Source organism: Ooceraea biroi, chromosome 7 (genome assembly GCF_003672135.1).
Source record: "Ooceraea biroi isolate clonal line C1 chromosome 7, Obir_v5.4, whole genome shotgun sequence".
Classification (NCBI taxonomy): Eukaryota; Metazoa; Arthropoda; class Insecta; order Hymenoptera; family Formicidae; genus Ooceraea; species Ooceraea biroi.
The window spans coordinates 15,378,254-15,606,088 of NC_039512.1; the positions used below are offsets into that span (position 1 = coordinate 15,378,254).

The 227,835-nt window shown below is 45.8% G+C and overlaps 6 protein-coding genes across 15 annotated transcripts; 4 read left to right on the forward strand and 2 right to left on the reverse strand.

The window, feature by feature from the left end:
* Nucleotides 1-213: 213 nt before the first annotated feature.
* LOC105288124 (catenin delta-2) lies at nucleotides 214-44,457 on the forward strand. 8 transcript variants are annotated; one of them, XM_011354144.2, is made up of 15 exons: nucleotides 214-318; nucleotides 18,174-18,251; nucleotides 18,889-18,954; nucleotides 20,387-20,428; nucleotides 20,518-20,647; nucleotides 21,145-21,427; nucleotides 22,038-22,163; nucleotides 23,101-23,720; nucleotides 24,175-24,562; nucleotides 26,405-26,422; nucleotides 27,071-27,384; nucleotides 27,734-28,037; nucleotides 28,204-28,342; nucleotides 28,860-28,983; nucleotides 32,078-44,457. In XM_011354144.2, exons 2-15 carry the CDS (start codon nucleotides 18,220-18,222, stop codon nucleotides 32,426-32,428), a joined length of 2,937 nt encoding a protein of 978 aa, XP_011352446.1. In that variant the 5' UTR covers nucleotides 214-318; nucleotides 18,174-18,219; the 3' UTR covers nucleotides 32,429-44,457. The 8 variants fall into 8 exon arrangements, with proteins under 8 accessions (XP_011352446.1, XP_011352455.1, XP_011352461.1 ...); XM_011354153.2 differs by having other exon boundaries at nucleotides 28,872-28,983; XM_011354188.3 differs by having other exon boundaries at nucleotides 220-318; nucleotides 18,174-18,217.
* Nucleotides 44,458-46,773: 2,316 nt separating this feature from the next.
* LOC105288160 lies at nucleotides 46,774-52,174 on the forward strand. The gene is made up of 7 exons (XM_011354213.3): nucleotides 46,774-47,034; nucleotides 47,173-47,498; nucleotides 47,811-47,935; nucleotides 48,389-48,622; nucleotides 50,980-51,115; nucleotides 51,391-51,520; nucleotides 51,938-52,174. Exons 2-7 carry the CDS (start codon nucleotides 47,202-47,204, stop codon nucleotides 52,021-52,023), a joined length of 1,008 nt encoding a protein of 335 aa, XP_011352515.1. The 5' UTR covers nucleotides 46,774-47,034; nucleotides 47,173-47,201; the 3' UTR covers nucleotides 52,024-52,174.
* A 5,976-nt stretch (nucleotides 52,175-58,150) lies between these two features.
* On the forward strand, nucleotides 58,151-138,618 carry LOC105288172 (hepatocyte nuclear factor 6). The gene is made up of 5 exons (XM_026971332.1): nucleotides 58,151-64,477; nucleotides 76,720-76,827; nucleotides 126,618-126,641; nucleotides 127,785-127,900; nucleotides 133,641-138,618. The coding sequence occupies exons 1-5, from the start codon at nucleotides 62,530-62,532 to the stop codon at nucleotides 133,848-133,850; spliced, it is 2,406 nt and encodes an 801-aa protein (XP_026827133.1). The 5' UTR covers nucleotides 58,151-62,529; the 3' UTR covers nucleotides 133,851-138,618.
* A 4,625-nt stretch (nucleotides 138,619-143,243) lies between these two features.
* Nucleotides 143,244-146,776, reverse strand: LOC105288195 (glutaryl-CoA dehydrogenase, mitochondrial). Its single transcript, XM_011354266.2, has 8 exons — nucleotides 146,374-146,776; nucleotides 146,221-146,253; nucleotides 145,233-145,601; nucleotides 144,823-144,952; nucleotides 144,505-144,724; nucleotides 144,046-144,275; nucleotides 143,554-143,714; nucleotides 143,244-143,438 (listed from the first exon to the last, which is right to left on the reverse strand). The coding sequence occupies exons 1-8, from the start codon at nucleotides 146,438-146,440 to the stop codon at nucleotides 143,377-143,379; spliced, it is 1,272 nt and encodes a 423-aa protein (XP_011352568.1). The 5' UTR covers nucleotides 146,441-146,776; the 3' UTR covers nucleotides 143,244-143,376.
* Nucleotides 146,777-146,884: 108 nt separating this feature from the next.
* LOC105288182 (caveolin-3) lies at nucleotides 146,885-152,038 on the reverse strand. 3 transcript variants are annotated; one of them, XM_011354254.3, is made up of 4 exons: nucleotides 151,875-152,038; nucleotides 149,958-150,055; nucleotides 149,157-149,336; nucleotides 146,885-148,543 (listed from the first exon to the last, which is right to left on the reverse strand). In XM_011354254.3, exons 2-4 carry the CDS (start codon nucleotides 150,051-150,053, stop codon nucleotides 148,346-148,348), a joined length of 474 nt encoding a protein of 157 aa, XP_011352556.1. In that variant the 5' UTR covers nucleotides 150,054-150,055; nucleotides 151,875-152,038; the 3' UTR covers nucleotides 146,885-148,345. The 3 variants fall into 3 exon arrangements, with proteins under 3 accessions (XP_011352556.1, XP_011352550.1, XP_011352539.1); XM_011354248.3 differs by lacking the exon at nucleotides 151,875-152,038 and adding an exon at nucleotides 151,546-151,825; XM_011354237.3 differs by lacking the exon at nucleotides 151,875-152,038 and having other exon boundaries at nucleotides 149,958-151,512.
* Nucleotides 152,039-154,453: 2,415 nt separating this feature from the next.
* Nucleotides 154,454-156,915, forward strand: LOC105288201. Its single transcript, XM_011354279.3, has 3 exons — nucleotides 154,454-155,482; nucleotides 155,707-156,063; nucleotides 156,363-156,915. Exons 2-3 carry the CDS (start codon nucleotides 155,742-155,744, stop codon nucleotides 156,455-156,457), a joined length of 417 nt encoding a protein of 138 aa, XP_011352581.1. The 5' UTR covers nucleotides 154,454-155,482; nucleotides 155,707-155,741; the 3' UTR covers nucleotides 156,458-156,915.
* The last annotated feature ends 70,920 nt before the right edge of the window (nucleotides 156,916-227,835 follow it).

Here is a 227,835-nt window from a genome sequence, read left to right on the forward strand (position 1 = left end):
GTGGGAGCCGAAGGATCCGAGGAATTTCAGGGATCCGAAGGACTTTGCGAGTGCACGCTTCCGTTCATTCCTTCCTTCGTTCGAGAAGCCGCGATTCCATCGCGTTCGTTCCGCCTCGTCCTCTTCGCCCTGTGCGACTCGAGTGTGCTCTTGGCTGGACAAAGGCGTGGATGGTACCGGGGGGCCTGCAGGACTACTCGACAACGACGACGGCAGTCACGAGGGGGATCGTGTTTCCTGCGGCCGTAACGGGTGTCACGGCTGATTCGTGGAATGTGACGGGAGACATCGCTCGCAGAGTAGTGAGACGTAGAAAAGGTAAGCTCGAGGGAGGAAAAGAGAGAGACTGCTACTCGTGGCAGCAGGCGCCCGAGTAACAACACGCCCGATACACTGGAATACCGTACGAGTAGTGTTCGAAGCGGGTTCGATTGGCCGAACGCTCGAATTCCAGATCCTTTGAAACTCGCGGATACATACCGTGTGTCCCGTTTGTTCGCGCATTCTCTTTGAGCCGCGATCGTTTTAAGTATGCGGTCGATCTTCCCTCGAGAGCAACGTTGTTTCTGTTTAATAATGGAAAACTCTTCGTGAATCGGATTTTTCGTGTATTCCTGGGAATTTTATTCTTTCGCGTTATGATCGGATTTATCCCTTTAGCCCAAAGTAATCCCTAAGGCAATTTTGATGTATAGATTATTCAAGCGATTTTAATTAATAGAGTTTTCTTTTAAATTCCTCTGGAATTCTATAAAGGATTTAAAATTCTATTAATAATCCAGATTACAATATTTTAAATATATATATATATATACACGCATTTATTAAGATTTAATCTCTTTAGATCCTAGAATGATCGACATAATAGTTGGAGACTGCATACATAAAGTTTCATATCCACTAAATTATAAGATTTTCTTAGAATCTTTGGAGATCCCACTGAATGCAAAAGAAACTATCCACGCTTTATTAAACCAAGACTGCTTAAATGGTTGTCATTTACGATGATCCATCATGTCGATCCAAGTCCGACAGTCACCTGACATTTGCTTCAGCCTGGATACATGCGCTCTTACGGCCTCTTTACGGTCGGTCGCGTCCCGATTCCCTTTTCATTTATAAAACGAAAATCGACCGTACAAAATGTGTCCTTCGAAAATAGTACTCACGCTAGTTAATTATTCATGGTGATATTCTACACGGCCGAGACTTCTACATGGACGGCGCGTTTAACTGCATAAATGATAATCGCAGGACTTCGACGCTATTTGCATTATCAGTTTACGCAAGTCCGACCAGTCGCGATGCAATCCAGTTAATTATGTTAGATTAATGAAGTTCTTCGTCGCCGTCATTCTCGATCAACTCCTAAGACGGACGATTAGGGGAGGAAGGTCTTTGAACTTGCGTTATCATCCTTAAATTAGATCTGCGCTAGCGGTACGCCAAAACGAATAATCGACCATCAGTCACGAGAGAGCAAATGGATATTGTGATATTCCACTGAAAATAAATGCTAATAAAAGCACGCCCTCGGTAGTATCGAACGTTATGTATTAATATACGGGGAAATATGTTTACGCATTATTCAGGTATTATTAAAATCAATTAACTACTAAATGTCAGCGGAACGTGTAATATAAATTTATTCCTTTATCTCTAAAGTCACAAAAAGCTTGCATTTTAATAAGATTATCTTGTTAGTACAGGAAACAAATAAGTATAAATAATATGCTCAAAAAAATGACGAGTGGCAAATAAAATGACTTAAATTATTAGAAATAAAATGCAGACATAATTTTTTTAAATATGTCGATCTCATGTATATTCTCTAGACAATTTACTAATTAAATAATTCCTGATTAAGTGATCTATTTATTTATATTCTATGCAATTAATTCTACTAACTGATCGTCAATCATGCGATACAACAGTGAACTAATAAATTTTACAGCCAATTTGTACAAAAGATAATTAATTATTGTAATGAGAACTTATAAATCGCTTATATATATTTTATTTAATTATAAATACCCGTGATATGCTCGTAATTAAATTAACGTTGGTAAAATAGCGCTCCCAAGTCGGCCAGTCATGATATTCTTGCGCCGGAAGTTGAGAGCCGCGCGGCAGCGCGCCGGAGAATGATAGCCGAATCCCAGAAAACGAAGTTCGTCTTTCGCGTTATCAGGCGGTGCGTCGCCGCCAGGATCGATAACGAAACCCAGGCGTATTTATCCTCGGGTGTAAGTCCAGAGCCCCGCACGCCCGCGATAAAGCTCGGAAGTTAGTATCTTTTATCTCGTGGAAGAGGCGAGCGCGCGCGACCACCCCTGCGAACCCCCAGCTCTCCAGGCCCCGGTCGTCCTGTGCGCTTTCCACTTTTCGTGCCTCTAATTAAGCGGCCGCGCCGAGAAGTACAAGCTGGAAATAGAAAATTAGAGCGCGCCGACCTTGCGCGCGCGATTCGTAAGTCTGTACGCGAGAGTCGTACGGATTGATAATTCACCGATGAATCATCGATGGATCAATATATCAATAAATCAACTGTATCAATTAATATTTACAATGTCTGTTTTGATTCGTATCAGTGAGACATTCTTTTAAAGAAACGAGGTGGAAAATACGCAAACTGTTAGTGCATCTAGATCCTGTCTGAAGGAGAGGGGAAAGTTACGTGAACTCGACCGCAAGCATCTCGATACAATTCCAAAACGATCAGAAACATCCCCTTATCGCACCTCTATCCAACGGCGCGGAAGTCCGTCGCGGTCTCCGGCGTCAGTGTCACGTGGCCCAATCGCTTTCAATTTCCTCCATTGACTTTTCGCGACTCGCGAACTTCGTGAGACTGGCTACTGTACGCCGGCGAGACAATGCTACTACCCCCCGCGTCAATGAACGCCCTAGCCTGTGCTCTTGGCGCGACTGGTATCGCGATCGTTCTCCATAATTTTCAAGCGGACAGACAGATGGACAGATGGACGGATGTGTCGAGCGATTCTAGTAGCTGCCGCGCGACTTACGATCCCGTCGAGGATATTGCGCGAGCGACATCCCGATATCCGCGTCCCCCGTGTGGAAAATAAAGCCCGCAGGCAGCACCAGGGGCACACAAGCATCTCATCAAGTCGGACTTGCATCCCGACTTGCGAGAGGGATTGCCCACGTGCAATTTCGAAATTGCGAAGATCGCGCAAGAAGCGTGCCCTCCCTTTTTCCCCGGCTAATTACCAATCAGCGTAATTCAGCCGTTTTCGAGAATCCCCCGCGCGGGCATTTCGCATTACTCTAATCGGGATAATAATTCAAAAGTTCGAGTTCCCTCTTCTTCTATTCTTATTTTCATATTATTCAAGAAACGATCCTATTTCCCGTTTTGTTAACGTGAGACAACTTTTTTTTCCAAGCTAACTGCTCCAGAAAGAAGAGAAAATTGAAATTTAACGATTAAAAACTCTTGCCTTTGTTTTATTTTACTCGCGAACTTTGCATAGTAGCCAAATTCCATTAACGTAATTAAGTTTTTCTTTTTGTTGAATTTTTGCGCATTTCGCAGTCCATTTGTATATTATAGAATTAAATATAATTATGAATAATGTTACGACGTTATTTATATATAAATAACATTGATATAACTTTTTAAAATTTTGTATAAAAAGTGAGTTTTCATGAAGACTCCGGTTATTATTTTTAATTAAAAATGAATTAAAAGATGAGATGAAATTGCAATACTGTGCAAATTATTCATATGTACATTGTACATAAAAGACATAAAGCACGTTTTAAAAGAATATAAGAAATAGTAATAAATGTAAAATATCTTATATTACTATTTATATTATTTATCCAAGTCGAAACTTTATGAAGGAAATGATCATTACATATTTCTCGCTTTGAAATGTTTTTTGTTAAATAGCGAATAGCTGTAGCGAAGTTTTTTTTCCGCGAAAACTTTTCCCGCGATGTAATCGTAAAGTTTAATGCTTGGGATGACACTCAGTGTTCCGTGCTCTCCGCTACAGCTGACTTTATTGAACTGATATATTTAATGTTCATAATGACCGATGTACCGACCGCGTCGATTGTTAACCGCGGAAATGGCGCTGTCAGTGTCACGTACCACGCGCCCATTGTCGCTACACGGTAAACTACCCTCGATCCCTCGGAATTGCGTTGATTTTTATCCCGAACACGCCAGACTTGCTTTTCCGAGCTTCATCCGACACGTCAGCGCTCGAATATATTATAATAATCGCGGTTACGCTAATTGATTTGCGTTTATACATTAATTTCCGTGGTTAAACGCATTAGATCAATTACATTTTACCCTCGCTTTTAAAGGATTCTTTATTAAGAGTAAAGGAGAACGAATTAGCGAGGAAAAGAATTATAATTAAACAAGTTCTAATTGTACATTTGATAATAGAATCTATATTTTATTTTCGCCGCGTCTCGAAAGTCTCTCCATTAAAAGTAGAGAGTTAAAAAGCGTTAAGATAAAAGTTGTACAACAAGAGTTTAACAACAAAGAAAGCATCACATATGCTTGTATGTACTGTGCTGTGCGTGACAGAAAATTATAATAAACTACTTATTGCACTACGTTTAATAATGGAGACCTTTTTAAGCCATGCGGGCGGATATAACAGGAAGAACGGTTCCAGCGGACTGTTTTATCACACGCGGCTCAGTAAAAGTGCCGTGGGAGGAGCTGTAGTATCGGTTTTATCATTTTTATCTCGTACGGGGACGACGAAGCGGTGGGCGCACCAATTTCTCAGGAAGGAAGGATGGTTCCGCGTGACGCATCCACGCGTTTATCGTCTGCGAGCGTCATCCGTTTATCCGTCTTGCGTCTATCGTAAAAATTGCACGTGCAACTTGGCAAATTAAATAGCGGCGATGGTGGCGGCGCGTTTACAAACTAGAGAGATATGCCGTCGCCATTTGTTTTCATTATCCCGTTTAGCAGTTTCCCGGTTGCCGTGTCTCCCGGGTAATAGATCAGAAACTTAATATTATCATTAACTTCAACGACATGTATATTAACTCACGCAAACTTGAAAGAGAGAGAGAGAGAGAGAGAGAAGAGGGGGAGATGGGAAAACTACAAAGACAAAGGGAGCTCTGTTACGTTATGACGCGAGTTGTGCTAATCTTACGTTACAACTTAAATCCTTAGACAAACGTTTATTCTTCGTCGTCCCAACGCGATATTTTTACGCAACTAAATGTTTAAGTTCAAGTCGACCAACTTGCACCATTTAAGAAGTATGAATGCTGAAACGGCACCGACGTACTAAGGCTAATTAATTAAAGATTTAATTTCAGCCGAAACGAGAATGAAAATACGAGAATATTGCGATTTTGCAGTTGGAAAAATCCACCGCTGTCCGTTTGCAACAAGTATCGAGGGTGCAATTTTCAGAACGACAATTTTAGGCGCGCCGTTCTATGGTGCTCTTACGTCGCAGTTAATGGTGCGTTTAGGATTAATAATAAAGCGGAACTGCATCCGATAAAGAGGTGCGGTCAGGAGCATTTCGAGAGGAGGCTCGTTTTCTTTAATCATTCACGCGATTAGGTCCCGATCGGGCGCTAAACGTAACCCGAACGCGCCACTGTTTCTTCAGCAACGATGACCGACTGCATAATGCAAGGGCCGTTGGAATAAATAAGGGAAAGGCGAACGCCCGCGGAAAGAGGAGAAAGCCAGCAAGCCATGCGATTCTGTCCCACGCGGTGGAAAAAAGTTGGAAAAACTAACGAGGATAATACGAATTACGAGTCGCTGAGGAAAACAACCCTGTAACCTGTTAGCATTAATTCCTGCGCAAAATCTAATACGATCGTATGCACATCGAAACAATTAAAATATTACGATCCGGTGTAGCTGTATCCGTGTATGATTTTCGAAATGATAGAAGTGCTCGGAACTTATTTCTAATTTGTATTTACATAATTCTGGAAAAACGTGATTTAAATTTACACAATTTTTATCATCCAGAAATTTTATGTAATTTCAGAGAAGTACGATGAAAAAATTATGGGACTTTTTTAGATTCTTTTTGCACACTGACATGCCTCTGTGCGTCGACCATCAATGTTAAATCGCGTTAAACCGCGCCTGAATTAAATCTCTAAAGAACGAAAATTGATAGCGCACCCACCCACGGACACATACACATACACACACGCACGCACGCATACGCAGAAAACCGTTACGTCACATAATAGTTCAGATTAAACGTCGAATATCCAGCGAGCCATTAAATAATGCGAAACGCCGTCCTGTCGCGTTACGAAACGCGGCACAGGAAACCCCGCGAGCAGCAGGAGGAAGAGGGGGCGGCAGGAATCGGAGAAGAAAAAACAGTGCGCCGGGGTGGAGACAGGAAATCGAGACACGCGGTAATGATTAGGGTAATCAAGCGGAATTCTCGAGTAGCGAGTAAATCAGAAATACCTGAGCCGCGTCGCTGAAATTTAGTCCAAGATTGCAGTTTCCCTTCCCTCTTTCCCGGCCATTAGCGCTGATTCAGCGGACGCTGAATGGCAGTTCCAGTTCGACCCGACTGACCCGAATGAATTTATCAGCGGTGAGCGTTACCAGGGGCAGAGAGGAGGGAATGTCGCGCGCGTTTTCCTGGTTCTCACTAATCGCGGCAGTCGTGTGAAATTTTCGATTCACGTCCTGATCCGACGTGCCTCAGAATTGTTGATCCACCGAGGTAGGCAGGGACATGGAATATAATCCTGGGGGTACAAGGGGGTCCGGTCGGAGGTCGTTATCCGTCGGGCGGCTGGCGCATAAAACGCGCCATCGATTTCCCGGCATACCCAGAGCACCGGGACAAGATGGAATTTTATTCTTCGATCAATTTAAGAGTTTTGCCCATCGCGGTCACACTTGGCCCAATTCTTCGTCGGAATTCCAGTCTGCTGTTCACGCGCGAAGCTTGAAATTTGTTCAGGCGTCGAAATGTTCGACAGCAAAAATCAAACGTTTGCAGCAAACTCCGTGTTGAATGAATCATACATTCCATCGGATTAATAAAATCAATTAATAAAATTCCAGATGAACGAGATATTTTCTTTTGTTGCAGCAATGTCGCTGGAATCGCATTCAAATTGATACTCTCTTTCTGTGGTATGCAATGTCAATATTTGCGTAACTTTGTCAATATTTTTCTTTGCTGCTCGATTTTTGAGGACAACACACGAAAAGAGAGAAAAGACAGAAAAAGAGGATAAACTCTTTTAATTCGGCAAATTTCTCGCAGACGCGATCGCGATTAACGCGCGTCGCGGATGCGCCGCTTTCACTCGGGCGCGCGTATCGGATGAGGACGACTTCTTAATGTCCTACTTCGTCGGGCATTATTGTGCAATACCTGCGCATTGCCCTGCAATTGCGCCGTGCACGTGCCAGTGGCTGCCGGGATCGGCCGCAGTTGCGGCATTGTGCGGAACGACGTGCAGCCCGCGATAAACGAACTAATTTCGCGCAGATACCAGATGCCGCATAAATACAACAACCATAAAAGCAGAAAAGTTAGATAATATAGATAATGCAATCGTGCAATTCCGAAAACAGATAAGTGAAGACTAAAAATGCAAAGTTGTTGAAAACTCATTTTCAGGAATATATAACTCATTTTCAGGAAATTATAACTCATTTTGAATTATATTTTTAATTACATATTTTATATTTTTTTTATTATAATATTGCCGAGAAAAATGATTGTCCACAAGATCATGGCACACGAGGAGCTCTCGTGTCAAAGTTAATCGCACCGTTAATTATTTAAGTCATCGATTCATTGTCCCGAGTCGCAAGTCAAAACCGCAAATATCTTTATGCGCTTTAAGCACACAATTCAAACTTCAAGGATAATCCTGATGCAGGAGTGGGTTAACAGGCCACGATAAACGAATGATGGTCGCACGATCGTTAATTAAGTGCGACGCCGTGCCTCACTCGCCGCTCCCGCGCGCTCGTTCAGCACTTTTGTCCCGTGACGCACCGTTTAATATCTCACAGAGGCGAGACCGTCCATCCATCCGTTCGTTTTTATCGGACGATCGTCTCATCTGGTGCGCGAAGGTGTCCTCGGGCATCTTCGCGAAAAAAGGAGGGACGGAAAATTCCGCACGTCGCCGGAACTCCTCCTTAGGGCCCGGGAAATGGCTTTCATCTTCGATGGCTTCCTGCCTATGACGGGGAAAAACGTCCCTGCGTCCTGTCGTTCCCCTCGACGCCCTTTGTTCTCTCTCCCCCGCCGTTCTCTATCCTGGTCGCGACGCATTCTACATGCGAGCGACCGCAGCAGATTAACAGTTTTGTTGGTAATTTCTTATTAAATTCTTGTTATTCCCGCAAGAATTTTTCCGCATACGAATATTTCCGAGCGCACTTGCGCGAGAGAGGGAACGCGCGCGCCGATTGCCTGGCGCGACGCTGAATCGCGCTGAGCGCGCGATATTCGAGAGTGACATCCGCTCGCGCGATGTCCTGGCGACCGATGTCGGTCGCCGCTGCTGATCGGGACGGCGGGATAAGTGGCGGGACGTTTTTCACGGCGACGATGAGAGATGAAGATTGATGAGCGGATATGCGTCGGGATTTGCGCGCGGCACGACGAGAGAGCTCGCTCTCGAGGGAATTAGTTCCGGGCTCTCTAATTGTTTTGCGGGTGCGTGCCCGAAATTGTTTAATCGAGGAGGCTCTAATTAGAGGAGCGTAATTTCATGGCTGTAATGTATGGGATAGTTGGGATGAATTTGCGACGCAAATTGTTGCAGGTGTTTTTGCTCCGCGATAAATGTTGCATGTCTCCTTGGTGAAAGTTAGAATATTGTGTTATATTATTTATAACATAATAATGTATTATAAATTTTGTTATACGTAATTTATTATAGTAATGTAATTTATTACATTATATTTTTGTGTATTATTTATATTACATATAGTATATAAAAAATATAATAAATTATATCGTCGTGATGTTGCAATTTCGGACAGATAATGATAAATGTTACGTTGCCCGTCGTAACAGTGAAATATCGTGTTATCACGGCTTTTAACATGTAAATTAAGCTTTGTTTGTAATTTCCGCGCGCAATTTCCCGTGGAAAAATAATTGCATTGCGTAAAAACGCTTTTTCGCTCCGGCCAGATGTTAGATTGCTATCGTTCCATATCAAATCGCGTATCTCGTACAACTCGGTACACTTTACACTTTCAATTGTCGACTTTTGTAAGATAAAATCCTTGGTAATTTCGAAAGATAGAATTCTCTCTGTACGTGCTCCCAAGAGAGTCACATTTTTCATTTATTTTGCAGTTTATTCGCTTTTATTTTATTACTTTTTTAATTACCTTTTTCTTTCAACTCTCTCAATTCTTGAGTACCTCGCTATCATTTTGAACTATGCCGGCACGTCGTCAATGCGTGCCCCTGCCATTTTCTCCCCTGCTACCCGACCCTGTCCCCTATGCCCAGACACCCTCGTTGTGCGAATAGAACATACCGCATACACAGTGTTCTCCAAAATAAATGAATGCTCCTTTGACTACAAATACTTTAGACACTTTTCGTCTACGACAATATCAAGAATACATTTACAATTTTCATGGGAAGAATCATGTAAATAAGTGCCTTTCGGCCAGGAACTTTCCAACCAGGAAATTTCCGAAAATGATGAAGACAAGCAACAAAGTAACAATCTATCAATCCAAAGCAGACTTTACTTTGACAGAATTAGCTTCAAGCTTAATTGCAATGATTAAGCGACACCAAAAGTATTCTCTTGGTTTCCTTCAGTATTTCCGCCGCGGGAAGGTTCAAGCAGAAAAAGACGATTGGAGATTGGAGCGATCGGTGGTTCTCGGACACTCGGTATATGTCGCGTACGCCGCCGTCTGGTCGGGGGCCACGCACATGCGTGCGTTCCCGTGTCCCTACGTTCATTCATTCAAACACACATCGACCTCGTTGTACGCCACCGTAGCCGAGGACGCGGGCAGAGGGCAGGAGGGGGACACGGGACACGACAGTGCAAAGAAGGGAGATGAAGGCGCGAGTGAGAGAGAGAGAGACTCCCAGAGACGGAAGATTAGTCGAGGGAGCCGCGAGGGGATCTCTCGCCGGAGAAAAAGCGACGGAGACAGAAGAGGGAGCACGGACCCCCGCGCGCCAACTCCCCCATTTTTCCCCGGCGCGGAATGTCGCTTTTCCGCGTGCGGGTACGGGCAGATTTATAGACGCGTAACGCTCGCAAATATTCACGCAGCTGCATCGATTATTCGATCGAGCGACGCGAAAGCATGGGGCAAAGCGACGCGTCCGTGTAACGGGCTACGTGTCGCGGTGTACCCCATGGCTGTTCTACGGTTGCAGTCATCATTTCTCTCGCCGTCATTGTCGTTGCGATTGTTATTTGCAAATTAATCCACGCACAACAAATTGCAATTCCACGTCGCCATTAATATGGTATCATTTGCACGCGTAATTGTGACCATCTTCGTTACCGTTAATTATGGCGTTCTTATAATATATTGCATTACGTAATGATAATATGCTGTAATTATCAACTACTCTGATTATAATTTTATTCATTATTATTTTGTTTCTGTTATAACCATAGCTTTCTTCGGTGCGCTTTCAGCATTATTGTTTTTTTTTCTTCATTTTCATGCAAGAAAAATCTCCCTGTGCGTTATACTGCGCTTTTCAATTGTTATCTTGTCTTTATGCCATTTTAGCATGTTGTTATACTCTGCTTTTCCATTTCTGCAGCTTCCTTTGTTTTATTTAATTGCCGCGCTCGTTTTCCTGAGCTAAGACGCGTCGCAGGTGTCGCGAGAATTAGCCGAGATCATCGTGTGAATTCTCTCGAGCGCGGCTGGCGTGCGCACCGTGCGGGGGTCGCGCGTCCCGTTTCCGACAGCGAAAGGGAACCGACAAGAGGAGAAGCGAGAAGGGTGGAGGACGCTAGTGGAGAATCGCGCGCAGAAAGGGGACGAGGGAGCAGCTTTTCAACAACGCGACGGAATGGGGAACAAGGTTGCGGCGGAGTTCTCGTTCCCCCGTGATATACCGTCGTCTCTCGCCTCCTCCTCCCTCACCACCCTTCTTCAACCCGCGTGGTATTCTTCGTCACCCTCGAAGTTGCACTCCGCTCCACAAGCGAGCGACGACACTTCTCGCGCTCGCATTTCCTGCGCGCACCATATAGTGCACTCCCGTGGCACTCTTCGCATTCCCCTTCTTTCCTCGCAAGGGGAATCACCGCCCGCTCGTTCCAGCGAGTGTCTAAGCACGAAATAAGGACTTCGCGACGACACCACCGAGAGAAGGCACCTTTTCGTCGCGAACACGCCTCGGATGTTTCCCGCTGGTTAAGCAACATTTTCCCCTTTGCTAAAATTATCGTAGCATTGAATTCGCGCGACGATTCTTGGTGAATTAATTTTTCACGGCGAGAGCGAATAATGAGCTTTTCGGGCAAACGATCGATGATAATTTTGGAGCAGCTCGTTGACTGAATATTTTGGAACCTCGCGAATTGATTCCACGGCTGAGTGCAGCTGAGGAATTTCGTTTCTGAATTTATTTCCCGACTGATTCTGAGTCAACATTCTGAGCTTTTAATCCGAAGCTTCGTTACGGCAATGTTTAAAGGTAAACGGTGGAGTAAACGTATCATCGAGGAAGAAAGAAAGAGAAGCAAGAGAAAAGAGACAGGGATCGACGTTGCTTATGCGGAGAGACGTCAAAAGACGTCAGGCTAGCAATGGCAGTCGGGAAATCTCGGGATTAAGGCTTCCGAGCGCTCCTCCTACGAGCAACTTTAAATAAAATAAATCCCGTAGATGCGCGCGCGCGAATGGTGCTTAATCTCCGCTCCTCGTTTGCTCGCGAATTTACATTTCGCGCGATTACATGGCGGAGGGATTCGCGAGATCGGGATCAGATCGGAAGTAGATCGGCACCATCCGTATCACAGGAAAGACAGGAAGCCGGTGTCGATTTTGCGTACACGTTAAAAGAGGAGGATAGCGAGAGAGGAATATATATGCATATATATGTATATATATATCGAAACCGTACAACGCCCCGACGTGGGTAGGCGTCACCGGCGACGTCGACGCCGCGACGCTGCCGTCGTGAAACGCGATAAAGCGAGAGAGAACAGGAGATAGAGGAAGAAAGAGAAATTGGACTTCTGATGGCTCTCCTTCTCCTTCTCTCTCTCTCTCTCTCTTCCTCCCTTTCTCGCATCGATCGCGAGATAGTTCCTCGAACACGCGATTGATTGATGGTATCCCCCGTGCGCACTTCGTCCTGCGAGTACCAGATCCGCCCGCCGTGAAGAAACCGGACGAAAAACCCTTTTCCCAGCCAACGTTTTCCAGCCTTCCTCGCGAAAAGCCGACATCGCGGATCCAAGAGATAATTACGGACGGATGGATTGATAGGCACGGATGTTCGTAGTACTCTGACTAGTTGGACGCGGCGGACCGCGAGATAACGCGAGCACATGCTCCGTTGTGTTCTGAGCGCATTTACGAAAAATGAAAAAGGGAGAGAGAAAAATAGGAAAGTCTCGGACGGAACATCGAGATTTGAAGCTAACAACCATTTCAATAGTATCTAAATATATTGTTAACAGTCGTTGCGCATTTACGGTAGCGTGCAGTCTCTAACTGGCCTCCTCGTCTCACCGTTAATTAATTCTTACGGCCTCTACGACGTCAATAGATCGCGGCTAATTTAATTACACAAGCAATGATAATCGGGACCAGCTAGAAACGTCAATTGAATTAACCCTCCATATGATGTCGCATTCGAAAGAAACTCATCCCCTACCCGCGCGCGCGAGTTCTTTCCATCCATCCATCCGTCCACCCTGACATCTTCGCGCCTCGTGCGTAACGAAGGATGCGTGTAAACCACGTCACGAGTCGCACATAGAAAGAATAAGAAGAAGAGAAAAGAAAAAGAGATATACCTGTAAAAAAATCATACCGATCGATTTGCGCGCGCGCACACGTCATAATTCGATCGCGAAAATTTATGGAACAGGAGGAATAATCGTGATGTGAGTTCGATGGATCGGATGGTTCCGCAAGGACTTGGGAGGATGATTTTCGAGCTGTCGTACCCCGCCTGCCCTCCTTGTCGCAGCCTGTGTGATAGCTCGAAGCGGAACAGATTGCTCTTACCAAGCGCTCCCTCCCCCTCCTCCCCCGCGCGTATCGATCACCGATGTAATGCTCGTCGACACATTTTTCTTCTTTTTTTTCTATTTTTTCTTTTCCGTTTCTCCGACTCCGACTCGTGTCTCTCTCTCTCTCTCCGATCGAGATTTTCCGCGCTCTCGTTGCGATTCGCAATACGGAATCTGTCACACGTTCTTCGCGTCGTCAGTTAAACCCGCGTGTATCTCATGCTTCCACGAAGTAAATAGAGAGAAACAGTTATGTGTAGTATGCTCGCGTTACTTGGACGGTTTTGCAGCGTGATCCAATTTAACGGGAATTTAATTCGATCGATTCGAGAAACGGTGTTCCACGAGAATCGATTAATCGAACCTTTACGCGAACTTAATTTTCCAGTAAAAATATACTTTCAATTTTATCGCGCGCGCGACAATTGTACAAACCGAGATGTAAGCTAAACAAAACTACATTTGTCACATTTGTTCATCTTGTCTCAAACTAATTTCTCGAAAAACTAATCAGAATTTATTATTCCGTAAAAGGTGATAAAATAAAAAAAATTCATCATTCCTTGACATTAAACGACGAACAACACGTTTCGCTTTTGAGATCAATGCCAGATTAATCGTCGCCGCGCGTTCCGCGTCGCGCGTGCGGAGCGGAGGGGAATCAGAACTTCCGGTCTGCTTTCTGCGATAGGCGACACTATCGCGAGAGAATTGCACGATTTCACGGAAGTGCGGGGGAAAATCGTATCCAGAAGAAACGGCGATGGAATCACGACGACGTGTACCTACCAACATGTGGCTTTCTCGGCCGCCTTAAGATTTTCTCGCTCGCGCGAGATAAAGGTTCGCGATTGCGCGAGTTTACACACGGACATATCGGCGGCGCGGACTATTTCGCAAATGAGATCTAAGGAGTTCGCAGGGCGCGGGAAGCGGGGAGGCTAAATTACACGGTGGCGAGAGGGTACTCCCTCCCGCCCCCGCTCACTCTCGTTCCTCGACGCATAAGCCACGTGTAATTACGCGATCGTATTTACATACGTGCGTCCCGCGGCAGCTATCGTACGGCGAGATCTACACTTTTGCGTCTCGTGCACCCGCACGAGTTCGCGCACTCGCCGGGAACTCGCCGGGTGCGCTCGCGCGAAATCGGTGGACGTCTCGTCCCGCGGACAAAGGCCGGAAGGGTACCGATTTCTAGTCGGGCGATGCAACACGCGTGCGCGTGCGCGTGCGATTCAACTGACGGCCGTCTTTGCGCAGTGAGAAAAAAAGAATACAATAATCATAATGAGGTAGCGAAAGCGCTGGGAGAAAAACCGGAGGATAACGCGGATGACCCAGAATCGCAGAGTTCTCTCTCGCTCGCGCTCGGCGCTCGCAAGCTCGATCTTTTGTTGAATTTAATTTAATTTTGCTTAACCGACGGTATAAGTCAAGCGCAAACACGTGATTAGTGGAATGATATCTGTGGGAAATATTGAGGAACATTCAGACGGAGAGACACATGATTGAATTAATAAATAATAATAAAAAAATTCTTCTTAGCCGCAGGCTCAGAATTCTTTTATGTACGTATCCTTTAATAAATGTACTTTATGTAATATATGTAGCTTTAATAAAAATCCCCTGCGCGGGCATGAAGGAAATAACGATCTGATATTTTCGCCGAGACAGTTTCGTCGTCCATGATAGATTTAATTAAAAACCGGCGTTCCACTGAGGCAGCGAACAAAGATTCTGCACGAGGAGATCGATCGACGAAGAGGACTCTCCTCCTCTTCTTTCTCCTTCTGCTCTAGAAAAAGAAGAAATCTTCGATTGCAGGACCAGGTCGCCGCGGGCGCGCGATGACGACTCCCGTTCATCGTCAAAAAACGTCGCGACGCTCGGGAATTCGTTGCGACATGTAAAAGAATCTAATATGACACCATTATAGGACGGATCTGCTCATGGGACCTGACGTTCGCGCCCTACATTCTCGGCTGCAGCTCCGGGATTATCAATCCGTCGCGGAATTGTCGGTCGCGAAACGAGAACACTCGCGATTCAGAGTGAAATGAAAACGGACGACCGCCCAAGCAGCTCGTCGAATGTCATAAAAATCATCGAGCCTATCCCCTGCCTCCCTCGAGACAGAAATCGGCAAATTCAGAGGCGAATATTGTTGACTCCGAGTATCATAAATTGTCGAGCGCGATTTTACGTTATTTTACTATGACATTATACTCCCTCGAGAAGCTCAAAAGCAATCTTAATAAATCTTTAATAAATTATTCTTGTCTGAAATCTAAATAAACTTATACTTAATGAATTAAATTTATATAGAATTAGTTAATTGATACATATACACTATGTTACTGAGTAACATAGTTTATATGTAACATTAACTTTCCTTTTATTTGCATTAAAAAATAAATGTTAAAAAATACCTATCATATTACTGATACATGTGTAGCGTAATATGAATTTATTTATTAAAAGAGCGCGTTCGTCGCGTGTAATCGCCGCCGCCGGATAAAAATTAACACGGTGCGCTAAACAAATTACCAATCAATTATCCAGCTCTCTATTTTCCGGGTGCTGGTCCCTCGCTCCACATACATATAATTCCCCATTATTACCCGAATGTGACAGTAATTGCTTTTCTATCACTGCAGCATCCCGCGCAAGCGCAGATGACGAGCGCGCGCGCGCGTTATTGGTGATTTTGAATTAATGCCAGGTGGATACTTGCCGTAATTAATGATTCAACTGTTCCGCGGGGGCGCCACAAGATACATATCCTGTATCGTCGCGTGAACACGATGACCTCTCTCTTTCTCTCTCTCGCGTGTCGTGTCATTTATTCATGTAATTAATTCCTCTTTGAATGAAATTTCCGCGTTACACCCTACGCAGTATCGTTCACCGAGCCGCGTCGATCCACAATTTTTTACTCTCCCTCTGCCTGAGAGGAGAGGAAGGGAAGTGGATAAACGACGTCTCTTTTCCCTCCTCTTCCTCTCCCTTCTGCTGTGTGTGTGCCTTTCCGCTTCCGCTTCCGGTCATCCGCGCGCAATTGTTAATGCACCGTGCCATCTCCGATGCCATTTTATTAATTCAAGAGAATTGTCGCGTAATGTCTCCCTCCTCTCTTTCTCCTGCGAACGCGCCTTTATGCGCCTTCGTAATCGCTGCGTAAATCGAGTGATCGTTCACTATAACGGCGCAATAAATCTGCGAGCTTCTTTGCGCGCCCGTGACGAGACGTGGCCTGTAAAACTTGTAGTGTCGCCACAATAGCTCGTAAAATTCCTTAATAATAATGAAATAATCGTAAAAATGTGTATAATGAACGCGAGATGAAATATTGGAGAGTCCGTAACACACACGGAGAGAGAAAAAGTTCGCGAGAGACTCGGCGCGACAAATAAACAAATCGGGAAAGAAAAAAAGTCGTAAAATTTGTGTGATCCTGAATACAACGCGTTAATAAAATGTACAAATGTATGCCATAAATAATTATCGCGTTACGAATCATGAGAGGCAAAGAGAGACAGAGGGGGATCATGTTTTGTCCTTTTTTCTTAGTTTAGTAATTCGAAAATGTTGCAGTATCACGTTCGGCGCGTCCACGTAAATTAACGCGTATTATAATCGTAAATTCATACATGCATACCCGCTAATATGCGCACTTGCTCAAACGATAACCGCATAGCGGGAACGTGTACGTGTATATATACGTCACTTTTTCCAGTCACGGTACCATCGCGGCAACAAGCGGCATTCATTTTCGTTGCCAGCAATCAAGTGCTCTCATTAATAAAGCATTTGGGGCATAAATTAATTATCACCGTCCAACCACCCCGTCCAACCCTTTCCGCATACCCTGTCCGTTTCCTCCCAGCGGACTGCGATTTTGTAATCACGAGCCGATTGTAACCCGCTCGATTATTCCGGAAGTCAGCCAATCGCCAAAGTTTTTCCCTCGAAAGGGATACGATTACTTTGGTAATATCATTTTTTTACCCAGCGATCGTGAATATCGCAAATTATCGCTGCCAGCAACACGATTTCCAGAGAGAACAACCTCTTTTTTCTCTCTCTCTCTCTCTCTATCTCTTTCTCTCTCACTCTCATTAACATACACACTCTGTTTTCTCTGTCACTTTCCTGCTCTCTCTCTCTCTCAATGGCCGCTAATTTACGGTGGTTTTCACAGTCGGGCCCGGAAAATCCATGATAAATCGAAAAGCGTGATAAAGGAGCAGCCAGGCGAGAAATTAATAGAGCCCGGAAAGGCTCGAACGTGTTAAGTGACGAATTAAAACGATCTCTCTCTCTCTCTCTCTCTCTCTCTGCGATAATAGAAATACACCACAATAACGATACGCTCGCGATTAATTAAGGATTATGGCATCTGAAGCAATTGCCGCAGCTTTGCGAAGGATACCGATAAATACGTGGGAGAAAGATAACGCCGATCTTCGGGTTCGCTTAACGCTCATGTTTTGCGCTAAACGCGGCTCATCGGTTCTGTATTATGTATGTGTGTGCGATTGCCTTAATCAAGAAACTGTAATTCAATATGTAATACTTCTTCGGTCGAAAGCATGATTGCACGCGCATTTCTGATTCATCTTTAACCGTGAATTTTGATAAGATTATGACTCGTGCAAATAGATAAGCATAAGTATAATAGATAAGTTTTAATCTTCCAGTTAAAGAAATATATATGTGAAATGCACGTAACGTGAAATAAGACTTTACTTTCTTCAAATTTGCGTTCAGAAGAATGTATGAGTAAATGCGAAGTACGCAGTAAATTGTAAAATAAATAAATGATAAATATAAATTTCATGGAATATTATATATACACAATATACATATGACGGATAAGATTGTTCTCTCGAAAATTTAATTAATCAAGAGATCTCTCTGTCTGCTTTCAGGGGACATCATCCACTGCACGGGAGCAAGAGACACAAATCAGCTGGTATGTCAAATAATCAGCTGGTTGACTCCTGTCTGTAAGTGTCTTTCTCTATGTTAAAAGTAAAAACTCGTCGGTAGCAAAATTCTCAAACGCTTGCCCGCTCGCGATTATCATGCGCGATGACGGATCAGCATCGTGTGTGTCTCGTCATCATCATCATCAGCCGCGATTGCTGATCCGTCGACAGCGTTCATTATCATCGATCTTTCTTTCACGATCATTTCGTATTTCGAGTAAACTCATAATTCCTCGCTCCGTCTCCGTCTCGCCGCAAACTGCGCGGCAGGCAAACTCAGCTTTTCTTCGCCGCGGTAAACTCCTTTACTCTTTGACGACTTTGACGTCAACTTTATCTTTGCGATATAATTCAGACATAATTACTGAGTTATTTAGCGTGACGGATTAAAAAGGCTTCGGCGCGCGCGCTCAAGCTGCCGCTGCCTGCGGACGAACAACAAAGTCTCTATCTTAATTTAAGCTTGAACTTTGCTTTAGCGGGATCTTGATTCGGAACGCAGCATTTAATAATGTCTGAAATTGAAACGTTGCGCGCGCGATTACGCACGCGTCCGACGAAAAAGACAGTTACAATGACACCAAAATTGAATAATGATAGCGCATAAGAATAACCGCACGATTGACTAATAACTGATGCAAATGATCAACATTAGGCTGGTGAATCGTCGGATCGAGCAGAGACAGGAGCACAACATAACTCGTACTGAGATCACGCAGAGGTGACTAACATGCATTAATCATCATCGCGCGGTTACTCATGCTGAAGCGGCGGGCGTACGATTAATTTCCGCGCGGATTAATCGCGGCGGACGCGAAGTCCCGCGCGCGATTAAATTAATTCACTCGGTAATTTTAAATCCCAACTCGATTTACTCGGGTCGGCCCGGTAATATCATATTATGCACGCGCGCACGCGAATGTATAATCTTGGCAAATTGATTTATTTACCGCAACGGGACTCCATAAAATTTCGGTTCGCGCAACTCGACGACAACTCGACGAAATCGCTTGTCGCTGACAATTTCGAGGCGGTTAATGCGATTCTATCGCGCGCTCCACTCGCCGGAGCGCACATGAATCGTCGCGCGGACGACGATGCGCGCTCCGCGGAGAGGCCTAATTAGCGCTAATTGACGCAGCATTGTCGCGTAATTTCTGATAAGCCGCTAAATCGTAAGGCGTGCGTTACGTTTCGGAATGAGTAACTTTGCCGCGACGACCTGCATGTTCGCGCAATCATTCGGCATGTTGGAGTGTGACGTAGCCGAGTAGCGAGGAGAATGCTCGGCGCAATTAGTAGCATTCTCCTTGCGATCATCGCGCTTAAATAGTGCGTTCCTGCGTGTGTGAATATGTGTGTCTGTTGCATCCCCATTCTGTTGTTTTGTTCGCGTCGTGCGCAACGACATAGTTTGCTTTCCATTATTATGCGTCAATCGCGAAGTGTCGCCCGCGGCTTGTCATTCTGCTGTTGCACAAATTATCTTCGTAATTTACATATAATTTGTGTATATTTGTAGTGTTCCTTGACCAATTTGGAATCTATTTGTGCGGTTAAAAAGCTCTTGTTTTCAAACGTCGTTTAATATTGAATAGAATAGAAATTAATAATATAATATTGAATAGAAATAAAATATTTCTATTATTTAGTTATCTAAAGATTTTTTGTTATATAAAGGATATGTTGTATTTTAAAAAGAAATTTAAACATTTGACTATGAGAGCTATTTAATGTTGATACTTATACATAGATGTTAAAACTTGAAATTTATGGAAAGAGCGTTGTTTAAATTTTCACTAAAAAGAAATCAACTCCAAATCGATTGAGGAATACGCATTACAAAGTTAATTTATTTTGTAATCACTTTTGTACATGTTATTTGCGCTATTGTAATCAGTAGATTATTTTTTATTAAATATTAATTTCGAATCACTGAGATATTCTCATATGAAATTCATTCTTTACTTATTATTATTTTGTATAATATTCGTGCAGCTTTGTGTAGTATATTACTAAATAGGTATTTATCCTTGTAAGAAACTATTTTTCTGTAAAAAATATATATTTGTAATGTGAAATATATTTTTCTCTGAATTAAAAGAATATTATAATAAAATAATGCGACTCAAAGAACAATGTGCTCGTTTCAGACGCGTCCTGCAGGAGAAAGCCCCCGACATGCCACAATACACGTAAGCACCCCTTAAATACCATAATTTTCGATATCATTACGTTACGTTACGTTACGTCGATTCTCATTTCTCTGGTTCACCTGCCATAGCGGACAGGGCGACACGGATTACCATGGGAGTAACGGACAGGCGGACACTCACTCGTTGCACTCGTCCCATCTGTCCGTCCAGGAGGATCCGCTGCTCATCCGAACTCACAAGCAACAAACTTCTCAGCAAGTGAGATAAATTCTTCCCCATCGATATCTCTTGCTCGCGCAAGCGACTCCCACGTGACTTGCGATTGACAAATTCGCACGCGATTTCAAAAACTTTCAACCCGGAACTTTGATCTTCTCGTGATTGAACTGCTGGTTTTACCGGAATAACTGCCACATCGTACAACGATTCTCTCAATAGTTTTATATATAAAACGACACGGTTATTTTATTTTACTCTATTTCTATTTTATGGAAGGGATTGTACTTTGTTCCGTTTTCGACTGTTTCGCGAAATCCAGTCAATCGATCTCGGTAGTTATGTTAACAATATTATATTATATTAAATGTAATATTGTTAAATGATAAAATAATATTACGTAAAACTTGTTAAATAATATGAAATAATAGAAGAGGATTTGTTTTAAGTACATATTACAATGTATTTTGCTTGGCACGTACTGCGTGCGCAGAATGTTCGCGCAATTATGCTCGATATACATTGCGCGATTCTTCCAGGTGACGACCGTGACGAAGGTCGTGCGCGAGGTGTCCCATATGGAGCCGGACCCGGGCGCGGTCAGTTACATGTCGGTGCCTCTGATGTCACAGGACTACCAACACGCGGACCCGCGCTACCCCGCGGACCCGTACATGGTCAGTTTCGACCATTACGATCCGTACATGGGTTATCCGCCACAACCGGGCTACCCGGGACCGCATGGCATCTACATGCCGCGCTCGCATTCCCCCCACAGCCCCCACAGTCCTTCGGAACACAGTCGTGCTTCGCCGCCACACGGTATGTAACGCCACGGAATGCTTGATCTTCATCTCGCTGCATTTTCTACTTCCCAGCGATGCTGGGGTCGTAATTATAATTATGTCATAATTAACTTAATATTAATTAAATCGTAAATATAATTATGTATTGTAGCTAAGTAGGAGCAGGGGCAAAAATTTCTGAGCAGGCGGAAGCAGCAATGTTCTTTAATAGCAAATATTTAAATTAACAACTAATGTAAGATTCAAGCTACCTTTTTAATTAACTTCTTGCTAGATTTCTTAATATATGGATCGGATCATTCATTTCTTTTGATATTTCTGAAACGCAATAATATTGATCGAATTGAGATGGTATTCAGGTCGAGGAATAAGCGAGCATTTCGGATCGGGAGAATTCGAAATGTTCGGCGTTCATTATAGGAACGATCATACGTATCGATATATATGTAAATATTTACGCGCGACGTCCTATCATCGGGCCTTCTTCCCCCGATTATCGTGATCTCGATCGACTTAAAGTCCCAACGAGATCGACATTTCCCCGATGCGTCGCAGCGCCCGAAGACAACCCCCGGAAACGGGACGAAGCCACGATAACGACGCGCACGGCGATTTCTTTTCCGCAGAGTACATGCGCAAGGGTGCACCCTACGTGGAGGGTAGCTACAACGACATCGACCCCGGCTTAAACCCCGCTTTGCAGGACCATTATCGCATTACGCCTAGTCCAGGTGGTCCCGGAGACCAATATGGTACGTAGACTCACGCTGTCTCTCACTATACAACGATCTGCCGTTCGTTTGTTGCTCGATTACTCCTTCCACATGCTCCCCCAATGATGAATTCACCGACGAACTCGATTTTACGCCGTCGTTGCTGTTTACGATGTCGATCGAGTTACGGTCGAAGTACGAAAGGCGACAACATCGCGCCACGAATAATTCACTTTGATTGTAGCAGGTCACCTTGTTACTTTACATTCGCCAAGATCGAATCGGCAACACGTGGACCTTAAATACCACTGGTGATACGGTTAAGCCTGCCAAGCTGCGATGGAGTATCACATCTCCAGCATTTATCTCTTCTCCCTTTCTCTTACTCGCAGTTCCTTAAGTGTTCCCTTGAATATTGAAACGGAGATTCATAATTGAATGCTTCCTCTCGAAACCACAGAACTCATATTAGTAGCGGCGCGTGACTTATTAAGGCTATCCATATTCTGTTGAACGTCCGATTAAATTAGCGTAATAGAGTCTAATAGACATCGCACGAGAGACTTTCGTACGTCGCGTGGTGTAACGTCATGTAACGTCAAGTCCAATCTCTCTCCTCTTTGATCGCTTAATTCTCTCTTTAATCATTCTCTTGTCTTTTTAATTCTATCCTTTTTCAAAGTTTAATACAAAATTGTTTACCATTGAAACATTGAATAATTAATGCAATCATTTAAGTAATTTTACCCATTTTATCTATAGATACAGTATTAGATTAAAAAACAGTTAACGGAGAAGACAGATCCATGTCTGATGAATGACTGATTGAATAATGAATCAAGTTCAAAAGCAAATATATCTCTTGCATCCTCTTTCACACTTTCAAAGTCACTAAAGCTAATACATACACGTACTTGAGATTATCAAATAGAATATCGGATCAGAGACCAATTAATTCCTACATTCGTGGTTACAGACGAGAGCAAAGTGGCCTACGGATACGTGTCGCCGTCACCGTACGGACCCGTGGGATATGGGCCTGCCGTGGGAGTTGGGCCGGTGCCGAGCGACGTGCCTGGCTACGAGGAAGGCCACCCGGGTGTGCCCCTCACGTCAGGGGTGCCACCGGGCATCTTTGAGGATGAGGTGCACCTACAACGATTGCAGTCGCGCCATCCGGTAGTCCCAGGCATGGCCAGTCCATTGGACGACGACCAGAAGTCTATACGCTGGCGCGACCCGAACCTGTCCGAGGTGATCGGCTTCCTGAACAATCCTAACAACATCATCAAGGCGAACGCGGCTGCCTATCTGCAGCACCTCTGCTACATGGATGACCCAAACAAGCAAAAGACGCGCAGCCTCGGCGGAATACCACCGCTCGTGCAGCTGCTAGACCACGACAACCCGGACGTCTACAGGAACGCGTGCGGCGCCCTGCGTAATTTATCGTACGGCCGACAGAATGACGAGAACAAGCGCGCCATCAAGAATGCAGGCGGCGTGCCGGCGCTCATCAATCTGTTGAGAAGAACATCCGACGCGGACGTCAAGGAGCTGGTCACGGGGGTGCTGTGGAACCTGTCCTCGTGCGAGGTGAGTACCTTATACTATTAATTCGAGAGATTATATCGAAGATTATTCGTCTTATAGTTCTATGAATTTTTCGGATTTTTTAAGTACGCTGCGCCAATAATCAGTGCCTCGTATTCAGACATATTCATCTATTTTCTCTCTCTCTAATTTATCATACTAATATTCTATCTATATCAAGATATGGAAAGATATCATTTTTTGTAACTTAATGTCATATCCATCTATCTCTCCCTCTAATTTATCATTACTAATTCTATCTATATCGTTTGTAACTTAATATCAGCTAATAATCCAATCATCAAGTCCTCTATTCATAGAGCGATATTAGGAAATGAAACTGGTTAACGTAGATTCAAGATTGACATATTCTGGAGCCTCTCTCTCCTTTATCTTGAATTATCTACCTTTCTTTTCATCTTGCTCTGCGATTACTGACCCGAACATACGGTTTTAGGATCTGAAGAAGTCGATCATCGACGACGGTGTGACGATGGTGGTGAACAACATAATAATACCTCACAGCGGCTGGGATCCGAGCTCGTCGAGCGGCGAGACCTGCTGGTCCACCGTCTTCAGGAACGCGTCTGGCGTCTTGAGGAACGTGTCCAGCGCCGGGGAATACGCGCGCAAGAACCTGCGCGAGTGTGAGGGCCTGGTGGACGCCCTCCTGTACGTGGTACGCTCAGCGATCGAAAAGTCCAACATTGGCAACAAGATCGTCGAGAACTGTGTATGCATCCTGAGGAACCTGAGTTACCGCTGCCAGGAGGTGGAGGACCCCAATTACGACAAACATCCGATCCAGTCCACAGTGCAGAATAGGGTCGCCGCACCCGCGAAAGGTGAGGCCTCAAGAGGGGGGACTGAAAGGGGATGATATAACTACGTTTTTAGATGCGTACGAAGGATCCAGCGCGACACAACGACCTGAATTTCTTCAGAGAATCTGAAAAGATTGACCTGAATTTGATTTAGCGATATTTGTTCTGCTAGATTCAGATAAAGTTTAATCAAATTGGAGGAGTACATAAGAAGATTTGAATCTTTAATTCCCGCTTCTATTTCACAACTTTCAGTTTTATTTACTTTATCTTTAGTTTCCCATCGTGTTAATTGGTAATTCAGTCTCGCACGGGAGAAATCGCGATTTTTCCGCGAAGAGAAAGCAGAATCTAAATTTTATTTCTGCGTTAATTCACCGCTCATTTGAATACGATAAATGTACTCGAGGCAAAATTAATTTTCCCAGGTTCTCCACAGACCGCGCTGGATCCTTCATGTTCAGGACAATACGTGTACATACCGGCAAACGTGCAACCGTGAAATTTGCATAGAAGCATCATAGACAACTGCAAACGTGCGTAGTGCCGTACTTCAACGATGAAAAATAAATCGCGGTGGAAGAGGGGAAGGGAGATGTACATATATATGTATCTCTCTCTCTCTCTCTCTCTCTCTCTCATTGCCTCTGGGACGAATACATTTCCCCGTAACGTGCACGAGTCACCCTGGGTATGCATGTGAGTGCAGTACGGCTAGTGTACCCATTTCGTATCTGTATTTGTGTATACGTGTGAAGATTGGGAAGGGCGGAGGAGTGCTAGGAGAGGAGAGGTAAATGATTCACCCCTCAAACCAACCATGAAATTAGATCGCAGGAAGCACGCAGCTTCCCTGCTGCAGGCACTTTTCTAGCCATTGTGCGAAACTATCGTATAAACATCGCGGCCCTTAAGTGCAGACTCCCCGTGATAAAAGTACAGTTAATTACTGTCTCAAATTCAAAATAAGTGGCATCGCATCGACGTCATTCTACGATTCCATCGAATTCCATCTCGAATCATCATCGATTATTCGAAATTCCGATTGGCGTGTAATTTACTCTTTAAAATTTAATATTTACGTCCATGTAATTTCCTCGCAATGCTCGCAGCGGCATCGCTTCGATGATCAATATTTTGCCCTTAACGGTGTTTGTTAAATTATAATTAGCTCCGCCGCTAGTGTTTCGCGGACACGCAGCCGCTGATATTTTATGGCGCGCGCTGGTAGCTACTAGTTGGTAGATATTAGTTAGTTTACGTACAGTATTAAATTCGATTAAAACTTCGGGGGAGTCAGTTTTGCCGGGGCAAGGGAGGGACTGAAATTCGTATCACTGCGGGACGACCGTAAATAATGTACTTAGAAGGCCGACAATGCCACGAAACGCCGCGATCGAGAGCAAACGATATGCATAGTAGATACTGTACACGTAGACTCTCTCTCTCTCTCTCTCTCTCTCTCTCTCTCTCAACAATTATTACAATTATTTTTCTTTCTCTTTTCTAACTCTCGTTATCCTCTCATTTCTGTTCGATTGATTTGCACTCTCTGAGAAGTGAATGATTTTATATGTATATAGTGTACTCAGAAATGTATTGTACATACACGAAGATAAATCCCGTACGTGTCCCTGTCCATCTCTTTTTGGGTTCTCCGTATCTCTCTCTCTTTCCCTCTTTCTCTCTCTGGGTTCGTTAACCAGTCACGATTACACACTGGTTGGACGCGAACAGCGTCGGTTCGTTTCTCTGTCCCTCCTTTCCCTTTTTTCCTTCTTTTCGGGATTCAGTTGACGAATCATACCGATATTTTGCGGATCCTAGTTCAGCATGGATTAAACTGTGTTTCAATCTTTTTAGCATACAGTTTATGTCAAGGTAAGACCCTCTTGCAATTCCATTAAAGTTAGTTTTGCGTTCGACGGACGTTATAGCTATCTGCATGCTCTGCCTTGCCGAATCGTAAGCTGACCACGTTACCATGAGCTTATATTTTCCCCGTAAGGATCAGTTCTCTTCCGTTTCGTAACTTTGAGTCACGACTGCTGCGTTCACGAGCAATACTTTTGCGTATAATTCTCTGTTTTGCGCTGGAAACTGACCGACGACGCGTAATAATTTGCAGGGAAGCGACGGACCGACGCGTTGAACACGCTTGCTGCCAAGTTCTGGTAGATAGTTCACAGTTTCGTTTCTGGTTTCGTTTTTATTGCGCAGATTCATTAAAGATTCGTTTGGTTTGGCGGGTTAGCTGCGGAAATAGAGATCTAGAAGACGCCTCGGGAACACAAGCACACGAATTCAAACACTCGGAATCGGTCAATGTTGCTCAATATTGCTCTAATATCGCTGTTGTAATATGTCGTAGTACAAGAAATCTGAAACGATTCGACCATCAAGTACCAGTCTCATTCCAAATTGGAAACTAAAAATTAAGACGTCTGACTTTTGGCTTTCTAAGTATCTTTTCTTTTGGTACAATCCATTTGCGGTGTACTGACATACGTTTCTACGATTTTGCCTTAGGCGAGAATCTGGGTTGTTTCGGCGGCAGCAAAAAGAAGAAGGATGGCCAACCGGTCCAGAAGGAAACCGCCACGTCGCGCACGACGAGTCCGCGAACCGAGCCAGTCAGAGGAATGGAATTGCTCTGGCAACCGGAAGTGGTTCAGTCATACCTCAGTCTTTTGCAAACTTGCTCGAACCCGGAAACCCTCGAGGCCGCGGCCGGTGCCCTGCAAAACCTCGCCGCCTGTTACTGGCAGCCAAGTATCGAGATTCGCGCAGCCGTTCGCAAAGAAAAGGGTCTCCCTATATTAGTGGAACTCTTAAGAATGGAGGTACAGATCACCAAGTATCCACAGCAACCATCTTTTTTCTCCATGTATTGAACGTTCAAGCAATTACCAATATTTAGGCAATATTTAACATTTAATACATAAATTAACAAGTACTTGAAGTATCCGTAGTACGGCAATTTAAATCACAAACTGACATAAAAAATGATTAATTGTGAAACTAAATTAAATTGAAATTAAGTTCGAATTCAGTTAACATCTCGAGCGTTTGTATCACGCTTTTCTTAGATCTCAACGCATAAAACGGAAAGCAGAAATACAATAAGACAGATTTCGCCGTTAAAATAGAAACTATTCTAGAATTACACTCAAAAGACATCTTTCCGACCAGGTTGACCGAGTGGTGTGTGCGGTGGCGACCGCGCTCAGGAATTTGGCGATAGACCAGCGCAACAAGGAGCTAATAGGCAAATACGCGATGAGGGATCTCATCCAGAAGCTGCCGTCTGGAAATAATCAGCATGATCAGGGCACGAGCGACGACACGATCGCCGCAGTGCTCGCCACGCTGAACGAGGTCATCAAGAAGAACGCCGAGTTCTCGCGGTCGTTACTCGACGCCGGCGGTGTCGACAGATTAATGAACATCACCAGGCAGCGCCAGAAATATACACCACGTGTTCTTAAATTTGCAGGTAAGACCTTATTTAAGCGCACGCGGATTCCCGCACGATTACGTGTCGCACATGGCTTCGCTAAATATACTATCAATTGAATTAATTGGCAGTATTTATTTAATTATATGTAATACGTATAATTGAGGTGAATGGATGCGTATATATTTACGTGGCATAATTTTAGGGCAAGTACTGTTCACCATGTGGCAACATCAAGAGCTGCGCGACGTGTACAAGAAGCACGGCTGGAAGGAGCAAGACTTCGTCACGAAAACGGTCGCCGCCAGGAATTCAGGGCCTAATTCACCCAACAACGCTAACAGGTAATTAGCACCTGTGTGGAACGATGAGTATAATTACACATTATGCACATTATGTACAAGTTGGTCTGAGTGCCGCGTATCTCCGATAGCGAACGTTTCATCATCGAGATGTTTACCGAATTTAATAAATTCGTGAAAGAATTCCAAAAAGAAATTATAATCATAAAATAACGTTACATTTCTCACTAAATAGATTATATTATGCACCGATCATGTTATTAATTACATTAATCGGGTTTTATTTTCATTTACTCGACATTTTATTAACAATTAGCTGCACAATCATCAGTAACAATGAAAAATACTGTTATCATTCATCAAGTTCGTCCGTTAGGTTTCTCTTGCACAATTAGATGTTTAATACATTTCTTTTGTTGGTAATTTGATTTCTAGGACTCCGCTTTTATTTCGTTTATGGTTTATTCTCCCGAGCGCGGAAAATTGATTTTGCGGGTGTTTGTCGCGCGGAGTCCCACCGATTTTTTCGCGGGCGACTCGATTCTACGTTAAAATGCAGCTACGATTGCAGCACTCTGAATCGACCAATGGCGAGCCAAGGAAGCACAAGATACGAAGATCGAACGATCCAGCGAGCGAACATGAATTCAAATAATGTCGGTCGACCTACTATATATCAATCAGTAAGTAATAACAACTAACAGCACTAAGATAATAAATAATATACACCGCGTAGCTACACATCCTCCATAGGATCATCGAGAAAAAGTACACTCGTCCGAAAGCGTAGATAGAGGGAAGGATAGCACACACGTACACTAATGTGCATTAATACGCAGTTTATAAATTTATGTCACCGGTCTTAAGGAGAAATTCACCGACTTGATTAATTAAACAAATAGCGCAATAATCCAACATTTCATTATGCGCATGAAAATATTCTTTTTTTCATCAAGTACATCTGTTTTCTGCGATGTTTGCTGATTTGTAAACGTGCGAAAATTCAAGAAGAGCCAGCATCTTCTAAAAGTATTTAGCAGTCTACCTTACGCACAAGAACAAACGTTACTATTGCTTCTAGATTTATTATTAAATTAGAGATTCTGGAAATCTAGATTATTAGATTATAAATTTCGATGATTAAGAAACTGTGTTTGACGTCTTCCCCTTAGGACCGACGAGATACTGCGCTGTTAAATTCCATTGTTCGTTGCCATCATAATTTCCCGAGGTTCGCGTCACAAAGTAGCATTTAAGCCGAATTACGGACTTTCGTGACTTCCTCAAGGCGCACCGAGTAGCTCGTGTACCGATAGATATTTATATTGCGCTTAGCTTTACTTAGGCACGCGCGCAGTGTCATTCAAACGCGAGGAGACCAGTTACTTTCGAAGGACCGACGCGATTCATAGCGATCACGCGAATCACATCAGCGTGAATGTCACTGTCGCAACGTTCAGTCGAACGAACGAACACCCAGCCATTGTAATTTGCGTCCGACAGTTGCTGACGACCGAGTTGAACCGAGTTGAATGATCCAATGATTGTCGATGATTGTCTTCCCACACTTTTCGTTAATTACCTCACTTGTCTTGTAAAACTCACTCGTTTTCGCACTGCGCCGACTTGTCGTTAGGTAGACGGAGAGGAGATAGTTACGTAATAAATAATAAATGAATTTGTGCGCGCACTCTAGAGTGAATGTTTCCTATTGATAAACATTACGATTATAATACACGCATCTCGACGTAAGGATTGAAAAATTGTAGCCACCGTATGTAACACACACGTTCATGCATCTAATGGAAATGCGCGAGTCTCTGGTTGCACCTGGACACTTCGCATAACGAGAATGTTTCACGCACGAGGATCAGCCGCACGAGAGACTGGACCAAAACTCCAAACGCTACCTTTTTAATAACGCCGCGTAGCCAGTTTCATAAATCCTGTAAAACTTTTTGCACGATTTTCATAATACGGATACGGTTTTTCCGCTAAACCGCTAATTGATTCAGTCATCGGAGGAAGAAAGAGAAAGAGAGACGGCGATAGAGGCGAGGACGGAGAAGTATTTCGCATGTAGTCCGTAGAAGCGCACCGCGTAGCTGGTACTATTAACGATTTTTAGGTCTAAGCGAAGATACTCAAAAGTATTTGCGCATCATTTTTGTACACCTTGTTCGGAAGAACGCACAACAACGTTACACCAGGAAGCCACCACCACGGCTGACGGAATCACTGCCTAAAACGAACACCGTATCACGATTACGATGATTTTTAGCCGTAAAATTTTCATAAGAAGGTGATCTCTCTCACATGTACACGCACGTACACATGCATACACCGGATCGATCGTTGAGCTCGAAACGGAGAGCGTTTGTACTGAAAACCCGGGGATCGATACCCGCATTTTTGAGTGACCTACTACCGTTTCTATTCAGTTACGTTTTAACGATCGAATGTGTAACACATTTATACGACTAAATTATGACGTAGCACGTCCATCTATTATTGTATTACACCCGATTTTGTATATAAGCCTAGGGGATGATACCGATATCTTATCATCTTACATGCAAGTCGAAACACATACAGAGTATAATTGACACGAGTATTATTATATTTATGCACTATATACACGACGGCGTACATATAGGTAGATTAGAAAAAAAATTTCGATTGTCCAAGTTATATCACTATTATTAATTCCTTCCAACATGCTGTATACTCTGTGGAAAATTTATTTTAAAAAGGAGTAATGTAGGACACAACAAGTATGGATAGGATCGAGTTTAATCTTTCAGTTTGTGCTGATAGTGGTGGTATTCATTTATATTATATCCGTTAATACGGATTAAATCGATGATTCTTGAAAATCTATGAAGTTTTCTGTTACGACGAGTAGAGAGAAATGTGAAAGATCTATATTAATAGAGTATCATTCGAATTTTGTCACGCGAGAGAAGATCCCACGTACATGTACACGTATACACACATAAAAGAAATTATATGACATCATTATATATAATTTTATGGCACATGCGATTTTTTTCTCTCTCATGTACGTCCCTTTATATCATGTGTATCTTAAACTATCTACTCACGTCGCACGTCGGAATATTTATATTCTGTATTTAGCCGAGTACTCGAAAGCGCAGTGTAACAAAAACGACAATTACTTGAAAATATGTATATTAGACAGCATGTGTGTATATATATATACATATGTATATATATATGCACATACATACGTACATATATACTTGACTGCAAATAAAGGCCAAACATATCACATCTTCGTCGTAGTGCCTAGATGTTTACAGTGTACTCTTGATTATTCGAAATAATGACAGGAAAAAGACAAAGAGCAACCAATCACCGTGGATAATCGAGAAATACGAATAATTTGAAGCGCATTGCGTCTAAGCGAAAGATTATCGCAATTCATTTATGATAATTAATATCTATAAATAATAATAGATTAGATTGCAGTGCGTTTTCTGTGACGAAAGCTTTTCTACGGAGCTTTTATCATTCATCGTTTATTGCTCGATTATATCTCTTATTTATCGTTACTTCATACAACTTGACACGGATGATCGATATGTACACTGTTTGATAAACTACCCTCTCCCCCCAAAAAACAAGTGACTTAGCTTCTTTCAGCGTCCGAAGGGTCGAGGTGCCGCGCGGTTCTCTCCCCCTCGCCCACCCCCTCTCACGACCGCGCAAGAGAAGCAGCAGTTGGCTAACCGTTGGCTTGTGTGTGTGTTGCAGCAGCCGAAACCCGGTGAGCCGCTCTACGCGCAAGTTAACTTGGAGAAGAAAAAGAAGCGGCAGTACGAGCTGGGGGTGGGCCAGGGTGGCCAGGTGGGACAGACCGGCGGCGCGATACCTGGCAACGGCGGCGGCAGCGCTGGCGGCGGCGGTGGCGGTGTGATTGGGCCCGGCGGCGGAGGTAGTAGTGTTGGTGGCGGCGCGGGTGGTCAGTGGATGCCCGACGGGGTTGGAGTCGGGATGCCGGATGGTACTGGCGTCACGTCGGTGACGGCGGCAACGGCGGCGAATCAGGTGCCGCCGCCGAGCTCGACCGTCGCCACCGCCGCCGCCGGTGACTCCTGGGTGTAACCGAGTCCAAATGGATCAGGTCCCGCAGGACCGTCCTTTAGCCGCGTCGAGCGGCAGTGGAAGCCGCCGCCGCCGCCACCACCATCGCGCCTTCGTCCACGTGACGGTGGAGAGAGTGATAGGCTGCCGGCCGTTATCGCATCTCGCTCACCCGCGAGAAATGCACAGGCGCAGGTGGCGAGAAGCTCGATGACTTTCCCTGGATGTGAGTCCAGCGGCCGAGCGGAAACATCCGGGGATACATCCGAGACCCCCGAGCCGGGCGCGTTGCCCGGGCGCAACGGGGACTAGCCGAGCCAGTCCACCGCGGACTTAATGGACGACGTGAGGGTTGAAGAATGGAAAGGTTGACGTTCGTCCGGCCGCTGTCTGCAGATCGGCAATATTGGGATCGCGGACAGACGGCATGTGGTAGCTGAATATTGATATTGGATGTAAGAGAATTGGCGGAAATGTTTACTGCAGGGTGTTAGAGTAAGGAAACCGAGGGTATATTAATTACACGAAAGAGAATATAGCGAATTGGGGTCGTAATCGGTAGTCCGAGATAGTATGAAAGTATCCAAGTGCGTTTTGTCCCGAGTGCGAAGGTGATGCCGAGCGTATTGGAGAATTATGTAACGAGCTTCCGAGAGGGAAGGGAACCACGACGCGGATTGCGCTTGATCGCTGTTGATCAAGGTTGTACAGAGAAACAGACGTCCATGTTGCGATTAAGAGTCTCGGGGACAACGTTGGAAGTTGATCGCGCCAAGTAGACAAGATGATGAGGGTGATGAGATGAACGGCAGCTGAATCTAGAAACTAGAACGATAACGACAGGCAGCTTTTAAGTTAGACTGACAACTGTGCACGTTTATCTCCGAATATTGGAGCACGATTCGCGAGAATGAGGATGTATACAGAGTCGCGATTGATACGTCATGTCATAAGAGGACTGCGGTAATCTTTCTCGATCGTTTGGACTGCGGCTTTGACTTGGAGCGGATTCAAGGACAATCGGAGGCAATCGACGTCACGCGGTCCGAAGAGATTCGAAGGGATCCGACCTCGACAGAATAAAAAAGTGCGAAGAGGATCGTCTTGTTTCAGTATTGAGGACGCGGGATCCTTTTCCCGTGATCTCCTCCCCCCGCCCGCCACATCGTCCACCTTAGGCACGCGCTATTACGGGACGGACTTTATATAGCCGGGTACAGGGAAAGGGGTAGAGATCAAAGGCGCCTTACAGAGGATGATATAAATCGAAAGATCTTGAGCGCACTTCGATTAAGTATACTTGAACTGCGAGGAGCTACAAGCGACCTTGAGCAAGCCGCGGTGACGCAGTTATCCCGAGTCCGAGAAACCCTTCGTAGGACTCGCGAGGGAGGGTACCGAGCTGCAGAGAAAAGCGACGAGAGAGAAAGAGAAAAAAAGAGAGAGAAAGCAAGTCGTAACCCACCGAGCGGATCCGGCGAACGCGAGGGTGCACTCGTTAACGGATAGAGAGAAAGAGCGACGTCGTCCAACCACATCCGCAGCAGTAGTCGCACTAATGGCTCTAAATACCTTCATTGCACAATTCTAAATTAATTGATACAGATATATGTTATATGCATACATATATGTATAAATATACGTAGATACATACGTGTATGATACGTATATGCATGTACATATACATACACGTACACACGATCCACACACTGCGCATAGATATATTAATACACGCATACACGTACACACCAACCGTAAGTGTATATTTTAAGGCGGTATCAGCGACAACAACACGCGAGCGTGTACCGATCATCGCGAAGCACTGCGCTAATAATAAGCTAGGCGTGTCTATGTAAGTATTATAAATAAGTAAAGAGGTGCGCCGGGAGAGACGGCGGGACTAAAACGGGAGGTGGATTACACCTGCGATTTTTTATGCACGCAGCTCGATATAACTCCTTCATTTTTTTCCTTCCAAAGGAGAGCATGCGGGCTTGTATCGCAAATTAAAATACGTAACGTGGCAGTTAAATCCGCGAAATCACGTCTGGTGATTATCTAGAATCATAACGCGATCGATTATTCGAATAGATCGATAATCATTCGAATAGAATGTCATTACTACCGCTATTGGTCGACAGGGATCTGAGATCACCAGATCGATGAAAGATAGATGAAAGGGAGTGCTTTGGTAATCTCCGGGGGAAAATGGCATCCGAGATCGAGGAGAAATACATGTGTACATATATATACCTCCGTTAGCGTAATTGCGGCGAGATGTATGCAAGCCAACTGATAAACTAATCCCGTTACCATTATAAGGGAGATTGCGCGTTTGCATTTGCTTCTTTGTAATACTTGGATACCCACCAATCGTCGCGCGCGCGCCCATTATAAATATACGAGGAGAGACACAAATAAATGAATATATTATATATATATATATATATATTATATAACATATACACACACTGGCGACACATTGGCGTAGAATCTAGCGTATATATGACTGTATTATGTAAACTTCTGAGGCTGTGGGTGTGGCACAAGGATGCTGATTTATTACGAGCTGCTGCACTGTTGCAACTGTGTGACTTTTAGAGGATAACACTTTTGACTGAGGTGAGTGTGCATGTGCGTGTACGTGTGCGTCCGAATGTGTGTGAATGCGCATGCCGAGATAGAGGCGCGTCATCATCGTGTGCACGCAACTTCGCGCCTCAGCACATGCGTCTTATTACCGCATCGGCGAAAATTTGTTTTACAGTTTCACGACACGAGAAAGAAAGAAAGTAAGAGAGAGAGAGAGAGAGAAAGAAAGAGAGAATGACATTACGCGATGACGTACAGTTTTCCCCCTTGCGACTCGTGGTCTTTGCGATGACGCGTTTTTCCAGAACAAGTGAAACAGTCATCCGGTTCACGCAATCCGTCTGACAGAAACAGGACGCGAATCGATCGACCGGCGAACCACCGGCGATAACTACGGCGCGTCTCCATCGCCATCAGTCGACGGACAACATCTCGTCCTGGAACGCAATCCGCGGTCGATCGGTGGCGCCTGAGAGCCATTACTATTGCTAACGACATAATTACCGTAGGTATAATTAGCGAGACCAATGTACGTCAACGCGTGGGAGGGTCGCAATAGCGAAGGACGTGAGGCAGCATGCGCGGGAACATGTCGCGGGGATGTAACGAGAGAGAAAGAGAGAGAGGAAGGAGATAATGTGTGCGTGCAATGTGTTAACGTTATTCGATGGTTACGAGGTGGCATATTAATTAGCCGATATACATATTATAGTTATAAAGTATATCTCTGTTCTCTATTTCTTAAAAATAATATTACCACAGTTGATCAGAGGGAAACACACACGCAACGGAACACACGAACGGCTTCCCTCTGTAGAAATCTCTGTGAAAAAGCGCCGGGCGACGATCGTCTCCTGCGCGAACAATCCACCCCGCCGCATTGATCCGATAACTTCCCCGGAAACAGGTTCAATCGGGCGAATTGAACAAGGATCACGAAGACACAAATGAACAAAATCACCGGGTTCGAAGGAAGTAACGCTGGAAAGGCCAACGTGTTTCTTTACAAAAGCACATCTCGTAAATAATAATTTTACAACTTTATGATGTGTAATATGTAATAATAGAAACACACAAGGACGAAGCACTCTTCACATTCCAACTTAAAAGTCGAGAAAATTAATTTACAATTTAAATCATAAATCCAGAAAAAAGGGCTTTGTGTTAAATAATTCCCGCCTTATTTTAAATATTCTCCGTAAAACACACACACGAGAGTAATAAATAAAATTTCCAACAACTGCAAAGTCCACTTTAGCAAACAGAAGTCCTGAAACTCGCGCAGGATCAACGCTGGCCCTTTTAGCGTTCGTGTAGCAATCGAACCTCGCCCAATCTCGCATTTTACCCTTCTCGCCATCTTGTACATAACATCATTCACGATTCGCGTCATTTGTAAAAGCTGCACGCATCATCGCGAAGTCGATTTCTATTTTTGATCGTCATTGATCGTTCATTCATTCCCGAGTTAATTAGTCCCGCGCGGCGCGAGCGGTTGCTTCCGCTCGGGATCGATGATTGTCGCCAGGGCGATCTTGCACAAGTGCGTTATTCTATCACACGTACCGATCGCTCATTCCGCGCGACGACACTCTCGAGATGAATTCGAAAGCGAGATCAAACGGAGCAACCACCATGAACCGGATCTCACCCGTGACACACGCACTTGCGAAATGGAAATGCTGGTGTGAATTTCGTTGGAGAAACGAGATTTGTTTCCTGAGTTAGTAATTAGATCTTTTACGTCGTCGCCTGTCGACGATAAAAAGTCGAGGTGAAAAACTCTTTTCTACGCGTATCGATCCAAGCACCTAACGCGTCACGCGATCTCGAAGCGGCGATACACGTCGACAGTATGTGATTATCATAATTCGACAACCGTCGTGATTATTATTACGCAACACGAGTACTGGTTTCTTTGAAAACACGCTCCATCCTTAGACGGCAAGGCTTTCCTTCCTCTCTTGAATTCAGGAAAGTCGATACTTCTCGTACGTTAATTTTATAGCAGAATAGCTAACTTTCAGAAAACAAACAATAAAATTCTTCGAAACATCGCTACATTTAATTGCATCGTCATCGAGATGCGACCCGGATTATTTAATTAATGACGTAATATATGTATGTACGTATCGTACGTATACTTACTGGATATGTCTTAATCGAATTTCGTACATTTCCGTTTTGAAATGTACCGCGACATTACTCGAAATACATTTCCCTCATTTACAGCTGAATATCGTGGCTCAGACGTGTGTGATTTCCAAACGAGTTGCAGACGACTTTCCGAATACCATCGTTCGCAATTCACCGTGCCGTGTCGCAGCTCGTTTCCGTTTTTTCATTTTTTTGACTAGACAAAATTAAATGGCTGAATGCAAAGGCCGGATGTAACATTGGAAAACGGTGTCTCCAGCGAGACAACCGCTCCATACGATCATTTCCATCTCGGATGACAGGCGGATGTCACATTAAGCGAATTAAAAGAGAAAGAGAAACAATAAAGAAATATCTGTGTGAGACTGTGTATTCTAGAAAGGACTGACTGACGTTCCTCTATGATGTGAGGAGATCAATGAGAGAAAGATAGAGAGAATAGAGAAGGAGGACAAAGGAGGAACCTCTTCGAGCTTATCGCTCGCTCGGACTGGCTAGCAGATCCGTTGCGCTCGTGATAACACAGCGTGATCCTAGTTAGCGCCGCGTATTGTTATATCGATATGCACCGGCGTGATCCTTAGAAGACTTTGGACCATTTGACAGCGACACGAGGCGATCTCGGGGTCGTCGATCGATCCTCGGCACTCTCACGTTGCTCGCTAGCCGCGCGAGGCCGCCTGCCCTCCCGCACCCCCTCGCAATAATTAATCGAGTGTGCGAGCGAACGCTTTATGGATTTCCACCCCACCGAAATTCGAAGCCAAAAATGCTTCCGAGTGCTCGCGCGTGCTCGCGGTCTCACGTTCGTTGCAGGGATAAATCGCTGGAAAATTCTGATGCGCCAGATCGAGTAGAAATTTGCGGATGTTAACGTTAACTTCTCTCGATACCGGCTCGATTAGGCGGCTATAAACTTTTAATTGACCCGCCGAACTCGCGGATCTCCGAGTTTCCGAGTGGATTCTCGACGCAGGAACAGAAACAGAAATAATTTTCAGATGAGGATCGCCATAAATATTGCTGAATTATTATGAAATAATTAACACGGAGAGGGTTTGAGATTAGTAATAATTTCTGAATAATGATTTCTTTGATAGTTTGATTTCGAGATAAGGTCGAGGCACGATCGCAACGATCGGCGAGAGATTGCGCGCACCGGAAGTCTGCTAACGAAACGGAAACACACGGGGAACAATGTACATCGCGGCACCGAGCGAAACGCAAGTATCGCGTGCTCGTGTCGGCCTTCTCGAGCCCTTCGAATTTTTGTAGAATTTTATACCGCGTGCTCGCGTGCGCGCGTCGTGGGCGAGCGATGATCTCACCGTTTCTAATGAATTTTGATACTGCGCCACGAGACGCGCGCCGCGAGATTCGCATTTTAAACGCTCCGAAGGGCGCTCGTCGTCGCCTCACCCTGTCGGCGTGAGGGATTAATCGATGCCGACACATCCGATGGACGAACGGACGGACGACGCGATTCGGCGCGGTAGTAAGCGTCGCCGCGCGATATCCGCGCGCGTAATGAATTATCGACGACGTTATAAATGTCGCGCGGCGCATGTAAATCCGAATCCGCGACAAATCCGCGGATACGTCGCATGTGATGTTTCTCCGTTGTGAAAAATAGTAAGTATCTTGATGTCGAAACTTACGTCTTGTGGGTCCAGAAGGGGAGGCTTTCCGGGATTCAATCTTCGGATGAAGAAAGAGAGAGAGAGAGAGCAGTGTCGAGATTACGAGGATCGTGATCCACCAATCGACCGGAGAATCGATCGACGACCCGGATCGAGGGGTTTTGATATCCGCTTTTCATTATCTCTGTGCGTATACTAATTGTTACCGCGCGTGGCACTCCGGCGTTTGTATAATTTTCTATGAAACATAAAACGGAAGAGAAACCGAAGGAAGAGAGGAAGCGGCGACAGCTTCGGAGAACACAGACACATGCATATACACACATATACACCGTAGAAGACTGTCCGACGATTTTATAAGAATGCGGCATATTTGTGTATGTCGTGTGCACGAGCTCAACGATTAGGAAGGAAGTGAGAAGAATCTAGATAGCTGTGCGCATTTTCCGGATGAATTCTGGCGAGTTGCGAGTTGAAAAGTGACACGGAGGGTTTAGAGTTTTATTACGAATGCGCGCGACGAAGGGGCTGATAGTTTATTGCTTAATCCGGCAATGGTATCGTGAATTTAATAGATGCATATATTAATATTCACATAATTATACACTTTGTTCTGTAAAATCGCAAGATGATTCGAGCTTCTTCCGATTTTAGTAATTCAATTTCACTGGATTCTGGTTGAAAGTTCTGTTATATTCTTTTTATTTCATGATATTGTTTATTTTATTCTATTATTTATTCTCTTTTCTTCTCTCTCCTTTTCAGTTTATTTTATATTTTTATACGGTGTCCGAATTAAATACTAATAATTACGTTACATTCGTATTTTATTTATAACGAATTAACTTTATCATCTTTAGTCATCTATAAAAAATGCAAAAAGGGAAGGAAACTAGTATGGTAATTGTTTATTGTAAAATAATTACCTGCTATAATTCTCGACCGCTGCTGGATTAATTATAACATTTTAATGCGAGACAATCCCTTCGGTGCGGAAGGGCGCTTCTTGGGAAAGGATGAAGACGACGTATTTCGGCAGCCTCGCGTCATTATATTATACATAATAAATATGCATTTATTCGCAAAGACCTAACAATCGGACGTTTTTAATGTAATATAACCGACAGCCGGCCGTAGTTGCTAAATGATTATACCCGACGCTAAGAAGAGAGAAAGTGAGAGAAAGAGAGAAGAAAAAAGAATGTATGAGAGAGAGAGAGAGAGTTGATATTATATATTAAATATAGTATATTGAGATCTTTAAGGAGACAACATGTTATCAAGAGCGTATTACATATTTTAATATATAATATTGAGTTGTTGAGTGCCGCACACTCACACATACACACACATATACATGCACACACTTCTTATATACACAAGCTGCCAGATATAGTCGCCTAACTTGCAGTACGTTGCGCGATCTAATCGTGGGGCGTAATAAAATATATAATCGTATTATTACGTTATTCACAAATGGATTAATTGAAGGGATCTCCGTGAACCCTTTGAGGAAGCCCAAGGAACTTGCAGAGGCAAACTAGGTCGTGAAAGTTCACGAAAGGGCGGCCAACGGTTGTTAATAAACGACGACGGGCTGCTTATATTTATGTTACAATCGGAAGAGTATCGATTCGTCGTCACACCTGCTTCCGGTCGTATTGACCGAGTATCGGCCGCTCCAGCATAAAAATGGCGGGAGAAAGTGCGATTTAATGATGAACTTCCGAGGATCAGCCGCGGGGGAGATGCTGAAGAATTTACGCGACCACCGAGTGACAGTATCGACTCGCGTCTACTTTTTCCGGTTGCATCGCTCGAATTTCATTCAGCAAGAATCTATAAGCATAAGTGGAAAACAGGAAAAGTGCTCGTTTGCCTCGTCATTTTCGTTTCCCAAAAGCGATCCGATTGTTGGGCCTCGACCGGGACACACCGCAGAAGAGGTGTTCCTCGGCCATTCCACTCGCCCTTGTAGACTTTTCGGGCCACACGCTTGCGAAAAGCGCAAGCCTCTTTTTATATAAACTTCTACGATGTACAAAAGCAATCGACGGTTCTTAACCGATTATTCGATTATCAATCAACAGTTTTCGACGCTGTGCATCAACTCCCGTTCGTCTCTCATTGAGCACTATACGCTGAACATTAAGTTATCAGTTTTTAGTTAATCGAAATTTGACCAATCAAAAACAACAGTTATTGTTTAGATTGACCAACCTCCAATCTGCAAATCGAAATTTCCGAAATGCGAGATAAGGGCATTTTTCAGACAGCATTTAAAGCACCAGCGGAGACCTTTTATTGTCATTACCTTGTTGGGAATAATTGTTGTTGCAAGGATGAATGCTTTACTCAAGCGTGCACGAAATCGCTCGAACGTTGATAACGTCGTAGTAAACATCGCGACTCGATATATCGAGAATCTATAATTCTCATGGGGTCTTGAATGAAATAGTCCGCTTCTTACCATACTTTACACGCGTCCCTCTCGGCGTGGTTAAATTTCAACGTCAATTTCCACCCGGGGAGCGGAATCGACACGCGCCATACTTCGCCTCGTCCCTCCAGATTCCTCCTTCAAGCTTGGTTGATATCAATTTCTGCATTCATTATGATCGCCAAAGGGTTTGAATTACGATCGTGAAGTGCTACCGAATTAGCCATCATCGAACGACTCGTTTCTCGTCGCGATTTATTTGTTGTCAATAAAGTCCAAGCAGTACCACGATCATGATCTACGCTCGTTTCCGTAAGCTCGTTCATCGATCAGACAACATCGACACGCCAATTTAGAACGTCGGTATTTATTCTCGTCCGTATCTACATATATCTCCCGCGATCGTTTCGCGCGGCCATATGTGGATGTATCGACGCGCCCGATTTTCGCGCGCTATTTCAGCGAGCTGTAATCGCGCGGGGAAGGAAGGACAGGGAGATCGAAGCTGTAACTGAGTGAGTCCCGGCGCGGTCTCGAGATCTCCGGCATCTCGAAATAACGACCTAATTAATTAAGAAGCCCCAGACGCGAAAATACGATCGCCTCGCTCGTTTAGAAAATCTAACTTGATAGCGCGATCAGAATGTTTGTAAAAACGTTTCGTTTCCAAAAACAGGAACGTGATTCCCACACGCAAGGATCGCGCAGGAGGTAAGCAAGAGCGGGCGATTACGTGTCGCTGCTTCCGGTGTAGATATCACGCTAATCATCAATCACGAGATCGAGAAAGACCGTGCGGGACTCGCAAGAGACTTCAAACTTCACCTGCCTCCCTTCTAAGGAATCGTCGTGTCGGCCTAAAAGAAAGACGTTCGTTGAATCCGCCGGCAAAAGAAAAAGAAGAGAAAAACGAATTTCTGACAGTCGCGCGCGCCGATTTTTCGCCGATTTTTCATCGTTTCGTTCCTCGTTCGACTCACTTCATGCATTCACCGCTCGCGATCGCTGTCAATCGCAAGGCGCTTTGAAAGACTGATAACGTTAGAATCAAGGAAAAGAGAGAAAGAGAGAGAGTGATCATCGTCGTTTCTCCCTGAAGCCTCGGGATTAGAACTCGCAGGGACCGCGATCGTCGTGATTTCTCGAACCGTTCGACTTCCGATGTTGAAAGAAAAAGCTGGAAAAACTCGCGTTACCTCCACTATCGCAGAGATCTGAACGGAGAGCGCGAAGATCACGGCGATCGTTTCGATCCCGAAGACTTTGGAAGAAGCATAAGCAGGACGAAGGACCACAGAACACGTCTCGTCTCGTACAACTCTCGTGAGAACTCTTACACGACACGTAAGAAAATGAAAAGAAAGACGGAGAAAGAGAGGAAAGAAAGGCTGCCGGCCCCGAACATTTTGATGCATCGCCGATGCACTTCCGCGCCGCCGTTCGATAATGATTACATTTCCCTACTTGGAAACGTCGAATTATCTTGGGCAAGATGTTCGCTTTAATGCAGGAGGAAGGAAAGAGAAAGAAATAAAGAGAAAATGAGAAAGAGAGGAATCGCGACTTCCGATCGAGTGGATCGACGACCTGATCCTTAGAAGCTCGAGCAGGCAGCGAAACGGAAGGCAGTTGAAGAGAGAGAGAGAGAGAGAGAAAAGAGAAAGAGACAGAAAGGGAGAAAGCGAGAAAGGGCGCAGATGAGCGAAGGCAAGAGAGAGAATCGTACTCACTCATACCATTACACACATGTAACACGCGCATTAACGAATAGAAAAAAAATGATAGTCTCTACTGTGCTGCATACACATATTTAAATTAACGGAGCATTAAATAAGCATGGGTGTGCATCTTAGATGTATTAGAGGACCTTCACCATCACCAAACGCGTTTAATATTAATTGCGGGGAGGGGGGAAGGAGGAAGGACGTTGCAGGCCGACGAGTACAGGCCGGGAGGTGAAGGGAGAGGACCGGCCGCGCAGAATTACTTTTAATTCGCGAATTCGAAGGACGCGATTCACACGACACGCTGCGATCAGGATCATACTCATCTTCCATAGTCGTAGATTTTATGTTTATGTATATGCAGATTTATACTTGTGAAGGAACGTCCAAGAAATCTCGCGACTTCTTCCTGTTGAACGCGGATTATGTAATTTTATTATAAAAATAAAGAAAAGAAAGAGAACGAGAAAATGCGGAAAATTGTATAAAAAAATTAATTCTACATAGATCCTTTATGGCAAGAGCGGATTGAAAATGCTTGGAGCAATTCAGAATACCAGATCTGCGAATGTTCATCACATGATAATCTACTGAGCTTTACAAATTAATAAATATGAATAAGTGAAATCATGAATTCGATGAATGCAAATTTGGAAATCCACAAACCTAGAAAACTCTTTGATTCCAATCACACACAAAACAGAAATTCTGGAATTTATAAGTTCAGAAATTTGATGATCAATTGAAAAATCCAGAATTCTATAAATTAACACAACGAAGAGAGTACGCGGATTTTTTGGACGTTCAGTGTTCGTCGGCGATGATTTCGTGCGATTTAGTTGACATAAGTGTACAGTCGTGCGTTTTACCGTATTCCCTGTGTATAGTAGCGTGTTATATCGTAGGAACGTTAAGGACACCGTATCCAGCGTGGTCTGATTGCCGACGTGTTTCAATTAAGATGCCACGATCAGAACTGTCATCGATCGATTATCCTGTCGAATCCATCATTACCATTACCATTATTATTATTATCATTATCATCAGTTCTCGGTGGCAGCAAATTAATTAATGCGATTTTACTCTCGCGGAAAGTCCCTGTCGCGCAGAATTGCGAAAGAAAAGAAAGGCGATCCTCTCCCTCGTGTCAGCCCCCCGGGAGAACTCGCCGGGGGTTGAAAATAATCTTTTTCTCGTATAATTTGTATGTGTTTCACACGCAATCCGCGCGTGCACGCGTGCAATTTTCACTGCAGTACTCGAGCGGATTGTAGGTATGTATAATTTTTAGGGCGATCATCAAGAGAAAAACAGAGAGAGAAAGAGAGAGAGAGAGCAGCGTATCGTCATGGTTTGATCGTTGTATTATGTATTATGTTATTTATACCTTTCGAAAGAAGTACCACGTATATATACAATAATAATTATAATAAAGATCGACTATAGTGTATTTCGAATTCGACTGACAACAATTAAAGAATTAAATTGCGCTGATACGTGCGTGTGTGTGTGTGTGTTTCATTCCTCGAGATGCTTCCTCTCCCATCCTTGCTGTATTTATTAATAAAGTTAAGTCATTATTAAGCGGAAACTAAAAAAGAAAAATATTTAGAACGAATTTTATCTCCGAGTCTTTTAATTTCTCGATATTCCGCTTTTTCCGTTCTCTCGAAACGCAAACTTGAACTATTTAAAGGAAATTTTAATTCTGATCGGAAAGCACAATTTTCATCAAAGATATAAAAAAATATTTTAGCTTTTAAACTAAATGAAGCGTCACAAAAAGTGGCCGCGGGAACTCCGCCGAGAGGAATGTGTGTTTAAATAATCAAGGGCCGCGGCGGAAATGTGTGTTCCCAACGAATCCGTCGAGTCGGAGGGGCAGTTCGCAGTTTTAAGGGATTAAACGTTCGACGAGCGCGTAATCGCATTTTTGACTTTCGTACCTTCGATTGCGATTTTATTGCGTGCCCGGGAGAGTACCCTCGTCGCTGGTAACGAGGTTCGCAAGCGAATCGCTCGTCGCGCATTTTTTGCGCAGGAAAAAGAAGAAACAAAGGAGGAGCGGGAGAGAAAGAGAGAGAAGGGAAAAAGGACGTAAGGGCAGATGCGGTTTTATTCGATCGTGCAGCATAAGGGGGCGAGTTTCCCACGCAAATCGGAGAGACCCGGTTCGGCGCGGGGCTAATTGTTAATTAAGACGCGGATTGCCGTGCGGATTGACAATTTGCAATTGTAAAATCCGTTCCCGACGCCTCTCGCGTGTAATCCCGCCTCTCGCGCGCACCTCGTTCGTATCGCCCGTGCGAATCACGCTCGCCCGCTTTCAATCGCATGGAAATTGCACTGCGAGCGTCCGCGTCCACGTGCGGGGAAAAACGAATTTCCACAAGAAAAGTTACCGAGTCCGAGGACTGCAACCGGACGTACGGACGGATCTGCGAGATACTCCGCAAAGTTGAAGCTTCCGGAACACGTACGGGACATTCTACCGCAAACTACCAACAGACTGAGCGGAATAAAAAATATTACACACGTGAATGAGTAAGCTGCAGCGATTTGGTTCAACGAGAAACTGCAGTAATGCGTAAAAAAGATAATAATAAAAAATTTAATAATAAAATCATGAGTAATAAAATAAATAAAAAATAAAAATTAGAAGATAATGAAAAGTGAGAAAAACTAATTGTATAAGAAGTAATGTAATAAATAATAATTTGCTTTATGAGTCAAATAAAAAATAAAGTAACCACTAGTGTTTCCAGTGTGCATATCCTTATTTTATATTGCATTTAAGCGATATTTTCAGTCTTGCTTAATCGATATTTATAACAAACTACCATGAGCCAAGTAGATGTCGAACAAAACAATTTTCCGAACGCGTATTTTTCAGAGGGCAGTCATTTTCCCAAAACGATTGGATACGTTCCCCTGCGCAATTTCTCCCGAGCGACGCGATGAGGGGGATGATTCTGCGTCGCATGGAGGGCTTGCGAGGTATAAGAAATAATGTGAAGTAGGTCGGTCGTATTTTAAGTCGGCGAAGTCTGTACACTTCGATGAGCAGAGCCAACTCTGCACCTCGAGATAAGAGACGTCGCCCACGTCATGTTCCCCATGAAACGCACGCGTCACATTTACCCCGCGGACTCCCCTGGATCTTTAATCTTCTTTCTTTCATCGCTCATGTAAATAATGCTATCCTCTCAATCAGCGACGATACTAACAATATTAATCAATCGCAGAAGTTTTCCTCTCCTCTCTTTGAAGAGGGAATCTCTCTCATTCAGTGATTTCTCATCGTTTCATAGTAGATCTGCGTATAACGCGGGATGCGTTTCAAGATAATAAAAATTGGTAAGATAAATGATGCCAGATCTGTCATCTAATTTTTCAATAAATATAAAAAATAGCGTTTTGTATGTATATAGATACAGAGGCCTAACAGTACATCTACAATATTTTTTAACCGAATTTTCTTATCGCAACAGATCCGTTCTTCGGATTCTCCGAGCTTCTCTCGAGTTCTCGAAGTTGGGGAATCCTGTTCGATCCGGGACTCAGAGATTCTTCCGAAAAGTCCGGGATTTCCTACGGCGGAACAATAGAATAAAGAGCGGGCTGGATCTCCACGCAATAGCCCACCTCCGCATCCCTCTAAACAGATTCGATCGGAACCAATCACTGGCTTGTACCGTGGTCGCTGGTTCTCGTTTCACACCCGTGTGAGCAAATCATTCATTGCCACACCACTCCCGGGCGAGATAAAATGCGGGGAGGGATCCAGCAGCTGCTCGGCTCGCAACAGCTGGAGCAGCTAAGGATTTCAGCCGCAGTTTCACGTCGGCCACCAGAACTACCGTTGCTCTCTTTCTGGAAAACTCGGTATATCGTAGCCGCTAAAGTCACGCAAAAAGAGATCAAAACTAATCATCTTGCAGTGAACAATATCGCGCGACGTCGTTCAACGTTCATCCGGCTTTCGCTCATTTTAAGGAGGGCAAACGGATAAACGGTCGCTCGAATTTGAAAATCATCGGAAAAGTTATAGAGTTAATCGGATTGCCCCAAGATGTAAATAATTAAATACAGATTAATTAAATCCTCATTATAAAACTATTAAAATTAATCGTGTATATTACGAAGTCGTCGCGAAAAATCAATTGAGACTCAAAGAATAATCCTCGCGAATCGCGCGATTAATTTCCCAAGATATCACATCACCCTCGGAATTTACCGTCATGAGCCACAATAATGACAATGACGCGGACGCGGCCGCCACAGACACCTCCAAGCCATCCATGGACCTCGCGAAGGAGGAATTCCGCACGATACTGGAAAATATAGACGAACTGAATCTGTCCGAAAGAATCTGGCAGTTGCATCGCACCCGTATGCGACTAAGGCGGAAGAGGAGACTGCGCCGGCTCTTCGAGCGACCCTTAACGAGCCTGGAGAAAATATTTCTCTTTGTCATCGCGACTTGCATCATACCGCTAATCTGCGCGGTAGTCGTAAAACGGACTGTAACTGATAAGGTGAAAGATGATTTTACACGCCACGCTTCGATGCAATATGCTTTCTAAACGCGAAGATTGCAAATTGGCTTCTCCATTTAATGTTAAAATTATATACACTGCACGTCACACTTTTTTTAACACACATATAGACTTGTATTCGTGTTCGAAACGATAAAATGCAAAGGATTAAATTTGCTCAGAAACACGGCCGAGGATTCAGAACGAAATTCAAAAGTAAGCGAGAACATTAATTTTTATTTGAAGTGGATTGCGCTTGATTAAATAGGCATTGATTTCGGCGCGTGACGTAATCATGGATCATTGTTTCAGTGCTTGATAACGACGCCCTCGGTTATGCAGAAAGTTTTCCGCCCTCCAGAAAGCTGCTCGATTTGTCGGGACGTGCAACAGGTTGACAAGCTCGCCGCTGTTGATCCAGCGATCTTCGAGCAACGGTACTAACGCACAGTCTGCGTAACATTAATTCAGCGATCTGCGCGCTTTTCCATTTTTAAAAGAATATTTCGCAACAATATGCAACAAATTTGTTCGTCTCTCAAATTTTTTGGGAAACAATCCACCTTCACTTTTTCATCGCTTTGAAAGATCTGTTAGCGATTTTATCATTCTTTATTCATTTTTGTAAATTGTCCACAAAAATTGATTAATTTTTAATTCTCGAGTAACGAAATTGATCACTTAATGATGAAATATCTTTATTTGCTCTCAATTAAGTTATTCATTTATCGTCAACGATATTTTCTAAAACCTGCTTCGTCACGATTAACATTTGCAAAAGATATAACTATCTATTATCAATTAATATTACTATAACATAATATGTTCGCGACAATATTGCTTTCGCATATTATCCGATCCTTCTCCGATTAAGCTTTATTTGCGATCAGCTACGCGTATTCAGGCGAACCGGTGGTGATAACCGATGCCATGATGAACTGGACCGCGCCTGAAGTATTCTCGTTCGCGTTTTTCAAAAAGCTATATCACGGGGAGAAGATGAGTTCTGGCCATTGCCAATTCTTTCCATACAAGACGGAGTTCCAGAGCCTACAGGATGTTTTCGAGATAAGCGACGATCGCGCCTCGATGGAAAAGGGCGCGAAGCCCTGGTACGTCGGATGGTAAGTAACTTAGACCCGCTTTTAACCCTTGGACGCATAACGGAGATCTCTGAGACCTTTCGGTACTTTTTTTTTTGTTAATTTTTCGGTATCTCTGATAAAAAGCTTTCTTCGTAAATAATTTTGCTCTTAGGGGAAATGTAAATTATAAATTATCTTCTGATAAAGCTCGATTTGTGAAATTATTAAAATTGTTTTTGCGCTGTTGAATCTTTGCATAATTTCTTTAAATAATAATGAATCTGAAGATTAATACTGAATGAGCTAGATTAACCTCATTTCTAATGCATCAGACAAGATAATGTTGAGTAGTCAAAGTAGTGACGTAAATGTGACGACGCAATGACTTTTCAATTTTCCACTTATTACTTATTAAATTAATAACGCTTTAATTAACTGATAAACATTCCTCGAGGTTAATAATAATAACGAGTATAAATCAAACAATCGTACAAAGAAAAATAAACTATTTAAATAAATAGAAAATTAATAATGAGTTTCTGATGACCAATATAAACAAACTCTACGCCGTTTTAACAATTTTATGGCAATTATTAATGCTATTATTGGGAAATCATTGTGAAAGCATTAAATAATCGCAAATGAAATATTATAAATTAACAGCCGAGCTCGCGAGAGTACAAAATACAAATTCGCTCACCGATTCGTACACCGCCGCTGTTGTATTCCCCGCGGGGCGCCCCTGTAAGCATAATTACAGAAATACAGAAATTATCGAAAATATAGAATATCGATTCGAAATTGCCTAACGGGGAGAGAGCAAGGGAACATAACAAGATAGCGAAACAAATGGCGGTTTGCGCGTCCAAGTAATTTGTAATTCTCATTTTCTATTATTTCGCTGAACGCGGCGAAATACCGAGATAAACGCGTCGAAAGCGCAATTATCACGACGCAGCACGTACGTCGAATCGTAAACGCCAATCAATCGCATTGAATTCATCAGGATTCATCTCACGATTGTCCAACAAAGCGAACGCACTCACAAACCGAAGCCGATAATCGTCCTCCGATTAATGTTCCTCTTGAATGATCATACGCGCGCGATATTCTTCTGTCGATGTATGTACGACAATTGCACTTTTCGCGGCATTCTCGATGCGCCTACTGCACTCGCGGTATACCTCAATTGAATGTTGCAGAACGCGACGAGATCGACCATCTGCATTTGGTACTCGCGATCGTTCGACGATATCAATGATATAGATCTGAATTAATGCGACGGTCCCGATGATGAATTATCAATTAAACGCGAAACGATAATGATCGAGCCTTTCTCACGCACTCGCGGATGCATCACAGAGGACGAGTCGCGCGAAAAATTGACAAATGACGCGCGAAACCGACACGTACCCGACGCCATTACGCGAACAAAAGGAGCGAGAAATTCGAATGGCGCGACGGCAACTTCACGCCGCTGCAATTCACTCGCTCGTGCGCCACGTAACTAATTCTCGCGAGACTCGGAAATCCCTGTTCGCGAGTACGAACTTTTCATGCGGAATTCTCGCAAATGTAGCGTCCAAATTATTAATTACTCTCTGATATTGATACTTGTGTGGTCGCCATAATTACCAATCGTATTAATTACATAACCCTGTTTGATTAATCTGGCAATCTGCGAGAATTGCGCCGAAAAAAAACCCGATACGTAGAGAGCCATCTCACCGTCCTTCCAGAAACTGCGATGCGCGAAAAGAGAAAGATATGCAACCAGCGAATCAAACTAAATGCGCGGTCGCCGTAACGGAAGTCGAAAAAGTGGAATGTCTGACGCACGCCATATAAATAATTAATGAATAATGATTTATAATATTATTATAATAATATAAATAAATAATAAACAATTTCGTAAGCAAGACACAAATGTAGTTATCTCGTCTGCATATTATTATATTGGCATTTTTACAATATTCGCAGTCGTGTTAAATGTTAAATCGTCACCGCTTGATTTCACGGAATAATTTAGTCGGACACTGTCGGGACATGACAGAAGGCGGACGACTATTTATTGTTTTTTATTGTTTTCGTGAACTTTATGATAATCGCGATAAGAAGCTTAAGCGTGCATGCATGCATGTGACTGCGCGTTTCCATGGCTTCCAATATTTCTTCGAGCCGTCGAAGTAGACATACGCGGACTAACAGGCTTAGAAAGAAGACCGCGTCTATAACGTGCACAGTGATCGCAAAACTCTTCGTTGGAACTTCTTAGTGAAAAATTTATTCGATGAGTCCCAACAGTATACTTTCTGGAGGATCTATCGTTGATGTTGCGGAGGGAGGAGGAATAAGAGAATTCTTCAGCTTCAATTAATTTTTTCCTCTCCTCTTAGGAGCAATTGTGACGACGAAATCGGCGCGATATTGCGGGAACACTATCAGAAGCCGTATTTTCTTCCCGCCACTGCCGAAACCAAGAAGACGGATTGGATTTTCATGGGAAGCCGGGGCTACGGCGCTCCGATGCATGTAAGCCTCATAGAAAATTAGCGACTCTTTTATTGAATAACTATAATACACTTTTATAGGTAATTATTTAATAAATAATATAAAACATTATTCTCGTTAAAAAGAGATGTGTATTTCTTTAATTTACATCTGCCAATTAAAAACTCGCATATTAATTCCAGTTTCCGGCATTTTATACGAATTTTTTGATATATTTATTTATAAATATACACTTGATGGTTAAATATACGTCCTATCGTCAATTACGTATTTCGAGAAATGTGATGTTCTTCAAGGTGGACAACGTGGATCACCCCTCGTGGCAGGCGCAAATAAAAGGAGAGAAATTATGGATCTTGGAGCCGCCGAGGGAATGTCATTACGTATGCAAGCAACTAACGGTGACCGTGCATCCCGGCGAGATAAGTGAGTCGTTTGATAAATGTTGACAAATAAAAATCAATCGCGAAATTGATTTGCTTTCCGCATTCGACGCTAAATACAGTCTTCCCATTGTGCAATCCTGCAATTCATTGTCCGGCACTTAAAATCGCTCGGCCATATTTAACGTTAAATGTGGAATGCAATATGCCATCTTTGTCACTGGACGGACGCGGAAACTTTGTCGTATTTTTCTGTTTAAATTTCGACAAGAATCTAGTTTCATTTAGCCAGATGTCTGAAAATTTGTTCGAAAAAGCATATTAACGACTATTTTGGCTAGTTTGATTACCTGCTTTTCAAAAGTGAGTGAAATACATCTCGTTTTCAACTTCATTCGAGAGTGTATTTTACGACCAACTTTTCGCGCTAATTTGATATGTCATGATTTTTTCATTGCAGTTGTTTTGGATACGAATCGATGGTACCACCAGACGAAGATCGTCTCCGAAGACATAAGCATCACTATCGGAGCCGAATACGATTAAAGCAAGCAAACCTCAAAAATTAATTTAATTATATGGTATATAATATATACGATAATTAACAAGTAAATTGTGATAAGAATATATTCTTCTCTGCAATGTAGAGAATAACAAGAACAAAATAACTTAATAAAATATAATGCGTTAACAGAAATGTGAAATATTTAACAACTTTTAAGGATAAAAAGATATTTAAGATTTTAAGAGAAGACTTAATTTTGCAGATCCACCGTACCAAAATTTTACTGGCTAGTCAAATTTATCTACTTTACTCACTGGTACACTTTTTTGTTACATTTTCAAGATTAAATAATTCTTAATCGTGTCAACAATTTGACGTGTCATATATATAATGTCCTTTTATATTTATGTTGATTTATAATACATTTTCCATTACTTATACTAAACATGAAGCGAACTAAAAATTTCAACTCTGCTCTCGCAAAATTGTCAGACACTTCAAGAAAACCCAATGAACTAAACTGACAATGAATGGTGCAATGAACCCCGTTCATGAACGCTCGGTTAGCCACGCTCGTCCCCCCGTGACGTGTCGTTCACGGCCGTGTCGCGTGCTAAGTTTTACGGTCACCCGCGTACACGCATCCGTACATGCATGCGTGTGTTAATCACGCGCTCACGCACGATCCAGGAAAGTAAAAAGGGCACGGGCCCCTCACGCAGATGGCGAGGAAGCCGGGAGTCGCACCTGGCGGCAGGTGAGCCCCTGCCGTGGGGGTTGCCTCCATTAGAGAAGGAGGGAACCGACTCTCCTGACGTGCCCTTAACGTAGGTCGTTCCCCATCGTCCACATTAGCGCTTGCCATCATATGTTGGCCACTGGCTGACGTTGTTCAAGAGATAAAGAAGGAGCAAGAGAGACAGCAGAAGGGGTAGATCCGTTTCACCTTGAGGTACACAAGACCCCCCCATTAATACATGGCAGTTCCTCTATAGAAAATGTAGACATATATATAATAAAAATAACAAAAGAACAAGGAGAATATTAAAAAGAGAGTAAGAGAGAGAGAGATATTATCAAGAAACCGGACAACTGTCTCTTTGGCTCAAAAACAGGATCTCGGGAAGAGCAGTTGAGAAAATTTTGCGGGAAGGTTGCCGCGATGCCTGAAACAGGATTTTTATGATCTTTCTTTTAGCTCGAATAGGGTAGAGTATTTCTGGACGACATGAATCCAGCAAAGTGTAAACAAGCGAATGCATTTGATTTTTTAATAGAAATATTGATTAAAATAATGCCAGTTGGTTTTATCAAGATTTATGTCATCACGTTACATGTCATACATATTCCATTTCATTACATTGCTATTCTAATATTACTTGAGTGGTCGTAACTAATTGATCGAAAAATGAGGATGTTCGTTCCCAAAAGTGATCGTTGCAGGATGCAGACGAGCCCTAGGAAATTGGGACGCAGACGGCCGCGTGAAAAGTTAATGCGGATTTAGCTAGACGATTTTATTAATAATGATAATCGATCATTATCGCTAATAGATTGCTATCAGAACGCAGAGAGAGAGCGACGCTTCATCCTTGAATGTGGATCACGTTCGCGCAAAGGAAAATCCATTTGGGTTTAAGTACACCAGCTAATCGCTAATTACATCCTACTTATGTAATCACGACAAAATATAATAAATAAAGAAATTCGATAAGAAAAGAGATCTCTAAGGAACCATTTTCTTCGGTCACTCAAGATATATCCTTTTCAAAAAAACCTCGTCTCTCTTCATCCTGACAAAGCCATTTGTACGGGTATCTCGAGAGCGATTATTAAGGGTTCTGAAAATTGCGGGGAGAAAGACAGAACGAACGAGAAAGAGAAAAAGAGAGACAGAGAAAGAGAGAGGAGAGACTCTGACATTCCCTGATATATCGACGGCCATGTACTATACGTACACACGTTGCTCTAGATACGCCAATAAGTACGTCTGTACGCCGTGTGTGTTAATTACGCGGAATACCATATCTCCACTTTCACGTCTGATCTGACGTCTACGATCGACAAATGTTTGTAGCAACCGGTAATAGCTAATATCGGCCAAGGAGAGAATCCCACGAAACGCATCTCGAGTATAAATAGTGGATAACTCGATTTTGTACGGGACGTAAATGCCTGCGGAATCGAATCTGGAATAGCCTCATGTTTCATTCAGTGCCTTATCCTTAACGCCCGCAACATCATGACGTAATCACTGCAATTTTGTTATTAAGCCATCAGCATATCAGTCTTCTATATTATACAAGTAATATATTATTTTTCGAAGACATTAGATAACTGCACAAGAAAGAGAAAGATAGAGGAGGGAGAGAAAGAGAGAATTTATTGTATCATATTTAGCGATTTAGAATTTGTTTTTTAAATAGCGTTAGCGTCTTAGCGAAGATTTCTGCTATAATGTTTGCAAAATGCAACTAGCACAGTTATGCGACGATTATGCAACGTCCATTCTGTTTAATGTACAATTCGATATCGCAATTTTTTTTCATTAATACGGTTTCGAGTAACGAGCTTTATTTTAAAGAAGTGAAAGATTTATTTAGACGGCAACTCTTTGTCGCACCGTTTTTGCACGTTATAAGCAATCATCCTTCTTATCGTCTAAACCGAGAGTCCATAGAGTCCCATAATGCGAGCGTAATACTATGCACAGAGAGCGGGCGATGAAATAATTATAGATATCGATTTCTAAAGAAAGTACACGGCGCACGGGGACGGCGACGAGGGGAACGCGGGGAGACGCACCTGCGTTCCGCGCGTTCGGCGGGTAAAAAGCGAGTTACATTGTTAAGCGAGACGTCCCTCGCTTTATTCGACGTTGCAGCGGCGTCCTTCGAAATTTGCGTTTAATTCGAGAATGGCATGAACCGTTTACCGCCGTGATATCGCGAGTACCTACAAGAGAGAGAGAGAGAAGCGCCGACTTCCGATTTAATTGCATTCCGCGGGACCACGAGCGAAAGACCGATACATCAAGACCTCATTAACTCGCAAAAATCATTCGTGCGGATCTTTTTGCGCGGATCGAATTTCGCCGTATCGGCGACGGTGGTCAGCGCGATAATCGATAGAGGCTTTTTGCAAACCTCGAGCGAGAGTCGCGAAAAATTCACGGAAGTTCTTGCTCTCTTGCCGTCGCAAGTCCTTCATTGACCTGCGAGTTTGCACATTAAATACGCGCCGCGTATATATTACGCGAAAAATATCCGAAAGTGGTCATCGATATGACATTTTCTCTGTTTGCTCCTCACTCATTGTCGCTTTCATTTTTTTATAAAGAAGCTGCACCCCTTCCTTTCCCCTCCGCCTACATCCCTCCGTTGTATAACGTGTTTATACCGCAGATGTCTCGACAGGAAATTGCAAAAATATCGTAAAATGAAAAAAAGTAGGTCGCAACATTAAAAAGAGCACGCGATGACTTATGAAACACAGATCTCGCGATTGAAGCGAGACTGTATTTTTGGTCGCGCGCTCTCTCTCTGTCGTCAGATTTCCGACATTGGCATTCTTGCAAGTGTGGACGAGTGTCTCTCTCTCGGCTTGATAATGCAAGATGGATTTAAAAAGCGGCGCGCCAATATATCCGCCCGAATGTATTATATATCCATCCTTGTTCACCGGCACTTTGCATCGAATGCGAGTCGAAAATCTACGTCTGAATCCCGCGATGGCGGGGAGAGTGCCGCGGTGCAAGAACAATAGCGACGATTGCGCGAGAAAGTCGATGTCGTCGTCGAAGCCTGTAGCACGTTTAACGCCACCTCTGTTCATCGATCTCACGAGCGCGAATTCGTGCATACACGCGTGCGCGCATCCCCCGCGCGTCTACACACGCACGCACACGGCCCACATATAAATGTGGACGTAACATGCCTAAACGTGCAGGGGGTTGGCAGGGCGCGCGCGCGCGCGGGTGTGCACGTACACACAGATTATACATACATATCGGTCGCCGCTATCGATTATTTTACCCATGTAGAACTTTCCCCTATCCCCGCCGTGCGCGGCGCCCCACTCGCGGCGTCGCGACGCCTCGTATAGAGCGCGATATCGACGTTACATCGCAGCCCTCCACCCTCTGCCAACCCTCCCGCCTGGTCGTCAGCGGGAATCCCCACTGCCAGCAACGGGGAACTATCCTCAGGGCCGTAAAACCAGGGCATTAATGGGCCCTGCTACCCCCGCTGACGTCGAGGTCAAAAGCAAGCGGAAGTGCCGGCATGAAAGAAATCATCGCAAGAAGCAAACTTGTTTCTCGATGATAATATAATTTTAAAGTCTTCAAACATAGTAAACACAGTCGCGGGACGCAACGGCATCCTCGCGTGTTGAGAATTATAAATTACAGCGCGCTAGCCATCTACCCTTTTTTTCTATGCACGCTCGAGACTCGCGTAACGTATAGAAGGGAACGCGACGCACTTCGACGTAAGCTGTATCGATTCGCGCGGATTTGAACGCGCGACGCGCGCGGACGGACGCGGACGACGCTCGTCCAGGATTCGACGCGCGCGATCGCGCGTCGATAAGGAAATTAAAATCCCGGATGAATTTCAGATGGAATTAAAAAAAAAGACGCTCGCCTCGCTCTCGCGTGGCGGAATATTATTATGTCGATACGAGTACTACACGGGCGCGTCCCTCTTGAATATTTATTTTAGCCGCGTCGCGCGGCTAATCCGCCGCGCGTTTTAATCACGCGACGGATTTATCCACTCGCGCATTTAATCCACCCTTTTCTTTCCGTTCGACTCGCCGCCGCGGCCATCGCCGTGGCCGCCGGATGTAACCTATAACGCAACGCCCGATATCGATTTCACTTTGTCGTCGACTCCGATGGATTTCGTCTGGGGAAATATTCGTGGACCCGCCCCCGCGCAATCCCTTCCTCCCCCGCGTTCTCTGTACGTACGTATGCGTCGCGTTCTCTATCGCGCGGCTTATCTCATCTCGAAATCGAGCTGCTCGCAATACGTGTCGGCGTGTCCTCATCGAAATTTTATCAAGCCGCATAAGTGCCCGGAGAATCCTCGATCGCGCGATCGATCGATCCTCTCACGTGGTCTTCACCGCGCCGGGAGCACAGCACGATAGCCGCCCGCGCTATTTTTTGATCCCGATATCACTCATGATTCACCCGGCGGCATAATAATATTAATTACTTCTATTAATATTAATTACGGTATTAATTTATTACTTAACAGTGATATGTGTTTAGAATGGGGTTATTATGTCGTAATATTCGACGATTTTGTACTTCGCACTATATACGTAGCGCGTTTTAATTAATTGAGACGAGAGGTAAAAACCTGAAATATATTATTTTAAATCAGCAAGAGAGACGAGCCGAAAATCGTCAAAATCTTTGCTCAAATTTATCTTTGAGGTAGCACGTACTGCCGTTCCACGCGATTGAAGCTAACGAAACTGAACTTCTTTTTCAATTTACCCTAGAAACTGCGTCGAGAATCTGTCGGCTCTACAAAGATTGGTCTTCTCGGAGAACGCTGTAAATAGAATTAAACAGGGGGAAAGGGGAGAAAGGGGGTGCGGGTCACTTGTATCGTAATTGCGAGTGAATTGAATTGTAAATGGCCGGCAGAGACCGACGTAGCGCGCCGTCGACGTGCCATCGTGCAGCCGCGTCTCCGACGCACCTCCGCGATCGAACGGGCAGACATAAGTCTCCCCGTTTCAAACAGTATTGTACTCCTTGGCAACTACATCGGCAAACACAGTTCGTGGCGCAACACGGGCAGAGCATTTGCACCGTGCAATTCACTGTTCCACACTCTATCAATGACTTATGCTATCCTACTTATGCCGCCTTTCGACGGTACACGTGCGGATTTTTGCATTCTTTATTGCACTAATGCGCTCTAGAGATGCGTCTTCGATTAAAGTGGGATTTTCAAACGCACTAACTTCTTCACGTTACATCATTCAATTTTTATCTTAGACCTGATAAAGCATAATTTATAATAACGCAGAAATTAATATTATATATCTCTCTATTTATATACTTATTGTAATTATTTTTTATGCTTTTGCATGTATAATATCTTTAAAAAATTAGATAACGTTGGAGATTTCCTAATATTAGGGTTTTTAATTAAAGGAATTGCGATAGAGAAAGTACACTTTATTTTTTTCTTTTGACATGTACAAAAATTTCCATCCTTCCCTTAAAAGCCAACACATTTCGATCCGTTCACACTTGAATCCTCCTTGAGAAAAGAATTCTCGTGCGTTACACGTGAACAACCAGCGGTGTGTGTTGCATCTGCCTGAGTTCTCCGTTTTGTTTCGGTAAACCAACGCTCGGCACTGTCGATGGAAAGATTACCGCATCGTGACAGCCGCCGCGTCAGTCAATCGGCGGGTCGATATCGCGCTGACAATTGCACCGATATCAGACACGCACGTACGCACACACGTCTATGAGAGCGGAAAGTGAATCGATAATCGTCGCCGGCCGCTCGATGAGGAGCGAACTCCGCGAGTGGAACGTCGAACTCATCGGCCGCTCCGATCGAAGCCCACGAAAGGAAGAAAGTAGAAAGGGTAAACGAGCGCGAAGCCATATTCGGAAGCGGTCGCGTCTAATTGAGAGGCTTTGCACGCGGTCGTTCGGGGCGCCAGACGCGACCGAGAGGTCCCTGGGCCACCCCTGACTCGCTCGTACCCCCTCGCGTCCCGTCCCGACCCTCGTCCCCCGTTCATCCCCCTGTTCGTCGCCCTTCACCCCTCTGAAGCCGTCCCTCCCGTCTCCTCTCCTCGACCCCTGCGTATCGAGTTCGTTACAGATCCCCGTGGCGAGATCCCCGCCTCCCTCGCCCCTCGACCCCGCTGCTCGTGCTCTCGCTCTCTCTCTTGATCTCTCTCCCTCTCTTTCTCTCGCACCCCCCTCGTACGCTCCTCAGCTCCGTCGGCTCCCTCGTCTCACCCCTCGGGAGAGCGAGAGCAGGCACCCTCCTGCCGGAGGCTCTCTCGCGTAGCGTAGCATTCGCGATTTGCGCAACTCCGCACAACTCCCGTGCGAGCGCGAGACGCGCTCGTTTTCTCTCCGTGTGTCTCTCCCAACAACGCCACACGACTCAACCTCGTGCGCGCCCCTACGTCGCCGTAGCATCCCGTGCAGCGATTACCGCCGGAGGTACGAAGTAGAGAGGAAGAAGTACAACAGACGGAGGAGCCGGCCGGACGTGCGAATCGTCCTTCCGGGAAGAAAACTCGCGTCGTCCCGGGCAAAACTGCGACGGAATTCGAAGGGTACGCGGACGTTGTCGACGACATCGCACGGACTCCAAGGGCTGCGACGAGAAAGAGAGAAAGAGAAAGAGAGAAAGAGAAGGAGCGAGAGATTGAAAGGGAGAGAGAGAAGGAGGCAAGAGCGTCGAACGGACGCGTCGCGGCGCGCTTTCAAGCGTGCGCACGCGAGCGAGCGAGCGTCGTTCGGCGAGTCGCTGGCTCACGAAGTCGAGGATCGTCGCAAAGGACCCCGCTGGATTCGAAGGACGAAGCGAGGATCGGCGTGGTGGTTGGTGGTGGTGGTGGTGGTGGTCGTAGTCGTCGTCATCGTCGTTGTCACCCTCTTCTCGTCTCCCTCTTGAGCGTCGCGCCGAGGTCGTGCGCGAATCGAGCGAAGCCGCCGCGCGACTTCGACTCCGCGAGCCGATCGATCGAGAACGCGTCCAAGGGAGGCTGACAGTCGATTTGCGACGCCGTGGTCGTCTCTCTCCCTGCGTGCAGCGGGCGGCCATTGATCTCCGTATCGACGCCAGCCGCGACCAATCGCCAACGGCCCCTCTCACCCCCCGCCCGCTGCTCCGGCCCGCGAGAGTGCGGTGCGGATTCCGCCATCGGTGTCGCGCGATCGAGTTATCGTTCTTGTGAATCGTTCGTTCTCTCGCGACCCCGAACACCGGAGGCAAGAGGACATCTTCGGGAGAGCAGAGGCAGCCTCGTAAACGGCGCAGCGTGGCGCGTCATGGACGACGACGCGCGCCTTATCGGCGTATCGACGTTTCGATCCTGAGGGGGAAAGTGCGCGGAAATCGGCACGCGGGTTTCGGCGCACGCGACATCGGCACCTTGCGAGGATGAAGACCACGCGTCGCAGTGGTGTGCTCGACGTATATCGATTTCTTCAATCGACCGATCCGGCCAAGTAACCCGACCGATCTTCCGCTGAGAAACGATCTCCAGAGGTGAAAATCCGGGAGTGAAAAATTCAAGTTAGAACTTTGGATGAAGAAAGTTCCTGCAAGAAAAAGAGCTACGATCCATTTTATCGCAGCGAGAGATTCTTCGGCAACTTGAAGAGCGTTCGTGAAAACCGATTTGTGAGAGAGATCGCAAAGTGCATCGGGTGCATTTTCCAACTTCGGTGGAAGATATCAAGGTGATTTCTTAAGGTTGAGGGGATAATTTCCCGAAAGATCTGCGCTCGGCAAGTTCGTCGCGAAGATAGCGAGCGAATGAACGGACAGCCGACGATCGGCGAATCGAATCGAATCGAATCGGATCGGGAGCAGCCTCGTATCGCTGCCTGGCTTATCGCTGGGTCGAGGTCGGACGTAGCGGCGGTGGTGGCAGCGGGCGCAGGTGACGCGAGTCGATGTTTATGCTCGAAGTATTGGCCGCGCGCATCGAGCTACGTTGGTCACGAGGTATCGGAAAATCGATAGAAAGCTGACTGACGCCAGCGGCGGCGGTGGCGGCGGCAACGGCGGCGACGTCGGCGTCGGTCAGAGGAGTTGGTGGTGGTGGCGGTGATGGTGGCAGGCGCGACGTCCGTGTCACTCATACACCCTTAGTAGCGTGCCGCTGATGGTGGTGACTTAGCCGTCAAGGGGTGGTTTCTGTGTTCACTTAACCTCGGTGCGGGATATCATAGTCGTCACCACGAAGAGCAAGAACAATTCTCCGTCTGTCCCATCTGTCCATCGAGGTTACCTTACGCGAGGAATTGCGAGGAGGAACGAGAAGACGATCGCGATCGTCGTGTCTTCTCCCGCGCCATCGGCGGCTAGCTTCCGGCGACGGCCGGAATCTCTGAAGTCCGCGCGCGTTGAGTAGTCGCGCGAGAGCGAGAAAACGAAGGGGCGCCCGCCGTCGCGGAACCTCTTCACGTGGACGTGGACCTCTCTGTTGTCGATCGTGGGGAGAAAAGGCGCGAACGGGGGACCACTGCGCAGGTACGCACGACGGTAACGGCTCTGGTGGCGGTTGTGCTGGTGTGGTGATAGTGACGGTGGTGGTGATGATGATGGTGGTGGTGGTGGTGGTAGTAGTGTGCGAGTAAACCTCCCTCCGTGAACGAACGTACGAACTGACACGTGGCAACGAAAGAAAGAGAAACAGGAAATAGAGAAGTAAGAGTAAGAGGAGGAGGAGGAGGAGGAGGAGGAGGAGGAGGACAGAGACGCGATCACACCTGGACCAAGCGAGGAACTCCTCGCGGCACGCGACGAAGAGCGCGAGCTTAGTGGTGGTAGCGGTAGTAGTAGCAGCGGCAACAGCAACAGCACAACGGTAGTAGAGTAGCATAACGGTAGTAGGACGGACCAGGTGGCGACGGTGCCGGTAGTGTGACTTCGGGCACCGGGGTAGGGACCGTTAGGGAAAGAAGGCGGAGCGGATGGGTCCCCGTTAAAGCGAGATGGGGCGCATTGGAGCGAGATAGAACGAGTGAAAGAGAGAGAGGGAACGCGATACTACCACCCTCCCCGTTCTCGCCGTTTCTTCTTCGTCCCTCGTTCTGGAACGGTTCGCGCCTGGCACTCTCGCTCTCTCTCTCTCCCTCTCTCTCTCTTTCTCTCTTTCCTCGCGTCTCTTCCACCAGGAGAGAGAGCCGGTGCCGGTGCGCTCGCACTCGGGCGCGCGAGCGCAGGGAGCGTGCGCTCTCACTCGCTCCGCACCACTCGCGCGGTGTCATGGGCGCACGGTGGTCGTTGCGCTACTACCACCGAGTGCTCCCTATGCCAATTCGACGTGACCGAAGAGCGTCGTCTGCATCGCCGTCGTCATCGTCATCGTCGTCGTCGTCTTCTTCGTCTCAGTCGTTGTCGTTGTTGTCGTTGCTGTTGCGCGACCGGCTCGCTGTCGTCGTCCACTCTCGAGAGCGCGCTGTACTCGCGGACTGTCCATACCCCTTGCCGAGGGATTCGTGCACGTCGCGGTCGTACGACAGTCAGTGACAGCGAGATCAGTGATCGCGCCGGAGGTGCGTAAAATCGTCGAGTAAACGGCTCCGGTTAAGAAGCGAGCGAGTGCACGTCCTCGTGATCGCCCAAGGTGGAGATTGCTCCGAAACTCGCGGCTACTGTGCGGTGCGGTGCGGTGCGGTGCGATACGGTGGTGCGGCAGTGTACCGCGGCTGGTGTGTCGCGGAGCGCGCACGCGGCGCAGTGTGAACACGTCGGCGAGGGCAGAGCGCGAGTGGCAGTGCGCCCACCAACTACCGAACTAGATGTGCGTAAATGGAAGGTATAGGGGACATAGGCGATCATCAATCGCATAGCGAGCAATTACTGGACTCGGTCGATTCCCCGGCGGCGTTGTCTACGCATGGCCGGGGCGGTGGGGGCGGCTCGAATGGGAATTGTGGCGGAGGAGGCGGCGGCGTAGCGGGAGGAGGAGGAGGTGGAGGTGGAGGAGGAAGTGGTAGCGGTGAAGGTAGGGGCGTCGTGATCGGTGGGGGTAGGCACAACAACCACCACCACCATCATCACCACCACCACCACCACCATCACCACCATCATCAACAGCAGCAGCAGCATCAACACGAGGTCGTGCACGAAGCGGCGGGGGTTGGTAGGAGCGGCGGAGGCGGAGGCGGCGGTAACGGGGTTGGCGGTGGTGGTGGCGGTGGTGGAGGAAGTAACGGAGGAGGCAGCGTCGAGGGTATGTCTTCGTCGGCCTCTCAAAGCCCCGACATCGCGTGCGCGAGCCTACCGCTGGAACTGCTCGCGGCTGGCGCGCTCGGCGTCAAGGAGGAGCGAGACCTCGCCGCCGCGGAGGATCTGTCGTCGTCCCAGGAGCCGCCGAGCATCGGCGGTGGTGGTGGCGGTGATAGTGGTGGCGGCGGCGGTGGCGGTGGCGGTGGCGGCGGTGGCGGCGGCGGCGGAATCGCAGGCAACGGCGGCGGCGGCAGCGGTGGACGCGCCGTCGGTGGCGGCAACGGCAACGGCAACGGCAACAGCAACAGCAACGGTGGTAACGGCGGCGGCGGTGGCGGCGGAGGCGGCGGTAGTGGCAGTGGTGGTAGTAGTAGTAGTGGCGGCGGTGGCAGGCAGAGCGCGCGGGAGTCCCTGTCGGTGATCGTGCCGCCTCAGGACGTGGACGTGGACTCGCGCGACGCCGACGACTCGGAGCTCCTCAGTCCGGGCAAGCTAACGCCTACGTCGGGGATCAGCGTGTCGGTCGCGAGTATGATCGACGCGACGGACTTCAGGGCGATGCAGCCGGAGCCGACGTATCAGACACTGACCTCGGTTACCGAGAGGATGTCGCCGCCCGGCTTCAGTCCGGGTTCGTCGTACGCCACGTTGACGCCGCTGCAGCCGTTACCGCCGATCTCGACTATGAGCGACAAATTCGTTTACGGCGGCCACGCGGCTGGCGGCGTCACCGGCAGTTTCGCCGTAATGCAGAACAACGGCCTGGGTAACATCGGCCTCGGTATGGGCGGCTCGCCGTACGCGTACGACAAGCTACCCTCGATGGGCATATCGCCGCCGCACAACTATCCGTCGCCGGGCGCGGGCCTGCAGCCGAGCCCGCTGTCGCCACAGAGCGCGTACAGCCAGAGCGGCCTCAACTCGCCGCACAAATCGTCCGCAAGTCCACATTACGATTCGGCGTTCCTGCCGCGGATGCAGCAGAGTCCGGCGGCGCTGAGCCCGTCATCGCCGCCGGCCGTCTCGGCTACAGCGAGTTTCGCGCCATCGCATCACTCGCCGCCCGGCACGCATTCGGTGCCGAGCGCGGCCTCGCCGCCGCCGACGATGCAGACGCAGCTGCAGCAGCAGCAGCAGCAACAGCAGCAGCAACAGCAGCAACAACAACAGCAGCAGCAGCAGCAGCAATCGATGACGCAACAGACGATATCGCACACGCAGCACGTGCAGCACACGTCGGTGGTGATGAAGACGGTGTCGGCGACGGGCAACGGCGGCGCCGGCGAGGTCGAGGAGATCAACACGAAGGAGCTCGCGCAGCGGATCAGCGCCGAGCTCAAGAGGTACAGCATACCGCAGGCGATCTTCGCGCAGCGCGTGCTGTGTCGCAGCCAGGGCACCCTCAGCGACCTGCTACGCAACCCGAAGCCCTGGTCCAAGCTCAAGAGCGGCCGCGAGACCTTCCGGCGGATGTGGAAGTGGCTGCAGGAGCCCGAGTATCAGAGAATGACGAACTTGCGGATAGCAGGTTAGTCGTCCGCGCGCCAGAGAGAGATCACCCCCACGCATATTAATCACTCTCCCAATCCTCTCTCTCACATACACACACATACATACACACACATATACACGTACGTGCGTACACACACGCTCTCCAATTATTCGAAACATTCTTAAAAGTTCCCACCTCTCAGTTCTACGATGCTTCGTGTGTATTTCCATTACATTCCAAGAAAAAGAAAGACAGGAACGAACCCGGGTTCTTTTCTTGACTGACACTGTCATCGTCATCATCGTCATGGTTGTCATGGTCTTTACCGTCATCATCGTCCTCGTCGTCGTGTGAGTTTCTCGCACACGCAGAGCGTACACGAGCACACGCGCGAACGTCACAACACACGTTGCGTCTCACGCTTCACACGCACACGTGTCTCGCTGCTCGCCTGTGTTCTCGTCCTACGCGCCTTCGCGTCAACGTTAGATCGTTATCCATGATAAATCGACGATCGCGAGATCCTTCGGACAGTAATGCTCCACGCCGTTAATCGTCCGCGTTTCACCCCACTCGGAATCGCTCCTAGATCTTCCAGGTAATCCCGTAGAGTTTCGGGAAATATTCGATGTGCGATACATTATTTAGACAATAACTTTAGAATAGTTGCATAACAAATTAAGTATGTGTGACTGACAAACGAAATCGAGGTGCGATGTTTTGCACTTATTATAATTACGTGGATGATTGGTACTAATTAGACATTAAGGGAATAATGTTGAAAAAGTATGACTCACCTAGCAGCCAACTTTGTAAGTAGCTAATTTAAGCTTTTTAGCTTCATCATTCCAAGAATAGGAGAATTGTGCGAGAAAAAAATTTACTTGAGTGTTTGAATGGTCGAGTACTTTCAGAGGAAGGTACTTTTTTAGAAACGCGTCAAATACTTTCGGAACAATTACGGAAACTAGTGAAAATACATCATTTATCCGAACGATTTGAAGTCGCACTTACGCGCGCCAGGAATTTTCCGCGCGAAAAGTTGCACCTGTTTCGCAAACCGCGTTGTAAGCCCCTCGGCGTTACCCTTCGATTCAAAATACTCTACTCTTGGTGTCGCTCTTCCGAAGCAAGTTTTGATAAAAACATCTTCGTATGTCGCTCGATATGTAAAATATTCTCGATTACGATTAATCGAGCGTTTCTCAGATCAACAAAATTGCATTCACGCTCGAAGAGTGGAAAGATTTTTTGACTTTTATCATAGACGTGCTATGATACGCGTTTCCACGAGAAATTTCCAACGAGAAATTCGCGAGCATGTGAGAACTTCATTTTTCATTACCGCAACGGAAATTAAATTATATCCCGTGCGAAATAGATTGCTCAGACAGTTAAACATTTACAGATGCTTCAGCAGTTCTGTGAATTACGCTTCTGCGCTTTTTTTAACCCTTAATAAAAGAGATATGCACTAACCATTCAGATCTACTCCTGTAACTTGATTGTACGAAGCACAATTTAAACCCCCTGAATATAAACGGAGCCAGACCTTAATAAACAAAATAATCAGTCGTAAAGTGTAGTTGCAAAGCCATAAAAAAGCAAAGCAGACAGCGTCCGAAACGTTAAAAACCCGCTCAAGTGTGCTCCTCGAGGCGAACATGACGGGCCCCCACGGCCCTTCCGTTACAACGGGGAACGGGGAGGGGGAACAACAACGAAGAACGCGAAATCGAAACGCGACGGTGATACGCGGGGGCGGATACCGTTTTGGGGGATACGCGCGCGAAAGATCCGCGCGCGTGCGAAGCGCGCGCGCGGCCAGCGGAAGCGCACACGTGGCACCCACGTGGGAGAGGCGTTCCCTTCCATATCATTCAGAGATAGACGCGCGGAATAACACTTTTCGAATTCAACATCCTTCGTCCCCGGCGCGGCGCCCGCGCCGCTCACCGCGCCGTGCCGCGCCACGCCGCTCCGCGCCGCGCCGCGCTGCGCGTGCAAGGTATTGATCGCGACCGTCGGTCACGCGGTCGCCGTCGACGACGGCGTCCTCGGCTTGGCGTCGCGGCGCAGCCGCACGACCTCGGCCTCGCACGGCACGGCTTCGTTCTCCGCGAAGCCGCCATGTTCGCCACGCCGTCGTCGTCGTCCTCGTCTTCGTTGTTGTTGTCATCCTTCCCTTTCCCCTTCTCCTCCTGCCCCTGCTCCTCATCTCCTCCTAAACTACCCTCTACCGTCCACCGGAAACTACCGCGTAGGATTTGCGATTTCCGCGTCATACGAGCGTGGTCTTAAAGATCGGAATGATTTCCTTTCATCCCTCTCTCGGTAATCGCTTGCATATATTCTCCATTTTGAGAATTATATGTTTTGAATGAGATTTAAGTTGCAAATTTCATAAAAATAAAATTCGGTAGGAATTATATTTCGCGACTCATTTGGCACCCTGATGAAGCTGATTTCGCGTGAATTTTTCTTACAGCTGATTGTAAATTTAGTATATTGATTACATATTCATCACAGAATCAATCCTTATCTTTTTTCCGAATACAAAAAATCTCATATATTCAAGTAGGTTATGTTAAGTATAACCTTGTACTATGCAAGACGTTACTTTGTACTCCGCAATTTTCATAATAACAGACTAATGCCTATTGCGATTTAAACTATTCCTTCGTACTCGCAAATCACCCGCAAACTTCAGAAGCATTAACGTCCATTACAGACGGACATCGAAATCGAGGAAAGTTTCAGCTGACGAGTTGTTAGGCACCCCGTGTACTCGCTGGCCCAAATTTCTCCCTCGGGCGTCTATATAAACCGCCTCTCTCGTAACCATCGCTCTCGTTAAGAAAAATAAAAATTGCTTATCCTCTACCCCTTTTCCGTCTCTCTCTCTCTCTCTCTATCTCCCTCTCCCGACTCTACATTTTCCATCGCTCCTTTGCGTGTCTATCGAGGCATGCAGATAATGTTGAGAAGAGGGACTAGCTCCACGGTAACTGTTCTACCGGCAGCCCCTCGTAGTACGAAACTCTCTTAGGGTCGTGGAAAAAAGCCGGTGGGGAGCGAAGAAAAGGCACGACGCACGGAGCAAAGGGTTCGCCGGCAGAAGACAATGCCGGTAGAAAAAGAAGAAGAAGCAGCAGAAGAAGGACTCGATTCAGTGCCTTTCAGATTAGTGCCTCTCCCCTCTATTGTTTCCCACGTGTATCTCTGGATACGCGCGAGAACCAGTCTCTCATTAGAAGTCTACCCGTGCGACTACGAAGAGCTTCCCTAGATGAGATTTCCATTGCAGAATAAGAACCGGCATACCACATATGAGTAATCGCGAGTAATCGGTGGAATTAACACCGTGAACTGGATCGACGAGTTGAGGGTTAACACGGATTGAATCACGCAAGGCGGGCGCGCGGGAATCCGATAAACGACTACTAACCTGATTTTTCGTTCGGATTATTTGCGCAAAATAGGGTTTTTGGGGGAAAGTTAACGGAGGAGACGAGTAGACCGCACGACAGAATTTCCGGAAAGCTCGAAACGGACGAGGAATAATTCGCACGGCTCGATAAAGCTCGCGATCAATCGGCGAGCGTAACGTTGCGCTCTTACAAATTGCCTTTATTATGCCGCCGCTATTGTTGTTCGTGCTCGAATTCATCTGGTAATGACTGTACGCGCGCCTCATTGCTGGATGTCGTTTGCGTTTAATTGCGTCCACCGTCGTCGCCGCTATCGATCGTCGCAAGCATGGGGGGCGGACGGAGGGGGTCAGTCAGGTGCATCAGTCTCATAGCGAGCACTCCCGTGTCTTTCTATTTACCTTCGTCGTAGTATCCCACATGTATACGATATTTTCAAAGTAGCTCGGTTGTTGCGAAGAATTCATCTTGCGATCCACAAAAATCGCGCGTTTATCGAACGTTAGAGAATTTTTCAAATTTTTCCCCGCCAAAAGAGAGTCTACTTTGTTTCTCTACATCTTTTACATGTTACGTTGATCATTGAGGATCTCAAGAATCAGCATATTTCTGAAAATCTAGGAAATCTACGTCAAAAAGGTCAAGAAGATCCTTAGATCTTGGATCCATAAGAAATTTAGAAATCTGATACTTTATGGTAGACATCAAAAATATTATTTTTATGCATGCGTTTCGTGACGAAGAATTGCGAGATGCGAGAAATCGAGCCAACTATTAGATGCATCTAATAAATGCAAGCACATCACACAATTAACGCTGTCGTTCCTCAACGTCAACGCTTGACGTTTGACGCTGCACGTCTTACATTGTCGGTTGCACACACGTGTCTTCTTACACACGATGTGGACGTAATGAGAAAAAAAAGAATCGATACCGCTGTGTCGTTTCCCTGTCTCACGAGCTTATCGTGGAGTTACATCGCTGCCGCGCGCTATGTTATGTTTTTAACAACACGATCAATACCGTGCCGTCCCCGTGAACGCGAATTTTCGAATTTCCAAGTTTGAAATATTCTGGAATGCACCCCGCATTAAGAAATTCATCATTTTTTTACCACGTCCTGTTTAGAATAAAGTTAGAAATTTTTTATGAAGGAATCGAGAGATTTTCTGGAAATATCAGCATCACCAATTCCTATCTTGATCATAACGGAAATTACTTCCCGAAATCAAATCCAATTCTGCTCTCATTTTTATTTAATAATGAAAATTTTTGATTCATTCAACATTCAACATTCTACTTTTAATATTAATATAATCTTATTAGCGACATATGGGGATTCGAACCGACTTCACGTATTATTACGTTAGTAACTTTACCCTTTACTCTTTCAGTTCATTACCCTTTTTGTGTAATAAATGTATCTATTGCTAGAAATTTATTATATATGATAAAGTAGTCAACGACGAAACCAATTTTCCCGTGCGATCTTACGACCCAAGAAATCTTGCGAGATTCTTAAAACACAATCATAGTTCCTCGAGGAAAAAATCAGCAGAAAATTAGCTTTTACGAGGTAACTTTCAGTTAGCCGCCAGTTTAGCCCCTGTAACTTAATTATTCACGTGGGGGTCCTTACAACCTCGTTACTACATCGCGCAGTCGCTAGATTAAAAACTAATTACGTACTTTATTACGTGCTACGTGCGTAATATCACGTACTTTGCAATTTCGCCATTTTTCTTGGCGCTACTTTTCTCTTCTACGCTTCCTCTCCCGCTGCAGATCCCCGGACGGACGGGGCCCGGTGCGACTTCCCAAGTCGCTAATTAAAGAGACGTTTCTTCATCTCTCTTTCTCCAGGAATTACATACGAATTATAATATAACGACCCGGATCTCGCGTCGCACTCTCATCGCACTCTTGTCCGCGGCGATGACGGTGACGGACGACGGTGGTTTCCGGCACGGTGTTGTCGCAGCACGCGCCGAAACGCGACACCCGCCGGTGTGGAGAGGCCCTATGCGTGCTCACATGTCGGGCATAGCACGAATTCGCCCCCGCGTAACCCGCGTGCCCGTCGTCGTTCCTACGGGATATCCTGTCGGCTCGCGGGGAACGCGGCTCCCTCGTTCCCTCCTCCGCCCCGCGTCCTGCCACCCTATCGCAACACGTATCCCTCCGTACCCCCCGGCCTGCACTCGGTTTTATTCGCCGATCGAATATTCAAATCTCTGATAAATCTCGGCAACGAGCCCGGGGCTACGTATCGGGTTTATCGATGTAGGTATATACGCGTACACCTTTAAAGCGACACCCGAGTCCGAGTTGACAAGCGAGTTCGTTCGAGGAACGAGAGTCCGCTCGGGCCATTGTCGCTCCGGTACGCGCACGCACACACCTCTGCATGTGGAATCAAAGCGCTGCGTTATATTCTGTGAAAAAGAATTTTTAACGTAGCGTCGCGCGAGCTTCAGCTCCCCGCTTTCTTAGATCTTTGGACCCGGTTGCGAAAGTCTTCTGAATCGTCGCTCTGAATATTTGACTCTCGCTTCCTCGTGAGGATGTCTGGATCCTGCGATCTTGGGAACCTTAGGAATTCATTGACCTTCGATCGTCAGACTAAAAATCCTTAAAAAAGCCTAAAAATCCTTCAGTTGTAATTCTTTTCTTGACAAAGCTTTGGAGGACGCTCTTTAAGATTAAAGATTCTTTTCAAGTTGGTCGATCTTGAAATATTCTGTTCAACAAGATTGACCATTGACCGGTATTATCTTAGTGGCTCTTTTTTATTCCAAACGAGAAATTTTTCGAGACCGGCTTTTATAGGGGGAGAGGTCATTCATTCACTAAAACGCACATTCTATCGGAATAAGAGAGAGAGAGCGAGTGAGTGGGGACGAGAGGAATAGGGGAATCAAGGTGCAGATGTCACATCAATGAACACCTTTCGTCGTACAGCTGTTACGCTATAACCGATAGAACCGAACCGTGGCTTTCATATTTCATGATAAACTTTTGGCCGCTGATTCGTGCGTGTTCACAAAGTCGAAACGTTGAACACCATCGAGTGTACACCGAACAACGCACCGAAAATAAATAACCAAATATCTGTTATTTTTCAAAATACGAGAGCATCAGAAGCAATCTCTCTGTTCCTGCTTACTATCATAATATATTCATTATAAATCATTTATATATCTATATATGACCCCATAATGTATCCATTCCTCTTGCCATCGTATTCAAGAAGGCGCGATCGCAAACTAGCGTGAATTAATCATAAACGCGGATCGGCATCGGGAAATTCTAGCGACACGATTTCGCTATGTACGCTCCAAAACGCGCGTTTCAGCGGCGTTTTAGCAGATGCGCGAAATGGGACAAGATCACCCGCATATGCCGCATCCGTTCGCTCGGAACGCTCGGCGGAAACCAGGTTGAGCGACTGAAATGTCATTTTTGCACGCGGCGCGCGTCCGCGTTTTACATTGCGACGTGCGCGCGAGGATGTTCGCTCGCTCGCTCGCTCGGGAGCCCGCCGCGAGTGGACGGGTCGAGTTGAGTTTCAAGCAGATCATTGATAAACGAAAGGTGACACTGGTATGTTTTCTGATAAGCGTTGCTCTCCTGGAACGACGCCTCTCGATCGCGCCGATCGTACGCGTCGTACGCGCTCGAATAATTTCATCGTTTATCCGCAAATTCAAGCCTTGCGAGCTAGGCCCCCTCGGAACCCGCTCGAGTTTCCCGCCCAGCCGAAATTTTCCAAGCTACCGAGCCGAGACTCAAATCGCGCGCGCACGGATCGTCCTGAATCTGGTTCGCAAAATTGTGGATTCTCAGGAGCTTCGGAAATAGACTCTTCAATTAATCGGTTACCTGAATTCTGCTGATATTTCTAGGTTTTCGGGAAATGAAACTATAATGGTTTGAAAACAAGTGAATGTTTCGTGAATGTTTGAAGGAGTTTCTGATTCAAGCTCTTCGCAGACATGCTCAGTGTTTCACATGTGAATAATATTCACGGGGATTATATAAATAATGTTACGAGCTGTTTCTCTCTCTAGATGTCTAGTTGTCGTTGCACATTTAAGGGATGTTATAATAGAAAATATCATAAACAAAAATCTTATATTTGTCGAAAAGTTGACATATCTCAAACCATCTTTCATTATTGAAACAGCTATATTCAGACAGACAAGATTCCTGGAATGTTAAGATCCAAAAATCATTCGAGTATTTGTATCGAGTATGACTTAAAACATTCACGAATTTTCATTCAAGAGCTTGGAGACTGAAAGAATTACTCTTTCTATAGCCGATCAAATATTGACCATCATTCGACTATTATCGAGATTAGTACATCTCGCTTTTTGGCGTACACATTTTCGGAAAGTTCCCTGACGAATTTCTCGGATACCGCTTCCACCGGCTGACTCATCCACTACGTCACGCATACGATGTACCGGGTGTCTGTCACCTATCTAACTAGTATTTCAATATCACATAACAAATGTGCAATTATTTTCATTAAAAAAAATGTCCATTTAAATTTATATATTTCCGACAAATTTTTGATACAACAGAATTTTATTAATAAAGTTTCGCGGCTAATTCATTCATTGGACCCGCGTAAAATTATCCAAACAACAAGATCTTATTAGCATGGGTCTCAAAATATTACTTCGTTTTCTTACATTTTTAATTATTTGTCATAATTATAAAATGTTTGTTATTTATTAGAATTATAAAATGTCTGTTCTCAATTGTAGAACAAGTGCGAGTCTTCCGAGACACTCTGTACATGTATGTAGGCCGCACACAACGCACGCCACGCGAAGCCTCTCTCTCTCTCGCTTTCTTCCTCCCTTGTTTTCACCCCTGCAGGGCTCTCGATCCTCCCGTTTCTGCCTCTGAACCCTCGTTCTCCATCACGTGGTAACGGAGTGTTCAGTGGGAACCGACTTTCTGTTATACGACGCATACATGTCGGTGTTCGCAACTGTTACGTACGTGTCCCGCGTACACGCGTACAGGATGGTACGAAACAAGAGGAAAAGAGAGAAAGAGAGGGTGAGACGACACAAGTGCGTGAGAAAAGGAAATTCGGAGTCAGAGTGTGCCACGAGGTGAAACCTTCGAGAAGTGTCCGCCATTTTCGCGCTCAATTTCTTCTTCCTAATGTCTTACCTTTACAGGAGTTAGATATTGTCTACCCACTGCGTGATGATACAACAAAGACTGTTTTACATCCGCTATCTGCATGAATTAAAAAATTGATCGGAATGAATTAATCACTCGAGTAAAGGAGAGAAATGCTAGGAATTAAATAGTTTTATGTAAAATTCGACAATAACAACAAGATAACAAATTCCTCTAGACATTAGTAAAACGTCAGAACGAAATAAATCAGCGATTTATTTCGATGCGCACAGACGTTAAATCGCGAAATTAACACATATAATAACATTTCAAATTAATTACTCGCAGTTAACCGTAAATACTAGTATTAAATGTGGCAATCTAAATACGAAACCTGAAAGCAACAAAAATAAATGTCGGCCGTGATCGAATATCAGCGCGCATAATGGCAAGATAATTCATAATTTACATCGTGGAATCTCGCTTTTCGGCGCGAAACGAGCACGAAGATCTCATGCGAGATATTAATGCCCATTTAACGCTCGAAATTTTCAGAATTTCATTTAATCGCGTGGCATCGCGTGGTTACATCCTCGTCGAGTAAATAGCGTGATCCTCTCTTCCTCTCCCGCGTTTATCCGTGGAATAGCACCTCACGATCAAAATAAGAAGATCTGCCTCGGAATCATGGCGCGCCGTGAATTATTTTCCCGGGCATTGATCACGACCGTAATCGAACGACGCAATTGAAGAACCGCCGCGCGCGTGAATGGACCCGGGGCCACGGGAAAGAAAATCGAACGCTGCCCTTTCATTCATCTTCTCTCTCGTCGACGAGTTCCTCGATGAGCTCCGTTAATTCCGCGGCATGTCTTCCTCTGCGAAAAATTTCCTTTGCGCGCGGACAAATCGCGACTTTTACGCTTCTCCAGAATTCAAACGAAAAACATTCCGTAGAATTCACATAAAAATTCCCTAAAAAGATCCCAAACAAAAAAACTCTTTAGGATTCCAAAGAGTTCCATAAAAGAAGCATGTGATTTCTTAATCATTTCGCAATCGCACATTTTCGTTCATCATGTTTGAAAATCTATATGTTCCTCCTCGTTTCCTCCTCCTCTTCCGTTCCTTCATCCCCTTTCCACACTAGTATAATTCTCACACAGTCCTCTTTCGACGTCATCCGAAGATAATCGTCGACGGGATGCCTACACTGAAGATACGAACCAGCTGAGAGTCCCAAAAGAGTAAAATAGAGGGAGAGGGAAAAAACAGAAGAACAACTGCGAGGACTCGGTACGACTCCTCCGCAGAAGGAAAGAAAAGACAGAGAGATTCGACCGTGTCCTCTCGGTTCGTGCGCGGAAATGCAAAATGTCTCGACCCAACCAAACGGATAGACAAACGCACCACGAAGTACTGCTCCGCAAATTTCTCTTTCGTCGTTTCCTCGTCTCAGATCGAGGATTTCGCCCGCAAAAGGAAAACCGCGCGCCCTGCAGGCCGCGAGGATCGTTTCCGCTCGCGTGAGGGTTGTTAACAGCCCGCGGTCGAAACCAGAAACCGCAAAATCGTACAGTCGGTCATTGCAGAAAGGACGTGCGCAAATTTCTTCACGAATGAGCGAAGAGCTCTATTAAATTATTGCATTCCTATTAAATACTAACGTTCTTATTTAATCGATCGGATAAACGAGGAAATCAGGAAAATTCGGAAAACCATTATACGATGAGAATTCAATCAAAGAAAAGAAGTGGGAATCTTCGAGAAAATTTTCTAATTTAATGAAAAATAAAAACGGAGAGAGAAATCGATACGAGAATTCAATCTAACAAAAGAAGTGGGAATTTCTGAGAAAATTTTATAATTTGATAAATGAACAAATGGGCAGAAATCACCTTGCTTCCATTCCACGAAAGATTGTAACATCAAATGCAAAACTGTATTTCGGTCAGGAATATTCAGACTTTCCGTGTAACACTTCTCTCGAAGCGAGACATTTAGTAGAGATTTAACGCGGATAATTGCGCAGAGACATTTTCACGGCCCACTTCTGAAAAGCTCCTTTGTTTCATAATACATGCGCTCTTTCTGCAAGAAGTTAGCCGGATGTGAACGCGCGCGCGGAACCTTTCTCGTACCCTGTATATTTCGCTGCGATTGAACGCTGGATTTACTTGGTTCTTCCCTTTTTTTCGTTTTCTGTTTTACCAGGGACAACATCCTACGATCCCGGATCACGTCCCGTGTTCCGCTTTTCCTGACGAATGTTTTTTTGAGACGCTCAAGCGCTTGGAGTTCGTAGAGACCGATGTGGCAGTATCTTTGACGATCAAATTTGTTATTCATTTGCCGTTCCGTTAATAGTACGCGATTCAGTGCAGATTGCCGGGCACAGTCTAATGAAAATATTCATCCATTACATTTTTGAGCGCGATCCAAGTATCAGAAATAAATAATAAAATAAAAACTAAATTCGTTAGTCTTTATGCATCGCAACAAACAATAAATCGCTAGAAACAGTTACCATATAATGTACCATATAAGTTCTCGCTTTTATTCAGGTAGATTTTTTTACTTTAGCTTCCATTGTATTTACAATTAAAAAGTTCTCTATATTGTAATAAATATAGTATCCACAAAATATTGTAGAAACAGTTGCATATTTTTTTAATGACTTTTATGTTCTCTTTTTTCTTTTTTGTCAAATAAAAGAGGATTTTGCAATCTCGATGTCTCAGATTTCTGCGTCCTTCCAATTGCTCCGATACGTCAACGGGGATGATTGATCAACAAGGCAAAGATACCGCTACCGCTAGTTTACATTTTTAGTTTTATCTTAAGTTTTACCATACGTGAGTCTCTTCAAGCCTGAATGTGTGACGCCCCGTTTTATGTTGTATGATTTCTTTCTTGTTGACGTGTGCTTTTACGTTTCTGTGGTCTTGTCGTTTCTGTTCCATTTATGCGAGGGCATGCGCGCGTGCATGGGTTCAATCTTAACGAAATAGAGCGCGAGATTTCCACAAAAACGCGTCGCGAGACTTTTTCTCGTTCGGCGATTAATTAAACGTTTTTCGGCGTTCGTCGATACCGCACTGTTTCTTTCCTGGCTCGCACGAGACATACCGTTTCACGTAAATAAAACACAAAAAAGAAAATCAGTTTCTGAAACTTCGAACACGTCCGATTCTCGAGTTTGCGGATCTACTGACAATCGGATTTTCGGTCCCCCTCGGATCCCCGAGTCCTCGGATCCTTGGACTTTCGGATCTTCGAGCAGCTGGTTAAATCATCGAGTCATTGCGCGTTCTGATGTCTACGTTGGATTCATTAATTCGTCTTAAACTTTCGGCAGAATTTCCTCCGCGAATTTCTCTCCGGAACTTCTCGCGTTGTTCTTCTCTTTTGTTTTATTTGTCTCACTTTTTGCTTGTGTTTGCTGCGATCTCCGTGGACCTCGGACTCCCGGCGGCCCGGGGATTTCACGGGGTGAGACTAAGTCTCCTTTGACAATTACGTAAATGATCGCCGGCCGAATCCGGTGTCCGCGCGAGCGAGGAAAGACGGACGGGCGGGGGACGGAATTAGGAGGGACAAACAGAGAAAGAAATTATAAACGGGCTAATTGGTTCGACCGATACCAACTAAGACTGATTAGAAGTGTAAACGCAAGGTGTGTGTCTATCGGTTTGGTTTTAGCCCCGAACAACTGCTCCGAGAGCGGAGGCGAGCCGGACGCCATGCTGGACATTCACCACCCAGGAATCGGGATCGACCCGCACCATCCACAGTTTCACAACTCCTATGGTAATATGAAATTCATCATTATAATCTAGAAGTATAAATCGAGCCATCCTCTTTTCGGCCTCTTTTTCTATTCCGTCCGATCTTGCTCCGCGGCGCGATTCTTCCTGTCGCTTTTCTCCTTCTCTTGACACCACGCTTGCTTCACGCTGAACACCGGAACACTTGACCTAATGACGACAAGCTTCACTCGCGAATCCTCGCGGAGCCTCCTTGACGCGAGACCATACGGAAACCATGCGTTGCTCCGTCCACGCTGGAATCGCTCGGAAGGAATTCTTTTGATTACTGACAGGAAACCCAATCCCTGCCCTTCATTGTCATACCTTGTCGCAAGATTCCTATTATCATTATCCGTTATTCGTTATTCGTCCGTTAATTCCGCTTGTTCGACGAGACACTCGGGCAGATCGATTTAGCGTCCTCTTATTCCTCTTTCCTCCCCGTATTTTTTCGAGGAGAAGAGTAGAATAGTATCAGCCCTTTCCGATAGTTCTTCAATAATTCTCAGACGCAGATTGGGTCACGAATTTCCGTCATTGGGCCACGCGAAATTAATAATGACGACAGCTGTACGGCATGAGATTTTAAAGAGACTCTCTCGCTCCCGCGGTGTCCCGGGATTGATAGATTCCATCAATTTGGATGTCTATTCGCGGTTTTTCGCTCATTGCCTTAATGCAATTACGTTAAGCTTGTTTGCGGGAATACGTTATTGTGGCGCTGAGGTATATACCCGCTCGCACGCGCGCGCGCCTATGCATTTCTCGCGCGGTGTCGCTCGACCGATATCCGTGGCAGCTTCGGCTTTAAATCTATCATAAACGAAGTTTCCTCGAAAATCATATCGAGATCAGCCCGACGTACCGGGGATACGTCGCGTATGAATTAATTACCGCGTTTCGACTCTTCCAATCTGTCCCGAGATGTGAAATCGCGAAAGCCCTCGAGCAATGCGTACATCGCTGATTTATCGGTTTCTTACCGCGTGAGAAGCTCGCAAATGCAATCGACCGTTCGCGACACAATCTTAATCTAAAAGTCTTCAGCGTGGAGATCTGTATTTCTTTCTTTTCCAATCAAGAAAGACTTAACTCTCCCCTTCTTTCTTTCTTTCTTTCCCTTCTCTCTTGACTGGCAATTAAGCGAATACTAGTTCGAGCCGATCGAGTTAATTAATTAATCGCTCAACATCGATCTAATCTGGTGCTGGTGGATTGCTGAATAATGCGCGATCACCTATGCGATCGGCGTGCGTTATTTCGGTCGCGCGCGCGTAGCGAAGATTCTCGAGATCTAATGAATCTCTGAATAATCTGAATGTTGGATGGATTCTGACGAAAAGTTCCCCAATTGCACGTTTTCCCTCCCTTCGAATTAATCGCGATTTTCGATAGATTTTAAAAGCGATAGAGTTTTAATCGCGATCGGATTCATCGACGTATAATCTTTGAATGAGATTAATATAATATTTTTATTCGCGCGGTTAATTACGGGGATACGCGAGAGCGATCGCTCGCATCGGACTTCAGGATGTGACACGACGTGCGGGACGATTTTATATACTGACAGAATTCTTTCGTCGACAAAATTAGATCTACTTGCGACCAGTGAATTTTCTATATTAAATCAACTGCGCATTAAGCACTCGCTGAAATAAAAACGAATCGTGATGTGAGAGAGAAAATAACTGAGGAATTTCGCCGAATCAATTTTATTAAACAATTCTATGCTTATATCATAGTCCAAAATTTTACAAAAAGAAAAAAGAAAAATTGAGAAGGAGAGAGAGCGAGAAGGAGAGAAAAAGGAAGAGAAAGAGAAAGAGAGAGATATTCTGAAGGATTTTGAAGTTCAAACGTCGCTTTATCTGCAAGTGCACAGTCCCTGCCCGGATATTATTATTCGTTCGGGAAAAGGGCCGCACTCGCGATTCCTCGTGCTTTTGGCGAGGGACGAATTAAGCGCACGGCGACCGATTGGAACTTCCGGAAACAACAAATCTCCGCCGGAGCGGCTGGGCTCCACGCTGATTGGTCCACGGAGTCCGCGCGAGAGACTCGAGCTACTGAAAACTCGAAAAAGTGAATGAAGAAAAAAAAGAGAAAAGAAGGAAACGAAGGAAAGGAGAAAGAGAGAGTGAGAGAAAGAGAGAGAAGGAAATGGAACCATCAGGGGAAAGGGGGCGGAGAAGAAGGGAAAAAAAGCGAAGAGGATCGATGCGTCGTCCCCGCAGCGACAAACGCGACGGAACTCACGGAACGTCGCGCGGGAGTATCAGTCGACGGAGGTAATCTCGCTACTTCGGCGGCTCATTGAAATCCCACGCTAAATTTCAATCTGACGTGTACAAAAGTCGGAGCCCTTTCCCTACCTACCTCCCGTCCGCCCTCCCACCCTTGCCATTCCTGCCTTCTCCATCTCCGTCTCGCGATTCGGTGTGCCTCGAGACTCCGCTACGTCGCAGACGTAGGACGTCAGGCTCCACCAGGCAACGGTCCATTTCCGCGATCCTCATCTACCCCCTGTTACCCCCTTGCCGATCCGAGCACACACGACGTCTGAACCCGTGCGTGGTGTACAGGGTGTCCCCGGAACGTCCTCGGGGAGGAGTCTCGAATAAACCTTCACGCGCGGAATATCTTAAATTTAAACAGAGGTCATCCCCCTAAATATTTTAGCGACCAGTTGACATAGATTCCGGGAATTCGAGAGTTTAAAGGTCCAGTGATACAACGAGATCCCAGACTGCCTTGATTTATTCGGCAGATCCATATAAGATTTCGATAAAATCCCTTTTGCTTGTATAGGCGTGTCGCGTTCGACTCAATTTTTCCTTTCTTACTAACTCTAACTCGAGCTTATGATTATGTGATACACATTCTGCTTGTTCCATTGGAATATTAAAACTCGCAGATTAGGAATTCTAATGATATCTGAATGCGAATAAAGTTGCATTAAAATTTTACGCCGTGCGAAGAGAATTGGAATTCTGGACTCGTCGTTGACTAAATTTTTCAAGCCTCGGAAACTGATTTCCATTGAGAATTTGGATTCTTAAGATCAGAAACCTTAGAAAGCTTTCATGTTATTTTCCAAAAGAGTATCTGAAATTTCGATTAGACACCTAAATTTTTTCAGTTAAAAACATAAGATTATTCGAGAACACCCTGTATATGATACGCGCAACTGTCTCTCGCTCCTTCCTCTCTCTCTCTTCTCGTCTCCCCGAGGTCCTTTTAAGAACCCCTCCCATCCCCGCATTCGCGGTGCATCCCTAACGTCCGTTTTCCTCGCCAATACCGAACGCCGTGGTATCGGTTTGTATACACACGGATAGGATGGATACATAGGGCGTACCTAATTAAACTTGGGCAAAGCGGCTGGGCACGTCAGACTTTCAGCGCCCAAGAGAGGGAGAGAGGGAGAGAGGAAGAGAGAGAGAGGGAGAGAGAGAGAGAGAGAGAGAAAGAGCTTCCTTGCCCCCCTTTTCGTAGCGCCCTATTAAAGCCACGGCCCTTAAAACCGCATCGTTTCATTCCGTATACGTCAAGAGTTTGCGCGATCCCGAGTCCTTTTAAATATTTACGCGTTTGCGACAAAAAGACTCCCTGATTCCGAATCAAAACTCGGACAATTTGCAGCGAGGACAGCTTTAAATCAGTACTGAGGTGACAATTATAATTATACAATAATAATAATAGCGATACACGGTGTTATAATAGTACTAAAAGAATACGTCTGAATATACACGCTCATGACATTAATAACTAATTAATGCCTCGATAAATGTAAAGTCTACGCGAGTAGGATCTTTTTTTAAGGGCTCTTTTTTCGGCGCCTTTGGATGGTCTGAGGGAAGGGCTCGCTTATTTTTAGATGATTTCTGTGTGCTTCCTTGACGCTGCCGCGCGCTCGCTCTCGCGGCTCAAGTATTTATTGTCCGGCGACGTTGAAGGGCTTCGACGAGATGAAACAAGGGGGGTGATGGCTGAAAAGGGAGAGGGCGACAGCTACGCGGCCGCTTTTGTTCGGCCGCGGATTGAAATTTAGCGTAGAATTTCAATGAGTCGTCGAGGAAGCGGCGAGATTACCTTCCTCAGCTGATGCTACTTCGACGAGGGAGCCATACGGGTTCGCTCGCTCGCTCCTGCCATGTCTGATTTATGCATGAAAGGGCCGCACCGCCCGGCTCCGGTGATCGGCCTTTTCCTTGCCCCCTCGTTCCTCCATCGGCCCTTATTTTCCCATCGCCTGCCGCCGAGGAACCGACACCTCGTCCGTTATCAGCGAGATTCCCTTCAATAACACATCGCGGGATCTTTTGTGATCAAACTGACGCGCGCCCTTTTAAACACGTACGTATCTACGTACGTTCGCGTCTACGAATTTTCCTTCATCGAGAAAACTCACGAGGCTGAAATCTCCGTTTCCCCCCAAAAAGGAAGGATATATCCTGTTGCCCCGGTCTGATGCAACGTTTCACCGATGAAAAATCTGCCCCGCAACCGCGAGCTTTCGGGATCCCAAGGTTCCACCGTTCGTGCACGGAGCTTCTAATCTCGCGTACTCGAGCTTCTCGGAAATTGTGCCGTGATTACGTCACGACCCCGATTCTCCGCGGGGAGGTTCGAGGGGGTCCAAGGCTGCGTCGCGATTACAGAGCGATCCGGCAAGGAGAGAGACCAAGGTTGCGGCTCATTAGGAATGATGCGGACGAACGCATCTCTCGGGCGACACACTTCGGTCTCACCCTCGCGAAATAATCTCTTCTCACAGTTTCCCCTACGTTGCACGAAGTTCGCAGGAAGACACGAGGGTAACTCTTTGTCTCGTCCGCGAGTGCGGAGAGAAGCGAGGGCAGAGGGTGCAGGTGAAACGGAGGTAATCCCCGGTATCCCTGCTCGGGGTACGCTGCGGCTTTATTTCGCGAAACGGACGAGTAAGATCCGAAATGCTGGGGGCAAGATTCGGCGGAGCGTCTTTCAAACGCATTCCGAAAGGACGGAAATGGGCGGCCGCGGCTGCAGCTCCGGGCTCCGCCCGCCTAAGCATCCGCGGAGCTAATTACCTCGTTACTAATGAAACTAATTGCTATCGTGCCGGGCGCATCCTTTGATGTCTGGAGCCGGGTTTAAAGATTTCGCCGCGATTCGGCGCTCTCCATTGCTCGCCTTGTCAGGTGCACGCCTACTCGCGTAATGTACTATCTCCCTCTCTCTCTGTCTCTCTTTCTTTCCAGATTTCTCTGTTCCTTTCAGTGTGTAGTACCTCCTTTCATATAAATAATACGAAATTATTCACCTGGCGACGGAATGATCTCAATATTTGTTACGTGCAGCTGTTACATTTCAGTTTTCATTTAAATGTAACTAATTTTTATGTGCAACTGAAAGCAAAGACAGAATCGACAAAATTCTCGATATTGAATTTAAAAAAATATGTAAAATCGAAGGAAATTAATATAAATCAGCCTGAAGATTTGAACTTTTATTCGTTGACAATCTCGTGACTTATTCACTAAATCCTTTGTTCTTATATGTATGCCAATAATTCGATAATAATATTCACGCTTCCATTGTGCAAAATGAAATCTCGCATAGATCAATGAACAAACAAATCTATAAATATAATTTTAATAATTTAACTTGTTCAGAAACGATTTCTGATATAAGCTGTTATTTTATTTGACAATCTGTCATTAATTATGTCACATATCAATAGCATATTTGCAATATTGTGTATCTCCTGAACGAAAATTCTATTTACTATTCGTGCTCTTAACATTGCATAGAGAAGTACTAACGAGAAACTATAATAGTAGAAACTTGCGGTTTTTAGTGGCACCCGCAGTTAAGGATAAAACAGGGATGAAAGAGACCGGTCCTCGACATTACGTGGTTCCGACCCCTCGTGGGAAAATCGAGGGGTGTCCGGCGGAAAGTTTCGGAGACACGGCCAGGTCCCGCTTAATAAGATCAATTTCTCGATAACGAAGTGTTGTGCGTTCTCATTCGAGTCCGAGGGTGGCAATCGAGAGGGGCCGAAGGTACGAAGCGCGCCCATCGCTGCCTTTAAAATAGGTCTGGAAAGTCGCTAATGCTTTCGGACAGCCTCCCATGTTTCCACCGATATCGATGCGAAGGGACGATTGCCAAAGAGGCGATCGGAAACTGTTAAGACACGGGCAGTCGCGGTCGGACGCTATCGGGTAATAAGACAACCCCTTAACTTCGCGACCCCCGATTTCCTCCATCCACTTCGCGTCGTCCATTTTCGACACGCGCGTCGAATAACAAAGGAAAGATTCGAAATCAGAGCGAGTGAAAATTATAAAAGGACCAAAATACACTTATTGACAGCACTTTTGCGATGAATGCTAACTGATAATATTAGTCTCTTCGCTAATAGCGAAAAGAGTGTCACAAGTCATGTGGGTCACTCGTGAGCATTCAAGTTTCGTCTTGCATAATCCACATTCTTCGCCAGGCGCTTTTTTCGATGTAACAAAATAGGATAATGCAAACAAAAAGGATCCGAAAAATTAGATCAGGTTTTTGATTTTTTATTAAAAAAGATCAAGTCACGCCTCGATGTCGTGAGGTACTCGGTGATCGCGGAACACCCCTGCTGAGTCGGAAGCCGGGGTACCGGATGCATTAGTTTATCGGAGATGTCCCCGGGAATGCATCCTTGGCGCGCATCCATTTCCGTCGATTCTCTACGGCGTCGCGTATGTATAATGCAAGGAACAAACGTCGCCAGCGAGATACTAGCGATTTTTCATTTTCGTGGCCCACTAAATAAATGCGCTGGAAGCACTCGAGGGTGAAAGAGAGAGAGATGGAGAGAGGAAGAAGTGATCATCGAGCGTCCCCGAACGCTCGCGAATTTACCGCGTGAATTTAGTGGCCGATTTAGGACGAAAATGATGAAATCGTTACGTAAGACCCTTTTGAGGAAAGTTCAATCGCTCTCTCCCCCCGCCCCTCGCTCTTTTCCTCGCCGTGGAAATGCAATTCATTCGTCCGAGGGTTTTTGAATTCGCGTCGCATGAATGACAGCTCGCGAGCGGCCGGCGAGCGTTTTTCAATCGATTGTTATCGCCGTTTTATCGCGGGTGAAACAACGGCGCCGACTGACCCGGATGTTAAAATGAACGGTCCAATGGCCGAGCGCTCCTCCGAGCAGGATATATCAGGCGTCAATCAGGATCGCTTAATGTCCTCGATCAGGAGCGCGCACGCGAGTGCGCATGCGCCCGCTTATCCCGCGGACCAATCGGCGATGCACGATTCACGAGGAACTTTTTCAGTAGCACACACACACACACACACATGCATACATCTGCCCACACATCTGCATTCCGATTCAACGCGCCGGTAATTCGATACTAAATCGGATAGCGTGACGTTCGTCATTCTTCCGCGCGAAACGAAGCTTAATGAGATACCGAAAACGTCGCATTTTCTTCACGCGGATTTTTCGCGGTATAAAGGGCTGATTAAAAATTAAGGGACCGAGTAGGAAGCGCGCGCACGCCCGATCGATAATGCAGTAGAGCGCGACGAACAAATGTGCTCGAGAATAAATCCTCGGGATCGATCAATCGCGCCACCGTTTTCGAATTCGACGACTTGCGGGAGAAACAATGTATTATTTTTGGCTGATGTTTGTGCGCGTACGTGTGTGTACGTCTCTCTGTCAGTGTACGCGCTCGGAAACCTCGAATGTATCGCGGGCCCGTCGTATTAGCCTTGTTTACATGGTGGAGGTAATTAGTCGAATCGACGATTTTTCGCGAACAGTGCGCGTTCGTGGAAAATGGAATTTCAATGATTGCCGGTAAAGTCAATCAAGCGCAGAATGTAATTATTGCGGGAATAAAAGAAGAGGGAAAAAAGCAATACGCCTCGAAAATCGCGCGCGTTATTGCACAAAACTGCGCCATTTTATTAAACAAATTAAACGACTTAATAACGTGCTCGCGCACACGCGAGCGTAACCGTTATTTATTTCGCTTGATTTTTCGTTCAGATCTTGACGTTGCCCGTCTTAGCAGTCAGGATCGATCCTCGGCGTTGACAAGAGGATTTCGCGCTATTCGCAGCAGTCGACGTTAATGCGTCATCGCGATTATAAACAACGTGAATTCATACATGCATATGTATATATATGTATATGTATGTATATGTATGTGTGTACAATTTTAAGGCGTTAAATAGAAATTCAACTGATTCTCGACGGAGACGTATCTACTATATATTATATTTCAATCCCCGGGAAACCATCAAGAAGTAGAACATTGTTTTTAACTACTTTGGTACCTACTTCTTTCTATAAGAGAAATGTGCAGGTTTCATTTTAAAAAAATTAATTAAAAAAAAGAAGCAAAAAAATAAAAAGAGAAAAAGGAAAGTCGTACTCCAAAAACATCCCCTGAGAATTCTCGGTGAAATTGCCTTTCCTTCTCCCCCGTGGAGATGAAACATGCCGAGAAATGGGAAGCGCCACTGGACTCCCGAAGTAGCTTGTTCGCGAAATAAAGTCGCGGTATCAGGGGTTAAGCAAACGGACAGAGAGTGCAAGAGAGAGAGAGAGAGAGAGAATAGAAAACTGCGGCCGCGGGGGGATGGGACCCATCGGGGGTGAGATTCATTCCCCGGCACGTTGCAGTCGCTGTCGCGACTTCGTCTCTCTCTCTCTCTCTCTTATCCTTTCCCTCTCTCTCCTATCTCTCTCTCTGTCTCTCTGTCTCTCTCCCTCGCTCGCTATATAGTTTAGCCGAACCCGCGGCCAATGGCGGTACGCAGCTGAGCCATTATTGGAAACTCGTTACATGCACGGTGCCACCAGCGCCGCCGTTACAAAGGCGCTGGCCCCGCTAGCTGGGTTGGCTGGTTGGGCCGTGTTACACGAGTACCCGTGTAGAAGGAAACGAGGAGCAAGGAAAGACAGAGAGAGAAGCGCACGAGCACCGTCGTCGCCGTCGCCGTTAGACTGCAAGCCGACGTTATAATGCGCCGCCGACTGACGTGACGCAGTACATTGCACCGTGCATCGCGGGGGGGTTTCTGTATGCGCCCCCTCCGTCCATTTTGGTTGTGCGTGTATGTGTCTGCGCATCAGGCTCGCAACACCTTGCACCCTTCTCCGTAGTCCTTCGCGAACAAAATGTCTCGTTTCCGCCTTCGACGTGCGGCTTTTTCCCTCTCGCCCACCCCCGACTCTCCCTGTCGCCCCCTTTCGGTTTTTTGCATGAAATTATTTGTCGCCTAGTGTTTGCGTGTCGATTTATATCTATGCAGATATGTCTGATGCCAGCAAGCAAGATGGTCTCGAAACACATCGGCTCCTCTTGAACTTCGCGTCGTGTTTCTCAATCTTTCTTCGCGAGTTTTTAAATTCAAAATGAATTCGAAGATAGATCGGAGAGCAGAGATTCCAGATGAATTTTTACGTGGATGTTTGACCGACTCTCGAATTTTCTCACGTCATCGAGTCCTTGAATCCTGAGGTCTACCTGGACCTCTTCCAAAGGTCGCGGTTTTGGAACTTATGAATCGTCAAGATCGTAGATCTGTCAGATCTCGGAATTTTAAAGTATACTCGATTGGACTTTCGGCCGTTGTGAGTTTCAGAGTCCCCCGTCCACAGAATTCTATACTTTTTCGCGTCACGGCACGTCCGGATCCTTTTCTTCGATCTTTCTCCGCTATCCGTCACCGTAAGATTTCGTAATTACACCCTGCGTGTTACTCATTCCCCGTGATAGCGTGATGAATCACTTATGCTAATCCGGCAAATAAAAGAAGGCTGATTTTAGGGTCTGGCTGGCTTACGAGGCATTAAGTGCAGCGACGAGCGTGTCACTCGGTCACGCGATGACGGCCGCATGAATCATCGTAGCTCGTCAACCGGCCTCGGCCGCCCTCCGCGGGGTCCTCCGGGGGTTGTGCAATCCGAGTGGGCATGGTGGCGCACGTTTCGTATCGACGAAATCCGAGCTATCGCAAGGGTGGCTGCGAGGTTGCGTATCGCGTGTCCTGGATCATCGGCGATCCTGGCCGATCCTGGTACAGGTGCGCGCGCGCGCGCGTCTCGCCTTCGGGGCTCCTCGCGCTGATTGCCGACCACCGATCCGCGATTAATTTATCACGTAAACACGGGTGAAGCTTGACGAGCCGCTAACTCGTGACAATTAATCGCTCTCCCCCGCGGCGACGCGAGGAATAAACGAATAATTCAGGAAAGGTCTTTTCTGAGAATGAGAATATCCAAATACGTGGGCGGCGTATCAATTTTTTTCAAATGTGGCGGTCATTAAATTTTTACATGTTATTTCGGAATAGGGGCTATTTAGTATAATTACACTCAAAGATTATTTCACCTGTGCAATATTTTTTAATCACCTTTACATGCTTTCTTATCTTGAAGCGCAGTCCTACCGATCGCGCGGTATATTTTCTCGAGCACGTCGCTGGCACTCTCCCGCGAGGAGTGTATCCCGATCCGCAAAGGGGTGTAACGTATTATTTCAGGCTCCCCCGGTGCGTACCCGGCGCACCCTCGTCGTGTATTTTTATTAGAAGGAGTTGTTCCTCTTTTTGTTCCTCTCCTTCGCGAGCATCCCGCGCACATCGATTCTTCTTTGAATCTTCTTCTTTTCCTCTCTCTCTCTCTTCCCTTTTCTTTCTCCCTCTTTCTTCCTCTCCTTCAATATAGCTCGGAGGATCGACGTAACGATCCACTTATGGAAAATGCCACGCCAAAGGAAGAAAGGCTCTTGTCGCTCACTACTTGGACATCATCCCCCGCAACTCCTTTCTCTATTCCTGCACCCTTCTGCAGTACTCTCTCCCTCCCTCCTCTGTTCCATCCTGCCTGCTTATACCCCGTCACTTCTCGTCCATTCGCTATTCCACTTTTTTCGGGAAAGGAAATCCTCTTAGTCTTCTAGTGGCTTGTCGTCGTCCTCGCTCCGAGAATATGCTTTAGGTTTATAAAATTACATATATATATATATATATATATATATATATATATATACATATTGCAAGTTTCGCTACAGGTACGTTTACAGGGTGCTCCAAAAACGCTTTGCACCGCTCGTCGAATTTTAAAATCTGCAAATTCCAAGATATAAATCCAATACGCATCGCACAATCGGATCGCTTGTGTTTTGAGACCTTTGGACCTCGGGACCTTTAAATCCTTTGACTTTTCGAGTTTAAATGGGATTTTAAAATTATGCAGTTGCGAACAATTTAAACCCCGAAAAAACTTCATTTTAAAAAGTTTCGATTCTTTCTCTCTCTCCCGTTTCTCCTCGTTCTCCGGGATTAACATAAATATTCTCGTACAACATCGATCTTATCGAATTTCCTACATCCATTACGCCACACCAATAAATTATCACGAAATTCACGCCGAATTAATCGGCAGCCAAGAACTGACGGGTAATCTCATCGCGAAGACTTGGTATTTCCCCGCATAATTTATCCCCTCTTCGAAAATCGAATTGAATGCAATTTACTCGAAAAATAGCTGCTAAGCGCGATTGAGGTTTTTTAGGTCACCCAGTACGTAGCCGGTTTCCCGGCGACTACTTCGCCCATCCGGGGGGCCACGGCCGAGAGAGAGACGGAGAAAGAAAGAACGTACTCCGTCTTATCGCGAAGTGGCGGCTTATCGATTGGTCGCGCGGATGCATTGCTTTGCAAAGTGGAAATCGTCGGTGCACTTTAAGTCTTCGGAAGCTCTCGCGGATTGCACAATAAGTATCGGCGCTCTCTCGCGGGCCGCAAAACGCGCACGCGACGCAGTTACTCTCTCCACCCCTTCCTGTCTCTGACCGCCCGCGCTCTCCTCTCGCCGGCGTCCCGGCGCACTCGTTGGCGCCGCCGAGTGCCGGGATTTAATGGACAAATCGCGCGATTTGTACGTGGAAATCGAATTTCGATTGCCGACCAATTATTAACGTTCGGTGTCCCAATCCGCGAACTGTTTGTCGGGGACACGTTTAGAAACGTGCAGGGAAGGAGGATGGGTGGAAGAGGAAGGAAAAAAGAGGTGAAGGAGAAAAAGGAACCAGCGGAAGAAGGAAGAACGGCCCGGTGAGTCTTGCGAGCGCGCTTAAGTCCGTATTAAAACGCGATAATCTCTCACCCCCGTCCCCTCGCCACCCTTCCCGGCGCACCGCGTGTTACAGTGCCTTACGTAATCGGGACACTCTTAATAATAATTTCACGTCGGATAAGAGACTTACGTAATCTCATTAATATCGGAAACCCGCTGCGCGGTTCGTCGTTAGGCGAGTTATTTTTCATCGCGTTGTGTCGAGAGCGAGGTAGAAGAAAGACGGAAAAGAGAGAGAGAGAGATAGCAAATATACGCGTTTAATATTTAACTCTCTGCACGCGACTTAAATAGAGACATAACACGTATCGTTAATCCTCGTGCAGCTTCGTTCCGTGACGGAATACAAATTTTCTCGCTGATAAAATCAGCACCGAAACGTTCTAAAATTAAAAGCAACCGAAGGAACAAGATACGGACACGTGTCCTGCATTTCGCGTAATGCACCGTGTGTCGTGAACGCGGAATATCGGGGACGTATCCTCGCCGTCCCACCAGGAAAGAGAACGGTCGTAACGCGCGCGCGTATGAAATCATAATCCGGCTCGCTTGAAATACCAGCGGGGAGGGCATCGCTATTTTATGACTCGCTGCAAGATCCGTTGGCCCAGTTTTCGGCAAAGTAAAACGCTCGACAGATATTAATTCCCTCCTCGATAGGGATTTATTCGCAAACGCCCTGTCGATAGAATCACCGTTCACCGATATTGGCAGACGGTCTCAAAGTTGAAGAAACATCATGCAATTCTAATCCGCGGCCCCGTAAGTCATTTACCGTTTGATCATCCCGGTGTAATATATCGCGTCGCGGTCCAATCATTCTCGCTTTTCCCTCGCCCTCCCCTCTCTGTCCCCCAGATCCCATTGGTGATCCAACGGCAACGAAGAGTACTATATCTCGTGTTTCTGATATTTTAAACGCGCTGGCCTTTCAAATCCGTTTAGCGGAATCGAATTAACACGATCGATTGGCGCGCGCGCGCGATCAGTGCGATCGTGGCAAACACCATATCGAATTCACGCGATACAGAATTGAGGGGGGCTAGGGGTATTGGAGGCGCGAGGGTTAAATAATAATTGTGCGGTTCCACGCGTATCAACCGTGTACTCTGCGCGCCAAACTGCATCCGTGGGAAAACAGGATGGAATTTTACCCCGCGCGCGAAATCTGATGCAAAATGACCCGAAGTGGAGTTCATCGTTAAATCATGAACATGGTATTATACATAATGTGGCGTTATTTAGACTAGATAGTTAACGGGAATAATCGGAAATCGCGTAGTCATGAGAAAAACACTGTTGCCATGAGAAGAATCTTCCTTTTTCCTCGCGCCCTTATTCGAAATATTTTTCATCCGCTCTCCATCCAGTTTCGCACACCCCCTGCGTCCATCGTCTACCTGATCCCTTCCCCTGCTCTCCCCCGAATTCTGAATACTTCTCCGCTAGGTTCGACACATGACGAGTCGCGTTATAAACGACTTATTCACGTGACCCGCCTAAAGTTTTGCAGTTTTGTGGGTCACGTGACTCACGCGCGGCCGCCACCGCGGAATTTACCTACGGTGTGAGTTCCACTTTCCTGTAGAACGGCGCGCACACAGGCGCACACGTATGCACGCACACATATGCAAACCCCCTCCCAGCAACCCGCACCCCTTGGGTTTCGTCGGGGTAGTATTTCCCAAGACCGACAGCCGCGTGTGTCCTTAATGATCGCGGCGGACCAGTGCGGCCGAAAGGTTGCCTTTAATTAGCATAACCGCCGCGTGCGGCAACGCCTGCCGGAGCCCTACCGCCTGCTCTCCGTTCACCCTCTGCCCTCCCCCTGCCACCCCCGCTGCCGCCCGCCGTCCCCCAGGCCACCCGCTCGCCCGTCCGACCTACGGGGGGGTAATATGCACCCCGGCTACGGTCCTTGAGTTATTGCCTGATCAATAATCTATATGTAGTACCAACAGCGCCGTAGGGCGAGCCGCTGTCCGCGTAACCCGCGCGCGCGAGCACGAAGCTCGCCGTAAGCTCTCCGAGAGAGTCCCGAGCGCGTCGCAGCTGCGTATCGCCAACGTATAAATCTCGAGTGCCGCTGGACCGCGCCCCTCCCCGGCCCCCGCTCAACCCCCCTCGTACTACTCAGGACGGAAAAAGATGCGACGAGGCGAGGGCGACAAGCGGCCCTTGCGCGAATCAGAGCGGGGGAGGGTGGTTTCCCTTGCGTTTTTGCGCGCGACAATCTTGATTCTCCATTAAAGAATTTATGTTTCTTCGAAAATGCTGCGAACGAGCCTCGTAACACGTACTTTTCGTTTTCCCAAAGACTTCAACTCGAGCAGATTCGGGAAATCGAACATTTATCGTATGGGTCGACACAACACGTTGAAGACGTGACGAAAAGCACGAGAGTGGCCGTTTCTCTTCCTCCGTGAGGGGCCTTGCTTCCTCCCGACAGGGGAGGAAAAATCGCGTGAATGTTTCAGGGACGACGAGAAGTGGGTCGCTGCGAATTTCCTATCGGCTGCGACGAGCACGACGCTTTCCCGAGGAGCGAGGCGTAGTCTCGAAGAGGTGGAGCGCGCGCTCGCTCTCTCTGAAATAGTTAGCCATCTCTTTCCAAAAATACCCCTATTATCTGATCAATAATCTATACGCGGCGGTTCCGCCGAGCGGTCAGTGTCCACGTAATCGCGCGATCACGAAACCGCCTGCCGCGGCCAGTTCGGGCGCGCTCCGAGGCCCTGAATATTGCAGCGCTGAGCGGCCGACGTATAAATCTCCCGCTCGCGATCGTTAGGGGAAGAGAAAAAACCGCGCGTTAACTCGTCGCGCGATGAGAAATGCGTTGAATTAGTGAGAGAAATTAAAAGTTGCGCTCTCGAGCGCGTGGTGCCCGCTCCCTCCCCTTCCCGCCTCCTCCAATGCATTCTTAAGCGAGCTGATCCGCCGGATAAATTTGGAAGAAGCGCGCGGAGATAATTAATCGACGCGGTACTTTTGCAAGTGTGCACTGTTTAGCCGTGAGAAACGAGGATACGATCGATCGTGGAGCGATTCGTCTGTCTGTTGCTCGCAGGAATATTGCTTATGAAAAACCTTTGTTTTTTCAGATTCAAAAGAAATATTATTTTTATATATATCATAATGATTTCGTTTAAATTATTATTATTATTATTATTATTATTATTATGCATTATAAAGCAAGTTTGGATTCTATGAAATTCTATCGACTTTAAATTCTTGGTAAGATTCTTTAAATTCTTGCTCCTTTCATAAGATGAAGATCACGTGATCAAGCAAGTCGTAAAGTCAATCGTCCGCCACGTATCTTCTTTAACCACCCTGGAATTTGGAAGATTAAAGAGATGGACTAGGGTTCGTCGCCAACGCGTGCGATAAGCGGGAACAGTTGCGGGCGGTTTCGCTTCGCTCGTCGCTTTGCGAGAGCGCGAGTCGGCGCGGTGCTCGCGCGCGCGTGTGAATTGTGTCGGCTCGTTCGTGCAAATCGTAAATCCGCTCCTCCGCGAATTGCTGATTCCACGAGCCTGTTGAGCATCGTGGTGGTGTACAACACCGGGCTCTCTTCTGACTCGCGAAAATCCGTTGGAATTGATTGGAGAACACGTGCACGCTAAGTGCACCGGAAGTCTCGAAGAAATAGCGCTTGAATTAATTAAGCGCATCATTTACGAAATATACATCAGGGAAAGAAGGGACGTTCATTAATCTCTATTCCGCTTTGTCATTATTATTCCAAAATTGAAAACTTAATTAATTAATATATGTGAAAATGTATAATATGGAGAGATTAATGATGACTTGGAGATTCAATGATTATTATGAAATTAATACATCAATGTTAATGGTAATAAGTAGTGCTGCATAAAGAAGTGTGTGATAAATATATAATGAAGATATAATAGTAAAAATTAATGTTCTCGAGAGAGAGCTGTGGGGAATAAAAATATTCCGTTTACGAATTTTCTGATCAAGTTACAATCGAGGGCTTTCTTCGCCGGAAACGTCGCGGCCCGCGAGGATCCATCGGAACGGAATTCCGGATTTTAATCCGCAATACCTGCGCCCGAATATAAACGCGTCATCATCATCCAACGCTGGCTCGCCCGTGCGCATTTATTAAAATGATTATTGTGTTTTCGTGATAATAAACGGAAAACAAATTTTGCTAGAACGATTGTACGCGGTAGTAGCCGCCCAAAGCGTGACGGTTATTAAATGAATTTAAAAACGCCGCCGCGTATTCCGAATACGCATTACGGAAATTATGAAATTTATTTGCGAATTTAAAGCGTGGCCTCGCAATACGCGTCGAGAGCAAGAAATTTTCTGCGATTATTTGAATACTGGTGTCCTTTAAACACAGCTTACTTCTTCAGTTTACGTGCGATTAATCCAGCTCTCGTTCTCCCTCGTCTAAAAATTCAGTCGTTCATGAACCTTGCGTTCTTGCAAGCTTGCGCGCCTTGACCTTTCGCAGTCTCGTAAATTCGTGGAATCACCAAGTCACGCATTTTCGCGTGAGTATCAGTTCGAGCCCCAAAAAATCTGACATCTCCGAAAACTAGTACGTTAACGAAAATTACGCGCGCGTAAGAGTTCAGTCACCCCTGGACGCGTTCGTGTTATCATCTATCCGCTTTCCACGTGTGCGTGGAGGGTCCGAGTTGAAAAAGTTAGTCGAGGTGACTGCGGGGATCGTCGGGAAGGCGAACAGAGAGGGAGGAGGGTGAGTGTGGGTGAACCGTATAGAGGGTGGGTGAACGGTCGGTGCGCGGGGCGGTCGCGGGAGGAGGGTGGTTAGGCCGGGGGACTCGTATCGAAAATTCCTCGCATTTCGTAGCCGATGACGGGTAGGTACTAATTTCGATAGCCTCGAAAACGTCGGCGGCGACGACGAGGGGGTGGCAGGGCGCCCGCGCGCGCGCGCGCGCGTGCCCACTCAGGTACTGGTGGTGGCGAGTCCGTATCCCCCCTGCCGCTCGCGCGCCGGCCCAGCGCGGAAAGAGGCCGCGCCGACCAGTCCGGTTCTGGTTCGACGCAGTTCGGTTCGGTTCCTAGCCAGTAAGCGGCAGATTAAAGAGAAATGGCTACACGTTCATATTGATTTTTGTCCTCAGTTCGCGGGTCGTCCCGTGGAGTGGGTAGAGAAGCGAGCGACTGGATCGGAGGGTTGCGGGGAAAGCGGCGGGGCTTGCTGGTCGGTTGAGGGTGGTCGCCGAGAGGGAGACCACCAATCTTTGCGACCCCCTACCCCACCTCGTCCTTCTCCTCCTCCTTCTCATCCTCCTCCTCCTCCTCCTCCTCCTTCTCCTCCTCTTCCTACTCTCTTCTTCCTTCTCTGTCTCTCGCTCTCTTCCACTTCGCCTTCTCTCCATGCGTCTGTACTGGCCGCATTTCTCTCTCTTTCTCCATCTCTCTCTTTCTCTGTTTCTCTCCCTCTCTCCTTCCCTCTAACCCCCGCACTCATCCCGCCCGCTTTCCTTCCTTCCGCCCTCTTTCTCCGTCGCGCACCCTTCGACTCCCTCGCCAGCCAGCCAGCCAGCCGTCCGTCCTCCCTCTCTCCTTTCTCCGTGTTCCCCTTTCCTTCTTTCGTTCGCTGTTCGCCGTCCTACCCCCTGCCGCTCTGTCTCCCTTCCCAACGGCGAGCTTCGCCCTCGCCTCCCTCGTTCACCGTCTCCTGTCCCCTGTCCGTTGTCTCCCTCTGTCTGTCTAGCCTCGTCGTTTCCCTCTTTCATCCCTTCTCGCGCACCCCTCCTTCGTTTCACTCGCCCTCTCCGGTTAGCTTTTTATTCCTTTTTCGTTTCTGCCGGTTGCCTCTTGCTCTCTCTCTCTCATGTCGTCTGTGTCATTCTCGGTCTCTCCTTTTCTCCTTTTCCGTCGATCTCACCCTTCTTTACTCTGTCTCTTCTCCGCAACCCCCTATCATTCCCCTTCGGCGCTATTTCGAGCTCTTTCTCTTTCTTTCCTTTCGCATTCACTCCGCGTCCTCCCCTCGTCTTCTGACAGCCTTCGGAAACTTGCGCTGGGCCTTTTCATCCCTTTTCCTCACGCCCCACTCTCGGAGAACTCGTCAAAAAATATACATTCCATGACGGCCTGCAATACATCGATGGTCGACGACGTATCGAGAGGAAAAAAAAGAACAGGCGTTGATGGGGTTGAAAAGACATATGATCGCGGCCTTAAATCAAATCTATGTTAGTGATTTATCTTGATCCTTCAACAAGACTTTGCTCTTGATAGGACTGCATTAATTAATAAATTAATAAAACCGCTGCTTTAACATGCTTAGGAAACCAGTTCTTCAAAATTTATTATCTTTGCAATTATCAGATTTCGTGTCTTGCCCTTAAATTATTGAACTTAGAACTGAGAAATTCGAAACATTCAGTCTTCGAATAGACAAATTAAAATACCATTAAAATAACATTAAATATAATTAATAACAACAATTATGATTCGATCAAGTTTAATTTCGGGAGAGGATATTAAATGGGTCAAACTACCCCGCTTCTCCCTCGATACTTGCAGAGTACTTTGCGATCCACGTGACGCACAAAGGGTGATACTTCGTCACACTTATCCATGGCTAAAAAACGAACGAAACAAAAATGAAAAAAGGGTCACACGTTACGAGCCGACAGCGATAGCGCTTTATGCACCTGTCGCGCGCGCTTAAGGGTAACAGCCCCCACGTGGAGGGCGGGAAAGGGCACGGGGGGGGGGCACGGGGTACCGGATAACAAAGTTTCGTTTGTCTGAGAGCTTTCTTGCGGCCCACCGGAATCGATTGCCGTTCGTCGCACTCGCTCGCGCCGGATGCCGAGTTCTGTCGTCCGCAAACACAATCCGAGGGGGCGACCTTGCGGTTTAAATTCTAACTTCTGTCGTGCCGCAGGGTAATACAATTATTTCCGGGGCACGCGGTTCTGCCGCGGCTGGAAATTGCGCGGACAGAAAATTGAGTTTACGTCAACGGGGTGAAGGGAAGCGGAAGGGTGAGGGGTGGCGGATCGAGGGACCGCCGCGGCACGTTAATGTGGCACGATTATTGCGGCATAATTCGGCGGGACCTTGAGGCGGCTTGGCTAATTCGATATCTCTGTGCACGCGCCGGAATCTTTACATCCCTACATCTCTCCCCCCCCCCCTCAGATTTATGTCTCATTCGCGCGAGTCTTCGTAAAGTATCGCGAATAGTCTTCTTGAACAGTATTTTTCGATGTCTCGCGAAGAAGATATCCTTGCAAGAAGACGAATCCTCTCTAATGACAGCTCATTGGAAGTGTATTAAGACAATTTGCTAGGGGAATGACTAATGGCACGGTTTGTCGAATGAAATGTAGGACATCGTCGTTCAAAACCTGCTGGTATTTCGAGGGTGGCAATTGGAACAAATTGGGCATGATCAAACACGCGAATGATTTTTTTATTCGGCGGATCGAAGCGCACGTGGGATCCTCGTCATTGGTAAAATTAAAGACAGATTAAATTAGATAAGATTAAATTAGCGGCTCATTTACTGTAATGACTCATTTTCCGAAAATACGCAAATATTTTCGCGCAGCTTATCGCGCGCGCACGCGCAAGAAAGGCAATTTCAAAAACTGCCCGCAGTTATGCGCCAAGTAATTGCGGACGAATTTATTAAATCGGAATCAATTGCTCGGTGACCCAATAATTAAATCCCGATCTCAAAGGAAGGAAGGGCAGGCGGGAAAAGGGATCGATAACTTTGCAACTGGCGCGCGAACTTGGTCGCGCGGTTTTCTGAAAAAAGCGCACGGATAATTGGGCCGAAAGAAAGGGCCCCCGAGGGTAGTTCGCCGGACGCGAGGACGGGCGAGGAATAATTTCTTCTCTCATTCTTCGGGAGAGAAGTGCTGCCATCGGGCCCGCAAGTCGTCGGTCCCGCCGCGTCGCCCAGCGAAACTTGACAAATTCTCAATAAGATCGCTAATTGACCGGTTATTTCATCCCGGCGGAAAAAGAATCCATCGACGCCGGACTCCCGCTCTCGGCCGCGTCCAACCCCCGGCCGCGGTGCCACCCCCTCGTCCCACCGGTCGCACCCCTTCGCGCCCCCTCCTCCTCCCATTCACCCTCCTCGAGTCGTCTCGTATACCTCGCGGCTATCAATGTATAGCCCCCGCGCGCTATCGATCGATCGAGTCCGGCTTTCATTTTTTGCTTATTTGACTTTTCGGCTCCGGTCGTCCATTCCGTTCGTTCGTTCTCTCGTTCGTTCGTTCGTTCGTTAGCTCTTCTTCGAGAGCTATCGAACGACGCAGCAGCGCAAATAATTCCCGGGGATAACCCGGGACCGAAGCTTCGCGGCGCGCGATGGAAAAAGCTCAAAAAGCCGGCCCTTTTTTCGGTGGGGCCTCCCCCCGTCCTCCAATGCGCATGTTGCCGATCGGAATGTTAATTACGCGAGGCACCAGCATCCCCTTCGAGATCCTCCTAACCTATGCGGACCACGGACCATCACAAGACTCGAAGGAACGGTTTTTCTAAGGAGCCGCGTAAATTAGTCCTGAGGCGAGGAAATGAAATCTACATTCGTGGCTCTGCAGTCTTTGATAAATAAGTCAAATTGGAATCCCTAAATAATGCTGTCCCAAAGTTAATAAATAAGCTGTATCCGGCATTGAATTTTTCAAAACAGCTTCCAGGATGCTGTTAAAGATGGAAATGATTTCGTTACGAAAAAAGTAACGCAATAAGAAAAATATGTGACAACAGTTCTGCAATAGAATGTTTAATGTCAAGTTAAATATTACAGCGAGATAACACGGCACGGCATGAACGGAAATGATGATGCGACCGATGTGACGCGCCACATGAAACTATCAAGATACGTTAACGAGATTTACGTCAAATAAAATTTGACACGAGATATTTTGCTTTCTTTATTTTTTTTGAGTTTTTCGATTCATATTCCGTGCACACTTTTACGGTACGGAAATAGCCGGCAAATAAGTCGAATTCCTCCCCTGATAAACAGAGATCGGGGTCTGAGAGGGTTGAAAAAAGCGCGGCGGTTGCCGAGCCGGGCTCTCGCGAAATATTCCCGGTTATTGACGCTGATACTCTCTCTCTCTCCCTTTCTCTCTTTCTGTTTCTCTCTCTCTCTCTCTCTCTCCCTCTCTCTTGGGCTCGGGGATGCACCCATCGTTCGCCGCCGCGGCCTTCGAAACTCCGGCGGTGGGTTTTCTCGTGGACTCGATCGCATTATTAATAAAATATTATATAACGGCGCTTTATAAAAAGCGTGGGCGGCCAATAGGGACGCGGCGGCGCGGTCATGGACCGGGGGGTGGGAGGGCGGAAAGGAGGCTGGGTGGCCGGTGTGTGGTTCGAGGCGGGCTCGAATAAACCACAGATACGCGCGCGACCGTAACCGGCTGCTCGGGAGAGGAAGAAAGAGGGGGAGGGCGGAACGGCGAGATGAGAAGCCGAGTAGGATATAAATGAAGATAGAAATAGGGAGAGAGGATGAGAGAGAGGGAGAGAGCGAGGGGGAGAGGCGAAATTCTGGACGATATATCGCGAAAAACCAAACTGACGGAATGCCAAAACTTTTTTGTAATTAAATTTTTCACCGCTCTCGCGGTGAGGCGGAGGAGGCGGCCAAGGGTGACGGAGGGGGAGGAAGCGAGTTGCCGGAGGTTTGAACTCCCACTATGCACCCGCCTTCCACCCCCTCCCCCCCCTGCCGACTCTCCGCAGCGCTCTTTTTTTCCATCGGCGGGGGTGTGTATGAGCGCCGACATCACTGATTCGCTTTTTATTTTATTCTCTTTTATTTTATTTCCTTCTTTTTTTTGCTCTCGCACAGTTACGCGATCCCTCGTAAACGGCTCGTGTGCTCGTGTTTTTGTTTACGAGGATTAGCCCACCGGTTGTTGCCTCCCTCTCAATCCGCCCCACCCACGTGGCGCACCCGCGAGGAAATTTGAATAACGATAAACTATGAAATATGTCAGACTTGATATTCGCCGACGGAGGACTGATGGGAGAATTAAGAATAATTACTACTCTCTCAGAATTATCATTAGATGTCATGTATTGCAGTTATCAAAAGTCTTTTTAAAGACCTTCGCAAATTATTGTTGCTCTTCTCATCACTTAAATGCTCACGGTATTCATAATTTTAAAAGTCCTTATCATTCTTTCATAAGAGATTTTTTTAAATAAATTTATTTGAAAACTGCTGTTAAATTAAGCAAACTCAATTTTTATTAATTCCTTTTTATACAACATTGAAATTACGCGCTGCATTACACCAATACATAAGGTTAATAATCATAATGACTAACATTAAAGTAACAAGAATCGTATAAAACATAACCACGATAACAAAGATAAATGCAACAATAAAACATTACACATCAAAAGAATCGTGCACGAGATATCGTAGAAAAGTTACATGAACGAAACGATGATGCGAGTAACGCTCTAGATGATGATACGAGACGGAGGGAAAATAAGAGCGGTAATCGAGAGCACTATATCAGCGCCGAATGCAGAGCGCCGTGCAATCGATGCCTCTTACTTACACCCCCTAAGCGGGGCACCGAGGTGAGGGAAAAAAACGAGTCGCGGCGGAGTGGCCCGTAAAAATCGCCGGGGTAGTCGCGCGTGCCATTCGCCTAATAACCAAATTCGCTCATATTTCCACGATGCGGCCGTGCTACAATATCGCCCGCGGCCGCCTTAAACAGCAAGAAAGCCTGCCCTCCTCTCCTTTCTCTTCGCTATCGTCCTCTTCGCGGGAAAACGGGCGGAAAAGCGTGCAGCGCTCGGCACGGGAAAGAAAGAAAAAAAAACGAACGAAGGAAAAAGAGGATCAACGGCGCGCACACGCCGCGTGCACCCCTCACGGCTTCTCCGCAGCCCACCACGAGCTCCTCCTCCCATCGACCACGATGGATGAAAAATATGTAATTTTTATTAATTGTACCTTTATTAATTTTCGCGGGCGGAACGGCGGCCGGGGGATGCGATACAGAACATGAGGAGTTGGGGATACGGGGTGAAGGGGTGGCTCGCTCGGTCGGTCGGTCGGTCGGTCGGTCGGTCGGTCTGGAACGCGGTACACCACTGCCGCGCTGTGCCGAGCTGTACGTGCATGCACTTCCATATACATATATACACACACATATATATATATATATATATGTGTGTGTGTATATAAACATATATATAATATATATACATATATTCATATACATATATGTATATATATAATATATATATAATATATATAACGTATGTATTGCCCCGAGATGGTTACATGGGAGGGTGCGAGCACGAGGGCGCGTGCGATATATGCCGATGCGCACCCCCGTGCACAGGTGCGCCTACATAGCGTATACATGCACATGCGGCGCGTGCAGAGTGTGCGTGTCACGCGCGATCTTACTCGATATTGGCAGCACTGCACATGTCGCGAGACCCATTCGCGACCCGATGACGTGCCGCGAGCTAATTGCGCGCGAGTTTTCGCTCGCGTGGGGATAAGATGGTCCGATTCGCGAAAAGTATCGTGTGGATGGGGCAAGGTAGATGGTCCGCGAAATTTGAATAAACAAAAACCTTTGCTAACAATCAATTATTTTAATTTCGAAATCAACGATCCCGTCTTAATTGACATAATTAATTATCATTTCGCTAATTATCGAGAAATGATGATATCCCGACGATTATGATAAATGCGATAAACATAAACGTATCGCCTATTATCTCACGACGTTCGGCGCGTAACGTTCAATTAATGACCGTATCATCACGATGCCGAACAATGATGCAAAAACGCGAAGCCCCGAGAGAGGGAGAGCTAATAGAGTTTGGAAACATGATAACGAAGTACAGAGCCTTCAGTGCGCTAATAATAATCGACAACTCCCCTTCCCTGCGCGTCCCACCCTCACTCTGAAAAAAAGGGGGTCATTATATCTCGATGGTGGGACGCATCTTACTAATTGTGCGTTCCGGATTAATTTCGGGATCCGATATTAACGCGCATACCCACGTGCACACGCAAGTACACACTTATGCAGACACACATAGACGCGCGCGCGCTGCAAACAGCGTGTGTACCAACGTGCGGCGCGGCGCTGCGCCGTCGTCATCCCCGTCGTCGTAGTCAACGTCATCGTCGTCATCGTTGTCGTCGGCAGCCAGATGTTAATCGCATATGCGTGTATTACACGCGTATGTACACACGCCTACGCGGATGATATACCCGTAATCCGTGTCGCTAATTACATATGTAGATGCGCGCGGCACGAGAAGGAGGGTTGGCCACGCGGTGGGTGGGCGGAGGGGTATGCGTGTCTCCGTGTGTGCGTTTACGCACCCGCGCGGATTTCCGCGCGCCAATAAGACGCATACGCCGCACATATACACGCGTACATGAGTGCGTGCATACGCGCGGCTCACCTCTCAGTACATATATTCGCGATACTCGGTACATATGTCGCGAGACATGTATCCCGATCGCTTGCCGTCTCGCTACCGGGTACCGGCCCCGGCGTACATATTGCGTACGCCCGTGAGTGCGTGTTTGCGTACACGCGCGTGTAATCACGCAGCGCGTTTAAACCGGGAGCGAGGGAGACGGAGATAGGCACGCCGGAACCGTGATAATAATCTCCCCGCCGGATCGTCAAACTAAATTAATTCTCTGCGACGCTCGGTTGTCTTAACGCTCGACCGGACCGCGTGGTTAACAAAGTCTACAGAATCGAACATGATGGACGAACCATCAGAAAATCGCATTCTCATTGCATCTCGACTTTGTGATCCTCGCGATCCTTTCGGATGCCTTGACGCTGCAACGCGCGCCCATGAGGACATGAAAACCGAGCCATGAGAGGAGCGAACGTTAAGATATTAATTTAACTAATTAGCCAAAGCGTGATTAAAAACTGACATTTTTAAATCCCTGGTAATTATTTTCCCGAGTTTGCAACGCACAACGAAGATCATGAAAACGCTTCATGTAAGATGCAAGTACGCTATCACTCCAAATATATTACACATGATCCTGAAAGGAAATTCTTTAAATACAAGCTGAAGTTAACTTGCACCTTCTTCCTTAACGCGGCCGCGTTTGATTCCAAAGAGCCGCTCGAGTTCCGCTCGATTTGTTTAGAATGCTTTGTTTTAGCGGGGGCTGTAAGTTGGTGCTCAAGCTCTGACGCAATCTAACTTCTCCCTCCCGATGCTGCCCCTAAACCTCGACCTTGGGCTAGTATCCTATTTCGATAAAGCTCTTCAGGCCGGAAAGTAGTGGCGTCTTTTGTAACATCGCTCACGCAACCCTTTTCACGCCGAGCCACCGAGAGGCGAATCGGAAAACGCCGAGGGTAGGAGAGGCCGGCCGGGAATTCACGGGCAATTCACGAGACGACTCCATTATCCTTGCGACGGACTCGTGTAATATCCTGTAATTCCTGGCGATTTTTGCCAACCGCGCGCGATCGCCGACTACGCGAAGTGGTCGCGATTCTCGCAAATTTTCCATTACACGATATTCGCAGCGAAGAATTTCATTACGACTGCTATCTTTCGCTCCTCTCTCTCCCTCTCTCTCTCTCCTCGTCGAGCCCGCGCGCGCTTTGCGCTCTGTATTATTTAACAATCTATCTTGCTGTACTTGCTAAGCCATGGCCGATCCAATCTAAACTCAGATCATTTCATTCTAGTATCGAAGGAGATTATCGACGACGAAGCTCGACCGTGCCCGCTCACGCAATCCTTTACTCTTCGATTATTCTACTGAGCAGTGATAACGCTGTGGTATTTTAGAAGTCTGCAATTCTAAATAGATAATATTACCAAATTCTACAGCGAGCCTGTGAGCTCGACGAGAAACGTCCGGTTTTTACATTCGCCAGCAGATTATTGATGAATCTTCATGTTTTCGGGTAATCAAATTAATTCGTTCGATCTCTCGCAGAATTAATTCAAATTTTGCGATGTAATTTTGAATAACGATTCGCAGCTGACTGTTCGACGTCAGAAAGCACGATTCGCACGCAAGAAAGAGAGCGCAAGGAAAGACCGGTGGAGTATCGAATTCACATAACGGACAGAACGAGCGAAAATGAAAGAGCCGGACGAAGAGTGGCGAATCGGCCCAGTCGCGCGTCGCAGGGGTTTCCTCGTTCACGTGCGCTTCCGGTTTCGGTTACCGCTGCCTTTCGATCGTTATTAAGTTACCGGTAATGCTATACAGGGCCGCGCAAGAAGGTGAGGGGAGCTACGAAAAGATCGACAAAAGAGGAGAATAATTGGGCGAGGGGAACAACGAGAACGGGGGACCGTGTCCTTCGTTCACACAATTCGAGCTGCTTGCTCGAATAAGCTAAAGACAACTCAGTTTTGTGAGGCTTGAATATGCTTAATCTTCTCTTGAAAAAAAAGAAAACCCTCCGAGAATACTTAAGCAAAATTCGAATTTTATTTATTAATATGATATATAAATAATATTATAATAATTGATTTGTTGATATAAAGAAGTTGATGTAAAGACATTAATTCAGTTGTAGAGATAAAGAGAGATACATATTTATTGTACAACGAAGAAATTTCTCAATCATGATTGCATCTCGAAGATTAATATCTATCTATAAAGATTAAATCTCCCGCTTTTTCAGGCACACAATAGCCAAATCTCCATATTCCAAATGAAATTATGATAATATTCTCAAGTTAACCAAACGCTACCTTGATAGAAAATATATCTCGCTCACAGAGAAATGCTACATATTCATACACTACGTAATCAAATTATCCAACAGCGACGCATATTTTCTATTATCCCTTCTTTTAGATTTTCCGAGCATTTTGGTTGCAACAAATCGTCCCTTGCTCCTCGTTAAGGGAAAAAAATCGCACTTACAAAACGAGAGCCCGTGCGCCATTTATACGCGCGGCATTTTAAGTGCATTTTAAAGCGCGCTCGGTCACCTGTACAGGATGCAAATTCGGGTAAACGATTAAAAAGAGCGAGAAATCGCGCGGGGGATCGTTTCTTGGTCGGGAAAAACGCGATACCGAGAGAACGATTTATCGCCCGCGGTCGAGCAACATCGACGTCGGCGGCGACGGCGGCGGCGGCGGCGGGCGTCGTTGACGATCCACGACGCGGCGCGATTTCGGCGTCACGTTCCGCGACGCCTCGTCGTCGTTTTCAATGCATATTAATCATGCGCCCGGGTCGTCGGCGTCGCGCGATCACGGCCATTCATCAAATTGAGGGATTTCGAAATCTGCTACGCAGCAAACTGAAAACCCGTGGTCGTGGCATTACCCGCCACGCGGGAAAAACCTGCCAGCGCGACGCGCCGTTTCCGGTCGATGCACCCGCGAAAAGCGCACGCCGGTTCCACGTTGATAATTAGCGCACCGCGACGCTGAATGCAGAATCCCGCGTGCTCTCGGAGCGTTGCATTGCGGCGCTTAAGTAATCGGTGTCTTTATCGATTTTAATTTTATTAACGGGAGGATGCATAACATATGTTTAATGCATATTATTCGTGTTGCTCTTGGAGGAATTATCGAGAGATAAATCAGTATGGACAATGATGCTAAATAATAATATAGTGTTGTAAATAATGAAAAATATAACAGGCGTTTATTTAATAAATACGTATATTCCCAACTTTATATTAGTTTCTCAAAATTATTTCATTAATGGTAATTACATTATTTAACTCAAGTGCATCAAGTACTCGAAATACAGCAAATGTTAATAATTTAATAACGATTAAAAGTTAGTAAATTGTGTAACACCAACTAAATAAAGTAATGGGATTTAATTTATCTGATGAATAAATGATACATAACTTCTATAGATGCCATGAAGTGAGTCAGAGAACCAAAAATCATCGAAACGCTTCAGAATCGGTAAAGAACGAACTTTGAAAGACAAAAAGGGACAACAAACGCAGACATGAAAAAATGTCGCTTCCTGCTTTTTACTCCTGCTGAAAAAAAAGAAAAAAAAAAGAGAAGTCGGGCGTCACGGTTGCACAGCCGAAATTCGAGATCCCCGTAGTAATCTTCCGCTTGGTCGCAAGTCGATCCGCTCGATCGCCTGTCGCGCGATCGCTCTCTATCTCGCAAAACGGACGGACGGACGGACGGACGGACGGACGGACGACGGCAATAATCGTCGTTCGATTTTTCGAGCACACGAGTTCTCGGATTAGCGGGCAGCGACGGAGAGAAGGCGCGCTGCACACGCGGAAGACCTCCCCCTTTTTTGTCATCCCTCGCCCCGTCTCGCGTCGCCCGCTGCGGATATAAAATATACACGGTGGCGGATGCGGATATCCCGGAGCGGAGTGAAGTGAAGTGCGTTTGCACTACCGTGTGGAAGAATCGCATTCGTGTGCGCGCATGCCCGTGCACGCGTATGTATCACGTGTGCGCGTGCATGTGTGTATGTGTGTGTACATGCGAGTGGCGTACCATCCCCACGACCAGGAACCGGCAAGGTATTGTGTTTATATGCATATATAGAGAAATATATATATATATATTTCTCTATATATGCACACACACACACACATGTATATACATCGGGGGTAAGCCTCCGGACTCTCTCTTGTACTCTAACTCGGCGGCGTTTTCCGATATTCCGGCCGAAACTCTCGACCGAAAAGCCCCGGCCTTCGGATCCGCCCGCCCCCTCGGATCGCACAACCCCCTCGAGTCACCATTCCCTTTGCTCCCTCCGCAGCCCCGCTTACTCGCGGCGACGGACTCTCTCTCCCGTGTGCAACGTCGAGCCGTCATATTCGGCCGGAATCGAACGTATCCCGCCTAAACGGCTTCGTCTCCGCCGTTCGACCCCCGCCTCATCCCGCCTCGCGCGTATCCTCCACCTTCCGATCCTCGCGTCGACGCGGTCGAAATATTTATTATAAGCCGCGACTCCCGACTGCCTCCACCTCTCATCTGCCCTGGTTGCGAGTCTCTAGGAACAAATGCGCGACCGACTGCACCGTTCTCCCCATAATTTTTTTCTCGTGTCTTTAGTGGTACACGTTTTTTACGATATCAAAGATCGAAGGTTGAAAAAAATTTTTTTAATTCTCTTGGGACGAATCGGCTGTTTTTGAATCACGAAGACACGTCGCGCAGTTGCTGTCGTGAAAAAATCACCTGACGTTCATGTATTCAATAAACTCTCGATGGATCTTGGGGAAAGAGAGAGAGAGATTGACGTGTCGGAAGTATTCGCGCGTTTGTTGATCGAATGTCGATTTTTTAATTACGAGAGCGAGAAGACACAGAAACTCGTTGGAGCCAAGAGATGTACTTGTGTAGAGGCCATTTCCATTTTCGAGACCGAATTCGTCGGAGCATTCGCGCGCGGTTCAGTTCGGGGATCCCTCCCCGTGACTCCCGATCCTCGGTAAAAAAGGGTCATCCCCTTCAGCTCCCCCGGGAGCATCGTTTATCCGTCGTTTATCCACTTACATCATTATCGAGCTCGGCCGAAGTCAGAAAGAAAGCGCGGCCGCGGGGACAGCCGCGGCGCTATTTACACTTATTAATAGCACACGGCGGCACGAGGCGTGCCAGGCACTCTATGAAAGTTAAATTACATTTTTGCGATGGTAATGAAATCAGCACGAGGGAGCGTAGGCCGGACCCCGACGCGACAAGCGGCCGCCACGCGGATCAATCGGCGGCGATCGACGAAACGAACGATCCAAGGATACCCGCCGGGTCCTCGTGAAAGGGACCAAAGGCGAAGGGCCAAAGGGGCAAAGGAGAGTGAGAGAGGGGTGGGATGAGGCCGATCGGTGGAAAAAAAGCCCAAACGCGGCCCGTTCCCGTCGACTGACGCAACGGCCTCGCAAAGGATTTATCCGCGAGCACCGCTTTCTCCCTCACCCTCTCGTCGTCCTTTCTCTCTCTCTCTCTCTTTGTCTCTTCATCTCTTTCTCTTACTCTTCCTCTCTCTCTTTCTATCTCTCTGTCCGTCTCTCTTTCTCTCCGCCCGTTGCAGGATTGAAACACAGTAATATGTTATTGGTAAGCTCTTCCTTTTACATCGGCAAGCGCCAATAAATGCTGCAGACAGGTTAACGAACCGGCCGCAGAAGACAGGGAAATATGGCGCGAGAGAGCGGCCCTCCCCAGCGGGGGGAGGGTAGCCGAGGGAGGTGGCGGGAAGTGGAAGAGAAAGACAGGCGGATGGACGCGCGCGGAAAAAGACAGAGGCAGGAGGTGGAGGAGTACGAGGAGGCAGAGAGATGCCCGAGGTTCGTGCCAGGGACTCCACAGATAGGAAGAGAGACAGACAGAGAGAAAAGAGAGAGAGAGAGAGAAGAGAAGGGGGGAAGGAAAACGAACGAGAGAGACCGAACACCATCGTCGCCCATCGTCACGATAGAGGTGGCATCGCTAAACTGTCGACTTCGAGCTTTTAATTCGCGATCAAAGGACCGTAACGATCCGTCGCTGCCCTCTCGGCACCGGCCACTCTTTCCGACGTCAAAATTACTTTTAAATTCCCCCCTGCTGCATCGCTCTTCCTCCCACCTCCCGTCCATCCCTGCCCCCATCTCCCGGTCCTCACGCGGCTCGACGTTCGCCCATCCTCTCTTGGATGCACCAGGGCGGCCTCCTCTCTCTTCGCTTTTCTCTGTCCGCGACCGTCGACCGACCACTTTGCCGCTTTATAGCGTATGCGGATGCGCCATGAAAAGCGGCGGCGGCGGCGGCGTACGCGAGCCATGAAACGAATTCGGGCGTCGCTTAAGGAAAAAAGAGGATAACGCCGAACAGGTGGTTCCGTCAAAGGTAATCGACTCTCCCTCTTCCCCTCCCTCCTCTCTCTTTCTCTCTGTTTCTCTCTCGCCCTCTTGCTCTGTGTCTTTTTCGTTCTCTCTCGCTCCCTGTGTTCCTCTCTCCCTTTGCGGCCGATCAGATTCGATAACGGCACGAAAGGAATCCCTGCCAACGAGGGATGGTGCTGCATGCGATGGTGACGGACTGGGGGAGGTGTAATATGTATATAATGACGTTTCGTCCTGGCGGTTCCTCCCTTCGACGCTTCGAGGAAGAGACTTCGTCTATCGCGGCGTTCCTCTTCGTTGCATCCTCGATGGACGATATTGCCTCATGATCAAGCAGGATCTTACTATCTCTTTCTCTCTCTTTTTCTCTTCGGTTTCGGGCGAGATTCTGAGAAGCTGAAATTTTACGCTTTTGAATTTTGGAATTCTTGGAGAATTCACTCGCGAGCAGATACCTGATCCCACTTGCAGTCGCGGATCTCGAGACTTCCGAATGCGACGGCAATTAGAGAGCGAGTTCTCGCACACACAAACAGAATCTTCTAAATCCCTCCCAAGAAGGAAAGATCCGCGAAACACCACGAGTCAAGAGAAATCCACATTTCTTCCGAAAGAAAACTGCGAAATTGCAGTAATCAGTAAATTTTCCTTCCAAACCACATCCAACGCTGTCTAACGTTGTCAATCGCTAAGTGTTCATCCTCTTTTATTTGCGCTTAGAATTTTCAGATTTTTCAAGAAGTCCACTACCTCAATTCATCATTCAGATACGTTTGACGATCTCGTGCGCTGCTCGCGTTTGTAGCTCACGCGAGATACTTGACATGATTAATAAAAATTCTCTGATGAGTATATCAAACCCATCACTACTCTCTGAGCGTTCTCAAATGAGGAATGACGCTTCGCTATTGGCTGTAAGGTATTTTCGCCGGAATGAGGACAGTAATCATCTCAGTAGCGGATCGCGAATGACGGACGCGTCGCTCGCGTCTTTTTATTCCCTCGCCGGGTGGAAATAATCGGGTCGCGCGAACCGGCGAAAGAAAAGGCTCTGAAAAATAGTCTCAACTTCTTATTCCGCCCTCGTCATCATCCCCGGAAACGGCGAGGGAATGTGTTTTCGATTCGCCGGCCGACAGAAATGACGGACACTCGGTCTGTTTGCATCCCTCGACGAGTGCGCGCGCTCTCGCTCGCATTATACGCGATTCAATGAGCGGCGGTCGCGGCACTACGGATTTTAATTAACAATTCGACCGTGGGGACGTTAATTTTGCAGTTAATTAAAACGCCGTCGGTACGACGTCGAACGACGGCGCTTGCGGCAAGACGCAAAACTCGAAACTTGAAAAGGCGACGCTTACGCGCTCGCTTCGCTATCTCTGCTCGTGCTCGTCACAGCGCGGCGCAACGTCACCGGGCGCTACCCACGCGGTATCCTGAACAAAAGCAGGCTTGTGAACGTAATCAACGACTTCTATCGTAACGCGCCCAAGATGAGGTAATATCCGCTGCACAAGTCGGCGAAAGTGCCTAATACAAAAATATCTCGCGTCTGGAAAAATAGGAAAAGGACGCGTCGCTTAAATACCACTGCATCTATTCAAGATTCTCATGTCTAGGAATATCAACGATAAAATGGTGGCGTATTGAATACACGATTAATATATTAAACAAGACGTGCGATATGAAGACTTGCAACTCCTAGTCTCGATCGAATTTCGTCAGAATAACAAAATTAATAAAATAGACAACAATGTACGTAACAACATTTTTCTGTAGTTCTAAATTCAATCCCGGATTTTACGTTCCACATAGTATGATAATTTCGGAAACGCGGAAGGTCAAGGCACAGCGCATCAATTCGGCTTGCGATTCAATAATGCCTCGGGCGACTAATCGGCGTGGAGCCAGCCCCCAAAAAGCTTCCCGAACCCGCTCCCCACGTCTCTCTTTTTTTTTAAATAGCCAGTTGCATAGCGAAAAAAGAGACGACGATGACGGCGATGGACGAGTAGGCGAATGCCAAATACATCGGCTGCAAGTGCATGCGCGCGTCCGCGCGCGCGCGAAGCCCGCTGAACGAGGAGGACGATGAGGACGAGCAAGCAAATCGCCGGCCCCGACAGATATTTCAGCTCTTTTTATTCCCGCTTACGTTCGTTCCCCCGATCGCTTTTCGCGTGGACTAAATATACGGGTCATATATGTGCATTAACACAACGCTCGTTATACGTGTGCACGCGCGTATACACTTATACACGTATACACAAACACACATGCGCTCCCCCGCATCCCGTTGCAGTGTAAGAGCATATAACGATTTTCTTTTCAGGAATAAGGGCGTTCTTGGGCGTCCGCGGGGCGAACACATTATTAAGATGATTTGAATAATTATAATTGAGATGATAAATAATATAATTATCTGTTATATAAAAACTATTATAGGAGCGCCCCCCGGATCCTCAGGAACGTCCGATCGGAAACGCGCACGCGGATTTCGAAGTCCTCGAGGATCCTCGAGTCCGGAAGTCCACGGATCCTCAGATGTCCGTGTCGATCCGGTCCTCGAGTTCTCGGAATCTCGAATCCGCGCGGATTCCCTCCCTTGGTGGGCCTGAAGGATCCCACGGATCCATTGGATGCCGGGTCCTCGGCGTGTGAGCCACGGGACCCCTTGGATCCCCGGTTCCCGGCGCCCTCTCGGGTGTCCGAGGGAGAAAGTGCAACGTGGATCGTCAAGAGCTTGACCGATCGAGCCGTGGATAGAGATCAGAGATCGAGCACATGCGCAATCCTCGAGTTCTCTCCGCTTTCGCGATGCGGCCGCTCGGTTCGGCTCGTTGATTTCGTTTCGAATTTAGAGTGGACTCCTACCGTAGTAGTTCGGTAACCCCCTCCCCTCTCGTCGCGGAGAGCAAGAGAGCGACGGGCTGCCGCGCCGAGGGCCAATCTTGAGATTCGCGTTTCATGCAACGCCGATCAGCACAGAGGATTCCCCCTTCATCTCACAAATGGCGGGCAGATCTTGAACGGTCCCCCTCCCGGTACACATAATCCCCTTGTGAGTGTCTCTTTCGCCGTCGATTTGGTTCCCTCCGCCTTCCTCGCGAAGGAGAAAAAGAGAACGAAGGAAGTAGTAAAAAGAAAGGGCAGGAGAGTATGGGAGAAAGCGATGGTGCCGTCGGGACGCCGCGGTAGCTTCCACTAAGGAGTCATAATCGCGCTATAGTCAGAGGAGAGACAAGGAGTTACGGCCGCGTATGATCAGACGCGCGATCGAGAGTTACGATCGCGTCCAATCGAGCATGATCGGGTAAGATTGAAAATACGAATCATTGCTTGATAATTTCGAAATTTCTTCGTCGATTAATGTCATCAATGAATCGTGGATCTTGATTTGTAAAGTGTTATTAATTAAAAAATAACAAGTGAGAGTTTTATCTTTCTATGAAGAATTTTGCGCTCTTTAGTTGAACCGTGATACGTCGCGACGTGTGAGATTTTATAATCGCGATTATTTATCGTAATTCCTTATTGATTGATCATCGAGTGACGTTTACATCCGTCGCTTTCTCCACCGAGCGGCGGAAGGGAGCACGAAAGAGAGAAAATCGACGACGAGAGGATTTTGTGCGCGTCGCGTCCCGACCTAAGAGACAGAGATGGAGTGAGAGATAGAGACGGAGTGTCGGGGCAAAGTAACGAGAGGAAAGGAGAGTGCAGGACGGAGAAGAAAAAGCGGCAACCAAAGAGAAACGGCGACCCGAAAGGGGGAAACTGCCGTCGGACGATCAAGCGGGGCCCAAATCGATAGAAGAATCTACATGTGTGACGTCACGACATTTATGATAAATAGTTAAATATCTTTTAGCGTGTTCGCTACCTTTCGACGATGAATACGCAGCGAGTGCACTAAAATATTATTTAATTTAACTATCAAGTTTTCAGTTGATGACTGACGTCACGGATGAAGACGTTCGCTTTTAAGGCCGATTACGCGCCGCTTCGTAACTCCGGCAGTGGTCTCGCCCCGCGAATCCGGTCGAATTAAATTAGCAAAGGCGACAAGAGAGAACAGAGGAAGCGAGAGGGAGAGAGAGAGAGAGAAAGAGAGAGAGAGAGAGAGAGAGAGGGAATGGAACGAAAGATCGCGCGGGTGAAGAGAGCGAGAGAGAAAGAAAAGTCGCCTTTTTCCCGTTTCTCATCATCTCGTCGAAGGCCGTCGTCCGTCCCTGACCCTACCAAAGTGTGTTTTGCATTGCAGACTACCAGATGCGCAATGTTAACGTGAGATCGGTCAACTCTAAACGAAGGAAAACACCCTCCTCTTCCTGCTTGTGAGTCTCTCAGTTTCGGTGTTTCGTAACTAATTCCACCTATGATAACCACACATGTTCTGAAACCAGATTACTATGACATTGTTGTAATGGTTCGAGACGTACATTGACCTTTGACCTTTGTCTTGATATATGATCGCACACAATTACAACAACAACAGCAACAACACCAACAACATGGATACGCGCGTGAATAGAAAGGAGTCACGAAAGGAGATCGGACAATCCCTAAGGGCCTCGCCGTTTTCGAATCTCGACGTTGTTGAGTCACTTTCAAGCAATTTGGTCGTCAATCAGCTATCTGCGGAAAGAATCATCTCCTAAATTTTCAGATACGTAACGATATTGGAAAATTACTTATTGGAGAATCACGCATTTTGCCGCGACTCGGTCCCGCAGAAGCGAGAAAGTAATCATTAAGTGTTCACTGATAAATGCCATCGCTTTCTTTCTTCGCGCGGAATTGGTCGCCAGTGAAGCGCGGATTCCTCGATTCCTCGCAGCGTGAAAATCGTGAACGAAAACTCGAAAAATCCGGACTTCTCTCTGCTCACGCAACGTCACTTCGTTAATGACATTTAAACACGACTCGCCTTTGCGTTTTTCGTTTAGTCAGTTCGCCTCCTCTTCCCCGTTAATTCGCCCTCACCCCATTCATCCCCGATCGCCCGGCTGAGGCCTCTCGTCAATTGCTTTCGATTGACTGACTGGTGGATGAATCGATCGATCGACCTCATGCATATGTACAGATTTTGTATATCTACGTTTTATTAGGCGCAGCTTCTTCTTCTTCTTTCTGCCCCACCATGCACCGTTTGGTTTTCCTCCCCCTCTCGCAATTTTTGTTCGTCTTCAATCTCCATGCAGCCGCCGCTCGAGCGAAGCGAAATCAGCAAAGAAAGGGGGGGTGTTCGTCTCTCTCCCCCAATCATTATCGAAGAGAAATTTCGAAGGGATAGAGATCGTCGAGAGAACCGACCGGTAGGAATGGCGTCGCGACGCCGACGCAGACGTACGCTGCGTCGCCGTCGTCCGCGCGATTCCACCGACCCCGGCGACCGACGCGAGACGCCGAAGAGTCGGGAGTGCCGCCACGCTCGGCGAGCCGTGCCGGAAGTGATCGGACGTCCCGCGACCGCAGGCCTCGGCCGCGGGGCGTCTTCCTCCTACGGCACGTCTCCCGCGCGATGCGAGCCTCCCCTCGCGCCTCGCGCGTCGTTTTGGGCTCGCTTCTCTCCGCCGCGTTCCTCGCGAGCGGGAACCTTCCGGTGACGCACCCCTGACGTTTTGGCGAACCACGCGAACGCCGAACGTAAGGGAGGCTTCGGCGGGACGTCCCGCTCGCGCGTTTAATCGCGTCGCGAGAGTTGAAGCCATTGTTGCTCGGGAAATTGATTTCTGTTGGCTGGCGGAAGCTTCGTCGAATTTATTTATCCCGCCGGAAGTGTGAGTCGGAAACGCGCGTTAAAACCGCCCGTCGGGATTGACGGAGGTTTTCGCTCAAGAGATAGAGCAGGAGGGAAAAAGGGATTAATGACTGATCGAAACGGACGCGCGGAAGGAGCGAGTGTCGGCGGGCTGCATTTATGCATTATGTCTGAGTTTCTGTTTGTTGATTTAGCCGCGCGACATCAGCACACAGCATCGACAGCTCTCTCGGAGAGGCAAGCGAGTCTCACACACACGAGGGTGGGAGATTATACATGAATATACAGTATATATACAATGAATATCCATGCACGCTCGCTGTATACCTGTATGAGAACCGTATATATACATATATATACCTCTATATATATATACATACGTGATTATGGCCTCTATATGAACCCATTCGCCTACATATTATATATATATACCGTATCTTGCTGCTGCTTCTTTAAACGTAAGCTTTAGATTAAAGAGACGTACATCGCATACACACACGTGCATATATATAACGAACACACACACACACACACACATACATACACGACAAAACAACCACCACGATACACACAGTCGTATGTATATGTGGTAACCATTACAAGAAATTCTGGAAACAAGAAAGTACAATCACCAGACAAGTGACACGTACGGAGGCATTTTATTGAGAAGCCGCTCGAGTCGTTACTGTTGGACTTTGATAGATAGAGAGGGTCGAGAAAGGAAAACAAGGCAAAAAAGGGAAAAAGAGAATGGAGGAAACGGGGCAGGAAAGGAAGACCGAGGGGTGGCAGGAGAAGAGGGAGGAAACCGAACGCTGTTTCGTGGATAAGCGCGCTCCAAAATTGAATCGGCAACCATTAGCAGTCCTTGGCCCTTTAACTGGCCTCTGAGGTACCTCATTGGTCAATCGTGCGCGGTTACGGCTCGTTGAGACTTCTTCAGTCTCAAAAAGTGATCAAGATAAAATTATTAATCAGGACGAAAGAGTAATCGCGCACGAGTCCCTATCGCGGAGGGATAGATGAGAGATTCCCTTCGGCGTCCGACTGCAATGAAAACTAATTGCGTCACGGGGAAGGGAAGAGGGATCTAGTTAAGGGGTCAATCCGTGCCGGCGAGAGGCAGCGTTCGCGATTCTTGCGGGTAACCTCGTCACTACCGAGCAGCCACACTCTAAATTCGAAACCAAATATGCGAATCGGAAGAGGGACCACTGAAAAAAAAGTGAGAGAGAGAGAGAGAGAAAGCGAGCAAGTGCGAGAGGATGAAAAAGAGTGAGAGAGAGAAAAAGTGAGAAAGAGAGAGAGGAAGGGAGGAGAGGAGAGCGGAGATTACACACAGGAATCGCTCGATGATCGGACTGATCCGACTTGACGTGGACAGGATCGCTCGCGCGACAGGGGCGTGAAATGTCCGCCTGTCATTGGCAGGGTTGTTTCTTGATCATTTGGCGCGGTTAACCTTCGGTTAATGTCGGTTTTTCATCTCCTCTTTTTTTCGTTTTTTTATTTTTTTTTGTTCGTTTTTCCCCGTAACAGAATTTTCTCCCGCTCGGACAATCGCGGAGCACTCATGGGCGATCGCGGGAACGTCGCTCTTTAGGGTGCGACGCTCCGGAACCCACGCTTATCGAAATGACCCTGCGAATGACACCGGAAGTGGGTGGTATTGGATATCGATGATGCCTCAACGGGATTAAATATGCACCGTCCTTTCCCGGATGATCTATATTTACTTGTCCGTTCCGCATTATTAATAATCGTACAGCAGCGTCGACACTCGGCGCCATAGATTCGCGTACATTGGGTCGCGCGCGGCCGCGTTAGTTATGTCGATTCAAACGGAATTGAACATCACGAAGTAGAAGGGAACTTCTTGAGAACCAAACGTTCCAAGTTTCGGTGTACGCACCGTAATTTTATACTCGGAAAACGGCAACACTCTACTACTCCTTCGGAACTTGCCAAGGATTATTTCGGGAATTAACGCTAACAGAATCATGATAGTGTAAGATTGCATTAATCGCATTTATTGCGCGCGAAATGGAAGAAAAAAAACGCATCGAGATGAATCAATACCACCCACGTGAGAGATCACGTGAGTAGAATCATGTGAATAATATTATATCACATGATTAGTGATATAATAGTCTTTTTTTCTCCGCGCATTTTTTTCGTGGGATCGGACCGCCCTTCCATTCTGCAAGAGATATTTCTCCTTAGAAAAGGATCGATCGGAAATTACGAACGTGCGCGTTGTTTATCGGCAATGGCAAATAATTAAGTTAATGACGGCCACTAAATGATGTAACGCGGCAAATGGCGTATTGAATAATTATCGTGAGCTATGGAGAAGGCCGAATTGATCCTAAACGTACTCGGCGCGCTCGCCAGTTAATTGGTTTCCGCGTTCCATTAATTTTTAACGCCTCATAACCATAATTGCTATTTACCGAGTTTATCATTTCTACATCGCGGAATTTCTGGCGCGCGGAACACATTTTCCCGTATCACTTCCCCAAAGTTCGCCAGAGGTTAAAGACTGACTGCGCGTGTTGTAGTCGCGTTTATGAATCCATTTGTCAGCCTATCGCACGCAACTCCTCTGTCCATCCGAATCAAATTAATATCGGAACAAACATTTCGCAGCATTTTGTCAAGTAAGAAACCGGGGACATTCTGGCGAAAAACATTCTGACGCGGCGCGTCGTGTTTCTCATCGCGACCTCTTTTCCCCGGCGACTCGCCAAATGAATTTTCCTATAAATACACGCCAATCCTTTGGCGGTTTTTCCTGCAGCATGGAAGACGCGTGACACGCTCGCGCGATGACGATTGTCGATGTATTTCCAACGACCGCTCCGGAGATTACAGCGAGACCGCGACATGACAATTGTATCGGTTTACCCATAAGTATCGAGCTCGGTTTCCGGTTTCATTAACAACGGTTTCATTAACGGGCCACATTTATTTCGGCGCGCTCGCTCGCTCGCTCGCGCGACAACACGAGCGTCGCAAATTGGCACGGCGAGTTGGACTCTGATGACACGACACGATGACACGAAATGGCAATCATATCTCTCTTTTTTCCCCTCTCTTTCTTTCATTCATTTTCATTTGTTCACGTTGTTTCGTTCTTTGTTTTTCTCTTTCTTTCTCTCCCTTTCTCTCTCTTTCCTTCTTGTTCACTTGCGAAATGAACGGACGAGAGTTATGTCGAGTGTCAGAATCACGTTTTGCAAATTGATAACATTTAATACACGGTTAAATATATCGGTAAAAGAGAAAGAAAAAGAGAGAGAAAATGAGAAGCAGCCGTTAAATGCATTTTCAATTCTACGTACATTTTGTTTAAGAATCATCGATGAGACGCGTTTCAGAGGATTCTCTCCTCAAAGAGATTCGATTCGTGGGACGAAAGGGTGAAAGCGATTTCGCCATCACATCGTCAAACAAATGTACGAATCGACATCCTTCAGCCCCGACAGCTACGATCATGCTTTCTGCGAAGGTCACGATCGATCCGGTCATCCATCGCGCTCACTTGATCAGCAGCGAGCGCAGAGCTACGCCGGGGGGGTTACATGCACACACGCATACACGTCACATCAGAAAAATTCCACCCCCCTCTTGAATGCGGAGAAAGTCAGTCTTTAGTTGAGTTCTCGGTTGATTGCCATTTTACCACACGATGAACACAAGACACTACTCAAAATTCCGACTAAAAAATTGTAAATTAACAATCGTGAAAGGGGTTGAGAGCGACCTCAACCCTTTAGACCTCGAGGACCCGCAAACTTTCATGACGATGCGGACACTTTCTGAATTCGCACGGAATGTTTACCCAGCAAAATTGAAATACATCGGCAGAAAGAATCCCCGAAACACCCCTCAGGATCGCGGACACCCCTCATGATTAACATGTATTATAAAACACTAAAGTTGTAATTTTGTAATTGACCTCGATTGCGTAAAATTGATGTGTTTCGACGTCGTTCTAAGCAAATAACAAAAGCTGAGGGTCGCACGAGGGGTGTCGCGCGTAATCGTGGGATTCGCATTGCCCCTGAGGAAGAGAGAGGGAGTATATTCACGGAGTAGAGGAGAGATAAAGAGAGATTGAAAGCAAAAAGAGGGGGGATGATACAGGTCGGACAGTCGGTTTTCGTAGGAAGAGAGAGAGAGAGAGAGAGAGGGACCAATTTCTCAATAAAACGCCACCGGGCTATATCAATTATATCTATATATATCTATATATATTATACATATATATTAGTAGTATATACTGCATGGCTAACATATTACATATTATTACATTACGTGATACCACAGAGTGACTCTAACGAAGATTTTCCCCTCCGTTCTGCGTCTTCGAGTCAAGTTCGGGCGGAGTCTTTCGGATCGAACTATCCCGAAAGAGAGAGAGAAAAAAAAGAAAAAACGGGGTGCGGAGCGCGATGCATTCTACACAAAGGAGTCAGGGTAGTCGGGGAAATTCAAAACAACTAAAAGGGAGGTCACACGGCGCGTGAGTCGCGCGCGCGCTCTCTCCGCCACCCGGGGTGTCCCTGAATAAAAATAGCTTCAGCACCAGGCGCGCTTGTGACACAAGGGCGTTATGTGCCGTCGTCGCTACCACCGCCGCGTCGTCATGATTTCGCAAAACTGCAAAAGCTACAAGCGTAACGTTGCATGCGCGCGAACCGAAGACGCCTGACGCGCTGCGAATTTATTTAGCGAGCCCCCTAGCGGATCACATCAGACATCGCTCGCGATCGCGCAACATGACGATCCCGCGATGTCTGTTATATTTTTTCTTATTTTTTTATGTGATGCATTTCTTTATTCTAACAAGCTCGAATCTCGATCGATCAATCAAAAATTCAGATCCCGGAAATTAAAGGATTCAACATTTTATACATTCATGGGCTAGTAATCCTCGTTATCTTGCGTCATTACTCTTCTCGATAAAGGGTTGAAGGATATTTTTCGTAATCAAGTAGAAGAATTTAAAAGGGGATTTAATTCATTTTTCTTTTCTGGTTCTTTGTAAATTGCGTCAGGTAACCATCGAAGCTTTGCAACGTCCTGTTTCTAAAGATCCAAAGGGACACCCCGTGGGCCCGCGCGACCACTGCGAGGCCTCTCGCGCGAATCCGACGACGGCGGTTCGAAAGTTTGTTTGTTACGTGCAACGGCATGGAAACGAGGACGGGTGAAACGAGCGCGGGCGTCGTCAACGATGACGCTTTACACGTGGAGGAGAGCCGGCGCCCTCGTTTCCGGTGCCCTTCTCTGTCTCTCGCGTCTTTGTCCTTAGAATAACGACACGAAGACGTACACACGGGGAAAAGTGATCTTTAGACGAACTGCCGCCACGCCAAACGTCGACGAGTTTCCGCTCTGCATCCGCGCGAGCGCGCGCATGCGCTTAACGGACAAGACATTCAGTCCTGACCTCGTCTCGCGCGGAAGGGCGAACCACCCTTCGCGCGGAATATTTGGTTTCGCATCGAGACGTAATTCTTCCAGCGCGCGCGATTAGTTTCGAAACCCCGTGACGTTAAAGCGGATCGGGCTTCCATTTGACCCTTTTATCTCGAGGCATACCAGACAGGTTTTCGTCCTGGAGCCGATCGATAAGTCGGGATTATCACTCGCGGGAGGACTCGCGACGTCGGTTGTGCGAAAATTTGTCGACGTGTGGCGTGGGAATGCCGATGTCTCGGTAAACGCGAGCATCTTGCTGCGTGCAGAACAACCCCCTGCCCCCGCCCGACAATCCCCACGACTCTAGAGCTGTTACTATAAGAGTTACTACCTTACGTAGTTGTTAAATGGATTGACAAATAGCCCTCCCGCCCCACCCTTTCGCCAGGTAGTACTTGCCCGCCCGCCCGCCCTTTACCACCCCCGAACACTACTCAACCCTTAGAAACAACCCCATAATATATAACAAATATATATACGTATATGTAGTCGAAACTCCCCGCGCCAAGACAGAGCATGAGTGTCGAGAAGAAAATCAAGCACAAGACAAACGCGACTCTTGAATCGAACCGACGCGTATATCATACAGCAACGAAGGAAGACGCGCGCGTGGACGTGCGAGTTTGTTTCCTTGTTTCCCGAACCGCGCTGGACTCTCCGAGCGATCAAAGTCTAGCTCGATCGAAGAAAGGTTCCTTCGAGGGGTTCCGCGTGTGTAACTCTCATTTTTCCTCCATGCAAGTCCAACGCGGCTTTGGCGAACAGTTTTCGCTCGTGATTACCGTGCCTCGAAGGTTCCGGTCGATGAGCTTTTACGGAACATGCATAACGTTGAATTACATTCAGGTCCAGACGGCGTGTTGTACATGCAAACGCACGTAAGTATTAACGAAGCGGCCGTGCAACATTCACGACTCTACGAGTTCGCGTCGGAGCTAATCGGTATAATTGTGAATACGCATAATCCCGCGTAATTGATCGCTTTGCGGGAACACGAATCCCTGACGCCGATCTCAGAGTAATCTGATAATTTTCCGCGTTATTTGGATGCTGTATCATATGCGCGTCATGAGATTCAGTCGCATATACCGAGCGAACTACCTACAACAGAACTTGAACATCATCACAACGAACATCAGTGCCGAAATCCGCCGACTTTAATGCATAATTGCACTTTATCGATAACTATTATCACGGGACTATTTTGATCGCCGAATCGCTCATCCCGAATTTATCGCGGTTATACTTTGAAGTATAGACGCGGTGTGCGTGTATACGTGTGTAAGATGAGATGTGTGTGTGTGTGTTCATTTTCAAATATCATTGAGATTGCGCGTCATGATATCAATTGCAAAGCTCTAGGCGCTCCATTCGTCAGATATGAAGTAACTATGTTATTAATACGCATTTACGGATTTAAATGACGACTCGCGCAATTAGTTTTGTCCCCAGAAGTAGAATGATGTTGCTAAAATCGCCAATTTAGTCCAGAAGACAAGGGAGAGAGATTAGACAGACACGGAATGAGTTGGAGCGGCACGCGAGGAGAGTAGCAGAGAAATAAGGAAAGAAAGAGAGAAAAAACGGAGGAACGCAAAATGAGACACCGCGAATATCGAGGGTGGGCGCACGGGGCAATAAGCAATAAAATCGAATCGCCGTCATAAATCTCGACGAAGCGAGAAAATTCGAAAGGAGCCTCGGTCGGAGCTCCGGTGTAAGCGGAAGTTCCGCGGAAACCTGAAGGCGCGGGAGAATCGATCGAAGACGAGTGCCACGCGAGATCGTTAGATGTTTAATAGACGATCTTATCGCCGCGCAAAGGAGCGAAAAATTGAATTGATATCTAGCACTTTACCATTAAATTAAATATCAATATTTTTTGGCTTATTTGTCGATTTTATGTGTGAGCACACGCGATCAGATTAATTAAAGGTAGATTAAAGATAATTAAAGGTCTGGAAATTAATCCTGAAATTAGTTGTAATATTACAGTAACAGTTTCAAAAAATTTTTAAATTGCTGCCGATCGTGAATGATGCAAGTCTGTTTTCCATAAGAAAGGAATATCGTAGTTTCAGATTCCTTCATTCGCAAATTTATGACATAATTCAGGTCTTACTGGCTTATATCTTGATATTGGGACAATCGCCATTCTTTTCAGTTTACCTTCGACGTTCTTCGCCCGAGATAGCACCCGAGACGCCCCGTACGCTCGAGTAACAGTAGCGCTGGAGGGTGAGGACGTCGCGAAGGGTGCGCGCGTGCATGTATTATTTTATTATGTGTATGTGTATATATATATATATATATATACATATAGGGGGAGGGGAGCTATTGGGGCCACGTGACGCCAACGGACGGGCTCCTCGCTCGGGAACGGGATCGCAATCATTCTTGAGTTATTCCAAACAGCGACTCGGCTGCTCCGCCGTCTCGAGTATGTGGGTGAACGTGACCGCCGCCCCCATCATCCTCCCACCGCATCCCGTACCATCTGACCTCGAGTGACTAACTCGATTTTGATTGGAAAACGAAGCAATCCGCGGTGCCGCCGACCCAACTGCATTACCCTCGGTATATTAGCCCTCGAGGACCCTGGCATCTCCGGTCGAGCCTCGAATCGACACGCGGGAAGTCTCTCGATATCTTCTCGATACCGCGAAATTCACCCCAACCTATACCCGTTTCAGTTAACGGTTTTATCCCCGATCGATTCGCCCATTCGTTTACTTCCATGAAATCTACAAAAGTCACGAGGTGAGATTTTATTTAACGCAAGTTACACGAGGGTGCTTCTGTTCGAAGCTCGTAAGGGGGACACTAGAAAGTCTCCCTTCGATCGTGACCTAAATCCGCGATCGCAGTCGCGTCTGAAATTAGCGAGTGAATTTCCTCGGGCACAGACGTTTCCCGAGAATGCATTTTCGAGCCTCCCACGTGGAGGCTGTCGCGCGGTCGGCTTCTATACGAGAGACCTGCCGTCTCTCTCCGCGCGGCGAGCAGGCACAAAGCGCCGTTGCTTCCGCTTTTGTTACGTGTCCGTATGTAACGTGCACACGCGCGCGACGGCACGCAGACAGATGCATCGTCGTCGACTTTGAGCCCACGTTCGATTAAGCCCCATCGGCGGGCGACGCGAGCGTGCGCGCGCGTGCTTCAAGTTTTTCACGCGGTCTGATTGGCCACTGTTGCACGGGGCCGTTCGTCAAAGCGACCGCGTCGTTGACAAACTCACCCCGATATATACGCCGACCTCCGGCTGCGGTATACCCTCTCGATTTTATTGTTTCCTTAATTCTGGCACGGGTATTCCTCGGCGCGGACGCGACGCCGCTTTCCGTTGAAATTAACTTTGCCCATCGGATGCGAATTAGAATCGGACGATTAAATCTAACGATTACTTCATCCCGTGATATCCCATAACCGTCGCTGAAAACTGATAGTGCTCTTTATCATCCGTCGAGACCGGTATCGATTTTATTTTCCACAAAATATCAAGAAAACACATGAATTATTTAATCTAACATAAAAAACCTGAGTCTATAAAATATAGAATTTTTTCCAAATGTTAAGCGAATTTAGATTTTCAATAAACCAGCGAGTTTTGTTTCCACGTATCAGATGTACATCAGAAAAATATTATCAGATATATTATCCGGGTCAGGCTTTTTTTAGGCTGCCAGAGAGTATGCTTCGTGCGGAAAGCGTCGCTCGCCGCCGTTGACGGCTCCTAAAAGCGCAAAATGCAAGAGACGTCGTCTGAATTATTTTCAGGAGAACGCTCGCGTCGCGGCGAGTGGCATTAATCCTTGATCGCGACACGCGTCGCGCGGATGCAAATCGGGATGGTTTGACACGCCGCGTTTCGCGTAGAACAGCCAAAAAGTCAAGCGGAGCGATGTCCGAGTTCGTCCGGGTGTATAAAGTATTCAGGAGCGGCAAGATGTTTTACGCGTCGGACGTGAGAGGACGCGAAGTTGGACCGACAAACGCGAGCGTTTTCCGCCGCTAAGTTTGACTGACAAAAGTGGACCGCGTGTTTGAAAAGGGAATTCTGGGTAATTTGACATTAACGATACTTACGACAGATAGTTACATGTTAAAACTGCCGGGAGTTATCGATTATATCGCGATGAGACAAGAAATTCAATTAATCGGAACCGCGCGATTCATCCGCGCGATTAATTATTACGTTATCCGCTAATTGAAAGTATCGTTGACACGTCTTCGCGTTTAATTTTCTGGTGGTCTTAAGAACGGCGATACTGCGGAAGTGACTTTTATTTTCATATCGCGTCGTAATCGATTCTCAATAATATGCGATAATGTGACAGAATCGACAAACGTGGACAATCGTTTCCTCTCTCCTTTATTCAAATTTGTTAGCAATTTCCGATCATATTCACAGCTCACAGTCAGCCAAATATGTAATCTTCGATTTAAAGCATTGAAATTACAGCGTGACGAATGTACAACGCTTGATAAAATCAGACGACTCAATTGCGTTTATTGGATGTACATTTCGCAGATATATCATTAATTTGCCGGTAATTTGATCATTTCATCCTTGGCCTTCGTACATTAAGATAGCAATAATAAATGGAATCCAACAAAAATCGACTAACAAACCTAAACAAGCCGATCATACAATTACACGATTAATTGCTAAATATAAATATAAATAAATAAATGTATAAAACAGAAATATGTAACTCGCGAGTTATAATATATCGAGTTATAATTATCACAGTTTCAAAATAAAGAATAAACATTTTTTCGTTCTGCTCATAGGTCGGCTAGAGGGTTGCATGTCTAATACGATTAATCCTAACATCTCGACACGTGCCTAAAATACCGTCAACCAACGCGAAACTGGCGCGATTCGCGTTCCAGCTTCGATAGATTTGTCATCGTCGGATAAATAAATCGCTTCGATCGCCGGAAGAGGCGCACAAAGTGCCTCCATGGCTCTTGCAAGTCGATCACCGATGACTCGCGACCTCCCTCTCCCCGCTGCCACCCCATCTCTTTCTCTCTTCTCTTTCTCATTTGTTTTCCGCTCCCAAAGCTCCAGGCAATAATGAACGCGTCAATTTTCCATCTCGTCCCATCCGTTCGCCCTTACCGCTTCAACCTCTTCCCCCGCTCGCCGCCGTGACCGTCCCTATTTTCTCGTGCCATTTCTTTTTTTTTGCTCGAGCGCTCCTTTCTCTCGTTATCGGTCGCTTGCTAATGGCACACGATTGCCTTTCGCGTTTATCCATCGCGTCCGCGTGGGTCATCCTGCGCCCAGCCGCGACCTTTGCTGTCCTCTCCTCTTCCTCTCCCTCTACTCATCCCCTACGATCGTGCCGGCGACACGCGCGAACGAGCGAGCGAGCGAGCGAGCATGCGAGCCCGTCCTGACGTTTCATTTTTCGCGACAGCGGATCGACATTCACCGTTTTCCGTTCTTCTACCCCTCTCCTCACCGTTGGCGAGACACGCCACGTATGGAAAATTAACCCTTCACGAATGGCAGCAAAGGACGAAACTCCGTCTCTCTCTTTTTCTCTTTCCCTCTTTTGAAATTTCGATTTTGTCGTTTCTTTTATCGCGCGCGCGACATTTCCCGTCCCTCCATCGAGATAGCACTCAAGAGTGCAGCCAGTGCATTCGGTACGCCGAGTATCCTACTCCTCCGGCCCCCTCATCCTCTCAGCGGGGAAATGTCTTGAAACGTATATATCAACGGGGATAATTTACTTATTTAAGTCATGAAGAAGAGGGTAGGAGAACTGCGCGTGTACGGTTTCCCGTGTACGAAGCCGCCCCATCCCCTGCTCCTCTCTCCCCTTTCCCCATCGAAAGAGTTAAATCCCCGAATCAACTCGAAGGGTTTTAAAGATTCAATAAAAGGGCCGGACGAGCAAATGGAACTTAAATATAACATTCCGCTAGTTCGATATCCATCGGGGAAAATGGACGTGAGACTCTCTTTTCCCCTTTCCCAACCTTTTTTTTATATTTACATAATTGAGGAGAGAATGAGGGATGAGATGGAGTAGAAAGAGGAAGTAGGGAGGTGCAGGGTGGCGCGACGCAAAGAGTCGCGAGACGATCATTTCCAATTTCGAACTAATTTTACGGTCAAATTGAAAACGACGCGGTCGTTGTTATTATTATAACCGAGAGCGCCGCCTATCGATCGACAAGGGCCATTAAACTCGAAACGACAAAATATAGTTATTTCATAGATGAATGGAGGGCTATTGCGTTCGAATGGCTATTAACAATTTCGTGTGGCCTGGTGATCAATTATTATGCATTCGTTTGCGAGTATGTGTATGCGCGTGTGTGCGTGTGCGTGTGCGCGAATGAATGTACCGTGTAGCCGCGATTTAGGGCTGATGGCACTTTTTTCCCGCCCCCCTCTCTGCTACCGATGTTCAACACGTTCGACGTCGATGGTTCCGATCTCGACGATCGGTGCCCGTGAAGTAACACACAGAGACCGTTAGAGCTCTCGATTTAATTATAACGCGCAGCTTAGGCAGTAACGATATGTGAAAGCAGCGAATTAAAGGGGGTAGTTATCACGCGCGCACCTATGTTCGACTATATTCGTATATCGAAGATCAGTTATAGACATGTGCTTCTTTCGATCTCACCGCGATTCTTTGGCGATCACGCGAAACGTCAGAGACCTCCTGTTTTCCCGCGCGATTCGGTGAAGAATGTCGTCCTGAATCGCGATCGTTGATCAGGGATGAAAATATCACTCGCGACCGACTCTAATCAAGTCGCTTACTCGGCACACACCGACACGTCTCATTCAGATCACATTAGAACGCCGGCACGGACGAGATGTATACGTGTAGATGTGCATGTGCATCTGCACGCGTGCATCCCGGCCTCGGCGATGTTGAAACAACATTACTATTCCGCTCCTGTACAGAAAGACAAACATGAAATTCGCTCGACACGACGCTACTCGGATCTGTGCTCGTCCGTTTGAATCCTTGGACTTTCGGTCCCTTGATCCCCGGACGATCACGGATCCTCGTGATTGCGAATCCACGGATCTTCGGAGTTGCATTTGGTAATTCATGCAAGATCCGTGGCTCCGCCGGAGCGATATATCGCATCCACCCCTCTTGCCCCGTACGAAAGAGAGAATGCGCATCTATGACACTTGCATCCGCCGCCGCCCCCTGCCACACCCCAACATTCCCTCGCCCTTTTTGGTACCCTCTTGCCAGACCCCCAACCCCTTAGTGACATGTATGATTTATACCAGCCAACCAGTAGCTTCGAGTTTGGGATTCGTGTATGCAACTCAGTTTACCTCCTAATGACTTGTGTACATGCTACGTTACGTTATCTATTTATTACCTTTAATGTATATCTGTCTTGAGCGCGGAAGCGAGAGAGAGAAAAGAGACGGCAACGACCTATCAAAAGAGAAAAAAAAAGAAAGAAAAAAATAGAAAAAAAAGAAAAAAGAAAGGTCGTGCGACATCCAGCCACGTTCCTACTGACTAACATCGGTCTTTTTTTTCTGCTTTCAGCTGCACAGATTCCACAACGCGGAAGTAAGTACGATTAAATTACGTTTGGAAAACCGCAACCGCTTCTCATCCCTCTCCCCCACCAGTCCCCACCATCTCTTCCTCTCCGAGCGTCTCTTTCCGATCCTCTCGTTCCCTCCCCCTCACTTCCCTTGCACTTTCTCGCTCCGTAATTGTCGTGATTATCATCGATGAGACCGTTTAGAGGCGTAGAAGCAAGGATGCGGAACCGTGAGTGAAAAATGTCACGACATGCCGGTGTCGGGACCCTCTACTTTGCAAATGGCCGGAAGGGTGAATCCAAGGACTTGATTAAGCGGTCGACGCGACGCCGGGAGTTCCTCACCGAACCAGCATTAGCCGCCACATATCGATAAATAATCAATTTCGATAATTGTGCACACTTTTGGTCAGTGCGCCAATCCGCGAATCCAGGAATTCGCGAATCATAAGAAGCGACAGAGTCGGAAATGATCAATCACGAGGCGTAGTCGTTGAATAATTGTTACCGTTACCGTCGACATAGTTAATTTTTTTTCTTGTTCAAATTATCTGTTGAGGATCCTTGAGGATTCTAGAATCTCCTATCCTATGATTTTTTTATTTAATAATTATCCTTGGAACATTTGATTCTAGAATCCGCAGCTTCGCATTTGCAACCCCCCTCTTTTGGATTTCTTCAAGATTTAGCGTTCTCTTGGACACTGCGGAATCTCAAATCGCCTTGCATCCTAGAATCCCCGAGTCCGCGCGATTCTATTCTCATCTGGCAATCGATAACCCACGCTTAATAAACTGGGTGACTATTTTGCCACGTACGAAACGTTGTCATTAAGAACGACCGAAGCTAGACGTCATTATTGATCCCGCAGCTATTTCTTATCTGCTGTACAAATCTCGATCGGTCGGGAAAATTTGAATTATGTCGATCCTAGATCGCTTGCAATAACGCACAAGCGGGAACGCGCGCGCGTTTCGTATACACGCGTGTTTCGGGGATGTTACGCGAGGTATCGCACCGATTTACGAAGATGCACCGCTCCCACACCGTTCTCTTTCTCTTTATTTCTCATCATTTCTCTTTCTCTCTCTCTTTTTCTATCTATCTATCTATCTATCTCTCAATCTGTTTTTTCTCCTGTCTCTCACGGATTCCTGTAATTTCAGCATGCAAGAGGAAAGACGAGATAGCGAACCAGGCAGAACACCAACAGCCCGCCCCCAAGAAACCGCGGCTGGTTTTCACAGACCTTCAGCGCCGTACTCTACAGGCTATTTTTAAAGTGAGTCTCACACACATGCACACAGAGATACACATGTGCACACACTTGCGGAGTAGGTAACTTCTTACCCCTTGTGATCGATAATAATTGCCTGAGCCCCTCCCTCTTACCCGACGATGTGCAGGCAAATGAATATTGAGAGAGCGCGCTACCGCTGCCGATCCACTGATCCGTCGCTTGTTAGCAGCGACTAACTTTCGCGGTCGAAAGTGCATGCATACGTTCGAACTTGCACACGTCTCCGAGACGGAGCGCACACCTGTGTACCACCCAGGTTATCGGGATTTCCTTAAAACGCAAGCCCTGCACAAGGTTCCCATAAGTAAATGCACTCTGCGCATGAAATTGCAAAAGGAGCGCGCAGTTATCACTTTATTTAGTCCATAGTAGTCGATTACTCATGCGAGTTTGGCGAATAAAATAAAAATGGTACACGAAATCAATTAAAATACTAACAAGGATGAAATAATAACGAATTAAACAAAAATATTACTGATTCTAGAAGACCAGAATCTTCCGTTAATAAAATTTGTATACTTGATATATGGACAGAAGACTTTGTGAAGCGCCTTGGAGTTGGCGTTCTTCAAGGCACGGTTAGCCTTGGAGGTAGGCGAAATGCAAACACGCCGCGCTGTGCGCTGCTTGTGATCTCTAATTTACGAAATGAAGACGAAAGGAAGACTGATTTTCGGGGAAGGAGATCGTCGTCGTAGACCGGCCTAGACTTCCGCGGCGCGGAAAAACACAATGTACTCCTACGTGCGCGCCGTGGATACCTGAAATTCAGTCGCGCGTCAACCGACAGCGCTCTCCGGCTATCGATCGGTCTTGAATAATTTCGCGACCGGTTCTTTACTTATGCGCTCCGTATTTCAGCCCGCTGATTGCGACGCCGCGTTGCTGCTGCTGCTGCCGCCGCCATCGTCGTCGTCGTTGCTACTTTTCAAGAATGCTCATTGATGTCATCCGTTTCCTCATTAACGTCCGGCGAAAAATAGCGTCGATTTTATGTACGTGCCTCGCGCCGGACGTCGTCCCCGATTAACGGCTGCCGATGCACCCTCCAAACGGGGGAGGATGGCGCCGCGCGTGGTTCGAGTCTTTTGGGTGACATCGCGGCTACGGGTATCAGGGCCGGAGGAGAGAGGGAGAGGGACACATTCGACGGGATATATTGAATCGGGCAGATAACGAAATCGATCGTGCCCTCTTCCCTCTTGCTGCACCCTCGTAAAAACATGTGTAACCATGCGCCACACGTCGGTGCGTCCGCGGCTATTACGACTATGATTACAATCAGGCGGACGCGCGACAATCGCGAAACAATGAAACGTGATAACTCGTTTCCGATGGCGATGAATTATCGCATAAATAGCCGGGGCGCGCGTGTGAGCGCTCGCGCTCCCTCGCGAAATTGCCCTCCCTTCCCCCTCTGTCCCTCTGGCGAAATCAACTTTTCTGCTTTGTCGCAAAACCGATTGCTTTTAGATCGAATAGAATTTCGCTCTTTTTTTTTGTTTGTTTTTGCGATCGGATCGAATCGGGGAAGAAGAGTGACGGGAGGTGGAGAGACCGGGGAACGCAAATATTACTCTTAACGATCAATTCTTTTCGGCGTGCGACACGCACGCACGTGTGTTTGTCGCGCGTATCAAATCTGATAAATAAAACCCGACGAGTCCGCTCGATCGGCCGGATTATTGGAACGGCATTTTGTAGAGCGATAATTCGGAACGCGATTGCAGAATCGCGCGGGAATCCATCGCGTTATATTGGCTCGGCATTCTATTTCGTGCGCACGTCGGTTAAAAATCACTCGGTCGAATCGAAAGAGCAATTAGTGCGGGGGTGGGAAGGGAGAGAGAAAGCATCGACATCGGTTCTTCATCGATTTAATTAACCGCTTTGCCGCTAAACGGAAAACACGCTCAAGACCGAAATAAGCAAGAGCCATATGCTAAGTGGAATACACGACAATTCGCTCTTTAAAGATTGAATTTATTGCAAAGCTGATTATCCAATTGTCATGCTGATCTCGAAACGCGAATCCCCTCAATGATCCCAAATGAAGATTCCTGATAAATTTCCAAGTTCCAGATAAGATTTCTCTCGGCTTGAACGAACTCTCTGTGGCATTAATTGCCAACAGATAAATGCGGAATCGCTGACGGTGCGGTGACCCAAAGTATACGCCACAATCGAGGAAGCGCGTTTACGCAGTGTTTGGATGTCCCGAGGGATCACTCACGTCGCGGAAATTTCGCGTTTACGTGATATTCTGACGACTCGTGCGATCAAGCACGAGAAAAAGGAGATTACATTAATAAGTGAAAAAGAAAAGCGGGGGTCGTGGTTTGCTTCTCGAGTTCCTGGACCAGGGCCAAATGGCTAGTAGATTGACCTTAGCCCACTTTGCACACATTCCGCCGCGTGATCTTCCCGGCCGTGCGCGTCTCGTCCCCGCGCCCGCTTTCCTCCCCGCGTGATTATTGGATCGCCCGCTTTATCATGGGGAATTCCTCGATGCCGCGCGGTATTCCATGCGGATTAACACGCTCGCGGAGTGTCCTCAACACGAAGATCCCGCGGAATAAATATGCACGGGGAAAAGCACATATATGTAATTTATAATTGTAATTATAAATCATTAATTATAATTGTAATTATAAGTCTCTAATAATATGATTTATAATTATAATTATAATTAAACTTGTACTAGACCATAAGTATCAGTATATAGACTGAGGGAACGTTCCATGCCACTACGTATGAATTAACGTTGCGATGGAAACGCAGGAAAATCGGGAACTGATATGCGGAGGAATAAATTTCCCCGTTAATTAAATCGCGTTTCGAATTAACGGCGATATGAGGATGGTCGCGGTTACGAAGGCAATTTCCTTTAATAGGCAAATAGGATAGAAGGCGTTCGGGACATTCGAGAAATAAAATCTCTCCCTGCCACCCCCAAACACGCGCGAGAGGAGAGGTGGCCATCTCTTTCAAGAGGGAGCTCTTTTTGCAACGCGCGGTCTTTACGCAACGCGTAGGCGCTTCTCCTGTGGGCGATCACTATTAATTGCTTTAATTGCAAAGATAATTAATACGCGCGCTTTATGATAAAAAAAACATTTAAAAGGGGCGAGCGATCTGGATATAATAATGGGCCGCGCGAATGCCAGATCGAACTTTTATTTGTCCCGATACGTGTATAAAGGCTTCAACCTCGATTACTCTCAAAGCGAGTCCCTTTGCGCCGCCTTTACGGCGCGGCACGGTCTCGATCGGAATGAGTATTAATTGCTGTAATTGCAAAGATAATTGATATTCCGTTTCATTGGAAACCGGGTGCCGAGCGAGACTCCCCCCACGAACCCCTTTAACATGGAAATTTTAACCCGATTTCAAAAACTCCGCAATTCTTTTTGGCACTCTCTCTAAGACGCAGCGACGAGGACAAACAGCAGCTAAATTCTTTTCCGTCTGCCTCTTTCATGATTGATACATGACAATTGATTCGCGACGACAACCCGTAACAATAAAAAGCTGTGGAAACGGACACGAAGACTTTTATTTCATTTATTAGTTTCACAACAGAAAGATATCTTTGGAATACAATTTGTAAAATGGGTCAAGCCCATCCATGTGACCGTATTTGTTTTAGTTTGATGAGGATTAATGTTGCAAGTAACTTTTATAGAAATTACATCTGCATCAGATAGACACATAGACGTCAGGTAAAGTTTAATAATAAAATTTCTCCGGAGCTACACGCACGCGCGCGTGCAGCTACACCATTTCCCTCGAAAGCCTCGACCGAGTTCGAATTCCCACGAATTCCTTTGGACGAGTAGCCACGCCTACCGCTGCAAAATGAAACAATTTCGAAGCCAATGGACACGTTAAATATTCCCCGAAATTAATTAATAATTTAATTCGCGAGTGACGGAATCGTCGATTTTCAGGCTTTCGATTTTCAGACCACGATGTCTCCTCCGCGCCGTCTGACGGCGCGCGCGCACGAAGCTCGCTTTAATTAACTCGCGGACGTTAATTTCGCTCAACTACTCGTGCCGGACGCAGCCGTGGCGGACTTCGTTTAAGGCGGACACAGCGCGTGTCGCGCGGCTATTATTGATGCGAGCGCGACGTACATCCTGCGACGGCGGTTCGTCGTGTCGCGCGCGTAGTCGTGCGCGCTTTGCGCGCGGAATACGAAGGCGGTGGTGGCTGGCCACCGCCGTCGCCGCCGCGCGTATAGAAACGGCGCATCAATTGTTGGAAATGCGGGACACTATCGCGACGAAGCATCGCGATTATTCCTTGACAGCCACTGTGTTGCACTCCGCACACAGAACCGTGTGCGTTTCAGCCCCGCCGCGACACGTACACACGTACGCGCGTCACGTCATCCCGCTCGTTTACCCTGCCCGTCCGCCCGCCTCCCTCTCTCCCGTCTGAGGGAGAAGAGAGTCCTTCGAGAGCTCTTTCAAAGTGGCGACAAGAAAATCACGTCGAATCCGGCCCCCTCATCCTGCTGCTGCATGCGAGACGTGACTTTATGCGACGATTTTGCGCGACTGTTGCGATCCCCGCAAGCGTTTGAAACGTAACCCCGATTTGTGCAGATAATCTTCTTATATTGATAATTTGTTGTTTCCTTTTCATTGAATCTTTATTTTGTTCTCGTGAGAAATATTTAATCTCATTCGGCAACGTCATTTATCGCGAGAGGAATCAATCATTCATGCACGTGAATTTTTTCTTTTCGTTTTTCCAAACACCCGATCTGAAAGAGACGTTAAGGCTCAATGATCGTAAAATGTTGTAAGAATTTCCGGCGCGTTTAACGCGATGTAATTTGCCGTCAGCGCGGCGGCGGTGCTGGTAAACATTTCTCCACATGCGGTAAATAGGCTACCACGTTTTCTTCCCACGCGACGTTTCTTACCCAACGTGGCCCGATCAATAACGTTACTCGAGGTAGAGCGTATCGATTGACCGGAGTAACAATTATTACTAACCAATACTTTCGCATGGTCGAAATTAGCGCACGCGAGTACGCCGTACTCGCGCATGCACACGAATTTTTTCATAAAGCACGAGAATAAATTAAAATTCGGCGGTAATTAAAATAACGGAACATTACATTACTTCTATGATATTACACGTGGATGTACTGCGAAATATAATGACGTGTTGAAAGTTAAACAATATTAAACAATATTAAACAGTATTAACGTTATGATTAATGTTAATCCCATCTTTCATGTATTTACTTTTTAGTGAAGCCCTCCATTCACATTCGACTGCCGAAATATCATCCAAGTTAAAGATTTACATTACTCCGAAATCATATTACATAATTTTCTGATGCTTTGCGAAATATTTAAATCACGGGAAAAAATAAGAAAAAATGGATATTTAATAATAAATATAAAACGTAAAATCTCAATGACATCGAAATGCTTGATAAAACCCACTAACGTAAATCTAATATTCTCGATATAAAATTCAAAACTGCAAAAAATAATTAAAATGTATCTATACACTCTACAATCTACTAATTAATAATCAAGTGGTCATTACAACAAGTATTTTAAGTAGACAAAATTAAACGAAAAAGGATTAATACGCAATATATAATACATGAACGAAATTAACAGCAATAATTAATGACCACAACAAGAGATTTGAATAACATAGAAATCTAAAATGGCACTCTCGTGTTCTCCAGGAGACCAAAAGGCCGTCGAAGGAGATGCAGGTGACAATCGCGAGGCAGTTGGGCCTGGAACCGACGACGGTCGGGAACTTCTTCATGAACGCCCGACGCCGCTCCATGGACAAGTGGAAGGACGAGGATCCGAAGGCGGTCGCGGTCGAGGAGGAACAGTTGTCGCCCACGATAGGCATCGGCCAGCGCCAGTCGAACGAAGTTTTGTGACACACGTCCGACCACGAGGAGTACCACGACGAGTCGCCTGACGAGGACCTGCCCTTCTCGTAAGGGCAGAGTATCACCTCGTGGACGTATCCTCGCCGACACGCTCGATCTTTGTAAACGGGGACTGCAGAGGCTACTTTCGTAGTAGTCTTGCACGGTGCGCGTCATGAATCCTACATCGACCAAGTTGTTCGGCTCGATTAATTTACGAATCAATTTGCAAAGTACACTCGGTCATTGCTCGATTGCTCGATATTTAATTCATTCCTTCGCGGTGTGTAATTAATACCGCTGCGGCTTTTATTGTTGATGAACGACTCCGCTTGATTTGCGTTGCGAGAGTTTCCAGTATGAGCGATATTTAATTTACACGAGAAATTCAACAATCGTGGAATTCAGTAATCTCGAACAATCTTCTATTTAAGTAGCCTTCATGGAAATTTATCTTTTATTTTACATTTCATATATCGAGAAAGCGCATATCAAAGCCTGCCCCTGAAGATCGAGCTGTGTCGCGCAAGATCGTCCTGGCCGCTGAACGCGACCGATCATCGTTACCGCCGCGAATACGATCGCTAAGTGATCCAGACCAGATCCACTCGTTGCAGTATGATTTCACAATTTTTAGGCTAGTGCGTTCGATCGGTATGGATCGTTCCTTTAATCTTGAGTCAATGGGTTTTCTCGAGGTCGAGAAAGTCGAGAACTAGGAAGACACTGAGTTTCCGGTTGATTCTCGAGCGAATTATCCGTGTTATCCATATTTTCCTCAACAATCTCTTTCAGCAATCTTGCAATATGAATTAGCTATCTTTCCCCCCCCCCCTCCTATCGGGCGAATAATTCATCCCACAGCTCGCGTCTCGACCTCGAGTGCCTCGCAAACTTTCGTGCCATAGTTTGCCATATTAGCGCGTAAGTGAATCCCGATTCTTCAAGTCGTATCTAGTCCACGCTGTAGCACGTTCGACCGTCGCGAGGCGGTTTCCTCCCCTTGATTTCTAGTCAAAATTCAGAAGCGCGTTCTGAATCCGCCCCTGGCACGAGCATCGCGAGAGCCGCACTTCAGGAAGCGTGTTTTTCCTCCTCCTCGCGCGAGGAGCGAGTTTGTTAATTTAGCGAGGCGGCTTTAGTTGACCCCGTTCTCGGTTATCGTTGTTAATTTATTTTTTTAAAGAATAAAACAGCCGCTGCTTTAAAATTTGAGATTTGAAGTGACGTTCGTTGTTCTCCATTTTTTCATGATAATCTCGAGCCCGGCACTTCATCGATACCGCGGAATTCGAGAAAGAATTCCGACACGGATACATCACGAGTAAAGCAGCGGCTCAAGTTCAAGTAGCGATCGAAAGCATTCTGCTGTGTGCGTTGACTCTTTTTAGCACTTTTATTTAAGACTATGTATATTTTATTTTGTTCACTCTTAATAAGTAGTTGACCGTTCTTTTCTTTTTTAAGACCCGCATGTACCCGAAATCGCGCCCTTCCTCTTAATTCAAATTTTTGAATTACGAATTCCAATAATTCAAGCTGATTAAATTTCCATTCGAGATCATTAAAGATAAAAAAGACGATTAAGGGGAAAAGCGGGATTTTTCCGAAGCACGCATTGTACATATTGTTAAAGAGCGATCGAGTCCTGTCGAAGGGTCGATCGACATTTTTTCCACGAGTAGAGCAGCGGCGGTAAAGTTGAACGATGATCGCGCGATCAGCGACGCGAAATGCGCAATCGGCTCGTCGTGTCCTCGTTGGTCAGACGAAACGTGAACCAATTTTCAAAGTGGCTTCGTGTGAGGGTGCACGTGCCAAGTGATATAGATATGTATGTATAAACATGTATATCAGAGAGTGGACGCTCTTTTGTGCGAACCGATGGCAAGAGGGTGATATAGTGGAGGAGATAAAGAGGGAAGGAGAGAGAAACAGAGAGAAGGAGAGAGAGCAATTTTGAAAACGAGTGGCCGCACCACTGTGTACGAGAAAAACCAAGGGAGAGAGAGAGAGAGAAAAAATGTGAGAGAGAGAGAACGGATGAGTGAGAGAGAACGAATGAGTGAGAGCCTGCGAGGAAGAGAGATTTTGCGAGCCGCACTCGATATCGTACTGCAATTGTGCTGTGCTATTGTACATATTTAAAAAAAAAGGAAAGAACACACACAGAGACACACACAGGTGAACACACGTACACACAGACAGACAGCGTATATATACACACGTATACATACTTTTATTACGTAAGCGGCGGCATTCGCTAAGCCGGGCGAAAACGAATCGCTGTGACGTTTGATTGCAGAAAAGTGCATTCTAGCCGACTTGCACTCCGCGTCTGTGGCTCTTGCGTAGCGAGAATTCTTTCGAGCTTCTAATACGTACACACACACATACGCGTACACAAGTGTCGGTGCAATGTCGCGACGCGGCGAGCGATCAGTTCCGCGATGATTTCGTCTAAATCCTGTGTCATGTTCCTCCGCTTTCCCGCACAATCGCGAAGGGATCGTGCGTCGATCCTAGTCCGATCAATCATGCACGGGGACGGATCGCGTCGGTGCCAAGGATCCATTTAATCAGGAATCAACGACGATCCAAGATCGCAGAGAATCGTGAACGTCGATGATCCTGGATTAAATCTGACTCGGCAAGAAGCGAACCAATCCTTCCTCACGTGTGTGAACGATCACGATTGAAACGACGTGTATAATTGAATCTTTGAATAAGGGGACGATAATTCGCCCATCCATGATAATAATTAAACATTCTGTCGTCAATTCTTCTTGCGCTCGTTCCAAGATCTCTAAAGTCCATCGTTCAACGATCCTAACGAGGCGGGAGCTTTCGCAACTGAGAGCGAGAAGGGTTGATGGGGACATTTTAATTATTCCCGTGCTGCGCGAATTCTTTATCCGGAATACGATACGATACGTGCGGCCGCATTCGCTGAAATTAATTGCGCCGCAGCACGGAAGAATCGTTCGATCGCCGCGTGCGTTTCTGCGGAGCACACGCAAACGTTCGTCTCGCGAGCGCGGGACTCGCGAGACGACTCGCTTTTTTCGCGCGCGCGAATGCCCGTTCAATGTTCGTTCGGCGATGTTACCTACGGCGATGTTACTTAATTTATTATATTTTAGGATTAGAGACAAAGCACGCGCGCTCACGCTCGCGCGCCTCTGAGCTACTTGCAGCAGTTCGTCTCGTCGCGAGCGAGTGTAATTTATTGTGTAATATTTTGTAAAGTTATATCGAATCCCTTAGTGTGTGCATGGCGACTCGAGGTACGTTAAACCGCTTTACGTGCAGCAATTACAACAATAACAGCAACAGCAGCAACAATCTTCTCTCTCCAAAGAAAATCCGAATACACCGACTCACACACGAATACACACACACATACACACACGCGTGCGCGCAAGACATGTGTTTCCCCTTATTAACATTGCACGTTAATTGATTAGCATTTTCCGATGCTACCCGAATTATTTATTGAATTAATTTATCACAAACGACGTCTCTCAAATAAACGGTCATTCCAAGCGAGCATCGCTGTTCTGAGTGTTTGAGGGAGCCGGGTGCTCCGTGCTGGATTTCCCAGAGACGGCGATCGGCGAGGACGACGCGCTCGCGTCCGCCCGCGTCCGTTGACGAAGGGAGGAAACGAAGAGCGCGAGCGGATGACGAGGCGCTTCTCCACGCGACGCGGAGTTCAGAATACACCCACGGTACCAAGAGAGCGATGAGAGATGCGAGCGGCCTCCTCGGTCGTCGGTTTAAGATCGTATATAGTACAAAGTAAACGTATATACATATTATGGTAATAACGGTTTAATTAGAGATGTAAGCGAGGGTGCATCGCGCGTCCCCCGTCCTTCGAGGAGGAGGGAAGGGGAAGAAGAGTGTTCAGGACGATGGAGCAGGCGAGCAAGATCGGAGGGGCATCGGGTTTTCGTGGAGGGAGGTTTCCTTGTCGAGACGACGATAAGCGCGATTGTTCGCGCGAACGATCGGGCGCGAAAGTTCCGAGCGGAAGGAAAATCGTCCCGTGATCGGGTCGAGCGAGCGGTACTTGCCTCTCATGTTCCTTCGCCGTGGTTCCCCGGATTCGGCAAATTCACGGTCGGTTTGATGGAAAAATTTGGCACAGAATTGTTGTTCGATATCTTATATCTCGCTTGAATTCTACGATGACGTCAAGGGGATAGATTTTCCCCGAGCATTAATAATTATGAAATTAATTTTTACTCGATTTTTCACGGTGTTTGAATAATTACTCTTGAATTTATTGAATATTTGAGAGTACCTTAAGCGTCACAATTAATTATGAATTCTGTTAATTAATAATTTTATTACTTTGGGGTTCCTACGAGATATTAATTTTAATTAATGAATGGTAAATTACACAATTACGACCGTGGATTTGCAGGAACGAGAAACCATGGTTCAACCGATGAAGGCAAAGATCGAAGCGTCATTTGATCGAGACCATTTTGCAAATGCGCTCATTTTGGTATTCATATTCGTGTACATGTGCACTCGCAGGCACACATACACGAGGAAGAGAGAAAGACGCGTGCGTGCAAATATGTGGCGAATAGAAACGGAACGACGTGTACGATAAGTAGTGTAAATACAATTTTAGTTGCGCGCGGAAGATTCGTTATTGCCACGATCATCATTACCGACGAAAATGATTATTAACTGCAGCGCGACGGTGAGCGGGCGCGAAAGAGAGGGAGAGAAAGAGGCGTTTTTGTTAAATAGGAGAAAAGATATGACATATTAGCCGCCGTAGCAGGGAGAAATAAAAGGAGACACGTACACATACCGTAGGAGGTAAAAAACGGTTGAAAAGAGCCAGAAAGAGAGCGTAGAGAATACATATATATATAAATATATATAAATTGATATACGATATATATATAAATATGAATGCAAATATAAATATAAATACAGATATAAATATATAATATAAATGCAAATATGAATATAAATATGGACATAAGTATATAAATAAATTATATATATATATTATTATATTATATATATAAATATATATATACATAATATAAATATTATTATACCGCCGATCACACGATGGACGGTGTTGTTCGTCGCGACGGGCGATTATCGAGCGATCTCCGTGTCGATTGATCGATCGAACGATAACGGTTGTTACGCGTCTTAAATTTGAGCGTGAGAGACTGGAAGAGAGAGAGGAGAGAGAGAGAGAGAGAGAGAGAGAGAGAGAGAGAGAGAGCGAATGCGAGCTAACGAGAGAGAGAGAGAGAGAACGATATGTGCGAGAGAGAATAAAATTCGATGATCTATTTATATATTGTGCCGAGAGCGGCTCGTCTCGATAGTTAGATCGTTACGTGACACATATCCAGCAGATTAGAAACTATCGACGACGACAACGTACAATATTAGGTGTCTATATCGATCTAGTTTCCACCCCACCCGCAGAGAATTTTCACTTCGTTTTACCCACGGGCAGAAAGGGGTAAGAGAGAATCGGCGGTGGTATGACGAAAAAAAAAGAAAGACGAAAAAGGAACGAAATAACAAAGAGAAAGAAGAAGAGAGAGATAGATCGATAAAGTGGTTCGACGCGATTTTCCCTCCCCCAAAAGGGGGAGTCTTTCGCCTTCGTCTGTTCGGAGCTAAACACGAGGATAGTAATGCGGCTCGAATCCTTCACTCGAGAACAACCTTCCACCCTTTAAAGAGAGAGAGTGAGGGAAAGAAAGTGCAAGCTATAACCTGCTCAGGCTCGATCGATATTTCATAGATAAATTATTCGATCGATGCGGGCGAAGGAGAGTCAGCGGGAGAGACCGCGAGCACAGGGGGCATAAAGAGAACGAAACACGAGGCGAGAGAGATTTTTCGAAAGGATCGGAACAGCGTTTTCTCGGATGAAATGAGAAAGAGGAACGAGAAGGAGAGGAAGAGAGAGAGAGAGAGAAGTTGGAAAACACGAGAGCAGTTCGTACGACAATAAGGTATCGATTAGTTAATCAGAGATGAAATAATGTAAAATACAAGTGCAAAAACAGGTATACATGATTACGATGACGATGATGATGATTATTATTATATTTATTATAACGCGAGAGAGTCGCGAAACTGCTAGTCCACCCTCTGCAATATAAGGGAGCGTGGACGACAGTTGTAATACGCAGGACGACGTGTCGCGGCTCCTATCGGTGCTTCAGAAAAATCAGCGTGGACGAACGTGAATACATTTACAGATCAACAATTGATGAGCGAAGCGCTGTTATTCTTCCCTTCCACTCTTTTCCATTCCTCATGGAAGCGGAAGAAGCTCATTAAGGGATCCTCTCGTCGCGAGAGGACGATTTCGTCCACAGTACATGCCACGAGATCTCGCGGTAGTTAATACCTTAAATTCGCCGCGCCGCATCACACAGCCGTAACTATCACATCATTTGTTCGATACCGGTCTCGATCGGTGTTCGATATTCATTCGCCAAATTGATGTCGAAGGAAAAGCGCGGGAAATTAAAATTGACGATGCATCTTCGGTGTATTTCTCATCCCCTGAAAAGGGAACAGACAAAACCCGCGATTTTCTGGATTGCGATGGACCCGATAGACGAGCACAGGATACAAGTGGCTGATACGAATTTAAGGGTGTTAACGCCGGCAGGAAAGGTCACAGAGCACAGCGAGTATCGAGCGAGAGACTGCGCGCGGAGGGAGCACGGAGGGAGGGTGAGTCATTAATTTATTTGCGATCACGCCTACGTCACAGTTCACGCGTTGCTGGATGACGGTCATCACGTGCGATTTATCACGTGTCCGATGAGAGGGCGCATCGGAGGAGGCCTGATCGCGAGCACGCTTCTGCGTCGCGTGCCATTTGAATTTCTCCCGCGCGGAACGAATTTTCCTGAGGCACCGAGCGAACGATCGGTGACCTGCAAGAAATGTGCCGGGATCGAGTTCGCCAACGAGTCGCGGATTCTCTCCCTCCCGCCCCCTTTGATCCGTCTAATCAGCGGAGCGGGATACCGGTGGAGACGAGAATCCGCGCTTACCCCCTCAGTTTTACATTTTATCCCCCTCGGACACATCGGGGATCGTCATTGAGATATGATCTCGAGTTGAGCTGGTAACGCGAATGGGAGGTGGACTCGATCCCGACAGAGCCGAGATGTGCATGACTATGCATAAACACGGACACATATTTATCCGCGATCCGGGGGCCGCGAGGAGGCGATTGTAAACTACTGTAAACTAACGATGTTACTACGTTTTACCAAGAGCTTATTGTAGTCGAGAACCACACATTAACACACACATAAATACACACACACACACACACAACATACATACCCCATACACATATACACACATTACACACCATACGCGTACATACATTAACGGAAAAAAAAGAACATGACAACAATGGTATTGAGTGTAGCACGAAAAAAAAAGGAAAAAAGGCAAACGTTCTTTACACTTTTGCACGAGACGTGTGTTGTAAACTTAAATTAATTATTATTGACATATGTAATTAACGTTTTATTACTTAGCAATTAAACTTAATTTATTTATGATTACTCGAGTCGCTTCTGTGTTGACGCCCTTGTTACTGCGTGACAATCTCGTGCGATCAATCCGAGATCACGAACCCCGTGAACAAATCGATCGATCGAAACAATCGTGAGCAATCACGATGACTCTTCATGACGCAGGAATCAATCGATCGTTCGCTGCTTTCTGCACTTTTCGGAGCGAAATCTGCACGATTTTGTGCAGAAGGAATAACATACTCGCTACTAGAGATTATTACTACATCAAGCTCGCAGCAGGAATTTTCATAAAAATCAATGTAAATAATGGTTCAAAAACAAGAAAAAAGTTCTGGAGAGAGAAAACTCGCGATTTAAAACAATTTAGTCGGCAAATGCAGTCCGTAAAAAATTGCAATTTTCATGAACTAGTATAACTGGTCAAGCTTTTAGCCAAACAAATATATTTATCACATTTATTTGTTATAAAATTTATTTCTACATGACAACATTGGTATACATTTCTGGTTGCTTACGAAATCGTTAGATAATTGGTAAGTCACCTAATAAACCTAATTATTATTTAAATTAAATGTCAAATTTATATATGTAGAAATAGTTATCTTTTTTCTGAATGAGAGAATCACTTCTAGTTATTTAATATAATTAATCTAAATCACACACAAGCTAATATTTTCGAGAATCTTCAAGGAGCAACGGAAGGATGGATGGATCGCGATGATTATATTTTTTTAAAGTGGTCGCTCTGAGAATTATTATTAAAAAAAAAGAAAGAAGAGAAGACCTCTCGGAGAGCAGAAAGAGAGAACGAGCACTCTCATTTTTTACTCACGCACGCAATATTCGTAATTAACAATAATCGTGCGACGTAGCGCAGCAGCCGCGTTCTGAAATTGTGTGAGCTGGACCACTGAACATCGTAAATAAATATAAATAGACAACCGTAGCTCTGACGTGTAGATTTTTATATTTTCATTTAATATCGAATTAGTCTAAAAACACTGTGAACACGTATACATAGATATATACATACTATATATACACTATATTTCTACGGAGACCTAGAATTATTAGACCGGGTGAGAGAGAGAAAGAGAGAGAGAGAGGGAGAGAGGGAAAGCGTGAATGAGGAACATCAACATTGTTTATCACGCGATTAATCGATCCGAGAAAATCATGTAAGATTATTAAAAGAAAAACAGTACAATCTATCGGAAAAATCGACTCGTGTAAATACGTCATTCTATCGTTTTATTATTCGGATAAACATTCTCGAAGATACAAATTAATCGCGACAACTTTTTTTCCGGATTTATGAAAAGGCTTTTTCCCATTAAATAAATAAATAATTGACCTGTTAAATGTGCACTCGAAATTTCGATTCGAATCGCGAACGAAACGCTGCGAGATCGATCTGGAAATGTATTTTGAGCGATATTGTGATTCGCGCTTTCGTTATTGTTTCTCCATTAAAAGTCACGCGTGTGGATCTGTCGTGCATGTATGTGTGGAGAATAAATGGCGGGTTGAAAGGTGACAACGAGAGCGAATGGCGGCGCATAATGAAAAGACACACACAATAAAATTGTTAAAACGTCAAGTAGAAAATAAACGAGCAATAAAGTGTATCGAATGATTCGAATCCTGTTGCAGAACGGAAACGTGTTTGAGACATCAATTTCCGTTTTAAATGCAGAGGTGGAAAGTTGCGCGAGGGGAATACATATATCGGAGGATACTATTATATTAATACTTTCCTTAAGTAAAATTTCAAAAAGGATGAATTTTGCAAAAGAGTATGAAAGGATTTGGTATAAAAATGAAACGGAAGAATCTTTTACATCCATATCTATTTACGTATCAAAGCGTATGTATGTCAGTCGTTCATGAAAAATAACAATTCATGACATATGATGTACGTATCGTACAAACAGAATAAAATTTGCAAGAAGGAGCAGTTATTCCTAGAATGCAGCAATGCCGGTGATCGCTCTGCCAAGGATCAACGCGTGAATATCATTCGTGCCTGTGAAGAAGAAAAAGAAGAAGAAAACCCGTAGATTCGAATCGCAACGTTGTGATCGCCGACCAATTAAACAACTATGTCATCTTCAAATCACTTTGGAATAATTTCCTAGTACCTTCGTAAGTATTCACGGTCTCAAGGTTCATCACATGCCTAATCACGTGATACTCGTCCGAAATCCCATTTCCACCCAGCATGTCTCTCGCGGTGCGCGCGATTTCCAGTGCTTTGCCGGTCGAGTTCCTCTTCACGATAGAGATCATTTCCGGCGCCACTCTACGACATGTGCATAATCATCTTGTCCTTTTCTCGACCACGCGCGATTAATATCACACATCATTTTATCCTCCGGACATCGCAACAATAATCTCACGATAAATAATTACAAATTGCAAATGCAATATTATAATTACTTAGACTAATTAATTTAGGAATATTATAAATAATATCATTATTTTAAAAGGATTATAAAACGTTGATAATTTAACGATAAATAAGTTATATACATTCAATTGTAAATTATATTATGAAAACATGGTCTTTCCATCACGAACATCGAAAGAATTAATTTTTGGCGCCTTTTTTGAGCGCTTTAAACGAATTTTACCTATTTTCGTCCTTCAATCTACCGACTCGCAGGCAACTCTGAAGACCGATCGCGATTTCGCACATCATGTCCGCCAGTTTCTTCTGTACGAGCTGATTCGCCGCCAGTGGTTTCCTGAATTGTTGCCTCTCCAGGGTGTAAGATCGTGCAATCTTCAAGCAAGCCTCCGCCGCACCCAACGCACCCCAGCCGATTCCGTATCGAGCGTTGTTCAAACAACCGAATGGTCCCTTCATTGAGTTTTTACTTAAAACAATCTGATCTACGTAGGCATAAAATAGCGCATGCCGCAATTTTCTACACCTCTTTTGCAATTACAATTTTTCTTCGCTAATTTACCATTCTTCTGCTATTCTACTTCGCTAATTTATTTTTTTTTTAGTTTTCAATATCTTTCTAAAAATGTTCAGAAATATATGAAATAAAATTAGATTTCCCAAAAAAATACTCATAGCTTACTTTGAGTCCTTGAACGTTCAACAAGTTTTCCTCAGGCACGATCACATTGTCCATCAGGATCATTCCAGTTATAGACGACCGAAGGGAGAACTTTCCTTCGATCTTCGGCGTGGACAATCGATCCCCCGCGGCTTCTCTCTCGATGATGAACCCGCGAATGTGACCATCGTCGCACTTTGCCCACACCACCAGCACATCAGCAATGGGCGAGTTCGTGATCCTAAACGAAATTCGACGACGTGATTTCGATTTTCCGAGAGAAGGTCGACGTTTTTGGTCGACGAACGATAAAGTAAAGTCAAACTTCCCAAAACCAACCATGTCTTGCTGCCGCTTAATTTGTAGACTTTTCTGTCGGAATCGTAAACAGCTCTGGTCTCCAGAGAACCTGCATCACTACCGTGATTCGGCTCCGTCAGACCGAAACAGCCAATCTTCTCCCCGGAAACTGAAATACATCTCAAATACTATCTTAAGCTCGTAAATTAATTTTGATTTTACATTATTTGAATTGATTTTGATGTGGCTTATTAATGCTCTAAATTTCATATTAATTTAATTTACAATATATCAAAGACAATTAAATATTTTTCATTTCCTCTACTTTTCATCTCATCGAAATTAATAATTTTTTTAAACACTTTCCCATGTACAAAATTCTAAATGTCGATTTTTTCGTAATGTAAAAATTAAAAAAAATACAATTCCACTTCCACGTGTTTACGTACTCATTGTAGGCAAGAATCGCTCTTTTTGAGCTTCGTTGCCGTACATGTTAATCGCGCCGCACGCAAGGGAGGATTGCACCGATAACGCGGATCGATACCCGCTATCGACGCTCTCGATCTCCTTGGCGAGGAGCCCATAAGCCACCGAGGATACCCCGGCGCCACCGTAACCCTTGATAGTGCAACCTAAGGCTCCAAGCTGGCCCATCTCCCTGATGATTTCCTTGTCGAATTGCTCCTTACGATTCGCCTCGATTACGCGCGGCATGAGCTGCTCCTGACAATACGATCGGAACTGATCTCTGATCAGGATCTCGTCCTGCGTCAGCTGTGACTCCAGCTCGAACGGATCCTCCCATTTGAAGGTGGCTAATCCACAATTTCGAAATTTCAATAAACAATTAGTTAGCTATCTCAGAATAAGAATTGATTAAATACACTCATTTCAAGTTTGTTCTATTCAGAATGAATTAATTGTCTAAAAAATCACAAATGGAAAATTTAATTAAATCTAAGAAAAGCACATTTAGTCATGTTAATAAATTACTTAATAAATATTTCATTTTCAAAAGCTCATAAAGTACGACATGTATTGCAGCAGTGGCATTATAACACAATATGTTACAGTAGCATTATAACACAATATGTTACAATAAGCAATGAAAATAAAAAATAAAATTTAAAAACTAATAAAATGATAAGAAAATAATAAATGATAAGAAAATATCTCGTTTATATGTTGTTTATCAATTCTCAATAAAGACAAGACAAGCAATCATCTTAATGTTAACTGGACTGAGTCTACCAGCCGAGATTCGACTGCATCGTGCTGCTATCTACACCTGTACTTTACATCACATGAACAATCGGCGCAGACCATCTCACGATTAGGATGTAATCTGCTTTCCTCTTTCTCTATCTTTATTTACTTACAAATACAAATACACGAATATGACTTGCAATAAACTGCGTAACTGTTTTTACTTACATTTTGCCCGAAGTGACGCGGAGGCGGAGAACTCTGATCAGGAATTAATTGTTAAGGAGAACACAAGAAAGATGCAATTAAAATCTGATCACACTATTAAATACCGAACGATCTAATGATCATGATTCATGATCGCGATGAGAGAAAGGATACGCCTCGCTAAATTAGCGCGATACAAGCGACTAGTAGTCGACAGCAATTTCTGAATACAACTTTCCATCTTGAGCAACTGCTGATAGAACACTGACTTGAGTCCGTAAGAAAGTCTCGTTATCAATTGCGCAAATAATCAAGCCACGTTTACACCGAGCGACTGAAACGAGCAAGTGCCTGATAAGTGTCTCGCAAAAAATTATTCATGTTTGTTTACGACTTTACGACGATTCTATTTTTTTTGGACTGCTCAGTAGGTGAGCAACAACTGGACTTATCAGCTGTTGCTGACAGTATCGTGACGTCTCGCGTGGTGATTGGCTAAACGTCTGATTGGACTGCTGGCAGCTTGGAGGCAATTTTGAATGATCATTGATGCAACCAAGCGCGCACATTGCTGGTATTTTTTTATTAAACTTTGTTTCTTAGAAACTTTTCTAGTTTTTGGCGATTCTCAAATTAGGTTCCAGAGAATTTTATAATAAATTTGAAATGTCGTAGAGATATTCTCGTGTAAGTTCTACGTTTTATTTGCAAAAATTGGCAGAAAGAACAGGTTCGTATGTACACAATTTGATGTTACTAAAAAACTTTCTATAAATTGATAATCTACAATGTTCGAAATCGCAAAACTCCGAACAGAATGACATCGAGACAATGATAATGGTGTATTCAAATTGAAATCTGATTACATCAGATTAATTAAGATAATATCAAGAAATGCAGAGTGAAAGTATGAAAATACGTTTTTGTCTTGTCGCTTCGAGATACATTATTATTCGAGATACATCACAATATCAATTGTACAATATGCAGTAATTAAGTGGACGGATCTGTCAGTCTAACGTTTCTTGTTTCCAACGATATTATATAATAATATGTATATTGTTCCTCTTATTTTATTACTAATCATTAACGTCTTTAATAATTGTTTAAATCGATTATCGCTTATTATTTACAATTATATTTATTACATTCAAAATTTTAATTAATGAACAAATTTAGTAACGACACATTCCATTTTTATGCTTTATAATTATTATTTGAATAATTATCGTTTCTGACGTAACGAGGATCCTCAATTGTTTAGGACTCGACAAAATCCGACAAAAAAAATGGCCAACGAAACCGCCTACTCGCGTGAAGTATTGACTAGTGTGCCTCCTCGAACCCTTTAGCATCTTAACTACCGATCGGCAACTACCACCACGACATGTGCGACGGTTAAAATTATTACAAACTCCCGCAAGGCCAGAGGGACCTTTACACTTTCTGGCGTACTTATTGTTTAACAGCGGCTCGTTGCTACACGCATGCACTTCACCGCGACATTTCTTGACGTCGCACGACTTTCTTAACTGAGACATTGTAAAAGTTTACACCCTTTCCCGATGTCTACGTCGCGATGTGCATTCGGTATTGTCGCTCGTGTATCGATTTATTCTAACATTAGATACACATTATTCATTTCAAAATTTAATGTATACAAATTATCGTGTTTCTCCATCTCTCTATCTCTCTCGCCATCTTTTGCGATGATAGACATTTTCCTGGCGTTCTGTAATCTTATTTTGCACTTGAGGATCCTCGGTCCAACAGAGCACAGAACAAACAATGAATCCTCTCACCTCCTCTCTCTCGCGAGAGAGAAAGAGAGAGAGAAAGAGCAACTCTATCTAAATACTATAAAGCCCGTGTTAGACTACACGTTAAAGATTGGGATTGCGAACTGGAGGTTTAGGACTGCATTCAAAACATTATCTGCTGATTGATCAAATTCCAATTCTCCAAATAACAATCTGAATCCCCTATGCGTAGCCTGATCCGGGCTTAACATTACTAAACGGCACATGAACCACGCAGCGTTTTCCAATATCGGCGTCTCATGTCGAGCAAGGCGTGAAGCGGTTCGACAAAGAAATTCGCTGTCAGTCAATTCAATTTCGATCGCCTCGGCGAGGACGACGCTCGACTATACAATCAGCAGGTCGTCCTTTTGGTAAGGGCCATCCGGCAATCTTTGATTGAATACGCGGATATTGTGGCAGCAGTAGCCCATTGCCTCCATGATTGGCCGTATGATCGCCTGCGTCACTGCCGCCAGGATATTTCGCATGGTCGCGCATATGATCTTCCATATACGCAGACATGGCGCGATGCACCATATATGCTGCAAGGAAATGCAATCGTGGTGTATTCTGCGATTGTTCGACAAGTGCGGAGACAGGACTAGTGCGAAAAAGAAAGAAAGAGTGAGATTGTTGATGCGGAATTGATAACTGTGGGCGTCGAAATTCAGAAACTTCGCAAAAGTTTCTGGAGAAGGTCACGGGGTATACGATTTTACTCAATTAATGTTTACTTTAATTATTTAATTATATAAAATTTTTAATATTTAATTAAAAATAAGACCTATCGAATTTTCCAATTTTGAATTAATTTCTAATTTAAAAACGTCAAGACAACTGGAATCATGCAAACGATAGACTCGGTACATTCAATGTTAAATGGATATTAAGTTTGAATAATAATAATTAATAAATAACACGCAAGTTATATTTAAAAAATCAATACTGATTATGACTAATATTAAATTTCGCGGTCTTGGTCTCGATCTTGCTACAGCCTTACTCGTATTCCAGTCGTCGTAATTAGGGGGCAATAAGTAGAGGACACGCCATAACACACACGAGACACCTGGAATCGATCGCAGGGAGATCGAAGGAAAGGGACGCACGCGACTGAAGGAGGAGGAAGAAAGGTAAGAGGGTTTATCGACTCACCTGAAATGCGAGGCAGGCGAATGTGAAGCCCAAACAGAGGGCGAAGAAAGGCGCGACGAGAACGGAAAGAAGTATGTAACAGCATCCCCTGGAAAGCCGAAAGCAGTGGCCGCTGAGTCGCCAGGCGCACTCGGGGCTGCGGATGCCTTCCGGCTCGCCGATCACGTCGTCCCACATCACCTGTATTCACGCTCGCGCATAATCGATGCCGATTAAACGGACTCGGCGCGTGCAAACAATTGCAAGTAAATGCAATGTGCGACTACAATTTGTATTGTGAACGAAAGCGTGAATAACACGTGATTCGGCCTGAAATCCCATTACTCTACGTCGCCAAGATCGCTAATTATTTTCGAGGAAATGTGAGTTACGGCAACATTCTCATCGACACAGTCAATAATTTAAATAGAAGCTGAAGAAGGATGAATCCCGGAACTTCCGTGGAAATCAAACCAAAGAAAATATGAAAACGAATAAGCGATCGAGTATTTAATAAAAATCCGCGATGATCTTGTTACGAAGATAAAACATGCGAAGCATGAGACTTGATGTAACGAACTTATAATAAATATTTCATCCCAATAAAAATTCAAATTTCACAATTAAGAAATCATCGCACGAAAAATACACCTTTATCGAGACTCAAAGAAAATTCGTGCGTATACTCTCCTCGATCAAAAAAACGAAATTGACAGCGTCATGCAATTAGTGCACAGTCATTCTTTTCACGAACCAGCCAGCACGATACACTAATTACTACTCTCTCCGACTAATCACTCTCCGAAGAGACAATTCCATTACCTGAAGATGTTGGTTCAGGTTGTTCGGGTCTCGATCCTCCAGCTCGACGGCGCTCTCGGGCCCTGCGGACCTCTCCGAGGACTCTGCCTTCTCCATCCCTGGAATACGGATACTCGGGCATTTGGGCATGCTGCAGTGGAGGCTCCTGATTCTCGCCAACATGATTTCCTCTCGTCAACTGTTATCCCCTTCACCTCCCTGTTCGTCTCGGTTTCTCTCCCCGAAAACGCGGAAACCGCGAACTTCACGAGCCGCGGATTCGCGGCGGCAGACAACGACGACGATGAGCGGCTGTCCCGGTCGCGCGGCCCGTCACCATCGCGAAAATGACCACTACAGCGAAGAACGTACGCCGGTACACGTACGGTCCATAAGGCATCGATTATCTTCGTTAAATAATAGATCGTGCGCGCTGCAATCGTCCCCGCCGCCGCTGCCGGAATCGCCCTCGTCAAGAGAGAAAGAAAGAAGGAGAGAGAGAAAAAAAAAGAGAAAGAAAGGAACCTGAGAGTGGGTGGACGGCGGAGGAACGCGATCAAGGAGCGACACGCCGGCCGATCCGCGACCAAATGCGGGGGTGGACTTGGTCACCGTATTTACGTGTGCCCTCTCATAATCACGGGATATCGATTCCAGACGCAGCTACGCTTTAGTCTTCGCCTTGACTTCAACTGTTGCGCCCTAAGAGTGGGGCGGGAGGGAGAGTTCTGCAGCGAGAAACCGTGCAACGAGGTCGCGGATTTCTCTTTTTATAAGCGACGCAGCTTTTTTTACAACGGCCGCACGTGGCGTCGCGACGTCAGCCGTCGTCCTTCCGGATCTGAATCCAAGGATCGTCGATCTGACATTGTTCCACATTAATTTAAGAACGAACCTCTTTCGTCACATAAAATGGAGTTAATTCTTCATGAAACTTACTAACAAAAATTATTATGGATTATTCTCTCTCTAAGTTGAATAAGTTGTAATTTAAGGAAGATTTCGTCCTTCACTATTTAAACAATATCCCTATATAGAACCGAATCGTCTCGAAAGACTGTAGAAAAAGAACTATATAATTTTGCAATGGCTCTGCTCTTCCAGCCAAGACAAGAGCCATCCAATCTTATATTTTTATCGCAGCTTTTCGAGGAAAAAGACTACACTCATGTTTAGTTTACGAGTAATACGTATTTACGTAAATACGTATTACTCGAGTGTGCTGCAAAGGGTTAAACGCAGCGAGGTGGATATAGCAAAGGTTGTCTCCGCAGAGGGAAGGACATGGACACGTAAAGAAAAGAAATCGCGCGATTCGACGACTTTGTCCTACTTTTTACAACAGAGAACGCAGATCGTATCTACCCTCTACCCTCTATGAACAAGGGGCACGCTCCGCACGCTTTACCATGCCGTTCCGCGCGATTATCGACTCGCGAAAAGTTTCGCCAAGAAATCGCGTCCGACTGCTCGTCTATTTCCAACCCCCGCCGTGGTGCCTACACACCCAACTCACTGCAATCCGATTAATAATAGAGGGTGCCGTTACGCTGACGCGCTACTATGTGTCCAACAAAGCCTCAAAGTAGAGCTCGGCCGATCGAATTACCTCCGCGTTTCATCAATTATTTCCGCGGCTGTACTATCCCACGTCAATGTGTGCGTCCGTCATTTCCAATCACAGGCGTGTGTGGTGGTGTATCATGTAAAAAAAAAGTAGAAAATTGCACAATTTGCAAGTTATGTGACGCGTGATTTGTTCGGCCGATTTTTGCTTTCGCGCGGCGTAACTTTTATACGCGTGCGATCTCGCGATCGACGACGAACGCGGTACGCGATCTAAGAGATTGAATGGATCTTTTCGTTGCTCCCTCTTGGAGCGTTCCTTCCTCGTGCTTACAAGAGCGAGTGGCAATTGGTCGCGTGAACGATACTCACTCGGTTCGCCGTTCGCCACCCTGGAGCCCCTTATTTTGCCGGTTGGTCGCGGACAGCCACAGGAAGAGCAACCCCTTATCTGCTGATTACGACACCTGAGCGCGTCGCCCTGCTTTACGGTAGAGTAAAGTATTCGCAGTACTTGGTACCGCTATACCGACTATATAAGCAGTCGGTGAACAATCCGGGGAATTCTAACGGAGTGGACAGCGGTCAGTCAGCGCGGCTGCGCACTGCCGGGGGTTTCAGCCCCTCGGCCGGCCGGCGCGTCTTCGGGTACAACCACCCCGGAAAACGAAAGTAAATGGCCCGCACGAATGACGCGATTCTGACCTCGGAGGAAAACATGTTAAATAAAGATAATTAAAGTGTTGTCTCTAAAGAAAATGTTGAAGTGACGTCTTTAGCGGAAGAGAAACGTTAACCAATATTTTTGGATCACTTGATTGACTTTTTATTTAGTTTAATTCCGTGTTTTACTTAGTTCAATTGATAAATGTAATAAATAAATGAAGATTATAAATCATCTTGTAATTTTATTATAAATTTATTTTTAGATTGTCGATGTTAGATTGTTCTGTTTTTATCACTAGCGCATTCGTGAATTTTCTGCAATCTATCGGAAATTTAATTTGCTACTAACGAGGCGCGATAATTCATTAATCCAACACGATACTAATTGTTATATTATTGTTTATATATTATTACACATTTAAAGAAAGGAAGAGAATTATCGAGGCACATTATTCTGCATTTCCACCAACGATCAACAGATGGAGTAGGTAGTACACAAATTGGTACCAACTCGTGGCTTTACCAACGGATCACTAGAACTAATTTACAGCTAGTTGCAGAAGCAAGAAACTTTCACACAGTTCCCTTTCTTAAAATTATCAATTACATCAAAAAACTCTTCCTATCTCTCCCGCTCTTCTATTGTCACAGCATTTTACACAATTATCTGCCATTATACACAAGTATAAAACCAGCCCGTACAAAACAAATGCATGAAGAAAAACGCCATCGGGGATTTTAATTATTGCGACGCACGTCGCGAGCAAAACGATCGAAAGGAGAGAGAATTTCTCGTCGGGAATTTTTGACAGCGTCTCGTCATTCTCGATCTCGACGGGAATCGTTAGAAATCGCCGTGGACGAACGCCGAACAAAGCGAAGTGACGGCCGCCGGCCTGTGGCTGACGGACGGGTCCGGGAGTGGACCGGGGGAGGCAGAGAGACGCATGAATGGACGCTGACGTGTAGAGTATTGTAATGGGCATTCCGGTGCGTGCGTGTGCGGCTTAAATCAGGCCTGGAGTCCGGTTGCGTAAGCGCGACAGTCACGACGGACGTCCCGTCACGATCCCATAACGGGCTGCACTTTTGCCCTGCACTTTTACCCCCGCGAGATCTCTCGCGGACAATCGCGCGAGACGGAAAGCGAGCTCGCAGCCGCAGTGTTATATTGCTAATGTAAACGCACGCTTGTTTCGATTCCATTTCCTAAATTTGTTTTAAACGTTTTATTAATTTTATCGGAATACATTGTCATTGATGTGTTATTAATTTAATTTTTAAAATTTATACATGGCGTATTTTCGATTATTATTTTATTACTTCTCGATATTTTAATTGGAGATGTTTCAAATAAATATGATAGTTTCTGAAGCACGTGTCGGATTTTAAAATAAGAGGCGGGTTGATAGCACTTGGTTCCTATATCTGGCAAGATGGATGATTTCGTATAAACGGAGATAGCATCTGTTTTACATTGAAAACGATTCTACGTCATTTGATTCGGACATTCTCCGCGCTGCTTAATTTCGAGGGCGTGTTTGGTCCTAACGAATGTATAAATAGATAACTGGAAATAGTAGGTTAGATTTAAAGATATGCGCTCACAGGCTTCTCACCGCCGCCCTTCCTTCGAGACCGTAAAATCCCCATTTTCTTACGTCATCCCCGTATCCGCTGAGTCACAGCGCCCTATCGCTCCCCATGGGACCTCATAAACATTCGCCACCCTCGACTGTCGGGTGAAACTGTGTTTTCCGAATAGCCAGTAGTATGATAAACGCAACGTTGCCAAAGGACATTTTTACGTAATCGTAATTATATATATACGAGCAGAAAATTAGTCTCTATTGAATTAACATTTTCAGGAACGTATCAATTCATAGAAATTTAAAGTAATTAACTTTTTCTTAAAAAGGCATTTTTAAGAATTAATAATAATCAATAATCTTAAGCGTTGAAAATTGAGATAAATGTAAGATTAGAGGTGACACCGATTTCAATGACTTTAATATATATTATCAAAAAAATAGCTCTGACAAATTTTATTACACAATTATGATCAATTAAAGATGAGGTTGCCCCTAATCTTACCATTTACCAAAATTAATTTTGAAGATTGAAAATAATTTTTATCATAATTCCTTTCCAAAGTGTCTTCTTCAGTTGTTGCTTATTCTTAAATTGGAATTTAAATTTTCGATATTAAGAAAAAGATATTCTCGTGCACATGTCATGTTATATTTAATTAGCAATCCTTCTGGATAAAAATATATTTAAAATATATTTAAAAAAATTAACTTAATTATCTTCACCATCTCTGGATCGTCTCAGCTTTGTCACGGCAAGTCTCTGATTATCCGGCACCGTGTATGCAGTTTAGACACGGCACCACGAAATGTAAATCTAGGCGCTGCCGGACTCGCCGACCGTGTCAATATGTAATTCCTCCGGTTATGAAACGAAAATTTACGAGCACAAGGCCGCCCTGTGCCATTATCATAAGCGAAGAAATTAACGTAATCGCCAGTCACGACGGCCCTTTCAATTCCCTCGTGACGGCGACGGCGGCGGCGTCGGCGGCGCAAACGACCGATATATAAAACGTGTAATTCAAGATTTCCCATGGATCGGTTCGTGTTCTCGATCGTATCTGAATTGCGTCAACTCGTACATTGCATAATGATCCGTAATGTGGCATAACTTGGCGCACACGCCCGCGTTGTGCTCGCGAACGCGCGTGCACGATATTTCTATCGAGCTATTGACGCGCGTATCGCGGGATATCATCGACGTATCATCGCTTCTCTCGCCGATTTATCGAATCGGGACTGTCGCGCGGACGTCACGGGAACGTCCGTCTATCTCGTTCGCGCGGACGACAGAACAGAAACGCGTAGACAGCGTGAAACGTGAACGTTCCGCCCCACGAGGGCGACCGATCGCGATGTTACCGATTCCGTTGCGACACACGGTATGTATCCCACGTAAATACATGTTAGTATCGGAAGATGACGACACCAAACACCAGCAAACACGTAGGGAACAAAGGATCGAATGTTCGACTATTAGGTCATCAAATTCCGTCAAGTCAACATCGATCTTCTCTGATTTGTTTCTCCTATCGTCGTTATCACTTAATTCGAGAGTGATAACGTTTATCTGAGCTATATCGTAAAACAACAGAGGAAAACGTGAGATTGTAAATAGAAGCCTTCAAATATTTCTAAACAATTGTAATAATCGGACAATTCACGTGTCGGATCGTTATCGGTACGTTGGATCGATCAATCGGAGGATTCACCGCACGAGGAGTGAGTACATCGATTTTCAAACGTGTAATCGTGATCATCATTATCCCGTCACCATTCCCTTGTTAAACATCCATCATACTAAAGTTTTCCTCAATAATCTCTCTTGAGTGGTTTCGATTTTGAAATCGGCGTCGATTAACGATTGTCCTGATCATTCGACCTTCAAACCGTCCGTTAAGACCGCCGAGAAACGTCCGCGGATAATCTCGCATTGCTTGATTCAGATAACATCAATCGCGAATTCCTGCGGAGGGACGAAATGGCACCGAGGAAGAATATCTCGAGATCGCAGGTGTCGGCTGGCAACTGCCGCTGTAATTGTGAGAGTTCCGAGAGCTCGTATTCGAACTCGTCGGAGAGCAGTACGTTCACCGACTCTTCCGAGTCCTCCTCCTGCGACTGCGACTGTGACTGCGAGAACTGCTACACGGACCACGAAAAGCCCCTGAAGAGCGCGAGGTCGAAAAAAGCACGACCGTCCAAGAAAATCGCGAGAAAGAGTGCATCGAATGCTAAGCAGAAGCGCGCCTACAGCCTCAACACTCCCGCGTACCGAAAGAAGAGCACATCGAAGAATAAAAGTACGTTCTTTTTTTGCGAGAATCCGCACTACGTTTATTTTTACGTTATACACGGATTCGCGGATTATTGTCTCGAGAATTCGTAATCGCTTGTGATTGAGAGTTAAGTAATCAATTCTTTTATATATTTTCATTATTATTATTTAGATTTTATATTATTATTATTATTTTATATCTTATTATTAATATAAAATATATGAATATTATTATTTCTCTAATATCATATAATTCAAATGTGCACACATATATAATTAATTCTTTCAGATTTGTTTCATATAAATTTGTTTTTATGTTTAAAGGATCACGTTCCCAAGATTACGAAAGCGACAGCTATACTGATGAAGAGAGAATTTGTGATCGCTGCAGCAATACCATCCGTCGCAAAGTGGATTAAAAGCTTGACTGCGGATGTCTACTCTTTTTTTATTTAATGAAGTGCTTATTAGTTAATTGCTTATCATCTATAACTTTTTCACTTGTCTCTGTGTCGTTATTACGACACGACACGAAACAAGATGCAAAATGTATTATTCATCACATTAAATTTTCTCGCAATTTTTTTCATGCAGACGAAATAAATAATTACGATACAATAAAATATTATTGTGATGACCAAACCGGATAAACACAATAATGCATTTTGCATCTTATTGGTATTCTATGCATTTTAGATAATAATTAATGAGGGAGCTGTGCTTCTTATATGCCATTATTATTTGCTAATTTCACTGATTCGCATAAACAACAGCGGAAAAAAGAATCATTTTATCTAGTGATATATGCTTTATTTTAATTATAAATTGTATAAATCATCTTTCGTCGGGAGAATATATTATATTGTCGCATACAAAATGCCCGTTGTTTATTTTCCTTATTATGCAATTAAGAAAAAGGAAAGGTCAACAGGAATCACTTATTTCTCAGAAAAGAATGCATCTTAGGGGAATTTCGGGTTTCCGTTTCCCGATCCAAGTTAATAGGGACGCGGCGAGATCGTCGCGGGTTGCAAAAAGTCGCAGCGATTCTTACGTACTTGCACACATCCATAGAAACGGAATGCACGATTACGTAATGCGAGATAAAATCGAAATAAGCGATTACTACGCGGCAAGGACTAAAATCCCGCAATGACATGCAAATATTTAGATAAGATTGACTAGTCGGTGTAACGGTGCTCATACACTCGCGTGTGTTCTGCGTGCGTGTGTATGTGCATATGTATGCGTGCACACGCGCATGTATACACATATGAGAACGCTATTATCGCGTCAGTAACAAGACATGGGCGGTACACTTGCGGTGATCTATTTTAGCGCGCGGAAATAACACGTTGCTATTGCAAAAATAAACGGAGCTGTACTTTTAAAACTGATCTTTCATCGGTTAAAATTTGTGTTTTTCATTTTACGTGAACAGCTTGTATTACATGCGATTAACGGCAAAAAGATATACTAAACGGCTTTGGCAATGGCGAGCAACGAGTTCTCGCTGAAGCAGTCGTTTGTTTTTTCTTTTACCTTCGTAACACTAATACGTAATACAAGATGCAATCAAAGCATTAGAAATAATATCGCTTCTTATCGATGAGAAAATCTAATTTAATATTGATTTATTAATAGTTTTATTTATTAATAGTTGTATTATATTTATATAACTCTATTATAAAATTCTAGCATAATTGATATAAAATTATAAAATTAACTATAATACTAAAACATACATTTAATATCGCGTTTAAAGATGGAGACGATTATCCACGGACGCTTCTGACTACTGACTGACTGACCGAAAAACCCAAGCGCGAAACGAGAACGCGGCCCCGAAAGCGTCAGGAAAACGGCCGGGTCACCCTCGAGGGTTAGCGCGGGACCACGTTTCTCTCGCTTGGCACTGAAAAGTCGGAGGAAAGACGGGAATAACGCGAGGAAAGCCTGCGGAGAACCAGTCACGTGTGTCTGTACAACGTGCCGCCGGCTGTTCTTGAGTTCATGGCCCGACTCTACCTTGCTACTGCAGCTAGAAGTGTTGTGACATAATAGGCTCACCAATCACTTACACCGTGTTTGCGCTAACTGTGAACGCGCTGCATCCGCGTTTTCCAACCTCGGCGCCTTTTTTCCGCCGTTCTGTGCGGCGGTTTAACATTTATTAACATGTTGGTGGATGTTGATATTTACTGGCGTGTTATAAATACCAGAACGCATTATATATAGATTAATAAAAATACTATGCATTAAAAAAAAAAAAGATGACGGAGGAGAGTCATGTGAAAATGTAGGAAATAATATCAGCCTATAAATATCAACTTATATAAAGCGACATTTCTTTAGATTGCAACACGAATAAAGCGATTTATTAAATTTTTAATATAGACACCCACGCGATTATTTAACCGTTTTCCAAGCTGAGAGAGCGGAAGAAACTCCTTCAAGCGATATTCGCTCTCTGATATTGCCCGCTTGCCACCAATCGAATTCTTCCTTAACGAGTTTCTTTCCCTTTCTTCGGCCCATTCTGAAATTACTTACGCGCTGTGATGGATATGAATTTCGCGAGACCGCGCGCCTTTGTGTGTTAATTCTCGCGGCCGATAAAAAGGAAATATTAAGCGCGGCGCGATGAATTATATTAAATGGAGTTGCAGGAGGAGGAATATCGCGCGCCGGTTACGCTCGCACGTGCAGTTGCCGAATCTAGGACGTGGAAAGTAACTGTTTATATTAACATTACGGCCTTTTTTTCCACGATGACGCAAGCGCATCGCTTCGAAGGCATCGCGGGGAATATAAATGTTCCGCGTTTTATGGGGCGGTGAATTTTCTCGGCGATTACACGGTGCGCGCGAGAGCGCTGGCTCGCACACATGCAACACGTACACACGTACGGACGCGTAGGATAATGAGAATTAATTTTAGATCCGTGCCTTGCGCCGCGCGGCGAATATTTCTGTCGCTGGTTTTACCGTTAACGATAATTTAGCTCGTTTGCGGCGTTTGCGTTACGACACTTCGCCAGGCCGGTTGTGCTCACTCGCTCGCTCGCTAGCGCGCGCGAGTTGGGTAAGACGAACTCCGCAAAGGTCTCCGGCGTCCAGTCACATTGTTCGGAATCCAGGTGGGAGTACTTACGCTCTCGGATAATGGCAACGCTTAGAGCGTATGATTAGCGCCGTAGTTACATGCTATCACACATCATCATCCATCTGCGTCTTCGACGCGCTTAAATCAAAATCGACACGTCGACTTGAACGTCGTGCGTTTTTAAGTTGTCAGGAGCTATAAGCTATTGCCACTATGAAATAAAACGCGACACGTAAAGGATATTTAAAGAAACGTAAATCTATTAGTTCGAAAAAAGATAAATCATATAGAAATAATATAATATATATTATATATTTAGGAATGGAGGATAAATATGAGAGTAAAAATTGCAAAACTTTGAAGTTTCTGGATTGTTAAAACCCGTGAAATAAAATTTTTTAATCTTCTAACCGAGTAAAGGTCCATAAAATTTAAAAACGCCAATGTTAACTCTTTGAAATATTTCTTAAGAATGCTAATTAGCGTTGCCAACGCGAAAATTAAATGAAACGACTTCGTTCGTTCATCGTGCCGATGTTGGCGTTAATTACGTCAGTCATGAATCACGATCGCAGCCGGAAAATTCCGAATTTCGTGGGCATTGTGCCGCGAGATCGCACACGCGAAATCCCTTCGCGCAATTCCGCGTGCCGCGAACGAAGCGGAATTACAAACGTCACATATCCGAGCGCATCCGCGAGAGATGCGCTCCACACGTAGCCGACAACGCGCATCACTTCGTCTATAGGGTGGGCTATTTTTAACGGCATCGCGCTCCCGTTATTTACACCGGCAATTGCCACGACGCGATCGCGAGCTTCCGTCGCGCAACCGTAATCGAATCATCGTGATGGAAACCTCACGCAAGTGGCAAAAAGCCCAAATACTGTAAAGGAAGAAGATAATGAAGGCTTTCGTTGATCTTTCAATTTTGCATACAAGTTCGTACAACTCTAATCATTCTCTTCTGCTGAAATTTTAGAAAGTTATTCCGAAAAAATCATTAAATAAAAACATGATATTTAAATTCTCAAAACATTTCCACTTTTTATTAGCACATTCCTCACTTTACGTTATTTTTACATTTTTACATTTACCTACATGAGAGCAAAAATTGCTCCCAAATTGGAATTCTCCAAAATGAAAGAAACAGAAAGAGCGTCCATGAAAATTGTTGCGCAAGTCCGTCCATTTTACACGTATCTGTTTTCACGGATACCGGTATAGTCACGCGTATCTCTCATGCTCGAGGAATTGCGGCTGTCGGGAGCAGCACGTGTTCCGGCACTCTGACGCGGGGCCTTTGTCGTCCGGTATAACATGATCGCCGTTACACGTGGTGCACGCGAGTCTTACGTAAGAGTGCGCGCGATTGAGCGCATATCTATCTCCGCGAGTCTCCACACAAAACGCCTACGCGTCCCTCTTGCAAGATGTATGCGGTTGAGTCTTTGCGTTCGTGCCCTGATCTGCGTTTCGCCGAGCATCCAGCGTCTACGCTGGACCAGTCGTCATAATCCTCATCTTATTACATATGCTTCTATATCGGGGAGAAAACTTGCTGCTTTCCCGCTCCTCGTTAAAATTAGACGTAAAGATCGGGAAGGTCCACAAGTGGGAAGACGAATCGCTTCCTCGGCGAGGTCGTCCGTACTGCCCCAACGGAAGCTTTTTTTCACCCTCTGCGAGGAATCCCCGCGCAAAGACGCCCCCACGAGTTCACGTATCTTCGCGCACGGGGATTATTATTTTTAGCACGCCCCTTTGAGGATCAAGATATGGAAAAATAAAGGATGTTTGATCGCAAAGCTTCGCTCGAGCGACCGCGTGCGGATCCGCGAAAAAATACGCGATAAATCTCGCTCGACTCGTCGACGTTGTCGTCGCGATAAAACGCTGGGTAAAATTATATTACCGAGAATTATATTATTATGATAATGATGATGAGGATGCGACGGATGGCCATGATAGGGAAAAATAACGAACGCGCTGATTCGCGCGTCCACGTGCGCAACGCGAGTAGCACACTTGTCGCGGGCGGCTTGCGGTTCCGACGCACTCGCTCGCGGCCTCCGAAGCGTGCAGCCCCTGGCCCTCTCGAACTGCTCCAGAAACCTACTTCTGACAATGAGCGTTCCTCGCGGCGCGGTCCTCGCCGCTATCTCGCGTGCCGCGAGCTGTTACATCAGCTCTCCGCGACGAAACGGAAAAAAATGAGAGAAAAACACGTGCAACCCGGATTGCAACGAACAAAACGATCGCGAATCGAGCGATTGAAAATAGAGCGAAACGAGAGGATCGTCCCGAGAGAGAGAGAGAGAGAGACGAGGAAATGGCGAGGCCATTTATAAGAGGCAGAGAACCCGATCTGGAACGAGGAACGTCGAGTGTTCCCGAAATGCGCAATTTTGCCGAATCAAATTAATTATCTCGATTGCGATCTCGATTTGTTGGACAATCCGCGCTCTGTACCGCCACTGTTCTATTTCAGGTTTGGCATGGCGAGAAATAAATTTTCCCGTCACGCTGAAAAAGCGCAATCTCTCCGCGGCTATGAATAAAGCCTCACTATTTATAGAATGACCTATTGTAAGATGATTACGTCAATTACCTAACCTTAGACTATAGGCGACCGCTTGCGCGCTATCGATATGTTTCCGATGCGCCTCTCGGGGAGGGTCGTGCAAGTTCGGATAACGAAATGGTCCGCGTGATGCCACGCGAATGCGAAAACCAATCGAACAGATTGATCGAACGAATCGAGGATTCAAATAATGAGAGACCGATCGGAGGACAATTCAAGTATCTGCTCGACGATCACGCGAGAGAGAGCGTTGCCTCTCACGAGTGTTGATATCGCAATTATTGGACACCCTGTATAAGCAGAACTTGGAAAGGAACGATCGGAAATGTCGTAAACACGGGCAATAATTTTTCAATTACATCCTTTGTCTTTTCAATTATCTCAAGAGGTCTTCATGGTTCACAGTGGTGCTTCAGTAACTCCATAAACTCGCGATAAGCGACTCTCTCTCTCTTTTCCCCTCTCCCTCTTCCTCACTCCTCTCTCACTCTCTTCTCTTTTTCGCAGTAGCGCGATTCAGTCATTTCGTGCGACATCAATCGAATTATTTTCGCCTCCATGACTTCAGAGTTAATTAACAAACTCGATTGTCAAATGATTGTTTTGCGCTACCCGATGCATTACTTCTTTTAACTTTTACCTTGTTGTCATCTGCACTTTTCGATGCACACAAATAGCAATCGACAGAGATCAACGGGAATCGAAATTAATCGGCGGTATTTAATTCGTTAAATTCTGATTAATTAGCAATTATTAATTTTCATTAGTAATTTGACAAGCTTCTCCCTCGAGTCTCGATACCGATGATATTATGGAATGCATCGATGCGCTTATCATCGCGCGGAACAAAGTCCAAAGTCGGCGAGGTGCGAGTCGGCTGCAACGCTCGCGCATCCGAATAACAAAGTGAATACCGATGCGGACGATGATGCAGCAGCTATACGACGGATTGTGTGATGTGCACAAACATATTTGCGGACATCGTTGTCATCGTCAAGAATTGATAGCGCTTTATCGCGATGCAGCTGCGCGGCGTCACGTCCCCGAATCAGCCTTATCAACGCTCGGCGTCCCGCATCGCGATTTTGCTATTTTAATCGAGGCATGATGTAACCGTATGCATAATAGCGGAGGAGCTTAAATATAGTCATCCACCGTCGCGGCGGTTCGCGTCGAATGGCGGCACCAAGCACACGCGCGCGAGCGATCGAGCGGAAATGCATCGCGCGCGACGACGGGAAATTTAATCGTCTCCCTCCTCTCTCTCTCTCTCGCGCTTCCTCTCGGGAAAATCCCGCCGGAAAATCTGCCGTCCTGACGCGATACGGTTTCGCAGTTGATTTCGCGTCTGAAATTATAACACTTCGATCGCGGCGATCGATCGTTGATCGAGATAATCGACTCCTCGATAATACACCGAATTGATGTCTGCATCCATGGACGCGTTATATTTGCGGTTCGCTTTATCGCGTGCCTCTGATAACGCCACCGGCGACGGGGATTTTGTTTACCGCCGAAAGCGGAGACGCGAACGAATAAACTGCAGGCACGGCTTTTTCAATTTTTGCGTTTTGTATTCCGCGCGCACTTTCTGCGGGCGAAAAAAAATTACGCACGCGATGGAGAAGATGCACGAGGTGCAGGCGCGCGAAAAAACGCTGGCATTTAAATAAACGTTCGTACTTGCGAGAGAAACAGCATTTACTTTAAATTATATATAAATAAAAGAAAATCTATGTAAAATAAATTACACACAATCTGTCTTGTTTGTAATTACGTCTTATCATTTCGCGAAAAATGCAAAAGTGCATATTAATTTAGAGAACACCCACTACATCTTGTGAAGATATTTTTAAACAAAACAGTCAGCGTAATAATTGAAAAGGATTGTCAAGGAAAATTAATACTAAGCAATGATTAATTTTGTTTTTTTATTTTTGCAGTAAAATTTGCAGGCAAATATGCAAAGATATTTTTAGACGGCCTCGCGAGAAAGGTCGAAAAATGCGGACAGATAAAATGTGTAGCATCGACGAGGCGAATGTACGAGCCCGAATGCAGTTAGTATGTTCATCGCGCACGCACTTACGTAACTCAGTGCTAGGTAAAAGCGGTGATTTATTACTAACTCGTTAATTGGCGAGATACCATTTCGAGCAGAGACGATTCTAATTAGGAATCCATGAGCGATTGAGTAAACGAACAATAAGTGTCGCTTATTTCGCGAGCGAGGAACATGTGTTTCTTTTTTTCAACGAGTATCGCGTAAAGCATTATTGTCAGACACCAAGAATCAATTTAACACAGTTGTCAATACATTTCTGAGATTGTATTATCGAGCTCGAATTAATATAATAATGATTATTACACTGACAATCTGATCATTTCCAGTTATTAATGTTATTTACATTCTTTTACATAACTTTTGATTTTATCCAGAAAAATGATAACATTAATTTTATGTACATTGTGTATATTTTTACCGACATAAATATCCAAAATTATAAATTTTAGTAACCATACTTATACCAAAACAATTTTTGTAACGATTAATAAAGGTAAAAATTAAAAATAATAAAATACGTCGCCTTATTTAGCAACTTTCTCTTATTTCTGCGCGATCAATTCCGCAACGGCAGCGAGTTTGCGGCGACGCGTCCGTGTTTATTTAATAAAAGTCTAGACTACACCACTGCGAAAATACTCGACCGTGTTTTGATAAGAAGATGCGCGCGGATCGCCGCCGGTCGTCGAACCGGCCGTCGTCGAACGCGCATTGCAAGGTGTCAAACAACAGACCGACGAGAAGAGACAATGAATCGTGAGGAATGCAAACGAGGGAATGCATGTGCATCACCGTCGCTGGTTGTAAATTCGCCAATCGCATACCTGTGGCTTCCATCGTAAATGCGACGTAAACCTTTGCATCAGCAAGAAAGGAAAGCAGTTTTAATATCGAAAGAGGAAAAGAAAAAATATATATATATAAATAACCAAAAGAGGAATAGCGATGTTGCAAATTATGTCATCGATATTTCGTGTGCTTTTATGTCGATTGCGAAAGTCTCAACTGAAGTCTCAACTCTTTTGAAAAGCTTGTGCTTGTCCCTCGAAATCGCCGACATTGAGGACTAATTTTCCGCTGTTTGCGGAGCGCCTTGAGGATGCTCTGGAAACGCGGCGACATGGAAATTCATATATTTATAAAGGCAAGTCCGCCCCAGTGATCGCGCGCGCAAGAAAGGGAGAGAAAGAGAGAGAAAGGCGGGCAATATTATTGCTAACGGCGGACAGCGTAAACAATGATTGCGCAACGTGACGCAATCGTTATCATAAGATGCACCGAGTGGCAGTGGCGGCAACCGCAACGACGGTGGCGGCGAATCGATTAACGGCGGCTCCTCCTCTTCGCGGTCGATCGTGGCCGAAAGGCGCGACACGCGATTCGTCGTTTAAGCGTTCGACGAAAGTTCAACGCTCGCGGGCCCGACGCGATTTATTTAGCGGGGCGACGGGCGCAAGGCCGAAGATATCGGTGACGTTTGTCACTCCCGGTTTTGTCACATAATTGCGCGTCGCCGCTCGGAAACGCCTCCGTGATCTGCGACATGAAGATCCGCGCAAAAAGCCCCGAGCGACCGGGCCAGCTCTCGAAGGAATATTCCCCAGACAGCGATGGCGACCAATCCACGAAGACAAAAATTATATTCCGCCTGAAAGCTTAGAAAAGGTCGACGAGCATCTAAAATCCGACAACTTTTTAGAGCTCCAGAAAATTAACTTAAAACAATCGCGAGCATTAAAATTAATGTTCCGTTTGAGTGCGTCAATGCAAATTGTTGCGTGTTTGTTGAGGCTCAAGGGAAACGTTGCGTTCGATTTTCACGAGATATGTATATTATACTTTGCCCGCGCGATTGCACAGCGTTGTGCAACGAGTGCGTTCGCGTCATCTCATGCGCTCACGCCACAAATTCGTGGTAAATAAAAACAGGAAGATTGAATACGAAGACGGAATGCGAGGTTTTATCTCTCGTTTAGAGGATAAGCGCGCTAGTTTTTGTATGTTTATGATATGCAATAGTTTTTATTTTTTGACAAATGGCTTTTGTTTGAGTGAATCGGCGGATTCGTTGAATCTCTGCCAAGCTCTTTCGTTAGATCGAAAGCGCATTGCGGAGGCATGATAAATTGCGAGCTGTCAAAATTTGTCGAGGATATTATATTTCATACGTAGCTGATAATCCCAACATCTTCTTACTACACGAACGGAACAACTTTTGCGGAAAAAAATGAGCGACATTTTGCCTTAGTCACGCGTTTGCTCGCACTCACATACGTTTTTGGCACGCATTGAACCGGAATTTCACGCAACTAGATTCTCCGCAGAACAAAGGATGCATAATTATAGTCTGAAGATTCATCATACCGAACAAAAATGTTCAATGTGTGCGCAAAGAAATTCAACGAAATCAACCGGCACGCGCAAACTGTTCGGTGATTTTTCTGTTCATTCCGCAAATTTTCAAAAACGTTTCTCTTCGGTCTGACGTCCCTTTTATTAATTCGACGTTAATTGCGCATGCAACGACGGAGGTCGGGGCAGAGATTCGCCCTGAAAATAAAGCGTGATCGATCTCCTTCGCCACGAACGGCGAGACGAACGCAACACTTATTTTGTCCGAAGGGCGCATTAACCGCCCCATTTGACGGCCATTTTTTTCCACCGTTGCTAATTATACCACCTGTTCGTCCTTCTCGTGGATTGATTTTACGACGGAAATAAAATTCACTGCCGCAGCGAAGCCATATAAAAGCCCACATGTACGATTATATTTAGACGCGAGGCGTATATCTCTGTTTAGGTCAATATATGCATCGCGCCTCTCGATAATGCGATCGCGCTCGAATTCCTCGCATCAAACTTCAAATTTACGTGGGACTCGAGTTGTTGCTCAAAATTCATTCGCTCAGATTTCAAGTAACGAGATTATCGTGTCGAGACGACTGCTTTTGAGTTTAACATTAAAGCTGCACCGAGCTGTTATTTTGGGATTGAAAGTTTAGGTCAAACTTCAGTTTTACGTGCAAAGTCGCACAATTATCTTCGATCGACCTAAAGTCGATATCTAATATATCTAAAATTTCTAAAGTGACATACATTTAAATCAACTTCTTTAATTAAACAACTTGACCTAAATGTTTTCGTCACATTTAATTCGGACAACTTGCTGACATTTCCTAAGCTAAGCTCATGCAGTTTCCAAATTATCTCAGAGATCTCTTTCGCAATTTCGCAACGCTCAAAAGCGTCCGCGAGAGCGCATACATTGATTTTTATTGGTCAGCTGAACCGACTCAAAGTCTCCTTATGGGAACATCTTAGCAATTGTTACCGCGCGATATTGACTCGCCGCTATTTGCGGCGGCTGATGAAAGGGAAAGAGAAAGAGGGTGATAACGCGCGGTGTTCCGCGCGTCGTCTTCGATTTCCGTCGTGATTCCGCGAGGCCAGTTGCGTTATGCAACGACAATGGGGCCCCTCGGGGCCTGCGACGCAGACGAAGTCTAAAGTTCATCGCCGCGCCGATACGTTACGACGCTTACGTTCGATGACCCCCTTACGTCAAAAATGACGATGGTAGGTGGCCGGGCAATTTATCAACGCCAGCTTCGAAAACACAATCGGATTCTTAGTCCCGGCTACTTTCTATCAACAAAACTCACAGATGAAAGGCTGCTCTCTTGACACTTAAACTGTCATGTCACTCATATGTGAGCGGTTTCAACAGCTTAAATAGAAATAATTCTACTAACTATTCATGGAGAGATATTGAATGAAAATAAAATCAAATGTCACCAACTGAATCAGTAACACGCAGTTGGTTCACTGAAATTCTTAATTTTCTCGGTGATTTGCCCAATAGGAATCGATAAAAGTTTCGTTAATTTTCAGTGAAAACACAGTGGCGATGTTCGTTCCTTTCATTTTCTTATCAATGCCACTTTTCTTTTCTTTCGTTATTTCCAGCAAGCAAATATTTATTTTTTTTAATTAATTTTTGAAAAAAATTAAGCACTGATTGCAGTGCTGTACTTACATTGTGAATCTGCTTACTTTCTAGGAAGATATTAATTTCGAGTTAAATCCTGGCGAGTAACGGAAGAGTAATCGTCAATGTAACACTTACATTAAATAGCAAAAAATGATATACCTATAATATATTAGCTCAATGCATCATCGTGACGCAACGTGCCGCTCGCTTCTGGCGCGCGTAACGCGCTAAAAGTCGCGGAGAGCAACGTCTCTCACGATCGCATCTCTGAAATGGCGTTTGTACTATTTTCTGGCGTTCACGCGTCTATCGCGATAACGCGTGGACGATTATGCAACCATTGGGACATCGGAAATCGCTGGCGTAACCGGGACGATGCGCGATCTTCCTCGCCTTCATTCCGATCAAATTCCGTCGCGATAACGGACGAGCGAGAGTGCTAAAGATAGCGGCCGCGTCCCCGATACAATATAATTTCGTGTATCACGCAGCTGATGAAACCGCTGTTACATAACGATGACATAACTCGGATGGTACTCCAAACTTATCGGGATTCGTTTATCTCGACGAATTCCTTCGGACCCCCAGTTTTAAGCCACTTCTTCTCGTCCCTCCCCGCTTTGCCCAGTTTAAAGCGGTCGTCCGAATTTCTCCTCTCTATCCGTAGATTCGAGAACTTTTGCTGCTGTTCGTGAATTAATCAATCATTATCTGCTCGACATCGGTGTAAGGGATTTAATATTGGATCAGTCAAAACATTCGGTTCGATTTTTGCATTAAATTCCACTTTATTGCACTTAGTAGAAACAAATTATTCATCAGCCAAAATATTACCATCGTCGTCTATGATTAAATCTTGTTTACGATGTAGACAGTATCAACATTGTTGCCTGCATTACATGTAAATCAATTTAAAAAATTGAAAATCAAACTGAATTTTTCGACTGACCTAAAATCTCATATTTTTCCGAAAACATTGTACTTCGCATCAAAAAACAACTAGTTGGCGGAACGGTTGACCTCTTTCTGTTCCGTTTCGTTCCGTTTATCCGCTCGAAACGGTGAAGAATTTAAAACTTTATTTTTTCCCGAAAATATCGCTCTTCGCGCCAAGAAGCGGCTCGTTCGCTTCTCGTTCATTCTGCTTTGGAGAGAGACAACTGCGTAGATTCCACAGGGTTTCGCGTGATCGACGGCGGCGGTGGCTCGCGTTTCGCGAAATCGAGTGGACGTCAGCACTGGTCACGTGTCACAGTCCACTCGGCGCGCAGATTTCAATTAGCATGCTCGCCTTTTCCCTCCCGAACGGGAACGTGACGACGTGCGGACCCCGCAATCCGCTTACGCAACGCTTATGGGCGTAATGCGTTTTTGCGGGCGACCGGGCATCAATGACAGCCGGTCGACCGGCCGTCGTGTCGTGTCACGTGTCTGAAAACCATGTGAATGACTCACGGAGACGGAATCCGATCACGCGCAAAGTGCGAGGACGCGTCGTGAAAGAGGAAACAAAAAAAGGGAAAAAACAGAAAATATTCGATAGACCGGCTTCGATAACGCTAACCGACGATTTGATAACGCCGTGATCTCATCCGCCAGGCTCGCCCGGCTTGCAGCAACTGGTTCGTAATCGAATCGTCGAGGGTAACGCAGGTATCCTCGCGATAAACACGAGCGGTGCGATAATAACATGAGCGAGCGAACGCGCATCGAGAGGCGCACGTCATGCGTTATTACGCGGGTGACATAAATTTCGCGGCGCGAAACTCGTTGCGATTTCGAAACCGCGAATCACAGGCTCGTAAATTAATCGCGCGATAGAGTCGAACGAGTGGTACAAAGTTAACATACGTTTTCGCGCGGCTATCAATTCACAGGACTGTACGATCGTCACCGCGATAATCGCACACATAGGATGAACGTTATATTCTTGTAGGAGTGGATGAGAGCCGCGGGGTGTCGTCGATCGCCTACGGCACGGGATTAATTTCAGTAACGTGGATTCCGGGCCGTAAGTCTACTAAAAATACAGCCGCGAACGATCACGTTGCCGCAAACGCGACTTCAATGTCCGCTGCTGTGGAGCGGGGAGCGCGTATTTGCATCGCGATGCGGCGAATAATGTCAAGTATAGCCGATCTACGTAACCGGACCGGATGACCTTTTCGATCGCGATTAATATCGAGATCATTGCTACTTAGCGGCTCGTACGTGATAACTCCCCCGCGCGTATTCGCGGTCAATAATAAAATCTAACACGACAACGCGAATAGCAATCTCGAAAAAACAATATAGATTTAGATGCGCAACAACGTACATCAATTAATAATATCTCGAGTCTTCCTTTTTTTCATAAAACTCAATTTTGCGATATGGCAATATATTATTGCTTCAAAAAAAAACAAACAATTATCGACGTATGTAATAAAATCATTCGATATGCACGATCTCGGACAATCTATAAATTTGTTCTTTTTCCCAAGTGTGAAGCGAGAGATTACACTCTAAATATCTCATCTAAAATGAAATCCCCATTACATTCCATCGCTGAAGCGCGCGAGGAACCAATAAGCCACGTTAGCGCGAGAGGTAACCGAAGAGGCGGCTTCATTAACAGGGAACAGCATCCTTCTCATTAGTGCCGGCTGTAAAGCTATCCTACGAGCAGCACGTGATTACTACCTTGCGCTCTACACCTCGTAGTAGTAGCGCAGTTCGCCTACTTAGAGCCCGGATTATATAATACCGATCTTCCCTCCGCTCTCTGTCTCTCTTTTCTAACTCTCTCTCTTTCTCTTTCTTTTTTCACGTATTCGCGACTCGCAGATGCGCGAGATCACGCACAGGCACGCGTACGGCATAATGTCGCAGTCGCCTGTCCCTCGTCCTCCCATAGCAAAACTTTATGAAAGTTTAAAGACACGAATGTAGCCGCGAGAGAATCTCGTTAATCTGAAATAGAGTGGACGCGCGATAATTAGGCTCGATTAATGAAGGAAGGTGAATCAAAGTTCAATCAAATCAAAGCGAGATTGCAAAGAAATTTTATTAATTTTGTAATGTTATATTATTTATTATTATTTATATAATTATTAGTTACAAGATTTATAATTATAAAATAGAGCGTACGTTATACACACACACGTGGTAAATAGTCACGAATTGATGAAAATCGAAAGCCAACCAGATTCTCTGGATTCAACCGGAAAGAATCACGCTCTATTGATCATACTGTAAGTAAACACCAATTGATCGAGATACGACCACGACGATTAATTATTATCGAATAAGGATTGCAAGTATGAGAATGGAGGAATGCAAGTACGAGGCTTTCGGGTTTGTGACGTAAAAACGACGCATAAGAAGCATTTCATACTTTGAGCAATTCAATCCTCGTCTTTGGTTTTTAATTAATTTCCCTTCACATGCGCGATAAATTTCAACATCGCACAATTAATAATAAAAACTGTGTGCGTCTTTGAGCTCAGCAAACTAATGCAGATGAACGAATCATATATTCTTAGGAAAGACAGACTGCAGCGGAGTCAGATTGCAGCGCCGCGACAGCGGCGGCTGGAAATGCACTTCACGCGACTCAATTGAGCCGGGAAACGCAATGGGCTCGGCAACTGCGTTGCGAAACCGTCCGCGAAAACGGAAAAAACGGGACTAGGTCGGGTATGTAGACCATACGCAAAGCAACGGGTTCTATGAGTCATGAACCTGAGCGGGCACAAAGAGGCGAATATCGGGAGCGCGATGCAGCAGCAGCGGTAGAACGCGCGCGTCCAACGAAAGAAGAAACCGGTCGCAAAAATCGCGTCGAATCGCGATTAACGAAAGTCGAGATCGGTCGGTTCACTTCGACGCTAACTGCGCTCGTATCTCCTGCGCGATATCACGTATCATCTTCCGCAAATCGGGCGAGTCGTCATTAAATTTGCATACATAACAAACAATCGAATAATAAATGCGCAACAGAGAATAAGATGCAATGAGATCTCCGTTTTTAATTTCTCCTATTCCTAAATATGCGAAACTAACTTCGACACGTCACAATTAATGATAATAAATAAGAGATAAATATTATATATAATATGAAATAAAATAATAATTAAGAAAAGTTAGAATTCTGCTAGATTTGTCTTTCTATTATTAATAACGCGATTAATTTAGCAAGTTGCGAAAATTGTTATACTTCGCAGAAGCACGAGGAGAAAGTTTTAACGAAAAAAGCGAAAATGAGAAATCGACGCCAGATCGTATTCGCGTATCCCGCTAACGATTCGCGACGCGGAGTTCGATTAAGCGCATAATTACTCGCGAGTGGACTGTGGCAGCTCGTGCGCAGATCACGTATTCCTCTCGCACGTGTCCCGCGATCTCGTCGCGCACTTCAGAGCACATGCGCCCGCACATGCATCCGCGCTGACGAGGGTGAGTCAACATATGCCGTAACTTGTGATTCACACGCGCCAGCGACGTTAACCCCTGCGACGTGGAGAACTTTGCGCAAAAAAGCATTTGAAAAACTTCTCTCTCTCTCTCTCTCTCTGAAACCGATTTTCACTATTTATTTTAACTTCAGCGGAAAAGAAGTTTTTCATCATCTTTTTATGTAATTGTTATTTATAATTTTTCCTTCTTCTGCAATCTAATTTAATTCCTTTTTTACGATTATGTTATCTTTAGCAGACCAGGTTTTACAGATGTACTTTTTATGAAAAGTTTTTAATAGTTACGAGAATTAAAATTTCGATTTTGCGAGTAATTTTAGTAAAATTGTGATTGGTGCAATTATATGTGTTATTTCGAACGAACTTTTGCTGTATTCGGTAAGTCGAATTTCTGTAACACTTCGCATCGTTCAAAGATATGAATTCAAGCAGCACTTACCGACAACTATATTATCTCTTCAATGTTTAATGCATTCGGAAACCGTAAAACTGCGGAAATCACGGCGGGTTCAGTCGTGGATTTAAGTGGACGAGCGAGGCAAGTGTTCGTCGTCGAATCGGGTTCGAAGGGACGGAGCTAGACGCGGGCGATGTTGTAGCTTTCAAAAGATATCCGTAATCGATGCCGCTTGCGTCATCCGCTCGAGACGCCCGATCGAGCGAGTGATACGTCGCAAGCCAGGCGGCAATTAGCTCCGATTGTCGCTATTTATTTTTCTAAAAAAAGGAACGCCAGCGGACGCGACGACTCCAAGGTAGAAGGTGGAAGGGTTCGCTCGTTTCGTAACGGCTCCTAGTTGATCACGATAAAAAAATTGACGAGGAAACAGATGTAAAAAAACCTCGGCGAATACGCACAAAAAGAAAAAAAGACAAGAAGAAGAAAGGCACGGGAAAAACGCATGTTACGTCATGTTACGTAAGCCAATTTTGTTCGATCGAGTAAAAAATTCGATACTCTCATCGATCGCGTCCTTCTGTCCCTATCCCCCTCCCTTCCCCCGGCCATGTTTTGCAGCTAGCTTGAGGCAGAAAACGTGATCGTTATACAACCGGCTAGATATTGTGGGAGGAAGTTATGCAGTCGCGAAGTCCGATCGCACAAACAACCTCGAAATTCATCTCTCGTTCCAGGGCTTCTAGGCCTTCGTTCTAATAATAAAGTGTTCGCTATTTTATGAAGCTGCATATTATGCGACGTCGTCGTCGATTCAAAGAGAGCTTTTCAGATCATCGTGGAAAAATCCGGGAACGCGTTCATATCGCATTCAGTGGACAAAAATGTTTCGATTATCAACGAAGAGCGATTCCTCCTCTTGAACTCCGCGTGGAGGAATTGAAAAACTTGGAGAACGAGTGTTACTTAATGACGTAAAAATTGTTAGGTGAACGTGCACGACGCACTCATCACACGTGAGCACGTGAGCGTTACACAATGACGCGAGTACGCAACGTTGCCTTGTAATGCGCGCGGCACGCTCAATGAATGACACACGTTCATATCCCATTTCGCAAGCGTGTCTGACAAGTTCGAGCGTTACGCGAATCTCGCCCAATAATCATCGATAATTCCAAACCTTATTCAATGTTCGGATTATCGAACTGCAATGCGCGTGGCTACGCAAGCTGCTCTCATTTCGACTAATTCCGGGAAAATTTCGCTGAGTATTCGAGAGAACAAAAGTCTAAATAAAAATAAATCGAAAGCTTAGGAAGGTACAGGTTTCAGGATCGAAGAATTAAGAAACTCGTGGGCTTCAAGATCAAAAAGATCCCGATCCCCAACATTCTTCACTAAACCCGAATTAAAAACATGAACTGTTCATAATGAACGTGTGCATCTGTAAATTACGACGATCGAGCAAGCATTATCGATCATCGCGCCGTCTCAGTAATATAATCGGGATCAATGAGCGGCGCCGAAGGAAGAAGGAACGCGGGAAAAGCAAATTAACCACGCGCGCGTAAATTTACGATCGAGCCGAGCAGCCAGACGAAAAAATCGGATGCGACGACCGTGGATCGGATTACGACGAAGGACAACGAGCGCACGAGCCTTGGGCCCTTGGCTGCCGCCTCGCGTGTCGTTACCTTTGTATTCCTTTTGTCGATTTCTTTATTTCGCTCGCGCTCGCGCATAAATCGAGCGCGGGATAAAGCGACCGTGATGTGGTCATCGACCACCGCGTCGATGAAAATGGAATGTTGCTCGCTCGTTCGAGGGCGATTTGCATGCGCGAGGATAATGCGCTTTTAGCCCGCGAGCGTAAATCCGTTTTGCGAGCCGCGCGCGCATGAGGATCGACTTAATTCGCGAACTCCCGCGATTACATCGAAGCCGCCGACGATTCGATTTGCCGCTTAATGCGATCTGCGAGATAATGAGCCCCGGCGCGCTCCATCGTTAATTGCTCAATTTTTACTGACCCGCAGCCGCAGCGTGACGTAAACCGGCTTATTATGCACGCGCGTTATCTATTTACGGAGGATTAAAATTACGTATCATGCAAAAAACCATTACGGAAATAATCCTAACCTTTTATTTCTCGTCGCGCGTTTGCCGACCGGCAGTTCTAATTTGGTCGCCGTTTTATTACGTTCTCGCGCGTTTCATCGGCCGCCGACAAGATAAAAGCACGAGAACAAAATCAGCTCGGAATCGCGTGGAAACTCTATGACTCTTCGATATTTCCTCTCTCTCTTTCTCATTTTGTCGTAATGACAACAAAAAGATTACTCAATCTCGGATATAGGTATAGATAACACCTTTCAGTCAAGTATTTTGAAAATAGATAACGTATTTCCGGATAAAAATCGAGATTACATAACTTTCTCTCTCTTTTCTTTCTTTCTCTTATCGTTATTTGCTTTAAATCGATCAACATTGTTCAACGCAAATGAACGCATTCGCGTCCGCAAACGGGACGATTTTCGAAAGCGGGCGCCAGCTTTGAGCATACGTCGCACGTACATACGTGCGAGCACGTTTCATCGATGCGAAAAGGCATCGCCGAGGAGAACGAAGGGGAACGGGAGGATTAGGACTTATCTACTACGTGCTACTTACACGCGTAGCGAGCATGTCGTGTACCGGAACCATACAATCGCACGTGCGCAACAATGAGAATGCAAATGAACCGGACATTGATATGGATATGCGTTGTCCGTACAATCCCATTGAATAATAATCTGTACGTAACAATTATCCGCGATTTGAGGAATTCGACCGCGAGCGAGTTTCGAATTTCTCGCGTTTCCGTTTTCCGCCGGAATTTTTAAATTCTTTTTTGCGCGAAAAATAAATCGAGGTGCACGCGAAGGCAGATACTCCGTTTTTGTTATCGTGAATAATATTTTAAGAACAAGCTCCTCTCCCTCTCTCTCTCCCCCTCTCTCCCCCTCTCCCCTCTCTATCTCCCCCCTCTCCCCCTCTCTCTCCCTCTCTCTCTCCCCCTCACTCTCTCTCTCTCTCTCTCTCTCTCTGTGCGCAAATTTGTTGCCGTCAGAGATTAAGAGACAACGTTCTTTGAAAACAAATGCTTCGACGAATTTCAGATACCGATATCTCTCCGCGTCAACAGCTATTACGACGATATTGGTATATCTTTCTCTCTTTTTCTCTCTGTTTAGATATCAGAAATGATTATGATGTAATAATCTGGTATCGCAATAATAATAATAACACACCAAGCAACGAGGAAAGATTCGCTCAGATAGACACGAAGGTCTGCCGGCGCCTGGACGCTTGCAACGAGAGATCGGTTTGTTATTTAAATGCGATCGCGCACTAATACGCACGCGCGTTGACCCAGTTGCAATAAATGAATTAGCATTACGAGAAGGGCGAGAAATCGACTTCGAACATCTCACGATCGATTTAACTATCAATTGCGAGCGATCAATCGGCGATTCAACGATACTACAGACGCGTTTTGTAGCACATTTTCGCTATACATCTCGATCCCCATGGCGATCTCGTGCTTCCAACAGATGACCGAGAAAAAAATCCGTTCAAGGAGAAAGAGACAGAAAGAGAGGGAGAGAAAGATCCACCCCGTCTTTGTTGCGAGCATGTGGCGGAAAATGTCTACGTGGTTATTTTTATTAGAGCCACATCGCGTACGATGCAGGTCGGAGGGCGGCGAGGGGAGGAGGGTGGCGACTCCGCAACCTTTATTATTAAATCAAGGTTGTTGGCTTTCACTCCGCCACGGAATGGCGAGATACAAGATCTCCGTGTTACACCATTGCTCACTATGTGCCGCTCAATGTGCTCACCTTTAAGATTTGCTCCGCGGCAAGATCCGCACCGACAGAGGGAGAAAGAAGGCGCGAAAGAAAGAAAGAGAGAGAAAAACATTATTATTTGACGTGACAATAAGTTGCTTAAATTATGGCTCCCAGTTATTGCGAATGAGAAAGTCGACGCGCAACAGTCCGACGGCATTATTAAATCGTAGGATTATGGAAACCACGCGCGGATTAATGACGTTAAACCACGTAGTAAAAACCGACTGCGCTTTTGTCCGCGATAAAGCGCCTCGGGCCGAAATTCGCGAGCCACTCTCGATGTTTCGCGGCTTATTGAAATTCTTTCCTCATTACCAGTTAATTATATACAATAATTAATTGTGTTTACGTTTTTACTGAGATACTTTATCAGTTCAGTAGTTGCGCGTACATCGATGTTGCAAGCACGCGCGGCAAGTTGCGCCAATACATGTCTCTCTCCTCTTTTTCTTTTTTCGTATCCTTATCTGCCTGAATACATATCGATTGCGGAGTCCGCGGCGATCTGTCATTTGCGGGAAAATTACGCGGATTTCGAAAGCCGATAAAAAAGGGGGCTACCGGTGCGTTTTGCGTTTCCCGCAACGTTTCGCGTCGCGTCGGGTTCGTTAATCGTTTCTGCGAGAGATATAACGCGGTTGCACACACGTATATACCGCTACGCGTGCACGTAGGTACTACAGTCGTTTAGCATGATGTAAGCGCGCTGGATAAGCATAATCGCGGCGAGACCTTGTAATAAAGACGCCATTTTGCACGAGATCCTTACGCAAGTCGTGCAATTTCCCGGTTTGTTTATGCAATGCATCGCGAGCGCAATTCTTCATTTTTTTTCTTCTCCCCCGTTCTTTTCGTAGATCTAAACGTGCGTTTAGATCGCATCTCGCGTGACATATCGATCATTCATACTGTCTATCCATCGACCTCCCCCGAATTATTTTATTTTGAAACACGAGCACGTGTATCATGGAAAATAAATGTTCTCGCAACTCATTCATACACATTTAATTTAATTTAAATAATTTAATCAACGAAAATTTCCGCGATCGAATCCACCAATAATCGCGGTAATTCAAGATTAAGCAAAGATTACAAAACGCAAAATTCTCGTGAGTGTCTCTTTAAGACGCGATATCGCTTCAGGCGCGCAGTCTTCGCGCGCGTTTAATCCTCATCTTTTCAAATATACATTATATATTATACTATCATCATGTCTTGTACATCTGTCATTTGAATAATTCATTCACTTGCAGTCCCGCCAGGCTTTCCTTAATCCGCGAAGCGAGCGCGCGTCGTTATTACCGTCTCACATTTTTCTTGGCACGTCCAGAGTATCCTCGAGAACACGCGCGCGTGTGTTCCCGAGGTAAAACCTCTCGGATGTCGGTGACCAGGCGAAGGATGCGGCAGACAAAGGCACTAACCGGTGGAAGACGACGACCGCGACTACGAAGACGATTACGAAGACGACGAACAGCAACGACAACGACGACGTCGGCGGCGACGCAGCTTTTAGGGCGCAACCGAGACGCCGTGGGCGTCTCGTCGGTCCCTGAATACTTTTACGATTTTTGTCTGGCCGCGAGAGGAACTGACTTTAGCGGGGCAAAGCCACCGTGTGATTTATCCGTCCGTATCCATCCGTCCGTTCATCCTTGCTCCTTCTCTCTCTTTTTCTCTCTCTCTTTCTCTCTTTCTTCTTGCATGTGATGCGCTTCACTCTCCGCCGGCGTTAATGACGTGTTCGCGAAACATTATTTTTACACACCGCAACCGCCCTTCGTCGCTCTCCTTTTTTATCCGAACGCGCGGCGCCCCATCGCGCGACTCGCATGCACCAGATACGACCCGCGCCGCGGGTCACTACGAGGTTGACGTGCCCGAAAGGGTTCCCCGTCTGCGCGTTCAGCGACGAGAACATTTTTAAACCTCGCAAACAGCGAGTGCCCGCGGTTCGTCGAGCCATAAAACATTTGTAACTACGAGTAGAATATCATTAACTATACATTAACAACGAGTAAATTAAGAATTTTTTTCAAACATTAAGATTCCCATCATGGAAAACGTTTAATTCTGTTTAAAACAGAAAATTACAATTTAATTGGGTGAGTTAATGATTTAACAACGCGTAAATGTAATTATTCAGTTTCAGAATTTAACGGTCATTAAGCCTTGTAAAACTTTCGATAATTTGTAATATCAGTGTGATAGCTCGCAAACGCGCTTCTTAACGTTTAAGATTTTAATCTCACCGATAAACGTTTCTTGATTACCAGTTCGTTAATAAATAATTTTCTTCGCACGCGACGAGTGCGGGAGTGACTCGTAATCAACACTCATCTCGGGAACAACCGTCTGCCTTCGGGTAAAGTGCACAAGGCAGAGAAGGCCTAGACACAGATGGCCAGCGTCCGTGTGATGCAAATAGTGAGGCATTTCGTAATAAGGTATTAATTGACGCGATGTGCAGTGCAGCGCGGCGCAGCGCGTCGATTACATAATGACGGCTCGCCGTCTTCGTTAATCTAATCGCTATCAATGATTAGTGCTGCTACGAATTTATACGGCGACTTTCCAGCATGCTTGCGACACGCTTCTAATTGATCCGACATTGTGTCATCATTTTCCGTAATTACTCTGCAGTCGAAAGAAAGGAACGGTCAGATAATTTTTGTCGCGAAGAAGATTATCTCTTTAAAGAAAAAAATAAGATTCCTAGCAAATCTCTAGAGAAAAATACAAAATAATTTCTGACACATTTATGCATGTTTATATGACCGTAATTATATTGTAATTAAATCTCTAATATTTCATAGATGTATATAAAATGTTTCAGAATTTTATACTGTTTTAATAGTATCCGTTATGTTACAATCATAGATAATGTTCTCCGATAATTCCAGCTCTCGCGAATATGAAATAACAGAACTCGCAAGCGTTTAAATGCCGACTTGATTCTCGAGATCACACGATAACGAGACGCGGATAACGAGAAGAAGAGAGAGAGAGAAAGAAATACCGAAGGACATGGGCGTTTCTCAATCTCTCTCTTTCTCTCTAATTCCGTTAGCGGTTTGCATTCTTTACTGCCTAACGGTGTAGTTTGGTAATCCTTCGACTATTCGTTAGTAACGTTACATCACATTTCATAATGCGGCCGTAAGCGGCCGTCGTGTCATTACGCATATAGGCCAATGGATTGCAATAGGGCTAACGCGCAATTAGCGATGCCTCCGCAATCCTTAATTTATAATTAAGCCTCCGCGAAGGGGGACGATTGTTCTTCCCAGAATCGTCGATGATACTCTCCCCAATTTACTGAAACGAGATCGGCAACAAACGCTGAAACACTAACAGCTCAACTAGCAGCATTTGCTGAAGTACACGTTTAATTAAGTAGAGATGACTTTAACAGCGCGAAGGTGGCTCGCGAAATACAGATTCTCTAATCGCTACGTAAAGCAGGCTAAAATATTAAGGGTATAACTCATAAATGAACATAAAACCTGAAAATCACTGTATTCAAGGAACGTAATCACGAATCGAACGAGAAAGGGAAGATATCGATAGATCGATGACCGTTATCTCGTTATGACCGTTTGAAAACGGTTTTATGCTTGGAGCGGAGCGGAATAAATCACGATCTACTTAATACATTTTCAATACCTGGCGTTGAGAACCGCACCGCGCCCACGGACGCTTGGTGCGACTGCATGTGTATGTGTGTATGTGTTTGTATGTGGGCGGTGGTACGAGTCAGTTATTGATCGACAGAAAGATCGGTAATGAATCGGAACAAGTCGAGCTCGCGCGCGCTAACGGTAACTATTCCCCGTTACACGCAGCCGCGGAATAAGGGTAAACCAAATTACGGATCCGCGGCTCGGCCGATTTCGGACGATCCCGCGGCTGAAACGCGACTCGCTTCGCCCGCTCCTCTCGGCGATCGTCTTTTTTCGTTCTAAATCCGTATCCGGTATCCTCCCCTGTTTCCCATCGGCCCCTTCGCGCGATCCTGAACGCGCCCGAAACGTCGAGCTGGACCTTCCAATTCTACTTTCACGATTTATCTAGAAATTCGACAAATTATTAAATCGTCCAACGAATCCGAGGTTCTCAGATATCAAGAATCGACAGTTTCAAAATATGAAGAATCAGCTTCAACAAGTCGAGAAACTCGAGACATCCGAATTATGCGGATGGATCTGCTCAAGCGCGAATGAAATCGGTAAGATTTTCGGAGGAGACTTGAAACCGGATACGCTTAAATGACGTCAAACAGACTATCAGTGCGTAGTTTAACGGTAAACTGCAAGACTTGCAGGCGAACCGTCCGCGATGGACGGTTCTCTCTCGTGACTCCGACGAGCGTGCTCTCTAAAAGGGGTCTCACCTTTGCTCCACATCGGCATCGCGCCGGCACCGGGCAGCGGCGCGACGCGACGCGCTCCGAGATGTGGGACGCTATCGAGCGTATCCGGGGCAGAGCAATAACGATAATGGGTTAAAAACGTCGACACGCGACACCCTTATGCACATATCCGCGATAAATCTTCGCGGCCACGAGAGCAACGCGGCGGTTACATCAACGAACCTATAACGTTTCTGGCTGCTCGACATTGTCGGAGAATCTGCAACTGAAACTTATTTAAAAGATCCGAAGACTCCAGGTATCCGAAGAAACGAGATCAGAAGTCTAGCGATCGACCGAGCGATGATTTGTAAACCACAGAAGCGCCAAGTTTTTTTTCCTTTAAAAAATTTAAAGCTGCTGCTTTATTTTTTCCTTAAATGTGACAGAAATTGTAACTTCCTAATATTACAATAATACTTTTTGGAATCCCGATATAATTCTTGTTTTATGTTTTAAAGGGTAATTTGTATTCTCAGTTGGCGGAATTTTTGAATATCAGTATTCTTGTAGAAACTTGTTCAAATACGAATTAACCAATAAAATGTATTTTTATGTGATACCTTTTCCATTATCGCTATTTTGATATCCCAACTATTCTCGAAATGATGTTATCTTACAATTAGTTTATTTTTTCCATCGCATGTACTTTTTTTGTACCTTTCGAGGCGTCTTTTTTGTATCTTTTTTAAGAAAAAATCAATTTTATACGGTTTTATTCCATACACATAATGCATCGTCCCTTACACTTTAATGGCTTTAGTGCTTTCTTTAATGCTGTAATAAGCAGAAAGAAGAATATTTCAATCGGAGAACAGAGGACTCCACGTTCGTCTCGGTTTCATCTCTCTTTTCTCATCCATCACGCATTTTTTTTCAAACTCGCGTGCACTCGTTCGATGATAAAATCGCGGGTGGAAATTTAATTACGATAAAGACAAGTCACGTTAAGAAGCAAGCGTCCCCGATGACGCGGTGTTTACTTCAACGCGGACGGGAAACAACGCGCGTTGCATAATTGCCGATCATTCGATATAAAAAAAAGAAAAAAACAGGAAAAAAGGCAATACTGACGACGACTACGCAACTGGAACAAGGATTCATCTTTATAGATTGGATACGTGAAATAATTCCGTCGATATTTTTCCCTCTTTTTCAACGTCTCGTGCCGTCCTTCCTCCCTCTATCGATATAAAATAATAATCGTAACCGGTTGAGTGCGCGCGAACACACGTTGCATCATCCGCGTTGCATCTCATTCAGCATCATTCAAACGCTTGTTTAACGCTATTACTAGTGTGTTATTCCGCGACCGCGTTATGCAACAGCTCGCACGTTCTCGCAGTGTACTCGAGGCTTGCAAAATTATCGCTTACAAAATAAGACGGCGGATTAGCTATCGTAGTTTTAATAAGTCCCTCGCCGCGCGTATAGCACATGCGCGATACCAATGTTTCGCAACGCGCAGTCGCGATACCCCGACGCGCGAGCTGATTAAAGTTAAATAAGTGTAACTTAAACGATTTTACACATGTACGCGTGTACCGAGCACCCGCGAGAGAGATGAACGAAAACCGGTTCCACGTAGAATTTAAAGTGCATCTCGCCACCAGAGGTGATCTTTGTTTATGGCTCCGGCGCGTTGCAAAAACCGCCGTGCGTCATGCTTACGTTATGCCACGAAGGAGGGACGACTGGGGGAAGGACCTAGAGAGATATCGATGTCGGTTCAATTTTTGTGTAATATTCCAACATGCCACAAATAAATCCCACTTTTGCGTCGAATCAAAAGCGACTGAATATCCGATGGTTAGCCGTAAAGCAGGATTAAATTTTACACAAGTTGTACACATAGAAAAGCATACTTCTGTCTACAATATATAATATTAAAGCAAAGTAAATCGCACTGATTATTATATATACGAAAATATATCCACCACTGTAGAGAAAACATTTTTGCTTATCACTCACCGACCAGCCGCAATTCAGGCCGCATACTGTTGTTGACGTTCTTCTGAAATAAAAATAATTAAAAGCTATAAAATTTCGGAAACATAATTATATTTTATTTTATTAGTGCCTTTTAAGTTTTTGTGTATGCAATTTCTACTCTCGGTAATAAGTGCATATACTTGGTTTTTGCTGCCGACAGTAAATGCATATATTTATATATGTTACGTGTGAATTACACACGATTTTATGCTATCTATGAAACGCATATTTATAAACGCATGCAATAAGTGGACGATCAGCAAGCAGTAACGAAAGAGATTTCGATATGTGAGCAAAGCGATTTGTCGGGGCAAGTGAGAGATGCATAACTTTACATAATCCCGCAAATAATAAAACGCAAAGGCGTGATATTAGTAATAACGGTAATCGCCAATGTTGCACAACGAAACGGCGATAACGCAGGACACGGCAGTGAGTGGAAGTTTGCCGATTAGCCGAGAGGATGAGCAATCGACTTCCTGCAGCATTTATCGGTACTCGCTGATAGAGCAATTGATCGTCGCCAGCGAAGACGACGACGACGACGACGACGATAACGCTGACGCCGGCGTCATCCGTCTGACGGCGATGATGAGGCAACCAGCTAACGGAACACACCGAGTATTGAGCAACCGGGAGACTGGCACATCGTATCCGAGGTTCCTCGACACCAGTGTCAATAGCCAGCTCGCGAGCGGTTGCCGCAATTCGCGAAATGCGGTCGCCGGCGACGACGCCGCGGCCGAGAATTCGCGCGGAAACCGCCAACTGATCTCGCAAAGTTATAAATCGCCGTAATACCCAGCGATCCTCCGATCCTCGATACGATCTTCAGTGATCTTATGGCCCGAATTAAATTGAAAAATCCGAGATGCAAAGGCGCTATAAATGTTTAAAAACGTTTAATAACGTTATCTCAGATAGTTGAGTTTGAACGCTCGATATTTAATTGATAGCATGTTTGATTAATTAATCTTCTAAAATTGAGAGTGGTCGACGTTGATGCAGGGGAGTACGACGTCGGCGGGAGTCTCAGGAATCCGCGGAGCCTGGAATCCCGAGGAGCAAGGGAAATTCAAGGATCGCGCCTGAGGACTTTCAATGCACTCGGCATTGAGCGTTAAGCAACCTCGCGTTGCACGTGCATTTCCGTAAACACCGTGTCTGGTGATGCGTTATCCTCGAGTCGGCCGTTTATTTTAATGAAACTATGGAGTCAGGCAATGCTCGCCAACGTTGCGAGATCGCAGAATCAAGTCGGACGCTCACGTTACAAAGTCGCATCGCGTACGCGCAACCTTCAGCATGTCCACGATCTTCTTTTATGTCGTAAATTAATGTGCCACGATTAAAAAGACCAATTATTAAATTTATATAGTAAATCGACGTTCAAAGATCATTTGCGTTACAAAATATGTCTCTTGAATCCCTTAATTTTAAGTTTATTTGTGTCGAATGATCAAGACACGCGGAGACGCTTTTATGCGGTCGCGTGCGTTCTATTGGCGCCTATTATGTAGAGGTAACTAATATGCAAACGTAGGAAGTATTACGTTCGCAGACATTTACCGCTTTTACGTAAGAGACGGTTTCTCATAGTGCCACGTTACCATACGTATGCAGGCAGATTTTAATTGCAAGGTCGCACGGGATCCCGTTACGTCGCTGATATCAAACGCATTGCCGTGTAAATTTAATGTAAATTAAATGAGCATAAGTATTGCATGCACGCGTTCATCTATGGACCTCGATCAGCATTTATTGAGAACTCCGTGTATGTACCCTCGTTCCTCAATTGATTTTTCTGACTACCAGTCGCTGCCTTCGAATTGTTTAACGCAATGTATTAATGGATTTAATTAGATGCGTGTTAGGTAATAAGTGACATTGACTGTTCATTTAAATTCACATAGAACGGTAATATCCAATTCTGTTAAAGCTTTATATATCGCAATTTTTACAATTGCTTTGGAAAACAGGAAGAAAATTGATCAACAATTTATATAAGATCTTATATAACCAAGATATATATACATTTTATGCATGAGACTTTACGTTTGACACTTACTTATTATTTACAAGGATATTTCGCGTTACGATTACATAAGTTCTGTATGACATAAGGTCTATAATTTCTTCCGACTTCTGCTTTTTTTTATTTGGACTTATCGATACGCGAATCTTCCTTTTTCGTAAAAGCGACGATAGCGGGCAGCGATAAAAAGTGCGGAGAACGCCGACAAAATGGCGAGGCACGCACGTACGCGCGCGCGATCGCAGGTAAACGCGGACGATGGCGGCGACGGGGGCACACGGGAAACTCGCTCGTGTGCTGACCCATTGGCCCAGATTGCGAAGGCGGTAATGCCCACTGACGCCGCTGCGAAAGGCCGCGTTGCGTGGCGAACTCCGCCATTCGAACCCGCGTGCGTAATCCGCGCGCTGTGTTAATTACCGTTTGATTGCGCGCGACTTAAGCCCGATATTAGATGATCTCGCGACCGTTCGATACAGCGTCACCAGGTCGAGGCCATCGCGATGTTTCCCCTCAATAAAGCTAAAACATGTTTGGCGATACCGACGAAGTATATCGTTTTGGACTTGACATCTTTCAGCGTTGTTTTGATCAGTCTTGGAAAAGATATATTATGATTCTAAGTTATTTATATGGAATTTCTCTTCGATTTTTGATCTTCGAATTATTGGACCACGTAGGATCGAGGACTACCATGAGTCCGATCTCGACCACGGATCCTCTGGCATCCCAACGTAATGATTCTTCAGGACAAAGAACCGCTCTGTACGCAATGGCGTACGCGCTTTCTGCACGGTAGCCCGCGGACGGTTCGGTTTCCAGGAGCCTAGCGTGGTGCTCCACTTCGGTATTTTTAAACGCGGTTCTCCTCTCACCGCGCCCTTCTACGGGCCCTCCCGGCCGCCCCCTTCGACCGACCGCCCTACCCTCCGCGACTTCCTTTTCTTCAGCAAACCCGCCCGGCCGCCTTGACTTCTTTCGGTCTACTTTCCGTGCCGACGCGCACAATCGCGCCCGCGTCGTACCGCACCGCTTCGCTCCGCGCGAGTGGGGACCCTCCGGTAAATATTTACAGTTAACATCGTTACATAATAAACGTATACCTTGCGCGCCACCGTGTTCACGGGCCAGTGGATCCGGGCCCCGCTGAAGAAGGCGTTGCGCGACGCCGACGCGATCGCGGCCCGTTACCCGCTCGACCTTCGAAACCCAGATGCACAGGCCCAAAATCTCATTCTCCGAGGTCCTGGCTGTGCCTCCGCAACGGGCCGGAATAATTGTAGTCGCTCAGAACGAGCGCATGTAGGTCGATTCCAATTTTAACGCCACATGTATCATGCGATCCCAAAATTATGTCAGAAATAGAGAGAAACTCCTTTTCTTGGAAGAAAGTAAATTAAAAACCGTCGTATCTTCAACTCTCTCGATTTCGATTGTAACGGGCATGAATTTTACTAATAACGGTCAGGAGAGTGGGAGTTTTTGTAGAGTAAGAGAAATTTTGACGATATTTTCCTCTGGAGATAAAGATCGGAAACTCAAAAGTCCAGGAATTGAAAAAAGATTGATTTACAATTTCTCGATTTTCCTTCGTGACTGAGTTATGCAAAACGGAAAAGGGAAAGATACATTTTTCCAGATTTTTCAATAAAGAGTAATATTCAAAGCCAGACTAGACTGAACTAATTTTATATACCGATCCATTGTTCAACGAACGCAGCGACGACGTCGAGACACCGATGAAAACGATTCATCGATCGGGCTACCCACGACAGGATCCTTGACAGTTCGCCAAGGTCTTCCGTTGAATAAAAAGGTGCAGCTCGGAGTGAAGCGAGCGAGGTTTTTACCTGACGCGATAAATTCAGGTGCGCAAGGTCGTAAGCCACACACGTAACGCACGTTATGCCGCCGTCGTCGGCGTCATCGTCTACGACAAACGTAGACGCGACAAATCATTGCATCGTAACGATCTCACCGCGCTGGCATCGGCAACACGATCCTTGAGCCGCTGCTATGTTCATTATGTAAACGATCCGGAAGCGTCTCGAGATTTAGTCATCGCGCGTGATCTCTGAGAATCGCACGAACAAAACCACCAGGGCCAACGCGATCTGCGACCTTTCTTAATCCTAAATACCTTACGAATCGAAATGCCACGAATTAACATTTCGGGTCGCGCGAGAAAAATCAATACGTAAATGTTAACGGAATTTATGAAAGATGAAACGCTTCTCGGGATGCCGAATAAAATAACGCTGCGACGATATCACCGACAACTTTATTAATTTTACTGGTCTCTCAATCTTATTACTTGCATTTCATTAATTGAATTTTATTAATATTTGGTAGAAATAATTGTGACAGTTGGCAAATTCCCGAAATGGAAGAAACACGCGTGATTCGACGCGATTAAGGATTTGCACCTTGTAAGGCGAGCAGTCGCGCGTCCTTGTGCAAACGTCTCTTTAATCTTGGATCGTCGTTTGAAATTTTTAAATTGCCGCCGTCATTGAACGTGACTTCCGCCAAATGATCACGTTCCATTGGCGTCCTCGCACGTGCGAGTTCACGTTAATGCCGACCTCGATTAGAATGACATTCGTTCTAAAAACTGCCCTTCGGTCCAAGAACGAAGGTTCATTGACGGAATCCTATCTTTTTGTTAAAACGCTCGGCGATGAGAAAATGCGTGGTTTAATTAGAACGTTATGTCGAACGCGCCTGCATCTTCGATCGGAGAACAAAGAAGGAACGGGTGCAATCAGATCAGACGTAAAACGTAACGACGACGCAGGATTCACGAGGTAATCGCCGGCTTTTACCGCGCGTTCCTTCCTCGAATCTATGAATCAGCCAAGGATTAACGAGAACCACCGTGCGACAAAAGAGCGCGAACGAAACGGCAAAACGCGTAACGGTATCCCGACAAAGCTGCTATTACCGGAAACCTCACACAAAGAAAGGAAGGCGGGTTGTTCCGCTACCTAAAGGGAAATCTCAACTGTTCCATATATTACCAAAACATGAAAAAAGCGTTTCTTGTCGATTCTTATCATTCAATATTCCTCGTATCTCTCTACTTGCAACAACGTTTCTTGACTTTTAGGTTTTTAGAATTTGTAGAAAGAAAAAAAGGAGAGACGTGTCATTATTGCATACAAAAGACCTATGTGAACCTAGCACCCGACTTTTAAAAAATTAATTTTTTAATACAGGAAATGGTAGCATTTCGTTTGTAGTTGTTTGTAGTAACAATAATTTCGTTTGTAGTTGTAACCATTAAAAAATACAAAAATTTTTTAAAATGTCTCGCACCCGACATTGAGATATCTCAAATTCGCTTGCGTAGTCTTCTTTAGAATCGTTTGTAGTTGTTTGTAGTGCTTTTCCTTTCGTTTGTAGTTGAACCGTTCAAAAGTTATTCACATTTGGTTAAATGAAAAATAGCAAACTTTGCCATTTGTTGAGATATCGCGAATTCACTTGCGCAGACATCTTTAGAATCGTTTGTAGTTGTTTGTAGTGCTTTTCGTTTCGTTTGTAGTTGAACCGTTCAAAAGTTATTAACATTTGTTTAAATAAAAAATAAACAACTACAAACGATTCTAAAGATGTCTGCGCAAGCGAATTCGCGATATCTCAACAAATGGCAAAGTTTGTTATTTTTTATTTAAACAAATGTGAATAACTTTTGAACGATTCAACTACAAACGAAATTATTGTTACTACAAACAACTACAAACGAAATGCTACCATTTGCTGTATTAAAAAATTAATTTTTTAAAAGTCGGGTGCTAGGTTCACATAGGTATACAAAAGTGATAAAATTGATTACAATCAAGATCGTGTGTAGAGAATCTTGAAACAAAGAAACTCGCTATTCATAAAATGAACAAAACACACGAAAAAGATTCGTGGGCCGGCTATTGACGGCGGCATTGACATTGGCATTGACGAAATCGTCGAGAACACGTGACACGCGCGATGTAACCAGCGGTCCGGTACGCGTAACTACCGGTTCGGCCGAAAGCGGCGTCGGATTAGCGTGCGCGCACACGCGCGCATTACGTCGGGCTCCTCTTGCCGTTCCCATCATGTAAGTGTTACATGTGCACTTTCTTTGTGCAGCTCGGTGGCCCGGCAATGGGAGAGCGAGCGAACAGCGACGTGAAAGTTGCCGCAGCGGCTTCCGTCGAATTATGCCGCAGAAACTTCCTTCTCGCATTGAACTTGTCTCTCCCCCCTCCCCTCGGTCCGCCCATCCCGTGAGGATCGCCTGACCTGGAATGCCAGGAACTGCCAAAACACGATTTCACAATCCATTCGCGATTCGCGATTCGGGCGAGAGGAACGAGAAGGGAAGCCACGAGCCCGGAACGACATAATCGCGTAAACTATTACGAATAAGAGGTCAAGACTATCTAAGAGAAAAGATCTCGCGCCGACGCTGACTCGCCGGGGAGATTTGTTGATTCGGAGCAAAGAGGCATTTAATTAATCTGGCCTCATTCGATTCGGCCCCATTGCGCTCGAGTTCCGAAAGAATTCGGTCCGTTCGACGGCGCGATGATTCTCCCGAAAAGAAACCTCGGATGCTCGTTGCTAGAGACGCAAACTTTACGTTTGTGTATGTGTGTATGTATGTGTTTTGTTTTAATCTTGTAAATTTTTTACGATTTTAACAATTCTTTAATTATTTTAGTCAATGTATTAATTATTATTAATTTTATTTGCATGATAAAATCAGTATTTACCATAGAATTGTTGAATGACAACAATTAACTGTTAAGCCAATCAATGGGGATTCGCTCAGATTCGCGCGATTGTGACTTTAAAGATCGTTTATAGATGGAAAATGCGTGACACGTTTACCCAGCAATTTGCACAATTTTACACTCGAGGAAACAGAAAGACGCGTCATCAACACCGCCGGATATCATCCACGGAGAGGAATTTTGGGAACGCGATCGCTGATCGCCGATCCCGCGATGACGACGCGCGCGAGCGGATAATTCCCGGCGGACCGCTAGTTGTTTCAGTTACGAAACGAAGTACGAGGCATTACGAAACGAGAGGACGTAATATAAACGACGATGTAGGCGAGCCAGTGCCGAGAACTCGCCGTCGGTACCGTTAGATTTTCTCCCGGTCGGCGATCGCTGTCATACTTCTAACGTCGGAACACGCCGTCAAAATGCCCACTCGCGTCGCCCCGAATTCGCTCGGAATAATTTGCAGCCAATGTCGGATTATTCGAAAGACATGAAATATACAACGTTGAGCAACCGTTTCGAGATCGTTGGGCGAACTTGAATCCTCAATTAAAAATTAACCTGGATTAAAATCGAGTCTAACGACGCAAAGTTTCACGCTCCATTTGCAAGTAAATGCACGAGAAAGTTTCGGAGGTTCTGTTGCATCTCCTAGAAAAATTGTCTCTGATGACAGGGAGGATTTAAAATTCGTAATGATCCTATTAGAGTACGCATTAGAGATCATGATTGCGATTTAGAGTTTGGGATTTGATCAATCAAAATACAGCAATGCTTTTATTGTCAATTTCCGACTTCTTAAATGTCTCGTGCATAATTTGATACATAGGTCTCCTTAGACTTCACGGGAAGTTTCGTAACTTCCCGTGCGACGCAGATTGAGCCTTTCTCATCGCGCGGCATTCGATTAAAAGCGTTTCGCGCGATTACATGCCTGCGAGTGATCGAGCGGACAATCCCCGACAGTCGCGCAGAAAGCGGCCCGCTTTTCTCGCCTCGGGACCGAGACTTCCGCGCGCTGCAACATTATAATTCGCATAATATACTCATTACGTAAGCGCAACATGTGCATACGTGCGCGCAACGCGAGGAATGACACGCGGAACGTTCGATAAAAGCCCGATCGATGAAAAACAACGAATGAGAAACGAGCGAGAGGGAGGAACGCAGGAGGAACGCGCGTGGTTTCCTGCTTTGATACGTTAGACGCGGCGATATCGCGCTAGAGAGGATTTTAACCCCGTCACGGTCAAACTTCCGCGAAGAAATTCGCGGTTGCGTGGCGGTTAGAAAGGTAATAAGTAAGCGACGCGGCGAGGAAAGTTCCGCGGGAAATTACCGAGTGAGGTAAGAAACTGCGAGATGCATTACACTTAACGCGCGATGCTATTACCCCTCGTGAAAGTTGGCTCTCGCTCTGTATGTCTCTCTTTCTTTCTTTCTCTCTCTCTTTCTCTTTCTCTCTCGCGGTGCGTTACACGAGCATGTCGGTCGCGATCTTGCCGCGGAAAGCATCGCGCGAATCGCATCGGATGCGATTGCGAATACAATTCCGTCGGAATTGTGCGCGAGCGCGCGAACCCATTTCACTCCGTGTTATTTGTGTCACGGCGAGGAAAACCGCGGTGGAAAGCGGAGGACGCTTGAGAAAATTGATGTAACCGTTTCGCGATTACGGCTACGTTGAGCTTGATCTTGCTTGATTTTCTTCGAAGAAAATGTCCATTATAATTACACATCTCCGAATCAGGTTTTCATCTATTCCGCGACACAACAGGTTTTAAAGCGCGGAAAACGAAGACTCCGTGAGGCACCCAAGAAGAAGAAAACTTGACAAAGTTGGACTGCGAGAAAGTTAGGGTTCACGGATCCTAGGACAAGAAAGTGGGCCTAGGCGCGCTCAGTGAAACAACCTCGTCGGGTTTCCGGCGTTGATCTAACGTTTGAACGTGAGCAAACGTAACAGTAACCTGACCGACACACGCGCGATTAACCGAACCGCCTAATTCGGCACTGCCTAAAAATACGGGGACACCGTTAGAATCCTCGTGGCACGGCGGTACTTCGGCCGATTTTGTTCTAACTCGCTGCTGCCACCCTCCGCCCCCCCCCCCCCCTCGTCCCGTTGTAATCTTGCATTCCACATTAACGGGTCTTTCACATTAATCACGGACAGACGAGTCCATGAAGCATTGCTTTATCACCGAGGAATCTTCGTTGTTTAACAAAGCTTAAAGGGGGATTTGAAATAGGACCTGGCGCACTATCATCTCGCAGATGTAGGAGAGAGTTGTAGCCTTCGAGGCAATCTTGAAGCGACACCTGACCCGCACAAATGCAGCAATATATTCTATGTGTCTGTTCTATTTACGCAAGTGTATCTGATAAGACGCAGCGTAAGTAGTCTATTATACAATCACGATATTTTCATATAAATATAAATATAGATGTACATATATCAGACCATAATTACTATCCACCAAGGTAATCATAAATGGTTAGTAGAATTAATCGCAAACTGCAGCTGCTCACGTGAGCGCGTGACGTCGCTCGCTCGAATTTTATGTGTTACGCGACCTCGTATCTAGGTAGGCCTCCAAGATTTGACAGCGAGCCGAAGTTCCTCGGAACGCGGGATTCCGTGCCGCAAGGTCTCGGTGGCGTCGCGGTGTCCTTGATCTGTCTCGTGTCACGCGGAACGGAACGAAACGAAACGGTACGGAACCCGTTTTCGGCCGTGTCCCGTTACGTCTCTTTCTCTCTCTCTCTCTCTCTCTTTCCTTTTCTCTTTCTTTTTCTGTTAACGAGGAACCATGCCGCGGGAGGACGCGGAGGAACATCAGCGAAACGAAGTTCGTCGCGCACAAACGAAGAGAAGGAGGAAGAAGCAGGAGGCGGAAGGGAGGGAAGATGGACCGTGGACAGGAGGGGGGAACGGAGAGCCAGTTTTCGAACGGTCCGGAGAAAGTGGCGACTATATACATTTACTGACCTACATTATCCTCGTTTCGTGCCACCTCCCTCCCTCTCCTCCTCCCCCTCCCCATCGCCCGCCTCCTGCCGCTTTCGACGGGCTTGACACCCACCCGGGCGCACCGCCAGCCCACAAATTGTCCCGTTACACACGAGCCCGTTGTACACGTCATCGCCGTGACCCACAAAGTGACACCCGGTGATGTCCCCTCCTCGTCCTATTCCTCTTTCTCCTCCTCCTCCTGTGCTTGTCGCGGACGACGTCGTCCCCTCCCCCCCCCCCTTTCCGTTTCACGCTCTATAGTTGTCTTTTATTCTAAAATTATGTCACGCGCCGCCTCCGTCCGGAGGCCCGCGAGATTCCCGCGGATTAGGAGAGCGAACAAAGGTGAGCCCGATGAGGACGTTTTACGCGCGTCCATCACGGGGCCTACTTCGATCCCGAAGTCTGGGCGAGGGGAGAGAAGGTGGGGACGGAGGGAAAGGAGCGGCCGGTTTAATGCGAGATCGTTCCACTGCAACCGCTGTGCCGCGAACGCGATACCGATGTTCCGCCGACCGAAATCGCGAACATCCGGGTGTCGGACCGGCCGGAAACCAGGTCCGCGATACAAACACATTTCTCTCTCCTTCTGCATCGTGAATGAAGAAATTAATGGACAGTACATATGCGTCTGCCGCGTCGCAATTGCCGATCGCGGACCGATTGTCCACCAAGATGCAAGCAGACTCGCGAAATGCAGCACTTTCGAACGTCTGTGCACGCGCGATCTCTCGCAATCTCGATGCGAGATCTCGTGGCGTGTGCCGAACGTTTCGACAATTGTCGGAGACGATTATCTGCCTCCCTCGCGTTCTAACGACGCCGAAAGCCTTGGCATTATTTCCTCTCGCGTCGTGCTAACGGCATTACTCAATCGCGTTACGAAACTTGACGCATTGTCTCGACCAATCGGCAGATTCCATGCGAGCGAGAGAGGAAAACCGATATTGTCTGCGCGAAGACGTAATCAAATCCGCCGACCCTATCGATTCAACGGGAAGGAAGGGGGAGTTTATCCTCAACAGAAGCAAGCTGCAAAGTGGTTAATTGTATTCACATCTATATTGTGAAGGTAATCATAAATAGTTAGTAAAATTAATTGCGATTGCCGCGTGGTTATTTATAGCTTCGATCAATATATGCATGTGATAATTGTCGGCATTCATGACGTAACGCTTAATGCACGCTTAGCAACATGTTTACGGTGTAATTATAAGACTTTCGTGACATATACGATCAATGAGGATATTTTTAATGCGGAAACAACAATACGTCGCCCCGCTTAACATTTCAGTATTAAATTAAAAAATCCATCCTGCTAAATCGAGAGATCTATTTTTACCGGGTGTATATATACGCGATTAACGACGTGCGGAGCTGTTGTTATTTAGCCGTGAAGATGGAAGCGCGGCTACGTAATAAATAAAATGCAGATACGCGCGCGCGCGTTTCACCTTTCTAAACGATCGAGAAATTGAGCAACGCGGCTGATAATCGATAAGCGATGCAAAACGCGATTGCAGAGATTGGACGATTGTGCCCAATCACTGCGCGTAACTCGTGCGAAACGTAATAAGATCGCTAGCGACTAGCTAGGAATTTACAAATCTCACTTAAACGCCGGACGGATCCTCGAAAGTAAGTCTCGAACTGTAGAGTTGACAGCGGCGCAATTAATATTGATAATAAATGCTTGGGCGAGAAAAGAAAAAGATCTTAGCGCGACGGAGAAGACGCGAGTTCTCTCGCTCTTGAAAACAGTGACGGTGACACAGATGCGAACGCGAGCGCGAAGAAGACCTTTTCTCTCGTTATCTCGACGTGCGCGCACACGCGGAATTACAGTGACAGCATGAATAATGCATCGGGTTACGGCGATTAATCGCGATTACCGCGAGAAAGCCATAAACCTACGTGGTGGCTGATAGTTAACGGCCAAAAGTTTAAATCCCTCACAGGGGAATTTGAAGAACCGTAATCTGGTGCGAGTTAGTAATATTTTACAGAAAGTGGAGTACTATCAGAAAATTCCAAACCGTGTGCTTTCCATAAACTTACTTTTCCACAGTTTTAACTTAAAAATAAAAATTTGTAAAAATTCATGAGCTTATTCATTAATTTCCATTTTCGAAAAAGGCCCTTCGTTTCGATAATTAATCTACGTCCTATACAAAAAATTGAAAATTTCAAAAGTCTCATAAATCTTTTTATTAGGAAAGCTTATCCAATCAAATATTAAAGAGTACTGTAGTGAATCCAACATATTCCTATCCATCTTGATATTCTTGAATTGCGCGGTATCTTTGAACATGATTCGAGAAAAGCGCACGCAATATCGATAGAGGTAATCGTGAGAAATTTTCCGCGGCTCTTTCGGGGAAGTGGGCGCCATTCACGCGCGTTCGAGAGCTCTTTTCTGGCGGGGGACGTTGAACCGCGTCGTTATTCGAGGTCGATGAGAAGAGAGTTGTCGTAAAGTTAGAAGTTCTTGGCTACTCTCCCTGCCGCAACGCCCGCAACGCAGTTGCCATTCGGATCGGCACTTTCTCCGCGGTGAAGGCAGGCAAACACCTATTCGAAATCCGCGAGTCCCCCCCTCTCTCTCTCTTTCTTTTTCTGCTTCTGTCTTTCTCGTTCGTCTTCCTTTTTCTCTTCCTTTCCGGACGCGGCTCGCGCGTTCGGTTTACAGTCCGAGGAAAAACCCGTCGAAGAAACCCGAGACGGATTTATTTTCCAAATGTCACATGTGAGAGCACGCGACTCTCGATTTACGCGGTTGACTCGTTTATTTTTTCAGCTCGCGAACGATATTTGGAAGAATTGTAAAAAACGAGATTTCTGATTGAGATGAATTAAAAGAATTCGATCGCACAATCGGAATTGAATAATAATGATACCAGCAGGATGGAAGAGCGACGACAAAACTGTTTATTTATAACTTGAATATTTAGATGTTAGCGTTTTTAATTAAAATTCTGTGTGTTTGTTTTTATACTGATATATATATTTGTTATGCCACGATTACTTATCGTGGCATTTTATCGATAATATATTTAATTCATTGATATCAGAGATTAAACGAAGGTGATCTTCTCTAAAGTTAACAAACGAGATTCCATAATTCAAACGCAATTGCGCGACGCATCGCTACTCGCCAGTCAGGTTCGATACGACAAATGCGAGAAAGTGGATTGTTTGACCGGATCGTTCACAGCTCGACGAGATTTATTCCGCTAAATTGAATACGTTTCTTCGGGAAATGTATCGTTAGAGGAAATCAGCGTATAATGTTGTTTCCTCAACGCGAAATTCGTTTCATTAATCGCGATAATGAGCCTAGGCTATAAAAGCCTGCAGCTGTAAAATTGGCAAGAAAGACCGGAAAAAGAAGACCGACCGATTGAACGCGCATAAGCTCCGAATGCCGCGAAGCGTGTTTCGCTCTCCACTTATCACGTGCTTTAGAATTCGTGCGTTAAACGATGATAAAATTAAAATGGAGCGCGGAATAGACCGCCATGACCCAGTTTTCCCGCTATCGACACTCGATAAAGATATTAATAAATCTCATAGCCGCGTGGAGCAATACATTCGATACGTGGGGCGGAGGAAATAAAAAGACAGAGAGGACGACGCGCAGCCTGCGCGCATTAGCGATCTGTGATGCAACAGCTCGCTGCAGCAGCCGGATTCATCAGCGGACTCTTCGTCGCTTCGATCTGAGATGAAGATATCAGTAATTGCAACGACGTATTACCGCGATTTGTCCCGTCCCGTAATGCAACCTCGACGATAGTCACGACGGATCGCGTCGTGAGTGAAAGCAGTGTGTCCGCCACCACCGAGCGCATTCCATCATCCGCTTTTTCACGGCGACGGCCACTTTCCCCTCATTTTCGCGATCCACCTCCGTCCCTTCAGTTCTCCCTCGTCAATCGTCGATCGTCGATCCAGCGACGTTTTCCCAAGATCAACTCTCGGCGATCTTCCCGAACGAAAAATCCCAGCGAAGGTTCAATTAATTAATTCGCAAGACAAGCACTTTTCGCGGGACCCGCGGAATCAGAAAACTGGAGTAAAAGCGAGCTCGCTCCTTATCCCTCTCTCTTTTTATCCTTCTCGAGATATCAGGGTCGGCACGATCTATATAAAGTCACTTCTCGATTATCTAATCTTTATTTTAGGTTCCATTCTGAGAGCCGTCATTCTACGCCTTGACATCGCTCGGAGTCGACGGACTGGGCGACGGATTTGGGATGGACGGGACCTACTTCTCGAGGTTACAATTGCACGCGTGGGAGAGAAAGGAGAGGGGACCGTTTCAGAATAGCCTGTCCCGCGGGTCAAGATTAAGCGGCGATTTTTCATCGCGAATTGGATGAGTGATCATCAACGCGTATCATTGATTGAAGATGATTATATATATATAATAATTAAATACATGCGACAGTAACGAATAATTATGTACGACATTTATATGTATCGTGAATATTATTGCTAAATGTCATTTAATATTATTCATACGTAGGTGATATGAAATTATAATTGCAAAACAAAAAAATGTGAAATGTATAAAAAGAACGCGTCAACTAAAGGCGAAATTGTTAAATCAACTAGTCTGATAAGCTAATCTGTACTTTCGTCATAAGTGATGTATGTGCGTCGAGCGGCATATATTACGAGCAAATTAATGGTAACGGCTGTTATCGATTTATGTGAAAGTCCGATACGTATCAATTACACGGATAGTATTTCAAAGTGAATGTATAACATACTCGGATCGATATATATAATTCCGGCGTAACTGTACACAAATTACTTACTATTCTCCTCTCATTACTTCGTTGTATGATGTATAATATAGTATATTCTATTAAGAGATACTCGGTCGGGAACGAGTCGTTCAAATTATACTTATCTCGTTACACGGCTCTTGAATAAGACAAACGAGCGATAAAAAGAAAAGAAAAACATGGAACAAGAAAAGCCGAATTTTGCGAGAAATTTCACGACGAATTCTAGAACGCACGTCATCGTCGTCATATGCCGGTGGCGTAATTCAAGGCGCCCGGAGATCAAACGCGTGCCAAATAAATCGTAACGTCATCGAGACGCCCGACGACGCGGAGCGTCGATATCTCGCTTGGCACGAGTATCCCACAAAAGATCCACGCCATCGGCGTGATCATCCACGATGTTTATGGCGAGTGGACACGATCTCGCGGCGTGAAAGACGGCGCGTTTCCGCGCAGTAAGAGCGTGCGTCTTCTTCGTCGTGCTCGGCGTGGCGCCTCGTCATCGAGTTCTCGTGATTCATCTCGCGTTGCATCAATTAATCGCAGATACACGTGTGCTAATCTCTGTGGCACATTTCGGAGAGTAGAGGGAAAGATCGAGTAATCGGCCGAGTGTTCAACGCCACGTAACACTTACGAGGAGTAACGAGGATGATTCCTCGCAAATACAGGCCACGATTAGAAAGGTCCGGTCCATGATCATTGTCTTTATCATCGTCATCGTCATCGTCATCGTCGTGGAATTATGAAGGGATCGGCTCCGCGACGCAGCTGTTTACTGTTTCACGATGTGCCTTCCGGCACAGTCTAGTTTAAGTAAAGTAGGCCTCATCGCGCGCGCGATACCTAGTATGGTGGCACTTGACCCCGATATACCTCTTCCCTCGCTGCCGGGTCTCTTTCACCAAGCAACGCCATTTCCATTCGCCATTCTCCTCGCTCATTCTCCAAGGAAGCGCTCGTCTGTTAATCCGCCAACGTTCACAGAAACGAGATAATCGCGGTTCCCTCGGGCGAGGGGGATAATCCAGGGCAGCGCTCGTTGCCCGCTTAATCAGGTCCAATTAAAGTAATCGCGTTCGCATTATTTTCCTTCGTTTCCGACGACGGCCACCACTCTCTGTCTGAAGAAGCCTCGAGTCTTCTCACTGTCATCAATATATCAATAAAATACCCATAAATTATTAAATGGACGCCTTCTAAGGAAAAGAGTAAACGAAAACCATCGCTCTCTCTTTCTAAAGAAACCTAGAATCTCTTTTCTTCAAGATAATATTCTTGAGATCAAGACGTTCATAAATCAAAGTTACATTTCTTGTCAAGAAAAGAATCAGATGAAAACTCTGATCTCTCTGATAAAGAGCTGCAGTAAAGTTGCTTACTAAAGCTCGTTCGCATTCAAGAATGAAGTGGAGACAAGATCGCGGCGAAGGCCGCGCGGCTGGCCCTGAACTTGAATTCGGCCGGGCCACACGAAACGAGCCCGGCGCAGACTCGTCCCATTTGGTGGAGTTCGACGGCCAGGTTCATTGCCTTCGAAAGTTTTTCGAGAGTGCGGCGCCGGGGCTGCTCTCTCGAAATTCTCGGGAGCACCTGCGCGCTCGTCATAGCCGCATGCGTTACGCGCCCGGAACGTGCGTGAATTATAATCGTTGACGGATTGCGATTTCGAAAGCCGAGCGAGTTCATTGCCATCGACAGTCGTGATCGGCGTGTTACGCTGTTACGTTACGCTCGTTCCGGGTTTATATTTCGCCTTTTTTTATAATGCATCGTACTTCGACTTTATTAATATGGAATTTATAATGTATGATACAAATTTATATCACTCATTGTCAGATGATTCATCAAATCGTAAATGAGCGGAGTGAAAAATCGCGGTCTTACAGGACCAAGTTGATCATTTTAATCTGTGATCAACAATTCATCATGTTGCAATCAGAATTTTCAAATGGAGATCGTGAATATGAAACTTAGAATATGTGACATCAGAGATCTATGAAAGAATGATACCACACACATAAACTTGAAAAGTCAAAGAATATTTATTATAATGTATTATATTTATGGAATCAAAGTCTGGAGCATATAAGAAGATTCATGATACCAAATTTTGTAGTTTTAAGGATTTACGATATTAAAAATCTCTGACTGTGCAAAGATTTATAAAAAAGATCCATATAAACGCAAATACTGACATTAAATCGTAAACTTACAAAGTAGGTTAATTATATGTAATAAAACATAGGAACAGGAATTCTGCAAAATATTAATCGTTGCGTCGGAGATCGTAGATATCGGAGGCGTTCGGTACGATCGCCGGATCTCATGCCGAAAGTCTCTAGTCCACTTTCTCCGACGACGACAAAGGCCCGTGGAGGAATCCGCGGAGCTTTTCACATTCTTTTCTTTCGCGGCGTGCCGGTCACGCCGCTGCAACGCCGAAGATAGGATGTGACGTGAAAATCCCGCGGTTTCACGTTCGAGATCAGAACTTTCTCTCAGCGTGCGGCATCGCCGCGGCAAAGTAACGGCCGATAAAACCAGACTGCACCGACCGGCCGGGGAAGTAAGTGGGTCATTGCAGTGAAAACGGCCATCGGGATCGATTATCGGCGAACATCCGTTCGCGAAGCTCGGGACGCGAGATCCATCAAAGAGAGAAGTGCCGAGAGAACCTCGCCTGAGAAGATCGCGCCGTGAATAATCTCGAGAGGAGAGAGAGAGAGAGAAATAGAGAGTGACAAATCGCATTCGCGAGGCACACGCGAATGTATACATCAACGTATTCCAAGTGACGATCTCCGGCGATCTCATTCGATAAATACATTACATTTCGTGCGTGTTGACATTGATGAAGCGTTGCAGCAGGAGCGGCAGATGGGAGAAATGTGAACGAGGAACTTTCTCCGTTAGTCGAGGCACCGTGTTGCACTTTTCTCTGTCCGTCTCTTTCTCTCTCCCTCTCTCTCTTTTACTTGTAGCAATCATCGCGGCTACGAGACTCCTTTTACAGGCAGAGTAACTCGCGCGCGGGTAACACCGCCGCGAATTAGACGCCGATGAAAGTGCAGCGGATGTATAATCATTTAAGTAATCGCTGTGAGACAATCTCCCGGAGAAAATCATCGTGCCGCTGCCACGGCCAAGGAAATTGCGCTTTCGATTCCGTCGCGCTCTTATGTCAAGGAATCGTTACCCTCCCGCGCCTCCCGTCCCCCTGCGCGGCGGCGGCCGATTAAGTTGCCGATAAAGTCGCGGCGGTTTCACCTTTCTACGCGAATCCCCCTGTAATCCGCGAGAAAGCACTCGCCGATCGACGAAATCGCGCGTAACCGACTCGTAAAATTCGCGGGAACGTCAACGTTCTGTCCCCGTTAAATAGTAATCGCTTTATTATACAATATATTTATAATATTTATTAAATAAATTTATATTAAAAAATTGAAGAGTTTGAAATTGCGATTCGATCAATCGTAGCGTTGCCTGTTACATTTTGTTTAATCAAATCCGAAACTCGAAATCGTGGTCTTAATCTCCAGTACGTCTGATACGAACACGGATTTGTAATGGCTGTTTGCATTCAAATTCGCGCAAAATCGGACTCTGCGATGTTAAATATCCGCAATGCATCAAAAGATCAATAGCGTACGAGAAAGCTCAGTGACGCTAAATATCTATGACGCATATTGCAAAATGGAGAGAATTGGAACATTGCAGATTTATAAATCCAGAGATTCAGAAGATTTACGATCCAGCGTATAAAATAAACAGATAAGATCAACGTTTCATGGATGACTGACTGAATTCCGCGACATTAATTTCTGCGAAGTTAATGAAAGAAACAGGAGGATGTGTACGTGATCGCAAACACATACACACGCACACTCGTGCGCGTGCGGGCGCGCACAGAAATGCTGAACGTGGGAGACGACGTTTCTTTTCCATTCCGCTTATATCGCGGCCGATGGAAAGCTGAAAGTTTCATGAAAGTGCATCGCGTGCCGCGGCAGTTACGCATTTGTCGAGATGCAGCGGGGGAGGAAAAGAGCAGAGACGGGAGAGAGGCCCCCCTCGAAAGAGGGAAGGTTCCGCTAGTTGGCCGGTTCCTCCCTCCGTCACCTCGAGGAGAACTCTTTCCGCTCTTTTCGCGATCGTCCTCACTCGCGCAAAACGGCACGTCGAGAGCCGCAAAACTACTCGGACTTGATGCATAATTATGTAATTTCGCATAATGTCGCCCTTAAAATCGGGTCACGCAATTGCCGTCGTCTGGGATCTGCGACGTCCCTCGTAAAATCTCGCAGGTGCAACTGCGCCGCGCGCAATTTAATAATATTCTCATATCGCCGGATTTGCAGTCCTTCAGGCTCGCGCAGTTTCGCGTGCAGGTAACACCTTGAGGTGCCTCCGTTATCAGTTTCGTTGCATGTGAGCGATGGCCGCGATATATTCGACCGCGAGAATTCGCCTTCTCACAATCTCTCCTTCTTCCTCACCACGTGAGAACCCGTAATTATGTCAGAGAAAATTGTCCGCGAACCTTGCTCGTAAATCTCGAATCGGAGCTGCGAGGTAGTCATTTCAAGGATATCGCGAGGCGGGCACCAGCGCGAGCTAAAAATCTCACGGTGAAAGCGCAACGATCCGCGCAACGAATCGCACAACTGACAGTGACACTGGGACCGATCTAATCGGGAAACCAGCGGAAAGAGGCGGAAACGTGACCGCAACGTTCATTTTTTTCCTCCACTCCATCCTCGATGAAGAAGTGAACTTCGAGATCGCATGATTCAGCGCATGAGCGAGCGGAACTCGCGATCAATCCCGAGCGTGGAATGCTCCGTTGGAATCGAAAGGCGAACGTCACACCATTAACATTATAACGAGGCATCAAAAATTTATGCTATTAATGCTAGAGAATCATAAATCATCTGCCGGCGCGTCCTCCTACGATCTCGGGACGCGACGCGATTCTGCTTCGGCGTGACGACGCGTGTCGGAAGTGATCGCGCGATCGGGCGCCGCTACCAAGAGAAAGAGAAAGGTGAAGTGCACGCACGTTGCATCGCCGTGCATGGAGAAGAAAGTGCAACGACGATGATACCGCCGTCCCACTACCCCCTTCGTCATCTGTCCGTCGTCGGTTCGTCTAACCGGCCGGCGTTTCCGCCGCCGATTCCCACCTCGACACGTCGCGGTCCCCATCGTCGCCCACCTCCTCTCTTCAAAAAGCCTTCTCGCGCACCTTCACCATGTAACACGTCCCCCACCTCCGCACCGTTCTCCCTCGTCCGATTGTCCTCCTCCTCCCCCTCTTCTCTTCTTCCTCCGGGCGCGCGCCGGAACTCCGAAACCACCAGAGAGAACCGGACCTGCCTCAAGCTGTCCTTGTGTCGGAATCTGTTACCGAGAGAGAGACACCAAACGGAGCTCCTCCGTGCCTAACTGTATCGAACTACCAAATCCTGCTTGAATATTTTGGGGAAAGAGGCAAAGTAATCGCGACGGTATAATGAAGCGATTTGAGCGAGCAACGAAACTGCTCAAATCACGGTTTGAGCGGGTCATGGGTCAAAGGAACTCGCGTCTCTCTACGTCTCAAACATTAGAATAGATGATATATCTATGCATCGTCTTTATTCGGGTAGAGAATTAAATGTTCGAGAAATTGGAAATACAAAAGATGGAAGACATATAGTTAAATGCACGCGAGGTGGAGCGAAACGCGCGAGACCTACCCTGGAGAAAAGACTTGAAGGAATTATCCCGAGAGCGGTTTACGAACGATCGGAGCTTCTCAAATTGCAGTTTGAGTCTCGAGCTAGTCTAAGAAATTTCGAGCATTAGAACATAAGAGCGCAAGAAACAGCGATTAGACGCACGCGAAATCGGGAGGCGAGCAAGCGGTGGACGCGCCGCGCTGAGCGGAGAAAGAGCGAAATTTGCGCGATTTGCGCGCGGAACCTTCACGCTTGGAACTTGATCCTCGGCTCGATCAACTTTCTACGCGGCGTGCCGCCTGCGATTTTTTCGGTGCTAGCCTCGTTTCGACGATTCGAAACCGTTACACAGAGCCGCGCTGCGCCGCGAAGTAATAGTCATCGCTGAAGCGATCCGATGCACGGCGAAGCTTTCACGTGACACACTAAAATCGCGAGTCGCACGCTGGACAGAATCGAGAGGAACGGCGGCATCGCGAAAGCGAATATCGGGAAATATTAGAGTGTTATGTATCGCCAGAAGTTTCGACGGGTTGAATGTTGACGATAATGCATAATCGATTTTAGAACTGAAAAATTCAGGAACATTGCCACGAACTAAAACGAGCTAAATGTCAATATTGAAGTGAGGAATATGTCAGCATTTTATAGTACATCGTTGAGATACTTTCTTTTGCTTAATTCTCATATTTATAATATTTAAAAATTATTGGTACCTGAGTTTTTATATCAACTGAACAAACTTGTCAATCATCGTTATCTATTTAGCCATCAACAATTAATTTCATTCAATAACAATCGCATTACAGATCCCGCTTGGTAAAATTTGATCTTTTATTCCCAATTTTTACTTCTTTCTGTTTTAATATAAAAATGAATTAAAAAATGATAAGAGAGAGTTTTGAATAATCCAAACAACAACCGTTGTCACTGATTTTTCGGGTACCATTTCTTTCGGACGCAAACATTGGTCTCCATCTGGCCAGAACGTCGTGATTTAAAAATCGTCGAATACATGGCGAGATCTGAAACGCAACCTCATAGCAAAAATCGTGTCAGATGGCGTAATCGCTCGTGTGCGTTTTGAGGTCGCGTCATGTTTCACCTCGAAAGAGAAACTATCTTTTGGATTTTATCGTCGCGCGCGCCAAATGAGGCGCGATAATATGGAGAGCTTTATCATCTCTCTCTTTCCCGTGCGCTCGTACAAATATTATACAACAGATTAGAACTAGTATCATGACGCTTCATCTCGTTGCGTAATCCTTACAACGCGACACGAGACCTCCTCCTTAACGAGCGGCAAACGTACGTTCGTCCGCGTTATGCACAGCCTTGAGGCAAATGGGTCACCTGATACGACGATAACAATTACCGTCCCGATGCTTGTTTCTAGTAACGCGAATGAAACATCCCGAGACGCGTCACTAAGCACGATAAAAAAAAATGTATTCGTCAACAAATCCCGATGATCTGTCGGTCCATCGAAATCGCTATAATTAAGCCGTAAACTGGTGGTATTGTCTAAGTCTGTTAACAATCGTGTAGATATCTTTTTTTATTATTTATCCATTTTGTAATTTATTATTCATTATTATTATTTTTATTATCTCAATTATTAGGATAATTTTTATTTTGATTAATTGACTAATTATAATCTTTCATTGTTTATTATTAGATTTATTATTATTAGATTTTATTTCTTCTATTATTTATAAATTTTATTCTGCGAGGATTTCCGCTCGTGCCCGCAAAAATGAAGACGCGAGTGAGATGATGTTATCGTCGCGAGCAGCGGCTAATTAGTCATTCTCGATAGGCAAACGTAATTGCAAACACGACGTCTTCTCATATTCAAATTGTGACCAATGCCGTGCCTGACCGCTGTTTAATTCATTCGCGCGACGGTGAATCACGGAGCTGCAGTCCCGATAACCGGCACGTACGCGTCGTACACGTAATCCCGCCGGCTATGGTAAATAATCGCCGAATGTTTCATCATCGAGCGACGTTCCTCCGTTCCGCCGTGTCTAAATGTTTAGTGTTATTGAAATTGCGCGGTCGGTTAATCATCGTCCTCGAATGATAATAACCACCGGCTAATCGGCCGGCTGCTCCGAAAAAAACACCGTTCGTCATCGACCAAACTATCGCGCCTGCTCATCTATCGAGCCATCCTTTCAAGATCGTCGAGCTTTCTTTTTTCCGGAATCTATTCTTCTTGAGCCTTGAGCTGTGGTGTTAATCCTGATGTGAGATACCAGCGCAAACTGAAACCCGGTGAACAAAGCCCCGTTTTGTACACAGTACACGAAAAAAAGACGACTTAATCTAGGCGAGAAATAATAGACGAAGAAAATGTCATTGTTACAAAAAGATAATGGACGCGCCGCGTCATCGACGATAATCACTCGGCGATAAGCGATCGGAGTGCGTGTTTGCGGTGGCATTAGACCGGTAATTGCGCAACGAATTTGTTTATTCGCTCGTGCACGCATCGTTTCGAAATCATCGTTGCAATCGTTGTAATGCGCCGGAAACAAACAGGTATACGCGTGACCGAGGACTGTTTTCGCTCTCTCTCTTTTTGTCTGTCTGTAATGTCTGTAAACGTATTCTTAAACTCACAGATGCATATGCGGTGTCTCGAGAGAACGATTTCCGTAAACGCCGACGCAGAGATCCGCGTCGTAGCAATTGCGTCGCGTGGAAATTCGACGTCGTTGACGTCGTCGTCGTTGTCGTAGCAGGTGCCGCTATATTTGTGGCCGACAATCTGATTGCACAAAGGAACGTAACTGCATCGCGCTGCGTATTTTATTCTGCGCCGCTATCAAATGTACATATTTTCGCCGCAGCCGTTTTGTTCTCCGGCAGCGATTGCAAAAATAAATTTTCCGTTTGCGAAATAAATAAATAAATTAATTAATTAATTAATATCCGGGACTTTTCAGATTCATCGTGTTTCCCGATAAATTAGTGACGAATATTCTCGACTGCTTCATCGATGAAAAAATCAATTTTTGAAAGCAGTGACTTTCGAAGCGAATGTTTATTTAAATTGTTCAGATATTTTTCTCCCCTTCGGTCGAGTTGTAGTTTTAGTCTATTATTTTCTACTGTCAACTATCGACTACCGGTTCGGAATAGCATTGCGACAAAGTAGTATATTATTACGTCACGTTGGCACGAGCGAAGAACGTTGGCGATAATCGCGATCGCTCACGATTGTTGCATATGCAATTAAATAACGGCGCGGTTTATGTAACGAGTTACGGATCGAGTCGCGGAAAATTCTTGACGGTCGTCTATTTTGACGAATAAGCGGCGCGACGACGCGCGCATCAGAATTCAAGAGGATCGGAAATGGCTCGGCCCAATTAAAGGCGTCGCGACAAACGGAGCAAAAGGGCCGAGGGAACCGGCCGGAAATAAACGTCGCCCGACGACGTCGCGCGATTCCCTTTACAGCGACTTCCTTTTACGTTTAGCCGTCACCGGCGTACCGTAATACCGCGCGCGACAATAGAATTAGACGGTGAGTAGACCAGTGGGACATGAAACCGGCGGGAATGTAAAATGGACAACAACGACGGGAAACCGGAGGCAACCGAATGCCGAAGACTATTCTTGAAATAGATCGACGGCGGGACCGATCGGGAATGTCGGGCACAATCTGGGAATTAGCGCGTGAAAATGACGTTAATGCCGAGATAGCAGAAGACGCTGGGACGAGTATTCCAAGCTTCACGATTAAAAATAAGAACAAGAATGACGACGTAAAGTGGAAGGAACAAATAATGAGGCCATAATTGAAAATAATTATATCAAACGCACATATAATAATCTCTTTTCTGCATTATGAAATAAGTATCGCGTTTTATTGATATTTCTTTTGTCCTTTTGATTGGTTCAGGCATTCCTCTGAAAATTTAAAAAGGCTGGAAAAGAACGAAATTCTGCGACTTTTTACCGTAAGAATAATGCCCAAGTCGACAAATAATGAAGGTCAATATAGACTGATTGCCTATAGTAAAAGGAAAAGGAAGCGATGGAAGAACAGTCGATCAAATAGCGTCAAATCGTTGCACAGCAACCGTTCTTCCGGCTGACTCACGAGCGTGATAAAGGCCGAACAGGCTTACGTGTCCTCCGCCATGTAAAAAAGAGCCTATCTTGCACTATCTGAACCTAATCAGTTATTAAATTGTCATTAAACAATCATCAAATCTGGGTCTCGCAATCATGCGTAATAACGATGCGATGAGGCGCGAAAAGTTAGCTCAAAATTTTCCTCAAGCATCATGGAAAGGAATTAAGGCGATTCGATTTTATCGATGTTCGACGCGGCGAACGTTGCACGATCAATTAGCGCGTGTCTTCGCAAACCAGCAGCTGCATTCAAACCTCCGTTAATTCACGCTACAGATCGATACCCGACACATCGGTTACGCGGCAGTTGGGCGCGATAAGATCACACATTGACACGTGCGTGCGCGTATTCGGTGTGTTCAGCGTGCAATCGTCATTTTATCGTTTCTGTCAGAGAACGTCGGCCTTCGCGCTCATCTCACAATCAGAATTTTCTTTGATCTACGTCACCAGCCCGACGTAATAGAAACCACCTGTTTCAATCTCCCGCGCGGGAAAACGCATGCCCGCGCGGTACTTCCCGCGAGAGACTCGTATGTCATTCCGCGCGGAAGAATGACACTCCGGAATTTTATTATCCAGACGTGGCGGTCAAAGTCCAGGAATAATATTTGAAACGCGTGTAGAGATCGACAAACAATGAGGAAAGATGAAAGCTAACAAGGCTAAAAAAGACGCGGAATTCAATTGTAAGCTTTCTGAGTCGATAATAATAATAATACAGCGATAATAGAACAGTGGAAATTTTTTTCACGAGTTCCTTACTGTCACAAGTAAATATTCATCACTTGTAACGTAATTTTATTGTAATAACTTGCAATTTTATGGTAATCATTACTTTTATTACCGGAACATAAGTGTGTTCGCAACGTCGTTAAATCGCGGCGAGTTAACATAGACGAACAATTAGTTATAGAAATAAGCGAGCCGATTACAACGTTAAGTGGAATATGATCGGCGCGGATAAAAATATTACTCGCAGCCGATCACAGTTGCGCGATCGCAAAAGAAATACTACATCGTGGAGAATTCAATTGGTTCCAGTTGATTAATAACGTTGTATCACGATACGAGTCTGGCGACTACTGCATCTTGCGCGGAGCGCCGCTATTTGCGGTGCATTTTTATATAACCGCGCGCGTTATAACTATTTTATGTAACATCTCCCCTCTTTCTTTTTCTTTCTCTCGTAACTCTCGCGAGTGCTTACAGCACACAAGGTAACGCGCGCACGGCCATCTTATAATGAATTACACGTCGTAACGTGGTCGCGCGTGCTCGTAATCGAGCGATTATCTCGCCGGCATCGTTCCACGCAACGTGTCCTCGTAATCGAGCCAGGAGTGCGTGCGTTACGCGCGTTCGACCGATCGGCAAAGCGTTCGAAGCGCGCGGCGAAAAATGCCGAAACAAAGCGGGCGGGCAATGAATCAGCGCGCTAATCGCGAAAAAGCAAGGAAAAAGCGAGAAATCCTTTCTGGCGGCCGGTCGCGCGACAGTACCGTTACCACGAGAGCCATTACGGCAAGGTGAAGTGACACACGCTACTTTACTTTTACGGGCGGAAAATGTCATTGCCGATCTTATCGCGCAGGCGCACACGCCGGGTGTGCGTCCGATCCCGCCGATCTCGCCGATGCAGTGTCTCTCACCTTCGACACTGTCACCGCGTTTAACGGCGGCTGCAATCGATCACGGTGATTTACCGTTCGCGCATAAAACAGGCATGCCAGCCAGGCGAGGCTAATGGGGAATTAATTGAAACACCTTCGCGTTTCATACGGAATCGGCACGCCGTCCGCGCTCGATACGCATCAGCATAATTATTGTCGATACCGTAACTGCGATCGCCCATGCGCGCGCTGCGGCTTTCGTTCGCGCATCGCGTGGCGCGAACTTAAATGCAAATGCAAATGCAAATTGTACTACAAAGTTGATTTGCATTGGAAGATTGGCGCGCGTTCTATCGTACTATGAAACGAAAAAATGAAGAAGTCGAAACGTCATTGATAAAGCATCCTCTTTGTTCCGATCTGCCGCATTGATCTGCCGTTGTTTGTGCCTTTTCATCTTTATGTTACGCACGTAAATAAATTTATACGTCATACAATTAAAAGAAAAATATTTCGTAATCAGAATTCCTCAGATTAGATTGAAATCATAAAGAAGAAAAATATTTTATTGAATCACGGTGCAGCGCTCCCGACCGCACATACGTTGATAGTGCAATCGCGGCGTTCCTCATCGCGTCCGCTCGTTCACTTGCTCGTAGTGCAGATTCAAAAATACCGATAGCTAATGTATCACCGCTATTATCGGAAAGGTTATATTCGGAACTGCCGCGGGGACCGATGGCCAAATCACGCGATTTTCGATTCGCCTGCGGCACGTAGAATCGCGATCGGCGAGCGGCACTTAATACCTGGCCAATGTCGATTTGTGTCGTACCGCCTCCGTCGCATTACATAATGGCGATTATACAAGAGTTGCATGCCGCGTTTGCGGCTCGGATCAGGGCCAAGCGGCGCGATATTACGTAGCAAATAAATATATAATTGGGTTGGCCGCATCGCGCCCGCGATGCCAGGCTTAATTCAAGGCTGGGTCCGTGACATAGAATTTCAGCGTTCTTACTGGCGTGCCGCGGCCCCGACGTACATTAGCGCGATTATAAACACGCCATTATGCGCGCGTTCGCGCCGTTCCCTTCCCCTCGTCCTCCCCGGCAAAGTCCTGTTTGTTGCATTATCAGAGGGAGAATGATTATCCGTAATAATGGATCATTTCACAGAAATATGTCACAAGGAGAGATATACGGAGAGAAAGAGGGAGAGAAAAAGATAAACGCGATCGCATATAAATGACGCATAAATGCGGAGAAAAAATTCACTCCGAAAAATATAAATATAAAGAACGAAAAATATCGTGTTTAAAGATGGTTTTTGAATTAATAGAAGTAAAAAGAAGCCTACATTACTTGAGTGTTCGCGAAAGTTTCATGAAAATGAAATCGAATTAATCTCACGACGGTAAATTGCGAGGCGCGAGAACTCTCCTGCCGAGAACGGGAGAGACTTATCTTCCGGCGCGCAAAATAACGTTAACGCACGTCGCACGTTGCAAAAACAACGATAAGCACAATTGCGGGAAGAATAAGTTGAACGGCCGCCGTGACGTTTCGTTGTTCCGGCGAACGATATAATTAATACGGTACAGTTACGGCTGTTAAATACGGAACGGAGATTTTCACGTAACGCGAGAATTCGGAAGCAACTGGAAATAACTTTCTGCCAGGCCTCGTCGCAGCGATATTTTTCTTCGAGAAAAGAAAAGCCATTCTTTGGGAATAAGATATTGCAGAGAGACGCGAGATTGCTCGATTGAAAAATCACGGTGTTACACAAAGATACGTACATTGTTACACGAGTATAATTAGTCCGATTGCGCAGTTGGTTAATTAAACACCAACCGAGGTCGTGAGTATCGCGCTGCTCGACTTCCCTACAAAGCGATACCGGAATTAAATAGAAAAAGACCTTATCCTTCCTTGCGCGCCAAGAGCGCGCAGTTGTGTCATTAGGATGATCAAAGCGGTTTTCTTGTGTTCGTAATTGCAAAGTCGATCTGCGGCCACTGGCAATGAAAGGCCAAAGCGCGATTACGCGAGATTTATCGAGATCACGCGAAACAAAGCATCTCCGTCTTCGGGAAGCCAAAGGTCTCGCGTTATATAGTAAACGACACAAACTTTGCGATTTCTCTCATAATGAAATCCGATTTCGCAGTTTCTCGAATTAAACATCTCGCAATCTGCAACGACACATTTCTCTGACATTAAACGAAAACCAAGAGATAAAAAGGACGCGATCTAGAAGAATATATTCAAATATAAATAAAAAATGAGGACTATCACCGCGTTATACGCTGTTAATATCGCGTTTATCTCGAAAATGTTACGCGCATCGTGCGCAAGTATCGAGCGTGTACGATATCTGCAACTGCACTTGTGCAAGCGGCACCGTTATCAGCGGCCGTTATCGCGCGGCAGAATCTGCCGAAGATTGAGGCGGTTATCGCGCGATTCCACACGTCACTACGAGGAAAAAATGCGCGCGTTCGATGATCCCTCCTCTTATTTTCGTTTCGAGCTGCCGCCGTAACGCGCCGCCGAGGTGACTAGATCGACAAACACCGTCTGCCTCGTCCCCGATAAAAAGAGCTAACGTGATGCAACCACGCGTTCACCGACAATAATAACAATAACAAGCAGCAGCCTCGCGCACGGACTCCTACGCGCTGACGGGTGGCGAGCGCGAATTACATATATATATTTCAAACGCTCGAAATTCCCGGCCACGCTGAAATCGCACTCGCGGCGAAACCGGCGCGGATCGATGCGTCGCTTGAATGCGATCGTTCCCAAGGCGAACCGGCCGGGTCGCCGCCGTTTATTTGTTCTCCATCTCCGAAACGAGAAATAAAGTTGGTACCCCGAAGGCGAAACTCTGCCCGACGATCGATTATTCGTAGCGCTGTCAGAGGACGTGCGGTGCGCGTTTCAGTATACCAAAAATATTAAAATATTTTCAGAATTGTGAAATATTGTTTAAAATATTATATTTTATTATAAACTAGAGCACACAACATTATTGCGGGATATCATTAATTTTCCAACACGGCCTCTCCTTCCATTTTCAAAAATAGACTGCTTATGTAGTAATCGTCGTCGTAAATAATAAATAATTAATGAATTACCGATTATTTAACGGTTTCAATGTGCAAATGTGAAAGGCAAGGTGTCTAAGCTCAACGTCGAGCATAAACGCAATCTCTATTAACATAACATAAAAATACAGTTTATGTAACGACGTTTCAATTAAGTTTTTTCCTGCTTGAATAATTTTACCTCTTCTACATACACGAAGAAATGATAAATAGCAATCTTGTATGAGATTACGTAATCGTATTGAACGAATCTGCTCGCTCGAAAAACATCGTTCTTGCGGAAACATTTCTGCTCGTTTGCGAGAAACGAGCCTTTGAAGGGAACCTTCTAGAACACACGGCGGTATCCCCGATAACGAGTCCCCACTAAATATCTGTCCCACGATTACGTCGATCGCCCGGCTGCGGTTTCCTCCTCCGCCTTTCGTCGCTATCTCGTCCAGGACGGTCGTTCGATCGGGCGTGACTTAACTTAACGACAATGCACTTTGTTCGCGACAACAAAGAAGACCAACGAGGCTGTGCGAAGAGAGCGAACGAGGACGCAGAAGGATCTCGAGGGGCGAAAACGCGGAGGGAGGCGGGGAGGGAGTGAGAGATAAAGAGCAAGAAAGAAGGAGAAGAGAGAGAAAGAGATAGAAGGAGAGAGAGAAGAATTCGCACGCGGCGACGAGAGGAGCGGGTTTCCACGCGATAGACAAGCGGGGGAAGTGAGCTGGAGGGACGGGTCGCTCGGCAGGGCCTTGGGCAGGCTGTCCTTGACTCAGCACAGTTACCCCGGACCGAAGTGTGACGTCATTCTGCATAACTCGCCTAATTGCATCGTTGCTGCCGCTGCGCGCTGCACCGATCCGTCCCCCTACCTCGTCGACGCGTTCCCCGCTCGCGGCTCCCGTTTCCCCTTCCTCCCGCTCCGCACGCCCGCCGTGGGATGCCGTTCGGCTTCCAACCCGCCGTCCCCGGGCCCTTCCGACCGGCAAAAGCCGCGGGGAACGCGATAACTCTAACTGGGGCCCACCTCGAGAGAGCGCGGTTGCGTCGCATCGTGGGTGAGCGAGTGCGGTTTTTTTCGGAAATGCACGAGTGACGCATCTTTTGGCGCAGGATAGAGGTAGACGCAGAGGTAGAGTGTCCATCTCTGCGAGCATCTTTGCAAACGTCTATCTCGATGAGCATCAAAAAAGAGAACGTCAATAAAAATTCCGCGAATTTAAAGTTTCCTCTCGTCTCGTCTCTCTTCCTGCTCTTGAAAGTTATTTTATAATTGGAAATATTACGACAGAATATATTATATAATAGAGATGTGTTACATCTTTCCCTGTTAAAGCATATGCGTATTGGAGAGGAAATGTAAGTCATAAGTGTATATATAATATAATAAAATACGTTAAAAAAAATTATATAGGTAATAATAAAATCTCAGATATAATTTTTATCATTCGCTTTCCGTATTTTACAATATAGGTATATAACATTTGCGATCTTTATGCTTCACATGCTTGCAATCTTGCAATCTTTTAAATAATGCAGCTATCTATCTATCCAAGCTGGCGTGTATGTTCGCTGCGATTTTGTATTCTTGTTAACACGTATCCGCACCTGTCCCCCGTCTTGTTGCACGCGGCGGCGCCGAATAATTTATTCCGGGAGCGTATCCGGTCCAGGCAGTAGTTTTGCGATAGGGTTGCTTCGCGCGCGCGAGTCGGTCGCGCGAGTCAATGACATCATTAAGCGACGGGCATGCGTCGTGTGCAGCGCGGAGAACGGCCGTGGCAATGCGCGTCACCGCTGGGCGAAATACTTTCTCCGCGGCGCGGCATCCGCTCTTCTTATCGTTCGACTTTGCCTGTAACGTCCAAACGCCAACAGAAACTGCGAATCGCGTTCGATATTTCTATCGTCAGTCCTGAGTGCATTCACGTGTACGCGGTGCATCCAGCTACTCGCGGAGCGGAAAGGCGCGGACTTTGAATTTTGAACAACGCGAAGCCACGCGAGAAACTCGAGAATAAAAAATTTTGGGAGAGACAGAATCGGTCCAATCTCGAGAAATTTCCACGTTAGGAATATTCCTCGTCGAGAGGATTTAAAAGTTAGAAAGAGGCTCACGCACTTGGTGGCGGGGGAGGGAGGCTCTAAATATGCCGCGGCTGACTTTCCTTGGCTCGAAATATTTTATAGCTGCCTCTCTCTCTTCCACCACCATCATCACCTTTCTTCCTCCTCCTCCTCCGTCTTCTCCTCCTTCTGCTCTCGCGAAAACGCGACCCTGAGATCGTGCCCCTACCCCGATTCCCAGCTTCTCGGCAGGAAAAAAGACGACGGTGGATGGCGCGAGGTAGATCGTTACGACCCTGAATTGATCCGTATAGCACGCCATCCTCGTTGTCGTCGTCGTGGTCGTCGCGACCAGCTGAGAGAGGGACCAGAAAGAAAGGAGTCATCGACTCGCGTTTGACTTGGCCTTCGGCTATTACCACCCAGCCGCTGCGGCCAACTGCAGCCAGGCCTTTCTGCAACGCCACGTAGATAAACAAAGTGTCCGACAGGCAGGGGTCCGATCCCTCTCCCTCCCCGCTCCCATCCTCCCTCGCGCTACCTCGTCCCTCCTGAGACTCGCCACCGCCGCCGCCACCGCGTGAAAATAGTTGATTATTGATTGCAGAGGTTCGCCTTCAACCGGAGGATGATCGCGGATCTGGATTATTATACAGCTTATGCCGCGTTCTCGTGATCGTTACACAATTCATTCGCGCTCTCGGCCCGCGAATTCGCGAAGCGAGAAGAGAACCAGTAACGAGCTCGATCGAGCTCATCGTTCGCTGCGCTTCTCCTCGCGAGCCGCGCGTATCGTATCCGTCTTTTATTGCTCGTGATACAAAGGCGTTCAACGCGAGTCGTTGCCGTGGGGTAACCGCGCGCGGCCTGTAGGATAACCCCCGGATCACAAAAATATTTTTCTGCCGATCGTCCCGATTATCGCTCAGTGGTAATTATTCGCTCGATTAGCGCCGTTCTTGTTTCAAAATATTTTCGTACACTTGACGCATTTATTAAAAAATCCTTACATTTTTATGATATTTAAAATATTTTATTTGTATTTATTATCCATAAACATTCCACCGAAAATCTTAAAAAAAGAATCTTGCAAAGACTAAGAAAGACCTTTGAATGAAAATTTTCAAAGCTCTTGCAGCGCGCCAACAAAAAATCGCTGATCACGGTATTGCTGCACGAAGAGCTCGACAGGTGCGAAACGATACGGGAACGACGCGGCTGAGCTCGAGCGAAGCCATCGTTACGCGCGAGCGTGTAATCGAGACTGACGTCACTGTCTCAAATGGAATACAATTATCTTTATTGCATCTCCTTTTCGAGGACAATCGTCGTGCTGCACCGCTCGATCCCGATAGAGCCTGTATTCGTGAAAAAATGCTCAAGGACGGAAAGCGAGGTGGAATCGCTGGAGCCGCTAACGTTGGGTCGCATCTCGACGTTGCACGCAACTGCGGGGAATATTTTTGCGATGACCGCCAACGATTGATTCGATTTATAATTACCATGACCGCAAAACTATTATAGAAAAATAGTCAGATACTAACACAAATCGATAACGCGCGCGCGATTGTTATATCCTGATTATAAATTAATAGTTCAATAGTTCTCGAAATTATTCGTTCTCGGGATAGGAAGATTAAATTGTTTAGGTATAGCTATAATCATTCATCGCCCATTTAAGTAGAGTCACTGATCTACTTCAAAAAGATCCGCGATCAATACGGTTCGTGACGAACGACTCGCAATTTAACGACCTATCGACATTAAAGTCGCATGAAGTACGGTTAACCATCTCTCACCCCTTTTCCCGCGCAGAGTGCGTTCGGCGGGAATTTAATGGGCGTAGGAAATCTAATTAGTCGGTCGCGGATTTAAATCGCGCCATTAAAGTCAATAAGTGATGAGCGAGTCGCATACGACTCTCCGACGTGCACGTCTTTAATAATTTATCAGTCGTCACCTTTTCCGTGGTGTGGATCATAGAAAAGGCGTCATTGTTGTATCAATTATTCCTTCTCTCATCACTGACTGCACAGGCGCACATGTGAACGCAATGAAATTAATTAACGGACACGGTCGGAGGTGTCCGATCTTTCCCTCCCTCGCAATGTTACGCAAAATGATAATGATTATTTAAAATCGCAAAATCTTTAATTGAATAGTTCAATTAAATTATTGAACTTTTTATTGAATATTATTGAAAATTCTTTTCTTTCTTTAAATCGATTTTTGTCCCTCTCAAGTTGTGATATTGAATTCGGACAATGGCACGAGAAGGAACCGGCTGACGGAAATGCGCGTGTACATAATTAACGTTCACGAGGCACACGACGTTGTTATTCACGAGTGGAATATGTATGATTACGATCGGCACGACGCGAATTTGGCGGAGATAATTTACACAAATTATTGCAACTGAATAAAAAATTAATCGTTACTTTGGAATGATTGGTAATGCGCGTGTATTAATGACAGGAAGTTCCGTCTGCGCATATGTAACAAACGCCAAGAATGAAATCGGGATCATCGATCATGTATTTCGCAGAATTAGGTGAATCAGTCATGATTATTCATCGCGATGCCTTCGTTATATTTAATAGTACTTGTTTCGTAGCAATTATTTTACAGGTTTGCAATACTGGGAACGATCCTCACTTAATTAATCTATACATCACTCGCATCTTTTTTTTGTAATCGTAATTGACCGATAATAGAAGCAAAGAAGAAAAATACACTTCTACAGCTACGATGCTGCAAAGGAACAAGCGGCCAGAGAGGGTTAACGAGTACTAGTTACACGCCGATTCACGTCATCATGAATTTTTTGCACCGAGCGTGACGAGCGAAACGAGCCACTGTCCGCCCCATGGATTTGCGAGCGGCCAAAAGAATTCTTCGGATTCGCGAGGATCCGGATTTAGTCTCTCTCGCTCTCGAGGGAGAGGAGAAGGTGGAGGGAAGGAGGTCACGCGGGGCCCGGTATGGGCAAGTGCGGAAAAGAGTTCGAGCGAGCGAGCGAGCGAGCGAGTTAGCGCGAGCGCGCGGCACCGCCTGCAGATGCAAGCGAGCGAGCGAGCTTTATTGGGAGCGTCTGGATGCAGTTTGGCCGTCCGTGACTACGAGACTCCGAAGGTCCCCGGAACGTTGACCATTCGGCGCTCTTAAAGGACTCTGCCCGCCAAGGTCATCTATTGAGTCCCCGCGTCCGTCCCCTGCCTGCCCCTTCTCTTCTTTCCGCCCGTGCACTCTCGCGAGCTCTCTCATCCGCGCGGAGATCGTTTTCTCGCACCGATCGTGTCGAAAATACGCGCGAGCGCGCACGATCGCGCCTGCAATTTTTCACGCGGAGGGCGGAGGAGACACGGGAACATTTTCCTGTGGGGTATATTATTTGGATTTACTACGCACGTGTTAAATCATCCGCCATTGTCCGGTGCTAAATTCGATGCGTGAGGCACTTCGATCATTGGCGCTTTAATCTCGCGTTTGGCTCGGGGGGTGTGTCGGAAAATAAATCGCGCGCATATTACCCGATCATGAATAGCCCACCTCAAGGGGACCATTGATCTTCTGCGATTCAAATAAATGCGCCGATTGGCGATCGGCAGCAGCTCGCATACGCGCTTCGTCGCGACGGTGGGTGTCTTCGCCGACGTCTCACGCGCAGATGAAGCCATTAATCTTCCCGTCGCTGCATGCGCGCGCGCGGACGATGAATTCACGGACAGAACCCCGGCGCGGCGTTTTACGATTTACCGGCCGCGAAATTAAGCGCGACGGCGGATGAGAAGGAGAAGAATCGCGTCGCTAATGTCAAAGCGCAAGAATTAACGGCTTCCACTTGCGCATTTACTCGCTCGCTCGGTCGCTCGGGTGCGCGCTGGGACGCGAAACTTCCTCCGCGCACCTTAATAATTCCGTAGGCCATAGACGAGATCCGGTATTACGACCGGGATACATTACGACACGTTACCGCTCGTACCGCGCAGCGCAGAGCAAAAAAGAACATTTACGGCGCGAGATCGAGTTCCAATCGTTGCACCACGTTTCGCAAATCCCGAATAAATTCGAGTAACGAAATATTAATTGAAGCTTCTCTTCTCTAGTCTCCCTAATCAAAAACTTGTAACATCAATTTTTTGAATTTTCAAATAAAAAATGAGGAATAAATGTTTAACAGTCACGACCGACGACGATGCGAATTTCGAAGCTCACCGCATGCCGAACGCAACGTGCTCGCCCAAGCATGTTTAGATCGGCCGACTGCTGCGTGATGACCCCGGGGAGAAGGAGGATAAAGACACACGTGGATAAGTGAACGGGCAAACATCTTGTGACGCAACAGCAAACATATAAGTATCCGCAATGAACTCGGGGCGCGGTGCAAGTGCAGCCGTGCAAGTGCAGCCATTATGTGCGTAAAACGCGCTAGCGAACGTTAGGGGTCGATGACTGAAGTCGTACGTTGAAATTTCGGGAAAAATGTCTGAACGGCCGGAAACGAGCGCGCCAAGGGAACCGGGTTCGGCCGCTGCGGGGCAACGGACCGGCGATTGGCATTAAATGTTGCTACAACATCGCGAAACGAAACGAGGGAAGCATAAAGAAAGCTCGGTTTAAAAATATGAACTTTCGGCCGCGATCGTTCGGCGCGGTTCCTTGCGCGGACGCGAGTGCGTTATAATTTAGTGCGCCAAAGGCCTCGTAAAAGCTGCGCGATGCAGTCGCACGAATTGCTATTTTTTTAAGTATATATGCTACAGATAAAATAGTCGGTAAATGTTCGAGAGAAGAAGAGAATCTCTTTGCGCACATCTGGAATCAAAGAGAACCGAAGAGAAATGAAACAATAAAGAGAAAAAGAGGAAAAGATCAAATTTTACCCGCATCCCTGTGTCTCATTTGTGTAATTAAACGTTTAAACGAGCATGTTTTTTACGGTTGCCGTTATAACGTTATGACACGTCAACTCGGACGTTTTTCCGAACATTCCTCTTGGCACGAGGAAATAACGCGATAAAAACTATCGCGGGATGTTGCGAGCGTGCGTGCGTGTGATGCGCTCATCGTCAAAGACGACAAAGCATGGAAAGAGAGAGAGAGAGAGAGAAGATCGAGTGTGAAAAAACCGAACGAGCGTGCGACGATAGTAACGCGATCAACCCGCTCGCAGAAGCGGGTGGCGAGTCTCATTGCCACGGTAAACAGATAAAAAAGAAGCAAGGCGATAAGATTGTGCGATGCAACGCAGCTTATTAAGTGCAATCGCGAGTAAATCATGACGGATTGCGCGCGAGCGACCGGTTGCAAAATCCAAACGTGCACGGCAAATGCAGTCGCGCGAGCACAAAGACGCGAGAGAGGGACGGTAAGGCGCGGTGAGAGTGCAAACAAAAGAGAAAAAAGACGCAATAAAACGCCTGCCGCCGCCGTGACTTCGCCGTGACGCGAATCGGTCGTTGAACGCCGATCGAGATTTATTCCCGGGGCTTATGCATGCGCATATTAAATAACGTAAACACGCCGCGCGATCGAAAACACGCTTCGTCGCGTCACGCCCCAATTAGCCGCGTCCGGGCCTGATTTAATCGGTTGCCGCCGCAACGATGTTAATTCAGCGTTAATTCGATTGCGCGCGAACACAAGAAAAGAAAAGGAACAGAAAATGCAATAATCGAACGGATAATCGATCACTTATGAGTTTTCCGGGAAGATTAATTCGCGGGAAATTCGAAGTTTTGTCCTGCAAAAAACAAGAGAAAAAAAGAAAACGAAAAATACGAATACAACTGGGATCGGAGGAACGATTTATGCGTCTTTCCCAGGAGGTTAAGGAAATTCAAATTGTTGTTCCGCACCGAACGGAAACCGTGAGAGATCACCGTGTCCGTGCCCGACTCCCCTCACCGATACCAGGAGGCAGCTTCGAATTTTTCCCGGGACGACAGTCGCGGCCGATGCCGGTCGGCGACGCGCGATATTTTCAGTTCGGCGGCGGCTAAAAACGCGCGTATCGCGAATTTCGCTCGGCGGGTCGAGCGGCGACCGCCCTCCGCGATGCATTTGGGCCGCGCCGCGTTCTCGGTTCAACGAGGGTCATTCCTGAGTCATAGACCGGACGCTCCGGGCCAATGCGCTCTAACTTGGTCTCTCTCTTTCCCCCTGTCTCTCATTCTCTCTGCGTCCCTCATCTCTCCCCTTCTCTCCTTCCTCTCGTCCTCCGGTCGCAGGCTTTGCCTGCCTTCCAGAAATTTCGATGACGAATTCCCGACCGCGAGGTACTCCTCCGCAGCGCTCGTTCGGGAGATACCGAGCCTGCCGCTTCGAAACGCATTCAGAGAAACACCGCGAGGTCTACGCAAGCAAAAAAGCGTCATTGTGGAAACGTCACGGTATCGTCGTGAAAATTAATGTACAATATTTTATTCATAGGTCGTATTTTTACCAATATTTCTTCAAACGTGGTACATCCTACGTAAAAATGCAACAGGATCAAATTTTAATTCTAAAAGCTAAACCAAATTTTATTCGTTTATTCTATTAATTTTTCTGCTCATTGATCAATAAATATATTACGATAACTTCTGGAATCCGTCACTCTATAGAAAGTCTTGGACTTTAAGTCTACGTGAAAACGGGCGTCAAATTACGAGCATTCATGGACTGAAGCTCGACTCGCCCTGCTTTATTTTATTCTAGCGTGCATGGGGGTTTTATTCGCCAGTTATTCTCCGCGGCACTGTCTTTGAGAAGGATCATAACTCGAGATATAAATTCGAGCGCACGACTCCGCGCGGAGAGCGAGCCCCGAAGCCGCGAAGGGAGAGTTCGAATAATCGTTCTATTTTAAGGCCGAATTACACGGAAAACGTGAGTCGGCGACCTGCAGAAGCCTCATCCCCGGTCACATTGCTGCAACGTGACGGAATCCCCTATTTCGACGTCTACGCCCGGCGTCATTGTTCGTTCGTTCGAGCGATGCGCCGCGACAGCGCCAAATATACTTGACGCGAGCCGCCAGTCTCAAAAAACACAGATATCGCCCGCCAGGCACCGAAAGAAAAATGTTTGCCTGAGATGCTGCAACGCAACCGCGGCGGTGCAACATCTGACGAATGACGCACGCGAAAGCCCCGCTCTCGCGTAAATTCTGACAAACGCGAAGTCGCGGCAAGATCTACGACCTTCCAGATCGTCGTTCAACGCTGACAAATGATGCTCGGAGGAGCATTGTTTTCGCAGCATGCAATAGGTCTGCCGTTTCGGCACGACCGAGGCTAAATTACGAGATAAAGGAAGCACAGAGCGACGACGGAAAATTATAAGGACTGACATCCGTCTGGCAAGGGTGACGGCGACGGGAGGGTGGCGTAAGATCGTCTCATAATTTTCTCGGTGATCGCGCGACGCGGGCTGAAAGTACGTCGCATGCTGCACGCGCGTGAAACAAAAGAGCGAGAAACGTGCGACCGCGGGAACGGAGGGTCGTAGATTTTCTCCTCCTCGCCCCTCCACCCTCAGTTCCACACGCATTCCATCCGACCGTTCGTTTCCCCTCCGTGCGTAACCTTCAACCGTGCGCATATATACAGGGTGTCTCTGATCAAGCGCAGTTGCACAGGCAGATGCGACCGGCCGAAAGTCCAAACATCCTCGGGATGGATTTATGAGTGCGCAGTGGGATAGTCCGTATAACATCGGTAGAAAGAGGCGTCTTGAATCCAGCATCCGTGAATGCATCCGCGGCATAATCACGACTCGGCTGACTGTACCTGTTTTTGTTGTTCGAAGGCAATGCATCGAATGGCAATTAGGTAAATTGCCAAGATTTCGGCATTTTCGAGCAATTTTAGGATTGAGAGTAACGTGATTAATAAATGTTTTATAAAATGTGCATAATAATAAATACACATTGTTCATAATTTTTACAGTACGTTGTTAATAACGTATCAGGTATTACACTATCAAATTATCACAATTAATACGCAAGTAGTTCATATCAATACTCCGGTGCAAGATTTGCCACGAGTCTATTCACATCGAGTCTCCCTTCGCCCGCTTTTCTCTCACGTGAAACTACCAGTTTCGAGTTTTGACGAGCACGACGAGATCAGCAATGCTTCTGTTTACCCCCTCGAAACCTTCCCTCTTTACCGCCCTCCTCCCCCAAAAATAGGTCAAGATCCGGCGCGGTGCGACGATGGCGCGTCCTCGGAGGACTCGGGATAGCAGGAAAGGGGCGGGGGAGGAAGAGGGGGTAAGGAGAAAGGGAGCGACATGACGGAGCCGGTTAGAGAGGCACACAGGGAAAGAGAGAGAGAAAGAAAGAGAAAGAGATGCATGCTGCACTGAGCCATCGGTGGCACGACACAGAGAGGGAGTGCAACGTGCGCGGCGGTGGGGTGTCCGGATACGGAGGGGGCGATGAAGGGCGAGAAGGGGGCTGACGGCGGCAGCGGCAGTGGCGGCGGTGGCGCGACGGCAACCGCCGCTCTGCCTTGAACCTCGCACGGTGCATTGCCCGTCGCTCAAGGGCGTCCGCTGCCGCCTCCCCTTCGTCACCCTCCCTCTCGTTGCCCCATCCACGACGACGACGGCGGTGGCGGCGGCGCGCGAGCGCTCGATGGAGGCGCGCCACGCCGCGCCTCGTCTGCTCTCGTCTTCATCGTCGGTCGATTCGGGGGCCATGTGATGTCCTAGGATATCGGTTCTTAACCTCGAAACTTTTAGGGTGACATTAAGGGCAAATGGGAGCGACTTGCGTAGATATGAAATAATAATTTTGAATAAATTCTTTATGTCATAGTTTCGTAATTGTAGGTAAATTATCAGAGATTAATAAAGAAGCGGAAAGACAAAGAAATAATTTTTTTGTTGTGTATCACATCGAGAAAGACAAAATCTCGTCGATATGGAAAAGGCCATCGGCAGCGATTTGGTTGGCGAGTGTGCGATACCTGCTACAACGAAAGGGTTGCGGCCAACACGCGCGCAACGTTAAAATCAAGGTCGGCTTCAGTTGCAGCGGGACTATTAATAGTCGCCGACACGTTTGTTGCTTTCGTGCGGCGAGCAGATGTTTCGGTAGGTTAATCGACTTTCGGTATTCCGAACGTCGTCGTCCTTACAGACTCGCCTCGAGGGTGATCGACTGCGACGCCGCTCATTCAAGGGCAGCGACGTTCTCCCGTCGTCGCCGGCAAGGGAGAGAAAGAGAGAGATGGAGACTTGCGCGCACGAACAATGTTGCGAAAACGCCGAGTGGCGGATATGCACGGCCCGCAGCTTTAGCCACGTGTCTAGCCTGATCAATTAACAGCGCGACCGTACGCGTTTCATCCCGACCTTTATTTTTAACTTGCGCACGCGGCGACGCTTCCGAATGTGCAGCGCACAAAGAGACGGGCATTTTCTTCGAAACGCATTTTCTTTGTTTCTTTTCTTTTGTGAAACCACAGGTTTATTTTCGAATTCCGCGACGCGTGAAATCGCGAAACTCGTCGGAAGAAAAGGATGGGAAATCCAGGAAATCGGCCTCACTGACGTCACCGACGAATCGATTAACGCGAACAGTCGACGATTCCGATTAGCGGCCGCTTGCCGTTACGCGAAACGGGAAAATAGAGACGAACGATTCGATCGGATGACGAGAGGGGAAGGGGGAGGCTAAAGAAGGATCGTAAAGCGATCACGAGCGCAACGAGGTGCGTCGCAACGACAGGTACGATGCGGTTATCGATTAAGACCGCATCCTGCCTCGGCGCGCAGCCAGTGACAGGCAGCACGTACTCGATATTACAGAGCGGCGTGAAATCGAGTGATTCACCGTCGACTACGACATTACGTACCTCGTCGCGGAGGAAGGATGGGCGGGAGGGAGGAAGGAAGAACGGCGTGTGTCTCGTTGTATTTTCCCATGACAGCGGATGACACGAAAGCCTAGAAACTAGTTACATCACCACGCGGCATCCGCGCGTGTGTGCGCTCGCGCGCACGAGCGCGTGCAACTACTCTCGCCGGAGATTCACCTGTGCCGCTTTCGCGCGTTATCGTGTTTAAATATAGAAATCGATATCAACGTTAAAGGCACTCGGAATGTGTGATTCCGTAATTTGCTCCTGCGGAATGTCTTTCGCCTCAATTACCGAGCGATGTAAATGTACAAAATAAATTCTTCTCTTTCTCTCTTTCTCTTTTCACTTGATATCAACTTAATATTTTACAGAGTTCAGGAAAAATAATTGTTGAAATTCAGGAAAATGTAAAGTTAGAAAATTCGTATTAGTTTCTAAACTTATCCTTCTTTTATTCAACTTTTATCGATGAAAATGGCATTCACGAAGCTAGAGCGTAAAGTCGAATTGATTCGCTCGCGAATTAACTCCCAATCAGCTAATGACTTCCCGCTACATTGGACAATCTAATCAACAAGATTATCAAGTAACTATCAGACGCGGAAAAAGAAACGAACGCGTCTCGAGAGGCCGCGTCGGTGCACGCAGCGATGCACGCGAGCAGACCCACAACAGCGTCCCTGTGACACAAGAACCTAGCAGTGCAACTAGTTGCATAATCGCGTTCCTGCATTCCCCGTACTCCCTTACTCGTCGCGAGCTTCGTCGCAAGCGCATTCCGGCTGGGTATGTAGGCGGCTTCTTTCGTACGTGTGTGAGATGAGGTAACACCAACGTTAAAAGAACACACTGTCATGCCTAGACACAATGATATCGCGAAACTGCGCGACCGTTTTGCAAACTCAATTACACCGCTCGGTTAGCCGTTGAAGAGCCACGTTGATTGACATCCGGAGCGGTTGCAACTGTATACGCTCATACTTAGCTAGAGATGCATTCTGATTATCGATCAGATTTTTCTCCGATTAAACAAAGATCAGGAAACCAGGATTCAATTCTGAGGCGCGACATTTTTCCACGTGAATGATTTCACATGAATGATTCCTGATCGCGTGACAGCATTTCGGTAAAAACAGATTGGCGTGTCAATATTTCTGTAAAAGCGAGTATCCCGTCGCACGATGTAGCGCCCCAACTTTGTTGAGCGCACCGCGTTGGTGCTGGTTAATAAAAAAAAATCGAGGAAAAAGAAAGAGAGAGAGAGAGAAAGGAGAGGTAGGCGGTTAGGGCACGTTCGCACACGCCCGTACAAAACGAGCGGAGGCAACAGAAGGCGAGCGTCCGCCGGAGCAGGACGGAAGGAAGGGTGCCCCGCCGTCGCGGCGCGGCGCAGCGTCCGGGGCGAGGGGGGACCGCGGCGGAGAAGGTTGAGGTTATAATACCATTGGAGCAGTGGCCGCATGACCTTGCGTATGCGTCTAGGTCGATGAGCCACGGTCATTAGGCGTCCCGACCGCCGAATCTTCGACGAATTTCGACGAGCGCGATTTCGACGCACCGCCGTCGGATCGAGCTTACGTAACGAGCTGAAAAAAGACTCGGTTTAGCACCGACACTCAAGTGCATTCGCCGCGTTAAATAAAGCGGGAGATAAAAACGCCCGACACGAACGAGTAATAACCGTCCATGACGATTAGCAAGTGTAGAAGCGAATGCAGTCGTACCGCGAAATCTCAGATACCCTGTATATCGTAATATACAAAAGTAGACAGTGCTAAAATATATGAATATTTAATAATTTTAGATAGAATTAAGTTTACTTTAATTATAAATCTCTTAATAATACTTAAGGGATGTCTATCGTCGGTATTGATCGTTCGGGATGATCTGCCTACATTTCGAGTCGTTAATTGCCAGTCGAGAAGCGAAACTGAGTGCGTTGCACTTTCGAGAGAATGCAAATCAGACGTCGGTTGGGATTAGGGAGGAGGACACGGCAAGCGCGTTTCTCGCTCGAGCCGGCGTCTAAGTCGGCCGAAATCCTTTCAGGCTGATTTATGGCCGGTGGCGGGGACCAGGAATAAATATGAAATAAATCCGAGGCGAGCGGCATGCATCCCCGCGTCTCTAAATCCGACCGGGCGATTTTTCAGGTGGAATCGACGCGGTCGGTCAAACTCTCTTGATGTAAGAACGTCGGCAGCGTCCGTTGCGCCGCGACTGGTTGCATAATCACCGCATTCTCGATGCTCGGTAGGGCTTGCAAATGCACGTAGGTGGGTTAGGGCGCGTCCGAGTGTGTGAACGTACGCACGCATGCATGCAACGGCGATGAGCACCATAGATATGCGAGCAAAAACCGGGACAGGCTCGCGGGAAAACGTTTCAAAGTCTTTCGAGGAATCATAATCGACGTCTATCAGTGGGAAATCTCTTCTCGAAATGAAGTGAAATGGATTTCACACACGGGGAGTTTTACAATATTAAATGACTCATTAAAAAATTAATTTCTTTTAATAAAATGACAAAATTAGAGGAAAGTCCCCGATTATGGAGATACCATATTGATTTTGCCGAATGTAAGGAAATCTATAGGCAGAATTTAAAAATGTAATACGTTCTCTTGAAGAGAATTTAATAAGCTTTAGGTTGGTGAAATGAAAAATCTAATTTAAATATTATTTTTTCTGAAAATTAAAAAAATTTGAAAAAACAGCTTTACGCAAGATCGCGAAAGTGTGCTCCTAATATAAGATACCTTGAGAAATCGATGTTAAAAGTGCAAAATACATCAGTATTGCAAGTAAAAAACTTTATTAGATATTTTTATAAAAATACTGCTGCCACAGCCTTCGCCAAATCTTCACGATTCCACTGTCAACGCTTCCTCGTTTCTCTAATCTCCATAGTCAGATTCTATAAAAATTAAATACACAAAAATTCGTAATAAAAATTCGTATTAACTTTTCTTTAACCTTAACGTAGTATTTTCTTTCTTTGTATTACACTACATACTCTTCATATTCGTGCAATAATTATCTCATATTAAGAATACCCTGAATATCTCATTATACGAGCCACACGCCTAGCAGTTCCGCGATCATGAAATCTAACCTCTACAATTAAGCAATTCAACAAATCGCGTATTTTCCTGTTACTACGATTTTACTCTATCATTGCATACTGAATTTATTGCCAACCATTTCTTTATTATGTAATAAACAAAGTTTAAAGACTTACCTTAAGTTCCTTTGACATGTTCACAATTTCACAAACCTTTTCTTACAAAAGCTAAACGCAATAACGAACAATGAATTTTTCACTAAATACATTTTACACCAAGAGTAATAAGTTTATGGTGGAATTAACAGATAGTGCTCACTAGTTTAGCAGAAACTCCATTATCTCATATTAGGAGCATATCTCATAATAGGGATTCTCCTCTATATTCTATACTCCATCTCGTTAATCACTACTTTACAAATCATTACTTTAAAATATTCTTCCACAATTCTAAAATTTCTGATATTTAAATATTACGGATACACTGACCATTTATTGTCAGTACGTTCATTGTTTCAACCATTTGGACGCAATCGTTTTCTCGAAATGATCGATAATGCAATGACAATGGTGAATCACGTTTGCGCCAACCTATCTACGTACCTACGTTACAAAAGAGAGGAACAAGGAGACGCAGAATGACAGCGAAATGAAACGCGGCGATAGCGCGCCGCGACTGCAGCGCGGGATGACCTTGCACATGCA

Excerpts from the sequence above, each read along its gene's own strand:
- LOC105288172 (XM_026971332.1), top strand. The coding sequence starts at position 62,530 with ATGGAAGGTATAGGGGACATAGGCGATCATCAATCGCATAGCGAGCAA. Across the intron at positions 64,478-76,719 it reads GACGAACTTGCGGATAGCAG|CCCCGAACAACTGCTCCGAG; the intron begins GTTAGTCGTCCG and ends GTTTGGTTTTAG. Across the intron at positions 127,901-133,640 it reads CTCTACAGGCTATTTTTAAA|GAGACCAAAAGGCCGTCGAA; the intron begins GTGAGTCTCACA and ends CGTGTTCTCCAG.
- LOC105288182 (XM_011354237.3), bottom strand. The coding sequence starts at position 150,119 with ATGTTGGCGAGAATCAGGAGCCTCCACTGCAGCATGCCCAAATGCCCG. Across the intron at positions 149,337-149,957 it reads ACCTGAACCAACATCTTCAG|GTGATGTGGGACGACGTGAT; the intron begins GTAATGGAATTG and ends GCGTGAATACAG. Across the intron at positions 148,544-149,156 it reads TCGCCTGCCTCGCATTTCAG|CATATATGGTGCATCGCGCC; the intron begins GTGAGTCGATAA and ends ATTTCCTTGCAG.
- LOC105288201 (XM_011354279.3), top strand. The coding sequence starts at position 155,742 with ATGGCACCGAGGAAGAATATCTCGAGATCGCAGGTGTCGGCTGGCAAC. Across the intron at positions 156,064-156,362 it reads GAGCACATCGAAGAATAAAA|GATCACGTTCCCAAGATTAC; the intron begins GTACGTTCTTTT and ends TTATGTTTAAAG.
- LOC105288195 (XM_011354266.2), bottom strand. The coding sequence starts at position 146,440 with ATGGAAAGTTGTATTCAGAAATTGCTGTCGACTACTAGTCGCTTGTAT. Across the intron at positions 146,254-146,373 it reads TCGCGCTAATTTAGCGAGGC|AGTTCTCCGCCTCCGCGTCA; the intron begins GTATCCTTTCTC and ends ATTCCTGATCAG. Across the intron at positions 145,602-146,220 it reads CGCGTCACTTCGGGCAAAAT|CCACCTTCAAATGGGAGGAT; the intron begins GTAAGTAAAAAC and ends ATTGTGGATTAG.
- LOC105288124 (XM_011354144.2), top strand. The coding sequence starts at position 18,220 with ATGTCAAATAATCAGCTGGTTGACTCCTGTCT. Across the intron at positions 18,955-20,386 it reads CGTACTGAGATCACGCAGAG|ACGCGTCCTGCAGGAGAAAG; the intron begins GTGACTAACATG and ends TGCTCGTTTCAG. Across the intron at positions 27,385-27,733 it reads TGGAACTCTTAAGAATGGAG|GTTGACCGAGTGGTGTGTGC; the intron begins GTACAGATCACC and ends CTTTCCGACCAG.
- LOC105288160 (XM_011354213.3), top strand. The coding sequence starts at position 47,202 with ATGAGCCACAATAATGACAATGACGCGGACGCGGCCGCCACAGACACC. Across the intron at positions 47,936-48,388 it reads CCAGCGATCTTCGAGCAACG|CTACGCGTATTCAGGCGAAC; the intron begins GTACTAACGCAC and ends ATTTGCGATCAG. Across the intron at positions 51,521-51,937 it reads CGTGCATCCCGGCGAGATAA|TTGTTTTGGATACGAATCGA; the intron begins GTGAGTCGTTTG and ends TTTTCATTGCAG.